At 43.7% G+C, this 288,358-nt stretch overlaps 2 protein-coding genes across 6 annotated transcripts; one reads left to right on the top strand and one right to left on the bottom strand.

Moving 5' to 3' along the window:
- Positions 1–1,618: 1,618 nt before the first annotated feature.
- On the top strand, positions 1,619–122,756 carry CAST (calpastatin). Of its 5 annotated transcripts, none has more exons than XM_075541302.1 (32): positions 1,619–1,960; positions 16,225–16,284; positions 26,462–26,533; positions 66,712–66,771; positions 73,039–73,086; positions 73,848–73,886; positions 75,497–75,565; positions 75,955–76,068; positions 77,698–77,781; positions 81,925–81,993; positions 83,218–83,316; positions 85,007–85,087; positions 85,340–85,375; positions 87,582–87,674; positions 87,810–87,899; positions 89,399–89,500; positions 93,523–93,606; positions 94,955–95,002; positions 96,293–96,388; positions 97,086–97,181; positions 99,841–99,942; positions 100,153–100,236; positions 103,369–103,419; positions 104,164–104,235; positions 107,458–107,559; positions 110,850–110,957; positions 112,912–113,004; positions 114,569–114,613; positions 117,025–117,117; positions 118,532–118,603; positions 120,088–120,153; positions 120,775–122,756. In XM_075541302.1, the coding sequence occupies exons 1-31, from the start codon at positions 1,886–1,888 to the stop codon at positions 120,136–120,138; spliced, it is 2,388 nt and encodes a 795-aa protein (XP_075397417.1). In that variant the 5' UTR covers positions 1,619–1,885; the 3' UTR covers positions 120,139–120,153; positions 120,775–122,756. The 5 variants fall into 5 exon arrangements, with proteins under 5 accessions (XP_075397417.1, XP_075397419.1, XP_075397418.1 ...); XM_075541303.1 differs by lacking the exon at positions 1,619–1,960 and adding an exon at positions 2,490–2,648; XM_075541304.1 differs by lacking the exon at positions 73,039–73,086.
- On the bottom strand, positions 121,047–167,175 carry ERAP1 (endoplasmic reticulum aminopeptidase 1). The gene is made up of 19 exons (XM_075541301.1): positions 167,008–167,175; positions 154,883–155,432; positions 153,020–153,158; positions 146,589–146,723; positions 145,756–145,876; positions 144,283–144,437; positions 143,535–143,648; positions 142,096–142,227; positions 139,457–139,588; positions 139,213–139,284; positions 137,409–137,563; positions 135,921–136,000; positions 135,073–135,256; positions 133,350–133,506; positions 132,178–132,362; positions 129,869–130,030; positions 128,848–128,988; positions 127,799–127,880; positions 121,047–124,201 (listed from the first exon to the last, which is right to left on the bottom strand). Exons 2-19 carry the CDS (start codon positions 155,410–155,412, stop codon positions 124,046–124,048), a joined length of 2,832 nt encoding a protein of 943 aa, XP_075397416.1. The 5' UTR covers positions 155,413–155,432; positions 167,008–167,175; the 3' UTR covers positions 121,047–124,045.
- Between the last annotated feature and the right edge of the window lie 121,183 nt (positions 167,176–288,358).

A 288,358-nucleotide genomic window follows, 5' to 3' on the forward strand; every position in this document is an offset into this window, starting at 1 on the left:
ACCTAAAAGCACAGCAAAAGCCTGTGTTCTAAACATATTCTTGCGCCGGCTAACGCAAGTTTTTCAGCACAGAAGCCCTTCTTTTGGATTATTAGTCAGAATCATGAACTCCTACTAAGGTAAGTTACATCAGAATGAAAAGAAAGTTCCGAAAGCATTCAACTCTGCTTAGTTGCAAGTCCTTCCTTCCCTCCCTCGCTCCTTCTTTTCTTTCATTCTTTTTGTCCCCTCAGGAAACTAAAATTTAGGAAGAGAGCAAACTTGGTTGAGAGCAGATGGCAGAGAAGCCCTGTAATTCTGTGAAGCTGTCCAGCAAGTAACAGGTTGATGAATGGATCAACTACTCTTGAACATGGACCCTAGACTTCAGATAAATTCAGGTGAGTGGATTTACCTCCTGATTTTCCATAGGACTCCTTCTGTTGGAATCGCACCATCCGTCCAGTCCGCTTAAGCTCTTCCTATAATCAGCAAAGTTCCTGGAACACTAAACTCCCTCTTACAGAAATGGTTGCTATTCCAGACGGGAGATTCCTGCCTGTCCCATCTCCTCTATAGTTTTTGCCTGCTTAAATGATTGTCATGGTTGGACTCTTAATCTTTTTTTTTTTCTTTCAAGACAGGACAAACTGTTCCCTATCCTAAGTGTACTTGATACCACCAATCAACATTTCCTGAAGGAATACCCATAGTCCCCATTTCCAAGTTTCATTTTGTTGAATACATCCCTGCCCATTTATTGGAAATACAAGACAGATAGCAGAGCCTTTGAAAGGAAATACTTTAATATCCTTCATCCCTATTACGCATACTGCTGGCCTCTCCCTTCTGGAGGAAAGAGAAGTCGGAATCCCTTAAGAAGAGGAGGGCGAGGTGCAAGAATTCGGTTCTGCCAAGTTCCATAAAGCACAAGAAAACTTTATCTTCTGGTCTGTCTTCAACTGTCTAAAACACAACACAATGCAGAGGGGTGACCCTCCGTCCCCCAAAGGACAGTGCCATCGCAGTGTAACAGTTTTCTCTGTCAGGTCTGATGAACCAGAGGCAACCACACACAAGCTGCGGATAGCCCTCAAAGTTTCCCCGTTGAACTTGTTAAATTTCACTTCCAGCCTCAAACCAGGAAGTGCTGTCTAAAATGAGTCCAAGACAAACCCAAGCCAGCCGCAGACACAAAACTAGCTAGCCTGGAAAAAAAACAACAAAAAAGAAAAGAAAGGAAAATGAAAGGTTTTCAAAGTTTTGGTTTGCTTGCTCACTCACTGGTTTGGATTGTCGTCTAGGAGATCATCCTGCCATGAAACAATATGAAGCTTCACTCACACACTCACACACACACACACACTCACACACACGCACACTCACACTGTGTGTGATGTTTTTGTTATCCACTTCCTTATCTAGACAATCTAAACTTGGGCTCTCCGCTAAAGCTGAGCCCAGTGCAGAGAAGTGTCAAGATTCTGGGGATTGGGTCCCGACTGGGGCGGGCCACGCCCGCGGCCCGCGCTCCCGTTACACAACCGCGTGCAGAGCCCGGGCGGTCCCGGAGGAAGCCTGCCCCTCCTCCCCGGGCCCACGGGGAACCAGGCAGCTGGGGGTGGGGTGGGGAGGGTCACTGGGTGCCGGCGCCGCCGGAGGAGGGCATTGCTTCGGGCCTGCGGTGCCAGCAGCTACCTCGGGGCCCGGCCCCGCGGGCAGGAAGGGCAGAGGAAGGGGAGGGCCCTGGCTGGCGGGGAGAACCCCCGCGGGCTCGGGGCTGGGTCGGAAAAGCTGCCTCACGGGCGCGGGCCGGCCCCTCGCTCCCTCCCCGCGCTCCCCGCCCGGGCCTCCCCTGCAGTCTCCGCGGCGCCCTCTCTGAGGCAGCGCCCGCCGCCGCCTCGCCATGTCCCAGGCCGGCCAGAAGCCCGCAGCCTCCCCGCGTCCCCGGCGCGCCGCCGCGGCCCGCCACACCCAGGAGGTGAGTGGAGCGCCTCCCGGAGCCGGGGCCGCCGGGCCCTCAGCTGAACGGCCGCCTCCCCGGCTGCCGCGGGCGCCCCCTTCCGGGAGGGCCGGGCTCGGGGCTGGAGCCTCGGAGCGCGCCGCGGGGCAGGGGCCGGAGCGGGCCCGGGATTCCCCGCTCTCGCCGGGCCAGGCCGACGGACGGGCGGGGCGGGGCGCGGGCGGGCGAGGGGAGGCTGGCGGTGGGAAGAGTTGGCTCGTGAGCTATGGGTGAAATGCGGCTGGGCATGAAGGAGACGTGAGCGTCTCCCGGGCCCCCCAGAGTGGGGTCGTGGTCTGGACCCCCGGGGGCAGCCTTCCGCGTCCAGTCGGCCCTGCGAGGCGCGGCAGGGCGGGCGGAGCAAGAACACATCTGCCCGGACCCGCCCGGAGCCAAGCCGGGAGGGGCGGGGCCAGGCCGGCGGGGCGGGGTCACGCCAACGGGGCGGGGCCATGCCAGCGGGGCGGGGTCATACGACGCCCCGCCCACCTGGCAGCTGCCGGACCTACCTAGTTCAGTGCCAGCCAAGTCCGGGGCTGGCAGAGTGTGTGTGAGCCCCGCGACCCCGCACCTTGCCCCGCACCCCCATCGAGTCTTTTTTCGCGCAGCGCCGGAGCCAATCGGTTTGGTTCTCACCATGGCATTCGCAAGCTGGTGGTACAGGACGGTAAATGGCAGCGGTGGGGACCGGGCAGGCTCTGGGACTAGTGTGCTAGCTTTGCTTTACTTTTGGGGACGTGGGGACGAAATATTGAACGGGGCCTGGCGGGCAAAAGGGTGGGGACGGACGGCGAGCTCCCGAGACCTTCAGGTTAGGCTCGGGGAGAAGCGGGAGGCGCACCCTTCTGTGGTATGTGAGTACAAGCGCGCTGGGGCGTGAGAGTCCTTGGAGCTCGTCCGGCGCCCGAGTTGCAGGAAACCGATGCACCTTTGCGTTTGTGCAGTGCATTTAGTGACCGTCTTCTCCCAAAGAGGAGGGGTGGCTGGCACGCCTGCAGTTGTAATGCTGTAAAGTAGGGGCATGAGTTTACATTAGTTTGTTTTCAACAACAATAAAAATCGGACTGACCAAGAGATAAAATATTTACATTTCATTGAATTGTGATGAGAATTAAAAATAAGTTGGCACATCTCTGTGTCAACATGAAGTTTGGGGGAAAGCCAGGACAGTGGAATTCGAATCGCGTTGCAGCTGGGAAAAACCGCTGCTGGCATCAGGGATGGCCACCTTATCGGTCAATTGAGCATCTGCCATGTGCCAGGCAGAGCTTATGCTCCAGTACACAGCAGAGAACAAGGCAGAGCTTTTGTTCTCAAAGGGCACCATTTCTGAATCTGTCTTCACCTCTGTGGGTGACAGTGCCCAGCACAAGCAGTGGTGTAAACTCATTACATTAGATTCGTGTTGAAGTGCATCTACCTTTAATGATTCATGTTGAAATGAATATACCTTTAGTAATGGGCCCGATTTATCCTGGGATGCTTCACCATGAATGTTTGCCATGACTCTTCTTGGCATTTTTAACTCCGCATCTCATTGATGAGCTAAGAGAAATGTTTGCTTCGAGGACCTTGATGGGTAAAGATTCTTATCAAACTGTGTCACGATTTATCTGCAAATATGGATGGAAGTGACTCTGTGTGGACTTCAAAGACTTCTTCCAAACTCATGACTCTCTAAGGAGTATTATGCTGAGCTGTTTGGGTGAGAATAGTTTAAATCTATGCTTTTTACCCTATTAAGTTTAAGTGAAGTTGATATGCTGCCACCTCTCTTAGAATCCGATTTTTGAATTACTATGAAAGCTTTGCTTGTAGGGAATCACATGGAATTAACAATATGCCTGTGATCAAGCTCTGATTCTTTTCCAGAACAGTGTCCCGATCAGAATATAGTGTGATATGCATGTGTGTGTGTTTAATTTCCTAGTAGCTATGTTAACAAAAGGAAACAGGTGAAATTACTGCTTATAATGTTTTTATGCACCCTGTTGGCACAGTGAGTACAATGTTGGATAATAACTGATAGGATGGCAGTTGGCACCCTCCTGCTGCTCTGTGGTAGAAAGAGGAGACAATCTGCTTCCACTAAGATTTACAGCTCTGCAAACCCTTTACCCCAGAGTAGGATTGGACCCTCCATGACCCTATAGGACAGAGTAGCAATGCTCCTCTGGGATTCTGAGACTCGGAGCAGACAACCACTTTCTATCCTGTTCTGCTGGGTCTCTGTGAGTCAACTGACTGGATGGCAGGGGGTTTATTTCCCAAATATTATTTCAACATGCAATCAAAGTACAAATTATTGGTGAGTTTACTTATTTTTCATGTTAATTATTCAAAATCCAGTGTGTATTTCAACTTAAGAGTACATATGAATTTTCACTTGACATATCTCAAGTGCTCAATAGACAGGTGTGACTCGTGGCTATTTTCTTAGACCATACAACACTACATCAATGGTTTACAACTTTAAAATATTTTATTTTGTAGGTGAGGGTTTGTTTTTGATCATAGACACTTTTGAGAATAAAATGAAAATGTAAGGGCCGATTTTTGTACCACAAATACACCCATATACATTATTTCCCATATCAAGCCAAAAGCCAAACTCTACCATTGAGTGGATTCCAACGCATATAGCCCCTGTGCATTTCCCAGACAGTAACTATTTATGAGAGTAGAAAGCCTCATCTTTCTCCCTCAGAGTGACTGGTGGCTTCAAACTGCTGACCCTGAAGTTAACAGCCAAACATAGTATCACTGTGCCATCAACCACCTAACCAATTCACTGCCACCGAGTCAATGCCAATTCATAGAGATCCCATAGGACAGAGTACAGCTGCCCTTGTGGGTTTTTGAGACTGTAACTCTTTATGGGAGTAGGAAGACCATCTTTTCATGCACTATGCCCCCAGGGTGCACACACTTTCTATCTCTTTCCATAATTATGGAGCACGTGTGTGTTTATATGTGTATGTATGTGTGTACATAGGGATTTATATGTATATCTATTTTTACCAAAGCTAGAAATATATACATGTGTATATATATTCATCAGTGACAGATAACACATATACATATATATATGCTAAATCCTATAATTAAAACACTTTTAGTAGGCTCTTTTAAATACTGAAAAACGGTGATGAATGCCTGACTTTAAAAATTCAGGCACAAATAATAAAATAAGACCATTAAAAGATATACCTAAGATATCTTAATTTAAGGAAATGCTCTTTGTAACCTAATAATCCACATTGAATATCAGCAATCCTACTTAGCAATAATCTTCTGAAGAAACATGCTTCCCTGGTTAAAAACAAACAAACAAAACAGCCCCCACCCCCCAAACCTTAAAGAATGCTAACTGGCTCTGACATGCCTCTGATGAACAACATAATGATGAATCAAGAATGAGTGGAAATTGGTCTAAGCCAAAAATCACACTCCCAAGTCATAAACTGGGTTGATATACTCATGTTAATTAAAAGCGTGCCTTAGCCTAATTAGACCCATGGCCTCAGTGGCAGCGTGATTTGGCGCCCAGTCATTTGGGAGGCCTGGTCCTTGCAGTCAGCCTGGGTGGAGTGTGCGTGTCCCATGCCTCCTTGGTAGGAGAGCCCATGCTGTGGCTTTGAGGCGTATGGAATGCAAAATGATAGGGCTGGCAAAACAGCACGGGCTCTGGGGTGGTAGGAAGCCCTGAGGTGGCCAAACCATGGCTCTCTAGTTGAGTTGGCAAACCCTGAGTCGCTTCACTCCCCCGATGCAGTTGAACTTTTTAGACTAAGATAACATCCGATGATATTTTTAACCAGTTTTGACACTTCCCAGAAAGTTAATTATATTCCATAAGTGATTTTTAGAGAATGATGTAGCTCTCTGCGGGTGGTGTCAGTGGGTGATCCATTTGAAATTCAAAGACAAATGAGTGGGTAATTAGGTCTGACTAAACTGTCTAGGAGGAATACTAGACTTCTAAGCCGACCATCTTTATATTTTTTTCCCACCCAGTCCCTCCTATGAGGTGTTTTTCACATGGGAATCCTATTTATGTGATTCTAAAATTCTACTCTTCAATTATATCATTTTCTTTGAACAGAAATCTATATCAAAAGCCTTATGGCTTTTATTAAAAACAAAAGACCCCACCAAACTTTCATTCAGTGGATTACAACTCATAGCAATCCTATCAGACAGGGTAGGTATGTATGTTTAGATATATGTATGCATACATAAAGGTGTGTGTGTGTATATGTATATATGTATATGCGGGGGTATGTATATATATGTATATATATGTGTGTGTGTGTGTGTATATATATATATATATATATATATATATATATATATATATATATATATAGTGTTTTCCAAATAAGAAAACACTGTGTGTGTGTGTATGTGTGTATAGTGTTTCCCAAATAAGAAAAATGCAAAACTAAATCTAATATATACTGACTTGTGTACTGGAATCGGCAAGTCAGCTAACCCAGGAGCATACAACTATACTGTGGTGATGAAGGAGCCCTTGTAGTATAGTAGTTATGTGTTGGGCTGCTAACTGCAAGATTTGAAGTTTGAACCCTCCAGCCACTGCTCGAGAGAGTGGAGGCTTTCTACTCCTGTACGAAGTTACAGTTTCCGACACTCACGGGCAGTTCCATCCTATGGGGTCACCTTGTGTTGCAATCAGCTCCATGGCAGTGCACTGGACTTGGTTTTCAAGTGCTCGGTAGGTGTAGTGGGTTACACACTGAACTTCTTGACGTCAAGGTCAGTGATGTGAACCCACCTGTAGCTCAATCTAGTTCCTAGGCGTCACAAGGCGAATAAAACAAGTTCACTGCCATTGAGCTGATTTGGACTGATAGGGAGCCTGATGGTGTAGTCGGTTAGGAGTCAGGTTGCTGACTACAGAACGGCCATTGGAAGCCATCAGCAGCTGAGGCTTTGTACTCCCATTTAGGTTGCCCGTTTTAGCAAACCATGGGGTAATTCTACACTATCCCATGGGGTTGCTGTGAGTCAGAATCAACTTGATGGCAGTGAGGTTTTGAGAAGAGGGAGAATGATTTATGGAAATATGAGAGAATGGAAGGCCATCAATACAAGATGCCTTTATGCCATTCTACAATATCTGCTACCAAATTATATAATTGTAAGAATGACTGCCTTTGGGATTCTTATATTAAAGAAGATGCATAATAAGGATTAACTGCAGAGCTTAAGATCCTATGATTCACTGAAGCCCAGGTATGCATTTTACTAACCTGAGAACATGCATGGTGCACTGCATGGTGTCCTTTGCCCAGATCTCAGAGACGGATTTTACTGCTTAACCACCACCACTATACCCTACACAAATATTTGTTGGAATAGACCTGGTTCCTTTGTGCTAATCCAAAATTAAAACCACGGCCAATAGGACTTTTCCTACTCATATTGACCCTCTAGGACAAAGTAGAACGGCCCCAGGACATAGTAGAATTGCTCCGTAGTGTTTAGCAGCAGACAGCCTCATCTTTCTGGCGTGAAGAGGCTGGTGTGTTTGAACTGCTGACCTTTGTACTAAGGAAGCTTAAGAACAAAATTCTGGGATGGTCACCGTCTTAGAAAACAAAGCCTTCTTAGGGTTAGGGTTAGGAAAAAAAAAAAGAAACAAAGCCTTCATAGGGTTAGGGTTAGGAAAAAAACGAATAAACAACAACAAAAAGAAAATAAAGCCTTCAAGCCTTTAACTTTAATTTCAGGGTGTCACGATTCACCGAAATCAGATTGACGTCAGAGAAGAAGGATACAAAGTCACTTTGATTGTTTTCTTAAGATTACTCAGGCCATGGACCAGCTTCTTCATTGGCATTAGGTAGTTTCAGAAACAAGCCAATTCGTAAAATAAAAATACAGGGCTGTCTGTTCCCCTGGGCTACATTTTAATAGGTGAAAATTGGAAAGGTTAAATTATTTATCACGTTCATATAGCTTTTCAAACCTTTGTCTTTTCACCTTATCGGAGTATATTAGTCAGAGTATGTTAGTCAGAAACTACTCTTGAGTCTTTAAAACAAACATAATAAAGGGATTTAGTTACTCAGCTAACAGAAGAGTCTGGAAAACAACAGGGAGGCAGCCAGAGATTAGGCACTGAAGGGTGGAATGCTGGTCCTGCAGTGGTTAAGTCAGAGGTTCCAGCCCACCTCCTTGGGAGAAAGCAGTCAGTCTGCTTTCCTACAAATCTATAATCTTAGAAACCCTGCGGGGCAGTTGTGCTCCATCCAAACCAGGGGGCCTCAAAAAGCCCGTGAAAAACTAGAATGAAAAGATAATGGACCTTTTCCATGAATTTTTTTTTAAGCTTCTTCTGCTGAGTCAGCATCAACTCAGTGGCAGTGAGTTTGGGGACTACCAATCCTAGGGTGGCAGAGCCCTGGTGGTGCTGTGGGTGAGGCGTTGGGTTGCTAACCACACGGTCAGCCTTTTGAACCTGCCAGCTACTCCTTGGGAGAAAGTTGAGTCTGTCTGCCCCCATACAGACTTGCAGTCTCAGAAACGCTATGTATGAGGGCACTGTGAATTGGAATCGACTTGATGGCGGTGGGTTTTGATGACCCTAGGCTGTTGGGACAGTGGGTGGAGCGATGCTGCCAGGGTCCCCTGAGGAGACTAAAGTGACAGCAAGTTTGGCCGATCGGGTAGCTTGCTGGAGAGGCTCCCAGAGGCAGAGAAGGGGGAAATGTCGCCTTTTCTTCTTCATATCAACCCCTTGCCCCACTTCCACTCTCATGCCACAGCCTCCCACTGGGGAGACCCAGGCTGAGCTCACCCATGCGAGGTGCCTGGGAAATTCAGCTCGCCAACATCCCTGCCCTGCTAGCCCACCAGATGGCTGGGAAAGGGTCTGGAGAGACCCAGGGCCTGGCCTCACTGTTGAATCCTCTGGAAATGAGTCTCCCGTTTTAGCAAGTATAATAGAACCAAGTGTAGGGTTTCACCGGAAATATCCATTTGGACTTGGGTCTTGTCTCTCAACCTCGGAAGTTGTTTTCTCAGCCCCTTCCTTTATCATCTAGTTTATACTGACTGGAAAGCAAAACAATCCAGGAAGCATTTAGAGAGATTTGGGGAAACAGGGCCATTCAATCAAGGATTATTTCGAAAAGAAGGAATGTAGTCGGCCATCTGGCTGGGAAAGCAATAAATACATTTATGGACCAATTTGTAGGCAGGAAGGTACATAATCAACTGCTAATCTGTTTGCTTTATTGAAAAAAACATTAGAGACAAAAGTGCGGCGATGACTATATGCTGTGTCACTGATCGGAAAGGCTCAGCATCAGTCAGGCAGTGCGCAGCATGCACGCACGCATGCCCAGTGAGCCTTCTGAGCAACCGGTTTACCCAGGAGCTGCCCAGAGTTGCCTCATCCTGCCTGACCTGGGAGCCTCCCCTTGAGCCGACTCAGAGAGGGGGGTGGGAGGAACACAGCTTCCACTTCCTGCAGGGTGCCCACAGAGCTTCCTCCCAAACCCGGGATTCCCAACCCTGGCTGCACATGAGAATCCGTGGGAGAATTTAAATCAATCAATCAATCACGCCCTGGCCCCACCAATTCCCATCTAAATTCTTGGGTCCGGCTCTGGCACTGTTTCCCTGAGAGCTCTGGGACGCCCAGGAGCCGCCTGGACCCGCCTGTCTCTGCCTGTCTCTGTTTGCGGTGGTGGAGTGAGATAGGTAGGAGCTGGGTGCATAGGGAAGTACAGAGGGCGCCAAGATAACCTTTTATTGATTCCTCAGCTGTCCCTCGGCATGCAAATGCTGATCTCCCTGGCTTGTCGCTGAGGTGCTGAAGGGACACATTTGTGAGTCCCTTTCAAATTATCTTGCCTATTAAACAACAACAGAGTACCGAATGCTTTTGAGATTCCATTCACATACCACTTTATATGCACTTTAAACGGGCCCATTTAAAGTATACAAGAGTTTTCTAGGATAGTCACTGCTTGGTGCAACCGTCACCACAATTTAATTTGAGAACATTTTCTTACACCCCCCCCCCGCCTCCCCCCCCCCCCCCCCCGCCCGAAAAAGACCTCAGACTTATTTATTTGTTTTTAACAATGCAAAAAGAATTACTGAAGCATATCAGCATACGGGATTCTTTCACGGTGATATTGGAGTCTTCCTGCCTTCCCTCTCCTGTGTGTGTAGAAATTCATTTGGTTGGCTTGTTTTGGAAGGCAGATAGGTAGCCTTGTCTGTGTGTGCATCTGGGTAATGTCCGAAAAGTGCCCAGATGCACCAAAGTCAAAGCCCAGCAGTAGCCAAAGCCCTCAGCTGGGTGGGAGCTCGGCCTCTGGAGAGCCTTCCTGCTTCTCGCTTTGATTTTTGGACTGATTTGTGGGTTTGCACTGGACAGCTAACCACAAGGCCAGCAGTTTGAAACCACTAGCTACTACATGAGAAAAAGACGAGGTTTTCGACACAGGTGAAAGGTTGCGGTCTTGGACACCCAGAAGGGCAGTCCCACCTGCTCTATAGGGTGGCTATGAGTCTGAATTGGCTCCACGGCAGTGACTTTTGTTTTGTTTTTGATGGGTTTGCTAGCATTTAAGTGTTAACTCCGAGAACGAGGACAGCTGTTTGGAAAAGTACGACTTTGGGAGGAAAAACAGGAACATCTTTTTGTCCTTGCCTCTGAATTCCTATAGCACGTACCTCCTGTGTCCCTCATCTTAGCTCGTAGGATGTCGCTTTCCAGTGTTCGATGGCCTTGCCTTTCCTGTGAAATTCTCTATGGTTGAGGGCTGGGATCCTGCTCTTCCTGTTTGGGTCTTTTCCTCCAGCTACTTGTACAGGATGGATTTTTGAAATGTTTGACTAGTTTTTTAAAACAAGTTCAGACTAGGAAATTCTTGTCTTTCTGCTTGAGACCATCAGATTAACACTTTCTTGATGAAAATCACATTCCCAGCTGGGTTTCACCTGGCCTTGAGTTGCCTACTCTCTGGCTCATAGATAATAACCCTAAGTGATATGACCAAGGAGGATCTCACCTTTCAGGGCCTCAGTTTCTCTCTCTGAAAAACAAGATGACAATGAGTTGCTGTGGGGATTGAGATCACTTGATGAAACTCATAACTCTGGGCCTAGCACCGTGGTTCAGCACGAAGTCCTTGGGTAGCACCAAGGTTTGAGGGCTCAACTACTAACTGAAAGGTTGGTGGTTAAATTCTACCCAAAGGCACCTCAAAGAGAGGCTTGATAATCTACTTCTGAAAGATCACAGTCCTCCAAAACTCTGTGGGTACAGTGCTCCTCTGACCCACATGGAGTTTCCATGAATTGGAGTTGACTTGATAGTGCTTGGCTTGATTTTTTTGCCTTGGATGCATACCACTGAATAGATAGATGCTTCAAACCTCAAAGCCAAACCCATGGTTGCTGAGTTGATTCTGACTCATAACAACCCCGCAGGGCCAGAATTGAACTTCTCTGTAGGGTTTTGGAGTCCGTAAATCAGTAAAGCAGACAACATCATCTTTGTCCTATGCAGCCATTGGTGAGTTTGAACCATCAACCTTGCAGTTCCAGTCCAATGCTTAACCCACTGCACTACAAAGGACTCATTAATAGACTTTCCAATTCCGTGTTCTTATTTTCTTGAACCCCCTCATTTAAAAAAATCATTTTATTGGGGGCTCTCACATCATCATCCATCCATCCATCCATTGTGTCAAGCACATTTGTACATTTGTTGCCATCATCATTCTCAAAACATTTGCTTTCTACTTGAGCCCTTGTTTTTCAGCTCATTTCCTCCCTCCCTCCCGCATGAACCCTTGACAATGCATTAATTATTATTTTTTTCATGTTTTACACTGACTGCTGTCTCCCTTCATCTACTTTTCTGTTGTTCATCACCCAGGGAGGGTGTTATATGTAGACCATTGTGAGCGGTTCCCCCTTTCTCCCCCCACCTTCCCCTTACCCTCCTGGTATTGCTGCTCTCATTATTGGTCCTGAGGAATTTATCTGTCCTGGATTCCCTGTGTTTCCAATTCCTATCTGTACCCATGTACATCCTCTGGTCTAGCCAGATTTGTAAGGTAGAATTGGGATCAAGATAGGGGGGAGGGGGGAGCATTAAAGAACTAGAGAAAAATTGTATGTGTCATTGGTGCTGTACGTACCCTGACTGGCTCGTCTCTTCCTTCTGACCCTTTTGTAAGGGGATGTCCAGTTGTCTACAGATATTCTTTGGGGCTCTACTCCATGCTCCCCCTCATTCACAATGATGTAATTTTTTTGTTCTTTGATGCCTGATTCCTGATCCCTTCGACAACTCATGATCACACAGGCTGGTGTGCTTCGTCCATGTGGCCTTTGTTGTTGCTCAGTTAAATGGTCATTTTCTTATCTTCAAGCCTTTAAGACCCCAGATGCTATATCTTTTGATAACTGAGCACCATCAGAACCCCTAAATTTTAAAGAAAATATTCAAGCGTAAAATAGTGGGAAGAATAATACAATAAATACCATATTCCTAACACTTAGATTCAACAATAGCATTTATTACCATATCCAGACATCATGAAGCTACCTCTAAAATTTCACCATGCATCTCATTAAATTGAGGACATATAAATTTCAGTACCATGATCTCTCTAAGAGAATTAACAAGAATTCCCTAATGTCATTTAATACCCAGAAAAGAACAATTTTACAAATGAACCCTTGAATGGTGTCAATATTCAGTAGTCTTATTAATGTAAAATTACTTCTATCTTTCACTGAGCGGTATTGAGAATGCCTGATTTTGATATCCATGGGTAACATGAACCCTTTCCACACAACCGAGTGGATGGAATGACATACTTGGGAGTGGTATACTCATGTGTCAAATTTAGTCCAATTTGAGAACTTCAAATGGTCTTTCTAAAAATGGAGAGAGAAAATTTTGTTTACTACCACTCCCTGGAGAGCTGGGTGTGTGTGTGGGGGGGAGGTGAGAAAAGCCGGGAAGTGGTGAAGGTGATAGTTTGGAAAAGAGAAGTAAACCACAAAACTACGAGATAAACCAAAGAGGGATTTCCCTAGATGAGGGGGAAATTTTTAATAGATGCAGTATTAATCCTCCACCCCTTCCCCCCCACCACCCCTCCTGCTCATCACCAGCTCTCACACGAATGAACCATAATCAGTTGTGGACTGGACCGGTGTGATTCATAAGGATTCTTGGACTGATTTTTTGAAGAAGATTGCCAGGCCTTTCTTTCTAGTCTGTCTTAATCTGGAAGCTCAGCAAAAGTTTATTCAGCATCTTAGCAACACACAAACATAATAATTACTATCTAGAATGTGTTTGTGTGTGTGTGTAAACAAACTCACTTCCATTTAATCAATCCCGAACCATAGCAGCCCAATAGGACAGAGCAGAACAGCCTCTGTGGGTTTCTGAGGCTATAAGTCTTTGATGGGAGCAGAAGCCCTCATCTTTGTCCCAAAGAGTGGATAGTGGTTTTGAACTCTCGATCTCATAATTAGCAGCCCAACTTGTAACTTACTACAAAAGTTCATGGGAAAATACCAATGAAAGCTAATGGGCTTTTCCATGAAGTTTCTGAAACTCATGTGCGCGTGCACGCACACACACACACATACACACACAGAGTCTACTGCCCTTGAGTCAATTCCAACTCATAGTGACCTTTATAGGGTTTCTAGACTGTGAATATGTGTATGGGGGCAGTTGTATCATTCTCCTGAGGAGTGGCTGGTGGAGTTGAACCATTGACCTTGCAGTCCAATACATTACCCACAGTGCCACCAGGACTCCCATAAATGCACACACATACTTTAAATTGTTCCTTTTTTCCAAGATTCACTAGTTACTAACTACTGATTATCATCAACTGTGGACAAGCCAACCCTGACTAGACCATGGAGAAAAATGAAGTGAAATCAAACCTTGTAGCAGCCTTGTCACCAGACGATTCGAGCATGGCTACTTTTCTGCAGATTCTACTCCCTAATCCATAGCGGCAATGTTTCTTTTAGGGAAGAATGACCCATGTATAAAAGTGATTTCTTGCTGATTTTTCATACAAAACATTAAGATTTTTTTAACTGACATATCTTTTGATGTGGCTAATGGGAATATCATCGTATTCCATTTAACATGGTATAAACGCCAGCATTGAATTTTAAGTCAGAAACCTGGTTGGCAACATTGTCCTATTATTAGTTATGTGTCCTTTATTCTCAGTTTTCACAGACGTAAAATCGCAGGAGCCTCTCTTGGTATACATAAGAGTACTTGTGAGAGTGCACTATAGATAATAATGATATAAATCGGCACTGTCACTGTCTGCATGAAAACCCTTCTTTGAGCTGCATACCCAGGTGTGGTTCTGCTCAAGCGAGCATAACGGCATTTCATATTGTAGTTGAACTGAGGTTGATCAGGCCTTTAACTCAATGTCCAGCTCCCTTTTATCACTTTCTGACCATCCCACAGGAAGTGACATCATCGTTTGCTTTTTAATTAATTCATTAATGAAAACGTAATTCTGTTCATGAGAATATACACCACAGAACAGACACCAGCCCAACAGTGTTGACATACAGGATCCCATGACTGGCCTGGATGCGTGGAGTTGTGAAGGCATTCTCACCTCTTTTTCTGACTCTGTCTTCTAGCCTGAAGTTAGCGTTCTGAAGCTTCCTACGCTGCAGTCGGTGTTCTCCCTCTGCCAACCCCACTGCCCTTAAGTTGATGCCGACACTTACTGACTTGTAGGACAAGGTAGAACTGCCCCGTAGGGTTTCTGAGACTGTAAGTCCTCACAGAAGCAGATAACCTCTTCTTTCTCTTAGAGGGGCTAGTGAGTTTGAACCGCTGACCTTGCTATCAGCAGCCCGATTCGTAACCCATGCTGCCATACTGCTCAAAGTAAATTATTTTGTTGTTTTAAGAAGACATCAGGGAATCTTTTTAGCTTAAGGTTTAAGGTTTAAAGATCATCTCAGGGTAGTGCTTTTAGGATTCATCCAGCCTCCAGGTCTCTCAAAACTTAGTTTTGTAAGAATTTGAAATTCTGTTTTCTATTTTCTCCCTTTTGGCCTGAATCTTTCTAATGGATCTTTGATAGAAATGTTCAGAAGTGATATCTGGGCACCATCCAGTTCTTCTGGTCTCGTAGTAAATTAAATCATTATTTGTACCATCTTTTAGGGACATATATAATGTCTAGTCTTCCCCCAAAATTAAGTAAACTTACTGGTGTATTTTCTTTTTCTTTTCTTTTTTTAGGTTTCATATTTCTTTTTTCTTTAATAGCTTTCTTATTGTAAGTGGTATATTTTTCATTTTATCATCACAAAAGGAAACATGCATATAAACTGCATAAAGGTTTTATGTACCACATGAAAAGACATTGATTTTCAATGTCATTTTATGGAAAATAATGTTGTTTCTGGACATAATGAAAGCCTGAAAAACTAAACCAAGCTCATTGCCATTGAGGCAGTTCCAACTCATAGCCACCCTATAGGGTGGAATAGAACGGCCCAGGGGGATTCCAAGGCTGTAACTCATGGCAGATGTAGAAAGCCTCATCTTTCTCCCAAGGAGTGGCTGGTGGTTTTGAACTGCTGACTTGGTACCAACTAGCCACCGAGACTCCTAATTAAAAGCCTAAAGTTATGATAAATAGAAGATAGGGCCTTGCTACTTGAGGTTGTATCGTTCTGAGTTGGTGGCTTCTCAAGTGGTAGAATTCTAGGAAATTCCCAAGGGCCATGGGAAGTAATGAGTGACTTGGAATGCTGTTGTCCTCCCTTAACTCCAGCCCGAACTTAGGTTTAAGTATAGCTTCAGGTTTAACATGGTCTTTAGAATCTCATCTGCCCGATGAAACAGATGTCTCTGTGATGGCAATTTGGGCTTTAAAACACAGTGAGTTATTTTGTAGGAGACAAGACACTGCCTTGGCATTATGATGAGATATGCATCTGGTTAATTAAAGACTGACTTCTAGGTCCCCAGTGAAGATCCGTCACTCCCCTTGATTTCTGAATGTCACTGGTGTCGGGGTAGAATTACCAACATTCTCTGGATGTAGATTAAAGGGGGTCAATTCCTTTAAAATCTATGCATTTAGCCTTTTCGGAGTAAAATGACAGTTATATTGTCTGTACCTTCCTCCAGTAAACAAGACCTTTTTTATCTTTTTTTATAGCACGCCAATGAGAAAACCAGTGGATCACCTTCGAAAGCAGGAGAAAAGAAAGCAGATGAGGTAATGGTGACAGTACTGGCTTTCACTTGTCCTTTTCTGTTGTGAAGTCCACATTGAAATATTAAATAACGAGATAGAAAAGAATTCCTAATAGAATGCTTCCAAATGTCATGTTAACCCTTGACTTGATTCAAGAATGTAAGTCATTAAAAGTAACCAAGACTAGAGAGCTCCTGGAAAAGGGTCGTTTAAAATCAGGTTCTAGTAGGGATAGAACTCATTGAGACTGTCCTTCCGATAGGAATCAGTGAATCTTCGTGGTTGGGCTAAGTTGATTGCAGTACAGTTAGAAGGGAAATGCGCATGCATTTTATACTTTACTAGTATGAAAATATATATGTAGTGGAAAAGGGAACTTTTTTTCACAAAAATGTACCCCCAAAGGAGGACAAGGATGGCCTAGATTTAAACAGTTCATAAACAAAAAGAAGAGAGAAAGAAGGTTTTAAAAATTTTGAATCAAGTCAATGGAAATCCCGTTGATGGAAATCTTACATAAGGCGGATTTCCCTTGAGCTGTGAATACTTCCTTCACTGAGTGATGGTCCGTACTTCCTTCACTGAGTGATGCTCCATCTGGGCCACTGCCCACAGGGCCCTCTAGGCTAAGAAGGGTCCTGTGAAGCGCTGGCCTTTGTTTGGAGGGGTGCTGCCTCCCTTTCACTTGTTACTTCTGAAATCTCAACTTGCACAGTTGCAATCTCAAAAGATAAATTCATCTTTATTCAGTAGGAAGAGTATCGCTTTTCCAACGTTTAAAGTTCTTCCCGCCAGGTTCCAAAAGGCTTGTAGACATTTCGGAAACCTAACGTGATCATTCCCTATTTTTCTGTATCTTCAAGATTCAAGAAGTGTTTCTAGAAATGTAGTTCGTCCTCCTCCTGCAGATGTTTTCTGCAAGCTCAGCGTCCAGGGGGTCAGTTAGGAGGAGAGCCACGAAGGGCACCCCACATCTCTGATCCTCTGTTACTAATCTCCCCAAAAACGTGATGTAGATGGTTTCTTACCAAGGAAATTTGTCATGAATTGTGTGTACTGGTGGAAGGCAAATGCTTCATTAAGAATTAAAAGTGCAAATAAGCATATTAAAATTTCATCTGGTTTCTTGGTTCAATTATTGAAAAAGAATTTCCCTGTGGAAAACCACTATTTTCTTTTCTAGTATGAAAATAAATATACTGTATCATCACTTTCTATACCAGCCCCACCCTTTTAAACATCTTCCCAGTTATCTATAAAATGTATTATTTAGGCAAATGGTGAGCATTTCCAGTTAGAACAATATCACCCACTCACGGCCGCCGAGCCAAACAGTGCCCCTTTATTCGGAAGACCAGGAAATATCATTCTTGGATGTCATCCTCTATAAACATTCATCAAGATTGAACTGTTGCACAAGGAGGAAAGCCTATCTGCTGTCTCTATATGCAGGCAAGTGGACAGTAGTCCGGCTCCTACTGCCTTATTCTCACTAACTAGCTTGTCACTTCAAAGCTTAACTATCATACCTTGAATGGGTATTGGGATAGCCAACAACACTACCATAGACTTAGATCTCCTTATAAGGTCTTGACCACCAATCCCCTTATCTCCACATTTCTAAAGACCTTGGAAAACACTGATAAGGAACCATAGAAAAAATGCAGCTGGGAAAGAACTCCAAATTTCTGTGTCAATAGAAGGGGGGACTGACACTTTAGTTTGAACCCAAAGGCTTCACTTCCAGCTCCTGAGAAAGAAGAAAAGTTCCATCTCTTTACCGGCAAGTCAATCAATTCTGACATGATTTCACAGCATTGCTGGGAAATTCCAATTTACAGCTACTGCCCTTGTTCCAGAGCCAAGATGAGTCAATCTGTTTTCTGTTCCAACCAGAAAAACAAAGAGGAAATAAAAGCTCTGTCTTGTTCCATGGCTTAAATCAACATACTGAATTAATAGTCTGATATTAGAAATTGTTTATAATCTTATCAAGATTTACTGAGATGTGTTAAGATGAATAGTCATGGGGTATCGATTGAAGGTGACCTGTTGGTCAAGATTACTTCCAAAATGATCTGTCCCCAAAGAGTCTCTGATTGTAGGTAAGTCCTGAAATATTATGTGCACATAAGTAATCCATGAGCGATTGTAGGCCTAGAGATACACAGAGAAACTAGCCTACCTTATGCCTTAGTCCTCAGTATTCACGGTTATAAAGGCATATGCATCCTGGACTGATTATCTGCTATTCTCCTCTCCCGTGGTCATTTAACACCCCTTGTCTTCTGGGGGCTTAGTGGTTATGCTTTGGGCTGCTAACCCCAAGGTCAAAACCACTAGTCTCAGAAACTCACAGGGGCAGCTCTCCCCTGTCCTTCGGGGTTGATATGAGTCAACATTGACTCGATGGCAGTGAGTTTGGCTTTGATTTGGTCTTCTCAAATAAATTTCTCTTCCCAAATGAGCCCCTAGTGGCTCCACGTGTTATACATGGGGCTGCTAATCAGAAGGTCAGTGGGTTGAACCCAGCGGGCACTCCACAGGAGAACGCTATGGCAGTCTGCTTCTGTAAAGACTTACAACTCTGAACCCCATGAGGCAGTTCTACTTTGTCCATGGGTGTGTGTAAGTTGGAATTACCTCAGTGGCCGTGGGTTCAGTGTCTTCTCAAGATTCTCAGACAATGGAAGGATTTCTGGAAACGGAGTCTTTGTTGATTCCATTTTCAAATGAGTATTAGCACTGAAGGTGAAATAAGTTATTGTTCATAGGAATATGAAAATATACCTGTTAGGCCTGCAAAGACGCACCAAGGTACTTGGGACCAAGTGAGTCTGGAAATGTAATTTATGTGCTCAGGCAGGATATCCTGCTGCTCCCTGTCCAGCCTTCTGCAGAGATGCACCTGGATCTGTGCAGTGGCCAGTGGGTAAGAGCAAAGCACAAATTGCACTGGCATGGGTGGTTCTGTGTACAGAAAGGATGAGTCCTGAGTGGCAGAGTTCTTGGATCGTTCCGGACTGTACTTTGCCAGATATTTATAGAAAATTGATTCATGAATTACTTGCACAATAGGAAAGGCATTATTTGATACGAAGTCACGAGTGAATTCTCAAAATACCTTTGTTAAAATCATCAGGACTCCAAACTTCCTGGTTGGTTACTCATCTTGATGTTGGCATCCCTCAGTTCTTTCTTTTGCAAATCAAGTTGGTTTCCTGCCTTGACCTTGTTTGCGTTGGAGGAGCAGACATTTTGGACTTAGAAACAGGACCCTTAATTCTGAAATCAATAGGGGGGAAAAGATGTAAAGGAAAACATTCTTTTAAAGGGAGCTGAAAGCTAAAATGATCTCATTCGCATTCCAAATTTATTTTCGCTAGGGCTGGGCATACAAATGCTTCCCCAGTCTAACTGAGCTCCTTGGTCTCCTGCTTCCTTTCCTAAAACAGAGGGCAGTAAACTCAGTAGACTCCCTAAATAATAAAAGAGGAAGCTGGATGACTAACGAACCTTGACTTTCAAAGATAACGGTGGTCTTTACTACTAGCTACACAGACTGGAGGCGTCCAGAGTATCTGCTAGCTCTGACCAACTGACAACTGCCTGAGCGCTGCCACGACAACTAGCGCAGGGGCCGGCCACCTAGCGGAAGGAAGGGGGAATTTCCTGCTCAGCTCTCCAAACCAAAACTCCCTGTCTCGTGATCAATGCGCCCCACCCCGGAGGACAGGGCAGGACTGCCTCTCTACAGGATTGGAAAGCCTCATCTTTCTCCCGCAGAGCAGCTGTGGTTTTGAACGGCTGACCCTGTGGTTAGCAGCTCAACGCGTAACCTCTACACCATCAGGGCTCCCTACTGCTGTGCTATAGTATTCAAAAATTATGGAATGAAATGTTTTTAGCCTCAGCAAGGATAACGCATAGTTGGTTTTGCCTTTTGGAAGGTGAATACGTTGGTTTTTTTTTTTTTTAAGAAGAAAGAGACTTGAATATGGCCTTATGTAAAATTAGACATTTCACGATCAGGCCATGCTTTCTGTTGTACACAGGGTCACTGTGAGGTGGAGGCCACCCGACATCACCCACCAGCAAGATTGGAAATGTTACAGATTTAATTGGATTTTGTCTTTCGTAAAATAGGAATATGACCTAAGTGACCGAGATTCACGAATAAGGGAAACAAATTCAATCATTGGACCCCAAAATGCCAATTCTTTCTTCCAGTATGGAGTAACTAGAAGTGAGCTTAATGTCCAGTGGTGTAGGATGAAAAAGCTTTGCTTATTTATTTCATGTAGACTTGCAGAAGCTTTAACTTTTTGAAAAATTTTAAGTTTTATTGACATAATTCACATTTTGTGTTTAGTTCACTTGCCAGTAGTTTAAACATATTAAAAAGAGTTTAAACATATTAAAAAGAGTAGTTTAAACATATTAAAAAGTAGTTTAAACATATTAAAAAGAGTTGTGCAATTATTACCAGTCAATTTTAGATTTTTTGTTCTTTGATGCCTGGTACCTGATACTATCGACACCTCGTGATCACACAGGCTGGTGTGCTTCTTCCATGTGGACTTTGTTGCTTCTCAGCTAGATGGCCTTTTGTTTATCTTCAAGCCTTTAAGACCCCAGACGCTATGTCTTCTAATAGCTGGGTACCATCAGCTTTCTTCACCACACCTGCTTATGTACCCACTTTGTCTTCAGTGATCATGTCAGGAAGGTGAGCATCATGGAATGCCAGTTTAATGGAACAAAGTGTTCTTGCATTGAGGGAGTACTTCAGTGGAGGCCCAATGTCCATCTGCTACCCTAATTCTAAACCTATAAATGTATGCACTTGGATTTATTTCCCCATTGTCATATATAATATATATGTACATATGTACATGCCTGTATTTAGACCTCTATAAATGCCCTTTGTCTCTTAGTTCTTTCCTTTATGTCCTTTTACTTTCCTCTTGTCCTGCCAGGGGAAGCCAGCCCCTAACACATCATTATGGGTCCTGTAGGCACAATTTTACAGCGATAATAAGGAAAGATTATAGTAAAGTTATAGAGAGTATGAGAGATAGAAGAGAAATATTGAAATAAATTGAGTCAGACACATTTCACGGTTGCATGCTCACCTCAGCCCCGCTTGGTGGTCCACCTGGAGAGAGAGAGAAAATCTTTAATGCTAACCAAGGCTTTTATCTCCTCTGGGAACATGCAAGCCCCCTAATTACAGGTGAAGACATACGTCACAGGAAGGGGTTGTGCAATAGGTAATACAGTAATGGAAGGGGGTGATCCAAGGGTATCCACGCAATAGAAAGAGGAGGGATTGGGGGTACACAAATGGCAAGATGGTGGGGGGGGCGGGGGGGATCCTAGAGTCAGGATGGCAGCTGGCTCTCCATCGGAACCATTAGCAGTCGGGTGTAAACCCCACCTACAGGATTCAAGCTAATGGTTGCAAGCTTCAGGGGGAAACAGTCCATTGTCTCCAGTAGCAGGGAGCAGACCCACCCCTGTGGTGGCAGTCTGGCAGCCATTGCCTCCAGGGATGCCTGTAAACATATGACCTCCCCCCACATAGTCCCACTATCATGTTCAGCCTTCATTGGGGTTTCAGTAATTCCTCTCAGATACATTGCCCTTGATTGTCCCTGCCAGGCTATACCCTCCTTGTCATCAATTTTGGATCACTTTTTGTTCCCTTGCCCCTGGGTTTGTTAGGAACTGCCAATCTTGAGGATCACAGCCCAACTTGTAACCACTATACCCCTGGGTTGCTGCCAATACACATATAGTTCAGTTAAAATCTAACAGCTTATCATTTAAATTTTTATTGATGTTATTGTGAATTAGGTGAAGGTTTACAGAGGGACCATACTCATAGATTGGCATTGAATTACAATGAATGCAGGAAACAAATGCACAGCAGTGACTTAGAGTCAACCATGGCATAGCCAGAGTGACAATAGTTATCAGGATTTGAAGATCATTGAATGACAGAGGAAAATGTTAAGTAAGAAAAAACAAGCGGCCATCTAGCTCAGAAGCAACAAAGCCCACATGGAAGAACACACCAGCCTGGGTGATCATGTGGTTCCAAAGGGATCAGTTATCAGGCATCAAAGAACAAAAAATCATATCATTGGGCGCACACCTCCATGGTTTGATCGCCGAGGACAAACGGGTGCATAAGCAAATGTGGCGAAGAAAGCTGATGGTGCCCGGCTATCAAAAGAGATAGTGTCTGGGGTCTTAAAGACTTGAAGGTGAACAAGCGGCCATCTAGCCCAGAAGCAACAAAGTCCACATGGAAGAAGCACACCAGCCTGTGTGATCACGAGGTGTCGAAGGGATCAGGTATAAGGCATCATCAGAAAAAATATATCTTACCATAGTGAATGAAGGGGGAAGTGCAGAGTGGAGACCCAAAGCCCATTTGTCAGTCACTGGAGATCCCCTCACAGAGGGGCCTAGGGGAGGAGATGAGTCAGTCAGGGTGCGATGTAGCACCAATGAAGAATACAGCTTTCCCCCAGATCCTAAATGCTTCCTCCCCCACCCCCACTACCATGATCTGAATTCTACCTTGCAAGTCTGGATAGGGCAGAGGTTGTACATTGGTGCATATGAGGGCTGGAGGCACAGGGAATCCAGGGTGGATGATACCTTCAGGACCAGGGGTGTGAGGGGCAATACTAGGAATGTAGAGGGTGAGTGGTTTGGAAAGAGGGAACTGATTACAAGGATCTACATGTGACCTCCTCCCTGGGGGACAGACAACAGAAAAGGGGGTGAAGGGAGACGCCGGATAGGGCAAGATATGACAAAATAATAATTTATAAGTTATCAAGGGCTCATGAGGGAGGGGGGAGCAGGGAGGGAGGGAGAAAAAGAGGACTTGATGCAAAGGGCTTAAGTGGAGAGCAAATGCTCTGAAAATGATGAGGGCAAAGAATGTACAGATGTGCTTTACACAATTGATGTATGTATGGATTGTGATAAGAGTTGTATGAGCCCCTAATAAAATGTTTTAAAAATAATAAATAAATAAATTAGGGTGACGAGGGGGAGAAAAAGAAAAGACAATGCACATGTAAGCAAATTGTTCATTTCACATACTTGCATTATGCGTCTTTCTGTATTAGGGTAAAAACAAAAGAGTAATCAAAGTGTTGTCTTGAATTTTAGTATTCTGAGTTATTTACATTTTCTTTTGGCTACTCTTTTTTTCTCAATTCTAAAACCCTTTTTTTGGTTTGATTAGAAAGAAAGAAAAATAAAACATATAGCTAAAGGACTAAAGAAAGACAGATGTTTTTCAAAGGCTAGAACTACAACTGTGTTTGCTTGCCTACACCTTAAAGAGAGAGATGTTTTACACTTGAGCCTCCGCACTTTGGAACTCCTAGTGATACTTCCAGAACAAGGCTGCGTGTGTTTGTCTGCTGGTTTGTGTGTGGATACACACGTGTTTGAACAGAAGCTGAAACCAAAAAACTACACCTACTACCATCGAATCAATTCTGACTCATACCCACCCTACAGGACAGCGCGGAAATGCCCCTCGATGTTTCCAAGGCTGTAACTCTTTATAGAAGAAGCAAGTCCCATCTTTCTCCCATAGCGCTGACTGGTGGTTTCAAACTGCTGCCCTTGCAGTTGGCACCCAATGAGTAACCACTGCACCAACGAGGGCAGCTCTTAAATATAGGCAGAAAATACAGACTTTAGTTCAAACGTCTTAAAAGACCCTAGTTCATGGTCTAGTGGAATCTGCTGACCATGATCATCTTTTCCTCTTATGTATCCGCAGGGACTCCTGTCATAATTTAAAGAGACCTAGAGAAACTCTCCACCCTAACATTGCTGGGACCATCATAGCAAGCAGATATATTTAGGAGACACCATCTAATACTGTTTTTCCAGTGGGTTTGTTTTTGATGTTGGAAATACCACTATTAGCAAATTCCTTAATTTTTTAAGTGAATCCTTTCCCTCCCCAGGGATGTCCTCTATTTCTCCTGGGGCCGCTCTTAAGTTGCAGGTGTTCTCAGGAGGGGCGATCTGTTAATAGTTAGCATGGCAATGGACGCCTCTGGCAGGACAGGGAGGGGATGTGCAAGCATGGCTTTCCATAGCCTTGCTAAAGGCCTTGGGGAACTGCAGAGCATGTGTGATAATACGAGGGTCCCCCAAACAGATGAAAATAGATGTATTTTCACAAAGCAGCCTTATCCCCGTCAAAGTCCTCTCCATTACACTTCATACATTTGTCAAAGCTGCGATTCCATTCTTGGAAACATTTTTCAAACTCATCTGTTTGGAGGGCTGACAGCACCTCCCTCATATTTTTTTCTACCTCTTCTATGTCATCAAATCGCTGTCCATTCATGTCCCTCTCCAAAAAGAAGTCACATGGGGCAAGGGCATGTGAATCAGGTGTGTGGGCCAAGAGAGGCATTTTGTTTTTTGCCTAAACCGGTGCACTGAGATGACTCCGTAAGCAGGTGCATTGTCGTGGTGCTAAAACCGGTCCCCCGTCTGCCACAAATCAGACCCTTTTTGTTGCACGCTGTTACACAATCTTTTCAGAACCTCTAACTTCGTTCTCAGCCTGTGGGTCACGACCCCTTTGGGGGGTCGAATGACCCTTTCATAACAGTAGCAAAATTATAGTTATGAAGTAGCTATGAAAATATGGTTGGGGTCACCACTACATGAGGAGTTATATTAAAGGGTCGCGGCATTAGGAAGGTTGAGAACCACTGTTCGACACCACAGGCAGCATCTCAGGAGAAAGACTAGTCTTTCTACTCCCTTAAATAGTTACAGCCTCAGAAACCCACAGCGGTGACTGTGAGTCAGCACTGACTCGATGGCAGTGAGTTTTGAGTGTGTTGTTAGATGTCATTGAGTCGAGGTCCTCCTGTTTTATGTGTGCAGATGTAGTGGATGTTACATACCAGATACCTAGTGCATCTCCGTCTTTCGTGTGTTCAGTGTTTACAGGACGTGCTTCACATTGTATGTGATACCCGGAAGCATCAATCCCTCCATTTGTAATCACGACGCTCTGTTCACTTGCTTCGTGACCTATAGGTGTTCATAAGTTAGAGGTGTGTGATACCAATGCTTCATGGAGCGAGTGGCCATAGTGTCTTGCCTCACTCTTTTCAAACCTGTTGTCCTTTCTTCGGTTTCAAAAGTTCTCCTTCTGTCGTAGAACTTTTACAAAGCCCAAGAAAACTATTTTGTTTTAAATCAGTTTTACCTCACCATCAGAAAATAACCCTATGCGTACTTCAGGGAGCCAGCCATACATCCTGTTTTATGATCTGACTTTATCTAAACTATGAAGCCGCTATCCTCATTTAATTAAATGTCCTTCCAAAGCAAGGGTTTTAATAACGCTGGGGCATTGCCTCCCATTGCTGTGCTTGAATGTAACCGGCTGTTGAGAAACGCCTGTAGCTTGGCAAGAAAATAGGGCTTCAAACAGACATCCGCCTGCAGGTAGCAGTGACACTGGCCAAGGAGCGCCTTCATTGTGTCCCTCAGCGCCTCTCCCATCCAGCGGGGCTCCCAACAGCACCAGCTGTACATGAGTTCTCGTGAAACTGCTGTAAGTTATTACACAGACACATTCAGCGCTTGGAGCACTTCACATCATGTAGAGCTCACGGTGAGGAGTCAGCGTTTGATGCTGTCACTCTATGATGACTGTCTTTGCTGGGGCTGGGGGAGAGAGGATATTCGAATCTTTCTTAGCATTTCCCTTAGATAAATTTTTAAAGCTAGGACAGCCTCTTTGGGAGAAACTGCTAAGATGTCTCATCGAGCTTGTACCAGGTCACCCCTCCCCCTGACCCTGCAAGAGAAAAAGCTGCTTCTCCCCCGGGTGACGTTGTTTCTGGGAAGGCATTTTGGCAAAAAATGACAATTGTCCATCTGATGATTTTTTTTAAGTTCTCCAAGTCACTGACTATTGATCATCTGGGCTTTATTCAACTGATGCTTAGTTTGCAGTATTTATATTGTTTTCAAGCCAAGCTATTTTTAAAAAGATAGATTGTGTTCAGTATATTAGTCTGGTTGTTTTGAGATGATGTTTGGATTTGTGTGAAAATTTACATTTGACTGAAATGTTGAGCTGTCTCCTCTTATTAAAACTAGTGTTTTCTCTCTCTTCAAGAAAAAAGCATCAAGTTTTGGGAGCGGTCAAGCCTCCAAAATGCACACTAGTGGAGCACCCCCTTCCAGCAAGGTCAGTCTCTTACTTCGCAGGAAAAGAGCCATGCTCTACAGATGCACCATCAGATAGATGACGGGACTGTTGGGACAGGGGACAATATCACCGTGTCACTGGCAGTGATGCTGTTTTGTTATTGTTGTTTTTAGTAAAGTGTCATTCCTGTGTAGGATCAGAGGTTGAGGGAGATGTAAGTTCTTAAATAATGGTTCGGATGACTTAAGATCAAGTAAATCAATTTGTGTAGGGAACCCATCCAAACTAAAAGCCAAGCTTGCTGCTAATGGGTCCATTCTGGCTCATAGAGATGCTTCATGGCAGAGGAGAACTGCCTGGGTGGGTTTCTGAAACTACATCTTGACAGGTGTAGAAAGCCTCATCTTTCTCCCACGGAGCAGCTGGTGGTTTCAAACTGCTAAGCTTGTGGATAGCAGCCCAACACATCACCCAATATGCCACCAGAGCTGTGCAAGTGGTTAACCCACTAAGCTGCTACCTGAAAGGTCGAAGGTTCAAGTCCACCCCAGGATACCTTGGAAGATAGGCCTTGCAATCTTCTTTAAAAAATCAGCTCTTCTGTTTTGAGAATGATGAGGGAAAATGTGATGAGTGTACAAATGTGCTTTATACAATTGATATATGCATGGATTGTGATAAGAGTTGTATGAGCCCCTAATAAAATAATTTAAAAAAAAAGAAAATATAATTCAAACTAAAAAAAAAATCAGCCCTTCAGAGAGGTTGACAGAGCTGGCCCCAAGCAGAGCGAAATTGACACCCCCTTCCCCACTAGAAATATGTACTACAGAGGACAACGCTATGCCTGCAGGTTGGGGAGAGGGGTCCACCTGTCTATACAAAAGCAAGCCAAGAAGGAAAGAGAAAGAGCAAGGGACTGGACCCCATACTGGCACACCAAGTCCTGAGGATAACGTCCGCACAGGCACCACTCGGGCACAGAGAGCACTGTCGGGGTGGCAACAGCTAGACGTGATGTCCCCTCGCTGGAGCATACTGCATCAGACGACAATAGTGGGGACACATGGTGGGGAGTGTGTGTGGCCTGAACCCCCCACATGGGGTGAACCAAGAAGGAAACATAACAAACTAGCAACCGGAGCAAAGCCAAGCCACAAAACCCATGAGGACCCCCAACATAGACTGTAGGCTAGGAGAGGCAGTCCCCATAATCCCTCAGGACCAGAGGGGAGATGATCATACAGGTCAGCGGATAGACCAGTAATTACGTATGCTTTTTCTGGGTTTTTTTTTGCTAGAGTTTTTCCTTCTTATTTGTTTTTTCTCTTTTTATTCAATCTTTTGTTTTCTTTTTGTTTTGTCTCTATTATTGTTGTTTTGTCTACCTATGGGAAGCAAGCCCGAGGAGAAAGCAATGGGACTGACAGTTCTAGAGGGACCTGGGGGAAGGAGGTGATGGGGGAAATGAGAGATGAGCAAACAGTGCCACAGACAGGGGAACAACTAGGGAATTAAAAGCAACAACAAGGAGGATGTAAGAGGTTCTGGTGGAGTTGGAGCAAGAGCAATCTAGCTGAGAGGAATTACTAAGAGGCAGAAGAAGAGCGAGCATGATGGTGGGGCAGGAGGAAGGTAAAAGGCAACAGAGGAAAGATCTAGTAAGCAAAGCTATGGATAGATGTATAAACATAAGTATGCACTTATGTAAATATATTAATTCATAAAAATAGAGGTATTGTCAATACACTGAAGAAGTGGATGGACATCAGGCCTCTGCTCAAGCCGCCCCCCTCAACGCAAGTCACTTAGTTTTAGCAACCTGGCATTCTGTGATGCTCACCCTCCTGACATGATCATTGAAGACGTAATGGGTGCATAAGCAAATGTGGTGGAGAAAGCTGATGGTGTCCGCTCTTAAAAGATATAGCAGCTGAGGTCCTAAAGGCTTGAAGTTAAACAAGGGGCCATCTAGCAGAGATTTAACAAGCCCATGTGGAAGAAGCATGTGTGATCATGAGGGGTTGACGGCATCTAGTAACAGGTACCAGAAGACCCAAAACAAACAAACAAACAAATAAACAAAGCATATTGTTGAGAAAGGGGATTCGGAGCAGAGTCCCCTAACCCAACTGTAGACAATGGGACATCTCCTCACAGAAGGGCCACAAGGAAGGGATGAGTCAACCAGGGTGCACTATAGCACCAATGAAACATACAACATTCCTCTGTTTCTTTGAGGCTTCCTCACCTCCTACTATGATGACCCTAGTTCTGTCTTTCAGTTTTGGCTAGACCGGAGCATGTACACTGGGACAGATAAGGGCTCATGACACTCGGAATCCAAGTCAGATAAATCCCTCAGGAACAGAATTGGGAGTAGTGATACCAGGAGGAGAGAAGATGGGGAGAGGAGAGGAGGAAGGGGGAGCCAATCACAATGATCAACATATAATTCCCACCCCCCCAAAGGGGATGAACAACAGAAATGTGGGTGAAGGGAGACAGCAGTCAGTGTAAGACATGAATATAATAGTAATTTATTAATAATCAAGGGGTCATGAGGGTGGTAGGGGGTAGAAGGTAAAAAGAGAAGCTGATACCAAGGGCTCAAATAGAAAGTAAGTGTTTAGAAAATGATGATGGCAACATATGTACAAATATGCTTGAAACAGTTGATGTATAGAATGTTATGAGCTGCAAGAGTCCCCAATAAAATGATTTAAAAAAAGAAACATCAGCCCTTGAAAACCCTGACTCTGACCTACAGGACATACATGAGTCAGCTGACTCAAGGGCAACTAGTGTTATGTTATAAAATCAGTTAACATAAAATATTGATTACAAAATATACCATATTTTAAAGTTATATCATTTTAAATATGTAAACTATTTAAAAATTTAGTATGAAATATAATAAGTGTTCAGTAAGTATCACTTATTATCATAAATATTGATAGATTTAGACTTTAGGCATTTTGTGTAGTCATCTTGCTTCTTCAGAAAAGCATCGAAGCCTCCACGAACATTACCTCCGCCAGGCTCGCTGCTAAGTGATCTAATTAATATAAGGGAGCCTCCACAACCTTCCAAAGACCACACTGCCGTTGTTCCTGGACACGTGCGGGAGCCATGCCTCACAGGGCTCAGGAACCGTGACAGCATCACCAAAGGAGTGAGACGAACGTCGGATTCTAACCAAGGCCCCAGGATGCATGCAGCTCACCGCCATCCAGTCCCTTCCAACTCAGTGCCTCGACAGTACAGGGTAGTCATTGTTTTATTGTGAGCTCTTGCACATCTTACAATACAACTAGATCAAGCATAATTGTACAATTGCTGCCACAATCATTTTCAAAACATTTTTTCCTCCTTCTTGAACTCTGATATTGGTTTCCCTTTCCCTAACCCTTTACAGGAGTAGAAAGCTTCATCTTTTTTCTGCAGAGTGTTGGTGGTTTTGAAGTACCGACCTTGACGTTAGATAAATATAGCAAGGTCCTCCGAAACGCAGGTCTCCAAAGTTCTAGGCATTCCTCTTTAATAGTCACTGAAACCTCAGCACCCAGGACAACAAAGTACACTGTTAGCTAACACTTTCATTATTTATAAAATAGTTAGGACCATCCTTTTTCAACCTTGCAGTCTTCTGGTAGGTCCAATATTACCTAAAAACTGTATCTCTGTTAGTATGTAGACACTGTATTCAGCTGTTTAAAGTAAGCATTGTCCTTTAAAATGGGTAGTTGTCATACGGGTCTATGAGCTTCAGACGTGTCACGTGCTTGGTGAAGAGGAGATACTGGGGCACCTCCTGCAGGCAGTCCTCAGAGGAGTCCAAAGTGGCCATCAGCTGAGATCTTAGGGGAAGCTGGGCCATCCAAAGCTAAGCTGGCAGAGTTTTATGCCCAGTGGAAGCTCCATCAGTGGGGTTCACTGGAGCCTTTCCAATCCTTTCTTCTACTGCCTAGTAAAAAGGATAATCATTGAATTCTTAAATAAAGCAAAACAAAACCCACAGCCTTTGAGTTAATGCTGACTCTTAGTGATCCCCTGTGGGTTTTAAAGACTGTAACTTTTTACCAGAGTAGAAAATCCAGTCTCCTCTCAGGCAGTTGCTGTTGGTTTTGAACTGCTGACCCTGAAGATCTCAGCCCAACGCATAACCACTCTACCACTACCAGGTCTATGTGAATACAGAGAGTAAACTAACATTTTGGATTCAATGTTGAGTTGCTAATTGAGAGGCCCGCAATTCAAAGCCATCGGTTGTTCTGTGGGAGAGAGGTGAGGCTTTCTCCTAATGGAAAGCGTTAGACACAAGCCGATGTGATCCAAGGGTTGGAAATAATAAAATCCAACTCCAAAGGAGGGACTGGCATGAGAGCTTGAATTGTGAACACCATGTGTGCAGAAGGCTATGGATGACAGAGGAAGTTAGTCCGAAGTCCATCTGCAGGGTCCACACATGGATTAAGCCTCCAGAGAATCCCCGCTGATCGTAGTTGAGGGGGGCAAATACTTTGCTATCAGACAGAGAGCACTGTACAGTTGATTACGGCAGACAGAGTAAGTTAACACGTTATGTCATTTGATCTCCTTTTGACCTGTTTTAAAGTTGTCTTAGTTTAAAAAAAAAGTGAAGGGGAAATACATGTGGATTAATCCCTAGTGAATCGGTCTGACTGTAAACCAGGGATGGGAACAGCTTTGCTCACATGCAGAGTGCATTGGAAAGTGGATTACTGCAGATGCAGTTAGGTTAAAATTTAGCACCTTATCATTCGATCTTCTCTTTGATCCATTTTAAATTTGTTCTATGTTTTTAATATTTTCTGTTTTCTTTTCCGATTGAGGTTTTTTTAAATCTGTTTTGCTTTGTTATTGTTAGTTTTTTTAAAAACGTTTTTCTGTATATGAAATCCTGGGTAGATACACCTATAGAGGCAGGAACTGCATTGACAGTTGTTTGAGGGTCCGGCAGGACGTTGTGGGAAATGGGGAGCTAATAACGATGAGCACAACAAGGAAGAAAATGGTCTCAAACTGATTGTGGTGATGCTTGCACAACGCTTCTTGATGTGACTGAACTATTGAATTGTGATATGTGAATGATATGCCAATAAAACTGTTACTGAAAAGGAGAGAGTCAGCCTCAGAACCCATAGGAGCAGTTCTTTCCCTGTCCTCTGGGAATTGACTCAGTGGCAGTGACTTGAGTGGGTAAATCTGGGAAACCCAGAGGGGGCAGTTCCACTCTGTCCTACAGGGGCGCTCTGAGTGAGAATGGGCAGTGAGTGACATAAATGGAAAACTGGGTCTGCTGTCTGTCAGCATGCTGTTACTGTGCTAGGGATGCATGCCCGTATCGATGCTCACTATGGTTCAAAGACCAATTGCTGGACCACAGAAGCCTGACTTTGAATTTTCTCTTTGACACTCATTCCTAGCAAGTTCATTTAGCATTGCTGAGCCTCAGTTCCTTATCAGTAAGTGAGAATAAGGTGTATCAATGTCAGAGCCATTGAGAGATTTCAATGAAATGAAATACATAAATCACTTAGATGAAGACCTGGCAAGTAGTCAGTGTGGGGAAGATGCCTCATTCATATTCACCGTCTCTAACTAAGAGAAATGTCCCTTTTATGGCCTTTCTTTAAATTAGACTTACCATAAATTATAACTTTCAAACAAAAAGCCACCTTAGCAAAAGTCCAACACAAAGAGATTTAACAAATCACGTATACGTAGTTTCCATCCTTGATATTATCTTGCACTTTGTGGAGCGTCTGTACCTCTGGGAAACAGCCCCTCGTTTTCTCTTGAACTTGGTCCTAAGATGCTCATGAGAATGTGAACATTGCTAAATCCTCTTCTTGCTCCAAACTCAAGAGGTGGTTTCTCAGTACAGGAAGGGAGTGGCTGTCCACAGGGACAGTGCTTCCATAATTATTTATTGCTTATAATCTATTTAAGTAAATAGTTTACAATTACAATGATAATTTATAATTTGTTATTGAATGGGAAATGTGAAATATTTTCCTCGGCCTCCTAAATAACCGCCATTTCTTCCACATTCCCTCTTCCTTTCACACTCTCTCACCATGTTTTCCCTGACAGACTTTTCTTCCCATTTCTAAAATATTCATTTTCCTAGAAAAAAACGTGTGTGTGTGCTTGTTTATTTCTTCTTTTGATACCAGACGGGAAGGTCTGGGACTCAGTATCATCAATTCTAGAACGTTACCCTTCCCATAGGACACTTGGAGCCCTGGTGGTGGTGTGGGAGTCTTGTTGGGCTGCTAACCACTAGGTCACCAGTTTGAACCTATCTGCCACTCTGGGAGAAAAGATGAGGCTGTCTACTCCTGTAAAGGCTTACAGTTCCACAAACCTAAGGAGACAGTTCTACCCTGGCCTATAGGGTCTCTCTAAGGTGGCTATGAGTCAGAATGGACTTCCTGGATGTGGTTTGGGCATGGGATTTTCAGAAGTATTATTTGTTAACTTGAAGACTTTGGGTAAGCAGTTAATTGCTACAAGTGACCTCCAGGGAGCACATAGGGTTCTCACTTAAACTGCTCACCCAAAGATGGCATTTTCAAACCCAGCCAGCAGTTGCACGTAAGTCAGGCCTGGCGATCTCCCTCCAGAAAGATGACAGCCCTGAAAACCTTGTGGAGCACATTCACTCTGTAAAACATGTGGTCCCCATACGTAGGAATGGGCTCAAAGGCAATGGACTTGGGGTTTGGGTTTCGGGGGGAGGGTTTTTGTTGCTTTTTAAATATCATTTTATTGGGAGCTCGTACAATTCTTATCACAATCCATCCATCCATCCATTGGGTCAAGCACATTTGTACATTTGTTGCCCTCATCATTCTCAAAACATTTGCTTTCTACTTGAGCCCTTGGTATCAGCTTTTCATTTTTCCCCTTCCTGCCTGCTCCCCCTCCCTCATGAGCCCTTCATAATTTATAAATTATAATAATTATTATGTCATATCTTATACTGTCCGATGTCTCCCTTCACTCACTCTTCTGTTGTCCATCCCCCAGGAGGAGTTTATATGTAGATCCTTGTAATCGGTTCCCCCTTTCTACCTCACCTTCCCTCCACCCTCCAGGTATTGCCACTCTCACCACTGGTCCTGAAGGGATCATCTGGCCTGGATTCCCTGTGTTTCCAGTTCTTATCTGTACCAGTGTACATCCTCTGGTCTAGCCAGATTTGTATGGTAGAATTTGGATCATGATAGTGGGTGGGGAGGAAGCATTAAAGAACTAGAGGAAAGTTGTATGTTTCATCATTGCTACACTGCACCCTGACTGGCTCGTCTCCTCCCTGTGAACTTTCTCTAAGGGGATGTCCAATTGCCTACAGATGGGCTTTGGGTCCCCAATCTGCCCTCCCCCTCATTCACAATGATATTATTTTTTTGTTCTTTGATGCCTGATACCTGATCCTATTGACACCTCATGATCCCACAGGCTGGCGTGCTTCTTCCATGTGGGCTTTGTTGCTTCTTAGCTAAATGGCCGCTTGTTTATCTCCAAGCTTTAAGACCCCTAATGCTATAGCTTTTGATAGCCAGGCACCATCATCTTTCTTTACATTTGCTTATGCATCCACTTTGTATTCAGTGATCATGTAGGGAAGGTAAGCATCATGGAATGGCAGTGTAATAGAACAAAGTGTTCTTGCATTGAGGGAGTACTTGAGTAGAAGCCCAATGTCCATCTGTTACCTTAATACTAAACTTATAAATATATGCACATAGATCTATTTCCCCATCATATCTAAATATATTTACATGTGTACATGCCTGTATTTAGACCTCTATAAATGCCCTTTGCCTCCTAGCTTTTTCTTCTATTTTCTTTGACTTTCCTCTTGTCCCACTATCATGTTCAACCTTCATTTGGGTTTCAGTAATTCCTCTCGGTTACATTGCCCTTGATCAAACCCTACCAGGTCTCCTACACCCTCCTTGCCATCGATTTTGGATTACTTGTTGTTCCCTTGTCCCTGGGTTTGTTAACACCCACTTCCTTCCCACTCCCCATCCCCACCTCCCCCTCTCCCATGTCCCCCAGAACTGCCTGTCCATTGTTTTTTCCTTTCCTCTGGATTGTTTTCCCATCTATCTTATCTAGACAGACCTGCAGAGATACTAATAAGCACAAAACAAGATGGAGCAAAACAAAGTTACAAAAGAAAACAAAACAACAACAAAAAGCAAGGACAAAAATGAGGAAAACCTGTAAATAGTTCAATGTCTGTTTGTTGACTTTTAGGAGTGTTTTCTGGTCCAGTCTGATGATTTGCCATGCCCTGGCTCCAAGTATATTTTGGTATTCCCTGGGACTTCCTTGCTCTGTTGCCTGTTCTGTTGCAGACCCTTAATGTTTTGGGTCAATGTGGTGGGGTTAACAGGACGCAATTCCTGTACTGTCTCCAGTGTTGTCCCCTGTAGTTTTGGGTCAGTGAGGGGCATCATGTCTCATGGTGGGCCCAGCCCTATGGTCTTCTCTGTGCTTTGGCTGCTCTGAGCGGGAATATCGTCCTCAGGGCTTGGTGGGCCAGGAGGTGCTCCACTCTCTATTCTGCCCCCTTCTTTTGCCCCTGAGTGCTCTGATTAGTCATGACCCTCTCCCGTAGCTGTAGCTTCAGGGCTGTCCTCTGAAATACATTCTTCTGAGTGGAAGTGGGGCTGTCCACATAGTTTGGATTGGGCGGCCCCTCAGATCTCTCTATTGGTTCCCTGCTTCATGCCAGCATGTTGCATTCATATCTTGGAGCACCAGGTTGAAGTCTGGTCCCTTTTTCCCTGTGGAGATATAAGCAATACCCTTCTCTTGGGTGGGTTAGTGCCCTGTGCCCCGACTACTCATGTCTTTTCCGCCCACCTCCTTTTTAGTTGGTGACCATATGTATCCCTGGATTTGGTCTGGCCTCTGCTATACTACCTGGACCTCACCCCAGGAATGTTTGCAGACCGTAGCTTTTTCCCTATGCCCCCTTTTCATTTTTAAGCTTACCTCAGTGGACTCATGGTATACTTGTCTTCTTATGCTTGGCTTACCTCGCTTAGCATAATTTCCTCCAGTTCTTCCCATGCTGCGATATGCTTCATGTGTTCATCACTGCTTTTTTAGGGATGCGTAGTACTCCATTGTATGTACGTACCACAGTTGTTTGTTTTTTAAATCATTTTATTGGGAGCTCACACAATGCTTATCACAATCCATACATTCATCCATTGTGTCTAGTATATTTGCACATTTGTTGCTAACATCATTCTCAAAACATCTGCTTTCCACTAGAGCCCCTGGCACCAGCTCCTCATTTTACCACTCCCTCCCCATTCCCTGCTCCCTCATGAACCCTTGATAATTTAAAAGTCATTATTATTTTGTCATATCTTACACTGTCCAAGGTCTCCCTTCACCCATTTTTCTGTTGACCGACCTCCAGAGAGGAGGTTATATGTAGATACTTGTAATCGGTTCCCCCTTTCTACCCTACCTTCCCTCTACCCTCCTGGTATCACCACTCTCACCACTAGACCTGAGAGGTTCATCTGTCCTGGATTCCCTGTTTCTAGTTCCTATCTGTACCAATGTACATCCTCCAGTCCAGCAGGATTTGTAAGGTAGAATTTGGATCATGCTTGTTGGGGGGCGGACACATTTAAAACTAGAGGAAAGTTGTATGTTTCATCATTGCTACACTGCCCCCTGACTATCTCATCTCCTCCTCAAGGCCCTTCTATAAGGGGATGTCCAGTTGCCCACAAATGGCCTCTGGGTCCCCACTCTGCCCTCCCCCTCACTCACAATGATGTGATTTTGTTCCTTGATGCTTGATACCTGATCCCTTCAACACCTCGTGACCACACAGGCTGCTGTGCTTCTTCCATGTGGGCTTTGATACTTCTATGCTAGATGGCCACTTGTTTACCCTAAAGTTTTTAAGACCCCAGACACTATATCTTTTGATATAGCCCGGCAACATCAACTTTTTCACGACACTTACTTATGCCACCATTTGTCCTCAGCAATCGTATTGGGAAGGTGAGCACACAATGATACGATTTTTCCTTTGATGCCGGAAACTTGATCCCTTCGACAACTCGTGATCACACAGGCTGGTGTGCTTCCTCCATGTGGGCTTGGTTGCTTCTGAGCTAGTTGGCTGCTTGTTTATCTTCAAGCCTTTAAGACCCCAGATGCTGTATCTTTTAATAGCTGGGCACCCTCAGCTTTCTTCCCCACATTTGCTTATGCACCCATTTGTCTGCAGCGATCATGTTAGGAAGGTGAGCATCATGAAATGCCAGTTTAATAGAACAAAGTGTTCTTGCATTGAGGGCGTACTTAATGTACCACAGTTTTTTAATCCATTCATCTGTTTATGGAAATTTGTTTTTTTTCCAACTTCTTGCAATTGTGAATTGTGCTGCAATGAACATTGGAGCACAGATGTCTGGCTGTGGTTTGTTTCTTCTTCTGGGTATATGCCCAGTAGGGGGCTTGCTGGGTTGTATGGTAGCTCAATTTCCATCTGTTTTAGATATCGCCAAATCGATTTCCATAGTGACTGTACATACCTACATGTCCACCAAGAGTGGATGAGAGTTCCTGTCTCCCCACAGCCCTTCCAACACTTGTTGCTTTCTGTTTTTTTGAATTGGGCTACCTGTAAGGGTATTAGGTGGTATCTCATAGTTGTTTTAATTTACATTTCTCTTATGGCTAATGATCAGGAACATTTTCTCATATGTTTATTGGCCATTAGGATTTCTGCCCTTGTGAAACTTCTGTTCAGGTCCTTTGCCCACCTCCTCAGTGGGCCATTAGTTTTTAGTCTTTTGGGGAGCTAGCAGAGTATTGTAGATTTTAGTGATAACACCTTCTTTATCAGATGTGTCATTGCTAAAGATGTTTTCCCAGTCCATGGGCTCTCTTATTATTCTCTTGGTGAATTCTTTCAATATGCACAGGTGTTTTTATCTTAAGTATATCCCACTTGTCAATTTGTGACTCCTCTGTATTTGTGTCCTTCCCTATTTCTTATAGCCTGTGTATTCCCTGTGCCAAACTTCTCAGGTTTGTCCCAATTCCCTCATTGATGACCCTAATAGTTTGTGGTTTTGCCTCGAGTTGAGGTCTGTGATCCAACTTGTGTTTATTCTTGTGCATGGAGTGAGGTTAGGGTCTTGCTTCATTTTTCTGCAGGTAGATATCCATTTTTTCCTGCACCACTTGTTGAAGAGGGCTTTCGCTTTCCATTGAATATGTCTTGGCCCTTATCAAAGATCAGTTGTCTGTTTGCTGATGATTTTATCTCTGGGTTTTCAGTTCTTTTCCATTGGTCTGAGTATCTGTCATTACAGTAATACCATGCGGTTTTAACAACTGTGGCTGAATAGTATGTGCTAAAGTCAGGTAAAGCAAGCCCTCCCACTGTGTCCTTCTTGAAGAGTTCTCTGCTAATTCCAGGATTCTTCTCTCTCCATATGAAGTTGGTAATCAGTTTTTCCATTTCTTTGAAGAAAGATAAGGGTAATTGTATCAGGATTGTATTAAACTTATACAGTGCCTTGGACAGAACTGACATCTTTTCTATATTGAGTCTTCCAATCCATGAACATGGGATAGTCATCCATTTGTTGAGGTCACTCTTTTTCTTGTAACAGCGTTCTGTAGTTTTCCTCATGCAAATCTTTTGGATTTTTAGTCAGGTATATTCCTAGACATTTCAGTTTGTGCTTGGCTATTGTGAAGGGTACCTTTAAAGTCTAATTTTTTAATGAAATAATTAATCTGAAACTTATGTGTGAGCTGTGTAGTGTAGTATTATTAGCATACACGTATGTTGCAGAACTGTTTTGTGAAAATTCATATTCACAAAAGTGAATAAGAGTGTAAATTATCACTTTAGTTGTGAAACTGGGCATAGAAAGCATCAATTGGGGAATCTAGTTATACACGAAGATCTCTAGGTTCTAAGTGGAGAAGCCCTGATTCATCAGGGTGGGGCAAGGCTCAGGGATTTATATATTTAACACCCAGCCCTGGTGTTTCAGGTGCAGATGCTCTCAGTGGCTCCACTGCAGAAAGGCTGAACCTAGGGGAATGTGCTCGGCCCAGCTCATTAGGGGAACAACACTGTTGTCCTTCATCCCTAAAGAAATGAACCTATCCCCTGGCCTGCAGGGAAAGAGTCTTTGGAAATTGTATGTCATAACCCGGTGATGACTCATTTGTATTCGTCAGGAGCACAGAAATACTTTGATTGAGAGAGTCTGATGTCTGCGCAGCTTCAGGGCTGTGGCCCCTGGCCCTTCCCTATCGGGTGTGGCATGAATAAGTCACCCGGTGCAGTTTTTGCACAGGAGAAATGAATGCCAGTAAACCCAGCTCAGCTGAGGTTTACCCATTATGAACAGAAATACATATATATTAATTTTTAAAATGAAGGAAATACCAAAAGATAGCAAATCGGGAATTTTGAAGCTACTTTTTCAGTGAGAATTACAAGCATTATACACCCAAGGTCTTCAGCTCAGGAGATTATAACATATGAGATATGGAAGAAGATCTCTTACTTTCCACAGTTTTATAAAGCACCAGTAAAGAAAGAAGGTGGCTGAGAAAGAGACACTAAAGGGAGGGACCCCATGCTCTGACTGAGATGGAGCGTGGGGTCAGCGCCGCCCAGATGAGCTGGCACACCCCTTTTTAAGGCCGTTGCTTCCCTCCGGGAGGAAGCCACTCCTGAGTCACCTCTCAGCTGCTACTAGCTGCCGAGGCCAGGGCACAGCGCTCTGAGCCGCCTGAGTCTGATGTGGCTGGCTGCTGGCTGCTTAGGCAAAAGTTGACCTCCCATCTTCATCTTACACGTTCATAACTTCCCCCTCTTACTCTTGATTGCCCAAGCAATTCCGACTCCAATGGCTTGGCAGTGCAGTGTTTCCTCTCTCTTCCGGGCTTACTCCAGCATGATGTTCCTGAGTGGGCGGCAGTCCTTTCCCCTAGGGCCCTGGTTCTCAACCTTCCTAATGCTGCGACCCTTTAATGTTGTGGCGACCCCCTAAGCATAACATTACTTTCGTTGCTACTTCATAGCTGTAAATTTGCTACTGTAATTTTGCTACTGTAATTTCGCCCAACCCCCCCCCTCCCAAAAGGGTCGCGACGCACAGGTTGAGAACCACTGCCCTATAGGTTCACTCAGTGTGCATCCGTAGAGTCCACAGTGTGAACTCATGAAGCCATCTTCGCTGGCTTAAAATCCATGGCTACCGTTATTTATCCTGAAGTTTTAATTGTAATATTATGTGCATTATTACTCCTTCAAGCTGCTCTTCGGAATAACAAAGACATGCACTCGAAAGTTAGACATGTACGTGGGACCGTCGGGCTGTGGTCCTTATTTCAGTGTGAAATGCCCGGCTCCCAGGCGAGTCGGCGGTGCGGCCCCAGCAGGGCTCAAGCCGCCCCGGCCGGCTGTGCACGGGGTGTCCCTGAGCGAGCCTCCCAGATTCCGCAGGCGCGCCTGCCCGGGGTGCTAGCGCCCGCGCCCGTCGGGAGCGCAGGGGTGGAGGCGGCGGGCCCCGCGCTCCGGGGCGGGGCTGCTGCAGGAGGAGGGCCCAGAGGATCGTCCGCCGTCACCGGGAGCGCCCAGCCCAGCGCGGTGCGGCCTCGGCGGGGCTCCGAGCGACAGCGGCCGCATGAGCACGTCCTGAACGCAGCCTCCGCGCGCAGCCGCCGGGAAGGCGCGGGCCGGAGTCGGACGCCGCGTGAGTACTGACCGCTGGCCGCCGCCCGGGCCCTGCGCGGCTGCGCTCGCCACCCTGCAGCCCAGGCCGGGCGTCGGCACCGCTGCGCCCCGGCGGAGGACTCCCGGGCTCGGGGCGCCCGCCTGCCCTGTGCACTTGACCCGGAGGGAACATGTCTTTCCACGGGGTGTTTCAAATAACGTGGGCTTCTTGTGGACGCCTCCTTCCTGCCAGTCGCGCAGTTGTTGGCTTTTCAACTAAGATTGGATCTGGTGACCAGGACACCAGAGATCGGCTTACACAAGGAAAGATTTGCGTGACCAGGCAAAATACTGAGAAGCAAAGTCGCACCTATGTCAGGGTGGTGGTTTGGCACTTTTGTCTCTAGAGTTAGGCCCCCCACCTCCTTCCCTGTACCCCACCCCCACCCCCTTCCTATAATGATCTCGGTTTTAGACAATGAGCTCACTTTCTGTGACCTTTACATGCACCTGATCTGCGCTGGGTGTGGCGCCTGCATGTCATAGCATGCTTTGGTTCTGTCTTTGCGCATATCTTGGCCCTTGTGGAATACCAGCACAGAGAGTTACCTCTTACCTATCTTTCAAGAATGCATAGTGGTTTTTACAACAATTTAACCACCTCTCCTGTACTGCTGGGGCCCCAGTGTGCTCCAGGTATACAGTAGGCCAGAGAGCGTGTTCTTTATGTCCCGCGTCCCTAAGGAAGAGCTAGGACCAGGTGGCCTCCTAACTAGTCTTTCAGGAAGCCACCTCTGCACCAAGGCACAGCACTGCGGGATCAGCAGCGCTGTGAAGTTCCTGCTCTTTTAGGCGTTTTCTGGAGCAAAGCCATCTGCATTGCAGGGAAACTCCAAGGGTGAGCGGCATCTGCCCTTCAGAGGGGGGAGCGTTTGTTTAAGGATCAGGTAGAGGCTGCCCTTCCTGATGGACGCCTCTGCTACTGTGCATGTGTGGGAGGGAGAGGGTCCTGTGTAAACGGAGGTGGTGACCGCTAGAGAATCCGGGGGCGGAGAGGAAGCCACCGCTGCAGAATGGTGCAGAAGGATGAGGCAGCCGGCAGCCTCGAGGGTGGAGTGGGAATTGGGCGGCAGTGTTGGCCAAGCAGAGCATTCAGTGTGCCTGTTGGTTGGGGTTCACATGCTTTGTGAGAAGACTCCCGGCGCAAGGGTTGATGGGTTGATTATATGGTATGAGTCCTGAGTTTCAGTTCCCTGATTGCTCTCTGGTCAGTCAACTGAGTGTGTGCATTCCCATCCTCAGTGACAATTTCAAAACGACCCCGTAGAGTCACAATCGGAAAGAATGAAATCAAAACGAAAAGGAAGGTGTTTAGAAACATGAACACAGTGACGGCTACAAGGCGCTGGGACAGCATACTGGCAGGAGGGCGACTGGCCTGCTTTCATTCTGTTTGTACGTGGGGACTATGCATTGGAACCGACTGAGCAGCATGCAACGTTTTAGAGTGAGCCCAGTAGCTTTGTTCCTATTTATTGTTTGTAATAATCATTAAGGTCTCTTCTTTTAGGTGGAACTATTTACTTTTCTCCAAATCTATGAATTATCCAGAAGCATGAATGCAAAACCCCAAAGCGAGCCAGCTGCCCTGAACTCAGCCCCCATGGCGGCTACTTCTTATCAAGGCGGGTGTCCTGGCTCTTTTTCTGGGGCCTCTGGGCAGGCTCAACACGTCAACTTTTTTTATAGTAGCAAGCACTTAACCTTTGGCTCTTCTGCAGGCTTGTCGAATCTACACCTACATTCTCCTGCACGTAAAGAGATCTTGTGGTGTTCATTTGTTCTTGTCACCATAGCTTGTCCGTCTTTCTTTTTGAAGAACATATGCATTTGGATCCAATATTTTTAGCATCCCAGTGTGTCTGACCTCATGAACAGCATGTTCATGTCCACTGCAAAGGTACCATGGATCTTCAAAAACAATTGCCCCCTCTCCCTCTTAGTCCAGTGACTAGCTCTTAACTTAAAAATATTAGCTATGCCATGTTTCGAAATAGGGAGTCATTGGCATCTTGGATGATAATTCTTTATTGAGAAGGGATATCTTGCTTAATGGCAGGATGACAGAGCCAGACCAAAAGTACCCTCATACATTTTCAAGACCCCATTTATGGCTTACACCTCATCATAAAAATAATTCTCACAACTTGACCAATAAGCAACAGCATGATAAATGGAAAAAAGATAGAAATTGATGGATTTTGTTTTCCACAATGAATACACAGGAAATCAGATGCCATATTGGGCAAAGACAAGACATCTCCTAATTATCGGTTATGCTAGCCTTCTGAGCGAGTCTGTGTATTTGGAACTGGTCTACATTGGAGATTGGGTGGAGACTGAATAATTATACAGCTAGCAAGATGACATCATCTAGTCCATGCCCTATATTTCTAGCTATCATAGGCTATAATAATTCATTATTACAAAGTGACTAATAGGTTTCAGTAAAGTACGTTAGCATAGCCAATTCAAACAGTACAAATAGTTACAAGTTGTTGTTAGCTGCCACGGAGTTGGCTCCAACCCATGGCATCTCTGTGCGCAGCAGACGAGACTGCCCCGTCCTGTGCCATTTCACGATTGTTCTTATATTTGAATCCATGGTTGTGGTCACTGTGTCAGTCCACCTCGTTGAGGGTCTTCCTCTTCTCTGCTGCCCCTCCACCTTACCAAGCAGGATGCCCTTCTCCAAGGACTTGCCCCTCCTTAGAAACACGTTCAGACTGCATGAGACCAGGGTTCATCAGCCTCCCTTCAAAGGAGCATTCTGGCTGTACTTCGATGTTTGTTTTTCTGGCAGCTCATTTTAAGAGAATTAGTATGTCTTGGGACAATGCTTATGGACCCTAATTCTGTCCTGTGGTTTAAGCATTGGGCTGCTAACCAAAAGGCTGATGCTTGGGACCCACCAGCTGCTCTGTTGGGAGAAAGAAGAAGTAGTCTGCCTTTGTGCAGATTTATGGCTTTGGAAATCCCACGCAACAGTTCTCCTCTGTCCTTCAAGGTCACCATGAGTTGGACCAACTGGATAGCAATGCATTTGGGGATGATAATGTAGGCAAGAAGTTAGCTCTTTTATTTTGCCCATTTTATAGATGGAATAAATAAGAGCCTGCTCTCTCAACTATCATACTCTGATGTGTCTGAGGACATATTAACAGCTATCCATAAAATAGAGTTACATCTTGTTCAGGTACAGTTATTTCTGTTCCTACTTAGAACACAAGCTTTTTCTGTGCTTCCCCTTGAAGACAAAGACCATAGCCTGTACCCTTATCACATCTATAGTGGTGCCTCCCGCATAGTAATTTCTCAATTAATATTCATTGAATGGAAAAAATACTGATATTCTTCTAATACGAGTTTATTACTAAGATGTTGGTATATTAGTATATTTATTCTGTGTACCTAGAAAAGGTAACAACCACTGCTACTACTAATAATGAAGGTCAGCTTTATTCTCTAGGATTTTCAAGTAAGTTTTTAAAAAAAAACTTTAAACATATGGTTATTTTTTGACTAAAAGTTATAGGGTAATTACAAAACAAGGGGCCCTGGTGGTGCAGTGGTTAAGCGCCCAGCTGCTAACCAAATGGTGGGTGGTTAGAGGCACTCAGAGGGAAGAAGGTGGACAGTCTGCTCCATGTGATTTGTAGCCTAGAAGCCCCGGGGCAGTTGTACTCTGCCTATGGGGGTCTCTGTGACTCAGAACAGACTCCCTGGCACACAACAACAACCCTCAGGAAAAAAGCAATAAAGAAAGCCCAGACACGGTGCCAAGGACTCACAGTGAGCCGTGGCCCGCGCAAACAGCTAGAGAGACCATGTGAAAAGCCCTCCAGTAGCATTACTGCCGAGGCCTAGACAAGTCCCCTGGACATTGGAGGAAAGGAGGGCGAGGTGAAGCTCAGGGCCTATTTTTCTGTGGATGAACATACAGATCATGAATCATTAAGGGATTGCTGCAACCAGGAGGCCACGCGAAAGCAGGACATACCAACAGCCACCATCAGTGTGAGGCTGGAAACGCTCTTCGAGTGGAGGACTGAGTGCTAATCAGAGGCAGGACCATCAGAAACAGGATACATGTGCCAAGCACTGGCTGACCATTCTTTTCTTAATCTCCTTCTGTTTCCCCCGAGAACCCCCAGGATACTGTTTTTCCCTGCACACTTTGACATGTATTGTTTGGTGGTATTGAGAGAGCTCTTAATTCTAGGAGTCTCCAAAGAGATGGATTGCACTGGGCAAATCTGATCCAAAGGCCTCTTTTATATGTTAAAAAGCAAAGCTATCACCTTGACCCTGTCATGGTAATTTCAATTGCCTCATATATATGTGAAAATTCGATAAGGAATAAAGATGACCAAGGAAGCATGCGTGTATTTAAATTCCTTGAAGATTATGAAATATTCCATGAGCTGCCAGACCACCCAAATCTGTCTCGGGAAAAGGACAGTCAGAATGCTCCTTTGACTTGACCGTGCAGGGACCCCGTGTGTCACATACTTCGGACGTTCATCAGGAGGGACAAGTTCCTGGAGAAGGCCAGCAAGTAGAGGGTCACACACACACACACACACACACACACACACACACACACACACACACACGAGGAAGGTCCTCAACCAGTTGGCTTGTCACAGCAGCTGGGAGAGTGGCTCAAGCGGCAGTGATTGTGAGGTTCGAACAGGGCTGGACAGTGTTTCCTTGCTCGATTTGTAGGTTGTTGTACGTCACAACTGACTCCACTGCACCTACCAGCAACACAACTGAGGAGATGTTCTTGTCAACCTACCCTTGGGGCATTTGAAGTACTGTCAATGCCAGCTGACCATAGGCTTCCATTTGGTACTGGGGGCTCCACAGATTTCAATAGAGACCCATTCCCACCCTGGCAGAACAAGTCTGTGTTGTCAACCCTCGACTCAGACTTTAGAGAAAGCAGGCTCCCATTTCTTTCTTTGTCGGCCAACCCAGGGTGCTAAAGACGATATAGATTTCCATCAAGAATCGAGCCACTAGCCCTGAATTCCATGTCTTTCTTGTCTCTAATGACACACTTGTCTCATTCCGGTTTCCTATTTCATGCCTGGCTTGCTACCATCTGGTGGATACAAGCCCTGAACTAGATTAGGGAGAACCTCGAATCTCATTTTACTCTCACAGTTTTACTGCTTGCTCTCATGGAATGGGTGGCGCACCTGAGTTTCCACGTTGCTGCTTGGCCTCGTTCCTGGTTAAGATGTGTGCGCCTCTGGGAGATAGCCCCCTTCACAACTGTTCTCTTTTAAAATCTGTTTTATTCGGGGAGGATTTCTTACATGGAAGAAAGACAGCCTGGATCTGTTGCTAGAGCATTTACTTTACTAAACACTTTTTAAAAATTTTCCAACAGATTTATAATTTCTTAGCTCTTTATGGTTGGTGTATATTGATCATAAGACAAATGGGTGAGAAATGAGTGGTGAAGACAATGTGATTAGACTCACACCAGCCTGTCTCGAAAGACCCTGTTAGATGACAGGGAAGAGCCGCCCCTGTGAGCTTCCAAGAGTGTAACTCTTTGTGGAGTAGAAACACCCATCTTTCTCCTTTGGTGAGGCTTGTGGTTTTGAACAGCTGACCTTGCAGTTAGAAACTCAATGGCAACACCTATGCCACCTGTCATATTGGCAGGACCTCCTGAATAACAGAAAGTTGTACTTTCCTACCTGGGGGTTTTCCTTAGAAAACGGTCTTTTGCAGTGCAACAGGGTGATTCCATAGACTTGCCCAAGGACCTGCGGCACCCTAGACCCTTGCCTTAGGTATACGCCGCACCTTCCTGAAGTCTTCTAAGAGTGTGTTTCTGAGGCAAGACCTGGAGACCAGCTGCTTCACATTTACCTGCGTTTCCATCAGAGAAATCCTTGGGTGTTGCTAACAGTTAGTGTGCAGGACTGCTAACCAAAAGGCTGGAGGTTCAGATCCACACAGCTGTGGCTCAGGAGAAAGGCATGACGTCCTCGTCCAAAAAACCAGCCACTGAAGAGCCTTTCGAGTTCAGTTCCGCGTTGACACACCGGAGGCTGTCATTCGTCGACTTCCCCTTACGGACAACTGGACCTTGGTAAAAGGTGGTTTCCCCAGCCCGTCCGAGAACTACTAAATCAGATGCACTGGGTCAGGGCTAGAACTCGATGACTTCATGAGCTCCTGAGTTAAAGCCTCACAGCTCTTAAAAGTTTTATAACTGTTGCGTTAAGCAGTTGGTGTATAAAGCCCCTCAGTAAGGGCCTCTTCTGCCCTTAGTGTGGTGCCGTCTTGATGCGAATTCTAGGAATCCAATGGGGCTTTCTCTTTGTGAATCCTCACAGGGGACCATGGGGTTCTAGACTCTCTGATGCTTGTGGCTTATTTTTGGAGTCTGAGCAAGACTCACGTCTACCCTCTTAGTATGTGAACCTAAATCTCCGAACTCTGTGATGGCCTGAGGCCTCCCCGGCTATCTCTAGACAGAGCCTTTAGACTTGCCTGGAAGAGAGTGAGAGGCAGAGGTATGGAGGTGTCAGGAAACTGTGTTCCTAGAAAGAAGCTAGGGGCTGGCCTGGTGCTGTTCCTTTATTAGCTATAAGATGACGGTAGCCAGGAAAAGTAGCCCAAAATGGAAATATCTATTTTTTAAGTTATGTATGCTTTTTAAAAATATTATGAAAATCGGTAACAGGGTGCATAAAATCCTTGGTGATCACTCTTTTACTTTGGGTAGAAGTCATGAGAATACAGATTTTCTCATAACTGACAATATGTCTAGAACACTAAGAACCTCACAAAATTTCACGTGTACATCACCTCATCGAATTCAGAAGGAGCCCTGCTCATACAGTGGTTAAAGCACTTGCTGCCAGTCTCGATCCCCAGTGGGAACCTATCAGCTGCTCTTCAGGAGAAAGAGGTGTAGACGCAGAGCCTGGGAAAGCCTAGGGGGAAGTCTCCCCTGTCTGTGGAATCAGCAGGAGCTGGGTCAGATTTAGAGGGTTGTCGACAGCAGGCATCTGAAACTGGTGCCCAGAATCCTCACCTTCCAGAATCCCTAACTTCTCCTTCACAGGTATCCTCTCTCTATTTGTCTGTGCTGTATTCTGGGCAATGTCCTCTGCTCAATCTTCCAGTGGTCTAAATCTCTCGTCAACTATAGACAGTTTATATGTTAATCTTGGGGTTTCCCCCCTTCTTTGGTTTTTATTCTTCATTTTATCTCTGAATTTTAAAACATATTTCTTTTAGGTTGTTCTGTTATCTTTAGTTTTTAGAATGCAATTTCTCCAAATTTTATAATGACTGACTCCCTTATGATGTAGGGCGTTACTCCTTGATTGAGTCTGGAAAAGGGGAGCTGGAGCTCATCTTCGATGACAGTTTTTGTTTTGTTTTTCCCCTAAGGCGTGGATTTCATTTCCCTTGTGCTGTGGATATGTCTTGACTGGATGGGTTTTAATGAGCTTCAGGCTGGGACCATTCAGCTCCACCAGAGTTGAATATGCTGGCGTGGCCTCCACTCCACGGGGACCGAGTGCGTGTGGACCTAGTGTGCATGCTTTTGGAATTCCTGCTTCTCGTGGATGACTATTTTTACAACCCTGGCGCACCAGGTGGGGAAAGCCCCACCAACAAGAACACTTTCTCTGACGTTGCTCTGGGCAGGTGGGCAGTTCTTTCAAGGCCTAATTTTGTACGTGATCAGTTGTTAGTAGCGGCTGGCTTGGGGCCAGTAGTTCAGCAGGAGGCTGCCGCCCGGAGTCCTTTCTCACTAAGGAATTAAATTCTTAGTGCCCAGCTGTTTGTCTCCATGTGGGTATTTGGTGAATCCCCCTACTTCTTCCAGGCGTCAGTGTTTGCCAGCCAACTGTAGGGTTTGAAGCACCAGCCAGCCCCAGGAAAAGTCTGCTTTTGTAAAGATTGCAGGCTCGAAGTCGTTTCCTCCCCTTCTACAGGATTGCACTGAGTCGAAATCAACCTGAAAACCACACTGCCATCTATTCGAGTTGATTCCTCCACTCAGAGAGAAACTCACCACCCAGTGCCGTCGAGTCAGTACTGAATTGCGGTGGCCATAGCGGACAGGGTAGAACTGCCCCGTGCGTTTCTGAGACTGCAGCTCTCTACGGGAGCAGAAAGCCTTTCGGAGCGGTGGGTAGTTTCCAAGTGATTTCTAAGTGCTGCCCTTGCGATTCGCAGCCCATCGCAGAACCCACCACCAGGGCTCACAAAAGTTCGTGGAAAATGTTCATTACTTTTTAATTAGGTTTTCCCACGAGTTTTTGAAGCACCTTCATCTTTGTATCGTTTCTGTAACATTTCACCAGGACTGGTAGGTGTCTGGAGCGGAAGGTACTATCATCAGAATTCCATCTAATTTTCCTAGCCATTCAACAAAGAATGTATTTAAAATATTTGAAAGCCTTTAGGTGGAAAATGTATGCTTTGGGTTCTCTTAGCCCCACCCCACCCCCACTGCCTTTTTTTCTGTGTACTGCTGGCCTAATCCACTCATTCACAACACCCCAAACATGTCCATTTGAGTTTCAGATCTCTAAATGAACAGGAATAGATCCATATTGTTGTTTAAATTTTAAACGAAGACCTTTGGAAATGGCATCTTTTGTTTGTGTTTGCTTGTTTTTGGATACAGCGGCTGCTAGGCTGTACTGGATGTGTGTAACATTAGGGCTAGGCTCCCCGATGCCCACTGCCCGAGAGCCCTGTGTCTTTGCAGTGCAAGACGGGGTGTGGGCTACAGACGCAGTCACAAATAGCACCTGTGGAAACTGAGTGGAGATTTCTTCTAACCTTTAATATGTTAAAAGGAGTCTGGTGGCATCTTGGTTACAGGTTTGGCTGCTAGCCAAAAGGCGAGTGGTTCAAAACCACCAGCAGCACCAAGGGAGAAAGACTACTTCCAGACTCAGAAACTCTGTGAGTCAGAGTTGACTTGACAGCAATGAGTTTGATTTTGGTTTGGTTATTGTGGAGGTCCTGTGGGATCAGTAAGTGTGCCTTTGTTCCCCTTTACTTAGGGGACATCTTGGCTCATCAGTAACATGGGTTGGCACGATTAATGTCCCTGAATCTTCCTTTTAAAACTGCCTGGAAGGCACCTTTGAAGAGTCATTTTGTGAATCTAACCTATTGTATTAGGTGTTCTGGTTCCTGGCTTTTGGCCAAATGAAAAATGGGAGACAGAATTATGAGGAGGGAGGTTCTAGCTGGTAAGATGGTAGAAAATAAACTCTGCAATTACCATTTAGCTCACCATTATAAAGCCATTTTGGTTTGAAATACCTGAAAGCAGTGATTCTCAACCTAAGGTGTTTCAGAATCACCTGTTGGACTAGCACATTTTATAATAAAGTCTCCTTGCCCTCTTCCTTGTATGTTCCCCAGCTTGCACTGCTGGTCTCCCCGTCCTCTTCCGTTCTCCAGATGACTCTGTTATTGGACTGGCCCTATGCCTGTGATCAGCAGCCCGGGACGAAGGTGCGCCTGTTCGGCCAGTTCTGTTTTTCGGTGGCTTAGCAGGCCACTCACTGACAGCAGTCATTATGTACATTTTTCATCTAAGATATTTAAGTAATCACTCATGCCTGCACAGGTATATAGTCTCAATTATTATAACTGGTGACCCTTTTTTCTCCCAGGGGGGTTCTCATTGATACCCAGATCGTATTCTCTTCCACGTGATCTCTTACCCTAACCTTGGAAATTTAGAACTTGAGCCCTAGAGAGTCCACATCACGAAGAAACAAAGTACCCCCTTGCTGAATATTCACATTCCAAATAGGAAAGGTAACCTCTTTATTGAGTTTGTGTCTTCCAATGGTTTCCAGAATGTTTTAATTATTACAGTATATTAGTTGCTAAACTATTTTAAAATGATATCCCTGTGGTAACCCAGGATTTCTAGTCTAGTGAATTAGAATGGTTCCCTTCTCCAGCATTTCTTATGGGTGTTGACATGTGTCCAAAGGCTGGCTCTGATGCATAACTGTCTACACCCTTAGCTACCTTGCCCAATGGAATTCCAATGGAAACATCAGTAAACTGTGTCTTTGTGCATGCCTGTGCATCTTCTCCGCATCATATTAAGGACCAGTGAACTGAAGGTGTAGATATTATTTAAGCTGAGAAGCCAAGTAACAAAGATAAAAGAAACACTCAAGGAGTAAGTTAAAAAAGCATTTCTATTAGTGTTCCAGTTTGTACGTGCACGGGATTTATTCCCGACAAAACATGAATGAACTTGTCTCTGCCTCCACTGGATGGCTGCAGACCAGGTCTTTCAGTGAAGCACTTGCCTCGGTCACATTCGGCCACCTTCATAAAGAAGTGTCCACTTTGTACCATGGGCAAAAAAACAACCCCTAACAACTTTGAGACCAAATTTTTAGCAAAACCCAAACGGACATCTTCCCAAACAAATCTGGAAGCTTTGTGAGATGTTTACAGGAATGCTGCTCCATATAAAACATCTGTTTTTCAGATGAATGGGACATTTTCAGGAAGGTTGTAACTAAACCGTGACTAGAGAAGAAAGCGTGGCTCAAGTCCCCCTCTGGTGGAAGAAGACCATGTCACTGCCACTGATGAGAGAGCCCCCACAGGTGGCCTTGCACGTGGTTCACAGTCCATTTGAAGGGAGCATCTAGGCTTCCGCAAGCTTTCAGCTCAGCCGATGCATGCCAAAAGCACTGCTTGAAGATCAGCTAGCTCGAGATTCCGAATGTCTGTCGGTGTTTTAAACACGATCAAAGCTAATGCAGACGGTCCGTAGAACAAATCGTAACTGGGGATGAGTCCTGGGTTTACCAGTGTGATTCAGAGAGCAGGGACCCACCAAAGCAGTGGCCTCTAGGGAGGGCTGTTTGGCCAGTTCAAGGCAAGGCAGAAAGGTCAGGTCCAGATTATGACAACTGCTCTTGGCTTCCAGAGGGTGGTTTGCATCGATTTCTCAAAGGACCCAGTATATTCCTGAGGGCTTATGATAAAGTTTTTTTTCTTTGAGAACTGCATTGCTGAGGAAAAGGCAAGTTGCAAGAAGAAAAGCAGTTTTTCCATCACAACCATGCACCCACCTGGTCATCCTTCAAGAAGAGGAAAGACGATGCCATGAGAATTCCCATGGGAAACTTTACTCCATTCACGCTTTGCCTCCAATCTCACCCCTTCAGGCTTCTTTTTATTCCCCAAACTCACAGGATGTTTAAGAGGGACACAAGGTATGCCCTTCCATGACACCAAACTACAGTTTTGATGTGAGGCTTGAAAACTCGGGATTCTTCTAAGGTTTGGAGCAAGGGAAAAGTCCCCTGCAGAAAGATATAGAGTGAGATGGAGGTTATGTTGAAAAACAGCTTCACATGTTCATATTTTTATTCAGTAAACAAGTCTATGATTTTTTTGTAGCAATACTTTGTTACTTCTCCTCATGTGTAGTTTGGAAAACTCTCCAGAATCCAGATATTTGAAAATAAATGGAAAAGACAGAAAGAAACCCCAAATTTACTAATTTATTGGGCAACTTCTGTATAAATTAATGTAGATAGGTTTTCATTTGCTCCTCTGAACAGGTTACTGTTAGGTTATCTTAACAAGGTTCCTGTTACTCCGTTAACAGTTTCCTGGGTAAGAGGTGGGATCATGGCAAGTTTCTAAATGAGGAGCCGTAGCCCAGAGAGATTGAATAACTTCATCTGCGTCACACAGGTAGCAAGATTTTGTTTGAGTCTAAAGTTCTTTTCAGTAAACTCCGCAGTTTATATCTAGGAAGTTTAAAAAATTGAGAAGAATGTGTTGCTAGAACCAGATAAGCGCTTCTAGCAATGAAATTTGTTTTGCTCAGTCTCTTAGTACCGTTGAACTCCTCTCTGGGGTATGAGGTTTCCTGCTTGTGTGAAAGAGTGAGGGTACACTGATTACGATGAGCAGATAATAGCTGAGTTACGGAGGCTCTTCATTTTGCATAGACAGTGGTTGTTGTTAGCTGCCGTGATGGATGTGTGGTCCATGACATTGCCATTGGCTGATTTTGGGGATCTAGCCCTTTCTTCCTAATCTGTCTTGGCCTCAGGGTGCCATTGAAACCTATTCAGCAGCACAGCAGAACAAACACATCCCTCGGTGGACAGACAGGTGGTCTTTGCACATGAGCTACCTTGACCAAGGATTGCCCCCAGCTCTCCCTCAGAGGAGGCGAGCAGTCAACTCCTGATCCATCAGGGCTGTTCATGCGTGAGCCGCACTGCCATCCAGTGGCGTCCCGCACTGGCGACTTTCAGGCAGAGTGAGTCTTGGGCTGTGAGTCTCGGTGGGAGCAGATAGCCTCCTGGTTCTCAGTGGAGTAGCTGACCTTGCAGTGAGCAGCCCCAGCCCATCCCTGGCTGCATCGCCAGGGACATGGGGCAGAAATACACTTGCCCTCTTTGAATATAGTGAAATATTTAAGGAGTACGTACCTGAAAACTCTTTCATTTCATTAGAAATGGCAGTTTCTTTTTCAGACGGCTGCATAAGATCAGTAGCAGTGTTCATATTTTTATACCAATGCCAGTGAAATCTAACCTGAAGCCTGTTTTCTCATTCTACTGAGTTTTAATCTGAGGAAGGTACTAATGTAATATTTTTATTATTTACATTTTACATATGAAGAAACTGGGGCACCATATCATGGAAGAATTTCCTCAAGCTCACACATCTAGAAGAGCTGGCTTTCAAGTGGCCTGGCTACAGAGCCATGCTTATACCCACTTATGAACAAATATTGGCAAAAAAATAAAAAACTAAGCTTGCTGTCACTACACGTTTGCGATTTGGTGTTTTTAGATGTTTTTTGGGGGTGACATTTTATTTCACCCCCTACTTTCATTTTTATTATTTGAATATCAGCTTGGACAAGAGACCTGTGCTATAATTTCTGTAATTTAAGTCTTTGTACTAAAAGCATACTCCAGTGCGAAGTGGCATGGTTCTCTGCCCCCATTGATGGGTTTTTTTAGTCCATCATCTATAAGGATGAGGTGGACATTTGGTTTTATAGCACAAACCCCAAGCAAATCCATTGGCCTCAAACAGATTCTGACTCATGAGGAGTTAGGACTCTATAAGACAGAATGGAACTGCCCCAGAGTTCCTAAGGCTATAAATCTTTAAGCTGATTGCCACATCTCTCTTCCAAGGGACAGCTGGTGGGTTGCATCTGCTGACCAGAGCATTTCTCTCTCTCTCTCTCTCTCTCTCTCTCTCTCTCTCTCTCTCTCACACACACACACACACACACACACACACACACACACACACACACACACACACACACACATATACCCCTCACCACCATCAAGTGGATTCCCACTCATCCTTGTTGGACAGCTAGCCACAAGGTCAGCAGCTCGAGCCCATGAATAACTCTGCTGGAGAAAGACAGACTTTGTACTCTTGTAAAGAGTCGAGTCTAGGAAACCCACAGGGGCAGCTTTACTCTGTCTGATAGGGTCCCTCTGAGTTTACAGCATAAGGACCCATAAAGAGCTCATGCTTCTTATAATGTCCATTAGTTCTAAATCTAAGGAATAAATCCACCTTGGCAACCAAGATAAAAGCCTTCCGAGATGATTATTTAACAGATTTTTACTCTACAATGATCATATCATCAATCATCATTGTGGATTGAATTATTTCCTCTAATATATGTGTTAAAATCCTAACCCCTGCACCTGTAAATACGACCTTGTTTGGAAAAGGGGTACCATCTAATATATTATTGAAACCATATCAGAGGAGGAGGAGCCCTAACTGTAATCACTCCTGAGTTATAAAATGAGCAGAATAGACGTAGAGATACACATGGGGAAAACAGATGCCAACGAACACGAAAGAGCATTAGAAATACCAGTGCGCACTGGCAGACGTCAGAAACTACAAGAGAAGGTCACCAAAGGAATCCGCACAGCCCAGACCCTGATTGGGACTTTTAGGCTGTAGACAAAGTATGAGAAAATGAATTTCTGTGTTTTAAAGACCCTGTTTCTGTTACCACCAAACAGCCTAACTCACTATGAAGGAGTCAGTCCATTCTGACTTATAGGACAGGGTAGAACTGCCCCGGTGGGTTTCTGAGACAGTAACTCCTAACGGGAGTAGAAAGCCCCATCTTTCCCCCTCCGTGCTGTCTGGGGGTTTTGAACTGCTGACCTGTCAATTAGTAGCCCGATTCTAAACCACTACACTGCCAGGCCTCCTGCTGTTACAGCAGCACTACGTAACTAAAACAATCACATAGGCTTTAGTTGAGCCCGTAAATATTTTTCAGTGTCTTAGGAGTTGTACAAAACCGTGTTCTGGTTATCAAGGTTTCCCTTTATAGATTGGGACAGGGACCTAAACAAATGATACATTTGAACCCAAAGAAAATACCCTAACATAAAACAACTCTGTACTTTTTTTCTTTGAGAAAGGTGCACAAGGTTTGTGCATTGCTTCTCAAAACAGTGGTCAACCCAGAACTTGCTCTGCCATCCTGAGGCTGAGGAAAAGAAATGTTTGAGGCCCTGGGTCACATATAGTAATAAAAATTACTGCTGGTTACTGACTGAACATGCACCAGGCTCTGAAAATCTCTTCACAAACAGGTCTGTATTTAACCCTCACACCTTCTTGTCACGTACAAATCATTTTAACAGTGTAAGAAAGTCAGCCTGGGACACGTAAGCAGTTGCCTGAGGTGGCAGCTAAATCTAGGACTAGGGTCTGTGGGGCTAGAGGCCCTTCTCGTCCCCTCAGTGCTTTCCAGTAGGACATTTACCTTTGCGTACATTTTTTACTAAGTTTCACATAATCTGAGCACACAATAGTAGAGCTGCCCAACCACAGAGTCTTACAGACGAGGAATTTGTGATCCCGAGGAGCAGTTAAGCGCTTCTGATGACTCAGCCTGCCAAGAGCAGCCTTCCTCTTTGTCCTCTCTTTATGTGCCTGCCAATCCCAGAGTTTGTCTGACTCACAGCCTGCAGTAAATACTTGCCGTACAGACCTTCTCTAGGGAGGGGACCAGAGGAGGAATGTGGGCTGTCCTTTCTGGGACTGAATTCTCTGCTTTGCTCAGTCGTGAGTTGCCAAAGGTCAGACCTTTTTTGGCGTTCGTTCATTCTTCAAGTGAGGCGACCAGGATCCCTGCAGGCATGGACACAACAAGAGGAGCGTTGTCGCTCTTGGTGACTAATTTATACCATGAAGCTTGCTCTTCTTCCTCCTGGCCCACAAAATAATTACAACTAGGTCCCCCTCACAAAACCCCTGGAAAACTGGGGTTTGCACAGCAATGCAGCCGTTGGCTGGGGCCTGGAAGTTTGACTTCATCCCTAGCGTGGGTTTTCCACCTTGGTGCCCGAGCCCAGCATCAGGCACGCTCCGTGTTTCATGCAGTCCCTTTGGCTTGGCTTTGGATCACACTTCAGCTGTGGAGAGTGCCCCAGTTGCCAGGCAACACTTGGTTTATTTTGAGGTCTGCCCGGCTCCTTGCATCAGAGGCCAAAGCATCAAGTGCTTTCCGCTTCCCAGAGCAAGTAATACAAGTAATACTTGGAAACACTAATTGGTTTTGAAACAATATATTCCTTTAAATATTTTTATGGATTGAATATATCCTAGATATAGTCATCTTCCGTCTCCCCTCACACCTAATGTTCAGATTGCCTCATTTTTTCCATGCCGCCCTCCAGCCAGCCTATTGCATGATCACTCTGGACTGGATATCACCCGTACTTTCGCAAGTCTATGTTTGCTCAGGCTGTGGTATTCACCTGGAATGCCCACCCCCATCCCAGCCTCCACCGACATCTGTTGGACAATCCAAACATTTTGTTTTAATACGGAAAGTTTTGGGAGTCAACATTTTATAGCAAGAAATTCAAGGTCATTATAGTAAGATCTAGGTACCGGCCTCAGCCCTATAGCTTCTTATTAGTGTGGTCTTAGTAAGTTACTTGACCTCTGAGCCTCAGTCTTCTTGGCTAAAATACAGATCATAATATTTGCTTCACAGGCTTTTCTAAGGATATGTTGAAATCAGAAAGGTGCCTGTCACTGTTCTTGGCACATGGAAGATTCAGTACTCCCCACCTCTCTATTGATTGCACCATGAGAAATAGTCAATAAATAATCCTTCCTCTTTTCTGTCTTCTAACCCGAACTTCAGAAGGTTCCTGTGATCTCCCAGGGTGTCAGATTGCACTTAAGTTCCTGTCACCACTGACTTTGTCTTACACTGCCTTTGGGGGTATAAGCTGGTGCCCTCACTAGGTCTGCTAGCTCAAAGCCAACTTCCCTCATTTGACCTCATTCAAAAGGATCCTCAGTTTATTGAATCACAGTCTCTAGGATGACCAAACATGGTACAAAAAAAACGTGGAAGCTGAAGCCTCTGTAAGAAGAGACTTGTTAGAGAAGGTGGACTCAAATACTCTCCGCACAAATGGATGATAGAAAGGTGATATGACTGCACCCTGTCCAGGGTGGAGCATGGGTGACCCTCAGAAACGGCCTTTGAGTTCCCTCTCACAGGCTTCGTGGTTCTTTCTTGTGCCTGCATTGTGAGTCTCTAAAAACCCCACCGACTTCTTGCTGTTGTGAACCGTGCTGCAGTGAACACGGGAGCATACATCTGTTCTGGATCTGTTCTTCTGTCTTGGGGGGTCTGTGCCCACTAACGGCGTTGCTGGATCGTAAGGGTATTTCTGTTGCCATCTGTTTTAGGTATCGCGTATCGCTTTCCACAGTGCCTGTTTGTATGAGGCCCCCATCCCCAAACGGGAATTGTTTTCTCAAAGCTGTATATTTCAAATATTTTACAAAACAGATTTATCATTTTCAGGGTACTCAACATTACACTGAATACACTTGTTAAATCTGTGATTCCGTTCTTAGAAACATTTTTCAAACTCATCTGTTTGGATGGCTGACAGCACCTCCCTAGTTTTTTCCTTTACCTCTTCTATGTCATCAAATCGCTGTCTTTTCACGTCTCTCTTCATTCTCAGAAACAAAAAGAAGATGAATGAGCAAGGTTTGGTGAGTAAGGTGTGTAGGGCAAGAGAAACAGGCTGGTTTTTTTGGCCAACAACTGGTGCACTGAGATGGCTGTGTGAGCAGGTGCATTGTTGTGGTGGCAAAGCCAGCCCCCTGTCTGCCACAGATCAGGTGATTTTTGTCATACCCTGTTACCCAATCTTTTCAGAACTTCTAAATAGAAGCTTGGTTAACAGTCTGACCTGGTGGCCTGAATTCCAAATGCACTACAAGTCAACACTTTTATCCCTTTGAGAAGTTGATGGAAGTCCAAAACGAAATTTGTCATCAATCGATATTTCACCTTTTTTTTTTTGAAACCAGGAAACTACTGGTGCACTTGGATTTTTCCCACAGTGCTCTCCTTGTGAGATGTGTTCAACCTCACAACAGTTTCTTTGGTATTTTTCTCGGAGCAGGAAACAAAATTTCACAGTTGCAATTGGCCAGCACGAAATACAAGAGTCGAGCACGACTGCTTGTACGAAAAAATTCATTGTGAGCAGAGAGAACCTTCCCAGGCAATGCCACTGGGTGCACTAACTCAGAGCAAGGTGTTCCTTGTTTGCTTAATGGAAAAAATGCATATGATGAAAACTTCACCACCCAGGCCAATTACGGTTTGGGGGATACCCCCTTGCATTGACAAGCCCACCGGCAGTGAATAAGAGTTCTTATCTCACCACACCTTCTCCAGCATTTGTTGTTCTTGGCCTTTAAAAATTGGGCTACGGTTCTGGTATCTCATGGTTGTTTTGACTTGCAGTCCTGGATGGCTAGTGAACGGGAATATTTCCTCATGTATTAATAGTCATTCGAGTGTCATCCTTTGTGCTGAGCCCTCTGTTCACGTTCTTTGTCCACCTTCATTGAGGGTTGTTAGTATGTTTCTTTTTGTAGGCTTGAAGTATACTGTAGATGTTAGTAATTAGTCCTTTGTATGTCACTGCTAAATATCTTTTCCCAATCTGTGAGCTCCTGTTTCACTCTCTTAATGACATCTTTCAATGTACACAAGTGTTTTATTTTTAATAGGTCCTACTCATCTATTTTGTCTTCCATGTTGTGTGCTTCTAGATTAGGCCGGGTTGACTAGAATATCCAGGGATATTTGTATATGTCTAAGAGAGAAATTTATATAAAGAAGTAAGTGTGCATTAATAAACATCCCAGCCCAGATCAAGCCCATAAGTCAAAATTAGCCCATAAGTCTGATAAAAGCCAATGAATTCCTCCTCAGGCTCACGCAGCACATGCAGTGAGGCCAAGTGCAGGAAGATCCCATGCCTGTGGGTAGAAAGTCCTGTGGAGCCAATGGCAGTGGACGCTTCTCCAGGGCTCTGGCTGCCATCAGCACGGCTCCATGTGACTTGTCAACAGGAATGCGTAGCAGAGAGAAAGAAAGAGTGTCCAGCTTTTCTGATGAGAGAATCAAAAGAGAGAGAGTTTCCAGAATCCTCATGAGAAGGCCATGCCCACAAGGGGGGCTCATCAGGCCATGCCCTGATTGACAGGCTAGACGCCACCCCTTCATTGTGTTACTAAGTTGACAGGAGATTGTGTAGCTGCCGCAGCTTCTGGTATATCTGGTTCCCGTGTCTGCCGGCATCAGGACCCTTAGATTTTCCCTGATTTCCCCGTTGAGGACCCTGACAGCTTTGGGTTTTACATTCCGGTCTCTGACCCACCTTGGGTCTGTTTTTGTGCATGTTGTGAGGTGTGGGTCTTGTTTCCTTTCTCTGCAGATGGATATCCAGTTTTTCCAGCACCATTTATTGTAGGGGGCAATATTATACAATACTGCTTGGTGTGATTGAACTATGGAATGACATGATATCTGTATTAGCGCCTAATAAATGGTCTTGAAAAAAGATATTAAACTGCATAATTAGAGGTAGTGCAAAAAGGTCTGTCATAGTGTGACAACATGGTCAACAATAAACACTTTTAACAGAAGTCACTAAATATTCACGTCCTGGTGTGAATCTCTATATAGAATTATGATATAGATGTCACTTATAAACAAACAAAACCCCAACTCATTGCCATTGAGTTGATTTCAACTCATAGAGACTCTATAAGGTGGTGTAGAACTGCCATTGTGGGTTTCTGAGACTGGACCTTTGTACCTGAGTAGAAAACCTCATGTTTCTCCAGATGGACTGCTGGTAGTTTTGAATTGCTGACCTTGGCATTAGAAGTCCAATGCAGAACCACTGCACCACCCAGAAAGATATAAACTGGATTCAATGGGCCCATAAGTGGTTTTTGTGAAGATTACCGGTACTTTCTTTCGACGAGTCCCTCATCAGTCACCTATTGTTTGTCTCAGATGTCTTAGAGGGAACAGATGGGAGATTTTGGGAGACTTCTTTTTTCTGCAGATGGTCTTTTGTTGTATTACATATTGCATAATTCCCAGGCTATTGATAGAAATTATGTAACTGGTGCTATCCTTACCAGTTTGCTACTTACACTTTGAACAGAATTTCTTATTTTGGGAAGGGGGGTGTCAAATTTTTTTAATTCCATTTATTTGCTGCTGGTACTGAGAATAAACAACAAAAACACATCAACTCAAGTTTCCAAGTGCATGTCTGTGACCTTGAACATAATCCCCACTGTATATGTGTTCTGACCCTCCTCCTCTGACCTGTCACATCTGAACCATTCATATAAGCTCTGGCCTCCACTGTTCCCATCCAATCTCCCAGGTTGTTGCTGTCAGCCTGATCCCCAAAGAGCATAATGCACTAGGCATTGTCCAGCAGTCGGTGTCTAACCATCGGAAGACTCAGCAGATATCATTGGTCCAAGGTCCACAGATCATCTCAAAGCAAGTTTCAGTTCTCCTCCAGCCGCCATAGCTTGCAAAGTCTGTTCTTTACAAGCACTTGAAATTCTGTTCTGCATACCCTTGGCCCTCTCCTCTCCCTACTCCCCAATCAAAATAGTCTTCTATATAATGTGGAAAGATGGTACCCATTTAGTGTAGCTGAGCTACCCAGCTAGGTAGCCATAGACAGGAACGATGTAGAACTAGAGGTGAAGGTGAAGCTTGGGGAGGGGGTGGGAGAGAATATTGTTATTGGCTATTGTTGATTTGGTTATGGCTCAGGGTGACCCTATGTACAGCAAAACCAAACACCGCCTGGTCCTGCGCCCTCCTCACCATCGTGGCTAAGTTTGAGCCCATTGTTGCAACCACTGTGCCAACCCATCTCATCCAGGGTCTTCCTTGTTTTTGCCAACCCTTCTCCTGGGTCTGGTCCCTCCTGATTGCATGTCTGTGATACGTGGGTCAAAGTCTCTCCATCCTTGTTTCTAAGGTACTTTGTCTTCAATAACAGATTTATCTTTAACTCTGGCAGTCAGTATTCTCCTCTCACCCCATAATTGAAAGGCATCCGTTTTCCCTTTGGTCTGTCTTAACACACTCGTTATCCAGGTTTTACATGCATTTGAGGTGATTGAAAATACCATAGCTTGGGTCAAGTGCACCTTAGACCTCACACTGACATTGTAAATGAACCAGAACAGGCCCGTGCCCTATAGAACAGAAACCCAATCTCTGCACACCACTCTTTGAGACAGAGAAAATAGCTTTGTCCCCAAGCACTGAGCAAGGAGTGAGGAAGACAGCTCTTCACATCCGCCTTCCCTAACAGAATTATAGGGGAATTGACAGGTGAGCTATATATTTATATATATTAATTAGAAGGGAGGGATAAGCCTGAGGATTAGTTGAAGTCATGTCTGCTTTTATTTAAAGCAGCGGTTCTCAACCTGTGGGTCACCACCTCTGTGGGGTCCAACAACCCTCTCACAGGGGTTGCCTAATACATCCTGCGTATCAGATATTTACATTACGATTCATCACAGTAGCAAAATGACAGTTATGAAGTAGCAATGAGAATAATTTTGTGCTTGGGGGTCACCAGCACATGAACTGCATGAAAGGGTCCTGGCATTAGGAAGGTTGAGAACACTGATTAAAAGGGTGATTTTATCTCACTGCAGGTCTACAGCAGTATTGGCAGTTGTGTGCTCTGGGCGGTGTTTAGTAAGTTTGTTCTCTTAGCTGCGGGGCTCTATGCCTGAGCTGAAAGGCAACTGAAAGACAACTGAAAGGGAAGCTACCTACCACAATGAATTAGCACAAGAAGATGGAAACATTAGCCCCAGATTGGGCGGTTTGAGCCTCTTTGCATTTTAACTCTTGAAAGAGGTCTTTCGCAGCGGCCAGTGCAGGAGACCGCTTGCTTTCCTGCCTGGATCCCGTGAACCCATGCGTGCGTATTACAACCCCAGGCTCGCATCCCTGCCTCTGTTCTTTCAGCTTGACAGCTGCCAGGGCCTCCTTCCCTTCTGGTTTGTAATTCCAAGTTTTTGCAGTCCCTTTCTTAGCACGTACTTTGTCATCTTGAGCCACCCTGAGAAGCCTTGTCGTGTCCTCGTGTCTTCCATTCCCTTTAGCTACTCTAGATCCAAGTGCACATTTCGGACTCTATTCAGATGTTCATTTTGGCCATTCCTTTTATTCCACTTAAAAATTACTTTCTGTATGCTGTCCCTGTTACCATCCCACAACTCACCCGATCTTTGGTCATTAGCGAGAGATTGGGGCAACGAAACTACCGGTAGACTCTTGCTGTACCCCAGGTGGAGGTGATAATGTGGTTAGGTCAGCAGTGTGGGTGGAAATAGAAATGAAAGGGACAGATTGGTCATGCTGACTAGAACCAGCACCGTGTCGACATGTAGGTGACTCAAGGCCTGTTGAGCCCACTTGGCCTTTATAAGGACAACTTCAGAGGCAAGTGGCTCCTCCCACTCCCCCACCCCCATTTTCCGGGTGAGGAAATAGAGATTCCAACCTGAGAGGTGGGAGCAGGAATGGGAGCCGGCATCTTTCTCTAGGACCCTCCGTTACATATGTGCTTTGGTGAGAAAGTAGGTAAACCTTTTGAGTTGATTCGATTCATCACTATGCATCCTACCTGCTGGTAGCATAGTGGGTTTTGCCTTGGACTGCTAACTGGAAGGTCAGCAGTTCAAAACCACCAGCTACTCCACAGATGAGGCTTTCTACACCTTTAAAGATTTACAGACGTGGAAACCCATACGGGAAATTCTGCTGTCCTATAGGGTTGCTCTGAGTTTTTTTGGGGGGTAGGGGGAATTGTTCACATAATGAGTGATAACAACACGGGACTTGATCAACTTTCTCAGCCTGCACGAATATAAGAGAGACAGCAGAGGATTTGTGCCACATTATTACAGACTGCACATGGAACATGAGAGACCAGAAAAGAGAACAGAGGGGCAGGTAGAACAGGCTCCCAAAGGAACCAGTCAGAGGCTCGGGGAAGAGGCTGGGGACTCAGGGTCTCAGTGCCCAGGAGGGCAAGAGACGGCCAATGATGGACGTGGCAACAGACAGTTCTTGTGTGTAGCCGCATGTGTTTATTCTTCACTCACTGCCCTCGGGTCAGTTCACCTCACAGCAACCCTACAGGGCAGGGTAGAACCGTCCCTGTGGGCTAGGAGACTGCAAATCTTTATGGGAGCAGACAGCCTCGTCTCTGTCCCTTGGAGCAACTGGTGGCTTTGAACTGCTGACCTCTCTGCAGCGCAGCATGCCAACACCACACCACCAGAGCTCCTGGTGTGTTTAGTCACAGGAAGCAAGCCAAGACAGGTTCCAGTGGAAGGCAAGGGATTAGGACTGCAGGGTGGGAGGACAAGGGAAAGCTTCAGCGACCTGGGCGGGGAGAGGAAGCAAGGTCTGGCATGGAAGGAGAACCCTGACTCATCGGATGCCCCGCCCCCACTGTGCTGTTTCTGAGCCTGCCCTCAAGAACCCTGGAGAGAGAAGGCAAGGAGAGCCCGAATGACTGATGGGGAGGGGGAGGAGTCAGGAGCCAGCGTGCAAGTGGGGCCAAGGCTTTCAGCTAAGTGCCCACAGGAATGTGATTCATGCTTATTTGTGGTTAATTCTATGTAGGAATTTTACTCTTCTTGATTTTGTGAAAGTAAGGTAGGCTAAATTTCAGAGTGGTGTGATTTTATGAACATGTTTAAGAAACTGGACTCTTCAAAGAGAAGTTGTGTTCATCTTGTGTTTTCTCTTTGAAAGAGCACTTTCTGTAGAGTCTCTGGCTTCTTTGGTGGTTGTGTAGGGTGGAGGGAAATCTGAAGGAAAGGGATGCGGCACAATGAAGCTTCTTGAGTTGAAGTGGAAGTGTGCACAACCAACCCTCATTTGGAAAGATGGAATGATGTAACTCTGGGATATGAATCCCCCGAGCTTGTTCAAACGTGTTCTCAATGAAGAATGGACATTTGTGTATGTGTCCCTTCATGTGACTGGTACCTTGGTGCACTTTTCGTTCTGTATCCAAGAGAGAACGTGAGCGTGGCTGCTGCTACGTATCCTGGTACAGTGTGTGTGTGTGTGTGTGTGTGTGTGTGTGTGTGTGTTCATACCTGCATTCATGGGTGTACTGGCTTGGGTAGGGCACTGAGGCCCAGTTGATGACTAAGGGTGTGTGTTAGTCTAGTATTTTAGAGAAGCAAATCCACAGAAACTCATGTATAGGAGAGAGTTTTATATAAAGGTTAAGTGTACATCAAGAAAACATCCCAACCCAGTGCCGCCCAAGCCCACAAGTCCAACGTTAACCCATTATGTCCAACACCAATCCACAAAGTCCTCCATCTCACAAAACAGATGCAATGATGCTGACTGCAGGAGGAAAGTAGTTGAGTCAGTGAATGTGTAAGCCTCTCAGCGCTGGCAGGGGTCACCACACAGGTGCTCCAGCACCCAGGGCTGCATCGGAGTAGGTACATGTTGCTTCTCCTCAGGGATGTCTTGCAAGAAGTGAGCCTTGCAAGCTGAAACAGGGAACTGGCTAAGGCTGCGGCACCCTGTGTGACCATCACAAAGCAAGAGACCAGAGAAGTAGAAAGGCGAGGCTCACTGAGCCACTATCCCTCCGCCCTTCAATGAACCCCACATGTGTTAATCGGCCAGCTTGGCACAATAAAGTAACTACCTCAGGGTGCTTGAGAATAACTCCTCTGTTCATATGATTATATTTGGAAAACCACTCTAAAGCTTTGGGCTTTTATCTCTAAGTTATGATAACTGAATTTATAGGCATCAACGTGTTTTACATGAACTGAGGCCTGTGAGGCAGATGATTGTGTTCATGGGGGTTTCCTTCAGGCCACTCCCTTGAGCTGCAGCAGTGGGGGTGGGGTGTCTAGAGAAGCAGGCTCCTTGGGCTCGTGGCTCCACGCCTGAAATGACTCAGGGCCATGAGGTCTGCAATATAGGCCTGGCCGGGTATTGCTGGCAGGACAGCGGCTGTTTACGGATAGTCAGTTACTTAAGAAGGCACCTGGTGCCAGATGGAGTCCAAGGGTTCAAATATTAAGGAGGCTTCCATGAGCATAGATTGGGATGTTTGGGAAAGATAATTGTCTGTGTAATATTAACCAGTGTAATATAAGTCAAGTTACTAGGCCAGTGTTCAATACCATGCAAGCATGCATGTATACATCTCCCTACTTAAGTAATTAAATTGCAGACGCTAATTTCTCCCACCACCCCTTCCTAGGACAGGGGTTGCTTGAGCCCTTCAGGTCTGGTTCAGCTCTTGCTGAGTCCGGGGGTGGGAGGGGGACGGCGCCCAGAGGAGAGATTTACTAAAGCTGGTCCCTCTGCAGTCTTGTGTCCACCTTTTCCCTTCTCAACCTGCCACTGAAAGGACGGTCCAGTCATCACCCAAGTCTGCTGCACAGTTTGTGCCCTTGCTTTCCCTACGTGCTGTACGATCTTAGGCATCATGCACAAGTTCAATTCAATGAGCACCAATGATGTGCTAGACATCGTATGCGCATTGCCTGCATTGCTTACAATACTGCAAATTAGATGTATTGTCCCAACTTATTTGGCTCAAAGTTACTTGGTTAATAAGAGGAAAACTGGAATTTGAATCCAAATCTGTCGAGTTGTTGCTGAAAACAATACAAATAGTCACCGTAATAATATTTACTGAGTACTTATTATATGCTAAGGAGTCTTGGTGCTGTGGACTAGAGGTTGAGCTGCTAAACCCCAAACTAGTAGTTTAACGCGTCCCCCCTCCCCATATGCACACAGCCATATGCTCTGGGCAGAGATCAGGCTGCTTGTTCCCCTGAAGATTTACAGTCTCCATATCCTCTACGCAGTGGGCTCAACTTTCTAATGCCGCACCTTTTAGCACAGTTCCTCATGCTGTGGTGACCCCCCAACCATAAAATTATTTTCGTTGCTACTTCATAACTGCAATTTTGCTACTGTTATGAATTGCACAACCCCTGTGAAAGGGCTGTTTGACCCCAAAGGGGTCGCGGCCCACAGGTTGGGAACCGCTGCTCTACAGGGTCCCCAGGTGTTGGGGTTGACTCAGTGGCAGTGGGTATCATCGGGCAGGAAATAGTTCATAAATAAATGACCAAACCTAACCCATAGCGTCACTTCCGAATTGTAGTGAACAAAATAGAACTGTCCCGTGTGGCTTCCAAGACTGTAAATCCTTACTGAAGCAGACTGCCACATCTTGATCCTGTGGAGCAGCTGGTCGGTCCAAACTGTCAAAATTTTGCTTAGCAGCTGAGCATTTTACCCAGTGTGCCACCAGGACTCTCAATGAACATACAAGGTAGCTCAATGAGAGGTAGCTTTATATCAAGAAGTAACTATATGTCAGGAAAACATCCCAGCCCAGTCCAGATCAAGGCCACAAGTCAATACTAGTCCACAAGTCCCTCTTCAGACTCACGCAGCTGCACGCAATGATGCAGAATGCAGGAAGAGCACAGGCCAGTGGGTCCAGAGCCTTGTGGATGCAGTGTCGCTGCAAGCATCCAGGGGTTCTGACAGGTCTCTGTGTGGCTCATCAGCAGGAAGGGGAAGGCAGAGAGAGAGGGAAAGGTTCACAGGACCCTACTTATGAGAAGGTCATGCCCACAAGGAGGCACCATCAGGCTGTGACCTGGTTCTCAGGCTAGACTTCACCCCTACACTTTTATATCTTCTAGTTGGCATGAAATTAGGTAATTACCCCAGTGCCCGAAATAGCCCCAGGAATAAGCCTAAAGCCAAGACAAAAAGAAAATAATTTGGGGTGGCGGGCAGTGTGGGGCTGGTGGTGGCTGGACTGTGTAATAGAAGGAGCTGAAGGACCAAGTAGTTGGTAGGTGAACTATAACCATGTTTTCTGTTTCTTTGTAGGTATCCGCTTTCTCTGCTGCAACCAGTAAGACTCCCAGTATGAATCCCACGGAAGCCAAGGTATGGCTAGCCTCAGTAGCTAAGCGGAGTCCACTTTAATAGATTAAATGTGGAGTACTTGCTGACAAATGAGTTTGGGTTCCAGAAAACTCAAGTTGTGAAAGTGAACATTTTCTTCCAAATGTGTGGGAGTCTTGGGAAGCTCTGCTTTCTCTCATAGCAATATTTCCCTCACACGTCATCTCTACACCTGACAGTATTTTAGAGTGATAAGTTTAGAAAACAGTCATCACCCAGAGTAGTGTTGTTTATTTTTCCTTTGCTTAAATGGGTTTTTCTCATCAGAGAAGCTCTTTAGTATATTCCTCTGGATCACAGTGGAGGAATATATATGAACTTCCTACTAAAATCATTTCCTGTTCTGGCTATGTAAACAAACAACCCAATAAAACCAAGCAACAACCTGACAAAACACAAGTCAGCCAACAAAAACCCAAACCAACAAATAAACAAGACCCCAAACTAACAAAACCAAAAAACAGAAAACGAACATTGAAAGGTTAAACCCTAAGTGTTCGTCTTATTGGTAAACCTTTGCTGAGCTCTGTTTGGGGAATTGATCAAATAAACATTTCTTGGGGTTATCTTCTTAATGAGACTGTCACTTAAGGTCCACCTACTTGGCTACAAACTGTTTTCAGCCCCATCCTTTAATTACAGTAGTATCGCAAACTCTTTTTCCAGGGAGATATTTTATGGTGGGGATTAGTGAGGGAACATTTTTAAAGCATTCTTAACTAATTCCTATGAAGCTATAGATTATAGTGCCTTTGAGACCCACCCTACCACCGTTGTCACTAAGTTAATCCTATTTAAAATCACCAGTTTTCCCTTTCTGCCTCCCCTTTCTAATATTTTGACATCCTGTTAAGCTTCTCCCCCAGGTAACGTCGTACCATAATTTAGTATGGTTAAAGGGTCCTATGGCCTCATTTTGAACTAGAGTATTGCAATATAAATAAATAAGTAAAATGAAAGGCATATCAAAACCCTTATCCATGTTATTCGATATTTTTATTTGAAATTTATTTGTATTAACATTGAATTTAAAATGTTAAATTTTAAAAAAATAAATAACTAAATTCTTATTTTGTAGTTTATGCATATATTGATTTCTTAGTTGTTTTTAGACTATGCAACTTACCTTATCATTAATTATCCTATTAGTTGTCATTACTTAATTTTATAAAGTCTAATATTAAAACTGACAAGCATCTATTAAAAAACAAGCAATTCTCATGAAAAGAAAGGAGATAGAAAGGAAACCCAGAAGTAAGACTTTTATTTGTTTGGTTCGCATTTGACACATTGCCTGATTCCACTCCATCCTGTCATGACTCAATTACTTTTTAAAAATTATTATTATTAATTGTGCTTAATACATGTATCAAATCACTCCACATTTCAAGCACATCCAGCAGAATTGTACATTAGCTACCACAATCACTTTCCAAGTATTCTTTTTCTGTATGAACCCTTGACCTCATTACCCTTGCACGCCGCCACCACCTTCTCGTCCCCCAAAACCCTTATTCCACTTGCTGACTCTATAGGTTCATCAGTCCTGATTTTCAAACTTCCCCAAAATGAAAAAACATCTACCATTAACTTTAAGAGGGTGACCCCAATGATACAACACTCCTGAGGATATCCCCTACCATCAAAAACAAACAAACAAATACAACTTAAAAGACACGTCTGGGCATTTCTGGTGTTCTTGTTTTAAGAGTTCCCCAGGATCTAGACCAAGTGTCAGCAAGCTCTTCTGCCTCACTGTTCACGAGAATTCCTGACAAGCCTGTAATGTCAGGAGGAAAAGGGGTGACGCGTGGAACAGAAGCAGGAATAGCAAGAAAACAGAGGGAGAATATTAATTCATCATTTATAAAGAAAAAGGTGGGCGAGAGAAAGGATGCACGTGGGGAGGTGTCACCAGTGGGTGGCCTGGGACCCATTGTGCCCTGGGTTCTCTCTCTTTCTTTAACAGTTTTATTGGCACTTCAACCACGTGTCATATAATTCAACAGTTCTACCGTATCAAGATGAGCTGTACAATCTTTACCGCGATCAATTTTAGAACATTTTCTTTTTCCTTGTACTCATTGTTATTCATGTATCTTTTTTTTTCAATTTTGGTAAAAATACCCACAACAAAACATTTTCCAATTCGACAACTTCTACATCTATAACTCTGGATTCTCTTCAGGGATACGTTTGGAATTGCACTGTTCTCAGCGATCACTTTATCGCCATATCTTCAGACGTCTCTCTCATAACACCAATGTTGGCCCCTTCTTGGTGATTTTTAGAAGCTTCACACATGTTGAACTCTTAGAGAAAAGAGGCTTTTCAAGATGATAACCTAGGCCAAGTGCTGCCATTATCTACCCCACTGAATGAAAGCTAGTCTAGCTCTCTGAAGGGTGGGGGTGGTGGGGGCGTGATACGTTTAGATCCGAGTGCTACCTCCCTTGTTCCTGGAACAGTAGAATCTAGTGGCAGAGCTGGCAGTGACACAGAAGAAGGTCATGTCATTTCTCACCAGGGTGAACATGCCGAAGGACCTTGTTCTAGGGTATTGGTGTCAGCCACCCAGACTAGCTTTAAGCCCGGTTCACACGAGCTGTGAATTTGGGCATTTTCTCCTCACTCTGGTCCATATTGGTACAGGGTGGAAGAGGGGGATTACAATACCCATCCCACAAGACTAGGTAACGAAATACACGTAGTAGCAAATTGCACATGCCTGTCCCACAACAAATGGAGAGACGGTGCTGTGTGCAGTGGAGAACACACAGCCCTAACCCTACCACCAGCGCCCTCGGGGAAGCTATTTAACTTGCCTACCTCACTCTCTTCTGTGAAATGGGGGTAATAATAACAATCATATCCGTTTCATGGGATTCTTGTGAGGGTTAATGTAAAGCTTGGACACGGCCTTGTACCTAAGAAGTAATTAAGCAATCATTCTTGGAGCATTCAATCTATTCACTAATTTTTGACGAGAACTCATTCCTGCCATTTCACGATTTGTGTGTGTGTGTGTGTGTGTGTGTGTGTGTGTGCCTTCTTTGTCCTTTACTGTTGCTTGCTTGAACATAAGCAGGCTTAGAGGAACACACTGGTAGCGCAGTGGGTCATGTGCTGGTCAGCCGTTGGAAACCACCATTCTACCACAGGAGAAAGGGGGCATTTCTACTCCTATAGTTAGTTACAGCCTCACAACACAGCGATGGTTCTACACGGTCCTATAGAGTCACTGTGAGTTGGAATTGACTCGACTGTGAGTTTGGTTGGTTTTACTGTTCGCTCTAAGTAGCCCTGATATCATAGTGATTACACACTTTGCTGCTAGCCACAAGGTCAGCAGTTCAAATCCTCCAGCTCCTCCTCAGAGTTCTGCTTCTGTGAAGCTTTGAAAACCCAAAGGGGGCAGTTCTTTTCTGCCCTGCAGGGCCCCTTTGAATCCCCTCAAGGCGAGTTTTGAGAGGTTTTGTTGGTTGATTGTAGAAGGCTGTTTTGGTTCCTTTCTTTTCACAGATGTTGTTGGGTCTTTACTTATTGGTGACTATGAGTATTGCATCCAACAACTTGTAGTAAACTGATACCACTTAACTTCAGTAATATACAAGGAATTTTATATTGAAACTATTCCTCTTCCCTTATGTTGTAGTTTTCACTAACTTCATCTTTATATTGCATTTACCCGGTCACATTTTATCTTTGCTTTTTACATATTTGTTGTGAAAAAGCATGAAGGACAAAACAGTTTTTGTTTGTTAGGCTTGTCCATAAACACATTGCTGTCAAGCTGACTTCAATGCAGAATGACCCCGTAGGGCAGAGTAGAGGGCCCCGCGTGGCTGCCAAGGGAATGTATTGTTTTCAGGGTGAAGACTGCGCGCTTTGCTCCCTGAAGCACCTGGACAGTTCAACCCACTCGCTTTTCGGTTAGTGGCCAAGTGCTCTAGCCACTCAGCCACCAGAGGCCTGCAGTGCCTTTTAGCAGAGCCCTTTCTTTGTATGTGCGCCTTTGAATTACTTCCTATTGTCTTCCCGTCCCTCTGCAGAATCCCCATGAGTAGTTTGGTAGGGCCGGACTGGTGGAGACGCTTCCTTTTACCTGGACGTGTCTTAACCTTACACTCATTCTTAAAGGACCATTTCACCGGGTGTAGTAGTCCGGGTTCACAGTTGCTTCCTTTCAGTGCCTTGAATATATATCATTCCAGTGCTTCTGAGAATCTTCTTGGAGATTCTCTCCGTGTTATTATTTCTTTCTTATTGCGTCAGGATTCTCCCTTTCTCTTTACTGTTTGAGAGTTTAACTAGGATGCATCTTGATGTAAATCACTTCAGGTTTTCCCTGCACGGTTTGCAGATTCTTGTCTTTTGTTAAGTTGTGGAAATGTTCTGTCATTGTTTCTGCAGACATTCTTTCCCCCCTGCCTCTCTCGTCTCTATGATGCATATATTAGGCCTCTAGTTGTTGTCCAAACCTTAATGGTAATTGCAGGGCGGGGACGGGGTGGTGAAGAATCAGTCGCCTTCTCTGTAGACGGCCCACAGTTCCCAAATCATCAACACGAATTGTGAAAATGGCTGTTTATGTAGAGATGCATGCATACTGGTAGACAGATGAAATACTAATTTTCGTGGGGGGGTGATATCTGTATTTGATTAAAATGAGTTTATAATATTAATTTCAAAGGATTCCCTTTGAAAGGATCCAAAATTTGAAATTACCTCTAAAATATTTATTTAACTATTAACTTTGTCTCCCCTTTCAAAACAATCCATCCATGGTCGTAATCAAGGCCCAGACAGCTAGTGGCTATGGAGCTAGTTGATGATGCTCCCATATGTGTTAGGCATCTGTACCACATGGTTCGGGCTACAGCCTCCCAGAGAGGAGAAGGAGAGAAGTCTCCTGGTGTCATCGGCAGGGAAAAGCGGGGCACGCAGTCTAAGGCCTAATTCTTACTTTCTCTCGGTGAAAATCTTTCTAAAAGTGTAACCAAGTTTGGTGACGCGCTGTCTTGCGAATGCCCGCGAGGACTTAGAGCTTGCCTGTTTTGCACTGAGGAGCTTTGGGTGAGGAAAGTCCACGGGGACTCGGGGGGTGCCACACGAGCGTCGTCGTCACAGCCAACTCTGCAACGCATTCCCAGAGCTCTCGCTCGCCACAGTCAAACGTGAACCACCAGCACACCCACGCACTAGTTAGGAAATGGTTGACGAGATTTTTCAGCAAGCTCTTAAAGATGGCATGTGAATACTTGTTTGATGATAAGAAAAAAAGCAACTTTAGAAATCCAGGTAGACAACAATATTGCTTGGGCAGCCCTTATACAAAGACAGGAAATGAAAGGGAACAGCAATTAACTTGAATTAATGGAAATATAATTGATTTCATTTCACTGACAAAAATCATCATTAACTGAAATACTTGCTGACAGCATAAAATTTGCAGCCATTTGGTAGCCAACCGGACACCCCCTTACTGAAGGGTTGTGGGGAGGAGATGAGCCAATCAGGGTGCAGGGTAGCAATGATGAAACATATAACTTTCCTCTAGTTCTTAAATGCTTCCCCCCCCCCACTATCATGATCCCAATTCTACCTCACAAATCTGGCTAGACCAGAGGATGTACATAGGTACAGATAGCAACTGGAAACACAGGGAATCCAGGGCCGATGACTCCTTCAGGACCAGTGCTGAGAGTGGCGATGCCTGGAGGGTGGAGAGAATGTGGGGTAGAAAGGGGGAACTGATTACAAGAATCGACATATAGCCTCCTCCCTGGGGGATGGACAGCAGAAAAGAAGGCAAGGGGAGATGTCGGACAGAGTAACATATGACAAAATAATAATTTATGAATGATGAAGGGTTCATGAGGTAGGGGGCTGTGGGGAGGGAGGGGGAAATGAGCAGCAGATATTAAGGGCTCAAGTAGAACGCAAATGTTTTGAGAATGATGATGGCAACAAATGTACATATGTTCTTGACACAATGGATGTATGTATGGATTGTGACAAGAATTGTATGAGCCCCCAACAAAATGATTTAAAAAAGAGATTTGCAGCCATATATTTCTTAGAGTTATATGGATGCGCATCGAGTCAAACTTCAAAGGTTCTTGCTATAAACATTGTAGCCCTCTCTGTATGTTTTAGTTATTTGACTGTGAGATAAATTTCCTGGGCATTCTGGTAAACCTTGTTGGGACTGTAATCTAATATTAGGTCATTCTAATTAACAAACAGATAGAAGGACCACTTTCTCCCCACAAGAAAAGACAAAGAAAGCAGCAGGTGATGTAGCTCCTTGTATTGGATATGTTGGTTTGTTAATGATCACTTCATTTTGCTTAAGCACACGCTAATTAGGGGGCTCACAATCCTCTGTGACACCCTGACTGTAGCTCAGCCTCTCTAGTAAGCTTATTTATGCCTGCTCACTTCCTGGCACTGAAAATTACTTTTCATGGCTTTCTGTGGCCTCAATTCTGTCACCGTCACGTTGTCTCACACTGCCAGCTGAAACCCGTGGCAAGTACTTCACAAACACCGACAGCACCGTAGTGGCCAGGTAACTCGGCACCCTTGGCTTCGAAGGATGTGTTAGCAGCAGGGCTCATCATAATAAACCTTTACATCTCTTGGATACGCATAGCAAGAAATGAAGTGCACGTTGCCATGTGAACAGTAAGAGAAGATTATTACTCACTGCCAGCTAGCAGAGCCCAACTCCTAGTGACCCTGTAGGACAGGGTAGAACTGCCCCCTAGGGTTTCTGGGGGTGTAAACCTTTGGGGAGCACACTGACCTGACCGGGGTTCACATTGTGATTGGCGGCCGAGTGCTTAACCACGGTGCCACTAGTGGGAGAAGGCTGTTTCTATCCTTAATGTGGATGTCATACTCTAATTCAAAACACAGTGTAACCAATTCACTCCACAAGTTAATATTGGATCAGAATAATCTCTTTTGAGCTTCCCTCGTTGAAGAAAATCTGTAGTGATTGTTAGATACTATATCCATGATTTTAAAATTCCTTTTCCTTCTGAATGTAGGCTGTAAAACCTGAACCGGAGAAGTCACAGTTAACTAAGGTAAGAGATCAAAGTCTCTAGTGTGTTATTTGGAAATTGGGGGGGAGGTAAAAATAGCCACTTACCTACATTGGTAGTTATTGAGTTAAAAGGAATTTCTTGTCAGATAATGAAATGGTTTTTAGGCTATTTTAAATATAATTATGCAGAGCGTATATGGCATAGTTATAACATGAAATCTGTATTTGATTGGAATAAGTATATATATTTTATGGGTAGAACAATGTATTTCAGAAGGCATTTTGTCCAAATCTAGATTTTAGTTGTAGGTGGTGTAATGGTTAAATATAAACACACACACACACACACACACACACACACCCCAAGAGTAAGAAAGGAGAAAAACAAAGCGTAGTAGGAAGGAAGCATGCCCAGCTGCTTGAACACATGACACCCATCGTTTCCTTTCTGTTGAGAAAGGCTTGGTGGAAACAGATGAGAACGGTTCCAGGCTTCCAGCTGGGTGGGTCCTGCCTGTGTAGTCTGGGGTGAGAGCTAGCCATCAGTCACCAGGAGGCGCCACTGAATTTCCCTCTGGAAAGGACTTTGGTTTTCTGATTCAGGCCTGTGCGGACCAAAAACCATTCTGCTTCCACGTAGACATAGAGTCCAGGACACACTCGGGAAGGACAAATGTTTCTTCTCATAAAGCACTCTGCACTGTTGTCTCAGTCCCTCAGGGGACACTCAGCCAGGACCACAGGTTTAGGGTGCTGGACCATAGAGATGGTGAAGGGAGAGGACATTTGGGTAAAAGGTGAAGTTTATCTTACTTAACTCTAGGAGAAAAAACAAAGCCACTGCCATTAAGGCCATTCTGACTCATAGCAAGCCTGTTGGACAGAATAGGGTTCCCTTCAGCTTTCCAAGACTGTAAATTTTACCTGGAGCAGACAGCCTCACTGTCTCCCAAGAAGTAGTTGGCAGGTTTGAACCAGTGACCTTGGTGGTTAGCAGCCCAGTGCTTAATCCCCTGTGCCACCATGGGGATTTATAGAGTGACATTAAACCCCCCCACCCCCAACAAACCATAAAGGTAATTCCAGGGGGTGGGGGTGGGAGTAAAGAATTCTACAACCAAGTGGCAGTTGTGTTAATATCCCACATTTAAAGGTTTTGGGTTATTACAGATGTCAATGAAATTAAGAAAATATTATACAAATCACTAGACCCAAGAAAATACTCTTTAAAGACAATGTTCAATGTTCTTTATTTCCTGTAAAAGGAGATTTTGAAAAACTTAGTCGCTGGAATAGAAGCCTGCATCTACCAACTCAGTGGTTTAGTTGATCACTTTCCTTCTCTGCCGATGGGCCCACAGTTCCCAAATCATCTACATGCATAGTGAAAAATGGTTGGCTCCTTAGAGATGCATGCATATTCGTAGACACCGTTCCAGATGAAATATTAATTTTTTCAGGCGTGTAATTGCCAGACCCTGTCGTGGGGATGACCGTACCGGGCAGCGTCTCTAAAGCCCCAGAGCCGGGCCTTGCTGGGGTCCCCTGGAGAGGGAGAAAGGTTTCAGGGGTGTGTGCCCCCAAGCCTGCTTGAAAAGCTGGAGACAATGGATTGAGTGTAATGACGGTTCTGTCTTTTAAAACCCACAGCCATCTGTGGTGCATGAGGAAAAATCCAAGGAGGAGAAGCCGAAGCCGAAGGAGAAGGAACACGGAGAGGTAAAATGATCGTTAGGACTAGTTATTGTAAGAGGAAGAGGTTGTCCTAGGCACTTAGCCCACAAGTTCCTAGCATTTGTTTGTCTTTTTGGCTAAAAAGGGTGCCATCGTGCGGCACTATTCAGGTTTTCAGCTTAGACCTCCAACTTTGAAAGTAATGTATTGCTGATGAATTTAAGGGAAGTATTTGCTCTATGTAAAAATTTTGTACCTAAACTAAAATGATATAAAAACAGTTTTAGGTCACAGTAATTGAAACAATAGAAAAGCATGTAAAATGATAATGGCTGTATATTGTTTCTAATCCATAGAGGAAAGCATCGATGTTCGGTTTGAAACGATCAGCTTATTAACAGTTTGTGTGTGTGTGTGTGTGTGTGTTCTTTCAGCCAAAGAGCTTGCCCAAGCATGCCTCAGATAAAGGAAGCAAGCATGTTCCTAGTGAAAAAGCAGCTTCCAGATCAAGCGAGCAGCTGACGAAAGAGAAAGCAACAGAACCAAAGGTAAATACAGCCGCGTGGCAGAAAGGAGAACAGAGTCCTGGGAGACTCTAGTTCATCCAGAGAGACCTTGGAAGAAGGTCTACTTAAGAAACACAAACCAAAAAAAGAGACCCCTCTGGAGTACATATCTACCCTGGCATAAATGCGGCCACCATCAGTTAAAAGAGATTCTCAGGATTTGCATTGACCTGTATCGTTGAATCTCTGTGACGAAATGGGACATGCGGTATGCAGTAGGATTTAGAACTATCAATTTACTGGTTTGGGAAATAGTCTTATAGAGACTTGGATTGGATCTAAGGCCTGAGAAGGCACCAGTGGTCAAGAGTGTGCGTGGCCCAGGTTCACTTCGCCTCAGCAGTCTTGGCCAACCACCACTGCCAGGCATCAGCAGGCCCTGGCTACTCAGAGAGGGGGCTTTGACTTGAAATTGCCTTTTAATCCCTACTCAAGGGCTAAACCAGCAGGGCTGCCCTGCATAAGCTGCGGGTGATCCCTTCAGGACTAGTGGTGTGAGTGGCAATACTGGGAGGGTAAAAGGAGGGTGGGTTGGAAAAGGGGAACTGATTACAAGGATCTACATATAACCTCCTCCCTGGGGGATGTACAACAGAAAAGTGGGTGAAGAGAGACGTCGGATAGGGCAAGATATGACAAAATAATAATTTATAAATTATCAAGGGTTCATGAGGGAGGGGGGAGCAGAGAGGGAGGGGAAAATGAGAACCTGATGCCAGGGGCTTAAGTGGAGAGCAAATATTTTGAGAATGATGAGGACAGTGAATGTACAAATTGCTAAAAAAAAAAAAAAAGTCAGAGAGTGGCAAAATAGATTTTTTTAAAAAGAAGCATCGTTGTGGAGAGCAAATGTTTTGAGAATGTTGAGGGTAAGGAATGTACTAATGTACTTTATACAGTTGATGTACGGATGGATTGTGATAAGAGTTGTATGAGCCCCAATAGAAGGATTTTTTAAAAAACGGCCTGATTAGTGGCAGACGGGGACTGGTTTTGTCACCACGACAACGCACCTCTTCACTCAGCCATCTCAGTGAGCCAGTTATTGTCAAAAAGCGGCGTGCCTCTTTTGCCCCACACACCTTACTCACTTGACCTCGCTCCATCCGATTTATTTTTGTTTCTGCGAATGAAGTGGGATTTGATGATGCAGAAGAGGTGAGGGAAAAAAATGAAGGAGGTGCTGTCAGCCCTCCAAACTGATGAGTTTGAAAATGTTTCCTAGAATGGAACTGTAGACGTGACAAATGTATTAAGTGTAATGGAGAGTACTTTGAAGGTGATACGGTTGTTTTATAAAAAAATTTAAAGACATCGTTTTGAAAAAAAATCTGTTCTTTTTAAGGGGGGATACCCCCTTATATGTCAGTTTACCATAGCTCCGACCTTGCCTGCTTCATGGACTCCTTAGGCACCCGAGTCCAGCTTCACACAGTGCCCAGCATTGCACCAGGCCCAGGAAAAGCTCGTTAGCACCTTTTTATAAGGATGGCCACATCAGAGAAGTAAGGATGCCCACGAGGCAGACACTAGTGACATTGGAAACTCAGGATCTTAAAAATCATTATCCAGAGATACGGAGTCACATCGTTCTTTTGTCCCTGCTCCTAGACTAAACCACAGGACACTGCTTCTGCGAGTGGAAAGGCCACTGTTGCTGCTGTCACTGGAGCTGCTGGCAAGCCAGATGACAAGGTGGGCACACACACGCAGAGGTAAAGGTGGACGGGCCTCCATGCTTATCATCCCTTTCTCAGAACCGCCGACTCCGGAAGACCCTTGCCACGTGCGCTTTAGGTCTGTCCTCATTACAGGGCCCTTCTTGTTTGTCAAGAGTGAACACTCAGTGTGTGGTGAGTTTATGAGGAGCATGCATCCAAGACTAGATGAGCACTACTGGCTAATTATGTGCAAACCCCTCTTAGGTCCTTTGGTGAGCTACTGTACATACGGGTCCTTGTTCTACTCAAGTGCTCCCTCATGCAGAAACACTTTGTTCTATTAAACTGGCATTCCATGATGCTCACCTTCCCAATATAATCGCTGAAGACAAAGCGGGTGCATAACCAAATGTAAAGAAAGCTGATGGTGCCTGGCTATCAAAAGATATAGTGTCTGGAGTCTTAAAGGCTTGAAGGTAAACAAGTGCCCATCTAGCTCAGAAGCAACAAAGCCCACATGGATGAAGCACGCCAGCCTGTATGATCATGAGGTGTTGATGGGATCAAGCATCAGGCATCAGAGAATAAAAAAATCTTATCATTGTGAATGAGGGGGAATGCTGAGTGGGTACCCAAAGCCCATCTGTAGGCAACTGGACATCCCCTTAAAAAAGGGTCACATTGAGTAGACTAACCAGTCGGTGCAGTGTAGCAATGATGAAACATACAACTTCCTCTAGTTCTTTAATGCTTCCTCCCTCCTCCCCACTATCATGATCCCAATTCTACCTTACAAATCCAGCTAGACCTGAGGATGTACACTGGTACAGATAGGAACTGGAAACACAGGGAATCCAGGACAAATGATCCCTTCAGGACCAGTGGTGAGAGTGGCAATACCTGGAACGGAAGGGGAAGGTATATAGAAAGGGGAAACCGATGACAAGGATCTACATATAACCCTCTCCTTGGGGGATGGACAACAGAAAAGTAGGTGAAGGGAGACACTTGACAGTGTAAGACATGACAAAATAATGATAATTTATAAATTATCAAGGGTTCATAAGGGAGTGGGGAGCAGGGAGGGAGGGGAAAAATGAGTTGATATCAAGGTCTCAAGTAGAAAGCAAATGTTTTGAGAATCATGATGGCAAGAAATGTACAAATGTGCTTGACACAATAGATGGATGATGATAAGAGTTGTACAAGCCCCCAATAAATTGATTAAAAGAAACAAACAGATACTGACCCATGGATAGAAACCAAGAAGCTGTCTAGCTTATGAACCCATAGAAATACAGAGTTAATAATCAGTTTGGAAGTTGTGTCTCCCTAGAAAACCTAGTACTTATTTCTCTTGAAGCTACAAATCAGCAATTAAGCAACAATTCATTGAAAGGAAAAGGTGGAGAAAAAAAATCAGTTCTCCTCTAGCCTATAGGGTGGCTCTCAGTGGGAATTGCCCCATAGGACTCGATGACACTTGGTTGGGTTTGGGTTGAAGTGAAATATCCAACTTAAAGTCCTTCTGTAAGGGCGGGACCTCCACTGCCGTTGCTCGCTCTTCCGCTGAGGAGGAGTATCTCTATGAAATTTGTGGTCCACGTAAAAGAGCCAGTGGACCCTGGGAATGCTGGAGTCACAGCAAAACCAAAATCCACGCCTACTGCCTTCCAGTCTCAGACAACTCACTGCCATCGCACGCATCCCAATGCCCCTTGAGTTTCTGCGACTGCAAATCTCCAGGGGAGTACACAGCCTCATCTTGAGTACATCTTCTGCCGATCCTCCAAGATTGTACATCTCTACCCAAAGAGATCACCTCATCTTCCTCCTTCAGAGTGGCTGGTGGGTTTGAGCCTCTGACCTTGCAGTTAGCAGCCCAGCGCCTCTCCCAGAGCACCACCCACACGTCTTAGCAGTCACGGTAGCATTAGGAGAAGCTTCTGCTGAATCTGCTCTGTATGGTGAATCGTGTCACTTGACTCTGGTCCTTGTCCTACAAGGTGGAATTCATCAGACATTCCTTCTCCACCCCCTCAGCTCCCCTCATTTATTCATTCATTGTCTAGTGGACTGAGCTGTCTGCTCCTATAAACAGTTACAGTCTCGGAACCCCATAGGGGGTCACTATGAGTCGCATTGACTCGATGGCGCTGTTGGGTAAGCCTTGAACTGCCCACCACAAGGTCCATAGTGGTTCCGACCCAAAAGCCGCTCCACTGGAGAAAGCTGAGGCTGGCTGCTCCTGTCATGAATGAGAGCCTTGGAAACCCATGGAGTTGCTAAGAATCAGAATCAAGTCAACGGCAGTGGGTCGGGTGGTTGGGTAATTCAAGGAAGATTAAGAAAGATCCGCCACAAGAGGCTTTTGGTGAGGAACCCAGGGAAGCTGACTGAAGAAATTGGCAAGGGCTTTGAAAGAGTACTTGGAGGCGAGGTGAGCTGGCCACTAGAGGATTGCTCAGGGTGCAGGCTTGCAATACATCAAGGTGTGCTCTGGGTGCAGAGGGCATTCCAGTGTGAGCCAGGGAGCATGCTACGAAACCAGAAAGACGGGTTGAAGCAGTGCTCCAGCGAATGCTGCCGGGAGTGGTGCTGCGCCTCCCCTGGGAGCCCTGGGAGACTAGACCACGGGCAGAGTGGTGCTCTCGAGAACAGGGGCCTGAGAACCAGCTTCAGAAGGATTGCGGACCAGTGTGGCCAGGGTGAAGCGGAAGACCCTGCAGATGCGCAGGTCACCAGAGGCCCTTTCCTGGTGACTGGCAATCTCCCGTGGAGTAGAACTGGGATAGAAACAAACAATGGGGGCGATGCAAAAGACATCGCTGAGGGACAGTCTGCATGTTTTAGGGAATAATGGGCCGGAATGTACAAAAGTGAAGTAAAATTTGAAATAATCTGGGGCTTCTGAGTCTGACTGACTAGCTTAGGCTGATAGCCGTCAGGTGAGGAGAGCAAAGTGCCCCCCAAACTCAGACCAAATCAAACTGACCGCAATCGAGTCAGTGCTGACTCATAGCGACCCCCGTGACGGTTACCGTTCAAGGGAGTGGAAAGCCCAGGCTTTCTCCCTCCGAGCTGTTGGTGGTTTTGAACTGCCGACGGTGTGATCACAGTCCCCCTCATAACCACTCCACCACCACGGGTCCTTCCTGAGGGCAAGTCGGTCATCCTCCCCATTTCAGACGCCAGAACCTGGACGAGCAGATGGCAGAGCTGGTGAACTTTACCTGTGTGGACGGCTTCCGGAAGTCAGATTCTTTCCCTTGGAACAGCAGCCCTAGTATCTTAAACTCCACAAATGCACCCACTGAACGCTGCTCACTTGGGGCCTGGAGAGCGGTTTCCGACAGGAAGGGCCTGTGCAGGACAGAAATTTGCAGAGTATGCTTGATTGGGGGCCACTTCCACCCACCCACTGCATCAAGTCAGTTTCTGACTGATAGCCACCTTAGGGTTTTTGAGGCTGCACATCTCTATGGGAGGAGACGGCCTCTTCTTTCTCCTATAGAGCAGCTGGTGGGTTTGATCCGCTGACTTTACAGTTAGCAGTGCAATGCTTAGCAGAGAACATCGCAGAGCTGCGGCCAAAGTAGAAGGAATGTCAGAGGTAGCGGGGAAGAGAGTCATAATGGAACTTGGACGGAGCTGGCTCAGGACGCTGCGATGAGGCCCAGGGGAGGCGGCCCCCAGCTTGTGTCCGGGTAAAGCAACGGAAGGTGAGACGAGGGAAGCTCCGACGTGCTCTGCTCGAGCAGCTCAGGCAATGCTGGGAGGAAATGTTTTAGGGACTTCGCGATGATACACCAAAAGCCAGTTGGGACATGGAGGTCCTGGTGAGGGACGGAGACTGTCGCACAGAATTCATGGAGGTTGCCTCTTGGCCCTGGAAGAGGAAATAAGAAACGGTGAAGAGACAAGACAGTGTTGGGGGCAAATGTTGTACCTGTCCCTCACGGTGTGACCTAGGGAAAGTTGTTTAACTTTTCTGAGCCTTGCTTTGCGCATTGCTACGTGGAATCATTTCGAGATATTCTGAAAATGCATGTAAAACATTCCAAACAGGGCCTGCCAGAGAGCAGGTACTCAGTGTGTGATCCGTGTTATTAATGGTGTACTGGATTTCTTTAACAATAATCTTGAATTTTATCATTTCTTTCTAAACCCCAACTAGAAAAAAGAAAAGAAATCAGTAGCACCAGCCGTACCAGTTGAATCCAAGCCGAGTAAGCCGCCCACCAAGGTATGATGCCAGCAGTTCATTTCCTGAGAATGTCTATTGTGTACTGTGGTTGTTATAATCTGACTTCTTGTGGGCAGAGAGTCTGATGGGCTAACACAAAAAACTACTGTTTCCAGCTAAGAAGATTAGAATCAAAGTGCCCATGCATTTCTGGGCAAGTAGTTTCCTCACATGCCAGGTGTAGCTTTCTATACCAGTCAGAAAGTACGTGGGGAAAAAATCCATTTTCCACAAATCTTTGAAGCTCCCTGGTATTATAAATTTTTGTTTGTACCAGTTTCTCTAGGAAACATACACCTTTAACGAGAGGCTACAAGAGTAGGTAACTCTAGTTCTGAAACTCAGGAAAGAGTCACCCTAAAGCTGAGAAGCAGACCCACATTCCATTTGCCTACATATCCACATGCATCCACAAGGTGTCATGAGAGTGTGCTGCATGCCAAAGCTGTGTGGTGCATTGGTGTGACACGACAGAGCGGCCTTCCCCGGACCGATGGTTTTCTTGTAGATACAGGTGACTGTGCAGAATAATTCCTTCTGACCTGCGCACACAGAAGGAGGGCTCTCTCTCGGCCAGTCGGTATATGGATTGAAAGCCCTCTTGACAGAGTTGACTGTCACCCTTCTCCTGAGCTTGACCTCTTTTCTGGGCAATTTTTGGTTCATAAACATTTTTAGGCAAGCAAGTGAGCCCAAGAACACCAGTCGGTCCAAGGAGCCAAGACAAAGCCCTTTGAACTAGATCCTCTCTGGAGGAGCTGTTTTCTAAGCCCCACGGAGGTGTTGTTGGGCTTCTTTGTCCATGACTCTGGGAACGGACTGATAAGCAGTAACTGTCAGCTGTTTTTCTTATGCTGAAGGCAGCAGGGGCATAATTCTTTTGTGGTTTTGTTTGTTTGTTTAACTGGGTTTTGGTTTGGGTTTTGTTTTTTTACTGCGAGACTGTTGGGCCTGTAGCTTTAACCAACACCTAGTTATAGTCTTATCGCGAGTACCTATAAGCATCATTGAAATGGCGATTTTTTACGTGAATGTTGGTTTTGGTCCTTCCAACCTAGAAACAGTTCTCTGGCATTTTAAGTCATAAGGTCTATTGGAAACCAGGTTTTATTTTGGTGTAGAAGAGCTTCGGCAGTTGGTATTTTCTGCGTGGAATGGTTCATTTTCAAAAAACCCAGCATGGACTCTATATAACATCTATATATCTGCCTCTGTCTTTTCCAGTCAGGCATGGATGCAGCATTGGATGACTTAATCGACACTTTGGGCGAGCCTGAAGAAACTGAGGACAATAGTACCACCTACACGGGACCGGAAGTTTCGGTATGCGGTCCTGAAGTCTGTGAAGGGGCATCTGTAGAGGGCAGGAGAGTAAAGTGCGAGAGTGTGCCTACTGTTGCTTCCCTGGGACACAGACAGGTTGACATCTGCGTCAGTGTTTCACGAAACTCACGGCCATCGAGTTGATTCCAACTCACGGCGGCCCAGGCTTCCAAGCGGGTCACACACCGGACTGCTGATGGTTAACCTCAGCAGTTCAAACCCACCCGTGGCTCTGCTGAAGAAAGACGAGGCCATCCATCGCTGTAAAAACTTGCAGCCTTGGAAAACTACAGGGCAGTTCTGCTCTGTCCATAGCAACTAAAACGTATTTGGGCGGTGGAAATAGTGTCCTGTAATCATTACTGTTACTACATTGATTCAGCAAATGGTTACTGCTCGTCTGCATGGAGAAGGGCCATGTGGTTCATAAAGCCTCTTTTCTCTCCTAGATTCACTTTGATTTCCAGGTACTAGCTGCTCACACTTCATTCCTGTCCCTATCGAGATAGTTATATGCTTCTTGGGAGTTCACAAAATAAAAATAAAGACAAGCCATAGCCTGGGAGAAAATATTTGCAAAGGATTTAGGAAGTCTCTGTTTCCAGACGTCATAAAGAAATCTGAAAGGACAGTGAGAAAAAGACAACCTGAATGAACAGTAGCACAGACCCTGCCTGGTTGGCCAATAAGCAAATAAAATGAGAGTCTCCATAGTAATTAGGAACATACTGAACCATGGATAGATACTACCTCACAATTATCGATGGGCAGAAGTGTGACAGTCAGACAACTCCCCTGCAGGTGCTGGGCATTGAAGATGCACATGTACACTTCAACCAGCCATTCCAGGTCTGTGGACATTCCTTGGAGGGAGTCTTTCCCATCCACTGTACAAGGAGTTAGCAGGAAAACCAGGGAAATACTTGGAAACAATCGTCTTCATCAACAAGATTCAGGATAATAATAGAATGGAGTACTTTACAGGGATTAAAAAGGATTATTCACATATCAATGTGGATGCATTACAAAAATGCAACTTTGTATAAAAATAGCAGTACAGAATGATATGTCAGTAATAACACACTATAACATGTGAAAATATGTGAAGCAATGCTATATATTGCATATGATGCCCACAGGTGTTAATTACTACTTTAAAATGTTAACTTTAAGTCGGCGGATAATGAGAACTTGAAAGTCAGGACAGAGTGGCTTCCTCTAGTCCCCAGGGAGGGTGAGAGAGGAGAGGACTACGCAGGAGGCACCCACTCTGCCTGTCGGGGGTGTTTCACTTAGAAACGACATGATAAATAGCTGTAGCTCGGAGAGAGCTGGCATTGGGTTTTACAGAAAGTCTTTATTATTAACTGTACTTTTAAACATACTTGAAATATAACAATAGCATTTTAAAATAAAATATACAAATATAGGAGGCAAGTGGTAGTGCAATAATTTGAATATTTTCTAACATGACAGAAGGGTTAAGCCCATTAACGATGCAAAACATGTAAATTTTAGACTTATTTCATTTGGCTTCTCTTGGTTTACGTTTCACCTCACTTGTTGTATAAGTTGCTAGTGGTTTCAAATTTGGGTTTCAGAATGTACACATAACCATCTCAACTAATTAACAATAAACATTGGTGTGTGTGCGTGTGCGTGTGTGCTTGCATGCATGTATGTTTTCCAGGATCCGATGATCTCCAGATACATAGAAGAACTGGGGAAAAGAGAAGTTACAATTCCTCCAAAGTACAGGGAACTTTTGGCTGTAAGTCAAAGCATCACCTACTTTTTAAAAAAATTACCTACTTAGCTTACTGCTTATTGTTTTAGAGTATAATTGTTAAAGTCAAATCCACGTTTCCATAATTTGTTAAATTTACAAAATCTAATGGGACACATCATGCTGACATTCTGTTCACACGTGCAAGGTCGTCACACAATGCACTCTGATCATCGTGGGGAATAATGTTGATAAATAGGTGCCTTCTTCACATCATTCAATTAATATTTGTTTCAGAAAACTGAGGGATTCAAGCCTCCTGCAGACTCTGGGGTAAGTTTGCATAGCTGCTCTCTAAAGTCTAATAACATACTTTATATCTTCTTTCCCCCAAACCATTTTATTGGGAGCTAATTCAGATAATATATTGTTCCGCAGTTGAATCACATCAAGGAGTACTGTGCGATTGCTTCCATAACCCGTTTCAAAACATTCTCTTCCTTCTTGAACTCCCTGACATCAGCTCCCCTTCACCCCAACCCCCCCCCCCGCCCCACTGTGCCCCCTCAGGCACCTTTATTCAGCTTGCTGTCTCTATAGTTTGTTAATCCTGGGTTCCATATACTGGAAAACAAAAAAAATTGACACAAATTCAAGAGGGTGACCCCAATGACACAGCACATCTGAGATGAACCCCAATATGAACAGACAAAAACAAAATATACAGAAAAGGTTGAAAACCAGAGCAGGCCTGGGCTGCACCAGAGGGGCGATCAGCTGACAAGGCTTTAGCCATTCGTGCCAGGTTTGTCCTTTGATCTTCTGCACTAATCTCTCCAACGCCTCTGTTTAGTCACCACTCTCCTCCCACCCTTCTGTCAGGCCAAGGGAGGTCCCCAGAGGCTCGTTTCCTGTGCAGTTTCCACAAATGCATCCTGGGCTCCCACTGCGGTTCATAGCCTTCTGCACACTGGATCCTCACAGCTCAGGCTCTGACACTATTCCTTCCTTTGACCCCAGATGACATGATTTCCAATCCTACCGTCAGCAACATTGGTGTGCTGCTTCTGCCATGTGGACTAAGTTGACATCTCACTTAGATGGCTGCTTGTTTGGAGACAAGCCTTTAAGTCCCCAGACGCTATTTCATCTGATAGCCAGGCACCATCTAATTTCTTCACCACACTTTGATATCTTTGAACAAACTATTGATTCTATATCCCAGTGAGTCTAAATTCCATATTTCAATACATGAAATTTCTGTCTGTTAAGAGAAAGGAGGTAGGTGTGAAGTTTTTTTTTTGACAATTAAAAAAATAATTTTACTAGGGCCTCTTACAGCTCTTATCACAATCCATACATACATCCATTGTGTCAAGCACATTTGTACATATGTTGCCATCATCATTTTTAAAACATTAGTTACTTGAGCCTTTGGTATCAGCTCCTCATTTTGTTTTTGTTTTGGTTTTTTGGGGTTTTGTTTTTTTTTCACTATTCTGTGGTTCCTGTTGAGATATAGGCTTCTTTTTTTTCCTTTTTAATCGGGTGTCTTAGTTTCATACAGAGTTTTGTTAGTGGGTAGACGACTGGAGCAAAGAAAGCATTTGCATAAAACAAATATTAATAAAATTAGCATAAGAGCATCCTAGTATATTCAATACCTTCCAAAACACAAACTCACTGCCACTGGTTCAGTTCCAACTCATACACATTGGGCTGCCAGCCACAGGGCATCAGTTTAAAATCACCGACACTCCTTTCCAGAAAGATGAGACCTTGTTGACACATAACCACCACCACCACCGCAGGGAGGCGAACAACAGAAACCCGGGACAGAGGGAGGCAGCGGTCAGTATAAGATATGAAAGTAATAATAATTTATCAAGGGAGCTGAGACCAAGGGTTCAATAGAAAGTCAAAGTTTAAAAAAGAATGATGGCAGCATATGTACAAATATGCTTGATATAATTTATCTATGGATTGTTATAACAGCTGTAAAAGCCCCCAATAAAATGATCTTTTAATGAAAAAAAAATTGGTAGTTTCAGAAACCCATAGGGACAATTCAACCATGTCCTACCTATTGGGTCACTATAGAACACGATGCCTTAAAAGAGGGGAAGGAAAAGTAGTACTTAGTGAATAGCCATTCCCTTCCAAACACTATGGAAACCTGATGGCATAAGGGTCATACGCTGGGCTGTTAACTGCAAGGTCAGCAGTTCAAATCCACCAGCTACTCCTTGGGAGAAAAATGGAGGTTTCTACTCCTGAGCACTTTTGCAGCTTCAGAGGCCCATAGAGGCAGTTCTACCCTGTCCTGTAGGGTCGCCATGAGTTGGGATGGACACAAGGACAGTGAGTTTGCTTTTTGTGTTTCTGAACAATGGGCTTTTAGCTGCCTTCTCCCAGTGGCATATCTGGTTTGGTAATACAGGATTGTGAAAGTCAATGCGTTCTTCACTGGCTGGGCTTAGAACCTGTTCTTGCACTTGATGATTCCTGAGTCTGACAGCCCCTGTGCCTGTGTCTTTAGAAACCCATGGGGCCCGATGAGGCCATAGACGCCCTGTCATCCGACTTCACCTGCAGCTCCCCTACCACTGGCGGGGAAAAAGCCGAGAAAGAGGTATCGCTCTCAGTGTCTTAGCTGAGCGTGGGTGAGTGGGTGGTGTGGCACACCTCAGAACCCACTGACATCAGTTGTGATAATTAGAGATCCCTAGTTTCCACGGATGTCTGATCGTTTGTATTTTATTATTAGAAGCCCACAGGAGAGGTTTTGAAGGCGCAATCAGCCGGGGTCATCAGAAGTGCTGCCCCGCCCCTGGAGAAGAAGAGGAAGGTGGAGGAGGTATGTGCCCCTGCTTCCCGGGCAGGAGCTGCTCTCCTGGGGCGGGCAGGCTCTTTCGGGCCATGCCACAGGGCACTGCCAGCAGTGGGCAGCATCTCTGTGCGACAGAGAGCCTGGGGAGGGGCCTGCGGGTGCCTGTCAGCGGGCCTGGTGTGTGTCGGGAAAGGCTCGAGCATGACTTCAGCAGTCACTCAGCACAGACTTTCTGGTGGTGAAACAAGGCTGTCTCGTGATACTGTGTGTGTCTTACCATACACAGAAGGAGGGTGGGAAATCAGAGGAACAGCAGTTTGGTCACCTCAGATCTTCAACCTTTGATTAGCTGCCAGGCCTACATCTGCGGTTCCCTGGTGGGGGGGTTGTTAACTACTTTTGCCACCGTGTGTGTGTGTGTGTGTGTGTGTGTGTGTGTGTGTGTGTCTGTGTGTATATAATAGCATTCACCTCGGTCACCCTTAACCCTTGCGGTCCCCCACGTGTCTTCCTCTGCCTCCATCAATTGGTGCTGACCTCTCTGCTCTAGTGAGGTTGGCCCAGGACCAGGCCGTGTTCCGTTCTGTTGGGGGGTACGGGGGCTCTGGGTCGGAACCGACTCACGGGCACCTCCAAACAGCAACAGCTGTGACTCCGCAGCAGAGTAGACCCGTGCTCCCCTGGGTGGTCCGTGATCGGTCTTTTGGTTTTTTATTTTCAGTGACTGTTGGTTTTCAAAAGTAGGTCTCTGGGTGCTGCTGGGTGGATTTGAAGCTCCAACCTTTAATAGCAGCCCGGAGTGCTAACTGTTTGCACCTCTTGGTCACTCACAATAAACTATGACTTCCTTCTCAAAGCTCCCCAACGGGGTGCTCCCCCACAAGCTGGGGGCTGTGAGAGAAACTGCGTCCCATCGAGAGACAGTGGCCTGCTGATCAGGGGCAGAGTGTGTCAGTGCGTCTGCCTCGCCCCTGCTCGTGTGGACAGTTTGGTTTTATCAGGCGGACTGGGGCGCAGTTAGCAGCACCACACCCCTGGGAGTGGGCGTCCCTGCAGCCACCAGCCTCGGTGCCTGCAGACGAGAGAGAGGGAAGCAGCCACTTGGTTTCCCTGCTGCCCTGCACGGCCATTTTGCCCAAGGACAGGGCTGCCCAGAGCGGCTTTCAGAGAAGCATTTTTAGAGAAAGGAAAGTGGTGTTGTGAAAGGCTGTTACCTGGAGCTTTTATTCTGATAAAAGGCTTTTTACTGTACCACTGTATGGTTACAACTCTTCCTGCTAAGGAAGGGCTGGCGCTTGCCTCCGTGCATACTGTCTCTGTAAAGATCTGTCTCCACCCGTTACCGCTCACTGGTAAGTTCTTTTGCTTTTTTGGCTAGCTTTCCAAGCACCCTTCTTCCTAAACTATTTCCCCACACCAGAATTCACGCTGTCTAGTTAAAATGCATATTTCGCCAATAGGAACCAAGACTGTTGAATCTGAGGAAATGTTCTGTTTTAAAGCTCCGCGTTTTTAATTTTTGGCAGGACACAATGAGCGATCAAGCGCTTGATGCCCTTTCTGCTTCGCTGGGGACCCGGAAATCCGAGCCCGAGCTCGACCTCAGCTCCCTGAAGGAAGTGGATGAGGTACGTACGAGGATGGCTGCAGCCAGCTGTCCTGCAGTTTCCAGCGCTCAAATGTAGAAGTTCTCACACAATATGTGCCGGAGGTTAGAATGAACGGCTCGGCATCCTGTCTTGCACTCAGAGTCTACCAGCAACTGAGAAGAGTCTTTGTTGGTAAAGCATCCAGTGTTCTAATATTTAAAATGAACCCCAGTCTCCTTGGCCAAAGCCTGACTGACTCGTGACTGAACAAGGTAACACGCCGTCGAGGGCCTGTGGAAAAACAGAAAGGTGTGTCTGCTGTCACGAAAGTGGGGCATTGATATTTTAGAAGGTTCTGGGTGGTCCCTGTTTGTACAGAGGTGGAGGTGGAAGTAGGTGAGATAGGAGGCCCCTCTTTTATTATGTGGATGTTAAAATACGAGTCCAATCGCGATAAAATCAAGTATGATTACTTCAAGATCTTAACCTGCCTTGTCAGCCCGAGCAAGCTTATATTTAGTACAAGACGTTTTACTCTTAGATGGTGTATGACACCTCAAAAGCCAGCTCCCTGCCACCCAGTCCCTGCTGGCTCTGAGCAATCCCCCGATACTATATATGTAATGATAAATGTATATGGAATATAAATATAGATGATGCGTGTTTGGGTAAAGCCCAGACTTCTGGAGGACATGCTGGGGAGATGGGGGCGTGGGGAAGGGAAGCAGAGAGTTGTGCTGAGGACAGGACAGGTTAGCAGTGGGCAGTAGAAGCCTGGGGGGCAGGGAGGGTCCCTCATGGGCCCCACCTATCTGCTTGGAGGAAGCGTGCTCATAATTGGTGCTGTCACAATGCCACCATCTCTGTTGTCACTTCCTGGTTCTGAGTCGCCAGGGAGAGTGAGTCTCTCAGACATCCAGCAAGCTCTCCCTGAGCCTGGAATCACCCTGGTCCAAATGGGCCAGTTTCTATCTTCTACTTTCCTCGAAGGCTTACCGGTGACAGTGGGGCATGACAGGGTTCGTGAAGATGAGCATGGAGGATCCGGAGAAGCGGCCGCCCTGCTCCTCCCAGACCAAGTAATGTGTGGGGGGAAATGCAGCTCTTCTGAGAGCACAGTGGGAGGTGTAGGTGCACCCCCTGGTGCAGCAAAGGGAAAGCCTGTGGCCCAAGGACAGAGTGAGCGGTCTTAGCAAAGTCAGGAGGGCAAATCAGAGACCGAGTCGTGGTTCTGACACCAGAGGGCTCGCGTAGCCTCAGTGAATTGGACTCAGGCTCCGTAGAGAATTAGGGTGATCCAGTTTCATAAATATGGAAACTTACGTTCTGGGCAGAAAGACTCTCAAAGGAACTACAATCAGCTCAGTAAAACAAGGGACCCACGGAGATGGTTTAAAGCACTCTGTGAGCAGTTTGGGGATACACAGAAATGCGTGGGACGTGTTAGCTCCTCTCAGACAGCTCGGAGCAGCAGAAAGCCCTCCACTCTCAGCCACGCGAACGCTCCTCTTCCACCCTCCCGCCTCCGGCAGCTTCCTCTTCCATTGCCGTCAAAACAGAATGGCTGGTTAGGGAGAGTCCTCGGTTCTCTGGATTGTCCGGCAGAGTCTTCATACCTGATGACAGCCAAGGCTGGGATAAGGCTCACCAAGGGTGGGACTCTCCCACCGGCGTCCACATTCCACACAAGATGGCTTTCTGTGGAAACACTGTATAATGCTTCAGAGACGGGGGACAGACATGTTTATTTTGTCAGTGAAACTGCACTATGCTTCTCTCCTGTGTTTTGGGAGGGACTGCTTAGTTGAGTGATGTCTCAGTGCAGAACACGTTTTCTCAGTGCCTACTGTGTACGAGCCACAGGGAAGGGACCTTGACAGACCCAGAGATCACCAAGGGAAAGAAAGGCTCGAGCTGTCCTGTAGCTCCCACGGCCCACAAGCCTGAGCCTCGGGGAGCACGCTGTTGCCGAGTTTGGGCTGGAAACTTGACCAATCCCTAGATTGGAGACTACAGCCACTTGATAGCACTTGCCAAACACGATGGAGTAGAGTACAATTGGGAATTGATTCCTCTTTTTCTGAGATCAAGAGGAACAGAAGTACACTTCCAAAGCCTAGGACAGTAACTGGCTCGTTAAAGGGCATCATCGTTTTGTAACTGTGTTAATCAGTGAACTGATGAGTCGGTGTTACTGTGTGCCATCGAGCCGTTCCCAATTCACAGGGAGCCTGCAGGCGAGGGTAGAGCTGCCTCCTGCAGTGCTCTAGGCCACAATCCTTCTGGGAGCAGATTGACAGTTCTTGTTGTCCCCCAGTGGCTGCTGGGTCCACATGGCTGGCTTTTCAGGGAGCAGCTGAGCTCTTAACTATTGTGTCATCAAGATCCCTTCCAGCAATCAACTGAGAGCTGCTGGCACAGGCTGTGAAATCGATTGAAGTGTGCTGATGCAAGGAAATCTCCCACCACGTTAGGCACATCAGCTCTTTAATTTAAATCCATTCCTTAGTACAGGTACAGAATATTCTATGTGATAGAACTTTACGGTTGCTTAGATGCAGAGCTTAGCGTCTCGAAGGCCGGTGATTAGCAACACACAGCCATCGAGTCAATGCTGACCCAGAGTGACCCAATAGGACAGACTAGAACTGCCCGTGTGGATTTCCAAGACTAACTCTTTACTAGGGTAGAAAGCCTCATCCTGTGGTTTTGAACTGTTGACCTTATGCTTTACAGTGTAACACATAAACTCTTTACTAAGGTAGAAAGCTTCATCCTGTGGTTTTGAACTGTTGACCTTATGGTTTGAAGTGTAACACATAATCCACTATGTCACCAGGGCCCCTTCCACCAGCAGGGTTCCTTGTAATTAACTGCAGAGCTGCAATTTTCTCTGTAAAACACTTAGCTGTTCGTGGTTCACTAGCCTACAGGGTCCTGGTGCAATCAAAAGGAGTCTTGACAAACAAGGTAAAACTCATTAGCCACAGACCAGCCAAGATTTGTGAAGGGATGCTTCCCTCCTTTCTGAACTGGGTTTAACACCAGGAGAATTGGTTGGGTCCCACACCCCTCTTCCTCCTACTCCTTAGGGGTGCTGGTCACACAGTGGGTTATGCATTGGGCTGCTGAACTCCAGGTCATTAGTTCAAAACCATCTGCTGCTCCATAGGGATAAGATGAGACTTGTGACTCCCATAAAGAATTACAGTCCAGGAAACCCACAGGGCCAGTTTTACTCTGCCCTATGGGGTTGATATGAGTCAGAGTTGACTTGACAGTAAGCATTCCTTCATGAATAACCTCAATGCTAAAGGCAGGTAACCCCAAAGCAAACTCTGCCAGCGAGTCAATTCGGACTCATAGCCACCTATAGGACAGGGTGGAACTGCACCTGTGAGTTTACAATATTATAACCCTTCACAGGAGTAGAAAGCCCTGTCTTTCTCCCACGGAGCAGCTAGTGGTTTTGAACTGCTGGCCTTGTGGTGAGCAGCCCAGCACGTAACCACTACGCCACCAGGGCAGGTAAAGGCCATGAAAATGACTGCACCGTACTTCTGTGCAGAGGTTCAGTGTTTTCCCAAGGATCTTTTCTTTTCTCTGGAGATCCTTACAAGTCACTGAGCTAAACCAGGAGTGTTGCTGTGAGCCAGGGAGTCGATTCTGACTCCTGTGGACCCCATTGGACAGAGGCGGCCTGACCGGCAGGGTTTCCCAGGTACAGATTGCCTGGTCTGTCTTTGGTACGCCGATTCGCAGCCATTGTCCATCTTCTTAGCTATTGATAATAAGGATGACCAATAGTCCCGTTTTACAGCTAACCAAGCCCAGCTGGAGAAAGACTATTCCCCCGATCACAGCACACGGAGAGTGCAGAGAGCAGGAAGCCCTCCTTGTTTTTTTGGCAGTCGGCCCACACTGCTTTCCACACAGCCACCTTCTCTCTGAACCGGTCTTCTCTACGAGCTGGCCTTCCTGTGAAGCACAGGGAGAAGAGGTGTCCTTTCCGCCTGTGCGCATTCTCCCAGTGACCGTGCCCTTTTTCTCCCTTTCGTCAGGCAAAAGCCAGAGAGGAGAAACTGAAAAAGTGTGGCGAAGATGAAGAAACAGTTCCTTCTGAGTTCAGACTGAAACCAGCCACGGTACGTCTGCGCCATGGGCACCGCGGCAGCGTGTGCATTCGCCTCGTGTGCGGTCAGTTCCCTATGCTGGAGGCTGAGCATGTGTCTGTCATGGGTCAGGCAGCAGCCCTGGAAACTCTGAAGCCGTCCCTGCCCATGACAGTTAGGTCAACTGACAGAGCGTGTGTATCTGCCCGAGTTCCAAGTAGCCATTAAAATACTCACAGGTATAAGGATGCATTGATTAGCTGTGATGGACATAGATCTTAACTTCAACTTTAAAGCAGAAGGACCTATTTAGGACTAAGTTTTCTTTGCCTGTCATGGCTAAAAGCATGGTAAGTCTTCTAACGGGGGATATAAATGCTCAACTCTTTATAGCAAACTCAAACCTGTCGTCATCATCCAGCAGACTCCAGCACATGGTGAGTGACCCAATGGGACAGAGTAGAACTTGCCTGTAGGGCTAACCCAGACCTGCAGGTCTTTCCCCCCCGGACGCACTAGGGTGTGTGTGCCTGGCCTCGGGGCTCGGGCTGAGTCTGAACCACGGGACCAGCAGGGCTGCTGAGAGCAGTGGGCAGGTCTCCTCAATGAAGGGAGTTTGGCCAGTGGCTTGGGTTTAAGGATGTTGCACTAACTCTTGCCATTATCCTTTTAAATTATGTCAGACATGTATAAATGTGAAGGAAAGCTGTGACGACTCTTAAATGGCTCTGGATGGCTGCATAACGAGTTTTTTAATTTTTATTAATATTCAGAGTTATGGAACCTCATATCTGAAAGCTGGCAAATAGTTTAGAGATGATTTTCATCCCCTTAACCCTTCCATTGTGTATTCTTATGTTTTAATCTCTCATTAAGATAGCTGCGTCTTTCTTGCCAAATAATTTGTTTTTCTCATTGCCCTTTCCAATGGGTGGAAACTTTCTTTTTCGAGTAACATGTAAATGAAAACATATTCGGTGAAATTTGTCAGCTGTCTCTACTTAACTGGCCATAGAAGCTACTAAATCAGCAAAAACATCTTGTTGGAGATGTGTAATCGTTTGTATTGCATACCAATTCCTTGTCCTCGTGCTTAAGTAGATGGTAAACGTGAACCACAAACTCACTCAAAGAGCGAAAACAAACTCCCTTCGCGTGCCCTGGAATTCCCCAAAGTCTAGGTGGTGGTGGGGGATGTTGTTGGGTGCTGTCAAGTCGGTTCTGACTCACAGGGACCCCGTGTGCTACAGAGCGAAACACTGCCTGGCCTTCCACCAGCCTCACATCTGTTCTTATGTTTGAGCCCATCGAGCTGAAAGATACCTTCTGGGACATGAAAACAAAATGCTTGTTTCTAGTAAATTTTCATTTTCACTTACAGGACAAAGATGGAAAACCACTATTGCCAGAGCCCGAAGAAAAAGAAAAGGTTAGGCAACACATGTGACCTGATTCGCGAAACACAAGAGAAGTGAGACGTATAGACGGACTCTTTGCAGGGCGGATTTTGCTATGGAGACGTTCTGGAAGCTTCTGACAGTAGCACTTGGCTGACGTCTCTAAAAACATTCTGCATGATTAGATTCCCCACGCGTTGTCACTAGCCTGATTAGAACCCATTGGACACCAGTTGCTGATGTCAAGATGGCTCTCAAAACTATGTCGTTAGCCCTGGCAGAGCCCGCTCCTAACCATGGGGTCAAAGACTCGAATGTCTCTGTTGGGCCTTTTGTGGGTAGCAACCATCTTAATGGCCTGTGACGATAACAGTAATTAGCAACACGCCCATCCCGTGCTGTCCGTGGCACTGTGTCGGGTGCGGAGGACTACATTGCTAGTCTCATGCTGCAGGTGAGGAAACTGAGACACCGGGAGGTTAAAGAGGTTACCCAGGATCATTCGACTAGAAAATAGCAGCGCCGGGCCTCCAAACATAAACCATCCACATTGGGGCGCAGATTCTGAGTCACCATGTCCGTCCGTCATTGGTTAACCCCTGTGATTAGGCAAAGCCTCCATAGGCGTCCCTGGAAGAACAAAGGTGGTAGAACTCTGCTGCCAAGAACACAGGAAAGGAGGATAGGCCCTAAGTTGTTTGCTGTTCCTTCCAGCCTATTCGGAAGGATGCCACTGGGAGGCACAGAAACGCAAAACCAAAATTCACATCAGAAACATGCAGCACAGGTCATCGTTGGGAAAGGATGCACTATGTCATTTGAACAAAAAAAAGTTCTGAAGTTTGAGTCCTAGACAAAGTCTTGACTACACTCACTGCCGTCAAGCTGATGCCAACCTTTAGCAACCCTGCCGGGTAGAACTGCCTCTGAGTGTCTAAGACCATAACGATTTATGGGAGTGCAAAGCCCTGCCTTTCTCCTGGGGAGCAGCTGGTGGTGTAGAACCACTGACCTTGTGATTAGCAACCCAGCACCAGAGCTGCTCTGGGTTTGCCTCTATAAACCACTAATGTTTTCATAGCTCAGTGTTTCATGACGTTGCTGTCCTACACTGATAAGTGAAAAATATCCCTTATTTTAAACTAGCTACTTAATCAAATGTGTTGGCATTAAGTATAGGGGTTTTCAGATGCACATAAACTTGCTTTTGGTTTTCAATCCTAAAACATATCTACTATATGTTAACAAAATGTTTTTCAACTTTTTTATATTACTACCTAAAATTAGTCACTTCTAATATACAGTTTTTTCTCCTAATGCAGCTCCTGAGTGAATCAGAACTCATTGCTGAACTTTCTGAAGCATTTGAGCCCTCTAAAAGTAAAGAAAAACCACCCACACCAACGAAGAAAGTAGAAGTATGTTCCTAAAAATGAATCTCTAATTTGGGGGTGTTTAAAATGTTTTCGTGTAATCTTCAACACACGAGGCCAAGCCCTGGGTGGCGTGACGTGGTTGATTAAGAAGCCCTTTCGGTCTTCCTTTTACATGTCTGCGCTTTCTCCTGGCTTCTCTGGGGGCCATCCTTTCCCCAGCTGACCCTGCAAGTAAAACCCCCCTTTAATCCGCTCATCCTCAAATGGGAGGCCCTGTCCTGTCATTACCCCTCTAGCAATGCTTGTTTAGCCCTTCCTCTGGCCTGCTCTGTGACTGGCGGGAAGGTGCCATGTCTCTCACCTCAAGACTGCACTCTCCGCCCTGTCTGTCCCTCAGAATGACCCCCTTTCAAGCACATGTGTGGTCATGTAAGTCTTCAAACCCAGGAGATTCCCATTCCATGTGAAAGGAAAAGTTGTGACTAAGGAATTTGGGCACCACCTTCTTTTGCCGGCGCTCAGAGAGGCTAGGGGATCTACCGCAAGGGAAAGATGACTCTAGATGGGGATCAGGGTAGCTGGGGGGGTCTCCGTGTGCCTGGACTTCTTTGCTGCTCAACAGATCCCTAGGCATTTCAGAAAGTCAGAGTCAGCAGGTGCATTGTTGGTGCCCCATTGCTCAGTGCTACAGGAACCAGTTATTGACACGGTCATTCAGAGTGCCTGCTTCTTTCTAAAGGAAGCTGAAGACCCTGCCCCAGCTCCTGTGGGAGAGACGGTGTCTCGGGCCTCGATGTGCACTATTCAGTCAGCACCAGCCAAGCCGGCTACCTTGGTGAGTAACCACTTGGCCATTGAGGATATTTTTGGGAAAGTTCTTTTCTTCCTCCTGCACACATTCCACTGGGTTTTGAAAAGCCATTTTAATCTGGCATCATAGATTTTTTAAATTCTCATATAGCTACTATATCTCATATAGCTACTATATCTCTTATATAGCTACTATATCTCTTATATAGCTACTCTATCTCTTTGGCTTTTAGGAATGTACCAGAAAGTCAGCTAGATTTAAATGTTCAATTAAATTGCTATAAACTCTGTTGTTCTTTCACCTCTGGACATTTGTTCTAGCTCCTCAGCTGTTTGTGGATACTCATACTCTACCATTTCTATAACTTTTAAGCCTGTTGGAAGTTCCACTGGCTTTCTTTGTAGAAAACTTGACTCTCCGTGACTTCCTCCCCACTCAGTGCCCTTGAGCCATAAAGACTCACAGCAAGCCCAGAGCACAGGGTGGAAGGGCCCCTGTGGGTTCCTGAGACTGAAACTCTTTACAGGGTAGAAAGCCTCGTCTTTCTCTTTCCCAGTGGTTGGTGGTTCCAAACTCCTGACTTTGTGCTTACTAGCCCAGGGTGTAACCACTATGCCCCCAGGGCTCCTGCCTTCCGACCAAAGAAGGGCAATTGCCTGGGTTCCCAGCCCTTTTTCCTCCTTCATTTCTTGTCTTCCTCTTTCTTTTTATAATTTGTGTATCTGAGGACTTGTGAGATTTAGCTGGCTGAAACAGGATCAGAGGCAGTTGATTAGCATCAAAAGGACCAATCCACCATTCTGTGAATGTAGCACGCATGTGTGAATGCCAGCGCCCAGAGGGCTTGCTTAGGCCAGCTGAGAAAAAGATACTTCGGATTGACACAGAAGTGAAACGCTTGTTTTCTCTTTTCCAACCTCCTTTCTGGGGCCCTGCTTCGCCAACTGCAGCGATGGCCGCCAAGGTTACAGTCACTTGGGGATTATGACCCCCTTGGGAGGCCGGCAGGATAGCTGGGGAGGCGAAAGGCTGGAAGATTCGTGAGTGAAGTGACAGAGAGTTGTGCATGCTCCCTGCATCATTCCTGTTTGTATAAAAAGAAAATGTGTTGAGGAAATCCAGGGAGAACATGAAATCCTACAGACATGGAAGTGTTGGTCGCGGGTGCTGTTTCTGGGTGCGTTTGTTCTTAAAAGTGCCCCTTCTCTTGACTTTTCTGTACTTGTTTTACCCGGATCCTTGAAAAAAGGCCATGCTTTGGGAAGCAGTGCGTGGAGGAACACAGAAGGTGTGTGTGAAGGCGGAGTCAGGACCAGACAGCAACTCTTTCTGGCTAAGATTTGCTCGCAGGGTCAACTTTCACCCTTTAGCTAAATGGCTAAACCGCTTAGATTATCAGGCACTTTTTGTGCTCTTGGGGCACAGTGGGTACTCACTGTGAAAGTTCGAAAGTTCAAAGCCACCAGGCAGACACCAGATGAGAAAAACTAGTCTCTCTATTCCTACCAAGAAGTCTAGTCTCAGAAACCTACAGGGGCAGCTCTATCCTGACCTGTAGAGTCCCAGGGCGTCCTCATTGCCTCAATGGCAGTGAGTTGGTAGTTTGGTGAGGAGAGCTGATGCAGTGTCCAGCCACCAGATGGCAGTAAATTACTTTCCACTCTGCTTCTCTTTCCGCAGAGGCAAGCTTTGCTTCTGAAGTGCAGCTTGGTGGGAAAACAATTTTCGGTTAAAATATTTAAGTAGAAGATACTTTGACTCTACAATTTCAATAGCTACTCACTGTGAAATCATAGCCAACTGTGATAAGAATGAGACTTTCAACCTTTTGTTGTAGCAAAACCCAGACAAGGATTTGGGTGTTAGGATACAGAAATCCAGTACCACTCAACAGAGATGGCAGCATATTGAACGGTACTTCCCATGGTCTGGGATGGACTTTTTAGTCTAGTCTTTACAAAATAACCAACAACTGCTCACAAACCAGTAACCTGATTCTATAAGGCACTGATGAGTAAAGCAAAGGAGCCCTAGTTAGGCATTGGACTGCTAATTACAGGTTCAGTGGTTCAAACTCACCAGCTACCCTGTGGGAGAAAGATGAGGCTGTCTGCACTATATAGGTGGATAGCCTTGGAAGTCCAAAGGGACAGCTGTCCTCTGTGCTGTGGGGTCACTGTAAAGTGCCTGGTCACTGGCAGAGTCACCTCCCAGGCCCCAGTCCACTTTGCCCAGTAGAAGCCCCATGCAGAAAATGCAGACCCAGCTTGGCCCCCTCTGCCCGCAGCATGCCACGCTGTCCCACGGAGAGCTGGGAAGAAGTCTTGTCAGCCCAGTAAAAATCTCTTCTGGGCCCTCTGTACAAGATCGGTTCCTCCTCCTCCTCTGACGTCAGCTTCTCCGTGAGGCCTCATTGCATGTCCTTCGTTATTTCTGAACCCAACCATGGGTTAGACCTCATGCCCTTCTAACTGTGGGACGGAGGATTTGTGCTCTACTTCTTTAACATTTTAGAATTTTTTTTGGTAAAGGTTTCCCTTCAGTTGATAGTAAGGTGATTAGAAGGTGATGTGGTTCTTATCTAGGCTCGGGATAAAGGCACGCTTCCTGCATTGTTTGATAGCACGTGTTTCAAAAGGAGTGATTCACTACCTACTAAGGATGTCCCTTCCTGTACTTGTAGAAGGGCGCAGTGCCAGACGCTGCTGTGGAAGCCTTGGCTGGTAGCCTGGGGAAGAGGGAAGCGGATCCCAAAGATGGAAAGCCTGTGGTGGATAAAGTCAAGGTAATGACAGCTCAGAAACTTCTAGCAAACCATTGTCGTTTATCTGCTCCCCCTCCATAAGTTAGGTGTTTTTGTTGTTGTTGTTTTAATTTCCCAAGAAACATGCCCAGTCACTATCTCTATTACTGTGCATATTTAGCTTAGTAAGTTGAACCTAAAGAAGCATCAGTAGGTGGGGGAATATTAACAATGAAAATAATTTTTATTCAGGAGAAAACCAAAGAAGAAAGCCGGGAAAAACTTGGTGAAAAAGAAGAAACCATTCCCCCTGATTATAGATTAGAAGAGACCAAGGTAAATGGGCTGGGAGGCTTTTTTTAATCTATTTTGTTTCAGTTATTGTTGAATCTGTACACACAGAACAGAATCTTGGGATATGAACACCCAATAGTATCAGCTCCCACATATCCAATTCCTGCCGTCCAGTTGATTCTCACTCCCAGTGACCCCACATAGGGATTGTGGATCTTTATGGGAATTGAAAGCCCCATCCTTCTCCCTTGGAGTCACTGGTGGGTTTGAACCACTGACTTTGTGGTCAGCAGCCCAGCCTTGGCCTGGCAATGCCACCCGAGCTCCTTGAGAAATCTCCTTGAACCCCAGCTATGAAGCTGAAATTTGTCCAAGTAGCTTTACACTTAGACATTAGGTGGAAGAAATCTAATGTCAAAGCTGCCCAATTATTTTTCTACTCCAATACAGGGTTTGTTATAATAGCAGAAAAATTAGAAAATTTTATGTCAAGAGAAAAGCCATCCCCTCTAAGGTGGCGGGGGGGGATGTAACTCAGGGATAAGCTGAAATAAATTTTAAAAATCCATTTAACATGGAACACGGTGGTAGGCTGGCCCATTTCCTTTATTTCAAATGTGCACATTCTGAAGAACAGGTGACGTGCGCAGACTCTCCTGAATCCTGTAGTGAAGCCCCGTGGCGAGGCAGACACCTAAACACTAGAGTGGATGTCAGCCATGCTCATGGTGAGCCGCTGCTAGAAGGCTATTCAGCTTCTACGTCACTCATAATACAGGAGTCTCCAATGGGCTCTTTTTGGCATGAGACCAGTCTCTATTTGGCATGAAGGACTAAACGGAGTTCTCCTCAATGAAAAGACATGATTCTGAATACTTTGATTCTGCTGCCTTCTTGCGTCTCAAAGTTAATTCACATGAGATGCTGACATTGATATTACCTTGGATGTGTTAGTATGTTGCTTTGCCCAGGGTTCAAGGAGCCCTGGGGGAGAAACGGGCTATACATTGGGCTGCTAGCCACAAGGTCAGCAGTTTGAGCCCACTTGCCTCTCCCTGGGAGAAAGCTGAGGCAGTATGCTCCCATAAAGATTTGTAGCCTTGGGAACTCCAAGGGGTCGTTATGCTTTGTACCACAGGGTCGCTATGAATTGGAATCAACTTGATGGCAGTGGGTTTGATTTTGGTTGTAAGGACTCTTAAGGCCATGTCTCTCTCTGTGCCAACTTTCTGTGTGACAAAAGCTGGTCCCTCCTAGGTCACCTCCTCCTTCCCTCTCTTCACTTCAGTTGCTATTCTTAAGTAAGCGGTGATTAGCCTTCCAGGGCCACTTTATTCTGCTCTCGCTGCACCCTGCTCGGGACTTTTCTCAAGCATTATGTGTTAATACTGCTTTATTACGTTTTCAGCTGTTGACTCGATCCCATGTTTAAATGCAGTATTGTTGCTCATCAATTATGCTTACAGAATGGAGGGCAGACCTCAAGTCATTGCCACCCACCCAAAACCTTCTCCAGGGGAGACAGGGAAATGAGAGGAACACACAGCTGGCATTTGAATGTGGAACAAAAGTGCTCCCATGGCCCCAAGCAAAAAGCAGACACCAACGCCCACTGTAAACCGAGGCTTTAAACCTTTATGGAAGCAGGTAGTCTCATCTTTCACCCAAGGAGCAGCTGGTGGATTTGAACCGACTTTGCCGTTAGGAGGCCAAGGCTTACCCAAAACCCAGCCCCCCGCCCAGCACTTGGATATTTCCTGCCTCTGTGGTTGAAGGGTGATGGGAAACAAGTCTGGCTTCTGCTTTTCCTGCTAGTTTAAGAATGACTAGATGGTGCGAGGGAACCTGCAGAGCAGGTGGAAAAGGGAATGACGGCGTTTCTGTCGGTCAGAGAGAAGCAGTCGGTGCCTCTAAGCCATCGCACCTGCTCGCGGTTCAGTACAACCCGCTGCCGTTGACGGGATTCCCAACAGCGGGACGCAATAGGACCGCGCAGAGTCGCTCCCAAGGTTTTCAAGACTAAGTCTTCATAGGAGCAGCCCGCCTCCTGGTCGGGTCAAACGGCTGCCCTTTCGGTGAGCAGGCTCCACATTTCAATTAACAATACACCTCAGCTAGTTTCTTGGTAGAACTTTCCATATCGATGGCCTGTGCTTGTTTATTTTTGTGTAATTGATAAGCCATCTTTTATAAAAAGCCTGGAAGGCTTTGTGGATTCTGCGCTTTAACCTCCAAAGTGGACCTTAGAGTAAGGTAACCAGATTTTAGCATTGGTAAAGCGGGACACCATTGATAAAACTCATATCCTGGGGAAATAGCCACACGGCAGCCGAAAACCGTATTCCCTAGCTTGCCGTGCATTCCTTCCAAAAATAGGGACTTTTGTTAAAAAGCGGGGCATCTGGTCACCTTTGCTCAGAGTCATTTTGAAGCTTGGACAATCTTAGTCGTGAGTTTCAGAACCTGCACTCCCCCACGCCGTCCCCGCCGCACACAGGAAAGCTCCATGGGACCAGGAGCCTTTGCCTGTTTTATTTACTGTTGAATTTCTAGTGGGGACGCAGTACAGAGCTGGGCACATTGGTGAGACGTATTAGTTGTACGCATGATTGATGTGTTAGCTTTCTGCACACAGCCTTTACCACGCCCACATGCCAGGCTGAGGGGCTGACTCTTCCCCGTGGCCCTGCGGTTCCGTGTGTACCGTCATCACCTGACTGTTCACATGTTTTTCCCCCGCACTCGTTCGGAGGCTCACTCGATGAATGTCAGCTGCTAGCAGTGCTCTGGGACAGGATAGACTAGGGCAAGACAGGTAGAAACCCACAGGCCCCTATTGGTTTCTGAGAGTAAATCTTTATGGGAGTAGAAAGCCTCATCTTTCTCCGGCAGAGCCACTGGTGGCTTCGAAGGGCCAACCCTGTGGTTCTCAGCCCAGTGTGTAACGCACCACACCACCGAGCTCCCTCTGAGGTCACAGCCATGCCTAATCTGTGCACTTCCCCAGCATAGCACGCACCTGACGTGCTTACTGTTGAGAGGTTTTCCTGAAACGAGGCCACTCCTAAGCTGTTGGTCTCCTTTAATGTTTCCAAAGGAAACTTCGAGAAGATAGGAAATGATTCCATGTCATGTTGGCTTATTTTCATTGTGTTTCATTGTCTCCTCGGACAGGATAAAGAGAGAAAACCACCGCTGCCAGAGGAACCCCAGCCACAGCTCCCAGTAAGCAAACCAGTTTTCTCAAGTCTCTCTTTCTGGGTGGGTGATTCAATACGTACTGAGCTTTCCTTTAGTTTGTTTATCAACATGTCACTAGAACAAAAACCAAACTCACTGCCATCGAGTTGGTGCCGATTCATAGTGACCCTGTAGGACAGCAAACTCTATTAGTTTCTGAGACTGTAATTCTTTTTTTTCTTTAGTTCTTTAATACTTCCCCCCCCCTCACCCCCCTAACACTATCATGACCCCAATTCTGCTTTACAAATCCAGCTAGGCCAGAGCATGTGCACGGGTATAGATAAGAGCTGGAAACACAGAGAATCCCGGACAGATAAACCCTTCAGGACCAAGAATGCGGGAGACGGGGAATGGATCACAATGATCTACCTATAACCCCCTCCCAGTGGTATGGACAACAGAAAAGTGGGTGAAGGGAAAGACATCGGTCAGTGTAAGACATGAAAAACAATAATTTATAAATTACCAAGGGTTCAGGAGGGAGGGACGGTGGTAGAGGGAGGGAAAAAATGAGGAGCCCTAGACTGTAATTCTTTATCAGAGTAGAAAGCCCTGTCTTTCTCCCGAGGAAAAGCTGGTAGTTTTGAACCGCTGACATTGTGGATGAAAGGCAAAGGGTAAACACCAAGCCACCAAGGGCTCCTTACCATGTCCACTAGGAACCTTATTTTGAATAGGAGCCGGAATGGCAGGTGATGTTTGCTGATGCAGGTCTTGGTTTTTCAGTCCATGAATGAAGACCTCCTTCTCGATGCCTTGTCTGAAGACTTCTCCGGTCCCCAGGACACCCCACCTCTAGTAAGTCTGGATCATATTTGACCTCCCGACACTTGGTATGGCAGAAGTAAATGGAACCTGTGACTTCGCTTCTGACGTGGGGGCACAGAGACTGCATCACAGATAAGGATCCCTGACCCACCAAGGATTCTGTCAGGCCCACTGGTTGTTTTCAACAGTCTGAATAATTGGACCAATGAGCAAAGCTTCAGGAAAAATACTTGAATTTTAGTTTACCTAAAATTATTTCTCAGAGAATATTTGTAAAACGTATCATTTTCCAAACTTCTCCCAGGAGAGCTGAGCTCTGTATGAAATAAACAGATGAGCCCTCACAGGAGAATCTGCCTCTGAGAGGTTTGGCAGATGTCTAGCCATTTTTTTTTGGTGAGTGAGGCATGTGTTACTGGTTTACAGGAACCCAGCTCCTCAGCTACTGAATTTGTTGTTGGAAGCTAGCTGAAAAGCAAACTGTAGAGTCATCTGTGGACAATGACATGGGAACCATTCCCCACACCCCTCTGGAAGCACGTTGCCTCTGCCCCCAGCAGACCCTCTCTGCATCCCATGGCCTTCCACTGTTCATCCAGCAGACTGCAGCCTAGTGCAGACAGCGCAGGAAGACTGTAAACAGTAGCCCAATAATATGCAATTGTTACAGATATTACAGCGATGAGCAAAACCTCTGCTCAGACTGGGGGGTGCAGAACACGTCCCTAATGACTGTCCTCCTTCTTGCTGTCAATAGTATTAACAATAGTAAGGTTGCTTGCTTTTTTTTTTTCCCTTTTAAAAATCCAAACATTTTGAAAATACAGCTTTGAATTTTATTTGTGCTCCCCTGACCACACAAAGAAGATAAAGTGCAGTGATAGCAGAGACGGAGGGAAAAAAAACTTCTCTAAATTCCCGCTCTTAGAAAAACCAATTATCCAGCAGAGGGAAACATTTGAGTGTGTAAAAGCTATAGTTAATAAGGTTGAAAAATCAAGTTGAATGGTCAAAATAGAAGACTATTTGGAGTAAAGTCCGAGAACTTTGGAGAAAAAGCATCGTGTAATTTAAAGAGAGAACTATGTAAATGTCCCCCTCGGTAACCCTGAAATCAAGGATCAGTTCAAGATGGACTTTCAAGATCAGTGATAAGATGTCCTAAGGGAGAATCTAGGAGAAGCAGACAAAGCAGTGTTCATGAGGCAGACTTACTACCAAATATTCCTTTAACAACCACAACGAAAAAGATGAGCAGTCCTATCTGTTTGTTGAGTTTTAAATTTAAATTTTTAAAAGATTTAACCCAATAGCCATCCAAACGAGAGCAGCTGTCAGCATGCTGGAAGATGGACTCAGCAGTTCTACGTAAACGGCAGCGATGTTTCTTTGGAAATAACTCTTGGTGAAATGCCAGCAAATGCGAAGGAAAAAAACCTTACAAATAAAATACATTTCCATTTTTCAGTGAGAATAATATGACAATCAGCATGAGGCGGTCAGCTAAATTATTAATAGTTGAGAATCCTTAGTTGGATCTCATAAAATGTCAGTGTGTCTGTCTGTCTGTTATAAAGGTCTTGTGTGTCTGAAAGCACTGGCAAATATGGTAAAGATCATCTTACAAAGAAAATGATTGATATTCAAATTGAGAACTATAAGGGTCAGCAAGAAAGAACAGTCAAGTTATAAGAAAATAATGTCCCAAGAAGTGTCCTAAATAAATTATAAAGCTGTATAGTTGGAGACCCTTAATAAAAACAAAAGAAGTAACAGTAGAACTATTGCTAAGCTTCCATCAGACATATAAACATAACTTCTTTATGTGTTTAATGCTCAGCGTTCCCATGTGATAAACTGTCCTTTAAAAGATGGCTTTCCAAAAAGAGTGTCCTATGAAAATCAGTCAAAGCCACTTATATCTATAAATGTAAAATTGACTAATGAGTAGGGCATAGCAAATTACTCAATTCATTTAGACTTTTCAAAATTAAACATTTACTCATTCAACAAGCAGGAAAAACACCATAAGACAGCAGGATATAAAATAACAGCAAACAGCTATGTCCTCTTAGATGTATTTGAGAAAAAGATAATAAAACTCCTACCATACACCACATAGTTTAAACAATAGCTTTCTAACACTTTATCTCTATATTATATGATTGAGATAAAAAACTACCTGATAATGATCTAATGCTGGAAGCAAGGCCGGAGGGACGCAGGCATGTCCTCGCATTACTGTGGCAGGATGGCTTCTGCAGAGCATTGAGAGGCCAGTCTGTCAGAACAAAGCCTGCACCATAGAAATTCTAGAAATTGTCCAGAGTAATCAGTGACAGAGAAAGCCGAAAAAGCTGCACCCACTTAACTGTACAATAGGGGATGTGTAACTAGACCGTGGAGCTCTGCATCAGTAGATGGCTGGGCAGCCAGTAGAGTAACACATATGAATATGAAGTACAGTGTAATATTCCTAGGAATATGAAACAGCAGCAGTATAATAGCACATGGGACTTTGAAGTCGCACATCGGCATAGGAAGGAGGACACCATGTAAGAGAAAGGGTGGAATTGTCTTGAAGGTGATGTAGCCTGATACTTCGTATGGATCGAGACAAAGCATACCCACGTGAAGTCTAGCACTGATGAAACACACAGCTGTCCTCTAGCTAGTTAATATTTCTTCCCCTCACTATTATGGTCCCTGTTCTACCTCATTAATTGTGTTAGATCTTCATATGTTCATTTGTATAATTAAGCTTATTCAATGCATGAAAACCAAGATAGATAACCCTCCAGAAATATAATGGGAGCAATGATTCCCTGAGGGTCTGGGGAGGGCGGGGGAGCTGATAGCAATGATGACTGTATCACCCCACTCAAGGGGATTGGATAACAGAATTGTAGGTGAATGGATACATTGGATAGTGTAAGTTAAGGTAAAAATAATAATATATGATATAATAAGGATTCCTGGGGGATAGGGTGGGTGAGGGAGGGGATAAAAGGGAGTTGATATCAAAGAGTTCAAGAAGAAAGAAAATGTTTTGAAACTGATGGTGGCAGCAATTGTACAATAATGCTTGATCTAATTGAATTATGGATTGTTGTAATATCTGTAAACTCCAATATGATTAATAATAATAATTTAAAAACTATCTCAACCAGTTATATTAAAGTGATGACATTTGGGGCATCATTTTATATGCAATGTATTACTGAAAAAATTTTAATTTTTTTTTTACCAAAGAAAATCGATGATGCCAAACTTTCTGCTGTCATCACCGAAGTGGTCTCTCAACCCCCTGTGCCAGCCACCCACTCTGCGGGCTCACCCCCTCAGGGGCCCCCGGTAAGCAGCCTCTCTTTATTATTGTTGTTGCTTATTTTCATGGTGGCATGTGTACAACAAAACATATGCCAATTCCAGGGTGTCTAATTCTGTGACACTGAGTACATTCTTTTAAGTCGTATAACCATTTTTCCTACTCTTTTCATAATGATTCCACTACCATTGTTATAGACTAGGACACACTTTGCAGCAACATGACTCCTTGGGGAAGAATCCCCAAGGTAAAAAAGAGGGGACCCTTTTAGGGAAAAGAAAACCCAACAAATCATCACTAGGGATCCCTTGTCTTTCAGAAGGGTGAGCACCAGTTAGGGACTTGGGGGACAACCAAGGACCTTGAAAGGATGTTTGGGAAAGTATGTGACACTCATCTGACAAGGGTAAGAATGGTGCCTGATTAAAACCAGAAGTGCAGCAAGGTACACACAAGTATTTAGATTTTTACAATAGTTTCACTTTGGGGATCGTTCAGTTTCTCCTCCTCTATGATTTTCCTGGCACATGCTATAACTGACTACCCGCCATCGTGTAATTCCTTTTTCCCCACCACCACTACACAAAACCGAGCAAAACGTGTAGCCTCTCCTGAGATAGCCCTGGATTCCTCCCACGCCCACCAGCCAGCGCCTGTCATTGTCATGCTCGTCCTAGGAGAACCTCAGCATCAATATTGCTTTCGTTATCCACGTGTCCTGAGCCCAGGCTTGTGATGCCTAATTACGCATGACACAGCACATCCAAAGAAGGAGGGATTGCCCCGACCACCCCTCCGCCTTGGGGTGGGTCCATGCACCCAGGACTGGTTTGCTAGATGGAAGTGAAGTGGCTTGGGGGAAATCAGTGATGTTGCTTGGCCTTTTGATGTCCCATCGAAGCTTGCTTACTGCTGCAGTCTGAGTTTCTGAAGAGATGTACCTTCTTTAGAACCTCAGGATCCTTTGAAACTGTCCTGAAGCTCAGACAACACAGCCCAGGTGGGGCCGGGGGTAGCTCCTCTGTGGACTCCAGGGAAACCAATACAATGTGTGCGTGAGAGAGAAAAGGCGAGAAAACATAGCCCCGGGGATCCAAATCCTCATGTCACAGAGAGGACTGCCCTAATGCCGCACCAAGGAAGGCTGTCGGGATTAGCCTGGGCAGCGTGGATACGCTTACTGCCCTGGTCAGCACTTCTCCCCCGAGCTGAGGCTGGCACGGGACAGGCGGCACCTTCTGCTGTGTGCGCAGGGTTGCCATGGGTCAGACCCACTCGATGGCACTACCAGTAACAACCTGCGTCAGGCTGCCTTAGGGGCTACACCCAAGCGTTCCACTCCCGTAAAGAGGCAGTCTGGGGAACCCACAGGGGCAGTTCTGCTCTGTCCTGTAGGGTCACTGTGAGTTGGAATCGACTCGACGGCAGTGAGTTTTTCCCTTAGCAATGAAAGTCTCTGGTTTGTTTACACCTCCACTTTTCCCATGCATTTGTTTTGTAACAGTGCCATAACTTTTTATTAGTAATATTTATTTGTAACATACATGCATGATGATAATTACTGAGCAAGTTAATGATGTGAGAATATCATTACAACTAGGCAAAAGGCTTCAGTTAAATGAGAATACTTAGGAATCAAAGAGCAAATCACCACAATTGACTCACATAACTCACGTGAGTCTTCTTCGCTGGGGACATTCAGCAATATTCGGTTACCAGCAGTATCACATAGAGTGAAAACATTTGAAGAGATATTGTCAAGGAGCCAGATAACACAAGTGCCCCGACAAGGAAAAGCTGCTTCAGCAGGCCCTGGGAAGATCCTGTTAAGGCAATGAGTGAGTGTGACGAGGAAGGGAGGGAGGGACTGATGTGCTCAGTCCCCTGTGACTTCAGTCTCTCCTAGCTTGCTCTCGGCCTCCTCCGAAACAAAGCAGCCTCATTTCCACGGAGAGCCCTTGACAGCATCGGCTCACCATGGATACGACCTCTGAAGACATTGGAAATGGCCTGGCAGACAGCGCCCAGTATAAGCCTTGCGTAATGGCAGCACTCTACATAGTCTAGTTGAATTCAGAGAGACGGAAGTCGATATTCAGAATAGCTAAAAAATCCTCACTGCCATCGAGCCACTTTCAATTCGATGAACTTGGGAACAGAGTAGACTTGCCTCTGTGGGTCTCCAAGAGGGCGACTCTTCAGGGGAGGGCAGGGCCCTGTCTCTCTCCTGTGAAGCAGCTCGTGGTTTTGAACTTCTCCTCTTGCGGTCAGCACCCAAGCACATAACCACTCTGCCACACGTGCACCTGGAATATGTGGAATGGACTTTGTTAAAAAATACTTTTTAAAATATTCATTTTAGAATTGCAAGGTACTACGCATATTAATAACAACGTGATGTGCTAGCAAGGAGCAAGTGTTCTTGTAAACCTCTGCTGTCTCCTGAGCACTTGACGAGCCTCGGTCCCATGCCTTGCTGCTCACCGCTCACAGTCGAAGGGGAAGCACGGGGGCTGCATCGCCTGCCTGAGTCAGACAGTAGACAGAGAATAGCCGACAGGGGCTTTCAGTACTGACCTCCGTTGGACTGGTTCCGGTAGCCCTGGAGGGTTTGCTTGTAGCTTTCCCTCCATCTCAGCTCCCATCTCAGTGCTCAGTGCAGCTTCCGTGAGCTTCCTGAGATGGCAGAGAGAGGTCCCCACCAGCCCGGCGAGCCTCGGAAGTCCTCTGAGCCCTCTGCGCTCACGCACCGATGGTCTCTGGGGGCTGTGGTCAAGGAAGGATTTGAGGGCAGTGTTGAGCTCACTGGCTTCCCACGGCCTGCTGTACTTAGTAAAATGCACCCTTCCGTATCAGGGGATACCCAGACCCACAAAACCCAAGGGGAGGAAACCCTTGGTCTCCACTGCAAGGTCCTGCTTCTTAGCTTCTCACAGCAGCAAATTTTAGATGCAGTCTGATAGACATGTTTGACTTCTAAGGAGAGGGGTTGACTGGTTCGTTTGCCTTTGGAATCTCTCTCAGTCGAATGGTTATGCTCTAAGTCTAACCTGTTGGAGCATGACCCTTGACCCTGCCACTTAGCCTTGGACCAGGCGTCACAGGCCTGGGCAGGCCTGGAGAGAAGCCTGTTAGCCAGAGAGACAGGTGCATTGCTCATCCTCCTGGTGTTTCTCTCTCAGGTCTGGTCTCCCCCTGATTCAGCCCCCATGTTTCAGTTTACAGGGACCCAAGCCTATTCCTCAAAAGAAGGGGCTTCAGTGGGATTTGCCGGTGGTGCATTGTGGCTCAATCCGAATCACTTACTCTCTTTTAGCAAGGTGACGGTAACGATCTCGATGATGCCCTGGAAAAACTTTCTGACAGCCTGGGACAGAGGGAGCCTGACCCAGATGAGAACAAACCAATGGAGGATAAAGTAAAGGTAAAATGGAAAGACCCACGAAGGGTATCTACTCCCCTAGATTCCACTGCAAAGGAAAACGAGCACCCCGACTTTGTCGGAGGCCAATGACCGCAGCCTCCCTTTTCCCTTCACCTTGCTCGGCATTGCATTTTACTTTCACCGAGGCTGTGAAACCCACAGGTCACAGTCCTATGTGGGGGATCCCACTCTTCTGTCAGAAAAGCACCACCTGGCTCGTTGGTCACGATTATGCTCTTCCACGTCCCTTTCCTTAGCTCTGTGTAGCAGGGCACTGCATAGACAAGTCCCCAGGTTCTGTGTAGGCGAGGGCCGTCGTCACTATTGAGTAGATGTTCGCCCAGCAGCTTTCCCACAGGCAGAGCTAGATCTGAGTACAGCCTCCCCAGTAAGCACGTACTGGACCGGGAGTTCAGATGACATAGAGATGTGTCTGGAAGGCACACACCATTAAATCCACATATTCAGTCCAGCACTAAAGAGTCTGTGTCAGCAATCGGCGCAGTAGGGTGGAGCCTGGACCAAACTCCCTGACCAGTCAGACTCGTGCCCCCAGAGCAGACTATGGACAGAGCTCCTAGGTCTTGATTCTGTTGTTGCCATAGGAGGATTGACAGGAACATAAAATATTTGGGAAAAAATGAAATTAGAATGATGCAGAAAGTTAAAACCTTACTCCCATGCTGGGGCAGGGGGGATTGGTGGGTGGAGGCCTCGGTGGAGACCCACCAGCCAAGCCCCAAAGAGACAAGCTGCTGGAAGGGATGGATGGCTTCATCGTCTGCCTCCCAGCAGCCAACCAATCCAGCCAAAGGGGCTCCTTGTGCCGCCCTCCAGGGGTGCTGGTAGGAGTCAAAGGTGTCGCTATTACCCCCGGATAGGCCAGCACCTATATTTTACCCTTGGGTTTTATCTCCTCACTTGGTTTCTGAGGTTAACTATTTAATAACTTATATCCAATTAAAATAGGCAGGCAGCTAGTGGTGTAGCAGATTATGAGTTGGAATGCTAACCACAAAGTCAGAAATTTGAACCTATCAGCATCTCCGAGAGGGGGAGATGAGGCTTTCCATCTCAGTAAAGATTGACAGCCTTGGGAACCCACAGGGCAGTTCTGCTCTGTCCTGCAGGGCCGCTCTGAGTTGGAATCAACTCAATGGTAGTGAGGTCGAACAAAGACAAACGAGAGCATTGACCGGCTCCTGCTTCAAGACTTAGACAGCTGTGAAAGATGCTTTTATGAAACTGGGGAAATTGAATAGAGACTGAATGTTGGAGGCTGTTGTGGAATTGTTATTTCCGAGGTGTGGTAATGATCCCATGCTTACAGAGAATGCTGTCCTTATTCTTAGGAGATGTGGCAGAAGTATTTAGAGTGAAATATGATATGTGCAGTTTACTCTCAAATGTTTCAGAAAAAGTATATCTTTTAGTATATATGGATAAAGAAAATAAAATATAGGCAGAAGCCTCCTAGATATAAATTGAAAAGTCCAGGCGCATGCGTTTGTTTATTTCTTCTTCTTCAGTTACTAGCCCGTGGCGACCATATTTGTTGTTCTGCTTTTCAGACAAAATCTCTCTGCTTTGCCTTGTGAAAGTCCTCTGCCAACAGAAGAGGGGGGAGGGAGACGTCGGCCAGGGCAAGCTATGACAAAATAATAATTTATAAATTATCAAGGGTTCATGGGGGGGAGCGGGGAGGGAGGGGAAAATGAGGAGCTGATGCCAGGGGCTTAAGTGGAGAGCAGATGTTTTGAGAATGATGAGGGCAACGAATGTACAAGTGTGCTTTACACAATTGATGTCTCTATGGAGTGTGATAAGAGTTGTATGAGTCCCTAATAAAACGATTTTTTTAAAAGTACTCTGAATGCCGAGCGTGACACTCTGGAATGCGTTCTCTAGGGGAAGGTGGAGATGAGTATTCACTGTATCTGTTCACTGGGTATAGGAAAGAGCTAAGGCGGAACATAGAGACAAGCTGGGAGAGAGAGATGACACGATCCCGCCTGAATACCGGCACCTCCTGGACAATGATGATCAGGTGAGTTACGGAAAATGGCTCTGAGACAACTGGTATTGTTTATGCTAGATGGGGTTCCTACTACACAGCTTTTTAACCATCCCCGTCCCCGTCCAATGCACCTCACTTGAAATGGATCAGTACATTTCATTTCACTTGAAATGAAAGCTGCACTTTAACAATAGGATAAACTGTAACATAACTTTTTCACGGGTCCCCAGTGCTGAAAAACATGCAGCCAAGAATTCTGGGTAGCAGCACGGATTTGACTCAGAATCTAGCTGTGGTCACTCTGTCGGAGTGGAATGCTCTTCTACCTGTCATGATTCTGAGACAGAATTCCTGTGTTGGAAAAGATGGTCAAAATGACGGGAGTGAAGGAATTCCAAAAGAAGCAAAGAATATCTTTGATTGGGGAAAGCCAAACAGGAGCAATTGTTAGACCCATTCATGAATTGAGCAAATAGTTAGGGGACCACCACGAGTCGAGGGCTCCCGCTTTTTCCACCAGCAGCACTACTGACTGTGGGTGCTGACGGCTCACAAAGCAAGCGTAGGCCTGGTCCTCTAGCTCAGTGCACTCTGTCAGAGTCACTGTTCTTTTGTCTCCAGGCCAGTCTTCTTGCTCTGGGCCACCTGGCCTGCCCTCCTGTTATGCTCAGCTCCTACTTGTGAGACACCATAAATAACCCTCCCAGGCCTCTTCCCCCAGTAAGAGCAAGGCATCCTGATTGCATCCTTCTCTACTCCATGGTGCTGGTGATTGATTTGATGATCTAATGATTCCCAGCCTCCGCAGTGCTGTCTTTGTAGCATGACTTACTTAACTCAGACTGAATGCTGACCTCTAGTGACCCTGTAGGACAGGGAGAACGACCCCTGTGGGTCTTTGACACTGTAAATGTTTACAGGGGTAGATAGCCTCATCTTCCCAAAGGAGGAGCGGCTGGTAGGTTTGAACTGGTGGCCTTGAGGTTAGCAGCCCAAGGCATAGCCCACTACACTAATCGCGTGTCCTTGATTGTGGCCAGGATTCCTCTAGACGGTGCACCACGTGCTGAATTTGCCCTTCCCTGGTGTCAGTTAATTCTCTGGGAAATGTAATAGTTAATACGCTTGCTTTTGAAAACGGGGAACTCACTGATGCAGTATGTTATACTCCTGCCTGAAAGCATCATCTGTACAGCATTCCCATACCTCAGATTCTTCCTAGGTGTAGGAAGTAAGTTACTGTCAGTGAAACATGCAGGCACAAGGTTGGTTGGTTGGTTTTGTTTTGTTTTTGCATAGGGAGGCAGTGGGCGGGCAACATACTAAGTAGAATTATAATGCATGATAGTAAACACTACCTAAATAGTGTTTCTTTCCATTCTGGCATCATATGAAATGCTTATCAGAGTAGTAATTAAGCAAAACTGGCCAAGTAATTAATTGGGGAGCTAGGTTTATCAATTACTGAAAATCTGTACTCTACTTTATTGAAGTCAAATCACTGGATAGTAGGTTTACAAATACTGACTTCACCTAAGCAAACTTTGTACAGAGATCTAGGTTTAACCAATGCTCTGTCTTGGATTTTTTTAAGGGAAAACCAGGGAAGCCATCGAAAAAAAAACCCAAGGAGGCAAAGGTAAATCCAGCAGTAGCATCCTTTGATTTTTTAAAAAATAATTGTAACTATCGCTTTATTTGGTATTAGCATAAAAGGTATTGAGTGCTTATCCTATGCTTGGTACTATATCAATGTATACATTGTTGAGAGATTAAAAAAGGGGGAGTGTGTGTGTGTGTGTGTGTGTGTGTGTGTAATTTATCTAATTTAGTCCTCACCAAACCTTGCTAAGAAAGGCAGAACCTGGGCTGACCGCAGTCCCAACTATGTGGACCCCCCCCCCCCGCCCACTGCCCACAGAAGGATGCACTTCTGAGGAGAGCGATGGGGCTAGAGCTTGGGGAGAGGGCAAGTTGGATTAGAGCACACGGGAGAAATGGAGAGGGAGGAGAGGACATCCTGGCCCACCAAGCCCCGAGGATGATGTTCCTGCTCATGGCCCCACCAGGGGACACTGCATTCCTCACTGAACCATGATGCTCCAGGGGACAGCACTGGAGACACAGTGCACGGTCTGGCCCCATCATGCTGGGGGGAGGCACTGAGGGCATGCAGCAGAGCAGCAGGGGATGAAACCCCTGGGGAATACCAAAAATAGACTTTGGATACAGAGTGTGGCACCCATCAGACTCGACTGGAAAACACTCATAAAGGCCAACAAACAGACCTTGAACTATTTTTGTCATTGGCTTTCTTTTTTTGTGTTATTTTGTGCTTGTTTTTTGTTGTTGTTATTGTTATGTTGGTCTTAACTTCCTTTGTTTTTTATTTGGCCTTGGCTGGTTTTTGCACTTATTAATGTATCTGCATGTCTATCTAGATAAGATAGGTGGGATAAATAATTCGGAGATGAAAAGAATGGGACCAATGGTTCCAGGGGATACAGGAGAAGGGGACGTGGGAGAAAGGAAGGAGGGGGGGTGGGAAGAACCAACCCAGGGACAAGTGAACTAAAATCAACCGAAGGAAGATCATAAGATGGCCAGTGGGACTTAATCAAGGGCAATATTGCAGTGAGGAATTACTAAACCCGAATGAAGGCCAAACTTGATGGTGGGACAAGAGGAAAGTAAAGGGAAACAGACAAAAGAACAAGGAAGAAAAGGACATTTATAGAGATCTAAATACAGGCATGTACATATGTCTGTGTGTGTGTGTGTATATATATATATATATGGAGAGGGGAATAGAACTATGTACTCATATATCTATGTTAAGAATTAAGGTTGAAGATGGACATTGGGCCTTGACTCAAGTACTCCCTAACACAAGAACACTTTGTTCTAACAACCCGGCATTCTGTGATGCTCACCTTTCCCACACGATCACTAAAGACAAAATGGGTGCATAAGTAAATATGGTGAAGAAAGCTGATGGTGCCCGGCTATCAAAAGATATAGCATCTGGGGTCTTAAAGGCTTGAAGATAAAAAAGTGGCCATCTAGCTCAGAAATAACAAAGCCCACATGGAAAGGCACACCAGCCTGTGTGATCATGAGGTGGCGATGGGATCAGGTATCAGGCATCTAAGACCCAAAACAAAGCCATACCCAAGGTGAATTGGGGGGCGGGGTGGGGGAGAGGCATGGAGTGGAGACCCAATGCCCATCTGTAGGCAATTGGACATCCCCTCACAGACGCATCACAGGGAAGAGATAAGCCAGTCAGAATGCAGTATAGCACCGATGAAACACACAACTTTCCTCAGTTCTTTGGTGTTTCCCTCACCACACTATCATGACCTCAATTCTACCGTACAAATCGGATTAGACCAGAGCATGCACACTGCTACAGACAAGAGGAATCCAGGATAGACAAACCCCTCAGGGCCAACAATGAGAGAAGAGATACCAAGAGGATTAGGGGAGGGTGGGGGGAGAAAAGGGCAATCGATCACAAGGATCCATTATAAGCCCCTCCCAGGGGGATGAACAACAGAAAAGTGGGTGAGGGGCAACCGAGGACAATGTAAGATAAGGAAATAATAATCTATAACTTATCAAGGGCTCTTGAGGGAGGGCTGGTGGGGGAAGAAGGGGGAAGAAATGGGGAGTTGATATCAGGGGCTCAAATGGGAAGAGAATGCTTTGAAAATGATGATGGCGGCAAATGTGCTTGACACACTAGATGAATGTATGGATTGTGATAAGAGTCCCAATAAAAGTATTTTTTTAAAAAGAAAGGCAGAACCATATTCCAGATTAGAAAACCAAGTCTCAAAGGAAGCTAAGTGACCTGTATAAAATAGAACTTTAATCTCTGAAGGTGCTCATGTTTCATTTGTTTCTTTGAAAGGCTTGTTAGGAAAAGGATATTGTCAAGTTTTTTGACAAAATAAGCATCTTTTATTTTCAGTCATGTCTGGAAATGCCCCCCGCTGTATTTTGCCTATTCTTTGTCGCTGGTAATCATTTCTTTTAATGGTTCAGAAACCCGCAGATGACCAAGACCCCATCGACACCCTCTCCAAAGAACTCGACAGCTGCCCCTCAACTGCAGATGCCTCAAAGAAAGCAGCAAAGGTGCCCTACTTTTTCTCTATTGATGGTTTCTAAATGTGTGGGCACCCATGTAATCTACAAGCTACAATATGAACAGAGAACCTGAGTCTAGAGGAAGGAAAACTTACCTTCAATTCTACGACTTCCAGATACACTGTTATTTACTTGGTGCATTCCTTTTTCATATGTATGTGTTTTTCACAGTTGTATTTATTTATAGCCCATACATAAGGATATTAAGGAACCCTGGTTACACACACTGGAGTCTTAGTGGCCTATTGATTACACATTGGGCTGCTAACCACAAGGTCAGCAGTTCGAAACCTCCAGCTACTTCTAGGGAGAAAAATGAGGCTTTCTACTCTCATAAACAGTGGTAACCTTGGTAGCTCACAGGACCAGTTCTACCCTGCCCTGTAGGTTGCTGTGAGTCAGAATTGACTCACAACTGCAGTGAGGTTTTTTGTTTTTTGAGGTGACACTGGTTAAATATTTGGCTGCTAACTGAACGTTAGTAGTTCAAACCTACCAGCCATTCCACAGGAGAAAGATGAGACAGCTTGCTTCCATAAAGAGTTAGAGGCTTGAGAACCCCTACTCTGGACACTATGAATTGGAACAGAGTTGACAGCACACAACCACCTAGAAGTCCATTGCTTAATGTTACTACATAAATGTGTATCCAATTGCTTATAGTCTTCGTAGCTTTCCTTTTTGACTGTCATAAAGTATTGTTGAGCAATAATGATGCCATAGCTCTGATATCATTGATTTACCAAGTACTGATAATGACAAATAGTAGTACCCATCCCACACCTGTCCGTGCCCTTGTGCAGTTGGGGGTTTCTCCCTCTTTCTGTCCTGCCCAGGGGGCTGCATCTCCTGCTCCCTCGGGGAGCCTTCTCTTGCTGCTGCTCCCTCCCAGGCTTCCCCCCTCTGTGGGCTCCACATGAACAAAATACCTGGTACAGCACAGGTGCCCCAAAACGTGTGAATAACAGTGAGTGGAATAAAAAAGGATTGTGTAGTTCGATTTTTCTGTAACCTGCCTGCCAGCCCACACCCGCTGGGCTCTGGTTGTTCCCACTGTTATATTTCTCCCCCCACCACTGAAAACAGAGCTCTGGTTTTTGCTCTGGTTTTTGCTCTGTTTGTGTCCAGAGAGGGGCTGTTGTGGTGAGCAGAACAAGGCCTGGAGTTGCTGCACAACATGCAAACCGGTGGAGAACATCAGTGTGACCCAGTCACAACACATTTCCCTCCTTTTTATCCCTCTTTCCCCCTGCCTTCACTCGGCACTGTGCAAAAGTAGCTTGACCAAAACATCTCCATTATAGTGAATCCAGGCTACTGGATTCATTCGAATGCAGCCCGGGGGTTAATTGCTGGATGGATCTATGATTGCAGTAGCCTCATGGCGTTTCTTCTGCTTCAGGACAAAGGCAAGAAGACTGATTCTGGCAGCAGAACACCCAAGAGTGGGGGTAAATCAAAGGAGTCAGCAAAGGTACATAAACAGACATTCATTCCGTAATTATGTTGTGTGGGTGGTAGCCTATTGGAACCTGTTAAGACCAAACAAATTGTTAAGCACTACTTTCTAGCAGGTCTTGCTAAAGAAACTAAATTTATAAGACTTTTTTTGTTTGTCTTTTGTAAAGTATCTGGTGCTTTTAGAAATTTAAACAAATGTTCGTAAGCAGTTTCCACTTGCCTGCCTCCCCTGCATGGCGTACGTGATGTTGTTACGGGCCGAGCCGGTTCCGACCCACATCGAGTCTGCACAGCAGAACAGTGCCCGGCTCTGCGCCATCCTCGCCAGTCCTCCAGTGCTTGGGCCCATGGTGGCAGCCACTGTGTCACTCTGTCTCATGAAGGGCCTTCATCTTCCCACTGCCCTTCTACCTGACCCAGCATGATGTCCTTCTGCAGGGACAGGTCTCTCCTGGCAATGCACCCAACACATGTCAGGCGAAGTCTCGCCATCTTTGCCTCTAAGGAGCACACTGGCCATACTTCTTCCAACACACACTGCTTCTGTGGCAGTCCATGTTAGTCTCAATATTCTCCAGCACCACAATTCCCATGCATCGATTCTTCCTGGTTCTTCCTTAGTCAATGTCCAATGTTCAGAGCATGTAGTGGATGTGAATCTTGGGATAGGGAATTAGTAGATAGAAATCACTGGGGAGGGGGGTCACGCATTTCTGCGCCCTAGCATGTTGATGAGACAGCATGCCGGTGGGAGATGGGCTTCTTGTAGAAGTAAAGCTAAGGCTACTGAAGAGGCTCCAGTACCTAACCGTTGGGTGTTAATACAGCACAACAATTGGTAGCTTCCTTCCACTAAATTACTCCAGCTGTGGTCAGGAATGGATGCTGGGTTGTGCAATTTCTTAGGTCCCTTCCAATTCCAGGAATGTATGATGCAAAGGACTGGTGATGGGTCCCCCTAGTGCATTGAGAAATTAAAGATGTAACTTTTAGCAAATAGTCTGGTTGCGTTAGAAATTAGATTGTAAAACCCTCCTGTGGTAAGATACAAGGCAGGGTTTAGAGTGACGTGCCGCTCATGGCACTGCGTGCACTGAATCTCACTTATGATTTCACTTCTACAAGTACGAGACTAGCCCAGTAACAACAAATAGAAAGCAGGAAAACTGATGCAACAGGTAGATGAGCCCGCCAGCCCTGCCCCCAAGGACCAGGAAAAGAGGCTGGACAGTGGTACACGTTTCTGCGCTAGCCGCAAAAAGCAAAGAAAAAAACGAAGTGCTCAAGAGTGAGAAAATTAGGATCACTTCAAGTAGCCTTTAGCTTTTAGTCTTAAGAAGAACACTCAGTGTGTGGTCCCAATGAGGACAAGGCAGGGATTTAGAAGGGAACATCTTTTGCCCCTTTGATAGGGAGAACCCCTTCAGGTTCATCAGTTTTTAAAATACTTACTTCAGAAAAGAGCAAACTGACTGCGGGCTTTGTTTCCCCGTTCAGGCAAAGGAAGAAGCTTCCAAGCCAAAAGCAGATGAAAAAAATACAAGTTAAAGCTCACAGTATTGGGTAAGTTGCGTGTTTGTTTTTAAATGGGGGCAAATGCACCGTCCACCAACCGATGTCTTAAAACTGAGAGAGAACCAAAGCCTGACTCTTGAGTAGACTTGGTCGTGTGTGTCATGGCCTTGAAATGTCTGATGCAAACTCAATAATGAGTCCATCCCACTCCATGGGATGATGGTGTTGCAGGAATGTTGAAAAGCATTCATCTTGTCAGTCATCCAAATCACGCGATCGTGCTAGGCCAGGCCCTTAAAGAATGTAGCCCTCTGAGGCTCATTGAATCCTTGAAACCCAAATGCCCCTTATTAGGGCAAAGCCAAAGTAGCACATTACAACCTGTAGACACTGCCCTGAATACCAGCAGGTGGGCAGACGCAGAGAAGTACATGTTGAGGTCTGGTGGACATGGCAGACCAAGGAAATGTTCAACAACTTTTATTCTTGTTAATTTGCGAAAGTAGAGTACTGTGTGTGGTTCTCCTTTATGGTGATTCACCGTCCATTCTTATATCCGCTTACAAGCAGTTCCTTTTCACCTGTTATATCAGGATGCTGTTGGACGCATCCTACATGGATATATATCAAAAGGTTCACTGAACGTTGGTCTCTTGTGTTTTGTTTCAGGTACCTGCACATAAACTGCTCAGCTGGTGGATGGTGACTTTTGAAGAACAAAAAGGCTTTGGCAACAGACAACTTCTTCTGGGTGGTTTTTAGGGTGGTGTTTGTCGAGTCTTTGGACATCTCAAACATTGGTTTGTTATTCTTTTCCAGGACAGAAATGGAATGTGTCTGGCTTACCTGTGTTATTGTACTGTGGATTGATAAACTTTGAACTTTTTAAAAATTGCCTTCAGTCCGGAGAGAAAGAGAGCTTTATATTTGTAAGAAATATATTTGATAATGTTTCTTAAAGCAATGCATACCAAAAAAAAGCCTTTGCAAACTTTTGCACATCCTACACACACAGTGCCTGTAAATCTCATTAGGATTGCACTTTTGTCTTTTTTTATTATTATTAAGCATTCAGAGAACATTGCGTTGAACTTTTCTCAACAGACTCATTCCGCATCACCCCTCTGCTCCAAGGCTCCTGAGTTCTAGGGGACATGTCTGTGGGTTACTGTTGAGAAGAGAGTGGACATTGGGCATGTCTCGCCGCTAGGGCTGCTCATCATAACTTCGCAGTAGAGAGCCCGGCAGACCCAAGCCCTGCGCCCTCCCAGCATGCTCTCCCTCACCAGGGCGCAGGGCCGCAGCACGTTCTAGTCAGCACAAAAGCCCGCTGAGGCTTGAATCAAGTCCTCAGAAGAGCGGAGTGCGGAGCGGGTAAGGCACTGCACAGCAAGTTCCAAAGTTAAGAAATAAAACCAAAGACTTCGGATGTCCGTATGGCTTGGGTGCTGTCATTCCCTGCGGAATTTAGCTCTGCTTTCTGTTCTCCGCACACCATTTGCTTAGAACCACCGCCACCTTGGTTAAGTGCATTGGGATAGCATCTGGCTATATGGGAATTAAGGTCAACCAAAATAAAGATTTAAAAGTTTCCATCTGTTTTTCCCCCCAGAGCCATTTAAGAACTAGACTCTGATATCCTCCAACTTTGAATGGTTTCTTAGCTCCTTCAGTAATGAAGTTTATGAGCGTAACACTGACCTCATTGATGGAATTTTGATAGAAATTTATTTTCACCTCTATTTCCTGGTAATGAATGTTTCCAGAGACCCTCACCTTTCTTAGCATCTGTTTAGAACTTTTATTTGTTAGGGCTTAGCTGACACCACAAAAATAAGCCATGTCACCAATACTGTCTCATGCAGGAGGGAGCAAGCAAAGTAACAACTTTGCTTAGAAAGGTGGACAAGTCTTGCTAATGCTCCCTAAAAACCATGCCTGCAGCCCCTGGGATTTTCAGTCAGCTCTACGAGAAAGCTGTTTCTCATTTCCACCAGAGAGAGGGGGGGGGGGGGGAAGAGAGTCATTATTTTGTTCTGAGTCTGGGATCTATGAGACAGGTTTATGCTAGCTAACTGTACTTTTCAAGCACTAACAAGAAAATAAACTCTTTCTGAAGGGATCTTACCTAAGTACTTGATTTTCCCTTTGGGCAGTACAATTGTTTGCTTTTATTTTTAAGTTTTGTTTTGTTTTAACAAAGAGATTTCGATCCCTTCGACACTGTATGCTGTATTTGCAAGCCCCAGGCAGATATCGAGGTACGTTTAAGTGACACACCAAAAACCCAGAGTTAGGAAACATATGTTTGCAGTACTCTGAATGTGCCTTCTTGTGACTGAGAAACGCCTTCGAGACTTGGGTGTTTGCTAGTAGTTATGACTTGAAGAAAGGGCAGGATTTAAGTCCGCCGGTTTCAGCCTTCTGATTAGAAGGAAATGATTGCAGGGATCTGCCCACGGGAGAAATCAGGCGGCTTTGTATTCCCCAAACGGGCCTGCACATGGTCGTGGCAATTCTGTGTCTCTTCAGAAAGTGGACTCTTTGTCCCTGACAGATAGCTTCCTCAGGTGACCAGACTGAGGATCAAGATTTTCATGTTTCAGTAATCGAGATGCAAGCTACAATTAAAGCAAACTATTTTATATGAACATTTTGGCTGTGTGTGTTTTTCAGAAGGACAATGTCGGGGATTGGAAATGATCGGTGACAATCTGTTTTGTTGTTGTTTTATTTCTCAAACCAACAAATCACATACCAAGAATGGGACTAGGAACAATGTATGCCCACAGTGGCCACTTTGTCTATCAGAGCAACACATTTTCTAATATTTTTCATATCAATCGCATTCCTGTATATTGAAATATCTGCCATGTATTAAGAGGAAATCTATGGTCATCAATTGGGGGCGGGGATAGCAAACATTTTCCGTTCCACAGTCTGTGGGCCTGTAATGTCTGCAACGGTGCATCGAAGGTGACCGCCTGGGCCAGTGCCCTGCTCTTTAGGGATTGGGAGCTGCGCGGATAAGGGGCAGGAGGGGAAAGCATCACTACCTTACGTAATGTAGGCAGCAACAGCCACAAATTCAAAGGAAGAGTTGTCCCCCAAAACCTGAAGGGGTATCGAGGGGGCTTCAAAAAGCTTGGGGGGAAATCCATGATCTTTTAACTCTATTTTTTACAAACTTTTTCAAACTGCCTCATACTGTGCTTTTTCAGAAGGGCCCCGGAGGAAATAGCCCATTCAGTACAGGATTATCCAAAGGGGCTCTCTAAAAATGTCTTTCGAAGATGTGGGCAGGGTATAGGGGAGCAGAAAGCCTGGTAGGGATCTGGAAAAGCCGGGCTCCCATTGTTGCACCCTCTTCTGCAGGGATGAGAGTTAGCAGAAGCCAGAGATGGAGAGAGGCCATGAGGAGCAGAGACCCCCCTCCTCAGTGAGTCCAGCCAGAGGCACCCAGAAAAGGAGCCAGGGGGATAAATCCTCCATCCTTCTCCCCAGCTTCAGTCTCCTTCTCTGAACTGGAGCAGGGAGAGGGGAGGACCGCGGGTCTGGAGGGCCAGTGGGGGAGTTCAGTACAGGCTCATCATTCTGAGGCTCCGAGGAGGTGGATGAAACCGCTCACAGCTAAACCTCTGGTTGGCTGGGGTATGTCGCTGGAGACTGCTGGGCCCCGGTAGAAAGAATGAGGTGGACAAGGCGCTTGCTTCTGTGCGTACTAACATGCCTGGGCAAGGCCTGAAGAGGAGCATGTGGGAGCAGTCAGCCAGCAGTGAACGAACGCACAGCCGATGTGTTCTCGGGAGGAGCCCAGGACCAAGACACAAAACAAAAACCCAAGAAGCCCTCAGGCCATTGGTACTTGAATAAAACGTCCCCATTCCACAAGGTGTGGGACATTCTGGATCACAGGAGCCTGTCGGAACTGAACAGAAGGTTACAGCAGTCTCACGCTTTCATTTTGTAACCATACTCTGATCTTTTCCAAATTCTTGTCCATCCAGCGGATATTTTCCTCGATGATTTCAACTGCCTGTTGGGCACAGCGGAGCTGAGAACCATTGTCTTCCAGAGAGCTGAAGAATCCTCTTACCTTGTGAGGAAAAGGAAAATGCGGTTGTAAAAGATTCGCTTTAGTACAGTAAGCACATTTCAGCAATGCCGGGCTAGTTAAAAGACACCGAATGCCACAATCCCAGCATTGGTCCAATTTCCACAGAGACGGCAGCCCCAGGGGTCTGGATGTGATTATGTTCACGTAAACCCGAGCTCATGCCTCATGATGTCAGGTTTTGTGGAGGTTTTTTTCTTGTGAGTGTCCCCCACCCTCTCACCGCCCCCCCCAGCTCCTAGTTATTCATGGTTGCCAGACTCTCACAAACTGTTTGCCGTCTCTATAATTAAGGTGTAATTGAGTGTGTCGAGTTCATGCATATTTGGTTCCATGTACACAGATACAAACTTGATTTTTCTAAATTCAGAATCTAAGAAAGTAGAATGAATCGAGGATCATCTTTGCCAAGCAAAACAGTTCCAACCACATAAGTGCAGCCTTTCCCTGTGGGTCTGGCCTTGTGTGTTCTTAAAGAAACACTGTGGGAAACGGGGCTCTTAGCAAGTTACGGTGGTAAGACCCCAAACCTTGCCAATTTTTATCCTAACCCACAGCTCATGTAATTTCCCCTCAAGATAGACTCCACAGGAATTTTCCCATGATTTTGAAGAGATAAGAGACCCCTGACTAAATGGTCAAAAATAGCTCTCTGCTTGCTTCATGCCTGGGCACCTTAACCCCTTACAGCTCACACGAGGAGTGGACTGGCTGGCTGTGGCCTTGAGCATGCTGGTCTGCTACAATTCAAGGGTCCTCAGCCTCTTTCCCACGCATTTCCCCACAGCAGTAATTCTCCATGGTGTTATACACAGGCAGTGACCCTAGGTCAAGATGTATGATTTATTCAGCACAGATTCCAGGCAACTTACTCTTTAAAAGTCTATGTCATAATCCCACTTTCAAACTTTGGGAATCGAAAGAGTTAGGAATAGGCTTTAGAGCCAATTCCAATCTTAAATGCTATTATATATAGTATGATCTTGGCCCACATTTTAAAGGCCTCAGAGTATGCCCTTTCTTTAGCAACTGAAAGCACCTGCCTGCCCGCCTTACGTTGCAGCTCTACCTACTGTTGCCTGTTCTCAGAACTCCAGATGGATTCCTATTCAACTAAAAGTCACCTTGAGCGCTCGCCAGCAGTCAACTCTTACCAACAGCTGTTAGTCAGCCAAATGATTTCCTTAATCTTGGAGAAGCTCATCCTGAGAGTATCGCTGAAGACCCAGACCTCCTGCAACAGCTACTGGCCCGGACCTCCCACATTTCTCTGCACCCGGATTGATTCGTTTTTCCCATCTTCTGCCCTGGAAGGGCAGCCTTGTAACTGTGTTCAACTCGCCCGTGCCCGAGAACATTTTCTGGCAGTCGGCGCCATGATGATAGTGCTAGAAATGCAGGTGAGCCTACTCACTGGTTTGTCCTGGAGCGAGTGGTTGGACCTTCCTGGGCTCGGTTTCCATTTGCCCTCCAGTGCAAAGTGGTATGAGGGTGAGGTGGGCCAAGTGCTGAACCCAAGCCCCAGGCCTGGGCCAGGGGGTCCATCCCCTCCATGTGGTCCCAAATGGTCACTCTGGCCTTTAGCCCTTATTTCCCATGCGAGACACTGAGTGAATCAGGTAGGCTCCCTGGCCTGGAGCTTACAGGGCACCTGGGAAGCTCGGCACTGAACTGGATGCTCTTTACAAACGAGCGTGAAGACAGTAATCGGGGCATGGTCCCAACAGGGGTACCTGTGCTACACACAGTACAACAATCCTCAACTCACCAAAAAGGTTGGTAGTTTTGTTCCTGGGGTGCCTCCGGAGAAAGGTCTAGCAATCGAATCCCCATCCCAGCCGCTGAAGAACTATGTTCTGCTCAAACACGGGGTGGCTCTGTGCCTCACTGGTCTAGGGGATGGCGTGGGTCTGTCTTTTCCTCTGACAGTAATGGGGGTGGGATTTGATCTAGGGTCTCGGGAGAATACAATGAGCCTTCGTGTTCATTGCCTGGGGAAGAGCAAGCAGGCAGAGAGAAGACAAGGCATGGAGGCTGAGACCAGAAGGGCGTGGTGTGGTCCAGGAGCAGGAAGAGGGGTGCGGGGCTGCAGTGTGGAGCGAGCCAGCCCAGGATGGAGGAAATGTGACAGAACTGAGCAGAGCCAGGTCCTGGCAAATTTGTACTAGGGGCAGGGGGGAGGGGGGAAGGGGGGGAGAAGAGGGGTGGGATGTACTCTGAGAACAATAGGCTTGCTTTTCAGGCAGGGGTCAGCCAGGGGCTGTTCAAATGTCAACGTGGAGAGTGGTTTGGACACAGCCAAGTGACGTTACCAGGAGGGAGGTGAGTGAGGAGGCTCTTGCAGCAAAGCAGGCAAGAGAAGATGAGGGGAAGGCTTGGGTGGGGAGGAAGAAGAGGAAGGCTTGGGCGGGGAGAGGAGCAAGCAAGAAGTGGCTGGATGTGGTGGCGGAACCCACCGGGTGCCAGGAGGCGCTGGATGTGGGGCAGGGACGGCCCCTACATGTCCAGCATCCGCAGAAGGCTGTCCATCACAGGGACCTCACGGGCTGTTTGCTCTCTGAGACTGCCTCAGGGTCTTAGCACCTGAGATTTTGTCTCTCAGAAGATTCTTCTGCTAGCTAGATAGGAGGGGCTTTTCTAATGCTCAGGGGGAAAATGGCATCTTTTCAGAAATTCTATTTTTCTGGAAGCCCCCTCACAGCTACACTTCCCTTGATCTCTGCGCAAGTGTCTCCTACATCGCCTCAAACATAGCAGCATCCCCTGCCACACGCCCTCGCCTGGCCTGGCCTGGCCTTGCGGTCCTCAGAGCGCGGCTACTGCGAGCGAGCTGCTGCCTGGCCCATGGACCGTCTGCCCGTAACCGACTGCTTCCCGCTGGGAGAAGGGACGCGCCAGCTGAGCAGCCGTCTCCACTTCTGGTCATCACTGAACTTCAAACCACCCCCGGCACAGAGTAGGACCATAGTAAATAAGTCCCGAACAGATTTAATAGATACAAATAACATTTCATGACACAGTATATGAATGGACGAATAAATGTATAAAGGGGTCACACAGAACACCTTTGCTTGAGAGCTAACTGAAGTCCGCACTCGAATTATGATGCGCTAGTTCATTGTGCATGCCTGGGGGAGGTGACCGAAAACTGGAGGCAAACTTAGGAGTTGGAACCATTCCTCTGCATCTCCCTTCACCCACTTTTCTGTTGTCTGTCCCCCAGGGAGGTCACATGTAGATCCTTGTAATCGGGCGATACTGGGAGGGTAGAGTGTGAGTGGGTTGGAAAGAGGGAACACATCCACCTTTGTAATCTTTAACTCTCAACTTTAACAACCTCAGTGGGGACCAGAGCCCTCAAGCTGCCTTCAGTCCTGCAGGTTTGTAGTGACAGCAGTCAGGCCTCTTCGGTGCTCAGGAGGAGGCTCTGTTTTCACTAGTTCACGTGCACCTTTTGTGTGGCCGCTACTTCCAAAGGACGAACTCCATCCCTTCGTCAGCCCTTATACGCTTGCATCTGCTCCACGCATACTACCCAATTGTCACTTAATACGTTTTTCAAAAAGGAAAAAGTTTTACCTCATCAAGCCGTGCTCTTGTGGAGAACTGATTTGTTGTTCCCATGACCATGTGGGCTATGGAAGACGAGCCCAGTTCAAACCTGGAAACGGAAATTATCAAAATGCATTGTGAAATACTTAATTTCTTTAGCGTGTATTTAGAAGTGCCTCAAAAACAGGGTCAGCATGGGAGAAACAAAAGACATAATCGCCACCCTCCGATGGGTTAAGGTCCAGTTGTGAAAAAATTAAAATCCACACAAACAGCTGAATGAAAGATTTAAGTATCTGTCGTGGGTTGCATGGTGCCACCACCAAAAAAAAAAAAAAAAACAGAAAGATGAGTGGGTATCTAATTCCCAGATCCTATGGACGTGATCTTCTTTGAGGGAGGGGGGGTTTCAGAGGGAAGTAAGTACAGGCTCTCAAGATAAGCTACTTCTGAAATTCGAGTAGGCTCTAAATCCAGGGGCGAGTGTCTGCAGAAAGATGAGGAGGAGACAGAGGGAAGCAGAGGAGACAGGAGCAGAGGTGGGTGTCAGACAGGCACAAGCCGGGGATGCGCAAACCACCACCCAGTGGAAGAGGCCAGGACAGAGTGGCCCCTGAGAACCATGGGAGGAGTATGGTCCTTGTTCGGACTTCTGGCCCCTAGACCTGTGATAAGAACACGCATGTGGTAACTGGCTGTGGTAGCCACAGGAAAGGACAGCAATTCCCCAAGGAAAATGGGAGATGGCAAGGGCTCGAAGGGTTAGCAAAAGCAGGTGCAGCCCCCGGAGCGCTCATGATGGCCGTGGGCTGAGCTGCGAGGAGGGGGACTTCAAGCAGACTGGTGGGCACCGACAGGGAAGCTTGCAGATGGAAGGAGAAAGAATCCTGTCCAGATTCACTCGTTAGCACGAAATGAGAGTGGTTTCTTTGTTGTTGTTGTTGTTTTTTAAAAATACAAAGATGTTTCAAGCACTTCTACTTCCTATCTTTAATTTTCAAAATCCTCTTAGACTGTTACTAAAGCACAGCAAAGTTAAGCAATTCCCAGTTACAGAATGATGTTGCAGAACTTACTTTTGTACAAGCTTATTCCAATTTTCCCTCAGGAACTTCCAGGCCAAAGGATACCCCACTGGATTCCTGCCAATAAGACTAATAATACTTGGAAACTCTTGTGTTTTTATGATATCTCCTTTAAAACTTTGATCTAATAGCCTAGAATAATTCAGAGAAGACACGTTAGCAATGAATACGTTTGAATAACTTATGAATGACTGCAATCAACCAATCTGGGAAGAAAATAAACAACAAAAACTCTCAAGCCTCTAATAATAAAGACCAAAACGGTGAAATGGGTAAGCAGAGTTCTGATAAACCCTTACATAATACCTACATATGAATCAAAACTAACATTCACTTAGTAATGACAACACCCACACTCATCAGTTTTTCATTTGCTAAACAAAACAAATTAAAAATTATATCGCTAGTAAATATGTCCAAGTATTTAAAGATTCTCAAAAATGTATTCATTGAATTATTTCCCCTAACACTACAAATCTGACTCCTGGTAACCACATAAGTTTCAGAGAAGAACTAGCTTGTGGCTACAAAACAGCCCATTCCCTGCATCTGCCTCCTCTTCTCTCCTCTGTCTTCTCTTCTTTCAGAAGTAGGGGGCCAGGTTTTTTCGTCAAATCAACCTTTCAGTGAGTAGCTGACCACTTAACCACATGCACCACTCCACCATGGACACGCCCGACCAAGCCCACGGCCATGAAGCCCATTCTGACTCATAGTAGCCTTGCAGGCTGTCTGACTTGTCTGTACAGTAACTCTGAATACTAAGTCTCCATGGGAGCAGTGTCATCTTTCTCCAGAGGAGCAGCTGGTGGCTTTGAACTGCCAACCTTGTTGGTTAGCAGACAATGCTTGCCAGACACTGCCACCAGGGGTCCTGACACACAGACCTCCCACACCCCTGACCTGTGTACCCAAGGGAGTAGGTAGGCTCTAATCCAGGAACCTACCATGGCAGAATGAGCTGACCTAATGGAATTTCCCTTGGCCACACGAACATGCATGAGTTACTCACCACTGCAACTTTTCCTTATAGGGGCTCATACAAAGGGCATATTCAATGTGGTGTTTCTCAGTACTGGACAAAGACGACTGATATTTACTATACAGAAATTCCCAGCCTTCGGTGTTCTGGGCCCCCACAACAAACACCGCCAAGGTCACGTCTTTGGGTAAGCTGTGGAAAACAACATTCCCGGTCAGAGGCTGAGAAGCAGCAAGTGTGTTGAGATGCCCACTGGTGACAGCAGGGAATCCCCGTGATCACAGAGGCATACCTGCACATACATATGAACATTACTCCTCCTCCGTTATGCTTTATGAAAACCAAGAGGAAGAGCTCTAAAGTGTAGGTTTTAAACCACGTCCCTGTGAAATGCCACTTTTATAAATACCCGCATATGTACAAACGTCCATGGTTCTGCATTTAGTGGCTTGCTCCCTAATTGGTCATTTTTCGGGCCCAAAGAAAGAAATTCAAACTAAACTCAAGGTTTGGCGTAAACTCACGGAACAGAAACTCAATAGGCTCAGCTACAACGGACTTTCAGGGGGGAAAGGGCAGGGTCTGCCCTCTGGGGCGTCTAGAAAGGCTCCTGTAACCTAAGGTCTACCCATGGCCGATCCTTATATTTCCCAGGTCTGTGTATAAAAGAGGTCCATATGGGAGAAAAGGTCTCCTCTCCCTGGATGAGGTCACGGAGGTGGATTTAAGGACTGCAGCATCCCTTTAAATGGAAACACATAGTTGGCACAGCTGTTTCCTAGGTGGGATTTAAGTTCCCAGGCCTAACGGGCTGGAGGACAGCAAGTATATGGGTTTCTTGATAGAATGACACCCTAGCTTGCTCAGACAAGGTAACCAATTACTGTTTACCTCTCCTAAAACTTTAGAAGTCCACAAAAGCTCCTTTAAAATTATCTATATAAATATCTAGCATATAAGCATTACAACATTTGCCAATTCAATAGGTCTCCTCCCGTGCTATTCGGTGACGCCAATTACATGACTCATGCCCTGCAACCATCCCCAATCATTGTTGGCGAATTTTCCACCACCGCAAAGAGATCATCAATGTCTCCTAAACAGTGGTTTATGGACTTTAAAATGAATTCCTGTAATTGCCTTCAGTAGTCTGTGTACCTGTAAAAAGTTCAATTGGCAATCATGATATGACATATCTACAACCATAGTGAGAAATTCAACAACTCACAACCAGGGCAGTGGCTGAGGCTGCTCTGTACACTCCAACATCCGATGGAATTCAATTCTTAGGTTTGGAGGTTTGGGGTCATGGTTCATTGGAAATCCCCGCTAACTGACTTAATAATGTTCTACCTCCTAGTTCATTGTGCAGGATCCAGAGTCTTTAAAGCTTGCAAGTGTCCGTCATGGGGCAATTGCCTGAAGCAACAGAGGCAGAGAGAGAGGCAGAAATAGGAGGAGGGTATGAGAGGCCTGGGTAATTAACAACTGCCCTTCTTACCGGGGACCAGAATTAAGTGATGGTGCCTGGCAATCATTACTGAACATCTCGATAAAAAATTCCCGAGAAGGATTCTGATCAAAAGTGGGGAGATGCTACGCAGCTTTCAGACTCTCACCGAGCCAGATTTCCTGGAGCCGCAGAGCGGTAATCAAGCCCTGAAGCCATTGCCCTGAGATCATCTTTAAGCCTCCAGCCAAAAATAGCCTCTCGGTCTTTGATGCAAAGCCAGCCGGTAATTCAGCTTCCCCGGTAATGACAGCCTTCCTTGAGCATTGTGCTATGCGAAGACTTAGATGAGAGCAGCAATTGGAATGATTAGAGAGGCGTCTATGTTAATGAGGGAAGACTAGCTCAGAAAACGAGGGTGAGAATGGAATGGTGGTTCAATTCCAAGACTGCAGCCCCCGTCACCAGATTATCCGGGTAGATGCTCTTGAACTGGAGTATGCTTTGTGGTGCATATTCTCAACATCAAAAAATAATTTTTTTAAATATGAAAAACTGCATTGCCTCTTCCTGTCCTGTGTGCCCAGCTTTGTTCTGATAAGGCTGTGTACCTTCGCTATATAAAGTGGGGATAAATGTGTTCTAAGCCTTCACATATGTGACTTTGCACCCAGAAGTTCCTAGCATGCATTTCTTAATGAAAGGGAAGTGAGGGATAAATAGGGAAACCTTACAGTGCAATTCATATCCCCCCCACCCCCCGCCACAAAAAAAAGGGCAGCGGGGGAGACCTGTCTCTATTAGTTGTTTTTTTTCCTCCAAACACTGATGCACTGTTGATGGAAACAGACCAGACAGCCTTCACATGATCTGTTCAATGCGGACAGACCTCAAATTTCCATTGGACTCCTTCCAGTCTCTAAAATAGCCTTCTGCCCTCTGCACACATGGCTGGTACTTGCGCACACACGCAAGGAGGAGCAGCTGACTCCGAAGCATCCGTTCCGAGAGGGAGCCCTCGTCTGTCCAGGTCTGCTTGTCGATGAGGCCCCGTAGCAGCCTGAGGAGGAAGGCCTGTGGGATTGCACAGGGGAGATGGGTCATGTGTCACCGATCCTGTCCCTGGTCATCTCATGCTCAGTACGCCCACTTGCTGCTGGTGGCTATTTTTAAAAAGCGTAACCTCCCTTGTTTTGAAGACAGCTCTGTTTGTGTTTCGTGATCAAAGGAGTCAAGCAGAGCAATCATGATGGATGACTTTAATATGTACATAACATGATTCTCTGAAGATCCGTATCTACTTAACATCGGGATGAGCTGCTGCTTTAAAAACAGATGACCAGGGCAGTTTATACGACCAAATGTTGAAAGCAGATTATGTCACAGGACTTCATGACATTCTGCCAAGTTTGTGCTTCTCTCTCAAGTATGAGCCCCAGAACATTCTTATTGTCAACCATCATAGGACAGCAGTAGGATGAATTTGACCAAGGAAGGTAATCGTGAATGTAAGAGCAATAAGGATCACCTTTCCCCTGGTTAAGAACATCTACCTTACATGTAACCCACACAAACCAATCCCTGCCAAGCCTCTTACATTCACAATTCAAGGTACACACAACTGTTTGTGACGCCCATCAAAACATCATCATCATTGTACTACATTATGCAAAGATGTTTTAGTGTTTCTGGAAGTATTTATTTATTAGATGGCTTTTGTGAATAGAAAGATCCACTATATTCTAACACAAACACATGACTGACAACAGATATGAACCTACTTAACTTTTCCAACTTATGTATAAGTTCAACTTAGAGACAGGGTTTAAAATAGAACTCAATTATAATCCAGGGATTGCCTGTACAGAATCTAACAGTGCCAAGCCTATTTTTATTGCCAAAATGAAATTTTGAATCTATGCTAATCAATTCAAATATTAAATTAATTTTCATTTGCATTTCTTTAATATAGAGAAATATGTATACAAAGGTTAAGAACTTTTTTGCATATAGGAAAACAAGCCACAGTTACATAACTATTGAGTGTATTCAGGCCCTTACCTTGAACTGCGTTTCTACTTCATCCATATCTCTTTTCTCCATTAGCTTATACATAGGAATCAGTTCGTGTATTCCTTGGAACACAGGCATAATTTCCGTCTCGTGTTTCAAGTACAGGGATAAATCCAAGGCTTTTTCAATGGAGAGCTTCCCAATGCTGACCAACAGGCACCGGGGTGAGAAATTTACAAGGAAATGCAAGAAATCAACTTTGGCCTCCAAAGATATGTTAACTTTCATCCCACAAAGCATTCAATCCAGTAGAAACGCCCCTCAGAAGTACTGACTTTCGTACTGGGAGCTCCTCTGTTACACATAACAACATTCTGCTGTGGAGGAGGCTTTGCGACTCTGCGTAACCAGAGTGAACCTGGGATCATAGCAGCATGGTAGCAAAGGAGCGCTTGTCCTAGAAAACTTTACACTGTGCCTTGAACTTCCAGGGTAAGAAGGGGCTTTCTATCAGAGATGCTTCGGGAAGCCTGGCTAGGAACATTGCCATTCAGGCAAAAGCATGAGCCCAGGAGTCATCGTATCCTCTGGGAGAAGAAGCTGTTTAGATAGGGTGTGGAAGCCTGGCTGAGGTAGTATGCTTACCTAAGGACACACAAAACACTCTGAGATTTAAGTAGAAATATACTGGGCACCCAAACCCACAGGAGCCCCACGACTCCAGAAAAGGCGATGGAGGGAAGCGTCTGTAGGCTGGAAGAAACAGCTAGACAAGCAACTCCCCTTTCATTTGTAGGGTCCCCGTGTGATGGCACCATACAGTCCAGAGGGGTGTGCTCACTATTCAGGCAGAGGCTGTTGCGTGTGAGTAGACCTCATCCACTGGAGGGCTCATCTTACAACTTCTGCTCTGCCTCATCATTGACTGAAGAAGTGTATGGTTTAGACGTGGGGAGCACTTCTTTAAGAACCATTGTCAATAGAGGGGGAAAAATTTTTTGAATAGTGTTCAAATTAACCTCAAGTTCTTGATGGTCATTTATGAGCTGTTGTCCTTAAAGATGTTGTCAAGCACAAGCAGGCAGTTTAGCGGGGAGCCAGCCTCTCCTTTAATCCAAGAAATAAAATGTAAACAACATGGGCTGGACCATTCTGTCTTGGTCCTATGAAGTCTTCAAGATTGATTTAACCATAAGCGGAGAAAAAGCCCACTCTATTCTAACCAACCCCACTGCCGTTGAGTCAATTCTGACTCTTACCCACTGCCATCAAATCGATTCCAACACTTTGTGACCCTGCAATACAGAACAGAGGAGAGCTGCCCCTGCGGGTTCTGAGACGACACCTTTACGGGAGCAGAAAGCAAGCCTTGTTGCTCTCCTGCAGAAAGCCAGCTGGAGTCAGCTCTATATCCCTACCAGGGCTCCCACTCAGCGTGGCCTATCCCTCAGGTTTCCGAGAGTCTAGGCGAGTCTCCAAAAGGTTAGTCTCCTAGGTTCTCCACTTTTGCTTCAACCTGATTCAAACTGTTAATGATAGAGATTGAAAGGCGGGTCCTTCCCTCCAAGCTCTTTAGCCATCGTGGACAGGAGGTTAACTGTAGGCTAAAAGCTACCTTGGTTTATTAGAAGAGTTTAGAAGTGAACACCCATCCATTTACTATTAGCAATCAATCATTTTGATCTTCAGTGGGGGGAGGGACCTTGAACAATAGCATATGCTTACGGAATTACAGCAGAATTGTATCATTCCTTGGGAGGGTGAGGGTTACCTGACAAGCTGAAAGGCATTGTTAAGGAGACTGGCCCGGTCGTTACTGCTGATGGCTGAGTGTGTTCCTTTCAAGAGGCGAGTCAAAGAATCCCATCCCTGCTCCTCATAATGCACGATGTAATAGCCATTCATGCCCGCGTTAAATTTGACCCATTCCACCTCTTCTGGGAGGGCGAGCACATCTAGAGCAAAGGAAACAAACCACAGCTCCCTTTGCTTTCCTGACAGACAACGGCTTCTCCAGGGCTGAGTCTGAACAAGAGACCCGAAGAAGAGGCTTTCACACTGAACACTTTGAAATTATCCATCATTTGTTCTAGAAACCAGACAGCAGCAGCCCAATGCCTAAAGACCAGCACGGACTTCAGACAGCAACTTTGGGCGCTTTATAGGGGTGGGGGGAAATGGAGTCACGTCTCCAGCCAGCCATGTTAACGGATAAGGGGACGTCATTACCAGAAAGCCCTCCTGGTTGCCATGACAGAGCTTGCTTGTTTAATTTCTACTTGGGCAGATAGCGGTCTTCTTCGTTTTTTGTTTTGGGGGAGACAGTATTTTCAACCCCACTTTCTTCGATGGAAAAAGCAAGCCAAAGATTGGTTTAAAATAAAGATGGACCCAATCCCAAAAGACATGATGTTTTAAAAGTCTGCCCATTCCCACCATCCATTCCCAAATCAGCCTGGCTCGTCCCGACGGAGGGGAGTGGGGGAGAGGGGAGTGGCTGGTGGGTAGAAACCATGAACCATGAGGTTAGTGGTCCCAACGCTGACCCAATGGCACTACCAGACTATTTTTATTTTTGGGGGGGGGCGTGAGGGGGTTGTGATTCCCACAAACGATTACCTGTTTTTGTCTTCAGCAAAAACTTTTGGACTGAGTCTGATTTGCTGGTAATGAACGTCAGTGGAATGTGCCACAGTTGTCTAGAGAAAAGAGGGGGGCTTGTTGGTGTGTTGATCCAGGGCAGCAAGTGGTTAGCAGATCACTTGGTAGATGACAGGTGTGCGCTAACTTTGGGGCAGATGTTCCCAAAGCCTTCACAACCTAGAGCTCAGAACAGCAGCGCTCTGCCCGCAGCCTTGTAGGTAGGTGGGGCCTCCCTCTAGGCAGTAGTCATCCTCACACACTCCTCGGAAGCTGGCTTCAAGGGATAGACCGATGGGGGCTGAGCGAGCCTAACTTAGAAACCCTAAGTGACCACCAGCTGTTGTACAAATGGACATCACGTGGCTCCTGAAACCACATCCCAAGGAGGAGGCAGCATCACTCTGTGGAATTGCTGCCAACCAGGCACTGCCTGAATCTGATCAGGGAGCAACCTCTGAGGGCCAGGCATTCTATAAAACCATGACACCCTGAAAAATGCCAAGGCCAAGAAACGCAAGGAAAGACTGGGGAGCTGCTTCAGGGACTAAAGGAGACGTGTGAGCTGAATGTAATATGTGACTGGGTGTCAAATCCTCCACCAGATGTGTCCTTTTCCTTTTCCCCTAAAGAGACCACTAGGAGAACTGGGGACAAACAACCGCTTAGTACGGACTACAGATGGGATAACAGTGCCGCAGCATGTCAGTGTCTTAACGCTGATCATTACACTGTGCCTGTGTAAGTGCATGTGTTTGATTTATTTGTTTAAATATCATATAGAAAAGGTTAGGGTTAAAGAAGTATCATGTCTCCAATGTATATGAAGCAGTCCAGAAAAAAGTGATATAGACCTACATAAATAAGGAGAGAATTAAAAAAAACACGGTGAAGAGTTAACATAGACCTGAGTAAGAGATATATTAAACCTCCGTATACTATTCTTGCTATCTCTCTGTAACACAGAAATTAAATCAAAACAAACGTGTTTGCTTGTTTATGTCCTTCAGGGTCAATCACATTGTGGATCTGGAATCTTTCTGCATCTTGTCCTTCCTAGGCATGAAGCTGACAAGCATGTCCCACAGAAGAAAATTGCTCTCTCCTAATTCCCAAAACCTCGAACCATTTACATCCCTCAATCCAAGCCAAATGCCAATCTCTAGGGTAAGTGAGTGGCCATGTCTCAGTCTGAGGCCGACTGTAAGCCAGCAACCTAAGAATGTCATCCCCCCCCCCCCAGAAAGCATGGAAGTGTTAAACTAACCCCACGCCATCAGCTTTATGAAGGTAACCCAGGTTTAGATCCATTACAAGCCTTTTGGGAAGATGTTGGGGCCTAAGTCAAAGTCAGAGGACATGTAGATTCAATTGATACACTTTGTGATCAAGGCCAGCAGGGACATTACTTCAGAGACAATGTTTCAGTCTGCAAGGCAGATGGTGCTCTAGCAGAGGCCACCTTACCCGGTCCCCGGGGCGCCGTCTGATCCCTTCATGTAGTGCTCTTGCTTCATGTGAACGGTCCTCCCTTGCACTGTGATGGTCACCAGCGGAAAGCCCTTCTGCAGCGTCCACGTGTTCATCATAGTCTTCACGTCAAGGCCTTCCTGGCGCCAGTGCTGGGGCACACAACAAAGCGGATGAATCACCGGCTCGGACCCAAGGTCAGAAAGGAAGGAACCCCAGCCTGTGCTCCTGGGACACGACCTCCTCCTCAAGACTCTTCCTGATCCCTCCCCCTGTGAAAACCGTTCTCCACCCCACTGGTCCAGGCGTAGCTCCTCCTCCATAGAACATGGACCATCCTGTTAGCTTCTGCGCTCACTCACTACTCCTGCATGTCTTGGCAGCAGGTAATGTATCATGTTCTGCAGGCAGAGGGCAGTCACATAAATGAGCGAATGGATGAAGGGATGGAGGGGAAAAGGTCGCCAAGGTCTCAACCTACATCACTGCGCTTTCTCTTGGAAAAGCAAGGCCAAGTGGAATGTTCAGCAAAGGATCGGCATGTCTAGAATGGTAACCTGCGGTGACCAACGATGACCTTGAAAGGAACAAAACCTTTGAGATTTAAAAGGCTTTCAAGAAAATATTGAAGCGCTGGTAAAATGGCAAAGAAGGGTGCAGAAAAGTTTAGAAATTAGAGCATTGTCTAGGGAGGACTAAAGTCCAAGGAAATAAAAAGATGGCGGATAAAATCCTGTTGAGACTCCAGAACCCCCTCGGTTGCTTCATCCCACGAGTGCAGATGAGCAGAGAGGCCGAGTGTTTCATAAGACCCGGATGTTACTTGGACTTTATAGAAGGCCAGCTAAAAACGAGGGTCTTCCTTTTGGGTTAGATCTGAGTTTAAGTCCCTACTCTGCAATTGACTAATACCTGTGTGGATCCACTATCCCCATCTGTCAAAATGGGTGTGATAACAGCAGCTCACTGATGCCCCTCAGAGGCGTATTGTAAAGAGTAAAGGAGGGATACACATACGTGTTCGGCATGTGCCCGACCCACAGCAAGAGCTCACCCCAATTATTTGTTTCACAAATGCAGAGGCATGGAAATGGCTGACACATCTGCTGGCTGACAGAATGCAGCCCAAATCTACCACAAAGACATGTCTTATGGGGTATCCAGGACAGATAAAACCCTCAGGAACAATAATGGGAGTATTGATACCATGAGGGTACAGGGAAGTTTGGGGGAGAAAGGGGGAAATGATCACAATAATCGCCGTATAACCAGCCCCCACCTCACAACAACAGAAATGTGGGTGAAGGGAGACAGTGGTCTGTGTAAGATATGAAAATAATAATAATTTATAAATTAACAAGGGTTCAGGAGGGGAGAAGGGAGGGGAAGGGAGGAAAAAACTGAGGAGCTGATACCAAGGGCTCAAGTAGAAAGAAAATGTTTTGAAAAGGATGATGGCAACATATGTACTAATGTGCTTGACACAACTGATATATGGATTGTTATAAGAGCTCTCAGAGCCCCCAATAAAATGACTTCTTAAAAAAAGATGTGTCTTAAATTCATTGCTTCACAGAGGGTGAAGGGGAAGAAATGTGCATCACTGAAAAGTGGTACCACAGAAGGTTGCAGCAAACCCTTCTCTCGACGATGCCTGAGCAAACTACAGACGGCCTCTGCCTTCGAGGGGAAGCAGGTGACAAAAGCGAGGGTCTCGGTAAGACAGCCACCGAGCCAGCCTTCAAAGAACATGGGGGACAGGGTGGGCTTGGGGGGACCTTGGACAGGGACAGAGACTTACTGAGGAGGAAGAGGGACGCTGACTTCTGGAACAAAAGCCATCCTCTCCCTGGGTGCCATCTGTTGGGCAGATCTAAAGTCAGAAAAGAAGCACAGTGTCCTCATTTCCACGGGGAACACGTCAAAGTCTTCTTCGAGGAATAAATATGATGAAAACAGTCAACACAAGCAGGATGGGGAAAAAGCCCACAGGGCACTGAGCCTGTCGGCCAGTGTCACTCGCAGCGACACAAACACATACTCACACTTGCGATGCTATTCCACAGGTCCTCGTTTTTGGTGTTTTTGTAGCTGAACTTCTGGAGATACTGTACAATGCCACTTTTGAACGCGTCAGCACCCAGGTACTCTCTTAACATATTCAGAATGCAAGCGCCCTGAGAAGAACGTGTGGGTGTTAATCACTTTGCTCACCATTGACTCCACCTTCACACTCTGTCCTGGAATCGTTTTTCCCTAACGCAACCACGGGGACATGGGTAACGTTTTGGGAGGCCGTCGGAGGTGGGTGTGTCTAGCAAATGATCTGTCTGACACGGCTGTTCGTGCTCGTAGGTAATTCTACCTGTGATCTAGGGGGTAAGTCAATCTCATCTGCTAGGTCCCTTTACTCAGATGTGAATGGACAGTGGTTCAACTTCAGAAGATGACCTGGGATCACCCCCTCTCTCCCACCACCCCTGCTGGGAGACAGGAGTACAATGCAAAGTGGGATACTAGACATGGAAGCACAAGAAGATCCCAGCAAAAGAGAATGGAGAGGAGCTGTGGGGAGCCCGGGCAGGCTGGAGAACAGAGGACCGAGAGAGGGCATGAGTAACAATAAGAACGGTAGTAACAGAATTCCCAGATAGTCCATGCTCCTGTATAAATTATTTCTGCCCCTTTATTCCTATTACTGCAGACCTTAGGCAGGGAATGTCCTGCTCTTGGCCCCTTTAAGAACCTCAAAGTCATCAAGAGCAGCTAACAAAGCACGCCCTCGCCAAAGAAGAGCAATTCTAGCCACCACATTAGGGGTGAGCTAATTAAAAGCTAGGCCAAATAAAGCAGAGCAATTTTTAAGTTGTTAATTCTCTACGGTCATGAGTGATGTTATCAATATCCAAATGGCACTTGGCAGACAAAAGGTTCCCCACTCTTGCTGTAAATTATGGGTCACAACCCCAAACACCTACAGAAGCCAGACTAGGGACATGCCGTATATAAGGGAAATAGTTCAAGGGTTGAAAAAACAAAACAAAACTCTTTTCCTCTTTTTTTGCCCTGTGCATTTTTGATGGAGACATGAGAGTTTGTTTGTTATTTCCTGTTTGGAACAAGAAAAGCAACAGCCAACCGTCATGGTGCCTGGAAGCGCACACTCAGCCTCAGAAAAGATCATGGAAATAGTCGAGATTGGTAGGGGGAGGGGAAAAAGAGAACACAGATTTTATAAAGAAGGTGTCACAGTTTAGATCCAGCCAACGTTGGCAAGGAAAATTCAGGCTTAAATGTAGCCAAAATTCTCTTTATTATATTTTCTAGGGAAGCAAGATTTTTGTATTAAACTTCTTAATGTTCAACTCTTATTAAGCACTCTGTGAAGGATTATACTACACAGTTCAGAAAAATAAACTGTCTGAAGCATGAAAAGGTAAAATAAACAGGGCAGGAATTTTTACTGGTAGATAGCCAATACTCAAGAGATTGATTGATTGATTGATGGATGGATGGATTGATAGATGAAAGGAACAATCTTTGTAGGGCATGATTTTTCATTTCAGGACAGAATAAATTAATGACCACAATACAACCTTTAGAATTATAAACCAAACAGAAAACTAGGCCCCAAATTATTAAATCTAGTCACCATGAGTCAGAATATGAAGGGGTGCCACAAAACATCCGTATTGCGCTGGGGGAAGCCAAGTACGCATTTTTCCGCTAGGCGAGCATCAAGCAACTTTCTCTGAGTTAGTACTCCCAGTGGTGTCATTTGGGAAGGTTTTCTCTGGTCCCAATGAATTTATTCATAAAAGCAGTTTCATTTGAACCTCGATCTTTGTGATGGCTGGTTTAAGAGAACACTGTGTGACTGTGAAATTTTGTTTCCTGCTCGGGAAAAAATGCCGCAGAAACCATTGTGATGTTGAACCCAGCTTACAAGGACAGCGCTATGAGAAAAATTTCAAGTGTATGAGTTGTTTTCTTGTTTCAAAAATGGTGAAATGTTGATTGATGACAAACCTCGTTCCGGACACCCACCAACTTCCCGAATGGATAAAAACTCATAGTGAATTTGGAGCTCGCTCCACCAGGTCAGACTGTTAATCAAGCTTTCTATTTAGAGGTTCTGAAAAGATTGTGTAACAGTGTGCTACAAAAAAGGCCTGGTTTGTGGCAGACGGGGGACTGGTTTTGCCACCATAACAGTGCACCTGCTCACACAGCCATCTCAGTGAGCCAGTTTTGGGCAAAAAACAGCTGACCTCTCTTGTCCAATGTACCTGACACTCCTGCGACTTCTTTTTGTTTTCTAGAATGCAGAGGGACATGAAAGGCCAGGAATTTGAGGACATAGAAGAGATGAAGAAGAAACTAGGGAGTTAGCCATCCAAACGGATGAATTGGAAAAATATTTCCAAAAATGGAATCCCAGATTTGACAAGTGTATATAATGGAGTGTGCTTTTAAGGTGATAAGGTTGTTTTGTAAACATATTTAAATACATAGCTTTGTAAAAATAATCTGGATTTTTTTGGGGGGGTACCCCCTCATGGAAGGCATTTGACCCTGGTTGTCCTTTTTAAGGAAAAGCGAGATCCCAAACCATACCTCGAATCTCTCAACTCCCAAACTGATAGCTTTAGTGGCCAAAACTAGACTCATAATCCCTTCATACCTTTTCATATGAAACATCATCAAACATCTCCCGAATCTGAGCAGGATTCTCCACAGGTGTGGACACAGGGTGTGAGGAATTCAATGCGTCAACTTCCATCGCATCAAAGCACTTGCTGAAGAAGTAGTCTTCCTACGGAGATGGTTTTTAAAGGAAGCGTCACTTATAACTTAGAATTTGACAAGAAATACGTAAGAGGGAAATTTTATTTGTGATAGAAATATATAATAAGATTATACTCAAATTTGGGGGCCAACTGTATCTTTCCAGAGTAAATGAAATAAAGTTACTGTTTTCTATAGAGTATCCAAGAAATACAGATTTTAGAAAAACATTTTAAATTTGGTTCACCTTAAGCAGTCATCATTTCAGAAGTAAAAACAACACTCAAATACCCTTAAAAGTAAAGCCATTACAGCTATAGCCAAATTGTACAAATAGCAAGTTATTCTACTATTTCCTATCATAATTTATATCATTTTAAAACAAATACATTTAGCTTTAATACCATGTAGAGAAAGTAGAAAAAGCAAGTATTCCAGCCACATGCTGATTTGGAAATATTAACCCAACAGATTCATATAACCCATGATAATTTTTATTATTAAAGATTATGTGGAAAATAGGAAAATATTTATGTTCCATGGCAGTATAATGATAATGTGAACATTATCATATTATATAATTACCCGTACAAGAAGATAAAAACAAGAAATAAACATATGGAAATGAATGTAAGTGTTGTCCTAGGGTAAAAGGTCTTTTACATAAATTAAGTCCTTTTCATTCTGCTGCATGAGATTTTCACAAGTAAAATGCATGGTTTTCAAAAGAAGCATGAACAATTTCAGAACATTAAATTTGTGTGTGATATCTAGGCTCACATGCAATCCACTATACTGTTTCTCTTAAGCATAATTCATTTGATCAGACAATTTAGGGGCTATTGAAATACAAGTGAGCGATCTGAAGGTCGAAGAAATGGCACTGAGAAAACGTGCTATCTTCTTGTCTATTTGCCTCTTGCTAAAAGAGGATGACACTTAACACTTAATTTTGTAGCAACTGTAGGTTCACAGACCAGTTTGAAATAAATCTTTCTGCTATGTCTCTAAAGTTCATTAGCATTTTGAAGCATATCTAAACTTCCAACGAAGTTATAAATAAAATATTTCTTTAAATTAACACTCTATAAAGAGCCCTTGCGTCGATATGGGGTAATCATTGGACCGCTAACCCAAAGGATGGTGCTTGAAGCCAGGCTGTCTGCAACTGTGAGGCTTGGCAGTCTCGCCAAACCCACGGAGCGGTGCTACGCGGTCCTGGGTGGTCTCTGGTCCGGGTATGAAATCTGTACTCAAACATTAGGAAGTCTTTGCTGGCAACAATGAAGAAAACAACAGACGGACTTAAAATGTAACCAAATAAAGACTTCTTACGACTTTCAGCTCTGGGTGTGTCACCCTGACGGACACATACTCCATGAACTTGGCAAATCCCTCGTTCAGCCAAAGGTCATTCCACCACTCCATGGTCACCAGGTTTCCAAACCACTGCAAGAGAAGCAAGAGTCCGGTCACTCACACAAGTCTCTGGAGACTGGACTAGCCACACGGCCACACACGTGAGGCCAGTCTTCACACAGAAACACTGCGATGTCTAATGTCAGGTCAGGAAGGCCCACATGTAGTGACACCACTGGGCTTCTACAAAAGTAGCAACAACAAAAAACCCTTCAATGTGCATAAGAAAACATGAAACGTAAACCTGTATAGGAATCATTTTTCCTGAGGGGGAAAAGACAAAGTAAAAATTATCAATACAAGAAAGAGCCTCGCATGTTCGATAACAGCAGAAAGGCAGCCCCGAGATTACAGATGCACTCCATTCCAAACTGAATCTTTAAGTCTTTAAGTGGAGTTTTAGAGGGTCAGACAAGGGCATACCATTCTCCTTTATCCGTTCTTGGGTGCAAGAACAGGCCTGGAACCTTTTCACATTTAAAGGGCGCACATGAGGGGACAGTACTTGCGAGGAAGCATTTGCTGTGAAGTGTGGGTTCTTGAGGGCACGTGGATAGAACGTAGAGGCAAGTTAAGAGTTGTGCGAAGTCTGACGTTCTGGCCGCAGGGCCTGGCAGTGAAAATGCCTGTCAATGCCCGCCGAGCACTGAGTGAGGCGCTTTACCTGGTGGGCCAGCTCGTGGGACACGGTCATCGTGATGCCCAGCTTACTGGATGCAGAAGACTTTTCTGCATCGAACAATAAGGCCGACTCTCTGTACGTCGTCAGTCCCCAGTTTTCCATAGCGCCCGACTGAAAGTCAGGGATGGCAGCAAGATCTTGGAATGAAAAATAAAGAGACTTTACTAATCTCTGCATGAGCCAAGCCCCCTACCCCCTAAGAATGGATGGGATTTGGGACCAAAAGCAAAGATAAGCTGCCCGCGATCTCCCTCTCTCCCTTCGGCCATTGATCCGACTCGGAGCGACCCTACAGGACAGGGCAGAACTGCCCCGGTGCGTTTCTGAGGCTGGGACTCTTTAGGAAGGCCAAAAGCCTGCTCTTCGGCAGAGCCGGGGATGAGAGGGGGTTGGGGGGGTGGGGGGACTCCTATTGTAGACCGCGCGCTGATGGCAGCACAGCTGGTAACCACGACGCCACCGCCAGAACCATGGATTCTAACCGGAAGCACCGAATCTCCCCTTTCATGGTGGAGAAAAGGGACCCATTGATTCACTTGGGGTCCCTCTGCTCCTGTAAAATGTGATCATAGGCCTTCTGACTCCATGGATAAATCTCATGGGGGTAGTGGTGATGCATTGAGCTTCCAACCACAAGGACAGCAGTTCTAAACCACCAGTCACTCCATGGGAGAAAGACGAGGTTTTCCACTCCCGTAAAGACTGACAGCCTCGGAAACCCCCAGGGGCAGTTCTCCCCTGTCCTAGAGGGTTCCTATGAGTCCAAATGGACTCGATAGCTTGACTTGGGTTTTCGGAGCCAGAGTTTACAGCTCGAATAAAGTTAACATTACATCAGCAATCTACGCTATTGTGGATGCGAGTGCCCACATATACCTAAAAATACAAATACGATAATGGTAAGACTTGAATAAAGAAAACACATATTCTCTTCTTGTTCTTGTTAGGTGCCGCCAAGTTGGTTCCGACTCAGAGCATCCCTACGTACAAGTGAACGAAACACTGTCATCCTCACAATTGTTCTTATGTGTGAACCCATTGTTGTGTCAATCCGTAGTCTCTTATGGTATTGAAATGTATTCCTTCAAAAAGGGCATCAAGCGCTCTCTACAGTGTTACCAAGCATGGGCCGAAGTAGAAAACTTCATCTTTCCCCTCTGCTATTAAGAGTCTGTCCATTCGGATATGGGGGGTTTATCTGTCAAGTCAGACAGCAAAACTGCTCCCAGGCCATGAACCTCAGGAATTGCTTTCACGGGCTTTTGCTGTCTGTACAAGTTTACTGTACAGTAAACTACTCGAGAGGCTGAACTTGATGTCTAGCATTTATTGGCGTTTTTACGACTTGAAAGGCTGCTATAGTTAACCACGGAGAAACTGATTCTGGGGCTCTACTCTATGACTGGCTGGAGCCATCGGCCGTCACAATTGCTAGTATCTGGGCTATGGCTCTACCTTGTTTGGGTAAAGGGTATGGAATGCTGAAATAGTCCTCATAAAATTCGAGAAGAGTCACCGCAGCATCCAGGGCATAATCTGCTTGATTGATCTTGTCTGGCACGGCGTACACAGAAACCTGAAAGGGGGAACGAGAGGCATTTGAGTCCCGCTGTGTCTTCTCTCCACAGTGCGGAGAAGCAGGCCGTCCACAGTCCCCATGGGAGGCTATGTTCGCCAGTCTCAGAGAAGCCACCGGCAAGTTCCTTCTCTGGCAGAACTCTTCACTGTATCCCATCACTCTTCTGAAAACAATGACAAACACTGGACAATATGCATAGAAAAGATCTTTTAAAATATTTTTAAATGGTATGCCATAATAATAATAATAATAATAATAATAATAATAATAATAATAAAGAAGTAGAGGAAGATGCAGAGGTCAAAACAAAATGACACCAGCGTCTCCTTTCTCTTCATTCCCACAGCCAGAAATCCTTGTTCCTATATTGTCAGTGGCATTCATGTGTGAACAGCAGAAACGAGTATAGGTTCTGCTCCAGCCTCTAAATGTTAAAGACCGAGTCTAGTTCAGAGGAAGCTGGCACAAGGTGGGCGAGCAGGTGAGAGGGGCTGTGGAGTCAGGACGATGACCCTCATCAGGCAGCAGTTGGGTTATGAAATGGGGGCTAAACCCCCAAAAAAGAGCCTCTTTGACCACGACCACCCATCGCGGTTTCCCCGAGACAAAAAGGGCTCCCAAGACGTGAGAGTTCACACTTTAAAATACAGATCATGTCAGGCAAGCCAGGACGATTTGGTCAACCCAAGTGCCGCCACAGGCTGCTCACCTTGACGCCGCTCTTGGTCATCTTGCTGACAGACTCAAAATCTGAAATGATGAAGGCCACCAGGTAGGTGCTCATCTTGACAGTGACATCAAAATGGTCCTCTATGAACCCTTCAGCAGTCGTCACAGATTTCACCTGCAATGAAAATCACTCAAATCATCCAGGGACCCAACCGTCGAATACACTGAGGACACTTGATCAAGAGAGATGTCCTAATTACCAGACACAGTATTGAGAGTCTATGTTAGGGCATTTATAGAATCATAATAACAACTATTATTATTCTTACAAAAACTTACTTTATTATTAATTGGGAGTACAGATAGATCATTCCAAAGATCAATCCCATCAAGCAGTATTGTGCAATTGCTACCACAATCCGTTTCCAAACATTCTTTTTCTTCCTAAAAACCTTGACATCATCTTCCTTTTAACACCCCCCCACCCCCGCCCCGTCACCACCACCTCTATACACACACCCCTACCTGGAACCCTTATTCCACAAGCTGCCTCTATAAGTTCGTCAATCCTGAAAAACTGAAAAACCTATAACACAACTTCAAGAGGGTGAACCCAGTAAGATACACTCTACTATGAATGAACAAAAATAGAGAAAATGTTGAAAACCAGATCAGGTCCAGCATGCGTCAGAGCAGGGAATCAACCGACAAAGTTTTAACTGTTTGAGTCAGGTTTCGACCTTTGATCGTCTGTCCTCATCTCTCCAAAGCACCCTGTTTAGTGACCTCTTTCCTCCCGCCCCTCAATGGTGGATGGAGGAAGACCACCAGAGGCTTATTCCTATGTAGATCCCATAAATGTATCTTGGGGTCCCACTGTCATCTATAGCCTTCTGCAAACCAGACTCTCACAATTTAGGTTCTGATATCAATCCCTCCTTTGACTTCAGATTATATGATTTACAATCCTTCAGTGACTGATGTTGGTGTGCTTCTGCCATGTGGACTTAGTTGACATCTCACTTAGATGGATGCTTGTTTGGAGACAAGCCTTTAAGTCCCCAGATGCTATTTCATCTGATAGCCAGGCACCATCTAATTGCTTAGCCACAGTTTGCTATAGCACCCAGATCTTCTGTGTTCCTTTCCTGAGGACGAGTATCAAGCAGGTAAGAACTAATTGTTTTTAAGTTGGAGCTAGAATTTATTGTGAGACTCAAACCCATTGCTGGATCTTTGTTTAATTGTTTGGTTTTTATCTGCCTTTGGTTCCCTTTTCAAAACCTTCTTGTTAACTTATGGTAGAGAGTCTTCTAGATCATCCTTCTAGGGCATAACAATCTTCCATTAACGTTGTCTTTGATTAGCCCTTGGTAATAATTTTGTTAAGCCCCGTTGAGAGAGGTATATTGGACCAATGTAGGCCAACACCATATTTATATAATTATTAAAATGATTCCTTCCAATAACCTGTGGTTGATAGGAAGGTCAGATTATTCTACTCAATTTTTAAAGTTTTACTTGGAATTCACATACCAAAAACGACCATTTTAGTGTGTACAATTTCGTGGGTTTTAGTAGCTCTTGGGAGTTGTAGAACAGTCACCACTGAATTTTTCAAAACTATTCCAGGTGATTACAAATGGACTCATATCCGATAGATGTGGATCAAGGGCAAAGCAACATAGAACATGCTGGTTTTGCCAAGGACTGGTCTACGTGTCTAGAGACCTATCTGAGAATGCAAATTAAGTGTGTAGGCCCAAGTAGGCCCGAAGAACCTAAAAGGTGCCTCCTTTTGCCTGTGAGATTAAAGGCAACACGTACCTGTGCCAGACCCTGCAATGGCTCTTCCAAACCATGATCTGTGGTTGCACTCAGCTTTTACGTACCTACTGTCCAGGAGGAGCCTCGCAGGCTGAAGTGTAGGTGGTGGAGGGACAGCCCAGGAGGTCTGCTCCCAAAGAAGAAAACCTAGGGCCTCAGCAGGGCAGGCAGAAAGCAGGAAGCAGGCACTGAGCAATGAAGCGCTTCCAGAGTAGTCTAGGGAAAGCCAGCCAAACCAGGCACTCTGCTGCAATCTCACGCCATCTCCATCCCTCGGCTTTCCTCCCCCTTCTTAATACCAGCTGTGGGACCTGCTTGTCACACATCGGTCATTCGAATCCTGACTGACAACCAATCTAGGTTTGCTTCTGAAGGCTCAAATGAGCTCTTCTTTTTAAAGGTCTTCTACCCACCTCCATGAATCCCTGGGCAGTGCAAAGTGGCTACTGGCCACAATGTTGGTGGTTCCAAACCTCCCAGAGCTGCCACAGAAAGGAGGCTGGTGATGTGCTTCCCACAGGCCATCGTGGAGTCAGGTGCCAGGGAGGTGGTTCTGACTCCCTGCCTGGGCCCGCACCAGCCTCCCAATTGTTCCTTTGCTGGAGCCCCTTGCTGCAGCCACTGTGTCAATCGATCTTAAGGGACTTCTTCTTCTGGGCTGCCCTCTACTTTACCAAACACGACGTCCTTCTTGATAGCCTGGTCTCACCTGGCAATATGTCCAAATATGTAAGATGAAGTTGCACCATTCGTGTCTCTAAGTGGCATTCTGCCGGTCCTTCTTCCAAGACAGGCTTGTGTGTCCTTTTGGCAACGACTGGCACTTTCTATACCCTTCGCCAGCACCACAATCCAAACGCATCAGTTCTTCTTCCTTACTCAATGTCCAACTTTCACAAGCATGTGAGGCAATGGAAAATACCATGGCTTAAGTCAGGCACAACTTAGTCCTCATAGTAACATGCTTGCTTTTCAATACCTTATGGACGTCCTGTGTGGCACATTGATGCAATGCAACACGACTCTTGACCCTTGACTGCTGCTTCCAGGAACATTGACTGTGGATCCAAGCAAGACGAAATCCTTGACAACATCACTATTTTCTCCATTTATCGCAATGTTAACGATTGGTTCAATTATGAGGATTCTGTCTTCAATCCTTGACCTACATCAACAAGGGTTTCAAGTTCCCCTTACCTTCAGCAAAGCTGTGTCATCTGCACAGCGCAGGTGGTTTAACTTGCCTACCTCCTTGCTAGATTCTGCATTCTTCCAGTAGGCCATAGGAATCAGCTCTACTCTGCACACGTGGAGTTGGAACCAACAACCCTCTCCCTACAAAACCTCCCTCCCTGCAGTTGTCCTGAGGTCAGCGAATCATTCGGAAAGGAAGCTGATGAAGCGCACTCCTTCCCACAGTCCAAATGGGTCATTGCTGCAAAATGTGCTCTTCCAGGCATGGGAAAAAAAGATCATTTTATGCACAATTTTCTTTCCCTCTGCAACATGAAGGCCTTTTAGACTTCTGCCATGGAAGGACCCTCCTGCCTGGGGCAGGATGGCGCGGGCGGCTGTTGTGCCTCTAGAAAGGAGCCTTGGTTACCCGTGGGTGTAGAATGCAGTGTTTGGATGGAGCCTCAGCGGCATCGGGCTGGCCTTCCCTCTGCAAGCCTTTGAAGGTCTCCACGCACCCCCATAGTCCTGTAGTCTCTCCCCTCCCCATCTCATCCATGGTCTCGTATGCTTCTGGAGCTGGGATCCTCCACAGAGAGAGCGTGGAGCAGTACCAGAATGTCAGCGGCGGAGCTGCCATTTGAAGACACGTATTCTTCTTCTTTTTCTTAATCATTTTATTGGGGGCTCATACAACTCTTAACACAATCCATGCATCTATACATTGTGTCAAGCACATTTGTACACTTGTTGCCAGAGCCCTTGGATCAGCTCCTCATTTTTCCCCTCCCTTCTCTCTCTCCTCTCCCTCATGAACCCTTGATAACTGATAAATTATTATTATTTTGTCTTATCTTACACTTTCCAACGTCTCCCTTCGCCTACTTTTCTGTTGTCCATCCCCCAAGGAGGAGGTTATATGTAGATACTTGTAATCAATTCCCCATTTCTCCCCCGGCCTTCCCTCCACACTCCCAGTATTGCCACTCTCACCACTGGTCCTGAAGGGATCATCTGTCCTGGATTCCCTGTGTTTCCACTTCCTATCTGTACCAGTGTACATCCTCTGGTCTAGCCAGATTTGTAAGGTAGAACTGGGATCATGATAGTGGGGGGGGGCATTTAAGAACTAGAGGAAAGTTGAATGTTTCATTGTTGCTACCCTGCACCCTGACTGGCTCGTCTCCTCCCCACAACCCTTCTGTAAGGGGATGTCCAGTTGCCTAGAGATGGGCTTTGGGTCCCCAATCTGCACTCCTCCTCATTCACAATGATATGATTTTTTTGTTCTTTGATGCCTGATACCTAATCCCTTCAACACCTTGTGATCACACAGGCTAGTGTGTTTCTTCCATGTGGGCTTTGTTGGTTCTAAGCTAGAAGACCACTTGTTTACCTTCAAGCCTTAAAGACCCCAGACGCTTTATCCTTTGATAGCCAGGCACCATCAGCTTTCTTCACCACATTTGCTTATGCACACATTTGTCTTCAGTGATCATGTTGGGAAGGTCAGCATCACGAAATGCCAGTTTGATAGAACGAAGTGTTCTTGCATTGAGGGAGTACTTGAGTGGAGGCCCAATGAAAGACACATATTTTTCACCACAAATCTGTCTTAACTTCGGGGTGCTCAAAAGTTCTCCACACAAGCAGTAGGGCTTGTCCCACATGGTATGCATGTGATGAATCGGTGCCAGTGAAGCACACTCTTGAAGGTGGCTGATGTAGCTGATATTGCACATATTTTACCGCCACTTAAAACATTTTGTAAGGAAAAATAAAATAATTATTTCTTATGTTTCATAAACAGACTAGAAAGAATAAAAGAGTAGGTATTCACAGAGAGTGTTTTTCATGGGGGACAGAAGTGTAGTGGGATGTGTCAGAACCACAGCTGAGGAAGGAATCATGAAGGCTCTCAAAGGAAGGGGCGCTGGTCTTTAAAGGCTTTGTGGCTCTGCACTAGGGCCTGGTCTGCAGCCCCCAGAGTCCACTGGTACAAAGACATTGTTCTCCTGGTCAGCACAGAGATGAGTCGACCCCTCTCAGGACTCCGGACGAAGCCCAGCCCGACCTAGTGCAGCTTGAGTCTCACCCACAGCGTCTCTGAACAAGCTCGTGCTTCCAGGGAGCAATAGCATCCGACTACAGAAATGACCGCTCAGCTGGTGCCTCTTCTAAGCTTCCCGAATCATAGGAGAATGGCTCCATCTGAGGGCTCAATCGCCAGTGCTTTCATTCTTTGTGTAGAATCTTCTTCTCACCACTTTCAAACGTCAGAGGGGACATTGTGCGCAGTTGCTTTGAAACTAGAGGATTAGCTCCCTTAGGACGACTGAACTCTGTATCAGTCCTTACCCGCAGCCCCAGTATACTTCAGAAAGATATTTCATCTCCTTTTTCTGTGTGATTAATTCCTGTAGACAATTATAAATCGTATAGCTAATTCTTGTTACTACTAGGTGCTGTCATGTCAGTTCCGACTAACAGAGGCTCTGTGTACGACAGCATGAAACACTGGCCGGTCTTGCCACCGTCACGGTCACTGCTGTGTGAGAGCCAGGGTGTCAATCCACTTCACTGAGGAGCTTCCACTTTAACCAAACACGACATTCTTTTCCAAGTACTGGTCTCTCGTGGGAACATGGCCACTACACATGAGACAAAGTCTCTCCGTCCTCACTTCCCAGAAGTACTCTGGCTGTACTTCTTCCAAGACAGGTGTGTTTGTTCTCCTGGCAATCCCTGGTACAGTCACTATTCTTTACCAACGCCATCATCCAAATGCATCAAATGTTCCGCGGTCTTACTTATTCATTATCCGATTTCCTTATTCCTTGTCTAACTTCACTGTGCATATGAAGTCATTGGAGACAGGTGTACCTTATTCTTCAAAAAGACAGTCTTGGCTTTTTAACATTTTAACATTTAAGTGAGTTATTCGGCAGCAGATTCAACCAATACAACATCTCATTTAATTTACTGAGTGCCACTTTCAGTCAATACAGTTAGCAATAATACATAGACAATCCAGAAATAACTGCAGAAATCTGACCTTTTTAGACAAAGTAGTTTCTCTAAAATTCTTTTAAACACTCTTATGAGGACATGAGAGTTCAAGTGCTTGATAGTGTGCTAGCCAAACATAGGGTACCATCATTGAAACTTTACCTGAATTCAATACAGTTATCAACATGGATCAAATAGATGCCGCTTTTAATATCAGGAATCTGATCTGCTTCCTTTTGAATCTTATCCTTTTTGGGGGGAGGGGTGGGTAGTATTTTTTTCTCTGATTGAAAATAAATTGTGGTTTGAAAGCAAAGTCAAAGTAGGAACTGAAAAGAAAGGTTAGCAGCTCTCTGTAAATCAATCAAGACAGGTGGCCCCAGAGTGAACTGTAGCCGAGTTAATACAAGTCACAAATTCGTAGGGTTTTCTTAGGGTGGAAATACAGGACTGAGGGCTTACCAAAGGCATATTGGAGATGGCGAGGTGCCTTGGATCCCTTCTGATCCTGACTGAGAAACTCGCTTTCAGGGCCGGTTCATCGAAGCAGGGAAAGGCCATCCGGGCTGCAGTGGGTTCAAACTGGGTTGATGCAAGCACCCTAGAATTGTAGCCAAGGACGAAAAATGAAGCACCAGGGACTCCAGTAGTGCTTCTTTGTTTTTCTTCATTTCTAAAGTCACCTTAGATTGATGGCTATGAACACATGTGCACACACATAAAGAAATAAACAATCTTTTATATGGCATACACTATAATCAACCAATTCTTTAAATACTGAACACGGTTAATTAAGGCAAATTTGGCAAAGTGGTGGGTATCCTGCATCAATAATGATCTCTTAAAAATTGGTACGGAAAAAAATCCAGCCAAGTCTTCATGTAGGGAGCAAAGATCATCTCGGGCCATTCAAAAAAGAAAAAATCTACACATGGTCCATAGAAATCTCAAAAGTTGCACAATACTAAGCCCGCTATCAGTTCCAGCTCCGAGTGACCCTATAGAGACCCTACAATGTTTCCAAAGCTCTAAATCTTGACGGGCACAGACTGCCACCTCTTTATCCCAGGGAGTGCCTAGTGGATTCATACCACCAACCTTTCAGTACGCAGCCAACCTTTTTAAGCACGATGCCAGCAAAGCTCCTTCTGTGCCTCTTGGAGGAAGCAGAGAGCCTCATTTCATGTTTTCCTCGCAAAGCGACTCCGGGTTCCCGCCACTAACCTTGCCAGTCTCGGCGAAGGGTGAGGGAATGTGGCAAATGGACAGACAGTGGGACCTAGCCAGTTTACATTTATTCTTTTTTTAAAAAGACTAAGAAATTATTGAAAGGTACAATTGCAAAGATGTCTGAGAAGTTGACAGTGATCTAATTTCCATCTCTGAGAGATTAGTTAAATATAGGAATGCAAAAGCATTTAATAGACCACAAACAGTCATTAACATGTTGCTGCACATTGACAGTCAGCCACATAAAATACCTCCCCAACATAGTAAGTAAAAAAGCATTGCTATATATCAGGAAATATAAGACACTTCCAATTTATTTATCACAAATAGTATGTATGTATGCATATCCAGAAAGTAGTCTGAATGAATGTTTCCATAAAGTAGCAGTAGCAATTATTTCTAGGGTTATGGTTTGGATACAGTTTACTTTTTAAAAATCTTTTTATTAGTTTATTATTTTCTAGAGGTCAAAAAGCACCTGACATTTTTACTTGTAGAAAATGCCATCATAAATGTAAGGTAGTATAATCCAGAAATGAATTTTAATTATAAAATTTACAACAAACTCTCCCAAAATGGGTCACCTCCTTGAGAACAGATCCAAACCCAGTAGGTGAGGCATAGTGTGCCTACAGCATTAGAACAATTGGCTACTAGATCTCAGAAATGTAAGCAAACTAACGAGCAGGTGTTTATTCTGATGGAGCTGGGAGAAGGGAAAGTGGTTAAAAGAAGGTGACAAAGGAAAATGAGAAGGGAAAGAGGGAAACTGTTACCGTTTTTAATTCTATAAAGAAGATGTCAGAACAAAGAGAGGGCTGTTCAGTGATTAAACCCCTTCAAACTCACTGCCATCAGCTTGGTGCTGACTCAGAAGGAGCCTACAGGACAGGGAGGAACTTCCCCCTGGGGGTTCTGCGGCGGCAACTCCTTACAGGAGCAGAACGCCTGACAGACTTGTGGTTAACAGCCCAGTGCACAACCACCTCGCCACCGGGGCTCCTAGTCAAGGATAATGGGAGTTTTACAGGATGGTCCATCTGAACACGCAGATTTAATGTGAACATTTGAAGCATATAAAAAAGAAAAAATTACCTCATTTCTCCTTCCTTGGTTCTGTAGGTGCTTTTATAAAAGCCATGGAAACTCTCAGAAAGATTGCCAGCATAGTCGATACCAATAGTGTAAGGGACCCCAACAAGGAGGGGCTCGGGAGCCACGAGTGCGATTTGCTCATGAGGCTCATATTCCAGGACCCTCAGCAGATCTTCAGACGGCCTCTCTCCAGTCCCTTTCCTGAGGGTCACCTTAGATATTTGCAGATGGTGACTGTGCAGGACAATGGTGCTGGTGGGCTGGCTGACCACGATTCTGACCTCTGTCGTCCCCCAGAAGGTCAGAGTGGTGAGATTTGCATGGATCAAGAGATCATAATGAACGGGGATGACATGCTCAGGAAGTCGCATTTTATTCCAAGGAAATGGCTCTCCATTGCTAGCTTTTGGAGCTGTGGTGCCCCTGCTCTGGCACCACGAAGGAGTTGACACCATTAAGAGAGTCATTAGTGAGGAGACTAGCAGAAAAGACATGCTTGCAAATGGCCATGGGAGGCGCGGAGATATCATCTTCTCCTTGCTCAAAATACCTACGGGAACAAGTGTTTGAAAGCAACATTAAAGAAATGAAAATCGAGAATTATTAAAATGTTATCATTTGATTTCAGAATTAATAGACAGAGCGACCATTTTCCATAAATGCTAGGTCTTTTCCTGGAAGCAAAATTCCCTTCCGTGTGTTACTGATTCACAGAAGAGGCTAGCAACAATATGGTTTGCAATATTATGGCTGGCACAATATGACTGACAATAATATGGTTAGTAACAATGTGGCTAGCAACAATGTAGTTAGCAATAATATGGTTAGGAACAATATGGTTCGCGATAATATGGCTCGTAACAATATGACTAACAATAATACAGTTAGCAATAATATGGTTAGTAAAACATAGTTAGCAACAATATAGTTAGTAACACTATGGTTAGTAACTCTGGTGAGCAACACTATGGCGAGCAACACTAGGGTAAGTAACACTGGTTAGTAACACTATCGTTAGCAACACTATGGTGAGTAACACTGGTTAGTAACACTATCGTTAGCAACACTATGGTTAGTAACACTATGGTGAGCAACACTATGGTTAATAACACTGATTAGTAACACTATGGTGAGCAACACTATGGTGAGTAACACTGGTTAGTAACACTATGGTGAGCAACACTATGGTAACACTATGGTGAGTAACACTGGTGAGTAACACTATGGTGAGTAACACTGTGGTGAGTAACACTGTGGTGAGTAACACTATGGTGAGCAACACTATGGTGAGTAACACTGTGGTGAGCAACACTCTGGTGAACAACACTCTGGTGAACAACACTCTGGTGAGCAACAATAGGTTGCTATTCGCTGCCATGGATTAGGCCTCCCACCTGCAGTCACCACAAGCACAACAGAATGAAATGCTGCCTGAGTGACTGCAGATGATGGGGTCCCTCCGCTGCTTTTTGGTGGCAGGTTGCCAAGCCTTTCTTCCTCGGCTGTCTTCTTGGGAAGCTCCGTGGAAATCTGTTCACCATCAGAGCAACAGCAAGCTAGCACTGACAGGCTGAACGTGAGGTGCACTGGCTGGGAATCAAACCAGGGTGACCTCAGCTAATTAGTTCTAATTCCCTCAAGCTCTGACCGGAACAGAAAAGTAGTCAGGCTACAATGCAGATCCCTCAGACAGCGATGGTCCAGGAAATTCTCTCTATGAAATAAGTCAGAGGGTCTCAACTCTGGTTGCATGTTAGCATTACCTACCAAAAAAAAAAAAAAAAAGCCCTCTCACTGCCATGGAGTTGATGCTGACTCACAGTGACCCTATAGGACAGGTAGAACTGCCCTGAAAGGGTCTGAGGCTGCACCTCTTTAGAGCTGTAGAAAGTCCTGTATTTCTCCCTCAGAGCAGCTGGTGGTTTTGAACTGCTGACTTTACAAATCTCAGCCCAATGTGTAACCACTACTCCACCTGGGCTCCTGAACATTACCTAAAGAGACTTTTAAAACTATGACTGCCTGCATCTCCAGAGGGAATAGTGAAGTTGGTGCTAAGAACAGCCTAGCAATTGGGTTAAAAGAAAAACAAGAAACATTTGTTTAAGGAGCCAGCATTGCTAACCTCCTACAAAATCCTTGTCGCCTTGACTTGGAATTGACTCCGTTTGAGTTCAATCTTGGTCTTATCTTTTGAGCCTTATGTGGTGGAAGGCAATAACTGATGTCCTGTCCTCAGTCCCTCATTCTTTGTTCTGGCCCCCTTCTAAAATGCTTCGTCTAAACTACCTATCTCCCTACCCTGAGAGGATCTGGAAGCTAAACAGAAGGGTACTAATCCAGGAGAGACAGTCAACCGCCGAGGCCATGCCGGCTCCAAAGGCACGACGCAGATGGGGCGGAAAGGAGATGTGAGCGGGGAGAGCAAGCATTGTTTGGTTTTGTCTAGGGCAGTGACTCTCAACCTTCCTCAGGCCTTTCACACAGTTCCTCCTGTGTGGTGACCCCCCAACCATAACATTACTTTCATTGCTACTTCATCACTGTCATTTTGCTACTGCTATGAATCAGGCGACCCCTGTGAAAGGGTCACTTGACCCCCAAAGGGGTCTCGACCCACAAGTTGAGAACCGCGGGTCTAGGGACCAACACAAGTTTATTTCCAGCTACAGAGGAGGGGGCCAGTTGGAGAACAGCATTTGAGCATAAGAACAGGAAGGCGTCTCTGCCCTCGAACCTCAGGCCGTGTCTCGGGGCTGGGTGCAGGAGAACGGGTTTTCCCGAAGTTCAGGGCCTCGAGAGTAAAGTGACCCGTGTCCTGCGTCCACGAGAACTGTCTGAGAGCAGAAGCTTACTGGAGTAGCTGGTGACCAAGCTAGAGAGAGGCGCGGAGCTGGCACGTTCAGGCATGTCAGGACGCTGGATGGCCTTGAGCTTGCTCCAACAGCCACATCTACATCTTCCCCTGGTTCTAAGCTGAGAGCCAGGCATCTGGAGTGACTGAAGGCTGTGTGGGGAGAGCTCTGCCGGCTTTGTAGAGTTGCGTCCATAAGGGGCCAAGAAGAACATGGCAGTCTCTCAAAGACAACGAAGCTGTGGCAGGAAACGAACGTGGAACATGGGAGAGTGACAGGCTGAGGGTCAGAATGTACTCACCCAGCGTGAATAGATAAATGAGGACGTGTCCACAAGAGCCAGGTCTTTACAGAGGGGAAAACGACCTGCTTTGTATCATTGACTCAACTTGCAGGGAGAAGGTTACAATGGGCCTCAGCCATTGTGTGCGCCACTGAATTTCATTCTCCACGGACTCCTGGACAGAATTCTCATTGAGAATTTGTAACACTTTACTGAACTTCTGCTGTTTACATGTGTGTTTCTCTTTACTCCTTTTTTAAGGAGCCCAAATCAAGGAGTGTGCCTTATTGGGCGGATTTGGGGAGAACACTGGCTCAATAGTTGAGATTAAAGGATTGAAATGAAGCTCACTCCCCTACGACACCAGACTGAACAACTTCCCCACAGCAGCCTTTAAAAGATTCCGTCCATTTCAGACTTCTTGACCAGGCAGCCAAGACCCCCTGGGTCTGGCAACATGTACGTCCATCCTAGGCTCCAACTGTGTGCTTTGGGTGATAGCAGAATATATATTCTCAGTACTTTTCTCTCTCTACGTCTCTGTTGAAGAATTCCCTCCAACTCAGCTTTCTTTCAAGACGCAGTTATTTATTTGTTAGTAGTTTCATAGGCATATAATTCACATTTACAAGTCAATAGTTTAATCGCATCGAGAAGAGATCTTCAATCATCACCAAAATCCATTTCAGATAATTTTCTTTTTTCTTGTACTCATCATTATTAACTTCCCATTCCCCCTCAATCTCTCCTGCCACACCCCCAAGGAACCATTAGCCCAGTTCCTGTCTCTATCGATTTACCTGTCCTGGATTTCATAGACAGGAAAACATTTTTGAAAACTGACAACAGTAACCGAGTAAAACTTCAAATGAAAAGAGAGAGGAAAATATTAAAAACTAGAACAAATACACATGGATCATTAGGAAGGTCCAATGACAGGTTGTTAAATTTTAACCTAACTGCAGCTGCAACCATCTCTTCCCAATGCACTCTACTTGTGAGCCAAGCTGTTCACATTCCTTAGTTGATGGTCAAGGGGATTCACTAGGGGCTTAATCCACATGCACTTCCCCTTCACGTTTTTTACACTAAAAGAACTTTTAAATGGGCCAAAGGGGAGATCACATATTACATTTTGACCTAACTACGTGTGCAAAAATGGACTTCGCAATGCTCTCTGTCTGATAACAAGGCTATTCACAGCCCTTCGCTGTCACCAGAGGCTTAATTCATGTGTGGATCCCGCAGGTGGATAGGGGGCTTCCGCTGTCATCCATAGCCTTCTGCAAACCAGGCACTCGCAGTTTAAACTCTGATTCCATTCCCTCCTCTAGCTTCGGATTATATTATTTACAATCCTTGGATTACACCGGCTGGTGTGCTTCTTCCCTGTGGACTTTGTTGATCAAGACCCAATTTAAATCAGACATCCCACAGAACTCTTCCCTGAACATTTCAGGCATACGTGACTTCATATTTCCTCTCATGGTTTCTTACCACACAAAGACTTTTTAATACTACACACACTTAACATCTTTCCTGAATATTATAAGCTCCTTGCAAACAAGAACAGTATATGTATGTCTGTATTTCCCATGGCACCTAGAAATACATTGTGTGTCTATGAGGCCCATTGGCATAAATAAAGGATGTCACCAAGGATTTTCCTCGTTGAGCCCCAATAGGTACAGCCAAGATTCTGTGATTGTGTTCTGTGTGTTTGGCTCTTTCCCTCGAAAATGCAGCTCTTCTTGGCAACCTTCACTTATAATAGTGAGCGTTCTGCTTTTAAAACACAGCCTTTCATTGTTTGGGCAGGTTTTACAGAGTCTGTTTTGATTCATAATTCTCTTAAAAGGGTGCAGTTCAAATGAAGGTTCTCAAGAATTGGCGCCTCCTCAATATAAACAGGCTCTTCCCCGCAGGAGCACAAGTCTTTTTGAGGTTAAACCTCCACAAGCACTTGCAGGGATAGAAGCCAAGTAAGGAAAAGAGCCAATATCTATCAGGCTCCTGTTGTTAAGCAGTCAGGTACTTTACACACATTATCTCTCTTCTTAGCCCCACTTTGGAGTGAGGACACAGAAGGAAAACACACAGTCTCTCTCTCTCTCTCTCTCTCTCTCTCTCTCTCTCTCTCTCTCTCTCTCTCTCTCTCTCTCTCTCTCTCTCCAAAAGACAACTGCATGTGATTGAGCCAAGTTTAGAATGGAATCCAAGTAGCCTTGCTTTCACTGCTTCCAAAGTCTCTGTGCTTTCACTTTCTACGTTCTTATGTGGCCGCTTGCACTTTGTGAAGTCTCACCGTGCACACGATTGAAAGACCACGACCACGGCAGTCTCGGTTATTTTTCTACAAGTGGGGTCAATATGGAGTCAACTAATATGAGCCAGTTAGCAGCACTCAAGAGATCAAAAGATGCAATGCAGTAGGTAAATCTGCTGTTCAAGACCACTTCAGAGTGTTGAAAAGCAAGGACATTACTTTGAGGGCTAAAGTGGCCTGACCCAAATCACAGCACTTTCAGTTGTGTCATATTCACATGAAAGTTGGACACTGAATAAGGAAGACAGGGGGAAAATGATGCATTTTAATTGGGGTTGTTGGAGAATATTGAAAGTAACATGGACTGCTAAAAGGACAAACCGATCCATCTTAGAAGTATGGCCAGGGTGCTCCTTAGAAGCAAGGATGGCAAAACTTCGTCTTACACACCTTGAACATCTTGTCAGGAGAGACCAGTCCTTCAGGAAGAACATCATGCTTGGTAAAGTGGAAGGGGTGAATAAGAGGAAGGCCCTCAATGAGATGGATTGCCACAGTGGGTACATCAAGCCTTGAGTTGCAATTTTGAAAGATTTTATAGGCAAAATATTGAATGATCCAGGAAGCATCAAGAGAAGATGGAAAGAACACAAAGTCACTTTACCAGAAAAAAACTAGTCGAAAGTCCACCATTTCAGGAGGTACCATGTAAGCAAGAACCCCAGGTGCTGAAGGAAGATGTTCAAACTGCATGGAATGCATTAACCAAAATTCCAGGAATTGAGGAACACCATTGAAATGTTTCAGAAAGCTGAAGAAGCACTGGAAGCATTCACTCACCTATGCCAGGAAATTTGGAAGTCAGCTATCTAGTCAACTGACTGGAAGAGATCTATATTTGTGCCCATTCCAAAGAAAAGTGACCCAACAGAAGGCTCAAACTATAGAATGATATTACTGATATCACACACATTGTAAATTTTTGCTTAAAATAATCCAGTAATAGTTGAAGCAGGAACTGCTTGAAGCATGAACATTGAAAAGGAACTGCCGGTAGTTTAGTCTGGGTTCAGAAGAGGATGTGGAACAAAGGATATCATTGCTGATGTCAGCTGGTTTTGGCTCAATGCAGAGACTACCAGAAAGATGTTGACTTGTGTTTCATTGACTGTGAAAAAGCATTTGATTGTGTGGACTGTAATAAACTATGGGTAAACTAGAGAAGAAGAATTCCATAACGCTACATTGTGCTTACACACCTTGAACATCCTGTCAGGAGAGACCAGTCCTCGAAGAACTTGTATATGAATCAAGAGGCAGTTATGGGAAAACAAGGGAATACTGCATGGTTTACAATCAGGAATGATGTGTGTGGCAGGGTTGGTCACCATACTTGTTCAGTCTATCTGCTAAGCAAATCATCAGAGAAGCTGGCTTATAAAAACAAGAATATGGCATCATGATTGGAAGAATGGCTTATTAACAACCTAAGATAAGCAGATAACACAACATTGCTAGCTGAAAGTGATGGTGAATTGAAGCACTTGGTGAATGTCAGTGCGGATCACAGCTCAATGTACGGAAGGCCCAAATCCTCATGAGACAAATAGGTAACATCATGACAAATGGAGAAAAGAGCAAGGATTTTGACTGGATTTTTTATTGGATCCACAATCAATGCCCATGGAAGCAAAATATGTACTGCATTAGATAAATGTGCTGCACAAGACCTCTTGAGAGTAATGAAGAGAAAGATGTAATTTTGAGGACTGAGGTGTGCCTGACTGAAGCCATGGCGTTCCCCATTGTGTCGTATGCATGTGAGAGTGAGGCATTGAATAGGAATTCCATCGAAGGATAGATGTGTTTGGAATTGCGGTGCTGAAAAAGAATATTGATCTGTATTGGAAGAAGTAAGGCCAACAGAACTCCTTAGAGGCAACGATGGCAAGACTTTGTCTTACACATTTAGTACATATTTTCTGGACAAACCAGTCCCTGGAGAAGGATATCATGTTAGGCAAAGTGGAGTGGCAGCAAAAAAGAGGAAGGCCCTCAATGAGATGGATGGACACAGTGGCTGCATCTAGGAGCTCAAGTAGAGGAACCATTGTGGGGATGGCTCAGGATTGGGCAGTGTTTCATTCTGTTGTGTATAGGGTCGCTGTGAGTTAGGGCCGATGATGGCATTCAACGCCAACAACAGTGTTGATGATTTCTAACTTTCCTATATTCAGACTTGATGCATTTCAAGTTCCAGTTATTAATAGATGTGTCCAGCTGTTTCTTCTCATTTTGAGTCAAGCCCTATCAGCAAACACGGGCCCTGAAGGCTTCACTCTTGCAGGCTTTTCTCAGTCCACGTCACTATGGTTCACTCTACTTGGAGAAAGCAGCTCTTTATCAGTCATATTTTGAGTGCCCTTTGACCTGAGGGGCTCATCTTCTGGCACCATCTCTGACAATGGTATGATGATATCCATGGGGTTTCAGTATCTGACAATGTTTCAGTGCTATCCATAAGGTTTTGATACTTCTGAAGTGGACAATCTATCCCTTCTTCATAGTCTATTCTTAGCCTGGAAGCCATGCTGAAACCTACTTATTCTGGGTCACGCTGCTGGTATTTGAAAATACCAGTGATCTCGCTTCCAGCATCATCCCAACACCCAAGCCACTGCAGCACAACAAACTGACAGGAAGTAGAGGGATTTCCGTAATAAAGCCTCATAATTGTGAGTCTTTTCTGTGAATTCTTTATGGCCATTGCAATGAATTATTGAACCCAGAGAGTGTCATGTGAAGAATGGTGTCAGAATAGGTGAAGAAGTATAAAGGAGTGGAGGCCTGTCTGACCTCTGCCTTGTGGCAATCATCCTTGGGCGGGGGTGGGGGGGCAGGAATTCTGCTTCTCCTTTGTGTGGTCTGAGGATCACAGATGTACCTTTCTCATCATTGTCTTAGTGCTTCAAAAAAGAGTTGTACATAGATACAGTTGAGTGTATCTATCTATATATTTGTATGTCTAAAACATATAAACAGATATATATATATGTATATATATATGTATATATACATATATATAGAAAAAAATTGTTCCATCAATTCCAACTCATGTCAACCCCATGTGTTTCAGAGTAAAATTGCTCTCTGGGATCTTCTGGGCTACACTATTTATGGAAACAGGTCACCAGGCCTTTCTTCTGTGGTACCTGGGTGAATGAGAGCCACCAACTTTCTGGTTAAAAGTTGAGCACAAACTACTTGCCCTCTCCAGGGACAGACATGCACACACTCATTTACATAAAGAAATCAACCAACTGCCATTAAGTTTATGCCAACTCATCACAACTCCCTAGGCAAGAGTAGAACTGGCTTTGATTGTCTGAGGTCGCAAATCTTTATGAGAACAGAAAGCTGTATCTTTCTCCCCACGAGCAACTTATGAAATCAATTGCTCATATGTAATCCCCTACACAACCAGGGCTCCATAGATGTAGATGAGGGCTTAGCAAAACTCTATATTACCAATTCCATCCTTCCATGAGCTTTTTGAAGCGTGTGTATGTGTGTGTGTGTGAGAGAGAGAGAGAGAGAGAGAGAGAGAGAGATAGAAAGAGAGAGAGAGACAGAGAGAGAGAGAGAGAGGCAGGCAGGCAAGGTGTTGGTTTGCTAGCCACAAGGTGGGAGGCTTAAACCCACTAGATTCACCACCGGAGAAAGATGAAGCTAGCCGCTCTCATAAAGATGTATAGTCTTAGAAACCCTTCATAGGGTGTCAGAGGCAGAACTAACTCAATGCCAGTGGGTTTGATTTATACACAGACACATAGATATATGTATTTAAAATTGGTAACCAATTGCCATCTAGTTGATTCTAATTCATGGTGACACCATTATGTCAGAATAAAACTATGCTCCATAGAGGTCACAGGGACTGGTTTTGTTTGTTCGTTTGTTAAGTAGATTACCACACTTTTTTCTGAGATGCCTCTGGGTAGTCTCAAATCACAAACCACTTATTAAACATATCAAAAAACAGTTTAATAAATTTATGTATATGTGTTGTTTTTCTGAGGGGTGACTGGGTGAATTTATAAAAATAAAATTCATTCTTGCTTTCATCCCTGTAAGTTCTTTGAGGTCAACGATGTTATGCTATTCTATAATACTGTGTGTGCGTGTGTGTGTGTGTGTGTTGTCACAAACTGAGCCTGTGAAGGAAAGCACCACCACATGAAGAGAGGACACAAAACAGAATGAACAGAGGCAGGAAGGCAGTGAGCACAGTGCACAGCTGGGGCAGGACAGGGGCGGGATCACCTGCTGGCCTTGGAGGCCTGTTGAGGAGTTTGGACCTTATCCTCAGGGAAGAGGTGTGGAGATCCAGTGCATGCTTTGAAGCTCTTCTTGGTGATTGTGTGGAGTACAAAGACAGGAAGTGGGCAAGAGGGAAGACCAGAAAGCTGATTAGAAAGTACTTGTGCTTAACAATATTTTTTCTGTGTGACTGCAACTACTGAAAAATCCTTACTTGGGCTAAGTGATTACACTGAGCACAGAAATAAAAATCTTGTTATACTAAAAAAGAAAGACAGACAGAAAGAACTTGAAATATTATAGATATGATCGGCAAGTGGTTTGCTCTTCAGTGTTAACAACAGAGGATGGATTGGAAACGGATTGATGGGGCCAGCTCCTAACTTTCTTAGCTGAATGTCTGGCTAGTCAGAGCTGTTCTTAAAAGGGTGGAGAAGGCAAGAGAAAGAGCAGGTTTAAATGGAGGAGGAGGGGAAATATAGAGTTCATGGTTTAATATGTTTAAGAGGTCAAGGAGACATCCAAGGGGGGGAAATCAAGCAGGATGTTAAATACAGGGAGCTTCCAACAGTCCATGGAAAATGGGATTAAAATATAATGAAATTATACCAACAGCTTTTGAAGCCCAGACCCCCGTGTGCATAATAAAGAACCCTGGTGGTGTATGGTTCCCCCATGAGCTGCAGTCCACAAGGTCAGCAGTTCAAACCACCGATCACTCCGAAGGAGAAACACAGGGCTCTCTGCTCCCCTGCAAAGGCACTGTCTCAGAAACCCACGGGGCCAGTTCTGCCCTATCCTCTAGGGTCACTATGAGTTGGCACCGTCTCGATGGCAGTGAGTTGTACATAGTTTCAGAGCCCAGAAATCACGTAGTCAAAGCATTGTCCTGTACTTGATTACATACCTCTTTACATATTTTTAATGTCTGCTGGCATCTTATCATTCAAAAACATCTTCACAGTCAGTGTGGTCAATAAAGTACATCTGGCTGTGTTGCTTAGCTTTACTCCCCAGTCAAGACGAGCTAGAAACCATTTTAGAAGCCCTACTTGGTGGGTCTGACATTTCCTACACATCCAGGAAGTCAGGAACAAGGACTTCAGAAAGTGAAAGGAGTGTGAGGGCAGGACTCCAGGCTGGGTTGCCAGCTCCAAGGTCAGAGTTGGGCAAAAGCTGCTGCTCTGTAGGAGAAACATGATCCTGCGAAGAGTCACAGCCACATAAACCCAATAGGGAGGTTCTCCTTTGTGCTGTGTTGTCGCTAAGACATGGCAGTGGGCTTTCAGGTGGCATGCATAAAGCACTTCTTGCTGCCACTGAAGAGGCAGGAGGGCATCTAGAAAGAGACACCTGGCAAGCAACTGCTAACATTAGCTTCAGAAAATCCTTCAGAGCCGGCTCTCCTCAGACAAACACGGCGCCGATGGCCAGCAGTCAGAATCCACCTGACAGCAACTAGGCTTCTTTTGTTGTTTATTTTAAACTTTCTATCTGCCTTGAAATGTGCACAACTCGGGCTATCTTGTACTCAAGAAGTTCAACTTGTTTTATTTAAATTTGTGTTGTGGAGAAGCAGAGTTGTTATTGTCGTCCTTAATTGTTGACCATATTCTGAGGAAACGGGGCATTTCTTTCTGAAGCAAACCCGCACTAAGAATCTCCATGAAATGACTAAGTCAAGACCCTGACAGATCTTTCACTTCTTCTTATGAAATGGATGTGGAGGCCCAGTTGGAGACTGAGACGCCCAGAGAGACCATTTTGCTGAAATACTAACCAAACGTGAATAGAATCCAGCTGGAAGCAGACATGAAGTGAGGAGATAGATCATGGTGGCAAGAAATAGAGAAGCAGGGAAGATGCCCATCCACAGAACACAGGAGGGGCTCGGCCTAACAACTCCCACCCAGCAGTTAACCCAAAGCTGCCTTAGTTTCCTTGGCAACTGCTGATGGGCGCCCACCCTAGCGGGGAGAGGGAGAGTCTAATTAATGCCTCCTCCAGGAGCACAGCCGCTGTCCTAGAGGCTGACAGGAATCCGGCCGGCCACGAGGCGAGGCGCAGCTCAGAGGAGGTGCCCGCGGCCCAGGGAGTGCAGGGAGCAGGCGCGCGACCCAAGTGGCCTCCGCCTGCTCCCCGCCCCGGACCCCGCGAGCCCGCCACCGACTCGGGCCCGGACGGCTGCCCGGTCTCCCTGCCCCTACCCCTGCCCCTCCTCCGACCCCTGCCCCTACCGTAGGTGCCGCGCTCCACCGCGCCGCCCGCGGCCCTGTGACCCCCACCCCCCGCAGCCTCGGCCTTGGGCCCCCAGCCCCCCCGGAGACCCGTGGGGCGTCCTCTGCTCGCAGCCCGGTCCCGAGGCTGGGGGGCTGGGGCGGGTGGAGGGGGCGCGCTGTACCTGGGGGTCCCGGTCGGAGCCGGCTCAGCCTCCTGTCAGCCACCTGCGCCAGCCGTCCCGCCCGCCCGAGACCGAAAGCGAAAGCAGCGTCCGGGGAGCGTCGCGAGGCCGAATCCCGGCTGCCGGCGAGGGGGACCCCCGGGGGAGCGGGCACTAGGGACGGGGAGTCCCGGGGAAGGGCTGCGGGCGGGGGGGGGGGTGTCCTTTCTAAAACCGCGCTTTGCAACTGCAGGGAAGCCCCCGGGCCCGAAAGCGGACGGAGCGGGCCAGGAGAGGCACCCTGCTCAGATCCGAACGTGTGCCTGGGGTGTGTGTGTGTGTGTGTGTGTGTGTATTTTCAAGTACTTTTTCTTTTCCTTGTCTTTCTTCTTCTTTTATTTAATACTTTTTCTTGGCTACGGGTTTCCAGTACCTGCAGGTGCGGTCCAGAGTTCCGGATGGGCGGACAGAAGCCCGCTAACCCCCCGCCGGGGCGTGCTCCACGGCCATTGGGTGGACGGAGTGCCCATCATCGCGAAGGCGGAGCGTTATAGGCTCTTAGGAGACCGGAACCGAGAGGACTGCAGCCCTGCGGAGGAGGGAGTAAATGATGGAGCCCCGGAGAACCGCCCCGCCACTACCAGAGGCCTCTGCGCCCCACGGATTTGCTGCTCCCCGTTTTCAAATGTTCCCTCGACTTTTTCAAAACAGTGTCCCTGCTCTTCACTCTCCTTAGGTCGTTTAGACCGGAGGAAATGTCCAAAGAACTCGTGTTGAAGCGACTGAAGTTTGGGGGCTACAACCGTAAAAGCACAAATGTTCAAAGGCACTGATATCTACAAGTTCATTAGTGAAGTGGGCCCCTAGAGAATCAAGTTTCCTTTCAGTGTCTAGAGTGCTTTCTTGAAGAAGAAAAGGCCCCAGAGATCCCGTTGGGAAACGCGGAGGACCGCCAAACAGCCTCGAAGTTGGTAGAGGAGACAACGGAGAAGGTGGTTGAACTGACCAGAGAGGCGCTGCTGCAAAGGCCTGAAATGTCAGGAGAGCGCCTGGAACAGCTCTCCCTTGTTCAACCTTTAGTCTCAGTTATCCGGGGAGGGGCTCCTCGTCAAACTCCAAGTGCACTGTGAACCAGGTGATAAAACAGAGAAGGTGGCAGGGCACTTGTAGTACTGTCCTGAACAAACAAACCAAAAAACCCCTCCCTGAGCCGATGCCAACTCATAGCAAGCCTATGGGACAGGGTAGAACTGCCCCTGCGAGTTTCCAAGACTTAACTCTTTATGAGCTAGAGAGCCCTGGCTTTCTCCACGCCAGCACCTGGCGATATCAAACTGCTGACCTTGCCAATAGAGTAACACTAAATTTCTGGTACCTTATACAGAACAGAGATTTGGTTTCCCTCATGGTGTGGATAATATTATTAGGTGCATTGGAGTCCAGTTGAACTCATGGTACAATAGCGCCAAACGCTGCCTGCGTCTGCACAATGACAGCTACGTTTGAGCCCATCGGTCCATTTCATCAAAGCACTTCCCCAGTGGTATCTGTGAATTTCAGTGCAGGGGTTGTAGCTACAGGGCAACTACCATGTTCCAGACCCCAGTAGTAGTTTGTAGGGGTTCAGAGAGAAGACACACACACACACACACACACACACACACACTGTTGAGTTGGGCTGGTAGCTGCAAGGCCAGCAGTTCAAAAGCACCAGCTTCTGCAGGAGAAAGACAGGGTATCTACGGCCTAGTTTGGGCACCAGGTCAATTTCCAGTCAGCGCGATTTCGTTCTTGAGATAAAGCTCAAGCTCCAGTGATCTATCAGAATGTTAACCAGGGCCTGGCTTGGTGTGTGAGGCGTTTACCAAGCATGCCATCACACTGCCCTTTGTTCCTAGCCTGTTTTCACAGGATTCTTCGTTCATTCCCACCACTTGTCTGTCAATTTGTCTGCTGTGGTGGCTTGTGTGTTGCTGTCATGCTGGAAGCTATGTCACTGGTATTGCAAATGACAGCAGGGTCACCCAAAGTGAACAGGTTTCAGTCCTTCTTGTGTAACCATACTGCCTGCAAGGTCAGTATCCAAGGTCATCATAGTGCTTAGTCCATGGCATGGTCCATGGAGGGTTGGGTAGAAACATATTCATAGTGTTTACCCAGGACCATAAAATCTGGTCCATTGTCCCCCTAGGTTCCCTACAACCATGGTTTAGCCTCACTTCCTGATGTGTGGTTACTTCTTCCCAGTCACCCACCATACTCACCAACAGAACTTTCAGTGTCTCCTCCAAAATGTAGGTGTTCCCTCCCTTGTCTTAACTTGATTTTCTGTCAAGGTTCTCTTTCCATTCACGTGATATAACATCAGGTAAATGGTTTTCCCTCTTTCCCAGCTTCTTGAAGGAATTAACCCCAGGCAATGTGCGGTCTCCTTCTTCAGGTGATTCTTGTGAATTTCTCATAAGGGAGGTGATGCATGGTTCCTGGTCCCTAGGTAGCTTTCTCTCCCTTTGTTCAGGAATTGGTCCCTAAGATTTATTTGGTATTCTTTTTATAGTAGTGGATTCATACGATACTTGTCCTCTTATAATTGATTTGCTTCACTCAGCATAACGGTTTCCAGGTCCTTTCATGTCATGCAGTATCTCATTCTTTCATCACTTTTTTTTTAGGGATATGTGTGTTCGATTGTGTGTATGTACCCCATAGTTTCTTTATCTAATTTTTCACACTGTTGGGCATTGGCATTGTTTCCAGTTTCTTGCTCTTGTGAACTGTGCTGAATGAACATGGAAGAGCATACATGCACTCGTTTTGCGGCTCACGTCTTTAGGGTACATGCCTAATAGTGGCATTGCTGGATCATCTGGGATTTCAATTCCCAGTTGCTTTCAGTATCACCATATCATTTTTTACAGCGGCTGTATGTACTTACAAGTCCACCAACAGTGTATATGAGTTCTAAGGTCTCCATATCCTCTCCAGTATTTGTTTTCCTGTTTGTTTGTTTCTTTTTTAAATTGGGGCTAGCACTGTGAGTGTAAACTGGTATCTCGTTGTGTTTTTAATTTGCTTCTCCCCTGATGGCTAGTGATCATGCACATTTTCATGTGTTTTTTGCCATTTATATTTCAAATTTGGTGAACTGTCTCTTCATGTCCTTTTCCCATTTCTTAATTGCGTCATTTTTTATTTTCTTATTGAGCTATTGTAGAGTTTTGTATATTTTGGTAATTAGCCCTTTGTCCGATGTGTCATTAGTAAACAAATTTCCCCAAGCTGTGACTTCTCACTTTACTCCCTGATGAAGTTTTCTGGTGGCATAAATGATGTAGTTCCATCATGTCTCTGTCATCTATCGTGCCATCTGCTGTGAGTGTCTCCTTAGACTTGGTCGTCTGTGAAGGCCTGCAATAGGGCCCTTGAGTGCTTTCCAGCCTTCTCAATGATGACCCTGAAAGCTTTGGGGTTTACGTTTAAGTCTTTAATTCAGCTTGATTTCGTTTCTGTGCATGGGGAGAGTTATGGGTGTTGTTTCCTTCTTCTCTGTGTGGAAGTCTAGTTTTTCCAACATCATTTGTTGAAGAGGATGTTTTGGACATGTCTATGTCCTTTGTTGAAGATTAGGCTGATGCATTTATGTTTGGGTTTTCTGTTCTGATCCATGGGTCTATATACCTCTCATTGTACCAGTACCAGGCTGTCTTGAATATTGTGGATATGTAGTAGGTTTATCTTGAATATTGTGGATATGTAGTACGTTTTTAGGTCAGGCAGTGCTAGGTTCTTTTTTATAAGAAGTTCTTTGCTTACTCTGGGTCTTCTTTAAAGAAATCAATTCATTTAGGATTTGAATTGGTATTGCATTGTATCTGTAGAGTGTTTTAGGTAACACTGGCCTGTTTTTACAATATTAAGTCAGCCTATCCATGAGCATGGGATGTTCCATTTATGTACAACCTTTTTTTTTTCTTGCAGTAATGTCCTATAGTTTGCTCTGTATTGTTCTTTGGTTTCTTTTTTTTTCCTCAAAATTTTTATTGGCACATAGTTTACATATCATACAGTTCAATTGTTCAATAATATCAAGGAGAATTGTATAATCATTACTACATCAACTTTAGAGCACCCCCACACACACCATGGTTAAATTGCTTTTAGAATGAGTCATTCAGTCACAATCTGTTCTAGTGCTTCTCTCCACCCTCCTGCATTATTTACTCCCAGAATCCCTTTTCCCTCCCTATCACCTACTCCCACCCCTGTATTCCTCTATTTGTATCAGTTATTACCATTATGCATCCACTCCTCCTGTGCTTTGCAGCTGGGAGACCTAACAGAAAACAATATAAAACAAAATCACAATAGGGCGGTAAGGATAAATTAATAATAGTACAAAGACAAAAATACAAATAATGTGTAAGATGGAAAAGGCCCCCATCAACCTTCAAAGAGCCAGGAAAATAATTTCTATCATGGAATCATAAGAGATATTTGCACCCAGAACAAATTCAGATGGAGTCTATAGAGTGGTCAACTGACCAGTGTCCAGTTTGATCCAGTTTACAATGGTCTCTGCCTGATAATAAGGCTGGTCAAGACTCTTGCCTAATGGCTAGAGCAGATCAGCCAGTGGCTCAGTCTGACCAGATGCTCTGCAGATGAGCTTTGGTCTTTTGTGTCTTTAGTTACATTTATTCCTAAGTATTTCATCATTTGTGAGAACCCTTAGCTTGTTCCCAAATTCACAGGAAAACTCTCAGTCTTTCTCCACAAAGTATAACGTGTTGGCTGCTGACTTTTCTTTGAATGCCCTGAATCTTATTGAAGAATTACCTTTCTCTTACAGTATTCTTTAGGAATTTCATCAAGAATGGGTGTTGGATTTGATCAAATGCTTTTTCTGAAGCCATAGTGATGAATATGTGGTTCTCATCCTGTATTCTATTGTTGTGGTGTGTTACCATGATTGATTTTCTAATGTTAAACTATTCATAAAGTCCTGGGGAAAATTCCACTTGGTCTTGGTGTCTGATTCTTTTAATTTATTATTAGATTCTAGCCACTAATTTTACATTTTATTTGTTTAGTATTTTTGCGTCTACAGTCACAAGACACAATGGCACAAACCTCATATGCAGGAATACAGGGATGGTTCTCATCAGTTACTCTTCGTCAAGTCCAACTTATGGTGATCTGTGTATAACAGAAATAAATGCTGCCCAGTCCCGTGTCATCTTCATGGTTATGGGTACACTTTGGGACATCATGTTTCGTGAAAGGGAGGACAGCAAAGACAAGGGAAATGGTCAGTGCGATCAACAGCTCAATGGGCACAACCGTGCGTGCAGGCATGCCGACCATCCTGAACATAGTGCAGCAGTGCTGGGTGCCGTTCCCACATTCTGTACTTGGGCTCACCATGAGTTGAAAACAAGCATATGACAACAGGAAGTTAATGAAATGCCATTCAACCATTATGTGGAAAAGTTAAGTTGTTGCTGCATCTATAAACCTCAGTTTGAAAAAAAATTTAAAATAAATAAATATTTTTAAAAACACCTCAGTTTGAATGGTTTGGAAAGTCCTGATAAATTTGAGTAGTATCGATTGTATGTACAACAACAACAAAAGACTGAGAAATTTTAAAAATACTGGCAGATTCTGTGTTCTGATTGCTTACCAAAAGTCTTCAACATCTTAATGAAAAATGTACAATATTAAAAGATCTGAAAAAATGATTAGTAGGTGTTGTCAGTTGTCTTATATTCTTAAAATTTACATATGAAAATATGTCATTCTGTAAAAGAATAATTGCAAAACATTTGTAAAATTCACATAGTCTCTTAAAATGTGTGATGGGTGACAGCTTTGTATAAGACAGAAATGATGCCTATGACATTTAAGGATGAGGTTCCTCGTTCTAACTTATTTTCCATGCTCTGGAGTGCTTTCATAGTTCCTTAGGTTGGTAAGCTTCCCGACTAAGACCAACTTAAACAGTAGCTAAAATGATTAATTGCATCATTCATTCTGTCAAAGATGACAATTTAAGATTGTTCTTATCCAGCTGGTAATCCCTATAAGTTATATTATGCGTCTCTAGAGAATAGGGTCATGGGCCTCGTGAGTACAAGATTTTATCATTACAAGGTGGTTTATTACATAAATATTCCCAATAAGTTTTATTGGAAATGTAGTAAATTTGTTTACTAGCGATCAAATGGGCTTGGGCATGTGGCTATTGTTATTGCTGTCGGTAAGATAAAAGGAGGTATATTGAAGAACATATGTAGTCTCCATTATAAAGTTAGTCTAAAATGTTGGTGCACTGAGGGCTTTCCATGTACAGATCACTGTTTTAGGGACAGAGGGACCTGGAAGTAAATAGAACGTAGTCACGTGTCTCCTAAGCAAATGCAGTCACAAGTCTACCTTGTGTAAGAAAACAATGTGAGAATTCATTGATAGGGTTGCTTCTCTCCTGCTGATCTTTCAAATGTTCTCTGTTTTTTTCTTCTCCTTGTATTTTTCTAAATAAAATATGATGCCCTCAAATTTAATGCAATAAAAGTAATCCTTCATCGAATATAGCAACATTCATCTTGGTTGGAGTAAAATTAGTAATATGGGCCATGTGATTAAACATGAAAAACTGAAACTTCAACGTTTCGATTTAACTTTCTGGAATTAATAAAAAGTTGTTTTGAATTCATTATAATCATTAGGTTTGGGTACCTCAGTAACTCTACTACATCCAGAAGTAAAAGTAATCTCTCACTGATGAATGGACAGCAGTAGGAAAGATGCCTGCGACCCCAGGACCTTCCGGTGGTGGCAGTGGTGGGGACATCGTTGATGGTTTGGGATGGGTCCAAGATGCTGCCCCTACTCCTTCCATTGGGGCCTGGGAAGGAGTCACTGCAAGTCCGGGCCAAGCATTCAAGTACTTGAAACAGGAGCATTTGCGGAGGAAGCCCTGCCAGGGTGTAAGCACAGGAAATTCCCCTCTGTGGAATCTGATGGCCAACGCCATGGTGATGACCCATTATGTCCCCCTAAGTCCATATATGCAAATAGCACCCTGTGGAACCGGGTGCCACAATGCCTTCCTCGAGGGATGGTGGCAAGAAGTGAATGCAGTGTGCCTGGAGTGGCAGTGCAGTGATTTGGGACACGTCCATGTTTCCTGAGAGACTGGGAGTTGCAGGTGCACTTCCCTACCCACGGACCAGGGAGGAGGAGTCTGTGCGTGGATGGCTTGGCCATCTGGCACACAAAGGATCAATGCAGCCAGGGGCTGCATCGAGGTGCCCGGGGTCCAGCTGCCGCGAGACAACTGCTTCGGCCCTTCTCCCCTCACTGGGCACCTCTTGGACAATCACAACGTCTTTCCCCTGAAGCTGTTTGAGCTGGCGGCGGAGCGGAGCCCAGAAGAGGAGAGGCTGCACCGCGACGTGTTCTTGCCCTCGGTCCACGATATGGAGCTGCCAGAGAGGACAGTCGCAATGCCACCTCTTGGTGGCTTGGCCCTCTTCCCCACTGGCTTTTTTTCGCTGGGTTTCCCGTGTTTGCCACTGGCACGGGTGTCCTTCTCCACAACACGTGGCAGGCGCGGTCTCAAGCTTCAGTTGAGCCCTCCTGCTGCACCTCCTCGGAACGGCCACGCGCACGGGTCTCCTCCAGCCTCCCGCCGCTGCGCGGGGGCTATGTTCTGTCTGTGAGCTCTGAATGCAGGGACACCGCAGTCCCAAGGTCACCCATGGTCACCCAGGGTCACCGCAGTCCCAAGGTCTAACTGTGGCTCAGGAAGCGCATCCGCCCGAGCCAGTGCTTGTGGCAGGTGCCTTTCCCTGCAGTCCTTCCAGTTGTTTTGCCCAAATCACACACAAAAATGAATTATATAGCCCTGGCTACCTGTTGTTGGGCCCAAGAGAACCCTCCTACTTCATTGTTTAAAAATCATTTTATTGGTGGCTCATCCAGCTCTCATCACAATCCAACCATTATCCATTGTGTCAAGTACATTTGTACTTTATTGCCACCATCATTTTCAAAGCATTTTCTTTCTACTTGAGCCTTTGGTATCAGCTCCTTATTCCTGCCCCCGCCCCCGGCCCCCACCGTCCTCCCTCCCTCACGGACCCTCAATAATTTAGAATTATTTTCATGTCTTACACTGACCGGTGTCTGCCTTCACTCACTTTTCTGCTGTCCGTCTCCCTGGGAGGGGATTATATATAGATGATTGTGACTGGTTCCCCCTTTCACCCCTACCTTCCCTTCCTGGCATCGCTACTCTCATTATTGGTCCAGAGGGGTTTATCTGTCTTGGATTCCCTGTGTTTCCTGCTCTTATCTGTACCTGTGTACATGCTCTAGTCTAGCCAGATTCCCTACTCCATTTTAACACACTCCAAGACTAGCAAGCTGACCACTGCTCGTGCAGTCCAGCCATCCATTCGTTGGTTTTGCCTAAGCCTCTGTGCCCCCGAGGAGCTGTCCTTAGAAATGCCTCCTTAGCCTCTCTCCCTCCAGTTCCTTGTCCTCTCTGGAGAAGCCATCCGGATGCACCACCACGGAGCCTGGGACTACAGAACCCGCTCATGTTTCACCAACCTTCGTTTCTGAGGCAGCGATGAGAGGCCATTGGGCTTTGGCTCACTGCTTCAGCCTGTGTTCTCCAGGAGTCCAGGAGTCGTGGGTGTGTCTGTGCTTTCTTCAGCAGGACCCTGCAGACCCTCGGTCAAATTTGGCTGGCAGTTGGTGTGCAAAACAAGTGAAACTTGGAAAAGGATGTGGATGCCACGAGATGAACTGTGAAACCGACCAGCTGAAGGCTTGGCACTGAAAGCAGCATTGATCAGGGAGACTTACTGTGTGGAGAGGTTTCTGGACTTGCTGGATGTCTTCTGCTTCCCTCATGATTTTTCTTTCTTTCTTTCTTTCTTTCTTTCTTTCTTTCTTTCTTTCTTTCTTTCTTTCTTTCTTTCTTCTTCTTCTTCTTCTTCTTCTTCTTCTTCTTCTTCTTCTTCTTCTTCTTCTTCTTCTTCTTCTTCTTATGGATTAGGTAGGGGTTTGTCATGATTGTTGAAGGCCCACTTTTAGTATTAAAAAAATATAATCAAACTTGCTTCTTACACCTTGAACTTGGATAGCACACACAGAAGAAATGTGGCTTTCCTCGTTGAATTAAAAAATGTTGCTGTTCTCATGTTGCAAATGTCGGAAGCGATAGACCCCCATCATCTGTGCTTGAAAGAAGGTGCTGTTACTGTAGAAAAGAGGCCAAGTGCTGAGAGAGAGATGGAGAGAGAGAGAGAAAGAGAGAGAGAATTCTCTCATTAAAAGGGAATAAGTTTTATTACCTAATTATATTACAAGGCTCTTTTAATTAATTTAATTTTTTTTCCTTATGCAATCTGTGTTCTTTTTAACATTCTTGATGCATGGGCTCCACAGTCAGCAGACCCAGTTCTGATTCCAGCTCGGTGAATTTTCTAGCCGAGAATTCATTTAGCTTCGGCTAAAGTTTTATTACCTAATTTTATTGCAAGGCTCTTTTAATCAATTTAATTATTTTTTTCCCTTATGATACCTGTGTCCTTTTTAACATTCTTGATACATGGGCTCTGCAGTTAAAAGACTCGGTTCTGATTCTAGCTCGGCGAATTTTCTAGCCCTGAGTTCATTTCGCTTCAGTTTTCCTTAACCAAAGTGTTGCAGATAGCTGACCTATAATTAATATGGATCCCATCTTTTATTTTGATACAGCTATCAGACCAGGTGCACTTTGAAGAATTTTGAATGCATGGCTAACTTGTGGTATTGTGGGTGGGGTCCTGGTTTTGATGAAAGTAAACTCATGCTGAGACAGAGCTGATGCATGTGGCTTGAGTCTCTGTAAATTGAAGTACATGAAGACTGAAGTCTTGGAACTGCCATCAAAATAAAGTCAATTGTAACCAGCGGCAGCGGCAAATACTGATATTCTCCAGGAAATAGCAGAGGATATAATAGACAATGTGCTCATTTGAAATACTCAGTGAGGTGGGAAGGACCAGATTTTTTTCATTTCACTGTTCTCGCTAAATCCTTGCTGCCTTGTGTTTAACCCAAACTGTATAAAGCATCTAATGAGGATCCCCTGTATCTCATTTTGTTACTGAGTACAAATGTTCACCGCCCCAAGAAACGCTAGATAATACGTAGTTTTCAGATGTAGTCAAAATATAATTCGGGAACCACACTATTTGAAGAAGCATCGATGATAAACCCTATGTCACAGCTGGTTTTGAACCACTGGAATAAGAGCTGCCAGTTCTTGCTGTATGTTGGGCACTTTCAGATCTTAAAGAACACTGTGAATCGTTCAGTGTATTTCCTGCTTGTTTTAATATCCATTAAAAAGGTAAGCAATGGCATTGTCTGTTGCTTAAGACTAAAAGTGATCTCATTGCCTGAAAGAGGCAATAGCTTTCTGCTGACCGTCCTAGAAGACACAGGACAGCTGGAATTGCAAAGTGGGTAATGACAGAAACTTCGCAGAACTGTTTCCGTGAGCTGGCCACAGGGGGTCCTTGCCATAGGGGGTCCTCAGAGACCCGTTAAGTCCCAGCTCCAGGATACAGCATGGACTGCTATAGAGATTTTGAAAACTAAACCTTATTAACTGATATGAAAACAAGCATTATTTCTGCTACTCGCTATCTCCCTAGAGAAAATTGCTCAAAATTATAAAGGGCCATTGATCCAAACACTATGAAGCCAAATTAGTTTCTTTTCAATCACTCGTTTCAGATCCTTTAAGGATGTGGCATGCTCATCTCTGAGGAAGAGAGGCATGGAGATAGCAAATTGGATGAGAAAAAGTATGTATCTGACCCCCTTCCCAGACACGTAAGTACTCTACAGCATTATGTTCCTCAGCATTAACAATATTACTGACAGGATGGTGTATATATTCAATACAAAGATTTGTATATAGCAATAGGGAGAAAACTGAGTTTGGTTTCTCATTTTATAATATAGAGACTTAAAATGGAAACAGAAGAATTTATTATTAAAAATGATGTTAGTATAAAGGCAAAACAGATTATAATCATGTATTCAAACTCCCCCCCACTGGGGCTTAAGTATATTACAGCTTATTAACTTTATGTATATCAGTAAATATATTACCTACAAATGCAGTATTTTCTCTCCCCTCTCTCCCCCCCTAATTTGACTCATTTGTTCTCACAATACTTAGCCTACAAATATTTAAGCTAATGTATCATGTTTGCCTAAAATGGAAAAATCATCAAAACTGTGACTCGTGTTTTGCCCTTCTCTGTTGTTGTTGTTGTTGTTGTTGTTGTTCGGCGCCCTCAGGGTGGTTCTCACTCAAAGCGACCCTGCCCTGTTCTGTACCATTCCCACCATTGTTCCCATGTCTGAGCCCATGGTGCAGTCACAGTGTCCATCCCTCCACTCCGGGACCTTCCTCTCTTTCACTGCCCCTCTTCTTTTCCAAGCATGATGTCCTTCTCCGGGAACTAGTCTCTCCGACAGCATGGCCAAAGTAATGAGACAAAGTTTCTCTATCCTTGCCTCTAAGGAGCACTCTGGCTGTACTTCTTTCAAGATAACAGTTCATGGTACTTTCAATATCCTTTGCAAGTAGCATAATTCAAAGGTATTGATTCTCCATTGTTGTTATTCATCATCCAACTTTCACATGCAGAAGAATCCATTGAAAATACCATGGCTTGGCTTAGGTGCAGCTTAGTTATCAAAGTAACATGGTTACTTTTTTAATACCCTGAAGAGGTCTTGTGCAGCAGGTTTATTCAATGCAATTTATTGTGTGATATATTGACTACAGCTTCCATGAGCATTGATTATGGATTCAAATAAGATCAAACACTTTACAACTTCAATATTTTCTCCATTTATCATTGTTTTACCTATCGGTCCAGTTGTGAGGATTTGGGTTTTATTTACGAGGATTTTCGATCCATACTGAAGGCTGCGATCTTTGATCTTCATCAGCAAGTGCTTCAGGTCCTACCACTTTCAGCAAGCAAGGTTGCGTCATCTGCAAATCGCTGGTTGTTAATGAGCCTTCCTCCAATCCTCATGCCACATGCTTCTTCATAGAATCCAGCTGCTCTGATTATTTTCCGCAGTATTCCCTAGTTCGGCTCACACAACTCCCTCTTGATCCATGTACGAGCTCTGCAGGCGCGCAAGGAAGTGTTCTGGAGTTCCCATTCTTCTCAAGGCTCTCCATAATTTGTTATGGTCCACACAGTTGAATGCATTGATGTAGTCAATTAAATATAAGTAAACACTTTTCAAGTATTTTTTACTTTCAGCCAAGATCCATCTGCCATGAGCAATGATATCACTTATTCCGCATCCCCTTCTGAATCCCACCTGAACCTCTGCCAGCCACCTGTCAATGTACTACTGCAACCATTGTTGGATGATCTACACCAAATTTTACTTGCACGTTATATTAATAATATTGTTCTATAATTTGAGCCTTCTGTCGGGTCACCTTTCTTTTGAATGGGCTCAGATATGGATCTCTTCCAGTCAGTTGGCCAAGAAGCTCTCTTCCAAATGTCCTTGCATAGCAAGTGAGTTTCATCAGCCTGAGGAAACACTCCAATTGCTGCTCCAGCAACTCCTGGAGACTTGTATCTGGCTAATGCTTTCATTGAAGCTTGAACTTCTTTCTTCAATACCATTGATTACTGCTCATGTGATACCTTTGAAATGATGGGATAATGACTGGTACTTTTTGGTAGAGTGACTCTGTATTTTTCCATCTTCTTTTGATGCTTTCTGCCTCATTCAATATTTCCCCTAGAGAATCTTTCAAAATTGCAATTTGAGGCTAGCGTTATTTTTCTTGAGTTCTTCCAGTTTCAGCTACACTGAGAAACGTGTTCTTCCTCTTTGGTTTCTAACTCTAGATCTTTTCTAGGCGTTTGAAGTATTTCGCTTCATCTTCTCGAGCTTCTCTTTGAAACTTTCTGGTTAGCTCTTTAACTTTATCATTTCTTCCATTTAGTTTAGCTACTGTACAATGAAGAGCAATTTTCAGAGTCTCTTCTGACATCTGTTTAATCTTTTCTTTCTTTCCTGTCTTTTAAATGACCTTTTGCTTTATTCATGAATAATGTTCTTGATGTTCTCCGACAACTCATTATATCTCCTTGTCATTAGTATTCAATGCATCACATCTGTTCCTAAGATGTTCTTAAAATTCAAGTGGGATAAACTCACATTCGTATTTTGGTTCTAGTGGATTTGTTTCAATTTTCTTCAGCTTCAACCTGAACTTATATATGAGCAATTGATGGTCTGTTCCACAGCCAGCCTCTGGCCTGGTTTCAGCTGCTGATACTGAGCTTCTCCAGCATCCCTTCCCACAGATGGTCATTCTGAGTTCTCTGCAGTCCATCCAGAGAAGTCCATGTATACTGTCAATGTTTGTGTTTTTGAAAAACAGGTCTTTTATGAACAAATCATTGTTTTTCAAAATTATGTCAAGTGATCTCCAGCTTCATTTCTATCAGCAAGTTCATATTTTCTAACTTCTGTTCCTTCTTTGTTTCCAACTTTTGAATTCCAAATGCCACTAATTATCCATGCATCTTGATTGCATGCTTGATCACTTTCTGACTGACATTCTTGGCAGAATTCTTCACTAGCTTTTGTGGTTGGTGGATAACTTTGAAAAATCATAATATTGATTAGGTTTCCTTGAAGATGAATAATTATAATCCTATCACATACAGCATTGTACTTGATTGATTTTTTCAACATTCTTTTTGATAATGAATGTCTTGCCATACCTCTACATTGTGCTATTCCCAGAATAATAAATCATATGCTTTTCTGACTCAAAACGGCCAATACCAGTCCATTTTAGCTCACTAATGCCTAACATGTTGATCTTTATGTGTTACATTCAATTTTTGATGACTTCCAATTTTCCTAGATTCATAATTCACACATGCCAAGTTCCAATCACTAGCAGATTGTTGCAGCTGTTTCTCCTTACCTTGCGTTGTACCCCATCAGCAAATGAAGGTCCTGAAGGCTTTGTGCCCACTGGCTTTTCCCGACTCACATCATTATGGTTGACTCTACTTTGAGAAGGCAACCTTCCCTTGGTCATAATTTGAGTGTCCTCTTCCCCGAGGAGCTCATCTTCAGTCACGACATCTGGCAATGCTCTGTTTCTATTCATTAAGCCTTCAGTTTCAGACAGTGTTTCCATGCTCGTCATAAGGTGTTCAGTGGCTGATTCGTCTGAAGTGGGCAGCCTCTTCATTCATTGTAGTGTGTTCTCAGTCTGAAAGCTCTGCTGAAACCTGGCCACTTTGGGCAGTAACTCTGGGTCTTTGAAGTACTGGTGCCCTGGCTCCCAGCACCACGGCAGCACACAAGCTACCACAGCACAACACACTGACAGATAAGCGGTGCTCTGGGACCTCATCATACCTATTTTTTCCCTTCTGATCCTCTATTTCCACTGCTAAAAATTGTAATTAAACTCCATCATTTTTAGAGCCCTCTGTGGTCCCTGGATGGAGCAAACACTTTGCACTCGATAACTAACGGGAAATCATGGAGCTGTATTCCTGTAGATCTACTGACAATCTACTTCTGGAAAGTCAGCCGTTGAAAACCCTAAGGTTTAAAGTCCTCCACTGAAACATGTGAGGTTACTATGACCCAGTGTCAACTCTATAACAACATGGCTCACTTTTCTTTCTAACTTCCTTTAAAAGATCCCTTGAGCTATAATGAATCCACCCATCATCTCTGTGTATAAAGACCTGTCCACCTCTTTCTGTAAAGATTAGGGCCAAGAAAACCACATGTGGAACTTCTACTCTGTCCCATGTCATTGACATGTGTGTGATTCAATTGGATAGCACCCAACAACAACTAGCACGAATCATTTGTGGGTCTAAACATAGTTGCATATGTAAATTAATATATATGTACATTCTAGCAAATCTGCTGTACGAGTTGTCTTGAAAGTATTACAAGAAAAGATGTCCCATTTGATGACTAAAATGCACCTGATCCAAGTCAAGTCTGTTCCATCACCTCATCTGCAGGTGAAAGTTGTACAGTGAATCAGGAAGACTAAAGAAGATTGTTGCATTTGCATGATGGTGCTGGCAAAAAATAGTGAAAGCGCCATGCTCTGTCAGAAGAACTAACACATCTGTCTTGGAAGATGCAGCTAGAATTCTCCTTAGACATGAGGATGATGAGACTTCATCTCATGTACTTTGGACACATTATCAGGAGAGATTAGTCCCCGAAAAAGGACAAAAGACTTAGTAAAGTGTGGAGTGAAAGCAACAGAGAAAGACCACCACCAACCAGTTGCCGTCAAGGGGATCCCACATGTGTCCACGCAGAACTGTGCTCCATGGGGATTTCAATAGCTGATGTTCCCAGAAGTACGCAGATCACCAGACCTTTCTTCTAAAGTGCTTCCAAGTGACAACCCGCCAATCTTTTGATAAGCAGATGAGTGTGTAAATCATTAGTACCACCTAGGGACTTCGGGTCACTACTTTCCCAAGCTATTTGGCATATAATCCTGTCCCCCAGGTTTCCACACCCCAACCTCCATTACACACTAACCTCCCATGTGTGTAATTTTATGAAATGCAGCTATTTCATGAAATGCTACTCTGGAGTCATATGGCTAAAAGTCAAGTTTGAGGAAATTGGACAAAATTTTGATGTACTCATTTCTTTTTTTGTCCATCAAAATTATACAAATAGCATCCATGAAAATTATTTCTGATAAGAAAGGATTTCAAATTATTCAAAGTCCAGGATAATTAAATCATGGTCTATATTTAACTAGCTTCTCTATAGTAATTAAGTGAATGTTTCTTCTAATTGAAGGCATGACTTTGAGAGCTGATTTTCTGAAAGTATTTTCCTAAGCAATAATCCGGTCCCTGTTGAAACACCTGCTTGAGAAAGGGGTAAACTTGGTTCTGTGGATCAGATTGTAGCATGCCTTATGTTCTGTCTCCTTCCAATGATAACGAATGAGCAGGAATATAAAGTCTACAAATTAATTTGATTTTCAATCAAACTATGAGAAAAATGAAAATCTCAAACCCTCTGAAGCTTTAGGAGACAGCTCAATATTTGTTCATTATGATCTCCTATTGCATTTAGATGGATTGTTTGGTCGATAGATGATGTCAAATGGTTTTTAGATGTTGATGATTCTCTGGTCACTCTCTTTTCCCAGAATGTAGATTGTGTTCAAACAGCCAACAGACATAGACAGCAAATCTGCAGACAGACACTGATTTTGCTTCATGGGTTCAATTCAGGCATGAGGTAATGGATCTGGTGTGAAGGCCCCACCCATCAGTAGAGGACTGCATATTGTGAGGGTGCTGAACAGAGTTCATTCAGCTTCGCACGGCGATGGAGTAGGAAGAGAGGCCTACTGATCTACCTCCACCAATTAATCAATGAAAGTCCTGCAATTCCCAGTGGTTATATCCCACAGATGATTACATTTGTTTTATGAAACGGGAACACCAGGAAGGACTAATTCTGACTTAAGGACAGATTCTTCTCTATTGTTTTTGTATAAAATAAAGCTCGCTCCCCTTCTTTAAAAAGGGAGAGTTTGTAGACAAACCATGAGGTGAAAGACAGAATTCCAGAATATACGAAGACAACTTTTCATGTAACTGGGGTTTTAAAAATTTTACAAGCAAGTCTACAACTAGGTAGATTGGGGATTAAAGACAGATGTAAGTTATTAAGGGGAAATATGTGTGTGTGTGTGTGTGTGTGTATAGACAATTATAGCATATTTATGTTTGTGGCCTAGGAAAGTTATGTTCTTATATTTGGCTTAAAAGAAATATTGAAAAAAGTTTTCATTGCCAAATATTTTAGTAAAAATTATAGTACCTCTATTTAACAACAAAAATGATATCAAGTTCCCACAAGCATAATTTAGTGCTTTCCTACTTTTGAAAGAATAATTTATTCTAGATGTAAATCCTCATATTCAAGTCTGACCATTAAATGTGACTTTTCAAAAAAAATATTACAATCCTGTTGTTTTTAATTTAGTTTTACAATGTGCAGATGGTAATATGAATAGAAATAGTGACTCCATTACTTTTTGAATGAAGTACCTTGATGAATATATTCATTTTCTCCTGACAGGGTATTATTATTGCCTTAAATTTAATCTTTGTTCTGTATAAGCTGCAGGGTTTTCATGGCTAAACTGTTTTAAATTATCTTATGATTCATCCACCTTGAAAAATGAACACACTGTATTCACATTAAGGCAGAATGATATGTAGTTTACTGTAGAGGACTTTAAATTTGATTTTCTACAGATATTTTATTAAGGCATTTATCTTAGTTGACTGGAAAATAATGCTCCTGAATTCACTTCAAAGGCAGAGTCAGTCGAATGGGCTGTAGGGCAGGCACCGTTCATTAGTCCAGCAAACAAAGCTGTTGGGCTAGTTCCTGTCACGTTGATGGCAACTCCTGGTGACCTCTACCTGGTCGTAGGGCTTCCACGGGCGTGACCTTTCAGAAGCTGATTGCCAGGGTTGAGAGCTAAGTCTGAATGGGAGGGGTCACGGCTAGAAGCCTGTCAGACAAGGAGCAGCAAACCAGTGTTCAGGGGCCCAGAGTGGGAAGAGGCGGCAGCGAGTGACGCTAAGGTTAGGCCTGTAGCCCATGATTGAAAGGGCTAGGCGGTTCTTCTCTGCTCTGGTTTAAGACGACCTCTTGGACCAGCCATCACTTTCGATAAAATAAAGGGTCAGCAAAAGCGAGAGAGAACCTCAATGGGATGGCTTGACACTGTCACCATGGGGTCAAACGTCAGCCGTTGTGAAGATGGCGCAGGATGGGACGACGTCTTGTTCTTTTTCGTTTTCACCTTTTCCTTGTGAATTAGGTGAGGGATTACAGAACAGGTCATCAGTTTTACATCCACTGATTCATGAACCTTTTGTTTCAACTCCAGCACTGCAATTCCCTCGATGAGCCTTTACTTATCCCATGTCCCCCTAGGCTCTCCTCGTTCCATTCCTCCTTCTTGTCCTTGGGTAAAAAGCCCCCCTTGTCAACTGCAGTGGTTGATTATTCTAACATGGGGCTGGGTTCAGTTCCAGAAATGAATGGTGACCAAGGGTTCTAGACTTAGAGGTGCCTCTAGTCCCTAGCCAACCAGAAAGCATTTTCTCTTTTATGATTTTGAGTTCTGTCCTACATTTTCTGCTCACTCCGTCTGAAACAGTCCATGATGATCCTTTTTCAATGCAGTTGGTAGTGGCAGAGAGGCACCATCTAGTGCCTCCGGTCCCAGGGCAGTGGAGGGTGAGTTTGATGAGGCCCATTAGCGCATTGGACTAATTGTTTTCGTACGTCTTTCCAGATTCATCACTTCTAAGTAGAGTCCAAAATTGCACACAGATAGGCGCTCTTGAGTTTTTAAAATCCTAGCAGCTACTCACCCAAGTAGGAGATAGAACGTTATTTTTTTGAACTATGTTATGCCAAGAAAGCCTTGTGTCCCCTGAGACTATGGTCCTGATCCCTCAGGCCCAACAGCATATTCCCTGAAGACACTTTGCTATGCCAGCAAGTTTTCGTATCGTTGCACCCTGCATGCTCCAAGACTACCACTTGTTTGTCAATTTGTTGTACTGTGGTGGCCTGGTCTGGCTGTGATGCTGGAAGCTGTGGCACTGGCATTTCAAATGCCAGCAGGGTCACCCACAACGGGCAGGTTTTAGTGGCGTTTACAGACTACAGAAATCCTCTATGAGAAAGGAATCGGCTGCTCACTGAAAACCCTGTGGGTGGCACTGACACACTGTGCATTACCGAAAACCTGGTGAACATCGTCAGAGCTGGTGCCAGATGAGTCCCTCTGGGTGCAAGGCGCTCAACATCTGACCAGAGAAGACCTGCTGAATCAACCACAGTGATGTGAAGGGACGAAAGCCTTCAGAGCCGTCATTTACTGATGGAGCAAGACTCAAAATTATTTTAAAAAGCTACAAAAACATAATTGCTTTAGTTCATTTTTATATATGGTGTGAGATCTGGGACCTGTTCCATTTATCTGCAAGTGGAAATCCAGTTTTGCCTGAACCATTTTGTTATAGAGACTATCTCTTCCCCACTTAATGTGTTTGGGCCCATTGTCAAGCATCAGCTGTCTGTAGGTAGATGGATTTACTGTGGCTTCTCAATTCTGTTCATTTGGTCTATGTATTATCTATCATTGTCCCAATGGCATTCTATTTTGACTACCATGGCATGTAGTAGGTTTTGAAATAAGGAAGTGAAAGACCTCCTACTTTGTTCTTCTTTAGTAGTATTTTGAGCACTATGGTAGTTACACAAACCGGTATCAACTTGAGACTATTAAGAGTGAAGTGGTGAGTTTAGCCTGTCGATCAGGTCACAGCATAATGGTCTCATTTGGAGGCACTACAGAGATAAATAGCTCACTAGAGAGGGCAGACCCACACTCACTCTCTACTTCATCTTCCTGCTGACAAGCCACATGGAACTACATTGATGGAGTCAGAGCCCTGGAGCTGGAGGAGCCACGTGGAGACCCCTGCCAGCACTGAGATGCTTACAACACCACTGGATCCATAAGACTTTCCACCCATTGGCCTGTGATCTTCCTGCATTCAGAGTCATTGCATGTGTTTTGTGAGTCTGAAGAGGAATTTACAGATTGGTATGGGGCATATGGGCTAATATCAGACTTTTGGACTTGATTTGGACTGGGATGTTTTTAAAATATATATATATAATTACTCAATTATAGAAAGCTCTTTCTTGTACACATATGTGTGTCTATGAATTTGTTTCTCTAGTTCACCCAGATTAACACACTTACCCAGGGTCTCTTTACTTTCCATTAAAGTTGGTGACTATTTTTCCCATCTCTTTAAAGAATGATGCTGGAATCTGAATCAGGGGTGAATTACATCTGTAGATCACTTTGAATAGTATTTGTATTTTCACAATATTAAGTATTCCTATCTACATATCCCTCCCATTCTTGAGAAAAAAAAATGTGTCTCAGGAAAGCTGTGGAGAAAAATTAAAATCAAACCAAATAGTCAGGCAGAGACACTGGGAATTTAGCGGGTCAACACTTCCTGGGGGGCTTCCCTAGTGAAGGGCACAGTGATCCATTCTTTGGGGGTACAGACTATCCATGCCTTTCATGACTGATGCAGTCAGGCACATTGCTCCAGAGGCAGCAGGGTGACATTGTAGAACTCTGGCCACCGCCAGAGGAGATTGCACCAGGACACGGGCGACCCTTGCCTCATTTCTTTCTCACTCTGACTGGACCACTTGGGCAACCTAGACCTGATTTCACCATCAACGAAACCCGAGTCACAGATTCTTGGTCTTGTAGGTAAAAGGGATAGAGATATGTAGGGGAAGGAAATGTTCGGTTCTCTGATCATTTGTGCAAAAACACACACACATACATCCACACAAATGTATATGACGCTATGTGTTTTCCCTCACAAGTCTCTCAATGTGTCACATGTGACTTTTCTGTCTGATTTGTACACCTGAGCATTTCCGATGCCCTGATATCTTTAGTTGGGATCTTTCCCTCAGAGACATATCCTTATAGGCCTTTAAATCCCAGGCTCTTTATAATGGTGCCACTCAGCTACTTGCCATCCTCACAAATAGTCAACAGGTTTTAGCAAATAGGATCTATTCTTTCTTCTGCATCCATGCCTCTGCTTAACAAAACTCATAAGGCGATTTCTACTTTTTGCTTAGAAAAATGAGGCCCCTTCTCATCTTTCAAGGCTCAGTCAGTGTCATGCTACACTTCCTCGAAGAAGGCTTTTCTCATTCCCCAGGCTGACGTAGGCCAGTCTTCAATGTGTTCTCAGTGCGTCTGTCTTACCCCGGTTTTAGTAGGTGCCCTTGATGAGGCTCCAACTCATGTTGGTGACATGTCCATAGTACGTGAAATGAAGTCTGGCCACCCTTCCTTCTAAAAAGGTTATTCTTTTTATCCTGGTTATTCTTCTTACAAGACAAATTTGACTGTTCTTCTGGACGTCCATGGTATAGTCAATATTATTCACCAGTGCCATAATTCAAATACATGAATTCTTCTATAATCTTTCTTATTTATTGTCCAGCTTTCACATGCATATGATGCCATGGAAAATACCATGACCTAGGCCAACCACACCTTAGACCAATCCCTGGCGATGACGTCTACTTTACATGGGTGCAGTAGAGTGTCTGTGACGAGGAGGGAGCCCTCCCCTCAGCATTTTTGTTCTTCAAAATATAAAGAGATTTAATGCAGCAGATTTGTCCAAGGAACACATCCTTTGATTTCTTTTCTTATCCCTAGTATGCACTTCCTACACTGTAGCTTTGTCTTCTTATTTGACTCTTGTCACAGTGGGAGTGAGCACGTTGAGAGAGGAAACGAAATCCTGTAATCCCTCTCTCCCCTGCATGTATCAGAATGCCTGGTATATAAACTACTCTCAATAAACCTTTTTTTATAATAAAATACAACTAAAGTAATAAAAGCAGCTAAGATTTATAAAATAGCACTGCAAAGTAGGTACAGTGTCATTACCCCTATTTACAGATTTAAAAAAATAGGAATCTGAGCACAGAAAAATGAAGTGACTCACCCAAGATTACAGAGCCAAGAAATGCAAGTGTGAGTTTCAGACCCAGGCAGCCAGGCTTCAGCTCCAGTGCTCTCTCTAGACTCTTTTTCTTTTTTTTTTTGGACTAAAAATAGAAGCAGGGCAATAGTAATGTATCATTTACCATGAGTCCAAAATAACCTCAAATTTGAAAATCACATATTGAGTGAGTAAACCAAATTTATATTTATCATCTTTGAATCCTGAATTGAAGAATATATTTTATGTTCAGGCCTAGAGGGCAGGTCCCTAGGTTGGGTAAGAAAGTAGGAAAGAAAATAAGTGTGGTCACAGGGACAATATCAAACATCATGTCCAAAAAAGAAAGCCAAGTTTAAGTCCCCAGAGTGTGTTCAAATTGCCCGTAGAGTAGGGGTAGGGTGAAAATCTGAGGAAAAGGGCAAGAACCAACTTGTTGAAGTGTATAATATTCTCCCCCCACCCCAAAGGAGACCATTTTCATCTCACAAATTATGTTATTGAGAACATGGAGCAAGTTGACCATGGCAAACCCACTTTTCTTTTAAGTGCACTTAATAATCTTGAACTAGTAGATTGATGGTCTATGACAACCATGTCCCTTGGGGTATACCAAAGAATTCTGAGTGTTTCTCAGAGCTATTTCTCAAGGGCTTAGATTTGGGTGAAGGAGCCCTGGCAGCGTGGTGTTGTTTCTAAACCAGTGGTTCTCAACCTTCCTAGTGCCACGACCCTTTCATACCGTTCCTCATAAAATTTCATACCATCCCCCCAACCATAACCTTATTTTCATTGCTACTTCATAACTGTAATTTTGCTACTGTTAGGAATCAGGCAACCCCATGAAAGAGTCGTTCGACCGCCAAAGGGGTTGCGACCTGCAGGTTGGGAACCACTGTTCTAAACCATCAGCCACATCTCAGGATAAAGATGAGGCTTTCTACTCCTATAAAGAGTCACAGGTTCAGAAACACTAACAGGGGCTGTTCTACTGTGTCCTGAAGGGTCGCTATTGGTCAGAATCAACTCAATGGCACTGAGTCTGTGTTTTTGGTTAGAGCTGGGTAACAGTTTTGTATTTAGTAATAGTTAACTCGCGTTGTATTGCACGGCACCATTAACCCTGCCAGCATTTCACTGTTGAATATGTGGTTTTTATTAATCAATAACTCTTCTAGCTAAATAGTTCATGCCTGGAATAAAAGCCTAGCAAGGGAATAAAAACACGAAAACAAAGACCAGCTATGGAAACAAGACTTTCTCATTCAAAAATGTTATGTGTTGTTCTACGTTCCTGTTGTGGTTAGGTGCCATTGGGTGCATTCTCCCTTACACTGACCCTTTGACAACAGAACACAACACGGCAAGCCCAGCACAACACCATCTTCAAGACGGTTGTTACTTTTGAGCCCATTGTTGCAGCCACTGTGTCAGTCCATCGCTTTCAGGCCCTCTTTTTCCCTGGCTCCGGCTTTATCAAGCACGATGTCCATTCCCAGGCCTGGTCGCTTCTAAAGAGAATCCTGGTTGTTCTTCCAAGACAGTTTTGTTTATCCTTCTGGTAGTCCGTGGCACTTCCCATATTCTTTGCCAACACCATAATTCAAAGGATAGATTCTTCTTTGGTTTTCCTTTTCCAATTTTCAGATGCATATGAGGGATTAAAAATGGCGTGGCTTGGGTCAGCTACACCTTAGCCCTCAAAGTGACATCCTTGTCCTCCAACAATTTAAAGAGCTCTTGTGTGGGAGATTTACACGTGTGATCCATCTTTTGCTCTCTTGATGGTTGCCTCCATGAGCATTGATTATAGGCCCAAGCTAAAGCCAGTTCTTGACAACTACAGTCTTTTCTCTGTTTATCATGAGGTTGCCTATTGATCCAGTTGTGAGAAATTTCTTTATATTGATCAATGTCATTGGTACTATTAATGGCACAAAAGAGGAAGCCATAGTGAATCTATTAGGCATTTAGTGACTTTATCATCTCCAGAATGATTGCCTCACATTTCAAGTGCCCCTGAGCCAAAGAAATCAAAATTCTAAAATCTCAGCCTTCCTTAGGGCTAAGAGGCTGACTTGTAGTCTGGCTCTGCCCATCGAATGCATTGGTGTAGGACTTTAATTTTGACTTTGAGTAACGCAGATGGGCAGTCTTCGTGTTGAGCTTCCTTCTCTTTTTTAAATTACACAGGCAGAGATATCTGGTTCCTAATTGGAGACAGCAATCATTACCAGGGCAAGCTCCTGACTTGGTCCTGAAGAAAAATTGTGGATGTTGTTGTCCTAGAAATTTAAACGTCTGTTTTCACAGGCCTTCGATCGATTCAAAGAACGAATAAATGTCCTTTAGTAAGTTCCCACAGAAAAGACGATGTGTGACATGGTCCATGACTAGAGATCCACTGGAGTCCTGGGTGAGTAGCGGTTACACATTGGGCTGCTAACTGCAAGGTCAGTAGTTTGAACCACCAGTCACTCTGCAGGAGAAAGATGGGTCTTTCCACTCCTATAAAGAGTTACAATCCTGTAAACTCACAGGGGCTGCCCCACCGTGTCCCACAGAGTCGCTATGAGTCAGCATCAACACCGTGCCAGTGAGGGATGTCATATCGGCTGGCATTAGAGAGTGGAGTTTGCAGCTGCAGCACCAGCTCCAAAGCCATATTCTCGCTAAAGTCCCACCAGAAGACCCTCTCTACTCGGACTCAGCTTCTGGCAGCTCAGGGACTCCTTGGAGCGGCAGCCTGGCTCTCCCACCACATGGCCATCTTCCGTCTGGGTCTCAGCTTCTGAGTCGTCCCTTCTTTGATAAGGACACCAGGCAGTTAGGACTAGGACTCCCTGTACTCATGACTGTTTAACTGATTTTGCTCTCTTCAAAAACCCTGGTTAAAAACCATGTAAAAACGCATCCACAGCTAAGTTGCAGACTTCTGATCCAAAGATGTAAAGTTTCCATGTGTCTTTTGGACTCTCAAACCAATGCCCGGTTTCTCTTTACCACAAAGTTATTCTGCGAAGAATAGCTTCCACGCTACCCTGGCTGTCTCCCTCCTACCTGGCTGTTAGCTACTAACGATGACTCTGCCTGTATTCTAGTTCTTTGTGGTCGGGGTCTAGTCTTTACCTCTCTCGCTCCGGAAGCTAAGGATCTCTCTCAGTTGTCATGGGAGTCGACAAATCCAGTGAGGTTTTCTCAACCGTCATTCTTCGTCATCTGTCATTGGCTGCTCTCGGCCACTCCTCTTTCGTGAAACTCTTCTCTCTTGGCTTCAGTGTCTCTATTATGGAGAAGGTTTCCTTCTCTCTGACCAGCCTGGCTCTGTTTTCTTTCTCTTAATATAAGCGGCTTTAGCTCCTTCTCCTTTTTGCTCCCTGTTTACTCTTGACCAACTCAGCTGCTGTCACAGCGTTGTCATCTTTTACTGTGATGCCAGCTCTTACTTGCCTTATGAATTCCGTTTTAGATTTCTACCTGCTCGCTGATATTTTACGTGGGAATCACTTTAGCTTGTCGAGTCAGATACCATCAACCCCAATTCTACTTCCTGCTCCTCTCAGGAAAACGTCGGACTCTTGGCCAGAGTTAGAAATAAGTAATCTCTATCCTTTTGCTTTTGGGGGGGACATTCGCTCCCACTTCCTCTCCTCTTGGGGAATTCTCGTTATTCTTTCAGGCTCAGCTAATATTCCATCTTCTCCAGGCCTTCCCTGATCTAATGTGCTATCAATACTGGTCCATCTTGGAGGGCAGACACTGCCGTCATTTTCAAATGCCCTTGTAAAGCGTAGACATGTACCCCCCACAGCTCAGAGGGCGAGGCGTCCAAAGCCGGGATGCTGGCAGTGCCACGTTTCCCACAAAGGCGCCAGGGTAAGATCTTCTCTCTCTCGGTTTCTGGTATGCCCGGCTGTGCCTTGGCTTGCAGCTGCAGCTGACCTCTAATTCCAGGCGCCATTGCCACCTGGTGTGCTCCACAGCTTGTGTCTTTGTGTGTGTATGCTGTTCTGTTTTTTTATTTCGACAGTTTTATTAACACATAATTCACACCTCACACAGCTCAATCCTTTAAACATGGTAAGAAGAGTTGTAAAGTCACCACTGCAGTACATTTTAGGAAGGTTCCTTCTTCTTGGGACTCATCCTTCCTAGCTCCCCGTTTCCCTCCTGTCCCACCTCGCCTGCCATAGCCCCATGTACTATCCATTTAGTGACTGTCTGCATAGGTCTGCCTGTCCTGGATTTTATATAGCACAAAACACACAAAAACAAACAAATAAAAACCAAACAAACGCTGTAACAAGGTAAAAATAGAAAAATCTCAGTGAAAAGATACAGAAAATAACAAAAACCAGAACAAATTTAAACTGAACCAAAAGGGAGAACACTCTTTCCTTCATTTCTCAGAATGCTGTTTATTGGTTCCGTTGTGCGAATTCTTGCTTTCTTTAAATTGGCTTCTAATCCATGCTGGAGGATGCTGTCTTTGATCCTCATCAGTAACTGCTCGAAGTCCTCCTCACTTCCCGCCAGCAAGACTGTGCCATCCGCACAGCCGAGATTGCTCATGAGTCTTTCCCAATCCTGATGTGGCGTTCTTCTTTGCCTAGCGCAGCTTCTCGGGTTGTCTGCTCAGCATACAGATTGAATGGGTGCAGTGAAAAGATACAACCCTGATTTTGAAAAATGCAATATCCCTTATTCTTTTAGAAGGATCAACTGTCCCAGAATCCCCAAACCTCGCAAGAGTATCCATAGTTTGTTATGACCCACAGAGTCAAAGGCCTTTACAGAGTCAATAAAGCGCACGGAGACACCTTGTTGGTATTCTGTGCTTTCAGCGTAGAACCATCTGACATCAGCAGTGATACGTCTTGTTCTGCTGCTTCATCTGAATCTGACTTGAATTTCTGGTAGCTCCTGGTCCTTGGATGGCCGCAACCATTTTTTGAATGACTGTCAGCAAAATTTTACTTGCATGTGACGTGATGGTATTGTTCAATAATCGCTGCCTTCTGTTGGGTCACCTTCCTTGGCAATGGGCACAAATATGGGTCTCTTCGATCAGCTGGACAAGGAGTTTTCTTCCAAATTGCTTGGCTTCGTGTCTCCAGTGCTGCATCAGCTTGTTGACCCTGCAGTTGATATTCCATCAGTTCCTGGGGCTGTCCCCTCCACGAACGCCTTCAGTGCAACTCCTCATTCAATGCCCCCCATTCTTGAGATGCTGCTGCTCCTTAAAGTGATTAATGGTCAACTAGTTATTTTTGGTACAGTGACTCTGTGTATTCCTCCGTCTTCTTGTGAGGTTTCCCAGAGCAGTCGATATTTTGTGCATAGAATCCTTCAATATTTCAAATCCAGGCTTGACTTTTTCCCCCTTCTTTCAGCTTGAACAATGCTGAGCATATTCTTCCCTTCTGGCTGCCTAATGACAGGCTTTCATTATAATACTTTATAATATATAGAGAATTGTATATATAATATATAAATTTCATTATAATACTTTATCGTCGCAAGCTGCTCTTTGAAATTTTCTGTTGAGTTCCTCTGCTTCACCATTTCTTCCAGGCCCTTTAACAATGCTATGTCCAATAGTAAGTTTCAAAGTCTTTCCTGATATCCACTTTGGTCTTTTCTTTCTTTCCTGAGTGCTTTCTAATAGTATTATTGGCATATAATTCCCACATGATCCAATTTAATATTTCAATCATAGTGAGAAGTCGTGCACACATCAAAATACATTTCAGAACATTTTCTTCTTCTGTACACTCATCGTTGTTAGCACCCCATCTCCCCACAACTGCCCCTGACACGCTCTCAGGTAATTATTAATCCAGATCCTGTCTCTAGATTTTCCTATCCTGGATTTCATAGACAGAAAACCACACTAAACACAAACGGGAAGCAAAAGGACACAAAACGACATCTGCCACCATCGATTGTACAGTGCTCTTTGCATCACTGAATGACACTCAAATGCCTCAACTCTGGTCAGAGGGGGCTCCCTGCAGACTTAATCCATGTGGGGAATCTTGCAAATGGATTCTGGGCTTCCACTGTCCTCGATAGCCTTCTGTAAACCAGGTGTTCAGAATTGAACCTCTGATCCTGTTACCCACTTCAGATTTGGATTTTATTATTTGCAGTCCTAGGAGCACGCACGCTGGCGTGCTTCTCCCATGTGGACTGAGTTATTGAAAGCTTTGCCCCATCAAAACCCCCATTGTTCATGTAAATAGTATCCAGTCACCTAAGCATTTAACCTGTACAAGTCAACATTTCTTTTCTCGTGGCCTGAAATGTTGGCCTATTCTTGTATAATTTCCTTTTCTCAAGACTGTTTTAAATTCAATACCATTGGCTGAATTAATAACCGTATCAATAGAATTACCTTATATCAGGGGTATAATCGATAATGTTCTCTATCATAAAATGATACACATGTATAAATCATAAATAAGCGAATATATTGTGGACTCATGCTTAATTCTAGCCCTAATATAAAAACAATTAGTTCTTATGACATGGCCCAACTCAATACTCACTCTCATGAAGAAATCATTGAAAACACGAGTGCTACAGGAAAGTGTGGTGAAGATGGTGCTTGGCTATCAGAAAGAATAATGTCTGGAGTCTTAACGGTTTATTTCAAACCAAGCAGCCATATGTGAGGTATCAACTAAGTCTTTTCCTGTGTGTTTTGTTTTTTAAAGTCATTTTATTGGGGGCTTTTACAGCTCTTATAACATTCCATACATCAATTGTATCAAACATAGTTGTACGTATGTTGCTTTCTTTCTTTATATATGATGCTCTTGATGCCACCTGACAACTACTATGGCCTCTGGTCATTAGTATTCAGTGTGTCAAATCTGTTTTTGAGATGGTCTCTAAATTCCGGTGTGGTATTTTCAAGGTGTATTTTAAGTCTCGTCAATTTGTTTTAATCTTCAACTTCACCCTAACCTTGCAACAGATGTTGTCAATCTGATTCCTTTGCATTCCACCTGGGGTACCCCACAAAAAATGAAGAAGAAAAAAAAGCTCTGCTGGGCAGAATTTTCATAGTACGCATTCTCCCCTGTAGGTGAGCACTGAGCAACTCTGAATTAGTGCACCCAGTGGTGTCACCTGGGAAGGTTCTCTCTGGTCACAGTGAATTTTTTTCATAAAAGTAGTTTCGCAAGAATCTCTGTTTTAGGGATGGCCAATTTAAGAGAACAGTGTGCGGCATAGAAATTTTGTCTCCTGCTCAGGAAAAATGCTGCAGAAACTGTTGTGATGTTGAACACAGCTTACGAGGACAGCACTATGGAAAAACTCAAGTTTGCTTGTTTCAAAAAACGTGAAATGTCAACTGATGAGAAACCTCATTCTGGACATCCATTAACTTCACGAATGGACAAATATGTCAACAAAATTTGTGCACTTGTGTGTGTGAAGAATGATGACAGGCCATTGAAGAAATGAGGACGTTATTTGACTGTCTTGGAGCTCTTGGTTCAGTGAATTTTTTTACGGAAGATTTGGGAATGAGAAGGTCCACTGAGAAATGTGTGCCTTGGGTTCTGATTGACCAGGAAAAAAAGTGCTGAGTGGAAACATGCCTTGCTTTAAATAAAAAAATAAAAAAAACAGGTCCTAAGTGACCTAGACTTTTTCTCCAAGGTCATTACTGGTGAGGAGACATGGTGCTATTCTTATGACCCAGAAAGCAAACATCAATCAAGCCAGTAGAAGACGCCATCATCACCTCACCCCAAAACAGCTTGTCAAGTGAAATCAAATATCAAGACAATGCTCATTTGTTTTTTTTATGTGAGGGCAATAGTGTATTTGGAGTTTGTTCCACTAGGCCAGACTGTTAATCAAGCTATTTATAGGTTCTGAAAGATAGCACAACAGTGTGCATAACATAAAAGGCCTGATTTGTGGCAGATGGGGGCTGGTTTTGCCATGATGACAATGCACCTACTCATGCAGCCATCTCAGTGTGCCAGTTCTTGGCAAAAATCAACCTACCACTCTTGCCCCATGCCCCTGACTCAACTGACCTCACTCCATGTGAATTCTTTTTGTTTCCACACATGAAGAGGGTCATGAAAGGCAGCAATTTGATGACTTAGATGAGGTGAAGAAAAAAAGGAGGGAGGTACTGTCAGCCATCCAAATAGATTTATTTGAAAAATGTTTCCAAGAACAGAATCGCGCATTTGACAAATGTATTAAGTGTAATGGAGAGTACTTTGAGAGTGATGTTTGTTGCTTGGTAAAAAAAAAAAATTAAATACATAGTTTAAAAACAAATTTCACTTTTGGGGGGGCTACCCCCTTGTGGCAGTTACATAATATCCTGTCAACTGGCAAAGGGGTGGAGTCTAGCCTGTCAATCAGGCCATAGTCAATGAGGACTCCACGTGGGCATGGCCTTCTCCTAAGGATTCTGGGAACTCCTGTATTCCTCCCTGGAGGCAGGAGACACACTCTGCTTCATCTTCCTGTTGACAAGCCACATGGAGCTACGCTGATAGAGCCAGAGCCCTGGAGCTGGAGGAGCCACATGGAGACCCACACCAGTGCTGAGATGTTTCCACCACCACAGGATCCACAAGACTTTCCATCCACTGGACTGTAATCTTCCTGTATTTGGCATCATTGCATTGCTGTGTGAGTCTAAAAAGAATTTATGGACTAGTACTGACATATGGGGTAATATCAGACTTATGGACTTGATCTGAGCTGGGCTGGGATGTTTTCTTAATGTACAATTGCTCTTTGATATGAAGTTCCCTCTTACACACATTTGAGTATCTATGAATTTGTTTTTCGAGTCAATCTGGACTAACACACCTCTCACATAGTCACTTTTCATGTTTTGTAAAAGTCTTTAGTGTTGTTGAAAAAAGCCATGTGCTATGAACAAGTCGCTGGTCATGCAAAATTCGATCATGTAATCCCCAGCTTTGTTTCTATGTCCAAGACCATGTTTTCCAACTGCGAATCTTTCCTCTTTAGTTCCATCTTTTGCATTCTAACCACCAGTAATTACCAAAGCATCTGGATTGCATGTTTGATCAATTTTAGATGGAATTCTTCAGTTCCTTATCCCTGGCTTTGGTGATTGGTGTATAAGTTTTAATAATAGTTGTTTTAACTGGACTTCCTTGTAGGTGTATAGATATTATCCCATCACAGCCAGCATTGCACTTCAAGATAGGTTTGAACTGTCTCTATGACAATAATGCTACAGCATGCCTCTTCTCTTTGTCATTCCAGCATTACTGTCTGATTCAAAATGGCGGCTACCAGTCCATTTCTGCTCACTAATGCCGAAGGGATTGATCTTGATGTGCTCCATTTTATTTTGTATGGCATCCAATTTTTTCAGACTCATACTTTGAACATTCCACCTTCTGAGTACTAATGGATATTTGCCGCTGGTCCTTCTACTCTTGAATTGTGCGCCATTGGCAAATGAAGGTACTGACCGCTTTGCTCCTTCATTACAGCTGATTTGACTTTAATCAAGTATCTCTTCCCCAGTTGTATGTTGAGCGCCTTTCTATCGGAGATGCTTACATCCTCTGGCACTGTAGCACAGTTCCACGGCCAATCACAAGGTTTTTCATCGGCTAATCGTGAAGTGCCACTTCCTTCTGTCTAGTCTGATTTAGTCTGGATGAACCACTGAAGCCTATCAACCATAAGTAACCCTGCTGGTATTTGAAATAGTGGCAGCACATCTTCTAGCGTCACAGGAACACACGAACCACCACAATGCAACAAAGTCACAGATGAGTGCTTAAGGGTTTCATAGACATAAACTTCTCCTTGTGCTCCAAGTTTTGGGTTGCTTGGAGTTTTTATAAAAGGTTTGCATTTATTGTCTAAAATTTCAAAGCAATCAAGAACATAGAACAAGGCAGGGAAACTGAGGGGAATAAAAATAAGCTACTTTCTCATATTCTAAACCCAAGACATAATAGATCCTATTTTAAGACACAGTGGTCCAAAAAATGTAATTTAGAATTAGAGAAGCAACCAGTAGAAAATAAAAATCGGCAAAGCTGACACTGGTTGTGTCTGGGCAGTGTTAATTCAAGTAAAAATGGCTAAGGATAGGTTCTCTTGATTTTTGTTATAACTTTCTTACTCAAGGATTCTTTTACCAGGAGTATGCAGCCCTTTCGTTTTTAAAGGTAAATATATCCGTGCACAAGCTCACATTTACAGCCTACAAGGTGCTTCAAGCTGAGCAGCTGTTGTTGACACCACACTAGCTCCTCATAAGGCATTTTGCCCGTAATGTTGCATAACATCGGCTAACTGCATAATGTTGCCTTCCTCCCCGGCATCTAAGTAACGTTTGTTGATGACGTGACTCCTGGCACCTCCCTGCAATCCGATTGCCTTATTAAGAGCACAGTAGCTGAGTGGAAACTTATTTAACTTAGGCCACATATGCCAAGCCCATGTGTTCTTGTGGTTTTTCCTTAGATGGTCAGACAGGTGCTTCATTGTTCCTTGAAAAGGACACTCAATGTTCCGAGCATTTCGAGGAAAATGAATGTACATTAGAAACCACATGTTTCTCAGAACAGAAAAGTCGACAGGAGAAAAGTCTCCGATTGACTTTGCTCTTTTGTTTGCATTACGTTTGTATAAATTTCACAGAAATATTCTATCAGACGCTAAACATCTGCTAAACATATTTAGGTCATAGGAGACGGTCTTAAGGTTATTTTTACAAAAAAAATTGTAATCCAAAATGCTAATATGAGGGGGTTTGACAAAGTTTGTGGAAACATGGAGTTAAAAGGTAAGGGAATTTTCCCATGAAGGTTTTAAAGCCCTAGGTAGCATCAAATGGTTACAGAAAGGGATTTGCAATGTAAATATATTAGGGATAAATGATTTGAAAAATAATTCTGATTTTCTATCAGTGAACCTCATCAAATAGTTTGGATTTGGGTCTCTTGATAATCCAAGCTCAGTAGTAGTTTTCTTAGAAGGTTGGAAAGGTATGCTAGATGGAATAAGGGAATAAAGCCATTTTATAGACTTATGTGTAGACTAATTCTATAAAGATGATGTTGTCGGCAATGTGATTCATAGAAAGATGTATGTGTTTAATGGAATCTTGAAAAATACATGCTAATCTAAACTAGTGAGCTGGGAAACATTTCAGAATTGAGCATAGAGCTAAAACCTCAAAGACAAATCTTTTTTTTAAATCATTTTATTGGAGGCTCTTACAGTTCTCATCACAATCCATACATATATCCATTGTGTCAAGCACATCTGTACATATATTGTCATCATCTATTTCAAAACATTTTCTTTCTACTTGAGCATCAGCTCCTCATTTTTTCCCCTCCCTCCACCACCCTCCCTACCTCATGCCCCCTTGATAATTCTTCTCCTTTATTTTCATGTCTTACACGGCCTGCTGCCTCATTTCACCCACTTTTCTGCTGTTCATCTTCTTGGCATCGGGACATACATTGATCATTGTAATTGCTTTCCCCTTACCCCTCCAACCCTTACCCTCTCTGTATTGCTGCTCCCCTTGAATGTCCTGAGGGGTTTTTTCTTTTCTTTTTTTTGGAAATCATTTTATTGGAGGCTCATACAACTCTTATCACAATATATTCATCCATCCATTATGTCAAGCACATTTGTACATTTGTTGTCATCATCATTATCAAAACATTTGATTTCTACTTGAGCCCTTGGTATCAGCTCCTCATTTTTCCCTTCCTCCATGCTTCCCCCTCCTTCATTAACCCTTGATAATTTATAAATTATTATTATTTTGTCACGTCTTCAACTGTCCGACGTCTCCCTTCACCCACTTTTCCATTGTCCATCCCCCAGTGAGGGGGCTATATGGAGATCCTTGTAATTGGTTCCCCCTTTCTATCCTACCTTCCCTCCACCCTCCTGGTATCGCCAATCTCACCACTGGTCATGAAGGGTTTATCTGTTCTGGATTCCCTGTGTTTCGAGCTCTTATCTGTACTATTCTACATGTTCTGGTCTACCCATATTTTAAAGATAGAATTTGGGTCATGGTAGTGGGGGGTGGGTTGGGGGGAACATTAAAGAACCAGAGGAAGGTTGTGTGTGTCGTCGGTGCTATATTGCACCCTGAGCGGCTCGTCTCTTCCTTGTGGCCATTTTGGCAGGGGGCGTCCAAATGCTACTGATGGGCTTTGGGTCTCCACTCTGCCCCCCCCCCATTCCCATTGGTATGCCTTTTGTTTGTTTTATGTTGTTTTGGGTTTCTGATGCCTGATAACTGATCCCATACACACCTCATGATCACACAGACTGGCGAGCTTCTTCCGTGAGGGCGTTGTTGCTTCTCAGCTGGATGGCCGCTTGTTTTTCTTCAAGCCACCAAGACAAATCTTCAAGCTAAGTTAAACTGTTGATCCCTTACCTTGCACACACCTGCGACTCTCTTCCGATGCTCTTTCAGTCCATCGTAACAGGCACAACTGGCCTGTGGCAGGAGGCTTTGCTCTTTCTCCTGGAACAGATATGTGATCCTGAAATAGCGTTATTAGATTAGAAGGTCTTTATCTCCTCCCACCTCGTGGTTATTATGCCAAACATGAGGTTGCCCCTTGAGTCCCGTGATCCTGTTCTCTGGATTATCTGAGGAGTCAGTGTGATCTGAACTCTGAATTGTGCAAGCACACATTTTGCTGATGTTTAATATGTCCCTGGTTTTGGTCTGTGTCTCCTGCCTGGAGGAGCCAGTTTTATACTGAATTGTAAACCCTTCAATAGCTGTAATAATTTCAATAATAAAGCCATGGTATTTTCAGTCACTGTATATACATGTGAGGAGAGACCTGGTTGGGCTGCTAACCACAAGATTAACAGTCCAAAACTACCAGTCACACCGGGGAGAAAGAGGCTGTGACTCCCATAAAGATGTACAGCCTGGCTGGGTGGCTGGTGGAGGAGCGGTATTGCAGGGGACCGCTGACGCATCCTATGCAGCCGACTCAGAGCAGAGGAAGAGGGGTTAAACTGGTCCCGTGGATTTCGGAGGCTATAAATGTTTACTGAAGTAGAACGGCAAGTCTCCAGCTAAGCTGCTGGTGGTTTTGAACTGCTCACCTTTCAGATGGCAGCCCCACACGTAACCAACTCCGCCACCAGGGCTTTGGCAAAGTTGATCAAATATCAAAATGAGGTGCAATCATGAAAACTCAACAGCAAATATTAGAAACCCAATCCCACATACAAATTTGGTTATCTTGGTTCTGGGGTTTGCATTAGATAAATGGGTAGGTTGTTTTTGGAGATTGTGTAATCTGTCCCGAAATGTGTGTTTGCCTAATAGGGTTAACCCTAGGACACATGTTTCTGTGCAATTACGCTTCTCACCACTAGATGGAACTAATGCTGCTTTTTCTCCGTTCTCAAGAACAAAGAGCAAAACAAACAAAAAACCACACACTGCCATGGAAGGGATTCCTGCTCATAGGGACCCTGTAGGGCAGGATAGAACTAGGTTTCCCAGACTTTAAATCCCCGTGGGAGTAAAAAGCCCCATCTTCTTCTAAAGGAGGGTGTGGTAGTTATATAATCTGTTGTCAATGTGAGACTTAAGAGTGAAGGGGTGGAGTTCAGACTGTCACTCAGGCCCCAGCTTGATGACCTCGTATGGAGGTGCTAAGGAGATGAGTAGCTCCTTGGAGGCAGCTCGTTGAATGACACATGCTCATTCCCTGGGAGGCATTCCTTCCATTCCTTCTAACAAGATTCAGGAAGCTACGCTGAAGCCCTGAGAGCTGGAGGAGCCACATGGAGACCCTTGCCAGCGCTGAGATGCTTCTACCAGCACTGGATCCACAAGACTTTCCAACCACTGGCCTGTGATCTTCCTGCGTTCAGTATCTTTGCATGGCTGCACGAGTCTAAAGAGGAATGTATGGACTAGCACTGACATATGGGTTAACTTGGATTTATGAACTTGATCTGGACTGGGATGTTTTCTTACTGTACAATTGCTCTTTGAGGTAACATTCTCTCTTACACACCTAGAAGTGCCTATGAATGTGTTTCTCTGGTCAACCCAGACTGACACACAGCCGCTCGTGGTTTCCAAGTGCTGACCGTGCCGAGTGGGCAGCCAAACAGGAAACCCACTAGGACTCAGAATGCCTCTCCATCAAGAACCTTAATTCTGTTTAACAACTCCTAGATAACATCGACTGGAGTATACAATCACTAGGATCATTCAGAATTGCTCGGCTCTGAAGGACAGTCTCTAGTCCTGTTTTACTCCTTGAAGTATCCTTCATAAAGATGTTAAAGCTTATAGAAATGGTTTGCAGGCTTTAAATCGTGACTGTTGGTTGATAACTTTTTCTACAATTATGCTCTCCCCTCTACTCAGCTTTTTTTTTTTTCCAGCAAAGACTTGATTTTATTTTAGGACATCAGTAGAGAGGGAAATCCTCTAATTCCTCTTCGATGAGGGTTGTGAATTCACTTAGTGAACATATTTACAAAATTCTATCAGTTCACCCACTTTTATGTCGTTTATAGATTTGTTAGAGGAATAAGGAGTGGATCCAGAATTTCGATTGACCAGGGTTTAGGAGCCCTGCTGGTGTATGGCTAAGTTTAAGAGTTGGGCTGCGGCTCTCAAGGTCAGCAGTTTGAAAGCACCAGCTGCACCGGAGAAAGCCTGGGCTATGAGCCAGCATCGACGGGATGGCAGTGATGAGCAGTGATGGCAGTGGAGACCCCATGGAACCGTTCCACCTAGAAACCCCATGGGGCCGTTCGACACTCTCACCTGGGATCTCCAGGAGTTGAAATCGAACTACAGCCCTAACAACGAGTTTAAAAGGCCCAGAACGACCTGGGACATAGGGAATTCTCTAGCTGAGATCGGGGCAGAGGGGCGTGGGGAAAAGTGCTGCCACTGCCAGTAATGTTAGATTGTGTAATTTGGACCAAACTGGTGGTATAAATGGGTACACACTGGGCAGCTAACCACAAGGTCAGCAATTTGAATCCACCAGGGCTCCTCAGGAGGTAGGAAAGATTTTCAACTCCCCAAAGAGTTACCATCTTGGCAACCCACAGGGATAGTTCTACCGTGTCCTGTAGGGCCACTGTGAGTCAGAATTGGCCCAATGGCAGTGTGTTCTCACTGAAGACAAATATCCACCCTCACAAAGTATGAAGACACCTCTTTGAGTGCTTCAAAGACTGCAATGCAGTGAATTATTTAATAAGGCTCTTCCAGCCATAGCCTTCCTTACTCCTGCCAAAGGGCCTCTGTTTTCCGGATAGGTCTGGGTGAGAAAGTGGGAGAACATACTGACTGGATTGTGTGACTCAGCTCCGAGGGACTTTTAACAGGGTTAAGTGTGACTGCCATCCTGCTGAGTATGAAATGAGCCATCTCAGAAGCAGGAGGGAGGAGCTCCCTACCAGCAGGAGAGAATAGACCATTGTGGAGTGCACCTTTGCTCTCTGAGATCCCTGCCCAACAAGCTCCTTCGACACCAGAGGAGCAACCCAGAAGAACCAGGAGGCAGACTTTAAGGCGATGCCCTTGGCTGGATTCTAACTCAGAGGGGCCCTATGTACAAGAGAACAGAACAATGCCCGGTCCTGGGCTGTGCTCACGATTGTTCCTGTGTTTGAGGCCATCGCTGCACCACACCTGTGTCAATCCATCTAGTTCAAAGATCTTCCTCTTTTTGGCTGCCCCGCTACTGTACCCAGTGTGATGCCCTTCAGGAACTGGTTTCTTCTGATAACATGTCCAAAATACCTAAGATGAAATCTCGGCATCCTGCCTCCCAGGAGCCTGCTGGCTGCATTTTGTCGAGACAGGTTGGTCTGTCCTTTTGGCACTCCCCAGCACGTTCAACGTTCTTGGCCCACACCCTAGTTCCAATGCAGTGACCCTTCTGTGGTCTTCCTTAGTCGATGTCCAGTTTTGCATCTGAGGTTATTGAAAATATTCTGGCTTGAATAAACAGAGAAAAAAAACAAGAAAGCATACATAATTCCAGATCTGTGGGCTGACCCTTATGACGATCTCCCCGTCGGTCCTGGGGTGTTCTGGGAACTGCCCCTCCTAACCTGAAGTCTATTTGGGGGGCTTCTCAGGGGTGTTGAGGCTCTGCTTTGCTCCCATTGCTGATCTGTTATGTTTCCTTCTTGGTTTGCCCCACTGTGGGGGAGGGAAACAGACCGGGCTCACCTGCCTCCCCCCCCCGCCCTCTGTGTCCCCAGTATGGTCCTCTGTCTTGGTGTGTTCCAGCAAGGTGACTATGTCTCAGGCTGTTGTTGGGCCGACAGTCCTCTCTGTGCCTTAGCAGTTCCGTGCAGGGACATCGTCATCAGGTGTGATGTGCCAGGATGGGGTCTAGTCTCTCATGCTCTCCTTTTCCTTCTTGGCTTGCTTCCAGGTGGGCATGGCAGGCCCACCCCTCTCCCCGACTTTTCGGTTTAGTGCTGTCCTTGGTAGCACATACTTCTAGGGAGGGGGTCAGTCTGGCTCTGATTGGGGCCGGCCCTGTAGACTTCTCTGGTCATGAGTTTCTCTGCGTGGTTACATTGCCCTCAAAGTTTTAGCGCACCATGTTTGGGGCTGCACTCACACTCCCATTTCGGTGGAGAAGAAGGAGAGACCCCAAACCCATCTATACATAGACAACAGGACATCCCCTCACAGAAGGGTCCCAAGGAAGGGATCAGTCAACCAGGGCGAAGTTTAGCATGGTGAAACACGCAATATTCCTCTGTTCCTTTGGGGCTTCCTCGTCCCCCACTATCATGACCTCAGTCCCGCCTTTCAGTTCTGGCTAAACCGTAGCATGTACGCTGAACTGGTACAGATAAGAGCTCAGGACACACTGAATCCAGGTCAGATAAACCCCTCAGGAACAGAAATGGGGGAAGCGATACCAGGAGGGTAGAGGGAAAATGGGAAGTGGAAGTGAGGAAGGGGGAAACTGATCACAATGATCAACACATAAACTCCCCTCACTCAAAGGGGGATGAACAGCACAAGTGTGGGTGCAGAGTGACAGCTGTCAGTGTAAGATGAAATCACAATAATTTGTAACTTATCAAGGGGTCACGGCAGGGGTGGGGGTGGGAGGGAACAAAGAGGAGCTGACACTGGGGCACGGGTGTGCAACTGCTAGAATCAGCAGAGTAAAAGTTAAAACAGGCTGTATGAAAGCCAGGGTTTCAGTTTCAGTTTCAAGTTCCTGGTCACTGATGTAACACATCACCTGATCCACTTAACCAATGGGACACATCGCCTGACATCTCCTGATCCAACCTAACCAATGGGACACATTGCCTGATGATGCCTTAGCCAATAGAGTTTGAGCGACAGCCCACCAGTGACTGAGCAATCAAGAAAGCACAGCATGAACCTACTCACCAATCACTGCTAGCCAATGCTGGTGTAGTTCAACTCCACCAGCTGCTCCATGGGAGCAAGATGAGGCTTTCTACTCTCATAAAGAGTTAAAAAGTCTCTGAAACCCACAGGGCAGTTCTACCTTGTCCTAATGGGTTTCCAACAGTCAGAGTCGACTCAATGGCAGTGAGTTTATTTTTTTGGTTTTTTGGTTTATGAGTCAAAATCAACTTGATGGTTTGTTTAATATTTTATTTGATTTGTTCTTTAACAATGAAGTATTTTTATTGCTGAATTTTTCTTTTTGTTTTACTCAACATTTATTGGAGGTGTATTGAAATATATATTTTTGAATCATCTACCTATCTGCTACTGATTTAAAATCCTGAAACTGCTGCTAAATTTCTAACATTTTGTTGTGAATTCCCTGCTGAACCCAAAGGACCTTAAAATAAAGTACAGGATGCATTTACTAGGTGAAATTTCCTCCTCATCTTTCATATTTGATTAAAGACTGGAATGGGCTATCAGACTGTTTCATTTCTTTCCTTAAATTCAAAATTTTAAATCGCATGATTGTCTCTACTTTATCTGAAAATGAACAGAGGCTTAGCAATAATTCTGGAAAGCACTTATATCAGATTTTAAAAGCTCCTTTGAAAAGAAATGGGAGGCAGAGAAGAGGAAGCGGTTTCTAAAACTAAGTCAGCGTGGTCTTTAAAGAGCGACATGACCTGACATTGACAAAGACCAAGCCGCACCTGGAGAAAGAGGAGGAAATTCAACACCCATGCAAGCAACGAGACAGGAAGAGATTGTTAATCCCCAAATCCTACCCCAGGTAACACAGACAGCAACAGGAAGTAATCCTCAAGACATTGGAGTATCTGAAACAGTGTCCAACTAGCTTTGTTTTCTAATTCTTTTGAGATTCATATTCTAACTTAAAAATGAACAACCTTGACCAGAGATCTAGGGCATAGGGTAAGGCTAGCCAAAGGTAGCAATGAGGCAAATACAAGTAACAATAGAGAAATCAGAATAAAATTTGTACAGTGCCCACAAGAGTTCAAAGTGACGTGACAATGTGGGGGTCATTTATTAGCTCTCATTTGCCCCTCACTTTATAATAATTTAGCACATCCATTGATGATCATTAACTGATTCATGTAGCCCGTTTTGACATTTATAAGAGCTTTATAAGCTGTTTTTCTCATGGTATCTGTGTTAGGGCAGGTTGACTAGAGAGACAAATCCAGAGACACTCATAGGTGTATAAGAAAGAGCTTTATATCAAGAAGTAATTATAATCCACAAGTGACTTCCTCCCTGGGAGATGGACGGCAGAGAAGGGGGGGGGGGAAGGGAGACCCCGGATAGGGCAAGATGTGACAAAATAACGATGTATAAATTACCAAAGGCACATGAGGGAGGGGGAAAAAAAAGAGGACCTGATGCAAAGGGCTTAAGTGGAGAGCAAATGCTTTGAGAATGATTGGGGCAGGGAATGTGCGGATGTACTTTATACAATTGATGTATGTATATGTATGGATTGTGATAAGAGTTGTATGAGCCCCTAATAAAATGTTTTATAAAAAACATTTTTTTTAAAAAGTAATTATATATCAAGAAAATATCCAAGCACAGTCCAGCTCAAGTCTGTAAGTCCAATACCAGTCCATACGTCCCACTTCAGACTCACACAGCCACATGCAATAATTCAGAACGAAAGAATATCACAGGTTGGTGGGTGCAAAGTTGTGTGGATCCAATGGTGGTGGACGCATCACAGGGCTTGGAGCAATGAGGGTCAGCCAACAGCAAAGTGAATGGAGAGGCAGGGGTAGGGGTTTCCTGGACCCTCCTTATGAGAAGGCCACGCCCATAAGGAGGCACCATCAGGTTGTGACCTGATTGACCGGTTGAATGACATCTGTACTTCTATATATCTTCAAGTTGACATGAAAGAATGTAATTACCACAGTACCCTAAACAAGTCCTGTCATTGAGAACCATTCTCTGCAGTGATTAAGGAGAGTCAGCATTCATTCCTTGGCAATGAGTCTGATTTTCCAAATATGACTTATTTTCACTAATTGGAGATGACAAAGTGACTTGTTTTAAAACAAAGAGTCACATTCAATTCTCCCGAACCTAGGTTCATTTTTGGTAAGACACTTGACTCATTAAAATTTAACTCTGCTGAGAACAGATCCTGAAGTCCTCCTACTTGCTAACATTTTCGTTTAACTCCCACAACAGCGCTCTGGAGTCCCTGCGTGGTGCAAGTGCTTGACTACTACCACCTAAAAAAGTGCAGCTTCGAATCCGGATAGAGAATCCGGGTCAAGTACAGTGGAACTGGTGTGGGAATCCAGTGCTCTGATTCCAAACCTAAGGGCCTAATTAATATGCAATTCCACTTTTCAAACCAGCATTCAAGTTAATGGGACAAGTATGATTTAGGCATCAGGGATTTTTTGAAACACTTCCATCTGGTAGCAACAATTTAAGGTAGTTTTGAAAAGGAGGGAGCGGCATCATTACTTCACCAGTATTTTATTCTTCCTTGTTTCTTTAAAAATAGTTGTTGATTTGTATAAATATTGAAAATTGAAAAACTAAAGTAATCATATGGGTAATTCTGAAGAAATTATTACTGAATAAAAGGAAATTAAGAAACAGCGAAGTCCACATGGAAGAAGCACACCAGCCTGTGGGATCACAAGGCATCGAAGGGATCAGGTATTAGGCATCAAAGACCAAAAGAAAAAGAAATCATAGCATTGTGAATGAGGGGGAGTGAGGAGTGGGGACCCAGGGCCCATCTGTGGGAAATTGGACATCCCCTTGCAGAAGGGCTGCGGGGAGGAGACAAACCAGTCAGGGTGCAGTGTAGCAACAATAAAATATACAATTTTCCTCTAGTTCTTGAATGCTTCCTCCCCCCCCCCCCACTGCCCACTATCATGATCCCAATTCTACCTTACATATCCAGCTAGACTGGAGGATGTACACTGGCACAGATAGGACCTGGAAATACAGGGAATTCAGGACAGATGAACCCCTCAGGACCAGTGGTGAGAGTGGTGCTATCGGGAGGGTGGAGGGCAGGTGAGGGAGAAAGGAGAAACAGATGACAAGGTCTACATATAACCTCCTCCCTGGGGGTGGACAGCAGAGAAGTGGGTGAGGGGACACATCGATGGTGTAAGATATGATAGAATAATAATTATTTATGAATTATCACGGGTTCAGGGGGGAGAAGAGAGCGGGGAGGGAGGGGGGAAATGAAGAGCTGATACCAAGGACTAAAGTAGAAATCAGGTGTTTTGAGAATGATGATGGCAACATATGTACGAATTTGCTAGACACAATTGATGTATGTATGGATTGTGATAAGAGTTGTATGAGGCCCTAATAAAATTATTTAAAAATTAAATAAGAATGGGTAGAAGAGGGAAAAATATGTTCTGAAATTGATTGTGGTGATAACTCTTTAATTTATATTAACTATTGGGTTATGTGGTATGTGAATTTGTGTCAACAAAATTGTTACAAAAAGAAAAAACTGGGCTGAAAAAAATTCATTAATAGGTTTAAGTTGGTGCATGGAAAAGGTAAGTGGAGCCAAGTAGGGGGGACAGATTTGATTCACCTAAATCAACTTCTCTCATTAAGTACCATTTATGTCCTAGTTCAATATAAGTTTCTAAGCTTTACCCTTTTCCTAGAAAAAATGGTCATAATTTGTTGTAGAGAAGCTGTCCTTTCAGTTGGATTCAAAGTTCACATAAGATGAAGAGGACCAAACGATTTAAAAAATATATTTTCAGGAAAATATAGACTTAAGTGGTGTTTCCATGGCTTTTGCTATATGAGAAATTAACCAAGGATAAAGACCCAGTTTGACAGGCTTCTTTTATTTCAGTAGCCACAAAATAAGGCCATTCAAATGATGTCATTCATTAAGAGGTGAAGTTGAATGCTAATAATATTCATAGTAATAGTAATATCTGGAATCCAAATAATATGGAATAGTCTCATCACTTATTAAGATAAACTAGCGACATTCTGCACAGTTCACTTGTTCACGCATCTGGTCATGTCCTTCAAGGGACGTAGTCACAGATTAGGACTAGTCCACATGTCAGGAATTTACACGTCTGCTCTCTGTCCACGCGCAGGAATGCAGAGGGGATTCCATGGACACACATTTAAGGTAAGGTCCTTACATTTTGGGGGCTCTAAGGGATTTTTATTTGAAATAATTAAAAGATAACCAATTTCAGCTTGATTACGTAACTGACCCAATATTGAGAGAAAGCAGTGTTTCCTGGTTTACATTTATCCTTTTAAAATATATTTCATTTGTGAATTGAAATATTTTTCATCATGCTATAATTTTTTTTTCTTTCTAAATTAAACTTATTTATTGAAACATGCTTTCGAGATCCTGAGGGAGAAATAAGTGGAGCGAGAGCAAGGCCATGGAGAACCGTAAGATAGAGCCGGAATAGTAACATGGCTTCCGGAGCACAGATATCTGTTCTGTTTGTCAGCAGTGACTAATTCACACAGAGCTCATGCTGATGCAGGATTTTATTGCTCAGCAATGATCTTTCCCCGAATGTGTTGGTTCTCAATTCTCAATGCAATGTAGCCATCACGTCAGTAACTGGCTAGCACAGAGGAAGAATCTGGGAGCACAGTGCTGCTCTGAGTCGGAACCAACTCAATGGCTCCTAAGAAAAACAACAGAAGGAGAATCGTTACCTACACTACACTGAGAGGAGCGCCTAGTTTGCTGTTTCCAGAAGGGGCATCTCTAAGCCATACTTTATCCCCCATGGATCCCCAGGGATCAGGCTGAAGCTTAGGTGGCACTCTTACCTGTTTCTCTTGGAAGCATTTTCTTAGTAAATCAGAATTTGCTTCTGAGAAACATGGCCTACAGTATCATCCATAGACTCAATTATTGAAGTATCTGGTCTGGGTCCTTTGGGGCTTGGATTTAGTACTGACCTACCAATTTCTTAGTTTGCTTTGAGATCAAGTTCATAGGGCATATCTGCTATCTCAGACATTTCCTAGCTAAGGCTCTTGGTAAGGTTACTCAAATGATCTGAGCTTCAATTCAATACCCTTGCCTGACATGAGGATTAAAAAGACCATGTAAGTATTCACAGTGGATTACAAATAAGTGGCTGTCACTAAATATCACTTGTCCTTTGTTTTCTTCAAAGAGAGAGTTTTGATTCGCTGTTTGTAGTTTGAGAAATGAGATGTCACCTGTAAATGCGATGAGTTTGCTGCAGGTAAGAATTCGTTTCTGTTCTTGGCTTCACTTATGTGTTCAGCTGGAGGGTGTCTATTCACAGAATAACTGCAGCCTCCTGAGCCAACTCCAGCATGGATGGCTTGCCTTTGCTGCGGCCCATTGTTGAAAGCCAACTTTCCAATCAAGATAAGAAGAGAGAATAGACACATTGTTCTATACAAAATGCTAAAGGTAGGGACATTTCCATTTTCAGAAAGTTTTGCTTTGGTCTTTTTTTTTCTTTCTTTCTGTAGTAGCTTCTTTGTTTTCCGGTCTTAAGCCATATGTCTCCATCCCCCTAAGGCTTGGGCATAGAAGCGACTGTGCGGATGGTTCGGGACAGGCAGTGTTCCCTCCTGCCATGCACAGGGCCGCTGGGCTTCAGAACCGACTCGGCGGTACCTAACACAGCGCACACAGCTGCATAAGGAGCCCTGGTGGCACAATGATCTAAGTATTGGGCTGCTAACCGAAAGGACAGCAGTTCAAAACCCCACAGGAGAAAGAGAGGGCCAGGTTCCATCAAATGGACAGCCCTGGAAGCATAGAGCAGAGCTTCTCAGACGTCTAGCGTCAACTTACAGGCAGTGAGTAGGTTTTATCTGAGGGTCACTGAGGCGGTTCCTACTCGGAGTGACCCTCTGTGCGACCACACGAAGCACTGCCCAGTCCTGCGTCATCCTCACAATTCTCGTCCCGTTTGAGCCCGCTGTTGCTTAGCCCACGGTGTCAATCCAGCCCGTGGAAGCTCTTCCTTTTTCTGTCTCAGCTTGACCAAGCATGATGCCCCTCTCCAGGGACTGGTCTCTCCTGATATTATGTCCAAAGTACATCAGATGAAGTCTCAACATCCCTCCTTCTAAGGAGAAGCCTGCGCTTCCTGAGTCAGATTTGTTTGTTCCTCTGCCCAGTGCACTGCGAACATTTGTCCCCAGTAATTCAGTTTTACAGACTGTTTTGCAATAATTCCAGTTCCTCTAGAGTGTAACATTACTCTTGGGCGGCCATTATTCACAAAGTGATTTCTGTTTTATTTGAATTCGTGTTGAAGTAGCATGTCTTTTCAATAAATATTACATGAGCAGGGGCATGAGCCAAAGTCATCCATTACAGAGCTTCCCCATGTCTCATGTTCCAGTGACTCTCCGAGGAGCTTGTTACATGTCACATTCTGACTCTTAGGTCTGGGGTGAGGCTCCAGATTCTGTCTTGTTAATAGGCTCCTATTGATGCTGCTTGTGGTCCAGATACCACATTTGGAGTAGCAAAGACCCTTCCTGTGTCCCACCCCAGGACATTCTGAATTTGTAACCGTGCTTGGAACCCTTTCTAATTTTTCTTTTTTAGCTCCTCAGGTAGTTCCTAATGTTACTTATGAAAATTATTTATTATGGTTATAAATACCATTTTTTTAATTGAAAGAGGATGCTGGGCCCCTAGACTGGGCTCACATTATATTTAAAATTCAAAAAACCCTGAAAGACCCAGCAGGCTCTGAACCTCATCTGATATTTTCTCCCTGATGAGGTGCGTGCCACTTGTGCTGTTGAACAACATGTAAAGGATTTTCCCCTCACTGCTTGGCAAGTAGAGCCAATCTAAGGCTCTCTTGACAGGGCTCCAGAAGAGCAGGCAGTGTAGAAGGCAGTCAGGTCACCCAGCAGGAGGTCCCTTGCTGTGTTCCTCTTGGCCCTACTCGGTGACTGACCTCAACAGATAAGGGGGAGGAATGAGCATGACCCCCAGACTTCTTTTTAACATGGGAACAGACATTTGCTCTGAAATACGGCAGAGCAGATCCAGGGAAAGTGGGGTAGCAGTCCACTTGAAGCATGGCTCCCAGATTTCCCCCCATGGTTCTACAGACAGCGATTTAATTAACCCTCTCACTTCCAAATGAAGATGATCTGCCGCCTCGACCTGTTCAATTTAGGGACAGTTAATCATTTCAGTCCCCTTCCTGGAAGCTTTTTATTATGAATATAAATTTTCACATGAAAAGTCTGAGAGAGTAAAGGGAAGATATTTTAATTAATATGTGACACAACTACAAACTTCCACTATCAGACGTAATATCCTGACTATTGGAATTGAAAATTTGTATCTTCAGAAACCAGTAATATCTCATGTCTGATTTATTTTTTTGTCATCCCTTGGAAGATATGCTAGAAAAGTCTTGATTCATTGTATTACTTCAGCTGACTCAACCAGCTCTTTGGGCCATGCTGAATTCAGCAAACTGTTTACTTCTTATTAACATATCCAACCCAAGTTTCCATGTCCTCGCATTAACAGTTGCAGCCCTTAAGGTACGGTATGGACGAGTGGGAAGAAGCCACACACATGACCTTCTCGGGTTGTTTAGTTAAAGATACAGCATTTAAGGGAGGTGAGGTGGCCACCTGAGGAGGAGTTCTTAGTTGCCACAGAAGCGGATTCCAAGTCATAGTGAACGGATGCGCGCCGAGTAGAACTGTGCTCCACTGGGTAGGAGAATGGGTTTCCGGGGTAATCATCAGCCCTGTCTTGAGAGAGGACTCTGGGTGGATTGGCACCACTAATCCTCAGCTAGTAGTCTACTGCTTAACCCCATGAGCCACCCAGGAATTCTTCAAGCAGTAGGAGAAGCAGCATGTCTTTGTCTCCTCTTTTGCGGTATGTCTGTCTCCTCGTCTTTCCTTACGTGATCACACACCTGCTGGTGACAATGCTATGCTTACAAAGTCCTGCCCACATTGAGAACACAGCTGAATCCTTGTCTAGCTACGAGTGTGTTATACTTGGAGCTTACATCACCATCCTGCAAGAACTTACACAATTGCCCCAGACATTTCCATGTATGGCAATGTTAATCAACATGGACTTTTCTGAGTTCCTGAACAAAATTCAGCCTCTATGGGACAGGAATTAGAATGAAGGCCTTCTGTCTCCTAAACATCTAGGGCAGTTCTAGTAGCTCAGAGAATTTTCCCCAGAGTCACACAGTCTCGTCTCCTCTCCAGTTGATCCCGCATCACATTTGACTAGCTGACTCCATCGCTGTGCATGGTCAAAAGATCACAAATATATCCTTTCCTGTCCCACCCCCCCACCGTAAGACAGGATCTCTCCTCCAACAGGAAGGTCTAGCTATAGATCTCTACGTGAATCAGATTCCTAAAACAAGAAAGAAAAGAAGAATTAACTTTGCTGGTTAAAGGTAAAGATTACATCCGTACATATGCTTTCACCATTCTTAGAAGTTGATATCATTTGATCAGTGTTTTTTGCTTTATTGAAACTTAGAATTCTAGATAACTGAATTCTGTAGTATTCAATAGCACAAATGTTTGTCACTGAAATAGGCTAGACAGTTTTGGCAATGTTGAAGCTATTTTCTCTTATCAAAGTAAACTGTAATCTTATCTAAACATGCAGAACATGCCTTTATTTGGCTTAGACGACTTCTCCTTCTGTGTGATGCAAGGAGTCGAGATGGCACAATAGTTAAGTGTGAGCCTGCTATGTTAGTCTGGGTTGACTAGCATATCAAATCCAGAGACACTCATATGTGTGTAAGAGAGAACTTTATATCAAAGAGCAATTTTACATTAAGAAAACATACCAGTCCAGCCCAGATGAAATTCCTAAATTTGCTATTACCCCATATGGTGCTACTAGTCCACAAATTCCTCTTTAGACTCACACAGCCATGTAATAGTGCTGAGTGCCGGAAGATCACAGGCCACTGGGTGGAAAGTTGTGGATCCAGTGGTGGTGGAAGCATCTCAGCGCTGGCGTAGGTCTCCACATGGTGCCTCCAGTTCCAGGGCTCTGTGTATATCCGTGTGGTCCATGTGGTTTGTCATCAGGAAGATGAAGCAGAGAATGTATTTGGCTTCCAGCGAGCCATTTATCTTCTTTGCACTTCCAAATGAGGCCATCAAGCAGTGCCCTGATTGACAGGCTAGATTGCACCCCTTCACAAGTTGACAGGAGATTATGTAACTACCACATCTGCTAACCAATAGGTCAATGGGTTAAATCCACCAGTCATTCTGTAGAGAGAACGCTATGGTTATCTGCTTCCATAAAGGATACAGCATTGGAAACCTTATGGTTCCATTCTTACAGGGTTGCTCTGAGTTGGAATTGATTAGGTAGTAACTGGTTCTGTTTCTGTTTTTAAATATGTGATGCAAATGAACACTATGTTAATCTGGGTAAACTAGGGAAACAACCCCACAGAAACTCGTATGTAGAAGAGAGAGTTTTATATAAAGGGTTAAGTGTACATTAAGAAAACATCCCAACCCAGTGCTGCCCAAGCCCATAAGTCTAACATTAGCCCATATGTCCGACACCAACCTACAGAGTCTTCCTCCATCTCACAAAACACAGGGAATGATGCCGACTGCAGGAGGAAAGCCGAATCAGTGACCATGTAAGCATCTCAGCGCTGGTAGGGGTCTCCAAGTCACAGCTGCTCTAACACCCAGGCCTACATCGGGGTAGGTCCATGTGGCTTCTCCTCAGGGATGTCTTGCAGTAAGTGACCCCTCCCAGCTGAAGAAGGGGACTGGCTAAGGCAGCTGCACCCTGGTCCGACCATCAGAAAGCAAGAGACCCGAAAACTAGAAAGGCGAGACTCACTGAGCCATTTAGCTCTCCACCCTTCAATTAATCTCGCTGTGTTTATCAGCCAGGTTGGCACCATAAACCTTAACTATCTCAAACACTGAAGAGATTTTCCCAAGAGAAAACAATTTGGTCCTGAGATGGCCTTGATTGCAGAAAACAATGTGTGGATCATTTTGCTGTTTTCCTATCAAGTGTCATATAGAGTCTACCCCTTTTTGCATATGAGTTAATTGAATGCAGTTTCTGGAGCAAACTTGTAAAACTTATTAAAGCAATATGTAAGCAGGAAACTAAGAACCACCTCTCCATCTCTTATCTATAGTGACTGCTGAAGTGGGATGATAAAGCTGAGTTATAGATTTAAAACAAACAAGATTTAAAGCAAACAGATCATTTGGGTGTGGAATTAGTAGGCTTCTGTAAGACTTGTACTCCTAGTCTAGCTTGTTTTTCACTTTTTATCTTAAAAGAAATCAAAGGTATGGTTTTTAATGCTGTGAAACATAACACCCATGACTCAAGCTCCATAGCTGTATAGTTTTGTTTTCAGTTTCTGACAATGAAAAATACATTTCTCCTTTGCAACTTTGTGACACGCTTCTTATCGTACACTACTTCCCCATTCACCCAATTGTCCCACCAATCGTACACGCATACAGTTTTCCTTAGATAGCTTAACGGGGACCATCAAAACACATCTCCAATGGCTCATTCCTGAGTCTCTCTGTGTTGTTTTGGTGTTAAATGATCACATCAATATAGATATGCTGAACTCAGTTTATCCGTTACCCACTGCTGTCCTCTAGGTCAAAAGTCAAAGAACTAATGACAGACACTCAACATCTTACGTTGTTCCTGAACAATGCTTCCTAGGCCCTTGAAGATCATAGGGAGCCTATTTGACAACTAAGTAAATGCAGCTTATGAAAAATAGACTATACAGCTCACGAAAAATAGACCAGCTAAGAAAGGTTGTAATGGCAACAGGAAATAATTCAAATAAGAACCTTCAACTCAGTTTAGCAAGAGTCACTCCAACTCTCAAAGTGCTAATGAACACTAATCTTTATTGGTGTTAAGTTAATTGGGAGTGCATTGCCAATATTGGTTTCCATCAACTTGAACTAAGCAGTACTCACTCACTCTAGACATTGTGACTTGTTTCCTTAAGCTTCTCTTTGGGTCAAGTATTACTTTTTCTCAAAATGACCAGCAGGATGAAAGGAGGACAATGTCGAGACTAAATATCAGCCAGGCCTTGTCTGTGCCACATGGGTCTTTGGCAACAGTGGTGCAACCTGACACCCAGTGATGCCCATGAAGCCTGATGGTGAGATGAACAACCATAATCTGATACTTGTTATATGATGGGCCTGATTTGAATTCCCGCCAAAGAGACATCGCTTCTGAGATCTTATTTTAACTTAAGCATTACGCCTGTGGTGTGGAGTTCAGGGATCATGCTGAAGGAAGGAAGGAAGGATCTTACAGATCCTGCTGTGTAGGCTAGTGCACTTTGAAGAGTTCATCGGAGAATGGAATTTCCTCCATGAAAATTTTGAAGCCATCCTCCTAATAAGATCAATCCTACAGATTTTATGTATGCATATCGAGATATATATTCCTTAATCCATAATGTATTAGTCTGGGTACTTTAGAGAAACAAATCCACAGAAACTCATGTATAGGAGAGAGTTTTTTATAAAGGTTAAGTGCACATCAAGAAAACATCCCAACCCAGTGCTGCCCAAGCCCACAAGTCCAACATTAACCCATATGTCCCACACCAATCCACAAAGTCCTCCTCCATCTCACAAAGCAGACATAACAATGCCGACTGCAGGAGGAAAGCCGAGTCAGTGAACGTGGAAGTATCTCAGCGCTGGCAGGGGTCTCCACACGGCTGCTCCAGCACCCAGGGCTGCATCCAGGTAGGTCCATGTGACTTCTCCTTGGGAATGTCTTTTAGGAAGTCAGCCTTGCAAGCTGAAGCATGGAACTGCTAAGGCAGCTGCACCCTGGTGCCACCATCACAAAGCAAGAGACCTGAGAAGTAGAAAGGCAAGGTTCACCGAGCCATTTATCCCTCTGCCTAACTCACATATCAAGATATATATCTATTAATCCACACTGCACCTGAGGTGCTCACACAGTTTGATATTACTTTTGCCCCAAAACTTACCCAAGAAGTAAACACTTGATAAACTTACTCTCAGTTAAAGTAACTCTCACAAACAATTATTAAATGAGACTTTGAAATCAAAGCAGAAAAAGAATCACTAGAAATCAATTCCAAAGAAAGTGAGAGGACCCAACTAGGACACACAGCCCGCTCACTCACTCACTCACTGCCATCTAGTCAATGCTGACTCCTAGTGCCCCTATCGCATGGGGGGAATGGCCCCTGTGAGTTTACAAGACTGTAACGCTCTTTTTTTTTTAATTTACAAAATTGTTTATTTCATTTCTTTAGTTCCCCCCCCCCCCCCGAAATGAAAAGTTTACTAAATACACTCAATGGCAGATGAGGCAATTAGGAAAACATTAATTTATTTTCTTTTACAATCTTTTATTTTTGTTTTTAAAATACTTTTATTGGGGGCTCTTACACCTCTTATAACAATCCATACATTCATCCAGTGTGTCAAGCACATTTGCACATATGCCACCATCATTTTGAAAGCATTGAGATCCTGATATCAGCTCCCCTTTTCTTACCCCTCCCTCCCCTGCCCGCCCTCCCTCACGAACCCTTGATAAGCAATAGATTATTTTTTTCCATATCTTATATCATCCTCCGTCACCCCTCACCCACTTTTCCATTATTCATTCCCCTGGGAAGAGATTCTAGATTGATCCTTGTGATCCATTCCCCCTTTTCCTCCCCACCATCCCCTAATCCTCCCGATATCTCTACTCTCCTTGTTGGCCCTGAGGGGTTTGTCTATCCTGGATTCCTCTTGTCTGTAGCAGTGCGCATGCTCTGGTCTGATCTGATTTGTAAGGCAGAATTGAGGTCATGAGAGTTTGGGGAAAGAAGCACCAAAGAGCTAGAGGAGAGTTGTGTGTTTCATCGGTGCTATACTGCACCCTGACTGGCTCATCTCTTCCCTGTGACACGTCTGTGAGAGATGTCCAATTGACTACAGATGGGCTTTGGGTCTCCACTCCATGGCCCGCTCCCATTCACCTTGGATATGGTTTTATTCTGGGTCTTAGATGACTGATACCCGATCCCATCAACACCTCGTGATCACACAGGCTGGTGTGCTTTTTCCATGTGGGCTTTGTTGCTTCTGAGCTAGATGGCCAAGACTGTAACTCTCTAATTGACCAGAAAGCCCTTCTTTCTTAGCAAACTGGTGGGAGGTTTCAAACCACTGACCTTGTGAATCACAGCCCAATGGGTAACCACAACACCACGAGGGTCTCTGCAGACCACAGCTGTATTCTGAAAACAATTGATGCAACTGGAGCCTCTGAGCTGCTTCTAAATCTTGAGAGGAAAAAAAAAGGGCAGGCCTTACCTACCTCTGTACTCGAAGCTGTAACAACCAGAAAGTTGCTTTTCAATAGTAATTTTCTATGCCAGGAACAGATGTGCAATTGCTTGTGAATGAAATATGTGTATCTTAAAAAGCCAGCATTATGTGCAGGTACTTGGAGGAAAAAAGTCCCTTCAGCCATGACCTATCATCTCTCTCTGATGGCAGACACTGTTATTCCCATCAGTACTGATTTTTCTATTTCTTTTCTCTGAAAGTGCATAAATATACTATATTTGTATAGAATATAATTCAATTAATAGAAATCTCCAACCCAATTTAGCAGAGTCATTCTATCAAATTGCTAATGAACACTGATCTTTATCAGTGCAGGTCTTTACAGAGTGATTACAAATTTTACCTTCCCTACGTATTCTGCAAGTTTTCCCGGTTGTCCACACAATGTGTGACCTTTCATTTCACAGGACATGTTCAACATGGGAGGGAAGAGTGGTGGCTGCCAGCAGCAGGTTGTGAATGAGCTGTAATGAGCATGCTTCGAATTCAGATCGTAGTGTTTAGCAGTAAAGGCTTGTCGAGAAAAAAAAACCAGCAATACAGTAGAGTGTGCACTGGGCTGATAACCGAGAGGTCACCATCTGCTCTTCAGGAATAAGATGAGAGATTATTCTTCTGTAAAGATTCACAGCCTCAGAGACTCGATAGACAGTTCTACCCTGTCCTGAAGTGTCACTATGAGTTGGAATCGGCTCGATGGCAGTAGGTGGTGGGTCTTCTCAAGGGCCCAACAGACCACCAATGAAACAACTGGACAGGCCATGGAACAGTCAATATTTTCATTTAAACAGGAGTCCTGTCCCTTTAAGATTCTGACAAAGGCGATGGACATCCTCTCCAGGAGCAGTGCACATAAACAACAAAATAGTCTAATTCCAAGAGGTCCAGAGAGTGTCCAAAGGGAAGTGCACAGACCCTTGTAGAAAACATTGTCCTACCTGGACATAGGAAGCGTTTGACACTAATTGAGCCCATTTAGGTGGAAATTCTACTGTTTGTCATTGTGTTTGTGTGAGCTGTGCTGAATCTGGTTCCTTGAGGACAGAGAACTATTTTTTTAGTTGATGAGTTGTTTATAAAGGAGAAGAAAAGGAAAGGGTTAGCTAGGGAAAATTCTTTAAATGACTAGTCTATTTTTTCTAATCTAGATACATTTTCCTTGTTTAATTTGATTTTATTTAGCATCATTTATTCTGAAGTTTGAAAGTGGTTGAAAAGAATAACACTTTTGTAAGAGGCAGTTCAAAGGGCATCACTGAAGTATAAAATGATCTTTTTATTGAAACAATAGTGTAATAATTTCTGTCAATGAATTCCATGAATTATGCCATAATAAGGAAATTAATATATTAAGACACATATACAAAGTGTACATACAATATAAATTAATATCCATTATACCTGAGCCATTTCCAAAACGAAACTCACTGCCTTCATGTCAATTCCAAGTCATGGTCACCCTTTGAGACAGGATTGAACTGCCCCTGTGGGTACCTGAGACAGGAAGCCTCATCTTTCTTCCACAGAGAGACTGGTGGTTTCAAACTAATGACCTTGCAGTTAACAGTCCACCACATAACCACGATGCCACCAGGGTTCCCTGAGTCTTCAAAATGATTCTATTTCAGTTTCTTAGATGGTAGGAGAAACTGGCTTCCTCTCTAAAGCTATAAAGAATTGATGTTCACAGTGTCCCTCTCCTAACTTGGAAGAATGCTTCTTCATAACACGGGCCATTAAAAAACAAAACAAAGCCATTGCCATCTGACTCCTTGTGACGCTACAGAATATGACTATGAAAACAGGTCGGAAGTCCTTTCTCCCATAGTGCTAATGGGTGGATCTTAACTGCCAACCTTTGGTGGTGTTAGGTAGCTGGTAGGTGTCATTGAGCCAGTTCTGACCCATAACAACCTTATGCACAACAGAACAAAACACTGCCTGGTCCTGCGCCAACACCACGGTTGGTTGTACCTATGCTTGAACCCTTTGTGGCAGTCACTGGGTCAATTCCGCTCCTTGCCAACTTTTAGGTTAGCCAATTGTACACCAGTTGCCCCAACCAGGTTCCTTACAGAGGGTCTTATATGACTGAGATATCAATTGAAACATTGATTACAGCAATTTTTCATAAAAGATGTTCTTCCCACATTAAAATTCTGCATTTTTCTCATGTTGTCTAAAACGAAATTATTTATATGTCCCCCAAATGTTGATGACTCTTAAACACACTAGAAATTGATCATTTCTCTTTAACCTCAGTAGTAATGAAATCAAATACATTAGTGCTTCTAAAGGATGTTCAGAGTTCAGCACCTTTAGGGTAAACATTGTTAAATGCCAATATGTTGCTGTATCTACAATCAAAGCTACACTGAAAGAATTTGTTCAGCTTGATGAACCATGAACCTAACTCTCTGCCTTCTGGTCAGTTCCTGCTCACAGTGACCCTACACGGGGCTTCCAAGTCAAATATATTTTCTAATTAATCATTTTATTGGGGATTCTTACAAATCTTCCAGCAATCCATCATTCCATTGTATTAAGCACACTTGCACATATGTTACCATCAGCATGTTCAAAACATTTTCTTTCCACTTGAACCCTTGGTATCAGCTCCTCTTTTCCTCCCCTACCCTTCCACCCTTGCAAATCCTTGATCAATTATACATTATTATTGTTATTTTGCATCTTACACCGCTGTTGTCTCCCTTCACCCACATTTCTGGTATTCATTCCCCTGGGGGATGAGCTATGTATCCAACCTTGTAATAGGTTCCCTCTTTCTCCCCCTTCCCACGCACCCTCTGCCCCCACCTTCATGATATCGCTACTCCCACTACTGTTCCTGAGGGCTTTTACCAAGTCTTAAATCTTATGGACGTAGATAGCCACTTTTTTCTCTCCAGTACAGTGGCTGCTGGGTTTGAACCGCTCACCTGTGGTTAGCCCACTAATGTTTACCTAGTAGCACCACCTGGGATCCTGTTTTGCTAGGTAAGGTACTAACTATTTTCAGTCTAGCTTTGAGATACCATGTCAGTGTTAGATGTTCTTGATGTAGTCAGAGAGTCTGCTATATTGGATGTGAAATGATCACAACATATCAGAGGAGGGAACAAATTCTACTTCTGGTGTGGCAGCCACAATGATGCAGTGTTGGTTTTTACTTCTCAGATCTACTTTGATTCCTGACTTTGAGCTTGGAGCCATGTCAAATGGAGGTCTTGTCACATATGGAGAGGTATGACTATTCTTTGATCCCCAAACCTCTTCTGCTTTCAACAAGCTATGGTCATAACACATGGATTAGCATAGCAGGAACCTGGCATGCGATCACATTCTCTTAGTATCATCTCCGGAGAGTATTGTACTGAACCCCACCAATATTCCTGAAATAGCATAAAAATCATACTATTTACTTCTAGAGGAAGCCTGGATGATCAAATCTAGCACCACAGGTCAGCAAGCAAAGTAACCTCCAGACTGTGGGATTCACACTGGAGATTGATCAAAAGAGAAGTGACCACTGTAGTTACCCTTTCAAGCCCTTCAAAGCAAAGCAGTGGTTCAAATGCCCTTTGGTAAGAAGGGTAGGACTAGGCAGACATTAAAAAAAAACAAAAACAGAATTGGAGATCCTACAAACAAAAATTTCTATTTAAAATCTCTCTCTTTTCACCCCCTAATTTCCTGGCATTCCGAGCCAGGCAAAATCACTCTCCCTTCTCTTAGAACCTGAGATTATATGACCACAGCGAAGTACTTTATGTCTAAATATTCACAGGTTACTGGAACTTGGGTAAGTTGCCTAACTCCTCTGAGGTTCAGTGTCCCCATCTGTAAAATGAATTTAATAGTCGTGCCTGCCTCATGAAAGTGTGGTGAGGTTCCAGCTAAAGGAAGTGCCTTTGCCCAAACCAAACCCTCTGCCATCGAGTCAATGCTGACTCATAGGGCGCCCCTGTGGGTCTCCAAGGCTGTAACGGTTCATGAGACTAGAAAGCCCAGTCTTTCTCCCACGGAGCAGCTGGTGGTTTCGAACTGCTGGTCATGCAGCTCGCGGCCCAGGTAATCACTATGCCACCAGCACTCGTTCATCTTAAACTATTAATGACAATGAAGATGACACCTGCCATTGCTACACCCCCACCCCCACGCCCCACTGAAGTGTAAGCTTCCCAAGGACCAGGGCTCCACATTAGGTGCCATCAGAGGTGGATTTGTCAAAGAGAGCCCACATGGCAGACACTGTTATTCACTGTTTCACTTCTAAAAAGTTTTAGGGACATAGCAGATTAGTAAATGCACAGGAAATTCTCTTTCGCCTGGTAGGCAGATATCAATCGCCCCGCTGGAGAATCCAGAAAAGAGCTTTTTAATTCAAAGAAACTTTTTAAACTTATCTTAGACTGTCGTCATAATCCCAAGTTTGTTTGCTTTTTCCCTAAAGCCGTGAACAAAGTACGGAGTGCACAGGAGGCCAAGCTCCGCCCTGGGCCTTGGGAACATCCAGGCCGCTTCCTCGGGGGTGTGGAATCTCCCCTCGGGCCGTGTCAGGTGCTTCTATCGTTTGTCACCAGGGTGCGGAGGCACTTCACTGAGTGTGTCAGAGCACGATGAAAGCGTTACCTCTGCAGCTTCATGCTCCTGCTGGGTCTTCTCTTCAAAGTCCCTCCTTGTGAAGACACAGAGGCTAGGCCTGATGTATAGGCAGCAGAGTCAGATCGACTGTATTGACTTCCCACCATCCTTCTCATCACAGCATGACTCATCCGTCCGTGCAAGTACCTAGCAAGGACTCCCAGTGCTAACTGGTGGGGCAGGAAACTGGAGCATGGTGTACAAAAGTGCCCGTGCCCGACTCCTTCCTATCACCCCAGTCTCATCTTTTCCGTGCCCTAAGTTTGACCAGTCCAGAGAGCCTGACTGGTCCTAATTCTGCCCGTTTATGCCCTCACCTGCTGTGTCTTTGCTCCTGGTTTCTGATCTCCCTATTACACAAAACACTCCCTGAGCATTCAGGTAATGCATCGTTTCTCAGTGCTCCTGCCCACCCTCCTGCCAGCACTGGTTATTCCCTCCTAGGATCTCCCCAGTACTTGGTCTAGTCGTTGATTGAAGCACCTACATTGCTTGACTCCACTCCTCTGTTTACTCATGGGCCTCTATCAGTAGGATCGGGACTATGGGTAGACAGGGGGGCTTCAAAATGTTTTGAAGGAACCCCAACGCATATTGTATTCGGCTATCTTTCTAATATATGGCATAGGACCAAGCATAGAGTAGACTTTCAGCACATATTTGCTGAATGAATGAGTAAACCCACTGGGCCTAACTGACCAAGCAACCAACCTGTATTTCTCATAGTCACCATTTCTCCAGCTGAGGAAGCACTTCCCAGCTCTTCTCTCTGTGTCACGGGGAAGATTAGTGTCCACTTGCAAAATGACTTGAAAGTGTTGTTTCGTAACAAAACAGACCTTTAAAATGGGTGGAACCTGAAGGTTTTAAAAAACAATCAATACAGAAGCCTTACTCCAAGAGCGAGGACATCAGCAGGTATGTACATGTGATGAGAAGAAACACTATCACTATCCATATACACTTACACTATAAGGACCATGGCTGCGAGTCCTTCTGCGCAGAGCTGTTGGCTTCAAACACGAATTGAGCACAATGGGAATCACATGACTCCAGAACTTCCAAAAGGCCAGCTGGCTTCCCCAGACTGTGTGATGGTGTTTCTTCAAATGAATCATTTCTCTATGGGCATAAAAGATATGAATGCTTCACAAATGCATATATTGTGACACTTAGAATGGTCAATTAGCTATTGAGGGAGCTGTTTGATCCAGTATGGTATACACAGACATGGGCTTAAATTCAAGGTCTTGGCTTGCTATGTGCTGAGTTGTTTAATCCTGAAACTTCAAACATTTTTCACTTGCAAAATATATATCATGTGTCTCCCTTACAGAAATGCTCACTAAATGGGAAATATTTCATTTCGTTTCAAAGGCTTGATCCATGGTAAACATACAGACAATTTCTGAGGGAATGACGGACTGGTAAGTTTCTCAAGCAGAAGATTGGGAAAAGCAAAGTATACAAAGAGAAAAAAAATGCCTTGTATGAAATATCAATCGAATCCTTATCTCTAAGGAGATCTTATTAAACTTGGCATGTTTTCTATTGATTTAACATGGTCAAATAGAAACACAAGGAAAAAATTTCCTCCTGTTTCTTCTTTGAATGTCTGTTTCAAAACAAGTACAAAAGGTGCCTTGAATTCATCCTGTGCTCTCTCCAATCCAGTGGAAACTCTCACTCAGACACAGCGAGAGTGTTTGTTGCTGTGTGCCGCCAGACTCTTTGCTTTCAGGAGAAACATAATGAGACCTGAGCACTAAATCAGTTAAGCTGTTGGTGCCAGGTTACTTCTACCTTTTTAAATTGCTCTTCATTTTCAAGATCCCATACGCTTTCTTTGTAAACATGACATTCTCTCATTTAGCTCACCGCCCCTCCCTCTCCTCTCTCCCCTCTCTCCGGCCCCTCTCTTCTCTTCTTCAGGGAGCTTCTGTGCTCATGGATTTTCTGCAATAGGAGAAATTCTAGGACAGACCAGTCACTACTTAAAAGAAGTTCAGTTATAGAAATACAAAGAATGATGATTTCTGGGGGATTCTGTCAGATGTGAATCATGTTCGATTGCAATAAATTATTCTTAATCTCAAAAACATTAGGCTATATCTATGAAGAGTTTTAAGTAGTTCTATTGCCAGTCAACAAATATTTATTGCACTTGCAAAGTGACCAAGTGTACACAAGGTAACACCTTGCATTTTTCTTCTTGCACCACACTAGAGCAAGACACCATCACTACATACAGGGACGACTACCCCAAACTAGTTGTCATTGCATAGACTACAACTCATGGCCACCTTACCAACTTGTCAAAGGAGAACTACACTTCATAAGGTTTTCAATGGCAAATTTTTCAGAAGTAGATCACCAAGTATTTGCCCTGAGGCACCTCTAGAAGGGCTCAAACATCCAACCTTTTATAAGTAGCCAAGTAGATTATCCAGCTACACCACCCAAGGACTCTGAATGACCACCCCAAACACCAACCCAACCCACTGCCATCGAGCCAGTGCTAACTCATAGTGACACCCCTGAGGTTTTCCAACACTAACTGTTGACGGGAGTGGAAAGCCCAGTATTTCTCCCTCGGAGCCCCTGGTGGTTTTAAACTACTGACCATGCGGATCCATATAGAGTAACCCTATAGAGTTCTTTATTTGACCTTCCTCTCTTTGGTTCCCCATCAACAATTAATCCTACACTTAGACTTCCCTTGTCCCAACATATTTAGTGACTTTCCTTACCATATAGCATGAACATTATAACATCTCTTTCAAAATTATGCAGTGAAAATTATCTGCTCCATTTTATTTCCAACATGTAGGCTCCATTGAGCCATAACCAATCTGCTTCATGGGAATAAATCCCACTCAATCTCTTTTGCTTTTGTTTCTAGTACCCTTGCTGTCTAAAATGCCCTTTCTTCTTTCCACAGTTCAAACCCTTCTCATCTTTGGAGAGACTCCTGAGATTTCACTTCGTATTTATCAGTTTGCCCCAGCCTGCAGTGATTTTCCTCTCTGCTGATTGCTCAGACCAGCACTTAGAATCTGTTCCACATAGTAATATTATCATTAATTGTGCAATATTCTAAATTGCTTAAGAGAAAGAATCATATTTTTTAATGCCATGGCACCAACATAGTATTGATCCTATAAAAGTAATAAGTAGTTAATGATTGATTAAAGAAACCACAGTGTCTTAGTCTTAAGGAGTCATGTAGTTTAACAAGGAACACAAGCAGAAAATATGCAACCAACTTGGTTGACACAAATAGTCATTAAAATATTTTTAATTGCAAGGCAAACCATTCCTTATAGATTTAGTAGACAGTTGGGACTCATTCCTTTAAACAATAGGTACTCCATTGCCATTATAACCAAAAGACCTCCATAATTACAAATGTCCCACAGATAGTATTAATATTAATCACCATCTTACAGAATTTTTTAAAAAAGCATTGGCATATTCTTTATTTGATACTTTATACACTTACAAAGCCTTAACCCAATAGTCCAACTTAAGTGTGATTTTAATGCCAAAGAAAACCAAAAATAGCAATCAAAAGTTATTTCAAAGTAGTTGAAATCTTTAACTTGTATTTCTTGAAGTTCATGAAAGTGGTCAAATACATAGTCTATTAAAACATATTAAAAATCCTCTCACTTATCCATTTCTTCACTTCTTGTAGGATGTCCAGATGTTTCATCTCTGAGATTCCTCCAAAAACTCTCAACAACTTGTTGCTTTGGTCCACCATCCCTCTGCCGTGTACACTTTCTCTCTGTGTGTGCATATAGACATAAAAATATCAATCTAGGCTCTTTCCTAAAAGGAAGGATATGGTTTTAGTGTATACGGTGGAGTGAGGAGATAATACAGAACCTTGACCAGAAATTTAGGATCCAATTTTTTATAGGCAAATTTAAAATTTATTCTTTAATATTAAAAATCCCTTAAATGTTTGCCAGTATTGATATTCATACCACAGGTGGTGAATAAATGTCAATTCAGACAAGTCTTTATATAATTGACAGCAATCCACATTCATTCATTTCCTCCTTTACAATAAATATGCAACAGTAAAGAGAAAAGTGAGAGAGCATAGCTTTCTTACAATAGTTGGCATTTTCATAAAACTTTGAAATTTTTACTGTTAATTATCTCTAAAGTCAGACTTGTATGCCTTTTAATTTCAAAGAAACATTCTTTAAACAAACAAACAAAAAGCAAACTATGTTCTTTTATCTCTTATTTTGGACAAGAATTAATTAAATGATCAGCACATGATAAGAAAAAACAGGGACTTCTGGGAAGATGGTGACTGAGTAACACATACCAGAGGGACTCCGCAGAAATCAGCCCAGGAGAGTTACTTAGGGGGAAATGCAACAGTGCTGGATCACAGGAGGAGCATCAGAAAGATAAGTGGGCACAGACCCACAAAGTTTTGAGGGGCTGTGGGCTTTTAGCTTACCACAGTAGAGGCCGGCTAGGGCTTGATCTTAGCCCCGCCACTGTCTCGGCTGGAACCGGGACCATTGGGAGCAGCAGGCATTATCTCAACACAGCCACAGTTTCCCACTGCTTGGCTTGGGGAAAGGACTAAACCCTTGCAGCTCCACGGACAAAGATCAGGGCTCAGTTACATTGTTACTTCTGTTTCCCTCTCTACTCTGTCCCCCACAGTCTCAGCAGGCATACTTTTAATTTTTTTCCCTCCTCTTTGTCTCTTCCCTGTTCTCTCACACTCCACTGCTGACCTCCAGACCACTCCCCTTAGCCTAGGGCATTTACACCTATGCCACACCCAGCTAGGTGAGCTCCACCCTGTGGAGCTAGGCCAGGACTGGGGAAAGCCCTGCTGACCTCCACCAGGTGATACTTCACGCATCTTCTTACCAGGGAATTCCTGCTGTGTGGCTGGGGGAGCTCCTATTTTCCCTCTGTTGTCCCATGTGACTGAGGGAACTTCCTCCTGTCTACCTACTGCCTCACAAGACCTAAGGCAGCTCGGCCAACACTCGTCAACATTCCAAGCTGCTGCAGGAACCTCTACCCAACCTCTGCAACACCAAAGGAGGCAGCCCACCAGCCTTCTGAGGCACTCCCATGAGGGGGAAGCCACAGGAGGATAAAGTGGCAGGTTAATTCCATAGTAAAATTAGCTGTAGGCAGTTCTAAGAAGCATTTCTACAAGTCTCCCAGAGAAAGCCAGTGCTGCTCGACTCCCTGGAAAATGACTCCTGGCTCCTCTAAAACAATGTAACGCAAGGAACCATCAGCTCCAACAATCTCAACGAAAAAACAGGAGAAAAAAAGGCAATGGCAGAAGATGTCCTGAACATAATGACATGCATAGAAGAAGCAGACATTGAGGTGCCACAGAAAGAAATGTTCAGATTGGTGCTTGGAGTCATACAGGATATGCGGTAAACAATACAGAAAAATGATGAAATGATAGAGGAGATAAAGACCACACACCAAAGGGAAATACAAGAGCTTAGGGAGGAGATAACAAAAACCAGTAGAAGACACACGGACCTCAAGAATCTACCGGAGGAAGCAGAGAACCGCACCAGTGACATGGAAGACAGCCAAACAGACTTTAACAAATGCAAGCAAAAATCCAATAAGATCACCAGAGAAGCTGAAGAAAATCTAAGAGCTATGTCTGATGCTATGAAGCAGAACAACATTATAATTATTGGCTTACTGGAGGAAGACACAACAAAGAAGTCATCTGCAACAATAGTAAGAGAATTCTTGGAGGAAAACTTCCCCAGTTTAATGAATGAAAACCAGGCAACCATTCAGGAGGCTCAAACCAAGAAGAAGTCACCAAGACACATAATAGTTAAACTATCCAACTTTGATGAAAAGGAGAAAATCATGAGAACAGCTAGGGGAAAACAAGCAATCACATATAAAGTTTCCCAAATAAGAATATGCTCAGACCTATCAGCAGAAACTATGAAGAAGCGAGAGTAGAGTAACATATTCCAAAAATCGAAGGAAAACAATGCAAACCCAAGAATACTCTACCCAGCCAAATTATCAATCAAGATAGAGAACAAGAGTCTTCCCAGACAGGGAAAAACTCAAAGAATACGTTAGAAGAAACCCGTCCCTACAAAAGATCCTTGCCGACCCAGTATGGGCAGAACAACAACACTCACAAAGCATAAATAAGAGACCACCACATAGAACAACCGCACCCAGAGGGCAACAAAGAGAAAACAGACCCCAAGTTAGCATTGGTTTAAGGATAGAAAGAAGTCACGAATGATACACATACAGACATGCACAGCACACTAAGAAAGGAAGGTGGAAAATACCTAACACAAAAAGCACAAGATGACATCACAGATTCCACAGATGGAGATAATAACATTGAATATCAATCGTCTGAGCTCAGGCATTAAAAGACTGGGGCTAGCAGACTGGCTTCGAAAACAGAATCCATCAATCTGCTGCCTCCAGGAGACACAGATCAATGCTACAGACAAAAAATAGGCGGAAAATCAAAGGCTGGAGAAAGATATTCCAAGCAAACAGCAATTCAAAAAAACCAGGGGTTGCGATCCTAATCTCAGATAAAATTGACCTCAAAGGCAAACCATAAAAAGAGATAAAGAGGGACACTATATAATGCTCAAGGGAATGGTAGGCAAAGAACCAATAAGCATTGTAAACATATGTTCCCTGAATGAGAGACCCACTGAATGCATCAACCAAAGACCCCAAAAGATGAAAAAAGAAATCACAGCCTCAACAATTATGGTGGGTGACTTCAATACACTGCTCTCTGAAAAAGACACATCACAGGAAAAGAATCTCAACAAGGAGCCTAGAGATCTAAAAGCTACAATTAGATAATTTGACCTTATAGATATTTACAGCTTTTCATTCAAATATAAAAAAATTCACATTCTTTTCAATGCATCATGGCACATATTCGAAGATAGACCACATGCTGGGACATAAAGCGAATCTACATACATTTAACCACATTGATGTACAGGCCTCTCTCTCTGACCACTGTGCCCTAAGGCCAGAAATCAACAAAAGGAAGATGAAGAAAGCAAGAGCAAACAATTAAAGGATTAATAACTCTATTGCAAAAGGAGTGCATACTGGCACAGACCAGAGATGAAATTAGGAAATTTCTAGAAACTAATGAGAATGAACACACAATGTACCAAAACTTATGGGACACAGCAAAGGCAGTTATCAGAGGAAGTTTCATAGCAATACATGCACGCCTGAGAAAGGAAGAGAGACTCACGATTGATAGGCTGGCACAAAATTTACAACAATTAGAGCAGAGTCAGCAAGACAATCCTACTAATTCCAAAAGAAAAGAAATAATAAAAATCAGGGCTGAAGTTCAGGAGAGGGAAAATAAGAAAACTCTGGAATAAAGTAATGCTGCTAAAAGTTGGTTCTTTGAAAGGATAAACAGAATCAACAGACTGCTGGCAAACCTAACCCAAAAAAAGGAGGGAACTTATTTCAATAGTAAGAATAGGGGATGAAAGAGAGGACATTACAACAGACCCCAATGAAATCAAAAGGATAATTACGCCGTACTATGAAGGACTGTACTCCAATGAATTCAACTACTTTGAAGATGTGGACAATTTCTTGGAAAAACAATCCCTCTCTAGACTGTCCCCAAAGGATGTCAAGAATCTCAACAGATCCATAGCAATAGAAAAAATAGACAAAGTTATCAAGGGATTACCAACAAAAATTACCCTGGACCAGATGGCTTCACTGAAAAATTCTACCAAGCATTTAGGGAAGAACTAATACTAATGCTACATAAACTTTTCCAGAACATAGAAAAAGATGGCAAACTCCCAAATTCCTTTTGGTAACTCTGATACCAAAAGCGGGAAAGGATCCCACAAGAACTGCAGACCAATATCCTTAATGAACATCGATATAAAAACCCTTAACAAAATATTGGCCAATAGAATACAAAAGTATATAAAACAAATAATTCGCCATGACCAAGTGGGATTCATACCAGGGATGCAGGGGTGGTTCAACCTACAAAAGGCCATTAGTATCATTCACCACACTGACATGACAAACTATAAGAACCACATGATAATATCGATAGATGCTGATAAAGCATTCGACAGCATCCAACACCAATTCCTGTTTAAGAGACTTGAGAAGATAGGAATGGAAGAAAAATTCCTCAAGACAATACAAGCTATATATGAAAACCAACAGCTAATATGGTAGTCGATGGAGAAAAGACTAACACAATCCCACTGAAAAGAGGGACCAGACAAGGATGCCCCTCGTATCCATTCTTATTTAATATTGTGCTGAAGCTTTTAGCTATTAAAGGTATTTGTCTGGGAAGGAAGAGGTGAAACTATTGTTATTTGCTGATGATATGATTTTATATATGGAAAATCCCAAAAGCTCCACAAGGGGAGTACTGGAAGCAATAGGTGAGTTTGGCAGAGTAGCAGGACACAAGATCAACAAACAGAAGTCCATCGGACTGCTATACACATTGGATCAGATCACAGAAGAGGAGATCAAAAAGGTGCTACCCTTCACAATAGCCAACACAAATTAAATATCTAGGGTTATACTTGGCTAAAAGAACAGAAGATCTATATGGGGGAAACTACCGAACACTGTTACAAGAAACCAAGAGTGACTTCAAGAAATGGAAGAATATCCCATGCTCGTGGATTGGAAGACTCACTACAGTAAAGATGTCAGTTCTCCCTAAGGCACTATATAAGTTTAATGCAATCCCGATAAAATTACCCTCATCTTAAGGGGGAGGAGAAGAGAGTGGAGCACATCCTGGCCCACCAAGCATCGAGGACGATGTTCCAAATTAGAGCAGCCAGACCACAGAGAGGACAACATGGCCAGCCCCACTATGAGACACAACGTCCCTCACTGACCCATAGCCTTACAGGGGACAACATTGGAGACACAGTGTGGGAATTGAGGCCGATCTGATCCCAACTCACCAAGGCAAAACACTAAGGGGTGCAACAGAACAGCAAGGGAATGGAGCAGCGAGGTCTCCAGGGAATGCCCAAGGTGGACTTTGGGGCCAAGGCTTGGTGCCCCCAAAAACTGGACTGGAAAACAGTCCTAAAGGCTAAGAAACAGTCATTGAACTAACTATGAGCTTTTCTTTCTTGTTGTGCTTTGGGCATTGGTTTGTTGTTGTTATTGTTCTGTTGTATATTGTTATTTGGTTTTGCTTTGTCTTGTTTTTGTGCATGTTATTATATCTACAGGTCTATTTAAATAAGATAGACTGGTTGAGCAATCTGGAGGAGAAAACAATGGGACCAATTGTTCCAGGGGGACATGGGACAGGGGGAGGCGAGGGGAAAGGTAGTAGTGTTAACAAACCCAGAGACAAGGGAATAAGTGATCTAAATCAGTGGAGAGGAGGGTGTAGGAGGCCTGGTAGGGTGTGATCAAGGGCAATGTAACCAAGAGGAATTACTGAAACCCAAATGAAGACTGAGCTTGATAGTGGGACAAGAGGGAAGTCAAATGAAATAGAGGAAAGGGCATCTATAGAGGTCTAAACAAAAGCATGTACATATGTAAATATATTTATATATGAGGTTGGGGAAATAGACCTATGTGCATATATTTATAGGTTTAGTATTAAGGTAGCAGAAGGACATTGGGCCTCCACTCAAGTACTCCATCAATGAAAGAATTCTTTATTCTATTAAACTGGCATTCTATGATGCTCACCTTCCCGATTCAATCACTAAAGACAAAGTGTGTGAATAAATGTGGTGAAGAAAGCTGATGGTGCCCAGATATCAAATGATATAGCATCTGGTGTCTTAAAGGCTTGAAGGTAAACAAGCGGCCATGTAGCTCAGAAGCAAAAGAGCCCACATGGAAGGAGCACACCAGCCTGTGTGATCACGAGGTGTCGGAGGGATCAGGTATCAGGCATCATCAGAACAAAAAACCATATTATTGTGAACGAGGGGCCTAGCGTAGAATAGAGACCCAAAGCCCATTTGTAGGCCACTGGACATCCCCTTACAGAAGGGTCTCAGGAAGGAGACGAGCCTGTCAGGGTGTGATGTAGGAACGATGAGACACACAACTTTCCTCTAGTTTCTAAATGCTTTCCCCACCTCCCACTATCATGATTCCAATTCTACCTTACAAATCTGGCTAGCCCAGAGGATGTACACTGGTACAGATAGGAACTGAAAACAGGAAATCCAGGGCGGATGGTCCCTTCACGACCAGTGGTGTGAGTGGCGATACCGGGAGGGTAGAGAGAGGGTGGGTTGGAAAGGGGGAACCGATTACAAGGATCTACATATAGCCTCCTCCCTGGGGAATGGACAACAGAAAAGTGTGTGAATGGAGACATCGGACAGGGAGAGATATGACAAAATAATAATTTATAAATTATCAAGGGTTCAGTGTGTAGGGAGGTTTAAAAATGAGGAGCTGATGTCAGGGGCTTAGGTAGAAAGCAAATGTTTTGAGAATAATGAGGGCAGTGAATGTACAAATGTGCTTTACACAATTGATATATATGTGCATTGTGATAAGAGTTGAATGAGCCCCTAATAAAATGGTTTTAAAAAAAGAATAAATGAGAACTATAAAATAAAAAACATTAGGATTAAAAATATAAAATGAAGCAACATTCAATATAGTTGCATTTTGAGAAGACTTTACTATAATAAATGAAAATGTAGTGGATGTTTCAATTATTTTAAAAACAAATACTTAGCATATTTTGTTTGGTCAATATTGGCAAAATATCTATTTGAAAGCAATAATCTGTTTTAGCAGAAATAAAGCCTGTTATTGTTACATCAAAATCACATATCATATGGATCAAATGAATGGGTTTATGAAGTAAAATAGCCATTTCAAAGATACACCCCATCATGAATGGTACAATATAAAAAACAAAAACTCACTGCCATAGCAACCCTACAGGACAGCATGGAAGTGCCCCTGTGGGTTTCTGAAACCGTCACTCTTTTACAGGAGTAGACAGACTCATATTTCTCATGAAAAGTTAGTATTCTGTGTATTCCATCTGACGAAGTAATGGCACTCGCAACGCTCCTAGGCTTGTTTTTGTTCCATCATTCTCGTATCCATCCCAGGGGGTGGACATCCTGATTTGTCTTTGTTTCCTAGCGTGGCTGTACCACAAAAACACAAGTGGTTGGTTATAGACAACAGAAAGTTCTGTCTTCCAAATTCTAAAGGCTAAAAGTCTAATCCAGGTTGGAACCTGTCTCCTAGAGTCTGGTGTGTGCCAATGAACCTCTTCTTGTAGACGATCTCCTCACGTGGTCTATCTTCCCTTATGTGTAAGTCCATCTGTGTGTCTAATCAGTTCTTTTTATAAATCAAAAATGATTCATTTGAGTATCCACCTTATTCAGGCATGATCTAATTAGCATAGCAAGGAAAACACATAGGAGTATACATCCATAGGTACAGAGGTTAGGGTTCCAATCATATTTTATTGTTGCTAGTTGCCATCAAGTCTATTTCAACTCTTAGGGATTCCACGTCACAGAGCAGAACCGTCCCCACAGGATTCTTTTGGATGTAATCGTGTGGGAGCAGTTTGCCAGGTCTCTCTGCAATGGAATTGATGGGAGGGCACAACCACCAACCTTTCAGTTAACAGCCAGGCCCTTCTCCATTCACCTGACCTCCTCATATATATTTCAGAGGGGAATAATTTAATCCATAACATTACCCTATTTTATAGATAGGAAAACAAAGGCACAAAAACTAAGGGAAACTAATTTGACCAAGATCATGTACCAACTCAATGCTCAAGATCTATCTTTTGACGCATTCACTGCATAATAAAATAAAATAAGAGGAAGGGAAGAGGGCTGCGGGCCGAGCATTAGAATTTATGTCCCTAAGTTTGTTCCCTTGGCAGATGTCAGGTCAGAAAGGGTCAAATGGGACGCTCCATTCCCATGTGGATAAAGATGTCGCTGTTTGTTGTTGTGGCCATGTTTTTGATTCTGGTCTATCAAGGTATGGAAACTAACCAAGGGATCCCTTCTCTAGTTTTCTCCCTGGCTCTACAAAATCCAAGTGAATGATAGCTCTCGAGCACACTCAATTTGGTCTCCTATTTTCAATAACTATATAAAAACTATCTGTGTATACTTATTGACTCAAGAACTAAAAATAAATGATTTCACCTCGATAAATGTAGTATTCCATTGAAAAGCGAAGCAAGTTATCTAAATGGACTTCACTAAAATGTTTGGACTTGGGACTAGTAGGAGATCACTTTGTGCCATATGAAAATATTTTTTAGATCTGGAACATGTTTGTAGGCTTTATTTTTTAAATGTGGACATCTTGTTTCATTTTTAGGAAAAATGCATATTGCTTTTGTGTATCTGAGAAACAAGGGCAAAATGTGATGTTATAAGGTGAAGCTACACATTTGAATACTTTGCATTCTTACAGAAAAGATTTTAAGATTCATTCACTGCTGGATAAAAACTTTGGAGACATGTCAAACAATGAAATTCAGTAAGAGGAAAGATAACCTGGCGTTGCACTTTTTGTAACTGCAACAAAGTTTGATGGTGTTCATGGGGGAAAGTAGCAATAATCTCTTCTGTAACTTTTATTAATAGTAATGGTATTGAAGCCCTATTGTACTTTTAAAAAGATTTCTAGTATCATGAAAGTCCTAAAAACCCATTTAAATGCAGTTGATTTTTACCAGGGATCTTTTGTTTTGGGAAATTATTAGTTGGCTATACAGTGTTTTAAAACTGTCAGCTAGCTGAAAGGCTTTAATTGGGAATGTGTATTCTTTATTGGGAATGTATTCAGCAAAATATTCCCTCCATCTAATTTGTTTCAAAAATATTTGTAGATGAATAAATAAGTGTGTGTGTGTGTGTTTAAAATTTAGAACTTTAAACACTGGTCTCATGTTCCACTTGGGTTTATCATTGCTTTGTCTTCTGTTACCAAAAACAAATTTTGCCAAGTTTTTGCCCCTATTTTCCTAGTATAATTTGATTTAAAAGTGAAAATGGTATTTGATTTTAAATTACATAGTAATCTTTTCTTGGTTACACAGTAGTCAACATATAAAGTTGTGGATCTGAGAAGGGCCTTTATGATTTCACTTACTCTTGAAATGGTTACCTTTCTTGCTGTGGTTGATTTTTTTTTTTTTAACTTACCTCATGTTTAGACCAATGACATTTCAATCGAATCAAGTAAAACAGAAATATTAAGCTGAGTCACCTGAGTTTTAAATTTACACTAATTGACCATAAAGCACACTAAGAAATGGAAGTTATTTTAAGATATCACTGGAATAAAATACCTTCAGAAAAGGGAAGATGTGTGTTTGGACTGGCGCCCGACATTAATTTGAATTAGCCCCATTCTGATGTTTAGCTTATAGGGATTTTACAGGCATTTCCCTTTGCAGCTAAAGCCAGAAACCCTTTACAGGTCCAGTCCTGGGGGTGGGGTAGGGAATCTTCCCCAGGTCTGCAGTGCTTGCCTTTCTCAGGAGAAATGTTTCTTTGAGATGAACCACAGAGGGAGCACAGTTGACTCAATCTTCCACTAGAGTAATAGTAAATCTATGCTTGCTTTGTTTTAAAATTTCATTTCCAATATTATTTTTAAATTTTTGTTTATTAGCAATTGTGACAGATTGCATTTAATGTTTAAAAATTTGGCAAGATAAAATCAAACTTAACATGTATGGAAGGTCAGTTTTTCTAATAGGTAAAATATGGTCCAAATTAGCAAAAGTCGGACCAAGTAAAATATGTAGCCTTTTTTGTTTTTAAACATGTACTTGGTCTTTTGTCTGTGTCTGTGTCTGTCTTTTGTCACTAGAGTTAATGTGTCCTTGATGTAAATGAAAAAAGCATTTATTCCTGATTTAAATTGTCGACATAGTTAAGACTTTACAATATAATTCAATAATAAACAAGTAATTAACCTGTAAAAAAAGTAAGGGAAGAAATGAAAATTATACACTTTTGGAAGTTAAATTTATACAATTTATAAATTCTAGAAAGGCCATTTTAACCCCTTGAACTTTGGAAATGCAAAATACATATATTTTTAACAAGAAAACATACATATATTTCCATTCTACAACCACTGCAAAGATTCCTACCTCCTCACCTTTCTTGCCCTTTCATAGTGTCTTGATGAATTAAATTTTAAATTTTCACATGGTTATATTAGTGAGTATTTGCTTTCATGTGTAATGTGCATTTTCAGCCAATTCTCAGTGTCCATGTGACAGTGTTCCTTATTTGAGTTTTATAGAATTTAAGAAGGTAGATTTTGCGTAACCAGCTCCAAGATGACCTGTAAGTACAAATAGAGCAAGAGTTCCAAAGGGTCATTCTGACGTGAGATGAAAATGATACATATGAGGGACCTTACATTTGTTCATAGAAAAAATTCCATTATCTGTTCATTCCAGTTTTACACAAACTTTCTGCTGCCCCTTTGCAGAGTAAGCCATTTATATAAATAATTAAAGAGGAAGATAACTCCAGGATTTTCGTTGAAGAAATATTCAAGCCATCCGGAGGGATGATTCTGTTACTATGTTTTGCTAGCATAAATTAAACTTTCCCACAGCCCTACTGCTAGCGGAGACTTCCTCAGCCGGAAATTCTTTCCTGGGTGGTCGCTGCTGCCTTTGACACTCCTTTCAAACTCAGTTCTTACTCAGAGCGGCCCAGGAAGCCAGGGTAGAACCGCTGCAAGACTAAAGCTTTATGGGAGTAGACAGCCTCGTCATTCTCCTGCGGAGTGGCTGGCGGGGTTGACCTGCTGACCTTGGGTTAGCAGCACAGTTCAGAACCCACGATGCCAGCAGGCTTGTTGGCATTCCCCTTGGCACTGAAAAACCGCCCCATCAACTGTATAACTGAGGTTTCTGCTTAACCCGGGGGGGGGGGGGGGAATTGAATTACTGTAGGAACAAAATGAGTCATAAAAAAAGGACAACTCTTTCAAAAAGTCCGGGTAATTCCTTGCATTGTTATTGTTGCTGACTGTGGAACGGATTCTGACTCCATTAATAATTTGTAAAGGAAGGCCCTGCATTATCATGATGAGAAATCTATTCTAGAAGCTGAGAAGTTAGAGGCTTTGTTTGCTGCGCCAGACACCTGTGCTGATGATGGGCCCTACTACTGGAATGGCTACCTCGTCCCAAAGGCGGGTGGCGCATTTAAGCACCCTAGATTCCACGGCTACTGCATTAAACGAAGGGCTTGCTTTGGGGGGAGCTGAGGGGAAGCAGGAGAAAGGGTTCAGTCGCAGCCATTTTCCTGGTGTTCCGCTGTAGTCTTTCCTGCCAGCCTTTAATCTTGAGTTATGTGTGGGACCTCATTTAAAGGAGCCTCGGGGGCTACTACCTGTAAGACCCGTCGTTGGAAATCACTAGATACTCTGCAGGAGAAGGATGGGGCTTTCCACTCCAGTAGAGTGGCCGGCTCAGAAACACACGCACGGGTAGTGCTACTCTGTGCCATTAGGTCGCGATGAGTCAGCGGCATCAACTCGATGGCAATGCCTCTTGTTTGTTTTTATTTGTACCTCATTTTAGGTAGCTCACAGACCAGCACCAGACATGTCGCTTAGCAAGAAGCAGCCAACTAACCGCTCCTGCTCCCAAGACCCTGCCCTGAGATTCCATCCTCAAGCCCTCCAGCACTCACCACGCCTCCTTGCTGACACACAAGGAGGTAGCTTTGTTGTTTTGGATTTTCCCTTCTACTCCAGGTTGCTAATATCCCTTGTTGTTTCAACCCAGCTTTCCGGCTAAGATGTGGAAATTAAACGACTCTGTAAAGATTGTGTGCAGCGTGTTGCAGAACAATTTTTAAAATTCGGATATCCCTGTATTTAGTCGTAGCCACAAAAACATTTTCCATAAACCCAGTTTATAGATATAAATATATCTACAAGACTATAACTCTATGTTAATTGACTTTTTGAACCTTCTAATGAGCTCAGCTCAGAGCTGTCATCATCATCATCGTTTTGTTGGGGGCTGTTATAACTTTTTTAACAATCCATACATCCATTGTGTCAAGCTTATTTGTACATATTGTTGCCATCATCCTTTTCAAAACATTTTATTTCTACATGGGCCCTTGGTATCACCTCATCCCCCCCCCTTCCCTGCTCCCCCTTCCCTCATGAACCCTTGATAAATTACAAATACTTATTATTGTCATTCTTACACCTTCCTGTCTCCCTTCACCCACCTTCAGAGCTGTCTGTATCCACTACAATGATGCTCTGAATCACATTGCCCCAGCTACACACACGTGCTGTTGTTTTTATTGCTAGTACTGATTTGGTCAAATTTTCTGATGTTTTAGCTCCAATATTGTGGTAATTAGTAAACCTGTATCAATAATTTTTTTAGAATGAATAATATTTAAAGGACAAGAAGGAAAAAATTTAAAGGCTTCCATTGAGTTACTAATGAATGATGCAATTTAATACAGAATGATCGTACAAAAAACACATTGCTGTATTGTTCATATAATCTAAGAAATATAAAATTTGGCAACGTAACACAAAGAGATGAGAACTGCCCGGACATCCAGAAAGGAATCCCCCTTTAAACAGGAAGTTAAACAGGAAGGGCACTCACTCAGACTCTCCCCTGCGCATTTCCTGAAGGGTGCTTCCAGAGAAATCCTTGAGTGCAGGGCTCTGCAGGAAGGCGGCTGCTTTCCTTTTGGGGTCCACTGGACCCCATCTTGGTTTGTTGGTGATTATTTCACTAGCTTCCTGTCTGCTGCTCTGAAGACTGGAATACTATTCTCCATAGGATTCACAGGCCTAAAGCAGCCTGGATAACAGATCTCAAGAGCTGCAGCTGGCCCAGATTGCTTTGTTCACTCCAGGACCTGCTGCAGAAATAGATCATATTTCTAGTACTCTATACCCTGACTTTTAAATGGACTCTTCAATACTAGAGTTCTGGGCACTGATAAATTGTATAACTGCTTCATACCTAAGAAGCCTTGGTAAGATAGTTGGCATGTTACCATTAGAGAAAAAAAGATTTACTGTGCCCTAAACTATATGCCAAGATATTCTGTTGTTATTTGCTTTTTAGTAATAGACTATAAAATGCAATTTCTTAAAATATATGATGTCTTGGAAGTAATGAATGCAAATCCAATTAACCACATGATCATCTTGTTCACCAGGCTAGCATGAGAAATCTTATTAAAGTTTACTGAAATGAAAAAACACAACCCCCTGTCTACAGTTCTTTGTTCAATTATCCCTAGTAATGAGATGAATGAGATTCATTAAAATTAAATTATCCAAGGATATGGATATTTTAATGATCAATTCTCTCAATCTATCATTTTTCTGAGAATCCCAAGCCAATTCCACATCTTTAAACAAGTAGGGCATTCTAGTCACCTTTATTGTTCTGTTAGTTGCCTATGTCCTACGCAACAGCCATTCTTATGCCTCAGCTGTTTGCACAGATCTTTCTTAAGTCCGGGCCACGAAGAGAGTATACAATTTGTAGCTTAGCAACAGAGCCTGGAAAATGTAATATTTGATTCGTTATTGGGAAAACAGGACTTGCGATTTTAGAATCTGTCACAAATAATGAGAGAGTTCAAAAATGTAGATGGCCCTGCATAATAAAGACCTACTACAACAATCTGTATTTTTTCCTTTATCTGAGCAGTATCTAGACAACTCATAAAACAATTTGCATTCAGAGCTGTCTTATGGAGTGCTTCCCTCTCCCTTTCTCCCCCTGTCTTTCCCTCCAGATGCATTTATATGGAATTCTGGAGCCAAGATCCACCCACAAATCCTAATCACTTCACATTTGGCAATACCCATATGTGCATTTTTACTCTTATGTATAAATATTTCCAGTTGTTGTTAACTACCTGTCCTTTGGGGTTAGTATGTAGATTATTCCTTCTGTCCCTCTATAGGATCAAGTCAGAATATGTTGTTCTTTGTTGTTTTACGTTGTCTAAGGACTTCTGCTGTTACTCTTCTTTCGGTTTTACCCCTTTAAATCAAGCATGTGATTTCATATGGACAGGAGTCTATAGCTAATAGGGATGTGGTTCTTCTCAGCTGCTGACAAGTCAATTCTGACTCACAGTGACCCTTTGTAAAACACTGCAAAATTGCCTGCTCCTCAGCCTGCCTCACCACTGCTGTTATGTGGGAGCCTGCGGCTGCAGTCACTATGTCTATTTCACGGAGCATTTCCCTATTTTTGATTACCTTCAACTCGACCTGAGCATGATGTCCTTTTCCCAGGAATTGTTCTTTCCCGGTAACATAACCGAAGCGTGTGAGCTGAACTCTTGCCACCCTTGCTTGTGAGGAGCCGTCTGACCGCGCTGCTCTCCCGACAGATGGGTTTGTCCTTCTGGCAAGCTACAGTACACTCATTGTTCTACACGGACGCCGTAATTCCAATGCCTCCGTTCTTCTCTGGCTTTCCTTATTCGTTGACCAACTTCCACACGCCCGTAAAAACACGATGCTTCCACCAGGGGCACCTTCGTCCTCAGAGTGACATCTTTGCTCTCTAGCCGTTTAAAGGGGTCTTGTGTAACAGATTTGCCTAACACAGTATGTCTTTGGATTTCCTGACTGCTGCTTCCTGAGTGTTGATTGAGAATCCAAGTGAAATTAAATCTTTGATGATTCCAGTGTTTCTCCTTTTATCATGATGTGGGATTTCGTCCACGTGAAAGGTGCTATCCAGACTGAGGGTTGCCATCTTTGATCTTCCTCAGCAGTGTTTCAAGTCCTCTTGGCATTCAGCAGTCAAACTGTGTCATCTGTGTATCACAGGTTGTTAATGAGTCTCCCTCCAAACTTGATGCCACACTCTTCTTCATATAGTCCAGCTTCTCCGATTATTTGCTCCACATATGGATTCTATAAGCATGGTGAAAGGATGCAACATTGATGTACAACTTTCCTCATTCTAAATGATGCAGTATCCTTTTGTTTTGAGTAAAAGACTGACTCTTGGTTCGTGTGCAGGATCTGAAGTTAAGTGTTGTCAAATTCTTATTCTCCACAATGTTATTCATAATTTTTTATGCAGTCAAATGTCTTTTCATAGTCAATAAAACATAAGAAAATATCTTTCTGGTCTTCAACCAAGATGTATCAGTAATAATATCACTTTTTAAAAATCATTTTATTGAGGGCTCTTAAAGCTCTTTTCCCAATTCATACATCCATCCATTGTGTCCAGCACATTTGTACACTTGTTGCCATCGTCATTTTCATAACATTTTCTTTCTGCTTGAGCCCTTGGTATCAGCTCCTCATTTTTGCCCCTCCCTCTCCCACCCTCCCTTCCTCCCTCATGAACCCTTGATAATTTAAAAATTATTATTATTTTTTCATGTCTTACACTGACCGATGTCTCCCTTCACCCACTTTTCAGTTGACAATCCCCCTGGGAGGGGGTTATATGTAGATCATTGTGATTAGTTTCCCCTTTCTCCCCCTACCTTTCCCTACTCCTCTTGATGTGGCTACTCTGATTATTGGTCCTGAGGGGTTTAAATTTCCTGGATTCCCTGTGTTTCCAGCTCTTATCTTACCCATGTACATGCTCTGGTTTAGCCGGATTTGTAAGATAGAATTGGGGCCATAATTGTGGGGGAAGGAAGCATTAAAGAACTAGTAGGACTTGATCAAGGGCAAGGTAACCAATAGAAACTACTGAAACCTGAATGAAGGCTGAACATGACAGTGGGACAAGAGGAAAGTAAAAGGTAACAGAGGAAAGAACTAGAAAGCAAAGGGCACTTATAGAGCTCTAAATACAGGCATGCACATATGTAAATATATATGTTATCTTCTTAATGACTTTTAATTTTTTTAAATTTATGTTGTTCTTGATGTCATCCCATAACTCCTCTGGCCATTGACTATTGATGTTCAATGCATCCCATATTCTTGAGATTACCTAAATTGAAGTGGGATGTACTCAGGGTTGTATTTTGACTCTAATGCATTTGTGTTAATTTTCTTCAGCTGCAACCTGAAGTTACTTATGAGCAATTCGTGGTCTGTCCCAAAGTTGGCCCCTGGCCAACTGTTTTATCTGCTCATATTGAGCCTCTTCTTCATCTCTTCCTACAGCTACAATTCACTGATTCCTGTGAATTACATCTGGTAATATCCACATGTATAATGACCATTTATTTGATGAAAATAAGTATTTGCAATGGAGAAGTCATTTCAGAATTATGTCATAAGATTTCCAGTTTCATATGGATAGTGGAAATAAATTCTAGAAATTGTTAAACACATTAGGAAAAAAGAAAACAGCCAGTATTTACAAGAGTGAGGCTACTGGAAACCATTGGAAGCTTTTTCTTCTAATCCATACTGCTTTTCTGGACTTGATTTTCAGTCGCTTCATACTTGGAAGTGGTAGGGTTGTATATCAGCTGCCCTGTTGAACAAAATGAATGTGAAAAATCCTGGAGTAATTTCTTTACCTCCTAAAACTTTTTATATAGCTTTGGTTTGGTGATTTCAATTATCATCAGGCTGTTAGTTGGAATGTGGGCTATATACAAGGAATACTAGATTCTGCCCCACCTCCCAAATTAGGAGAACATAAGCAGAAGTATTGAGAGTACGCGGTTTGGACACACACACAAAAAGCACGGGTATTTGTTACAGAGTTTTGCTCTACCTGTATAATCATCTTGGAAGAAATTTTTGCTGTGGTTTTTAGTCTGAAGGTATGTTAGCCTTGAAAGTCTTGAGGCCACTGATAGCACAAAGTTGGTGGTTCAAATTCCCAGCCATTGTGCAGGATAAAGGTTTAAAGCCTTAGAAACCTATGTAAGGATTTGTTTTAGTTTTGTTGTTGCTTTTTATTTGTTTTGTCATTATCTTCTTTTGATATTTTAATTAAACCACCAGCAGAGAGACACAAGGCACTAGAGAAGGGAGCAGTCCTTATTTCTTCAGAACCCCTATGTGGGCCTGAGAAAAACACCACTCATCACTCTAATGCACCCACAATTACATTTCCGCTGTGTGCACCTGGATGGGACCCCTTGGTAAGCATGCACTGGTAACCAAGAAAGAGAGAACCGCTACTGGTGTGTGTGTGTGTGTTCAATTCATTTTGTTGTTTGCTTGGTTTCCGTGTGTGTCTTTGTGTTTGTTAGCCTATCTTGTATTATTTTGTCATTAATATTGCTCCTATCTCACTCCACCTGACAGAGCCAACTGTGTTCACATAACCTAGCCCCCTTATCTCATCTCATCCAACTTCTACAATTAGTGGGCAAAGATTACCATCCACTCCATTACCACTTAATCAACAAAAGAAACAAATCCAAGACCAATACCTTATCTCAGCAACAGCAGACAATCTCAGTTCACATGAAGAAGACTGGCACAAACAAGTGAGCAATATACAGAAACAAAAGACTCTTCTGAAGCATCAAATGCATCAGAACGACTGGAAAATTTTCAAGAGAATGATTCTTCAGTAGTCTTAGTGGATGGAGGAAAAAAATGAGAGAACTCAAGAAAACACTACAAGAGCAATATTGCAAAAAATGAAAAATTAGAAACCATCCAAAAATTCCCAAATATAAATATCTCTGTTCCAAACTATAAGAATAATCCATAGAAAGCAATTGAAATCTAAAAGGATTGTGTGGGACAGTATCCACAGGAATAACATACACCGGATTGACATTAAAGAACAAGAAGAAACAATGGGAAAAAACCCCAGAGGAAATAGCCCAAGAGCTGCTGGAAAGAAAGATGTCCAAGCGTCATGAAAGAGGAAAACAACCATTAATGACCCTAAAAACCTGCCAAACAGGATAGAACTCAAATGAAAGTCATCAGAACATATCATAATCAAACTGTCAATATCCAAGACAAGGAGGGAATCTTCAGAACCTCTGAGAAGAAAGGTAAGTTGTCCACCAAAGGGAACCAACGAGACTATAAAAACAATATAATCCACCATATAAATAAAACAAAGGAGAAGAACTACATGGTCCTAACAGTTGATGCAGAAAAGGTATTTGACAAAAATCCAATGCTTATTCCTGATGAAGTACAATGCAATAGAGACCATATACCCAAAACTATTGCCAGAATCTTGCTCAGTGATGAGAAACTAAAACTATTCCCCTTGCAAATGGGAAGTAGATAATGATAACCTTTATCAACACTTTTGTTCAAATTGTGCTGGAAGTCTTAGCATCTTAGTCAGAATTATTTGACAACAAAGAGAAATCAAGGCATTGATATTGGCAAAGAAGGATCAATACTCTATATTTGTAGATGATATGATTCTATATGTAGAAAACACCAAAGATGCCCCCCAAAAACCCAAAAGTCTTTTGTAAACAATTCCAAGATTCAGCAATGTGGCAGGGTTCAAAATCAGCATATCAAAATCAGTTGGATGCCTGTATGCTAATTAAGAGAACTCTGAAAAGGAAATTAAGAAAATGACATCTACAAGAGCCACCAAAGATATCAAACACTTAGGAATAAACCTAACTAAAGAAACAAAAGACTTGTACAAAGTTAACTGCTAAATACCACTACAAGAAAACAAAAGCGATCTATATAATTGGAAGAGTATGCTATGTTCAGGGAGCCCTGATGGCATGGTAGTTACTCATTGGGCTGCTAACCACAAGGCAGGCGGTTTGAAACCAGCGGTAACTCCTTGGGAGAAAGCTGTGGCTTTCTACTCTCATAGTTACAATCTTGGAAACTTACAGGGGCAGTTCCACCCTGTCCTAGTAGGTCTCTCTGAGTGAGCATCTACTTGATGACAGTGAGTAGACTTTGTTGATTTGGTTTGTAACATGTTCATTGATAGGAAATGTTAACATTGTGAAACATTGTGAAAACATTGTGAAAATATCAATCCTTAAATACAGTGTAATTCCAATCCAGATCCCAGCCATGATTCTTTAAAGATATAGAAAACACTAATCATCAACTTTATATGAAAAGGAGAGACAAGGAATAAGCAAAGCAAAGAAGAACAAAGTGGGAGGCCTCTCACTTCCTGCTAAACAGCTATGGTCATCAAAGCAGCCTGGTACCGGTACAATGATACCTATGTAACCAATGGAACAGAATAGAAAACCCAGAAATAAATCCATCCACCTTCGGACAATTTCTTTTTGACAAAGGGCCAAATAAATTAAATTAAAAAGACATAGTTTCTTCAACAAATGGTTCTGGAAAAAAAATTTGAGTTCCATTTGCAAAAGAATGCAACAGGACCCATACTTTACTCTCTAAAAAATAAACGTGTTGAAAACCTAAATCCAATCTCTAGAACTATAAAGATCATCAATGTAAAAATAGCGACCCTGATACATGGGATAAACAAACTATCAAACAAAACAAAACACACACATACACAGCAAAGATAAAATAGATGACTAGTAGCTCCTAAAAATAAAACTTCACCACATTATGCTGAGTGAAGTCAGTCAATCACAAAAGAAATACAGTATGAGGCCACTGCCGTAGGATCAAGCAGCAGGAGGGGCACAGGTCAGGCTTGCAGGGCATCCCGTCCGCTGGCCAAGGCAAGCAGACAGCCTTGCAGAGAGCCTGGATGGTGCCAACGAACCACACACCATCCTCTCTATGTTTGTATCTTGAAGGCCATTTGAGGGGAAGGAACCTCATGTCAGCTAGGGTCAAATTGTTAAGAGAGCAGAAAGGAATGTTTCTACTGAGTGGCTGCCATACAATGCTATGATGAGGTCCCCCAAACAGATAGACAGCTTATAACAGGGATGAGTGATACTGATGAGAAAGTCAAGCCAGGTGAGGGGAAAGGGAACAAACAGACCTAGGGGGGACCAAAGGCATGACTGTTGGTAGGAAAAAGGGAAGGCAGACCTCCAGGCGAGGGGAAGAATGACTGAAAATGCTTTGGGGGACCCTAAACAGGTAGTGTCCTTGGTGATATGCATCAAATGGGACACATTGACTGCGCTTTTGGGCACATCATGGGGACCCAGGCCATGGAATGATGGGACATTGAGTCCTGGATCTTCGGGGCACAAGGCATGCTCCAGAGGCTGCATCAGTGAGATCTGATGTGGAACATCCACTGGAAGACTGGCCTCTACCATTGACAAACTTATAACCTGTGTGCTGTATTAAGATATATATTATTCTGGCAAACCTGTGACTGATATTGTCAGTCAATAGTATTATAAAATTTCCCTGGCAATCAACTCCCATTGTTTATATGAATAGCATCCAGGCACAAAATGATTGATTCTGTACAATAAAATAATTCAGGTACTGTGATATGGAGTTAGCCTACATTGGCTAATATTCCTCTCTCAACAAGGCTTTAAAAAATTAATACAAGGGGCTAATCAAAGACAAAATTAATGGAAGATCATTATGCTCAGGAGGATGATTGATAAGACTCTCTACCATAAATTAACAAGGAGATTTGGAAAGGAAGCCAAAGACAGATTTAAAAATAAAACAAAACATAGATCCAGAAATGGGTTTGGGGGTTCAAACTAAATCCTAGCTCCAATTTAAGAACAATTAATTCTTACATCATGGCCCTGCTCAATACTCACCCTCTGGAAGGGAACACAGAAGATATGGGTGCTATAGCAAATGGTGGTGAGGAAATCAGTTGATGCCAGAAGATCAGATAAAATATTGTCTGGAACCAACAGTTCCAGGGGGACATAGGAGAGGGGGAGGCAGGGAAAAGGAAGAGGGGCGCCAACAAACCCAGGGACAAGGAACATCAAGTGATCCGAAATTGATGACAAGGAAGGTGCAGAATACCTGGTGGGGCTTGAAAAAGGGCAGTGTAGCCGAGAGGAATTGCTAAACTCTAATGAAGGCCAAACATGATAGTGGGAAGGGAGGAAAGTAAAAGGAAATAGAGGAAAGAACTAGGAGGCAAAGGACATTCAAAGAGGTCTAAATACAGGCATGTACATAGGTAAATATATTTATATATCATGATAGGTAAATAGATCTAGGTACATATATTTATTTGTTAATTATTAAATAAGTGGATAGACATTGGGCCTCCACTCAAGTACTCCCTCAATGCAAGAACACTTTGTTCTAATAACCTGGCATTCTGTGCTTCTCAACTTCCCGACACGATTGCTGAAGACAAATGTGTTCATAAGCAAATGTGGTGAAGAAAGCCGATGGTACCCGGCTATCAAAAGATACAGCGTCCGGGGTCGTAAAGGCTTGAAGATAGACAAGTGGCCATCTAGTTGAGAAGCAACAAAGCCCACATGGAAGAAACACACCAGCCTGTGTAATCATGAGGTGTCAGTGGGATCAGGTATCAGACATCGGAGACCCAGAACAAACCATATCGATGTGAACAATGGCGAGTGCGGAGTGAAGACCCAAAGCCCATGTGCAGACATTTGGACATCACCTCAAAGGATCCCAATCCCACCTTACAAATCTGGCTAGTACAGAGCATGTACACTGGTCCAGATAAGAGCTGGAAACACAGAGAATACAGGACCAATTAACCCCTCAGAACCAACAATGAGAGTAGTGTGACCTGGAGGATAAGGGGAAGGTGAGGGGAGAAATGGGGACAGATCACAATGATCTATCTATAACCCCCTCCCAGGGGGAGAGAAAACAGAGAAGTGGGTGAAGTGAAATAGTGGGTTGAAGGAAAATAGTGGTCAATGTAAGACATGAAAATGTAATAATTTATAATTATCGAGGGTTCATAAAGGAGGGAGGGGGGTGGAAATGAGGTGATAACAAAGGCTCAAGAAGAAAGAAAATGTTTGGAAAATGATGATGGCAACATATGCACAAATGTGCTTGACACAATGGATGGATAGATGGATTGTGATAGGAGCTGTAAGAACCAATAAAATTATTTTAAATAAATAAAATAGTGTCTGGGGTCTTAAAGGCTTGTTTCCAAACAAGCAGCTCAGTGACATGTCAACTAAGTGCACATGGAAGAAGCACACCAACATCAGTGACTCAAGGTTGTAAATCATATTATCTGAGGTAGGAGGGAATAGTATCAGAGCCTCATTTGTGAGAATCTGGTTTGAAAAAGGCTGTGGAAGACTGGGGGAGCAGAAAATACACTTGTTGGATCTACACCTCGGTGATTTCCCTCTATCTATAATGGAGGAATGGGAGGGAGTGGTTACCAAATAGAGGGCATTGGAGAGATTGCTATTGAAACCAAAGGATTTCTATAGAAAAACAAAAGGTTTAGATATCAAGGAGCTCAAGATAGAAAAGAGTGTTTCAGTGTGATGAACGCATGAAGCACATCACTGCATGGGAAGAGCTGGAGGAAATGATGCTAAGTAAAGTAAGCCAAGCACAAAAGGACAAGTACAACATGTGTCCGTGGAGGTAAGCTTAAAAATGTAAAAGGGGATGAACTATCTGGAGGAAAAACAACAGGACCAACAGTTCCAGGGGGACATGGGATAGGGGGAGGTGGGGAGGTAAGGAAGTGGTGTTAACAAACTCAGGGACAAGGGACCAACAAGGCATCCAAATTGGTGGTGAAGTGGGAGTGGCAGGCCTGGTAGGGAATGATCAAGGGTAATCTAATGAAGAGGTATAGCTGTTACCCAGGTGGGGACGGAGCATGATAGTGAGACAGGAGGAAAGTCAAGGGAAATACAGGAAAGAGCTAGGAGGCAAGGGGCATTTATAAAGGTCTAGACAAAGACATGTACATATGCAAATATATATATGAGGATGGGGAGATAGATCTATGTGCCTATATTTATAGGTTTAGTATTAGGGTGACAGAAGGACCTGAGGCCTCTACTCAAGCACTCCCTCAATGCATGAATACTTTCTTCTATTAAATTGTCATTCTATGATGCTTACCCTCCTGACACAACCTCTGAAGCCAAAGGGGTGAACAAGCAAATGTGGTGAAGAAAGCTGATGGTGCCCGGCTATCAAAAGATAATAGTGTCTGAGATCTTAAGCCTTGAAGATAAACAAGCGGCCATCTAGCTCAGAAGCAACAAAGCCCACATGGAAGAACACACCATCCTGTGTGATCACGTCGTTCTGAAGGGATCAGTTATCAGGCATCAAAGAACAAAAAATCATATCATTGGCTGCACACCTCCATGATATGACCGCCGAGGACAAACGGGTGCATAAGCAAATGTGGCAAAGAAAGCTGATGGTGCCCAGCTATCAAAAGAGATAGTGTCTGGGATCCTAAAGGTTTGAAGGTAAACAAGCGGCCATCTAGCTCAGAAGCAACAAAGCTCACATGGAAGAAGCACACCAGCCTGTAAGATCACAAGGTGCCGATGGGATCAGGTATAAGGCATCATCAGAAAAAACAATCTTACCATAGTGAATGAAGGGGGAAGTGCAGAGTGGAGACCCAAAGCCCATTTGTCAGCCACTGGAAATCACCTCACAGAGGGGTCTAGGGGAGGAGATGAGTCAGTCAGGATGCGATATAGCACCAATGAAGAATATAGCTTTCCTCCAGTTCCTAAATGCTTCCTCCCCCCCAACTATCATGATCCAAATTCTACCTTACAAGTCTGGATAGAGCAGAGGATGTACACTGGTACAGATAGGAGCTGAAGGCACACGGAATCCAGGACAGATGATACCTTCAGGACCAGGGGTGTGAGGGGCAATACTGAGAGGGTAGAAGGTGAGTGGGTTGGAAAGAGGGAACCAATTACAAGGATCTACATGTGACCTCCTCCCTGGGGGACGGACAACAGAAAAGGGGGTGAAGGGAGACGCCAGATATGGCAAGATATGACAAAATAATAATTTATAAATTATCGTGGGCTCATGAGGGAGGGGGAGCGGGGAGGGAGGGGAAAAAAGAGGACTTGGTGCAAAGGTTTTAAGTGGAGAGCAAATGCTTTGAAAATGATGAGGGCAAAGAATGTACAGATGTGCTTTACACAATTGATGTATGTATGGATTGTGATAAGAGTTGTATGAGTCCCTAATAAAATGTTTTTAAAAATGCAAAAGGGGTATAGGGGAAAAGTTTACCCTTGGGTGAGTTCCAGGCAGTATAGCAGGGACCAGACCAAATCCAGGGATATATATGGTAACCAACTACAAAGGAGGGGGGGGGAAAGAAATGGGTAGCGGGGGAACAAGGCACTACCCAATCCAAGGGGAGGGTGTTGTTTATGTATCTACTGGGAATGAGGGACCAGACTTTAACCCAGGGCTCCAAGATGCGAATGCAACATATTGGCTTGAAAAGGGGAACCAACAGAGAGGTCTGAGGGGCCGGCCCCAATCACAACTATGTGGACTCCCCCGACCCCACAGCACCCAGAAGAATTCACTTCTGAGTACTGCATTGAAGCTATAGCTCAGGGAGAGGGACATGTCTGATCAGAGTACACAGGAGAAAACAAAGGGAAGAGAGAGTGGAGTACATCCTGGCCAACCAAGTCCGGAGGACAATATTCATGCTCAGAGCAGCCAATGCACAGAGAGGACCATATGGCTGGCCCCACCGTGAGACACAACATTCCTCACTGACCCACAGTGCTACGGGGGACAACACCGGAGACACAGTGCAGGAATTGTGCCCTATCTGACCCTTCTACACAGAGGTGAATCACTAAGGACATGCAACAGAACAGCAAAGGGAACAGAGCAATGAAGTCCCCAGGGAATACCAAAATTAGACTGTGGGGTCAGGGAATGACACCCCATCAGACTTGAAGGGAAAGCACTCCTATAGGTTAACAAACAGACCTTGAACTACTTACAGGCTTTCCTTTTTGTGTGTGTGAGGTTGGCTTTTTGTTAAGTTTTGTTTTCCTTTGTTATTTTGTTTTGCACTGTCTTGTGTTTGTGCATATTATCTCTGCATGTCTATCTAGATAATATTGGCGGGAAAAATAATCCAGAGGAGAAAAGAGACCAATGGTTCTGGGGGGAAATGGGAGAGAGGGAGGCAGGGCAAAGGAAGTGGGTGTTAACAAACCCAGGGACAAGGGAAAAACAAGTGATCCAAAATCGATGGCAAGGAGGGTGTAGGAGACCTGGGAGGGCTTGATCAAGGGCAATGTAACCGAGAGGAATTACTGAAACCCAAATGAAGACTGAGCTTGATAGTAGGACAAGAGGAAAGTAAAAGGAAATAGAGGAAAGAACTAGGAGGCAAAGGACATTCATAGAGGTCTAAATACAGACAGGTACATATGTAAATATATTTATATATGATGATGGGGAAGCAGATCTATGTATATATTTATAGGTTTAGCATTAAGGTAGCAGATGGACATTGGTCCTCTACTCAATTACTCCCTCAATGCAAGAACATTTTGTTCTATTAACCTGGAATTCTGTGATACTCACCTTCTCAAAGGTGATCGTTGAAGACAAAGCAGGTGCATAAGCAAATGTGGTGAAGAAAAGTGATGGTGCCCAGCTATCAAAAGAGATAGCATCTGGGGTTTTAAGGCTTGAAGACAGACAAGTGGCCATCTAGCTGAGAAGCAACAATGCCCACATGGAGGAAGCACACCAGCTTGGGTGATCATGAGGTGTCGATGGATCAGGTATTAGGCATCAAAGACCCAAAACAAAACCAAAAATATATATCGATGTGAATGAGGGGGAGTGAGGATTGGAGACCTAAAGCCCACGTGTAGACATTTGGACAACCCCTCACAGAAGGCTCACGAGGAAAAGACGAGCTAGTCAGGGCGCAGTATAGCACTGACAAAACACACAATTTTCCTCTAGCTCTTTAATGCTTCCCCCCCACCCCCACTATCATGACCCAAATTCAGGCTAGACCAGAGCATGTACACGGGTACAGATAAGAGCTGTAAACACAGGGAATCCAGGACAGATAACCCCCTCAGCACCAATAATAAGAGTAGTGATGCCAGGAGGGTAAGGGAAAGGCGGGGGGGAGGGAATAGGGGGAGCTGATCACAATGATCTACCTATAACTCATTCCTGGGGGGATGGACAACAGAAGAAATGGGTGAAGGGAGACATCGGTCAGTGTAGGACATGAAAAAATAATAAAATTTTATAAATTATCAAGGGTTCATGAGAGAGGGAGGGTGAGGAGGGATATGGAAAAAATGAGATGCTGATACCAAGAGCTCAAGTAGAAATAAAATGTTTTAAAAATGATGATGGCAACAAATGTACACATGTTCTTGACACAATGGATGGATTGTGATAAGAGTTATACAAGCCCCCAGTAAAATGATTTTTTTAAAAAAGAATGCTTTGAAACTGATTGTGGCAGCAATTGTGTAATACTGCTTGATGTGATTGGACTATGATATGATATGATAGCTGTATTAACTTCCAATAAAATGGTTTTGAAAAAATAAAATAAGATTTCATTAAATGAATAAAAAGAGGACCCCAAGATTGGGAACATTTTTGCAATAACATATTAGACAAGGGCCTGATCTCTGAAATCTATATAAAACTTCAGCACCTCGATTTGTTCATACTCTCTCCCATCATTGTTATAACAAGAGATCAAAAAAGCTACCTTTTAAATAAATATTTAGACTAAAAGTTAGAAACTACAAAAGCTTTCTGATAATAACATTTATTTTAGTAAGAAATAAGTTAGCCAGGGCTGAAAAGAAAACCAGGTTTAGCATGAAGTAATCTCTGTGTGTTGAACATATTTTAAGTACCTCTAGAACAACAATACTCTTTGCTCCTGTTGCTGATGCTGTACAACTGTACCACATATTATAGTGCGTACAGATATGGAAGGGAATGGTGACATTTTGTGGCTTTGGCTTCTTAAACTATGCAGCAGACCACAGAAGCATAGAGCATATGGTCCAGCCCTCTGTCATCAGATGAATTTCTTAGAAACATTTCCATGATTCCATTCTAAAGCAATTGCAATTGAGAAGAGTAAAGTCACAACAAAATGTGTTTACTTTTCACTTCGTTTTTTCCCCAAGTTTCAGCTTCCTCTTTTTACTTAAGAATTTTAAAGTTTTTTATTGCAAACGAGGTAGAACATTATGTTTATTACAAATCAGCAGAGAGTTGTGTTGTTCCGCTGTCTGGATGCTGCTAATGCTGACTTGTAAGCCCTGTGTGGACCCCTCCACCCCCCTTTAGAAACACATGGAAGAATCACTTTATCAAAAGGGAAATCTCAGGGTTTATTTTATTTGCTGCTGAGACCCTAGTGTGTGGTTCTTAGAGTAATACTGCTGTAGCTTATTATTCTTATTATAAGAAAATATGGGAAATACATACCACTTTAGAATCTTAAACAAATAGGAATACTGAAACGTAACAACTCAAAATGATTGCAGCTCTACTCTTGGGCTCTGAAGAGGGACATCAAATACAATCTATGTGCAAAAGGGAAAAAAGCACTATCCTGGAAAGCTCCACATTTCTTTAGAGAAATAATTTAAATGCACAAAGAGAACCCACCAGAAAAATTATGAAATGTATTAAAATCTAAAATTACTTGGTATTAAATATTAATAATAGCCATTATTATTTCGTTTAGTAAGCTCTTCACTATGTGCCAGACATTATTCTAAGTGCTTTGCACATATTAGCTCATTTAATCTTTATAATAAGTCTATGATGAAAACACATGGTGGAAGGGATACATTATCTTTATAACAGAGGGAAGGCAACTGAGCCAGAGAAGTTAGGTGACTGATCCAAGAGAACACAGCTGGTCGGTGACTGAGCTAGAATCTCAAGCAAAAGACCTAGCTACAATACAGTGTTTCTATTAGTGCTTTCTATGTAATTTGTGCGTGCATGCTAAGAACTGTGAGTCACTCCCATGCTGTGGATTGTTGTTATCCCTTAAGAAAGGAAGATTGAAGTTGCCAGGCATTTCATCTTGCTTAGATCTGCAATCAATATTCATAGAATGAACAGAAGAGAAATCTAACAAAGCATCGAATTGAGTAAATTTGCTGCACAAGACTTCTATGCAGTATTGAAGAGCAATGATGAAGGCATGACTGACCCAAGCCACGGTATTTCAGGCTCCTCATAGGCGTGTGACAGTTGGACATTGTATTTAAAAACCTAAGAAGAATCATTGAATTTGCATTCTAGTACTGGCGAAGAATACTGACAGTACCATGGACTGTCAAAAGAACAACAAAAATTTCTTAGACAGATGCTCCTTAGAAGCCAGGATGGCAAGACTTCATCCCACGTAATTTGATCATATTTTCAGGAGAGACCAGTCCCCGAAAAAAGAAATCAGGCTCGGTAAGGTAGATGGGCAGCGAAATGAGGCAACCCCTCAAAAGATGGAGCTTGTCACAGTGGCTGCAATGGACTCCAATCTAACCACCATTGTGGGGGTGGTTCAGGCCCAGTCAGTGTTTCTTTCTGTTATAGATAGGGTCACTGTGAGTCACAATTAACTTGACGGCACCCACCACCACCACCACCACCACCACCAACAACAACAACAACAACAACACAGGAAGGCTGACCCTTGGCAAAGTCTGGACCTGGACTGGGTTGGCTATTTCCCACATGAAAAAGGCAGCTCTGCACTCTCCAAAGGCCCGGGACACTGTCACTCATTCCATCACATGATGGACAGGAGGCCTGTGTCGGATCTCTCTGAAACCTCAAGGTCTGTGTTCCTTTCGGAATGTTCATTAACTAAATAGTTACTGAGTACACAGTGTCTGGAGGGTGTGGGAGGCTCTGTCTGTTCTATGTGAATTCCTTGATGGTAAATCATGGAGAAACTGAGGAGGTTAGCTGATGGCGTAGTCCACAGCATAGCACCTACTGTAATGCTTTATTCCTTCTAAGACTTAGGGATCTAGGGCAGAAGTAGAACAGTCCTTTAAAAGGAATATAGGGTATTTAAGCGTATTTTTAATGTAGACGCTCTTTCTTGGGCGATGGGTGAGGGCCAGGGAAAAGGGGGAGGAGATATGAGGATAGTAGTTCTGGATTTAGAAAAGGTTCTTACAGCTACTTTAGAGTTGAGTCTTTTAAACTGGTGAGTTGGAACTATGTGAAAAGCTAAACTTAGCCTCTCTGTAAACCATCTCGTGCTTTTTATACTGTTACCCTCTCCAGTATTTTAAGCCAATGATTGACGAGCAAAGCTGGCGTGTGTCGGCTCAATCTGGGACAGGCTACTTTACTCAGCTCTCTTGAATTTGGCCTGTAAGTTGTACCATTCCTCATTGCATCCAGAGAGCAACTGAGCTCCTCACAGTGCATGGAAACCAGTGGGAAATTAAAATAGATCTGGGCCTCCCCCCCGCCCCCCCCATGCTTTGTTCCTGTCTCTTTGATGTGAAAGACTTTGATCAAGCAAGGCATTCTATCCATTCTATCCAAAACCTTTTTTTTGAGGAAGGAAAAAAATGTGCTGGGAATTACGTACTCTCCTTTCATTCTCCCATACAGTAAATGCTCAGTAGATGTTGTGGGAAGCCAGACTTAGGTCCTTGAGGGAAGAAGGAGCAAATATTTTCATGGTCTCAGAAAGTTAGCCAGAGGGCAAAGCAGGAGGAGCCCTGTCTCCAAAAGTGATGTTGTTTTAAGAAAAATATATTAGAGAAAGAAATGTGAGATTAATGTGATTAAATCATCAGTGATTTGTTTATGAAACTTGTAAATAAGCTAGTGAAGGAAGTACTATTTTCACTATTTTTAAATGTGTTTTTATCCCTTAATTGACCAATACCATTGCACACACCTTAGCCCCAAGTTGTCATCTTTCTTCACCTTTGGGGGCAAAGACTGACTCTGCTATTGTTGTTAGGTACCAGCAAGTCGGTCTGGCTCATAACAACCTCGTGTACTACAGAACGGAATACCACCCGGTTCTGCACATCTTCATAATTGTGATCTTGGTGCCAATGAGCCAGTTTACACCCAATAGAAACACTGTCCAATCCTGGGCCATCCTCACCATTATTCCTTTGCTTGGCCTCATTGTGGCAGCCAGTGTCAATCCATCAGTGAGAGCCTTCCTCATTTTCACTGCCCCTCTATTTTACCAAGCATATGTCCTTCTCCAGGGACTGGTCTTTCCTGACAACATATCCAAAGCATGTAAGACAAAGTCTCCCTATCCTTACATCTAAGGAGCATTCTGGCTACACTTCTTCCAGGATACATCTGTTGTTCTTTTGGCAACCCAAGGTACTTATAATATTCTTCACCAACACCATATTCAAATGCATCAAATTTTCTTCCGTCTTCTTTATTCAATGTCCAACTTTCACATGCATATGAAGCTATTGAAAATACCATGGCCTGAGGCCGGTACACTGAGATCGTTAGTTTATTGAGCCAGTCTGGCTGATAAACACAAGTGGGATTAATTGAAGGGCGGAGAGATAAATGGCTCAGTGAGCCTTACCTTTCTTGTCTCTCGCTCTTTAATCATCAGACCAGTGTGCAGCTGCCTGGCTTGTTCTGTGCCTCAATTTAAAGGGTACACTACCTGTGGAATGCCTAGCCTGTGGACTGTGTCTCTGTAAGTTGAGGTCCCTTTAAGACCACACAAGTGGAATTTACATCTCTGGAGCTGGGGACTGACAGTTAGTGACCTGCCTTGCTGTTTGCTGCCTGTGCTGGAATAGCCTAGCTCTCTCTACAGAGGACTACCTGGCGGCTTTCAAGACTTGAAGGACTGCTAGTGTCTCACAATTCTCTCGCGGGAATGAGTTGCACTGAGCCATTTGTACTGCTTTATAATTTAACTGTTCATTTCTTATGTTATATATCTATCTTGCTTTATATATATCAATAATCTGGTTTTATCTACCTAGAGAACTCTGTCTAACACATGCACCTTAGTCCTCAAAGTGACATATTTGCTTTTAAATACTTTAAAGAGGTTTTGTGTAGCAGATTTGCCTAATGCAACATGTCTTTTAACCTCTTGACTTCTGCTTCCACGAGCATTGATTGTGGATACAAGCAAAACAAAACCTTGACAATTTAATTTTGTCTCAATTTATCATGATGCTACTACCAATTGGTCCAATGGTGAGAATTTTGGTCTTCTTTACATTGAGAGGTAATCCATACCGAAGGCTGCCATCCTCGATCGTCATCAGCAAATGCTTTAAGTCCTCACTTTCAACAAGCAAAGTTGTGTCATCTTTATATCACAGGTGGTTAATAAGTTTCTCTGCAATCTTGATGCTGCATTCTTCTTCACATAATCCATTTTCTCTCATTATTTACTCAGCATACAGATTGGATCAGTATGGTGAGGGGATAAAACCCTGACGTACACCTTTCTGGATTTTAAACCATGCAGCATTCCCTTGAAATGACCCAATCAAGACCGGCTCCAGTGGTGATTATAATCATGAAGGTGCCCAGGGAGCACAAGAGTGATGTTGCAATTCCTTTTAACGGCTGCTCCTGGAGGAGCTCACAGGGAGCTCTATCTTTTTAATATAAGCATTGATACTAATACTATGACTTTATATTATTGTTAAAACTCTAACCTAGACATCTAGACTAGATGTCTAGACTCTAACTCTAAACCTCTAGATTTAGATGTTTTATGAACTAAGTTTTATTTTTTAATAGTTTTATTGGCATATATGTCACATAGCACACAATTTGATGTGCCTTCAGTTCATTTTTAAATCAGAATGGAAAAGGTTCTCAACTGTAGTACCATGTGAAGTTATGATGTAATTTTTTCCTGTGTCACATTGCTGTGTGTAGGTTACTGTAATCTCCCCATATATGAATCAGTTAAGACTTTTGAAATCCTTTCTTAAATTCTTCATTTAAAAACAAGTTTAAGCTTTACTTAAGACTTTTATGTTTGGCATGTACTTATGTAAATATATTTATATATGAGGATGGGGAAATAAATCTATGTACATATATTTATAAGTTTAGTGTTAAGGTAGCAGATAGACATTGGGCCTCCATTCAAATATTCCCTCAATACAACACTTTGCTTAATTAAACAGACATTCCATGATACCCACCTTCCCAACACAATCAAAGAAGACAAATGGATGCATAAGCCAATGTGGTGAAGAAAGCTGATGGTGTCCGACTATCAAAAGATATAACATCAGGGGTAATATAGGCTTGAAGATAAACAAGCAGCCATCTAGCTGAGAAGCAGCAAAGCCCACATGGAAGAAGCACACCAGCCTGTGGGATCATGAGGTGTTGAAAGGATCAGGTAGCAGACACCAAAGAACAAAAAATCATCATTGTGCGCTCACTTTCCCCATACAAACACTGAAGACAAATGGGTGAATAAGCAAGTGTGGTGAAGAACACTGATGGTGCCCAGCTATCAAGAAATATAGCCTCTGGGATCTTAAAGACTTGAAGATAACCAAGCTGCCATCTAGCCCAGAAGCAACAAAGCCCACATGGAAGAAGCACACCAGCATATGTGATCACAGGGTGTCAAAGGAATTGGGTATCAAGCACCAAAGAACAAAAAAATCATATCATTGTGAATCATGGGGGAAGTGCGGGGTGGAGACCAAGGCCCATCTGTAGGCCACTGGCTATCCCTTTGCAGAGGGGTATCGGGGAGGAGACGAGTCACACAGAATGTAGTATAGCATTGATGAAACGCACAAATTTCCTCTAGTTCTTAAATGCTTTCCCCCTCTCCCCCCTTTAAAAACCTAGTTAGACCAGAGGATGTGCGCTGGTGCAAATAGCAACTGGAAACACAGGGAGTCCAGGACAGATGAACCCCTCAGGACCAGATATGAGAGTGGCCATACAGGGAGAGTGGAGGGAAGGTGAGGTAGAAAGGGGGAACTGATTATAAGGATCTACATATAACCTCCTCCCTAGGGGATGGACAGCAGTAAAGTGGGTGAAGATAGATGTTGGGCAGTGTAAGATATGATAAAATTTTAAAAATGATAAATTATCAGGGGTTCATGAGGGAGGGGGGAGCAGGGAGGGAGGGGAAAAACGAGGAGCTTATTCCAAGAGCTCAAGTGAAAGCAAATGTTTTCAGAATGATGAGAGCAACAAATGTACAAATGTGCCTGACATAATGGATGTATATATAGATTGCGATAAGAGTTGTTCAAGCCCCCAATAAAATGATTTAAATATTTTTAAAAAGGACTTTTATGTTCAAAAACATTTTTCTATTCTATAGTTTATCTTTGTTTATGTTTTAACGCCTTGTAGCAGTATAGGTAAAACTAAACTGCAAACATCTTGCTGCCCTATAACAAAATAGAATATAATTATCCCATCTTTATGCTGATGATAGAAGAGATAACCATATCAGCAGCAACTCGTCTGCAATCAACATCATGGGTCAGCATGTTGAATAGATGTTTTGCTTGTGAAAGTTTTTTAGTAAAACTTTCATTTATGCTTTTAAGTGAGAATAGATAATTAAATATTATGGTTGTTTTGTGAAGTATGATATTCTAGTGTGAACCTTAATGATGAATTTTTGTACATATATTAGCTAATTGATTTATATAATTACAACTTTAATTCTTTGCAAGTATCCTATGGGCTAGGAGCTATATTAGGCATTAAAGGTGAAGTATGAATAAAACAACTATATGTCTTATATTCAAGGAATGTACCCATTTTCATAAAATTTCCAGCAAGATATACTAAAATCAAAATAATATATTACAATTTAACTAATTAATCTTTATTTTATGACTTAAATGACACCTTGGATATTTAAATATATGTAGCAACACATAAATGGCACAGACATTATCCTTATAAAGCCAAAATCTAACCTCCACAATGGCTAGCTATGCCACCTTGCACATGTTATTTCATCTCTCTAAAATTTATAGACTTTTTTATCCACTTACATAATATTGAGAGCTAAAGGAAATTTACAGGGCCTAGTAAAACCTCCATCATGTCATCACTGCATTACCATACCAAGACTTCTGTCTCCTCTCCATTAGTTTCTGTATTGTGGTTTCTCTGGGCCATCAATTTGACCATAGGTCATTTTGATCTATAGATATTAGGTTTTAAGAATCATACAGCACCAATCAAAATGATACCTTCTACTCCTGGTGGCCCCATGTGTGTAGAATTGCTCCACAGGGTTTCTTGGCTTTAATCTTCCTTGAAGCAGATCATTGGGGCTTTCCCTCAGTGTGGTCTTCGGGGTAGCAATCAAGCACAAATAGAAGTGATGAAATGACTTGAAGGCAGTTAACAACAACAAAGCATTAATAGAAGTTATTTGTTGAAAGAAGCCTGTACAAATCAAAACTTTGATATTTCAGAAATCTTTTATTTGTTGATACTATCAACTTTGTATTCATCTCAAAGTAGGTTAAAATGCTATGATGATTCTGCTTGCTAATAATTTATCATGATAAAGGTTGAACATGATAGTGGGACAGGAGGAAGGTAAAAAGAAATAGAGGAGAGAACTAGGTGGCAAAAGACTTTTATAGAGGTAAAAATATAGGCATGCACACATTTAAATATATTAATAGGGATATAGATCTATGTACATATATTTAAATGTTAAGTACTAAGTATCTGACAGACATTGGGTCTCTACTCAAGAGCTCCCTCAATGCAAGAACACTTTGTTCTAATAACCTGGCATTCTGTGATGTTTACCTTCGCCACACAATTACTGAAATCAAAATCGGTGCATTACCAAATGTGGTGAAGAAAGAAGATAGTGCCTGGCCATTAAAAATATAGGTTTGAACTTAAAAGTGCCCATCTAGCAAGGAGACAACAAAGTGCACATGAAAGAAGCACATCAGCCTGTGTAATCATGAGGTGTCAACAAGATTAGGTATCAGACATCAGAAGACCCAAACCAAACAAATATACTGATGTAAAGGGGGTTGGAGTGGAGATCCAAAGCCCATCTGTAGACAATTTGACATCCCCTCACAGAAAGGTCACAAGGAAGTGACAAGTCAGCCAGGGTGCAACATAGTACTGACAAAACACACAACATTCCTCTAGTTCTTTAATACTTCTTCCACCCCACCCCCCACTATCATGACCCCAGTTCTACCTGTACACTGGCACAGATAAGAGCTCTGGACACACAGAATCCAGGACAGATAGACCCTTCAGGACCATTAATGAGAGTAGTGATACCATGAGGGTAGGGGAAAAGGTGGGGGGAGAAGGGGAAGAAAAGGGGAACTGACTATACCCTCTCAGCGGGATGAACAGCAGAAAAGAGGGTGAAGGGAGATAGCAATTGGTGTAAGACTTGAAAAATAATGATTTATAAATTATCAAGGGTTCATGAAAAAGGGAGGGTGGGGGAGGGAGGGGGCAAAAGAGGATCAGAAACTGTTTTGAAAATGATGATGGCAATATATGTACAAATATGCTTGACACAATTGATGTATGGATTGTTATAAGAGCTGTCAGAGCCCCCCAATAAGAGTTTAAGTGCCCCCAATAAGATGATTTATTAATTTAAAAATTCAAAATGAAAATAAATAAAGCAAAGAATAACCTAAAAACAAAAGGAACATTGTTGTGAACTTCCGTGTTTAAACTTGCATTATCCCAGGAAACGTTTTAAAGACATGCCTCCTGTGGGCACTCAGACGAGCCCACTGCCATTGGTTGAGGCTGACTTATAGTGACTCTCTGTACAGGACAGAACTGCTCTTTGGGTTCTGATACTAGACATCTTCCTGAAAGCACACACTCTCATCTTTCTCCCACAAAGCGGCTGGTGTGTTAGAACTGTTCATCTTGTGGCTAGAGCCCAATGTGTAACCCAGTAAACCACCAGACTCGCTGCTTAAACAACAGAAGGACGAAATTATCTTCTAGCACAATACAGGCCGTCAAAGTCAGGTGCTGAAAAGAACAAAATTCTGGATGCGTTGTCAACCAATAAACACCAGGAAAATTTAGTGAAGTACATTAATTGAATTGTTAAGAGTAAGCCTTGTTAACGAAACGGTTAAGTTACTAAACTTAGTTACTAAACTAAGTATTACTGAGTTTACTAAACTAAGTAAACTAACTTGTTTACTTAGTAAACAAGTAATTTTGAGCCTCCAATTTTAAAGGCATAAAACAGTTGAATTTGGGCTTGCATTCCTTTGATTTTTAGAAAAACATATTCTGACAAGATGCAAATAGTGAAACCGATATTTCTTCAATATCAATAATATGATTGACACTAGACAAATGGCAACCTTCAGGAGCTGGGAGGAAAACTCCTAAGTTATGTTCTTGTGGATGAGCTGTGATACAAGCTGCTAAAGTTCATTGAAATGCTAAGTACATAAATCTAACTACTGAAGAAAATTATAAATTTAATTGGAATACTAAACTTTCAACCAATAGAGAACTTTTTATTGCTTTGGGTACGTTACACTTTCACCATACCCCTTTCTGCCTTGTCTACCGAGATATTGACGACCTACTAGAACAGAATAAATTCCACTTCAGAGAGAGCCCATATACAGTGTTTCCAAGACGATAAATCTTTACAGGAACAACCAGCCTTACCTTTCTCCCTTGGCTTAGCAGGTGGATTTGGACTGTCGAGCTTGTGGTTAGCAGTCCATTGTGTACATAACACATACCAGGCATAAGCAAACCGGTTTTATTTTTGTCCTGGTTATGGACATTGTAGCTCTTCATGTGGTTGCCAGAGATCTAAAGGGCAGGAAGTGACCTGGAATTTTGTAAGAGAAAATTAGACCCATGTTCTAAAACGGTGGCATTTGTTCACATCCAGTATCACTTCTCAGAGCAAGCTTGCAAGAGAAAGAAGGCATCTAACACTTTGGGCAGGAGGGTAATAACGTAAGTTGTTAGGCGCCGTCAGGTCAGTTCCGACTCATACGGACCCTGTGAAGAACCGAATGAAACACTGCCCAGTCCTCTGGCCTCCTCACAATTGTGCTTACGTCTGAGTCCATCGATGCAGCCACTGTGTCGATCCACTTCATTGAAGGTCCTCCTGTACCAAGCACCATATCCTTCTCTAGGAGCATATAAAATATGATAGACAATTTAGAAAATATAGAAAGCTAAAAATCCATTATTCCCACATAACTCCAAAGGTAGATATCCTCCAGAAAATATGTTTCAGCATTTTTTTTCTTAAAAATGTGCTACACGCGTTGGCCTGTGTGACCTTCCAGAGGCTCTCTGCTGAATGCTCTCACACATCACGACACTTTCGTGTTGACAGTCTGAGAGAACATGAATGAGATCTTTTCTCAAGAACGGAGGCAGGTTGTGCAGAGCCTGCAGCTTATGCAATCTGACTACAATTTTCAAGCAAACGAATGCAGAAACATCTTACTAATGCAAAACGTATGCAAGTATACGATCCTGTCCCACACCGGAAGTGGCAGTGCCAGGGAGCACAGATGCCTTTTTTTCCACCAACCATTTGGTACATGTGCCTCTGGATCAAGAGGAAAGAATGATATAAATGGTGCAGCATAGGGGGACGGCTCCCGGAAAAACAAATAAATAAATAAATAAATAAATAAATAAATGGTGCAGCATTTCTGCTATTGCTAGCCTTTGCTTAGTGCGTGTAAACTACTCTCACCTAATATTAATTGACATAAAATGTTACAAAATTATACATCTATGTGACCTATGTCATTTTTTGAGGAATTTCAAAGGCATTACGAACTAATTTGAAAACAAATGGTTTTATGGTTCATAAACTCAGACCACCCTAGAAAAAGAAAAACCCCTCAAACTCATAGCTGGTGAGTCCTAGCAAGTCTAGAGGACAGGACAGAACTGCTCCGGTGGGTTTCAGAGGCTGTGCATCTTCACGGGAGCAGAACGCCTCTTCTTGCTCCCTCGGGGTGGCTGGTGGTTTTGAGTAGCCTAACTCATAACACACTATGCCAACAGGACTTCTTCAAACTGCCCTGGAAGATTCAAACTTTAAAAGTTAGTTCCAAATCACTTATATCTATTGATGACTGCGACTATATTTTTAACTTTTCCAGAGATTTTAGGGAAGAGTAACACAAGTGATTAAATGTCTCCTTCTCCCACAAGTTTCCTTGAAAGGTGTAATTATGAGGATGAACACTACGGGAGAGTGAAGTCTTCTGATTTGCTTGTAAATAAGTATAGAGAATCGTTAGCCTAAGGAATGTGGTGGACAATATGTAGTTATTTGGCCCCCAAATGTATTCTTTGTTTTTACCTAACTTACTGGTATTTTGATTAAAAAAAAAAAACTATTGGTTTTCCAATGTGCTAGCACTAATCCAAATCCCCTTGTCTGGTGTGAGAAAGAGAAGTGAGAAGGTAGTACTAGGAAACAAACGTCTTTCATTTGGTTCCAGTCAAGGACAATTGTTGTCAGCTCACTGCCACCATATGCACAACATTAGGAAACACTGTCTGATCGTGCACCATCCACATAATTTGCTTAACCTTCACTCTGCCAAGCATAATGTCGTTTTTCATGAACTGGTCTCTCCTGATAGTATGTCCAAAGCAAGTGAGAAAAAAATCTCACCATCCTCACTCCTAAGAGAATTTAACTGTATTTTTGAGACCCATTTGTTTCTTTTTTTGGCACTCCACAGTATTTTCCATATTCTTCAACTGCACCATCGTTCAAATGGATCCATTTTCCTATGGTCTTACTTCTTCATTGTCCAACTATTAAGCGCATATGTGGTGACTGAAAATACCAGCATGAGTCAGCCACGTACAATTAATCCTCAAAGTGAAATTCTTGTTCTTCAATGCCTTAAAGAGGTCTTGTGCAGCAGATCTGCCCAATGCACGGAGCCCTGGCAGCATGATGGTTATGTGTTGAACTGCGATCTACATGGTTGGCAATTCGAGACCACCGGCAGCTCCGTTGGAGAATGACTGGGCTTTCTATTCCCATAAGCAGCTAGTCAGGGAAATTCCTGGTGGGTCATGAACAGTCAGCACTGACACAATGGCAGTGAGTTTTTTAGTATACTTTGTTTAATTTCTCACCTACTGATTGTGTAAGCATTTATTGTGGATCCAAGCAAGATGAAATACTTACAACTTCAATCTTTTCTCTATCCTGGTATTGTCTCTTGGTCCAGTTGTGAGGATTTTGGTCTTGTTGACACTGAGTCATCGTCCACATTCAAGGCTGCAGGCCTTGGTCTTCATGCAGAAGTGCCTCCAGTTCCCTCACCTTCAGCAAGAGAGGAAATTCCTGGGAGGAAAATGAGCTGAACCCAAACATCCTACCTCCCCATCCCTCCTAGCTCATTCTTTCACTCACAAGGATCCAACGAAACCTTATAAAGGGCAGCAAACACGTTTGACCTGCTTGTTAAGGCAATTTTGTCTTGGGGAAACACTTCAGGAATTTTTATAGGAGTTGATCCCCCCTCCCCCCACCTCCAATTCCCAATTCCCCTGTGGAGGTGTTATAGTGAAACCTTGGAATTACTGAGATAAACATGATCTGTAGACTTCCTTGTCCCCTTTCCTCCTCCAAAATTGGACTCTGTGTCTTTCCGAGGGTCTCAACTTTTAGAAGAACTAGATCTCACTCCAGGATCCTCCTGGGACTCAAATACCCCCCAGAAAGACAAAAAAATGATGAGATTTCACTAAATTGTATAGGATGTGATTGTGTACTCTCATGACAAACCCATTTTACTCAGGAATTCCTTATTCAAATCCAATGTCATTTATGTCCTATATGGAAAAATAGCACAAGTCAGAATGCTATGCAATTTTCCTTGTTTATCTTATTACCAGTTAGCACTGCTGATATCATTCCTACCCAGTTCCCAAACTCTCATTTTTGAGCACAATAGAAGACTTGGAGTCTTCACAGTCAACATTGTGCAAAAAAGGTACATTTCAGCCTTTCCCACAGGTTACATAAGCATGAAACTAAAGAGACATGTTTGATTTAAAGTACATATTTCCTTAAAAACGGTATTAGAATCACTGGTTTGATTATTCCCATGACTGGCATGGCTCTCCTGAAATGATCACACTTGTTCATTAATGCAGTTGTAAATTATATTTCTGCTGAGACTTGGGAACATTTTCTGAGATGTACAACTGTCTGTACTGTGCTTTCTCAGAAAATCCCCCTGGTGACCTGTGTTTATTCTCTCTATATTAATTTTTTTCTTAAAAACAGGGTGAAATAAAAGGATCTAGTTCAAAGTGACACTAAACTTAGTGAACTCAGTGATATTGGGGGAAACACCAAATCTTTCCCTCAGATTATTTTCATTTTAAATTGAAACTACCCCAGGAAGTCATCTTTAAGCAGTAGGTTTGCTCTCCTTGTAAAGAATAGTCTCTTAAAGCAGGAGGCGCTTTCTTTCTTTTTTAAAATCATTTCATTGAGGGCTCATACAACTCTTATCACAATCCATACATACATCAATTGTGTAAAGCACATTTGTACATTCATTACCCTCATCATTCTCAAAACATTTGCTTTCCACTTAAGGCCCTGGAATCGGCTCCTCATTTTCCCCTTCCCTCCCCACTACCCCTCCCTCATGAACCCTTGATAATTTATAAATTATTATTTTGTCATATCTTACACTGTCCAATGTCTCCCTTCACCCACTTTTCTGTAGTCCGTCTCCCAGGGAGGAGGTTATATGTAGATCCCTGTAATTGGTTCCCCCTTTCTACCCTACCCTTCTTCCACCCTCCTTTCTACCTCACCCTCCTTCCACCCTCCCGGTATTGCCACTCTCACCACTGGTTCTGAAGGTATCATCCATCCTGGATATCCTGTGTTTCTAGTTCCTATCTGTACCAGTGTGCATGGACAAATACCAGCCTGTCAATTCTTTTAGTCTTGTCTTTCCCTAATGGCTTCTCTCAGAGTGTAGCGTGGACTTCTTCCTTCAGTACCACCAGTTCTTAATCCTAACGGTTGAATAGACTATAATAATGCTTATACTTTATACTGTATATTTTATTTTTCATAATAGAATGAATACTTATCATTTCAGAAGATGTTACATAAAAACAAAGTTCAGCCCATGATCAGGTTAAATCTGGAGTTAAAGAGTCCAAGGTCCGTGAGTCTCCTCTTGGTTTTTGCTATCTCCTCCCTAAGCTCTTGTATTTCCCTTTGATGCATGGACTTTATCTCCACTATCATTTCATCCTTTTTCTCTATTGTTTCCCTCATATCCTGTATGACTCCAAGCAGCATTTTGAATATTTCTTTCTGTGGCAGATCAATGTCTGCTTCTTCTATGCTAGTCATTAGGTTGAGGACATCTCCTGCCATTGGCTTTTGTTTCTCATGTTTTTTTCATTGAGGTCATTGGGGCTGATTAATGTTCGTGTTGTATTGTTTCACAGGAGCCAGGTGCCATTTTCCAGGGAGTTGAAGAGCACTGGCTCTCTCTGGGAGACCTGTAGGAATGCTTCTTCAAACTGCCTGCAGCCAATTTCACTATGGAGTTAACCTACCACTTTATCCTCCTGTGGCTTCACTCTTTCCCCATCAGCCACTATTCTATTATCTGGAGGGCAAATTGGATGGTACTCTCAAGGGATGCTGGTTGGCTTGTTGTGGACCCACGAGGGTGGTGCTGCACTGTGTGATCTCACAAAAAGCTGTGATGGTGTGGCCCACAGCAGCTTAGGGCACCACAGAGAGCGTGCAGGGGTGTCCACTGCAACGGGAGTGCCAAAAATGGTTACTAGATTGCCTGATTTGGTGTAGAGCACCGCGAATGGGGGATAGAATTACACTTGTCAGGTAGATTGTTGCAGAGGTGGCAGAGATTCCCACAGCAGCGAATGATGTTGGCAAGTGTTGGACAAGCTGCCTTAGGCTGTGTGAGGCACTACAGCAGGTGAAAGGAAGTTTCCTCAGTCATGGGGGACCACAGAGGATGGATAGGAGATCCCCCAGCCACACAGGCAGGATTTCCCCCATACAAGGTGGGCAAGATTTCCTCAGTGAAGTGTTAAGCACTGCAGAAGGCAGGCAGGTGGAATTTTCCAGGGAAGAAGTTGGGCGGAATATCCCCGGGTAGAGGTTGGTAGGCTTTCCTCAGCCTTGGGTTCTGCTGCAGAGGGTGGAGCACTCCCAGCTGGATGGAGGGCAGGTGGAAATGCTCTAGGATAAGGGGAGTGGTCTGGAAGTTGGCAGAGGAATATGAAAGAAAAAGGAAGAGAAAAAGAAAATGTAAAAAAAAATAAGCCCACTTTGGTGGGGGTGCAGATAGAGAGAAGATTGGAAAACAAAAGTAACAATATAGCTGAGCCCTGAGCCCTGACAATGGGGCTGGAGGGGTATAATCCCTGCTCTGAGGTGGTGGCAAGCTGTGGCTGTGTTGAGATAAAGCCCCTACGTCTACTCCAAATGGTCCTGGCTCTGGCTGAGACAGTGGTGGGGCTAATGTCAAACCCTAGTCGGCTTCCAGTGTGGTAAGCCAAAAGCCCCTAGCCCCTCAAAACCTAGTGGATCTGTGCCTCTTATCTGTATGATGCTCCTCCTGCGATCAAGCAGTGTGGATTTTCCCTCTTAGTAACTCTCCTGTGCTGATTTCTGCAGAGTACCTCTAGTATGTGTTACTCAGTCGCCATCTTACTGGAAGTCCGGCAAATTTTTACTTCTTATGACTATTTTTATTCTAAACTCCCTTTTGAAATAATTAAGAGAAGCATCCAACAGAGGGTTTTAGATATCAAGCTAATATCTTTAATATTAAAATATGAGGAAATTACAAAACTTTTATATTTATAAAAATTATGAAATCATAAAATACAATGATAGATTAAATTCTTTACATTAAACTGTGATTTAACTAAAAATATATAATGCAACCCACTTCTACAACTTTCAAAAGATGTATTTCAAATGGTAATAGTGCATGAGTTAATGTGTGATGAATACCTTCTCTGTGTAATGTAGCTCTAGGACTGTACATTCAACTTCATTTGTAGAGAACCCCCAGAGCACATTCATGCTTTCAGATATTCATGAATGTGAAGCTCAAGCTAAAAGGCTCTCCTGCTTTCACATCTCAGATTTTGTGTCAAAATCTCTGGCTTTCTGGTCTTTATTTTTCATAATTTGTAACAAGTTTTTCCATGAATTATATAAGTTAAATATTTAGTTCAAGCTTAGTTGGAGGGTGGAGAAGGTAAAGAGACAGACAAGCAACGGCCTTTTCCAAAACGGATCGACTATTTTTCCTGGAAGTAAAACTGGTGAGGCAAACCTTAAGATATGAAGCAATGTAAATTAAACCATGTAACAGTTTAACTTGAAGCAATATAAATGACTTATTTTGGAGCTGAACTGTGGGGAGAGGTCAAACACTTACAGACATCCTCCCCAGGGTAGTCACCAGACTGCAGGGTAGACCTCTAGGGCAGTTAGTCAACCAGACTATATGGCAGGCCTCACTCCCTGCTACTGGGGACAATAAACTATTCCTCCTTGAGGCCTGTGATCAAGCATTCTCACCCTACCAATAATGATCTCTATCAGTTGAGTCAGGGAACAGGCTAAACTGACTCTGTGACATCCAAAGTTAAGTTATCCGCCCATCTTATCACATGTATACCCCCAATCCCTCCTCTTACTGTTGCATGTATTTCCCTAGATCACCCCCTCTCATTACTGTATTACCTATGGCACAACCCCTCCCTGTGACGTATGTCCTCCCCTGTGATTAGGGGGCTTGTATGTCCCTAGAGAATATAAAAAGCCTGGCCTAACATTAAAGAGGGACCATCGAGTGGAGCTGAGGTGAGCATGCTACCATGAATCGTGTCTGACTCCATTTATTTCAATACTTCTATCTCTCATGTTCTCTATAACTTTACTATGATCTTTACCTATTATCGCTGTACAATTGCGTCTACCTGACCCGTAATGATGTGTTAGGGGCTGGCTTCCCCGTGACACTAAACTGTGTGTGTATACTCATATACTCATTATTCAGGAAGGGTTTTTTGTTTTATTTTTAAAGATTTAAAAATGTTTGAACTTGGTGGGGGTTTATATTTCAGATGAATTATTTTGTATTCAATAATTAAGGTACTTATCAAACCCTCCAGTTCAATGTGTCAGAGTTATATTCTCTCAACTATATATATTCAATTTTTATACTGAGAAAATAATCAGAGAAGCTGAATTATATGAAGAAGAATGTGGGATTAGGATTGGAGGAAGACTTATTAACAACCTGTGATATGCAGATGACACAACCTACTTGCTGAAAAGTCAAGTGGACTTGAAGCACTTGCTGATGAACATCAAGGATTTCAACCTTCAGTATGGATTAAAGCTCAATATAAAGAACACAAAAACCCTCACAACTGGACTCATCCTGATAAGTGGAGAACAGATTGAAATTGTTAAGGAGTTTGTCTTGCTTGGATCCACAATCAATGTTCATAGAAGCAGCAATTAAAAGATCAAATGCTGTGGGTAAATCTTCTGCATAAGACCAGTGTTGAAAAGTACTTTCAGGACTAAGACTATTGGCAGTACTTGAGCTGCTCAAAGGACAGACTTTAGCTATCACAGAAGTATAGCCAGCACGTTGCTTAGAGGCAAGAAAGTCTATCCTCTCATTTAGTTTGGACTTTGGACATTTTGTCAGGAGAGATCAATTCCTGGAGAAGGACGTCATTCATCATTGACCAAGGACATCTTGGTAAAGTAGAGGGACACTATGTTGTCCCATTATGGTCACTATGAGTTAGAACTGACTCCATCATTTCTAACAACAACAACAACAACAAACCCTCTGCGATAGTTTATTGTGCCAGCCTGGCCGATAAACACAAATAGGATTAATTGAAGGGCGAAGGGATAAATGGCTCGGTGAGCCTCGCCTTACTTGTTCTGTGCCTCAATTTAAAGGGGTACACTACCTGTGGGATGCCTAGCCTGTGGACTGTGTCGCTGCAAGTTGAGGTCCTTTTAATCACACACGATTGGAATGTTCGTCTCTGGAGCTGGGGACTGACAGTTGGTGATAGCTGGTGACTTGCCTTGCTGTTTGCTGCCTGGGTATATATAGCCCAGCTCTCTCTACAGAAGGGGACTGGCAACTGGCGGCTCTCAAGCCTTAAAGGACTGCTAGTGTCTCACTGCTTTATAATTTCACTGTTAATTTCTTGTATTATCTATCTGTATATAATTTAACGGTTCATTTCTTGTATTATATATCTATCTTTATAAATATATTTATATATAATTACTAGCAATCTGGTTTGTCTCTCTAGAGAACCCTGTTCAACACACCTTCCAAGAGCTTATCAACGTTTCTTTAGCCATCCTTCTACATTTAGGCTTCTTCAGTCTTATCGCTATTGTGAACAGTGCTGTGATGAACATAGGTATGCATATGTTTGTTTTTATTATGGCTCCTACTTCTTTAGGGTATATACTCTGCATAAGGACTGCTGGGTCATATAGAATTTCTATTCTAAATCTTTGAGGTGGGATGATGTGGTTTTCCACACTGTTTGCCTATGTTTTCCATCTCATCAGCTGTGTATGAGGGTCCCAATTTCTCCCATGAGTAAGGTGTTATCTCATTGTTGTTTTGCTTTATGTCCCCTGGATGGCTAGTTGATTGTGAGCACTTTTTTTTCATGTTCTTGTTGAACGTATGGATGTCATCTTTGATGAAATATCTGTTCATGTTTTGATATATTTTTAATTGCATTATTTTCCTTCTCTTTTTGACGTGTTGGAGCTTTCTATAGAATCTATAGTCAGATTTTAGAGTTTAGTCCAAGAAGTTTAGTTTTACTTCATCATATTCTACTGAACTGGACTTCTCTTACCCCTAGTAACATCTATTTGCCTGGTGAAGAAAATAGCTGAGAGTAGGACGTTGTCACCCACAAAAATCACATTCACTATGATTAAGTTGATTCTAACTCATAGTGACCCTTTGGGACCAGGTAGAACTGCCCTTGTGGATTTGCAAGACTATAAATCTCTGAAGGAGTAGAAAGTCTTTTTTCTCCCAAGGAATGGCACAACTCATGATCCACTACACCACCAGAAGTGGTTAGAGAATATATCCGGAATTTTGAGTTGAATTTTGCTGGTGTTACTAACCCGTTTTACTTCAGGTAAATGTAGCCTGTGTCTGATGTATTTTTAGGGCCCATTATACACTAACCAGTAGTAACATTTTACAATGTTAAGATCTTTCTCCAGCAACTTGGTATTATTGGTTGTGGTTGCCACAGCAATTTGAAAAAAATCAAGTCTAATCCCTGGGCCTTAAGGATTTCAAAGAACAGTGTCTTCTGGAAGATATTTTACAAATAATTATACACATGGTTTATAAACACTTTATCTTCCAAAGGGTTTCAAGGCAGCTTGCAAATTATACACACAGGTGCAAGCATTTCTCTGCCAATTTCAAAATGGGTTTTCTTTTGTCATAATCTTGATTTATCTTCAAATGATAAAGATGAATCAAACCAAACCCACTGCCATCAAGTCAATTCTGATTCATAGTAACCTCTTGGACAGGGTAGAACTGTCCCTGGGGGTTTTCAACACTAACTACGGTATTTATTCAAGTAGAAAGCCTCATCTTTCTCCCATGGAACAGTTGGTGGTTTTGAACTGCCAACCTTGTGGCTAGCATCCCAACACATAGCCCACTATACCACTTCTAAATTCTCACTCTACAAGTGAGAGCACTGTGGGCAGAAAAAATCAGTGATTTTCCCTATTCATAGATTCAGAGGTAGAATAGGATTTAAGTCCTGGAATTCTGAAAAATATTAAGGGATAAATGAATAAAAGGTTTATGATAGAAAGAAGATGTAAAACGATAGAATGCTAAAAATAAGAAAAGAAAAAGAATATTATAATTACCAGTCATTGTAGTTTCATTAAGAAGACAAATATAATGTAGTACTGATGAAGAACACAGCTTTCCCCCAGATCCTGGATGCTTCCTTCCCCCAACTACCATGATCCGAATTCTACCTTGCAGGACTGGATAGGGCAGAGGTTGTACACTGGTGCATATGGGAGCTGGAGGCACAGGGAATCCAGGGTGGATGATACCTTCAGGACCAGGGGTCTGAGGGGCGATGCTGGGAGAGTGGAGGGTGAGTGGGTTGGAAAGGGGGAACTGATTACAAGGATCCACATGTGACCTCCTCCCTGGGAGATGGATGGCAGAGAAGCGGGGGAAAGGAGACTCTGGATAGGGCAAGATATGACAAAATAACAATCTATAAATTATCAAGGGTTCATGAGGGAGGAGGGAGCGGGGAGGGAGGGGAAAAAAAGAGGACCTGATGCAAAGGGCTTAAGTGGAGAGCAAATGCTTTGAAAATGATTAGGGCAAAGAATGTACGGATGTGCTTTATACAATTGAGGTATGTATATGTATGAATTGTGATAAGAGTTGTATGAGCCCCTAATAAAATGTTAAAAAAAGAAAAAAAGAAAATTATTAGGGCAAAGAATGTACAGATATGCTTTATACAATTGATGTATGTATTTGTATGGATTGTGATAAGAGTTGTATGAGCCCCTAATAAAATGTTTTTTTAAAAAAGAAGACAAATATAGATCCTAATTCCAGCATAATCCTCTTTATGATACATCATGAATGAAATAATACAAAAAGGCTATCTTCTCTCAAGGATACTTCAATTTTAAGTGCTATGAGCACATGCATTTAAGAGTCAGATTCAAGACTTGTTCCTGACGTTTCCTTTTTTGTGTGGCATTGTTCAAGCCACTTTTATTTTTCCTTTAATGAAACAAGAACTTTAGATTTCACTGCCAGAGGAAGCCAGCCCCTAACACATCATTACGGGACTGGTAGGCACAATTGTACAGTGATAATAAGTAAAGATTATAGTAAAGTTATAGAGAGCATGAGAGATGGAAGAGAAATATTGAAATAAATGGGGTCAGACACATTTCATGGTAGCCTGCTCACCTCAGCCCCACTTGGTGGTCCACGTGGAGGGAGAGAGAGAGTTTAATGCTAGCCCAGACTTTTATAGTCTCTGGGGACATGCAAGTCCCCTAATTACAGGTGAGGACCCACGTCACAGGAAGGGGCTGTGCTATTGGGAATACAGTAGTGGGAGGGGGTGGTCTAGGGGTAGCCACACAATAGGAAGAGGAGGGATTGGGGGTATACATGCAGCAAAATGGGTGGATCCTAGATTTAGGATGGCAGCTAAACTTTGACCTGTTCTCTGGGTCTCCATAGGAACCATTATCAGTAGGGTGCAAACCCCACTTACAGGAACCAAGCTAATGGTTGCAAGCTTCAGGGAGGAGAAGTAATCCAATGTCTCCAGCAGCAGGGAGCAGGCTCACCCCTTTGGTGTGGGTAGACAGCAGTCTGGCAGCGACTGCCTTCAGGGAAGATGTCTATAAGCATCTGACCTCCCCCCACATTTCACCTAAGTTTACTTTCAATTTTCCAATTGATTATTTAAATTTAAACCCATACCCACAGAAAGTCACAAACCTGCTACAACTTGTCCTTGAAAGAAAAGTGAGATGTTCTGCCAGAGTATCATTCTCCTGGGAAATGAGCCCTGGTCAAATTGAAAATAAAGAGTCTCAGAGATTAAAAAGATAGAAACACTGGCTTTATCTTTATTATGTACCATGCTTTAAATATAATACAAATGACTACATAATAAACTTGCATACTACAATAAATACTATTAACTACTTTTACAATAACACTTTATCCAGTACAGTTGCAAAACTGAAATTTATTAAATTTAATGATAATATAAAAATGTAGAGAAAACTTCGGGGATTATTCAGTTATCTAAAGCAGTTTTTTCTACATATTTTATATGCACATTAAGTAAAGATTTTTTTACCAAGAATTTATGCACACACACACACACACACACATACATACACACATATACATATACATCAAATCACATATCACACACATTGTTTCTAGGTGCTGTAGCATCCGCTCTGACTCACAACAACCCTAAATAGAATGTCGTGATGCACTGCCCGGCCTGGCACCATGCTCAGTCATTAGGTTTGGGTGTTTTGTGGCAGCTCATTGTGTCAATCCATTTTGTCAAGGGTTTTCCTCTTTTTCACTAACCCTCTACTCTTGGAAGCATGACATTCTTCTCCAGGAACTGGATTCTCCTGGTCTTATGTCCAAAGTACTTGAGGCAAAGTCTCACCATCTTCCCTTCTAAGGAAACTTCTGGTTATACTTCTTCCAAGACAGATGTGTTTGTTCTTTGAGCAGCCTATTGTACTTTCAACATTCTTTGCCGACACCATAATTCAAGTGCACCGATTCTTCTGTGGTTTCCCTCTGTCCAACTTTCACATGCATGTGAGCAATGGTGGGATTAAAATAATTTAACAGTCGCTTCGCTGCTGCAATGCTTGTTTTAAGTATTAAAAAATGATATACTGAAAGGTACTTTATTATTTAATACAGTTAATATTTAAATTAGAACAATGAAAAGGTGTACAACACTAAATTGCATTATAAGAAAGTTTTAAATTAATTAATGGAAAGTAATAAATAACACCTCACAAAACAAAACTGTTATTGAAAATATTCCCATATTGCTTCTTGATTGGCATCCCCGTTTGCAGTATTCTTCTCTTTATCTGAGCATTATTGGCTGCGTGCTTTATCCTTAACCATCTTTACACTGTAGTTCTAAAGGGCCCATCCCTTTAGAGGTAGGCTGATTAGACAGTAGTCATTGTGTTTGATATATTAAAAGCTGATGACTTCTCTTCTCTGAACATCTTATGTTCATCTTTGAAACCCCCATTCCCATTTCTTCTGAACGTATAGCAATTACTCTGACAATATTTTTTTTGACCTTTGAACTGTTAGGAATTATATAATTCATTCTTAGTATCTTGTAGGAATTTGGGGTATAACACCAAGCTGAAACAAATGACAGTATATCACCTTCTGGCTATTTGGCATTTTTTTCTCTTGACATTATGTTTGTTTAGTGAGGTAACAAAAGCAAGGAAATAAAAATGTAATATTTCATCAAAAGCATTATGAGTTTTATGAAATGGATCAATAAGTATTACAAGCAAAGTTCTGTCTAATTCGTATACCCATGGACAGATAAAGCATTACTGTGGGTTCTTAGAACATGCTATTGTGCAGATGAACATGATAGTGGGACACAAGGAAAGTAAAAGGAAATAGGGGAAAAAACCAGGAGGCAAAAGTCATTTATATAGGTATAAATATAGGCATGTATACATGTAAAAATATATATAATGATAGGGATATAGGTCTATGTACATATATTTATAGGTTTAGTATTGAGGTAGCAGATAGACATTGGGCTTATACTCAATCCTTTGTTCTAATAAACACTTTGTTCTAATAACCTGACATTCTGTGATGCTCACCTTCCTGACACGATCACTGAAGAGAAAATGTATGTATAAGCAAATGTGGGAAGAAAGCTGATGGTGCCCGGCTATCAAATGATATCGCTTCTGGGGTCTTAAAGACTTGAAGATAAACAAGCGGCCATTAGCAAGGAAGCAAAAAAGCCCACATGGAAGAAGCACACCAGCCTGTGTGATCACAAGGTATCGATGGGATCAGGTATCAGAAGACCCCAAACAAACAATCATGCCAATGCAAATGAGATGGGTCAGAGAAAGCCCATCAGTAGACACTTGGACATCCCCTCATACTAGGGTCACAAATAAAGGACAAGTCAGCCAGGGTGCAGTATAGCACTGACGAAGCACACAACATTCCTTTAGTTCTTTAATGCTTCCTTCCCCCAGCTATCATGACCCCAGTTCTGTCTTAAAAATCTGGCTAGACCAGAGCATGTGCACTGGTACAGATAAGAACTCTCAACACACAGAATCTAGAACAGACAAGCCCCTTAGGACCAATAATGAGAATAGGGATACCAGGAGGGTAGGGGGAAGGTGGGAGGAAAAAGGGGAACCAATCACAATGAGCAATGTACAATACCCCCACCCCACCACCACCAGGGGGACAACAGAAACGTGGGTGAAGGGAGACAGCAGATGATATAAGATATGATAATAATAATAATTTATAATTTATCAAGGTTTCATGAAGGTGGAAGGGTGGTGGAGGGAGGGAAAGAGAAGAGCTGATACCAAGGGCTCAGTAGAAAGAAAATGCTTGGAAAATGATTATGGCAACATATGCACAAACGTACTTGATACATGATGTATGGATTGTTATAAGAGCTATAAAAGCCCCCAATAAAATTATATATATAAAACTCCTTAACATGAAAAGAAAAAAAGAGAGTAAGGAAGTTAAATTTGTGATTTCCACATTGTACAGCCACCTATCTTAGAGTGAACTCTGATTACAAGTGCCATTTTAACAATGGGTTTGCCAAACGCAACAAAAATTTGGCGATCATTTCTGCCGAACTTGTGTGAACTGGCTGAATCCCACCACTGCTTGTGAGGTATTTGAAAATACCATGGCTTGGGTAAGCCACACTGTAGTCTTCAAAATGACGTTCTTACTCTTCAACACTTTATTTTATCTTGTTTTCCAAACTATTTTATTAGTTGCTAATCTGGATAACATACCATTCCATAGTTGTCACATCAAGAAATATTGTGCATTTGCTACTAAAATGAATTTCAAATAATTTTCTTCCTTATTGAACTTGATATCAGACCCCCCTTAGCCTCACCCCCACCCCCACCTTCACCTCTCCCACTGTAACCCCCAGGAACCCATATTCTAGTTGCTGTCTTTTTAGATTCACCTATTTAGGGTTTCATATATTGAAAAACATAAGAAAACATGTAACAGAAATTCAAGAGGTTATCAACAATTGCAAAATACAACAGAGATATTCCCACTATATACTGAAAACAAACTGAGACAATACTAAAAACCAGATCAATTCCAAATTGTGTCAGAGGGCAAGATCAATTGCCAAAGTGTCAGCCATTCAATTCAGATTTATCATTTTAATCTACTGTAGTCATCTCTCCAATACTCTTTGTCTGATCACCAGGCTATTCCCACCTCTCACTTGTGGTTGGAGGGAACTCACTGGAGGTGTAGTCCCTCTGTAGATCCAACATATGTATTTTGGACTTCCACTGTCATTCCTAGTCCTTTGCAAACCAGAATCTCATAATTTAAACTCTGATACTATTCCCTCCTTCAGATTTGGATTATATAATTTACAATCCTTGAGTCACAGATGCTGGTGTGCTTCTTCCATGTTGATTTAGTAGACATCTCACTTAGATGGCTGCTTGTTTGGACACAACCTCAGTTGCTATCTGATAGCCCGGCACCATCTAATTTCTTCACTTTGCTATAGCACCCCTATCTTCTGTATTTCCTGCATGCGGGCAAACATGGAGCAGGGACATGTTGTAAGAAATAGTTGCTCTTGGACCTTAGATTACACAAAAACCCATAATCCATTCCTGAATCTATGTTTGCTTGTTTGTTTTATGATCTCTGGTTCATCGTAGAGACATCCTTGTTAATTTATGGTAGAGAAGTTTATGGATCATCTCCCTGGAGCAAAAAGACCTTCTGTTTATAGTGTCTTTGATTAGCTACTAGTACTAATTTTTAAAAATATTATTGAGAAGGGAGATTGAACAAGTGTAGGCTAACTACACATCACAATATCTGGATTATTCATTTGTACAGAATAAATCCTTACACGACTGGATGTTTTTTGCACAAACAATGGGAGTTGACAGGAAAAACAATGATATTCACTGACAATGTAAATCACAGATCTGCCAGAATGATGCATATCTTAATACAACCAATAGCGTAGTACGTCCTCAGGTTAGAGGTGTGTTTGAGATGGAGTCTAGCTCACCTGGTGGAGTGTCCACATTGGATCACTCTAGTATGGCCTTAGGCACATGTGTGCCTTGAAGACCCAGGAGTCAGTGTGCCAGTTTTATACAGCACATGGCCTGTGTCCTCAGGGGCTGAAAAGAAACCCGAACCAATGTGGCCTATTCTTTTTTTTCCCCACAAGAAGTTAGTCCTCCCTTATTTTTAACCAACAGATACGCACTAGTCTTCTCCTAGAGGTGTGTGCTCCTTCCTCCTCCTGACTTGAGTTCCGCTCAGTGTCCCTCATCACTTTGATAGGAATGTCTGCCAGTCTGAGGGGACCTCATCACAGCTTTGCATGGCGGCCACTAAGCGGTCATCCTCCCCTGCCCTCTCTGGAAAATCTCACCCCAGCTGATGGGAGGACCACTCCACCCAAGTGATCTTCAAGATACACACACAGAGGATGGTTCATGTGTCATGGGCACCAGTCAGTCTCTCTACTGAGCTGCCTAGCCATCCTGGCCAGGAATCTGAATGGCCTGAAGGCTTGAGCCTGTTCCTATCCTGGTGCTTTTCCCAACAGCAGTGAACTTATACGGTATTTGTCCTTTTGTGATTGACTAACTTTACTCGGCATAATGGTTTTCAGATCCCTCCATTTCATGAAGTGTGTCATGGTTTCATCACTGTTTTTGAAGCATGTGGAATATTCCATTGTGTGTATATACCAAAGTTTTTTAATCCATTCTTCTACTGATGGGCATTTGTACAGTTTCCAACTTCTTGCTATTGTGAACTGTGCTGCAATGAACATTGGAGATCACATGCCTGTTCATGATCTTTGAGCCATATGCCGAGCAATGATATTTCTGGGTTGTATGCTATTTCTATTGCTATCTGTTTTAGGCATTGTCATAGCATGTTACACAGTGGTTGCATGCCTTCACAGGCCCATTGGCAGGGTATGAGTTCTAATCTCTCCACAGCCTCTCCAGCATTTGTCGTTCTATGTTTTTATGTTCAATTGGGCTGTGGCTGTGGGTGTTAGACGGTATCTCATTTTTGTTTTGATTTGCATTTCCCAGACGGTTAGTGAATGAGAACCTTTCCTTGGGTGTTTCTTAGCCCTTCAGGTGTCATCTTTTGTAAATTGTCTCTTCAGCTCCTTTGCCCACCTTTTAAGAGGGTTCATGCTTTTCACTTGCAGGCATACGGTAATCTGTAGGTTTTAGTAATTAGTTATTTGTCTGTTGTGTTATTTCTAAATAGCTTTTCTTACTGTGTGGACTCTCATTTTACTGTTTTGAGGTCCACCAGTGTTTTATTTTGAATGGGTTCCATTCTTCTCTTTTGTCTTACACTGTGTGTCCTTCCTTTATTACATTTGGTAGCTTGTGTGTGGCCTTCAGATTTGTCCCATTTTCTCATTAATAATTCTGATAGCTTTGTGTTCTACATTTAAATGCCTCATCCAACTTTTCATTTTTGTGCATGTGGTAAGCTATGTGTCTTGTTTCATTCTTATGTAGTTGGATATCCCGTTTTTCCAGCGATTTATTAAAGAGGGCACCCCCTACTCATTTAATGTTTATTGGGCATTTCTCAAAAATCAGTTGTCTGTAGGTGGGTACTTTTATTTCTGGGTTTTTTTTTTTGTTTTTTTAAGATCCTGTTCCATTGTTCGATGTATCTATCACTATACCAGCATCAGGCTGTTTTGACATCTATGGTGGTGTAGTAAGTTTTGAGCTCAGCTAGTGCAAGACCACATACTTTCTTCTTTGGGGAAAATTCTTTGCTTACCCTGGGCTTCTTCCCTGACCATATGAAGTTGGTGATTAGTTTTTCCATTTCTTTAAAGAATGGTGTTGGGATTTGGATTGGATTTAATTGAATTTGTTGATCACTTTAGGTAGTATTGGCATTTTCACAATATTGAGTGTTCCTGTCCATGATGAGAGGATATTCTTCCATGTGTGTAGGTCTATTTTATTTTCTTGTATTAATCTTCTCTAATTTTCTTTGTACAGGTTTTTGTTTTTTTAAGATTTATTCTTAGGTATTTTAGCTTTTGTGTGGCTATTGTGAATGGTGATGTTTTCTTGATGTTTTTTTCCAAACTCTCATGACTAGGATCTAGGGATCCAATTGGTTTCTGCTTGTTAATCTTGTATCCTGCTACTTTACTAAATTCCTCAATTATTTCCCACAATCATCTTGCAGAAACCTTGGGTTCTCTCTATTAAAATCATATCATCTGCAAATAGCGAAAGTTTCACTTCCTTGCCCAATTGTACTCCCTTACTTTCTTACTGCTGTCTATGGTCTGGCTAGGATTTCCAGCACAGTATTGAATGAGAGAGGTGGTAAGGTACGTCCTGCCGGGCTCCCATTTTCAGTTGGAATGTTTTTAGCTTTCCCCCATTGGGTGTGATATTGGCAGTTAATTTTTCATATATGGCCTGTCTTGTGTTGAGGAATTTTCCTTCTAGGCTTATCTTATTGAGTGCTTTTGTTAGAAATAGGTGTTAGCTGCTTCAAGATGCTTTTTCGGCATCGATTGATGTGATTGTATGGTTCTTAGCCTTTCTCTTTCTTGCTCATGCGGGGATCACATGGACTGCTTTCATTGCTCTTCAACACTTTAAAGTGGTCTGTGCAGCAGACTGTGGCAAAACAATACATTGTTTCATTTTGCACTGCTGCTTCCCCGCACACTGAATGTGGACCCAGCAAGATGACATCCTGGAGACTTCAATCTTTTCTCTATGTATCATGGTTTTAATTATTGGTCCAGTTGTGAGAATTTTGGTATTTTTTTCAAAAATCATTTTATTAGAGGCTCATACGACCCTTATCACAGTCCATACATACATCAATTGTATGAAGCACATTTGTACATTCATTGACCTCATCATTCTCAAAACATTTGCTCTCCACTTAAGCCCTGGAATTAGGTCCCCATTTTCCCCCTCTCTCCCCACTTCCCACTCCCTCATGAACCCTTGATAATTTATAAATTATTGTTTCGTCATATCTTGCACTGTCCAACATCTCCCTTCACCCATTTTTCAGTTGTCTGTCCCCCAAGGAGGAGGTTATGTGTAGATCCTTGTAATCGGTTCCCCCTTTCCACCCACCCTCCCTCCACCTTCCCAGTATCTCCACTCTCGCCACTGGTCCTGAAGGGATCATCCGCTCTGGATTCCCTGTGTTTCCAGTTCCTATCTGTACCAGTGTACATCCTCTGTTCTACCCAGATTTGGAAGGTAGAATTTGGATCATGATAGTGGGGGCGGGGAGGGGAAGCATTTAGGAACTAGAGGAAATTTGTATGTTTCATTGCTGCTACACTGCACTCTGATTGGCTCGTCTCCTCCCTGTGACCCTTCCATGAGGCATCTCCAATTGCCTACAGATGGGTTTTGGGTCTCCACTCTGCACCCCCTCTCATTCACAATTATATGATTCTTTGTTCTGCTGAGGTCTGTTACTTGATCCCTTTGACACCTCATGATTGCACAGGCTGGTGTGCTTCCTCCATGTGGGCTTCTGAGCTAGATGGCCGTTTGTCTACCTTCAAACCTTTAAGACCCCAGACGCTATATCCTTTGATAGCTGGGCACCATCAGCTTCCTTCACATTTGCTTATGCACCCGCGTTGTCTTCAGCGATTGTGTGGGGAAGGTGAGCATCATGGAATGCCAGTTTAATTGGAGAAATTATTCTTGCATTAAGGGAGTACTTGAGTGAAGGCCCAATATCCTTCTGCTACCTTAAATTGGGTCGTTTTTACATTGAGTTGGAATCCAGTTGAAGGCTGCAATCCTTGATATTCCTTAGTAAGAGTTTCAAGTCCTTCTCACTTTCAAAAAGCAAAGTTGTGTCATAGAACACGTTCTTAATAAGCTTTCCTTCAGTCTTTATACTGTGTTTTCCTTTCAAAAGTCCAGCTTCTTGAAATATTTGCTCTTCATAAGACTGAATAAACATGATGAAAGGAGACAGCTCTGACATTCACTTTTCCTGATTAGAATCCACTCAGAATTCCCGTGTTCTGCCTCTTGCTCAACCGCCTCTTGCTCCAGATATGGAATGTTCTAGAATTCCCATTTTTCTCAGTGTTCTGTAGTTTGTTTTGATCCACACAATCAGACGCCTTTGCTTGGTCAACAAAACACAAGGACATGTCAGGGGGTAGTTTTACTCTGTCCTGGAGGGTTGCTATGAGTTATCATCCACTCAAAAGCAGTAAGTTTTTGTGTTAGTTTGTTTTTAACTCCTTTCTGGTAACCTCTGCTTTCAGCCAAAGGGTACAAATATGATACTCTTGCAGGCAGTTTGCCAGTCTTCCAAATATCTTGATATAGATGAGTGAGTGCTTTCAGTGCTTCTTAAGCCTATTAGAACATTTCTATTGGCATTCTGAGTGATCACGAGGTGTCGAAGGGATCAGGTAGCAGGCATCAAGAACAAAAAACGGTATCAAATGATCATTCCTATGCCAGATTGTGTTGATAGCTTATTTTAAATTTCCCCCATGACATTTTCTTTTTTAAAATCATTTTATTAGGGGCTTGTACAACTCTTATCACAATCCATACATCCATCCATTGTGTGTCAAGCACATTTGTGCATTTGTTGACCTCATCATTCTCAAGACATGCTTTCCACTTGGGCTCTTGGAATCAGCTCCTCATTTTCCCCCTCCCTCCCCACTCCCCCCTCCCTGCAAGAAACCCTTGATAATTTTTAAATTATTATTATTTTGTCATATCTTACACTGCCCAGCACCTCCCTTCACCCATTTTTCTGTTGTCCGGCCCCCAGAGAGGGGTTATATGTAGATCCTTGTAATTGGTTCCTCCTTCCTATCCCACCTTCCCTTCACCCTCCTGGTATCACTACTCTTACCACTGGTCCTGGGGGGTTAATTTGTCCTGGATTCCCTGTATTTCTAGTTCCTATCTGCACCAGTGCACATACTCTGATCTATCCAGGTTTGTAAGGTAGGATTGGGATCATGATTGGGGGCGGGAGCAGGAGGAAGCATTTAAGAACTAGAGGAAAGTTGTGTGTGTCGTTGATGCTACATTGATGCTATACTGCACCCTGAGTGACTCGTCTCCTCCCCGTTACCTCTCTGCAAAGGGATGTCCAGTTGCCTACAGATGGGCCTTGGGTTCCCACCCCCTACTCCCCCTCATTCACAATGATATGATTTTTTTGTTCGTTAGTGCTTGATACTTGATCCCTTCGACACCTCGTGATCACACAGGCTGGTGTGCTTCTTCCATGTGGGCTTTGTTGCTTCTGGGCCAGATGGCCACTTGTTTACCTTCAAGCCTTTAAGACCCCAGACGCTATACACCCAGGAAGGTTATGTGTTTCAAAAGCTCTATGGTAGATGTTAGATCACACCAGTCCAGGTTTGAGGACCAGTAAGAACAACAACTCAGACTTAGCTAAAGTTAGTTTTACTTCCTTTTACCCTAAATGCACAGTCTGGGGGCAAAATTATACCAGAATTTATAAATTATATAAATATAAAATATATATAAAACCCCCTAAATATATGATGTGTAAGCAAATACAACTTCCCAAAGGCCCACTAAGCAGTCCACACAGGAGAAAAATCTTTCACACCAGTGAGACCGAGAACATATGACTTACTACCATTTAGCTTTTTTTTAAAAAAAAACATTTTATCAGGGACTCATACAACTCTTATCACAATCCATACATATACATACATCAATTGTATAAAGCACATCTGCACATTCTTTGCCCTAATCCTTTTCAAAGCATTTGCTCTCCACTTAAGCCCTTTGCATCAGGTCCTCTTTTTTCCCCTCCCTCCCCACTTCCCCCTCCCTCATGAGCCTTTGATAATTTATAAATTATTATTTTGTCATATCTTGCCCTATCCGCCATCTCCCTTCACTCCATTTTCTGTTGTCCATCCCCAGGGAGGAGATCACATGTAGATCCTTGTAATCGGTTCCCCCTTTCCAACCCACTCACCCTCTACTCTCCCAGTATTGCCCCTCACACCCCTGGTCCTGAAGGTATCATCCGCCCTGGATTCCCTGTGCCTCCAGCTCATGTCTGCACCAGTGTACAATCTCTGCTCTATCCAGACTTGCAAGGTAGAATTCGGATCATGGTAGGGGGTGGGGCGGGGGGAAGCATTAAGAACTGGAGGAAAGCTGTATTCTTCATCGGTGCTACATCGCACCCTGACTGGCACTTTGACCTTAAGAATCCAATGTACTACCATAATAAGAATCACTTGCCCTATATCATGCATACATGAGAAGGCTTCAGAATGTTCATGGAAAAAATGAAATGAAAGCAAAATGGAATTTTCCCATGAACTTTTGGAAACCTTTTTGTACTTCCACATTTCATTCCTTGCTGTGCCCTTTGCGTGTATTTGAGGTTCCCAAGAAGTCGGTTTGCCGAGGAACTGCTGCAAAGGTTTGTGGTTTTGCTGAGAATGTTTCTGGGTTTTTCTTTTTCTTTTTTAAGTTTCATTATAAGATCTAAGGACGTATATGATGGCCCCCAAATTACGTTATCTGCTATTATAAATAAATCAGTTGTAAATTAAACAATTGTCTGCCCCCAACTCTCTTAAACTTTCAGTCCTAGAGAGGAGCATTCGCTGATGGGCACCGACATTTCCTGCATTGTTGCATCCAGTGGCAAACTGCTTGCTCAAAATTTTTTAAATAAAAAAACAGCCAATTTTCTTTCTTCAGGTCTGTCTTCAAATGTAAATCTCTTGTTCTCTTATCATTTCTGGATGGGGCTCAGGTTCCCATCTAAGCCCCGAACTCTTTTGGCCTGAAATTAAGCCTGTTCCTTTCAGGCAAATTCTAATTCCCCTTTTAGCATGCCCAATCATGTGAGAAATGTTCATAATTCATGTGAGAAATGCTCAGGGTACACTTGTTGAGTCAGGAGACTTTCTTCTCTGGCTGTCAGCTGGTTGGCTTGGCTTTTGTCCTGCTCAGGCACTGTTCAGAGACTCACAAACTTTAGGCTGAATGCAGGCTTATAAACGCTCTGTAATTATGTTAATCACATTGATTTCCATGTGTGTACAGTGTTCTTTCTTTTGTTTTTTTAATCATTTT

This window comes from Tenrec ecaudatus, chromosome 2, assembly GCF_050624435.1.
Source record: "Tenrec ecaudatus isolate mTenEca1 chromosome 2, mTenEca1.hap1, whole genome shotgun sequence".
Lineage (NCBI taxonomy): Eukaryota > Metazoa > Chordata > Mammalia > Afrosoricida > Tenrecidae > Tenrec > Tenrec ecaudatus.

Coding starts and splice junctions, on each gene's coding strand:
- CAST (XM_075541302.1), top strand. CDS start 1,886: ATGTCCCAGGCCGGCCAGAAGCCCGCAGCCTCCCCGCGTCCCCGGCGC. Junction 107,560..110,849: donor CACCCCCTCAGGGGCCCCCG/GTAAGCAGCCTC, acceptor ACTCTCTTTTAG/CAAGGTGACGGTAACGATCT. Junction 117,118..118,531: donor CCTCAAAGAAAGCAGCAAAG/GTGCCCTACTTT, acceptor CTTCTGCTTCAG/GACAAAGGCAAGAAGACTGA.
- ERAP1 (XM_075541301.1), bottom strand. CDS start 155,412: ATGATATCTCCGCGCCTCCCATGGCCATTTGCAAGCATGTCTTTTCTG. Junction 142,228..143,534: donor CACACCCAGAGCTGAAAGTC/GTAAGAAGTCTT, acceptor CCATCTCCGTAG/GAAGACTACTTCTTCAGCAA. Junction 133,507..135,072: donor AATGCCTTTCAGCTTGTCAG/GTAACCCTCACC, acceptor CCTGTTGGTCAG/CATTGGGAAGCTCTCCATTG.